At 45.8% G+C, this 288,358-nt stretch overlaps 1 protein-coding gene across 2 annotated transcripts; it reads right to left on the reverse strand.

Moving 5' to 3' along the window:
• Window positions 1-16,397: 16,397 nt before the first annotated feature.
• Window positions 16,398-212,965, reverse strand: C1QTNF7 (C1q and TNF related 7). 2 transcript variants are annotated; one of them, XM_063951227.1, is made up of 4 exons: window positions 212,666-212,965; window positions 52,732-52,858; window positions 33,790-34,035; window positions 16,398-17,785 (listed from the first exon to the last, which is right to left on the reverse strand). In XM_063951227.1, exons 1-4 carry the CDS (start codon window positions 212,684-212,686, stop codon window positions 17,157-17,159), a joined length of 1,023 nt encoding a protein of 340 aa, XP_063807297.1. In that variant the 5' UTR covers window positions 212,687-212,965; the 3' UTR covers window positions 16,398-17,156. The 2 variants fall into 2 exon arrangements, with proteins under 2 accessions (XP_063807297.1, XP_063807308.1); XM_063951238.1 differs by lacking the exon at window positions 52,732-52,858 and having other exon boundaries at window positions 212,666-212,964.
• Window positions 212,966-288,358: the final 75,393 nt, after the last annotated feature.

Raw genomic sequence — 288,358 nt, forward strand, 5'->3', positions numbered from 1 at the left:
GGTAATATTCCAAGTTGATCGCAGCAGGATTTTTGTTAGCAATTGGGCAAAACCATGTGCACTGCAGGGGAGGCAGATATAACATGTGCAGAGAGAGTGAGATTTGGGTGGGGTGTGTTCAATCTGCAATCTAATTTGCAGTGTAAAAATAAAGCAGCCAGTATTTCCCCTGCACAGAAATAAAATAACCCACCCAAATCTAATTCTCTCTGCAAATGTTATATCTGCCCCCCCTGCAGTGCACATGGTTTTGCCCAATTGCTATCAAAAATCCTGCTGCGATCAACTTGGAATTACCCATACCTCCCAACTGTCCCGATTTTCGCGGGACAGTCCCGTTTTTTGGGGACTGTCCCGCTGTCCCACCCGCGGGCCGCAGTGTCCCGCGGTGGGGGGGGCAGTTGGGAGGCTCCGTCTCTCGCTGCCCTGCTTAGCAGAGCAGCGGTGAATAGACGCTGTGCGCATGCGCACAGCGTCTATTCAGTGCAGACAGAGGGAGAGGAGGCATGCCAGCGGCTCACAGAGCGCTGGGCATGCCCCCTCAGTGACGAAAACGGGGGCGTGACTCGCGATCGCGGGTCCTCCCGCGAAGCCACGCCCCCTTTTCGGGAGCGCGCGCGGCTTCGCCGCGCGAGTGTCCCGCTCCCCCGGGTAGGAAAGTTGGGAGGTATGAATTACCCCCCATGTGCACTGCAGAGGGGGGCAGATATAACATGTGCAGAGAGAGTTAGATTTGGGTGGGGTTGTGTTCAAACTGAAATCTAAATTGCAGTGTAAAAATAAAGCAGCCATTATTTACCCTGCACAGGAACAAAATAACCCACCCAAATCTAACTCTCCCTGCACGTTATATCTGCCTCCCCTGCAGTGCACATTGGCCCTCATTCCGAGTTGTTCGCTCGCTAGCTGCTTTTAGCAGCATTGCACACGCTAGGCCGTCGCCCTCTGGGAGTGTATCTTAGCAGAATTGCGAACGAAAGATTAGCAGAATTGCTAATAGAAAATTCATAGCAGTTTCTGAGTAGCTCGAGACTTACTCCTACACTGCGATCAGCTCAGCCCGTTTCGTTCCTGGTTTGACGTCACAAACACGCCCTGCGTTCAGCCAGCCACTCCCCCGTTTCTCCAAACACTCCCGCGTTTTACCCTGACACGCCTGCGTTTTTTTAGCCAACGCTGGGAAAACGCTGAGTTGCCGCCCAGAAACGCCCCTTTCCTGTCAATCATTTACCAAACACCAGTGCGACTGAAAAGCGCCGCAGATGCTACAGCAAAACAGCTAAGTTTTGTGTAAAATAACTAAGCGCATGCAGTATAGCGAAAATCGGCAACGAGCGAACAACTCGGAATGACCCCCATGGTTTTGCCCATTAGCTAACAAATTTACTGCTGCGATCAGATCTGAATTAGGCCCACAGTCTCTCAGGGTCCACCCAAATCACTACCCATAAGGCGTGGCTAGCATTGGCTTTTTAGATCCGGTCTCTAGTTCGACAGTAACTAAGTTGGCAGTAACTAGGTCGACCACTATTGGTCGACAGTAACTAGGTTTACAGGGTCTCCTGGTCGACATGTTCTAGGTCGACAGGTCAAAAGGTCGACATGAGTTTTCCACACTTTTTTTCTTTTTTGGACCTTTTTCATACTTAACGATCCATGCGGACTACGATTGGGAATAGTAAACTGTGCCAAGCGCAGCGGTAGCGCGCTCGCCATGTGAGGGGACACAGTGCACTAACTGGGGTTTCCAGTCACTGTACAGAGAAAACAACACCAAAAAAACATAAAGAACTCTTGTCGACCTTTTGACCTGTCAACCTACACCATGCCGACCTAGAGACCCTGTCGACCTAGGGACCCTGTCACCCTAGTTACTGTCGACCAATATTGGTCGACCTAGTTACTGTCGACCTAGTTACTGTCGGCCTTGCATACCACACCCATGGCATTTATAGAGGTGGGTGAAATAGACTTCTCTCACCCTGCTCTCAGCTCTCCAGCCATCCTTAGCACACCCCCTCATGGGCAGGGCAGTAGAAAGCCTGGCTGGGCTCAAGTATTTTAAGGGGGTGTGGCCTAATCACAATAGGCGTGGCCATGCACCCTTAAAAAAAATACTAAAGCAATGGTATTTTAAGCGCCTTCACAGCCACACTGCAGCCCAGCACACAGCAGTGTGAAGAGATACAGATGCTGCTCTCAGCTAAGGGGAAGAGGGCCCGGGGCCCCCGCTGAGCCCTCAGTGGGCCCAGGTACTTTGTACCCTCTCCTCCCCTCTCTCGCTCACGGCACAGCTCTGCCCTCCAGGGCAGTTACCTCTTCTCTGCTGTGACCAACCTACGCTCGCTTCCAACTGCTCATGTGATGTGCACCAGGCCTCTTTAGCAGCTGCAGAGGCTGCTGGGAATTGTGGTCTGCCTGTGTTATTACATGGCATGCGCTGTAGCACAATACACAGCGTCAGAAGTAATACATCACTTAGCAATGTATTACGTAAGGTTTGCAGCTACACTAAAAACAGGACCAATGTCTTTGCCATGATTGTTGGGTAGGCCAAGCACCGACACAGCTTATTATTATAACTTAGATGACAATTACAAATATCAGCAGTTCCAGGACAGCTGGAGAATCATAGGTTGCCTGTGATATATGCAGCAGGTCTTTGGTCAGAATGGGCACCAGGCAGGACAAGTGATGCAGAATGTAACTGCACTATCAAGTAATTACAGTCCGTCCTCCTCATTATTTGTATTAGGCAAAATAGTTACTGTCGGATATTTTTTTTTAACAAAAGTTGAAATATTAGTGTAGTACTCCAGTGTTTTCTTTGCAGTTTTATGATTCAAAGTGTCAACCTTTGCAGCAAGCTAATCTGTTATAGCGGTTCTTGCAATTTTTTTTAATATAGTGTACTGAAATGTGTTACCTTGAGGGGAGAATTTATACCCTGGCTGACGAGAAGATAACTGAAAGGTCTTTTTTGGACCTTATTCATACTTAACGATCCACGCGGACTACGATTGGGAATAGTCAACTGTGCCGAGCGCAGCGGTAGCGCGCTCGCCATGTGAGGGGACACGGTGCACTAACTGGGGTTTCCGGTCACTGTACAGAGAAAACAACACCAAAAAAACATAAAGAACTCTTGTCGACCTTTTGACCTGTCAACCTACTCCATGCCGACCTAGAGACCCTGTCGACCTAGAGACCCTGTCAGCCTAGTTACTGTCGACCAATATTGGTCGACCTAGTTACTGTCGACCTAGTTACTGTCGGCCTTGCATACCACACCCATGGCTTTTATAGAGGTGGGTGAAATAGACTTCTCTCACCCTGCTCTCAGCTCAGTTTTATGATTCCGTTACTTAAAAATATTTTATCACCCCTTTAATATTACAAATAAATGTTCTTTCTCATGCAGTTTTGCCAGCAATTAACACACATTTTGTTATGTATCTACATGGCACGATTTCCAATGAATTCTGGAATACTCTCAGCGAATGCAAAAAAAAACCATTATTCTATGTGTGTGCTGTTTTCATATATTTTATCACAATATTTGACTTTATCTCATAATGGAAACCCATAAAAAAAATCTTGGCACATTCTATTTGAATTCAACATTACTTGAAAATTCTTTATTTTATTTTTTGCTTATTACTGTCTATTGAGCTGTCTTGTTAACTCATTGTATTGTATTTCACTTTGTAAAAGCCTTTTTCACATGTCTCCCATCATCTTCATAAACTTGGCCTGTATGATCACTCTCTGTGGAAAATGAGCTGACACTGCTGGATGACCCACATTTACATAGTGATGCAACCAATATGTGATCTCTCTGGATATTGCAGTTCCTCTGGAAAGTATATCAGTTTTTATGGGGAGCAGGCCAGAACAACATCATGGATAACCAAAGCTGGAAATGTTTTAGTAGCTTACACACATTTTACCAGATACACTTGAACCAGCTGCTATTCCGGTTTTTTAAAAGTGGTTTACCAACCCAGTATTGAAATGTGAAAAGTCACCAGAATTTCTCAGACACTGGGATGTAAGGAAGTCCAAGCTCACCGGAGCTGCGGGATGCTGGCTGATCTCGGACGTTTTTTTAAAGGGACAATCACTTACTTGTCTTGTAAGCAGGGCCGGAATACAGGTTTATACATGAGATTAAGAGGCTGGGAGTACATGACCGCATCTATGGTCGGGTGGTCTTCAGTATGCCGACTGACGGCATCCCGGCGCACAGTATACTGGTGCCGGAATCCCGACAGCCGGCATACCGACACTTATTCTCCCTCGTGGGGGTCCACGACCCCCCTGGAGGGAGAATAAAATAGCGTGGCGCGCCTAGCGTGCCACCGTGCCCGTAGCGTGGCGAGCGCAACGAGCCCGCAAGGGGCTCATTTGCGCTCTCCACACTGTCGGTAAGCCGGCGGTCGGGCTCCCGGCGCCGGTATGCTGGTCGCCGGGAGCCCGGCCGCCGGCATACCATACAGAACCCCTATGGTCAACTGACTAAGACACGATGGTGCTGATTGGGGAATTCTCAATCCCAGCTTTCAACGATTTACCTTGTTTAGATTCTGTCAGAGATTGGATGATTCACATATTTAAGGACTGTATGGACATTGAAGAGACACCCTGAAGCCTTGAGAAAGATCCCAGAAGGGATTGAAATACGTTGGCAGGACAGGGGACACGGAAACTGTGGAGCGGACATTCCCAGAAAAGAGCTGCAGACCAGAAGGCTGACTCGGAAGGCCACCTGATCAGAATCAGAATCAGCTTTATTGGCCAGGTGTACTCACGTACACTAGGAATTCTTTGTGGTACAATGCATCGCCAAGCAGCAACATGAAGGGGGAATACATAGCATACGAAGGGGGAAGAACATAGCATACATTACACACATTACATGTATGAGTTGATACTGCACATTGCAACTGTAAAATAGAGTCAACATATTAGACATATTAACACGTAGGACTAAACACAAGGCTGCTTGGCAGAGCAGCACCGAGGCAGCCATCCGCGGCGCCAACTAGAACTCAAACAATGCACATAATACAGAAGATTTAAGTATTACATCAAAAGATAACCCACACAGACAATAAAGACAGAAAGCATAATGCAGGGTTGGTGTAAGCATTTTGGGTAATAACCTCCAGGGGTTGTGTATTCCACCCTCACAAGGTACCAGGTGCGGCAGCCATCTTAGGCGCTCTGCGTAGGATTACCCAGGGTGGAATAGTCCACCCCTAGAAGAGAACACAAAACGGGGAGATTGCAGAGTCCTTAGGTTCAGAGTAGGGTTCCAATAAAACCATCAGGTCCATGTATTTTTCATCCCATCCACAAGTTTACCAGATAAGGCAGCCATGTTGGGCGCACTACGAAGGTTACACAGTGGGAGATGAGCCATACAAGGGCCAAATGCATTCGCGGGAAAACTGACACGAGTGTAGGAGTATGCTATACCCTGCATGGAAAGATCCAAATGAAGCACACCCTGCCCATGGAGGAACCATCCGAGGCAGCCATGTGAGGCGCACTGTGTAGGTTACTGCTGGCAGGGTGTGCAACCAATGGAGGTACACATTACAGGAATAGCACACAGTGGGGGGAAAGTACCCTGTAAGAAGAAAGAAGAGAAAGACACATTTGCAGGAAAACATTAATTTGTGAAAATTATAAATGTCCTGGTCTCATGAGAGCAGTGCGGGTGGGTGTGAGAGTGTGGGGAGCAGTGCAGGTGGGTGTAAGAATGTGGAGTGCACACTAATGTCCAATGGAACTGACCCAGCAAAATCTGGTCCTGATGCGCACGCCCCTCAGTTCCCTGCTCAGCTTGAGGGGTAGTCTTGGGGGCAGTCATGATGTTCTTGGACAGAGAAGTAGTAGGCATTGGTCCTGGTGTTCTCAAGGCAGAGGTGAGGAGAGGCCACATGATGGTCCTGAGTTGCAGTGTTTGGGGAAATTGTATTATTCGAGATTTTAGCGTAGTCCAAATCCAGTTCAAACTCCGGTTCTAACTCCATTCTTAAATGATTCGATCTCTCATGCTCTTATGGAACTGCCTAAACACCAGTTCCAAAAATTCCGGTAATTAGGCTATTCACATCACTAGTAAACCTCATCACAATTTGAGTGTTGTCCCATTTGTGTTTTTGAGGAGTTTGATGTTATTTGTGTGTGTCATTAAAAAACGTACTATGCTATGGTCCTTTCTCTCTTGCTTTTATTTACATGTACTGGAGGAAATTGCATGAGAGTGGACAAACGCAGGGGCGTAGCCAGAACTTTGTGGGCCCCATAGCAACATTTTGAAGGGGCCCCCATCCCAATGCTTCTAGAGAGACACTTCTCTGCATCAGTTGTTAATTTTATGCTGTATAATAGCACCCTAGTTCATTTTCTGAACCATAGTAGAGTCTTATTAAATGTTATGCCCCGTAGTAGTGCCCTAGTTTCTTTTATGAATCGCAGTAGTGCTTAAATTCACCCTATGTCACATTTCAGAGCTGCGAGTACACATTATGCTGCACAGTACGCCCAATTCACATTATGACATACAGTGCTTCCCGTTCATATTGTGCCTCATTACAGTGGCCCAGTTCAAATTGTATAACAATACAATGCCCTCCAGTTCATTTTATACCACACTACAATGAGCAGGTCCAAGGGCATACCTAGATATATTGCAGGCACCAAAGTAAAAGTTTGAAAGGACCCCGACATACCACCCAGTGGCGAAAAATGTATATAACACATGTAACTGTGACAGGGAAGGTGGGCCCCTCTCAGCACTGGGCCCCATAGCAGCTGCACTGCCTGCACCTATGGTAGCTATGCCCTTGGACAAACGTTTATTTTTACACATGCACAGTTGTGAATAGACTGGATCCTGGAACTTTTCCTCTAGTGTGGATTTCATACGGAACAGGAGAACGGTCCCGTTATAAAAGGAAAGTGACATTGAATCTTTGTAAACTCCAGTTAAAAAGACTACTTATTTCTGTTTTGGTGTGTTTTTGAGCATCCCCCTCAAGTGTGTTTTTATTCTGGCAGCCACCTAGGTAGCGCATTGTGAATTTCCATATCGTATTTTGGATTGTGTCTATTTTGTCAGTCCCAGGCTCCATTATTTCTGATAGCAGCCCTGCTTGTAAGTGATTGCCCCTTTAAAATACCATCCGAGATTGGCCGGCATTCCACACCTCCGGCAATCTTGGACTCCATTACATCCCACCGATTTGTTTGTCAAAACAATTTAGCTAAATAGTAGGAAGGGTAAAAAGTTCAACAATGTTCAAGGTAGTTTATCAAGTATGAACCTGTTAACCCACTGTTTAAGCCTTTATGCACATTGAGGGTCATTCCAAGTTGATCGTAGCTGTGCTAAATTTAGCACAGCAACGATCATCTTCCCTGACATGCCGGGGGACACCCAGCACAGGGCTAGTCAGTGCCGGCCCCCCGCAAAAATACAAAAGCATTGCACAGCGGCGATGCTTTTGTATTTGTGGAGTAAAACTCCCGGCCAGCACAGCTCCTGCAGCTGGCCAGGAGTTGATTGTTGCTGCCACTGGCTGCAGCAGCTGCGTGAGATGTCACGTATCCGCCGTGGCCCACCCCACCAATGGTCCGGACACTCCTGCATTGGCCGGACCGCGCCCCCTAAATGGAGGCTTAACGCCACAGTCCAGCCCCCTCCCGCCCAGCGACCGCCTCTGTCTCAGAGGCGATCGCTGGGCAACGACGGCTGCCATGCGCCGGCGCAGTTCCGACCCGATCGCTGCGCTGCGACAAACTGCAGCGAGCGATCGGGTCGGGATGACCCCCATTGTGAACTGACTTCAATGTGTTTGAGGATAAATTGATACTTTTTTACCTATTTTAGGAAAGTGGCTTAACTTGACATGTCAATGAAGAAATTGTATGTGCTGTTTTTAGTAAAAGAATGCTAAAAAACATGATTTTGTTTTTCTTATTTAGATTGTGTTAATGTTTTATAATGATGATATTAATGCAAGCAGCGAAAGTAAACCTTAATCTGCTGAAACATTATTCAATTCATCAACCATGACAAGGTGTGCTTGGGTACAAAGTGACCAGGATCTGGACCCATTTATGCCAAATGATAGTGATTGCATGGACTGATAGAAATTGCACAAACTTATAGGTTGCTAGACCCCTCTTAGGCTACAAGTAGAAGTAGCACAAGCTTTTGCCAATGTTACGTGCAGCCTGCGGGACCCGCCAGCCACACTGGAGCCCAAGATTCCTCTTTAGACCATGGCCATGCAGACATTTAATCAGGAACCGAGAACTATTCCTTAACTACTGCGCTGAGCTAGTAGTTAAGGAAAAGGCTAAAGGCAAGCATAATGATTTTGCACATACTGTACAAGTCAAATTGACGACAAAAAAATAACAAGTTTCTTACTAATTAATCCGTGAGCTATATTGATGTAGAGACTGTCCATCCAGTATATTTCTCAACCAAATTCTCTGTACTGGAGTAAAAATATTCATCTGGTATATTGCAATACTCTCAGGAACATATACAACATTTATATTTAAACAGATAGGGGTATACCAGCGCTGGCTGTATATGTTAATACTTGACTATTTGGCTTGTTATTATACACATTTATTCATCACAAAAAATAAATAAATATAAACATTAAAAGAGAAAAAAGGCCACATATATAATCAGTATTGTGCCAAAATATATATGGCCACTAGTCGCCCAGTAATTCACTTGGTCTGGCTAGGAATCTCCTTTGAGATTTTTGGAAAGTGGAAATGTTGAACAGCAAATGTTATTGGTCCAGGTCCGCAGACCTGAGATTAATGTTACCAGTGGTTACTCGTTGGAGAGAGAAGTAGTAGCCCCCTTGTTTCATCAGCTGGGATGTCTTTTGTGTGCTGACAGGGTGTCCAAACCACTGAAGCAATGGTAACCAGTTTGGAGAAGGCACTCTCCTGGTTGGATCAGCTGGGATGTCCTTTGTATGCTGACAGAATGTCCAATATTGCTAAAATTGCCGTTAACAGGTTTCAGGATAAGGGTAATGATTCCAGGAAATAAGCCAGAAATAGAAAAAAAGTCCTCTTATTAGGGCAACGCGTTTTGCTGGTGTGTAGTATATTCAGCTTCCTCAGGAGCAACATTCATATTTACAGTATCAATAATGATAAAAATTGATATTGAACCAATAAAAATGTAAAAATAAACATAGCATATAAAAAATGCACTAATAGCTTAACATAAAATTAAATTAATTACCAGTTCTCTTCAGTTCAGCTCTCTAGACATGAGGCTTTATATGTAGTTGCATGTCTGGGAACATTGAACTGTCAGTAAATGTAATTTTCAGGACACAAATTTCATAGAAATAAAGTGTGCACACATTTATCTGTTATAAAATTATTATTATTATTATTGAGTAAGGTATGATATGTCAACACTTATAATGTCAACATGGTAATGTTGACATGGTACATAATGTAGATACTGTACACACTGATGTACATAATGTAGACATAGAAACATAGAAACATAGAATTTGACGACAGATAAGAACCACTTGGCCCATCTAGTCTGCCCCTTTTTTATTTTATCCTTTAGGCAATCTCAACCCTTTTTTAACCTTGATTCTTTGTAAGGATATTCATATGCCTGTCCCAAGCATGTTTAAATTGCCCTACAGTCTTAGCCTCTACCACCTCTGATGGGAGGCTATTCCACTTATCCACTACCCTTTCTGTGAAGTAATTTTTCCTTAAATTTCCCCTGAACCTCCCCCCCCTCCAGTCTCAATGTATGCCCTCGAGTTCTAATACTTCTTTTCCTTTGAAGAATGTTTCCCTCCTGAACTTTGTTAAGACCCTTTATATATTTGAAAGTTTCTATCATGTCTCCCCTTTCCCTTCTCTCCTCCAAACTATACATGTTAAGATCTTTTAGCCTTTCCGGGTAAGTTTTGTGATGTAGGCCATGCACCATTTTAGTTGCCCTTCTTTGTACACTCTCTAATGTATTTATATCCTTCTGGAGATAGGGTCTCCAGAACTGGACACAGTATTCCAGATGGGGCCGTACCAATGACCTATACAGTGGCATTATCACTTCTTTTTTCCTGCTACTGATTCCTCTCCCTATGCAACCAAGCATCTGACTTGCCTTTCTCATTGCTTTGTTGCATTGCTTTCCTGCCTTCAAGTCACTTGAAATAGTGACTCCTAAATCTCTTTCCTCCTCAGTAGTTTCCATTATAGTACCCTTGATACTATACTTAGCCTTTGGGTTTTTGAGACCCAAGTGCATGATTTTGCATTTTTTAGCATTAAACTGTAGTTGCCACGTTCTTGACCATTTCTCAAGCCTACCTAGGTCATTAATCATTTGTTTGACCCCTCCCGGTGTGTCTACCCTGTTGCATATCTTTGTATCATCTGCAAAAAGGCATATCTTCCCTTCAATACCATCTGCAATGTCACCAACAAAGATATTAAAGAGAACTGGACCAAGTACAGATCCCTGGGGTACTCCACTGGTAACATTTCCCTCCATAGATTGCACTCCATTAACTACGACTGTCTGTTTCCTATCCTGCAACCAGGTTCTTATCCATTTAACTGATTTATAATCCACCCCCAGGCTTTCAAGTTTATTTAGCAGTCTGCGATGTGGGACAGTGTCAAATGCCTTACTAAAGTCTAGATATGCTACATCTACAGCTCCCCCTTGATCTATTATTTTCATCACAGAGTCAAAAAAGTCAATAAGATTTGTTTGGCATGATCTCCCACCAGTAAATCCATGCTGTTTTGGATCCTGTAAGGTGTTTGATTTAAGATATTCCACTACTCTTTCTTTTAATAGTTTTTCCATTACTTTCCCTACTACTGATGTAAGGCTTACTGGTCTGTAGTTACTTGCTTCTTCCTTGCTTCCACTTTTGTGCAGTGGAACTACATTTGCTCTTTTCCAGTCCTCTGGAATAGCACCTGTATTTAGTGACTGGTTAAATAAATCTGTTAAAGGTGTAACCAGCACATCTTTTAGCTCTTTGAGTATCCTTGGGTGTATCCCATCTGGTCCCATTGATTTATCCACTTTTAGTTTTGAAAGTTCTGTTAGGACCTTCTCCTCTGTAAATGTATTTTCATCTACCTTATTTTTATGAATGTCCTTGCAATTTAACTGTGGCCCCATCCCTTCTTCTGTAGTAAATACTGAGCAAAAATAATTATTTAGGTGATCTGCTATTGCCTTGTCTCCCTCCACCAAATGCCCACTCTCTGTCTTAAGTCTTATTATTCCTCCATTTGATTTTCTCCTTTCACTTATATACTTAAAAAAAGTTTTGCCCCCTTTATCTACTGACTGGGCCATTTTCTCCTCAGCTTCTGCCTTTGCACGTCTGATCACTTTCTTAGCATCCTTCCGTCTGTCCAGATACACCTCTTTGTCGTTATTATTTTGAGTCTGTTTGTATTTCCTAAAAGCCATCTTTTTTGCTTTCACGCTAGTTGATACTACTTTTGTGAACCACACTGGCTTCCTTTTCCTGGTGCTTTTCCTAACCATTTTGATACAAAGGTCTGTTGCACTTAGTAATGCACTTTTCATTTTTTTCCACCTCTCCTGCACTCCTTCCAAGTTCCTCCAGTCTGCCAATGAATCACTTAAACATCTCCCCATTTTTGCAAAGTCTGCATTTCTAAAATCCAACACCTTTGTTTTTGTGTGAGAGGAGTTGGATCCTGTCTTTATACTAAACCATACTGCTTGATGATCACTGGATCCCAGGTGCTCACCGACATATATATCAGATATCCTATCACCATTTGTAAGAATTAGATCTAATATTGAGTCTTTGCGAGTGGGCTCCCTCACCAATTGCTTGAGAGATGCTCCCTGTAAGGAATGTAGAAATTTGCAACTTGTAGCTGAACTTGCAAAAGACCCCTCCCAATTTACATCAGGTAAATTAAAGTCTCCCATGATTATGACTTCTCCCTTAAAAGCCATTTTAGAGATGTCCAACAATAGGTTCCTGTCCAAATCCTGCCCCTGGCCTGGTGGTCTATAGATCACCCCAATGCGAATAATGTCCTTCTTCCCAGTTTCTATGGTGACCCAAAGGGCCTCAGTTTTGGCTTCAATATTTTGTATTAAAGTAGCGTTTATGCTTTTTTTCACATACATTGCTACCCCTCCTCCTATTCTTCCTATTCTATCTTTCCTAAATAAATTGTATCCTGGTATAGCTAAGTCCCAGTCATGATTCTCATTGCACCAAGACTCTGTAATTGCCACAAAATCCAAGTTATCCCTTGTCATTATCGCAATTAGCTCTGGAATTTTGTCTCCTAAGCTCCTAGCATTTGCAGACATAGCTTTAAGAATTTTTTCTGTGCATTTGTTAGTAGTAGCCATGTCCAGAGCGTACAAAATAAATGACAAGTTTAAAGTTGAAATTACCTGTTTGGGGATGTTGCTCAGTATTTGTTTTCTTTTACTAATCAGTAATCATACTCTGTCCTTTACACCATGACTATACCTTACTAAATATAAAGACATAGTACACCTGACCACAATGGGTAAATGTTCAAAGGAGGTAATCACCAGTCAGTATGCAATAATAAACTGTTTCACTGAGCTACTTCCCCACACATGCAATGACATTTACAAGAAATCATTACATAAAGAAACATACATAAGTTTGCATAAGAGAGAACTGTAGTGAGCAGATTGGGGATGCCTTTTCCTAGGTTTTTTAAAAACAGATGATATGCATAAGATGAATTACATACTTTTGAGGCATTAAGGCTGTCCTTTTGTGGTAGTGTTGGTGTGTTGATGTTTTAGACACTGATGAAATGTTGACATAATAAAATATTGACATACTGTATAGTCCCTGATGGCCCAGCGGTCACTTACCTGGACCTGGTGGCAGCAGTGTGTCCAGCAGTGGCTTCTGGGTCCCGCAGCCATGTAACCATCAGTTCCAGTGGAGTCATTTGATGTGTTCAGTGTTCTATGAAGTACAATCTCCCTAATCCCTCCTGCTAAACCTTCCTCTAGAGCCAAACCCTAACCTCACTTTAGTGCCTAATCCTAACTCTCCTGTCCAACAACCTAACCCTAATTTTGACATTATGAGAAAAATATGACCAGGATTCATCAGATTTGGCCATCCATATGTGGCAAAGTGTAATACTTTCCACTCCCAGGATGAATGGCAATAAATGGCCACTGTTACTCTATGCTGTTTGTTCACATATTTTTAAGCCAAGTACAACTGGCTCTTCCATACCAAATTCACTTTGAGCGATGGTCCTAGCATGGGAAGCTTTTCACAACAACCACAGAAGTCCATGAAAAGAACTTGGTCATAGGAGCAGGATTCCACATCTAATTGAGGCCTCGGTACCCACTGCAATCAATTTCATCAGTATCTAGAATTTTTTACCGTAATACATGTAATCCTAACTGAAAATAGAATCTATCGATTCTAATTACACAATATCTACTTACCTTTTACTAGCAGTCAAGTGTGTTTCATTTCCAATCTGTTTTTCCAAATGCATCTTGTTCCATTCAGTATGTGTGCCGCAAATGAAACATATTGGAGAAGCCTACAGTGACCACCAATGCCCTTGAGCTGCTAGTAAAGACGCTGGTAACAAACACATTTGCATTTAAAATGAGGATTCCCTCTTTCATGTGTTTTTTTTTTTTTTTTAAACTGAAAAGTAAGTGAGCACAAGACCCAATATTCAGTTTTCAATGCTGAACTGTATATTCAAAGGAGCATGAATATTTGGAGAACTAGACCAATGAACAAGTTGGCTACACATATGAGTGACCAAAAACATTTCTACCCCAAGATGCATTTTAGGTGGAACCATGACAACGCATGCTGGAGATCACTGCTGAAGCTGCTTTTCCCGTCTAATACAGTCATACTGGGTTTTGAGCCCACTCATCAATGTGGTTAGATTAATTTTATGCTTCAATCCTTCCTCAGTTGATGTTACTTAAATATTTAAGAAACCAGTTCTAGGCACAGTTATTTTAAAGCTTTTGCCTACATTAATACACTACGAGAAGCTAATCCAAAAATATGTTTGGCATAATTATTGTAAAATAAATTGTAAAAGCTTCTGCCAATGTTCTTTTTGTTGCAGCCTTCTGCCGTTCCGTTGGAAAGCTAGTACAGCAAACTTTATTAAAAGCTTTATTTTTATTAGAGGCATTAAGTGTTTTTTTTTTTAACAAGCATTTCTAAAGATACTTTTATTTGAGACTACATTTCTGTTTAAAGTAACTGAACGCTGTATTACCCCTGATGCTACATCAGCAACTATAATTTTTACATCATTTTCTGTGATCTCGCTCTCTGTCCTTCCACTCACTGCCCCTGGAAGCAAGCAATTTGCTACATCACAGAAAAAGGATGTGGCCTAGATCCCTGGAACCCTAGACTACAGAAAAGGGGTAAGTCCTAGATCCCTGGAACCCTAACCTAGAGACAAAGGATAAGGCCTAGATCCCTGGAACCCTTGACTACAGAAAAATAATGTATCCTAGATCTCTGGAACACTGGACTACAGAAAAAGCATAAGACCTAGATCCATAGAACACTAAACTAGAGACAAAGGATAAGGCCTTGATCCCTGGAACCCTAGACTACAGGAAAAGGATGTGGCCTAGATCCCTGGAACCCTAGACTACAGAACAAGGATGTGGCCTAGATCCCTGGAACCTTAGACTACAGAAAATGGTTAGGACCTAGATCCCTGGAACGCTAAACTAGAGACAAAGGATAAGGCCTAGATCTCTGGAACTCTAGACTACAGAAAAAGGATATTGCCTAGATCCCTGGAACCCTGGACTACAGAAAAAGAATGTGGCCTTGATCCGTGGAACGCTAGACTACACAAAAAGGATAAGCCCTAGATCCCTGGAACCATAGACTACACAAAAAGGATGTGGCCTAGATCCCTGGAACCCTAGACTACATAATAAGAATAAGACCTAGCTCCATGGAATCCTAAACTAGAGAAAAAGGATAAGGCCTTGATCCCTGGAACCCTAACTACAGAAGAAGGATAAGGCCTAGTTACCTGTTTGGTATGCATAAAATCATATATTGGGCTTGGCTCTATTATTTATGTTTTGATATACTACAGATCTAGCCGCTCTCATTGCACCCGGGACTATTCGTGGGTCGACTAGGTTTCGAAATGCGTGCTAATGTTAGTGGGCATGTGTGATTAGTCACACCCGCAATCCATAGGAATTGCATTGTGCGATTGCGGGTGTGACTATTTGCACCCAGAGCGCACTAAATCACTGCCACTATGCATGCGCATGATGGGGCATTTATGTGGCCCCCTGCTTTCTAGTAAACCTCCATGGACTATTTGGTGACATCGATTTTTCTTACAAGCTCATTTCACGGATTCTGTAGTGCATCAAAGTTCAACGTCAGCCAAAGCATTGAGATAATCAGTATTTGAGTATAGAAGAAATCCAGAAAACAAACTGTCTGCCCAACTGGTATCTGAGAAAAGACCATTTTGATCTGTAAAAAATATCTCCAGCCAGACCTCATCTTCTGGGTAGAGTAGGGCTTAGACTTAAGCAACATCATGGTTTCCCATGTTGGCATCAAAAGTCTTTATTTTGTACTCTACAGCTGGTTATATAATAGATTATTAGCCTTTATGCCATGTTCTTGTAGTGAAATTATTATTTGTAAAGTAATAATTATTTTATCACATTATACTGTATGGTATACTTTGTTGCAAAAATCAGATTGTTTTATTTATTTGTAGATAATGAATCCACTTTAGGTATGTTGTTTTTTGTGTAATAGAGATAATTTAAGTAATAAACCCTTAAGGGCCCTACACACTGGCCGATTGGCCGCAGAGGTGCCCGACGGACGACTCGGTGGCGGGGTGGGGGGAGACAGGGTGAGTAAAGTTTCTTCACTCCCCCAGTCACCTGGCCCCATAGCCCTGCATGCTAATATGGACGATATTGTCCATATTGGCTTGCAGGCATAAACAAGCCGGCACCAACGATAAAAAAGCGCGGGGCCACCCATCGTTCATCATTGGTGCGTACACACTGAGCAATATGAACGAGATCGTTCATGTCGCTCATTGTAATCGGTAACTGTGTATGGCCTATAAGATAAATCTTGTTTTGCTGTATTAAACAAGTGTTACAAGCTGATTTGTGAAAACAGATTTCCTTGTGAGCCTGTTATGTAGCAGCAGGGTGAATTTCTAAAATAAAGGGTAGTAGGCCATTTTGCAAATAAATACAAAATAATATTTATTGAAAATATTATTTATAAACACCATATATCATGTTACTAATTCTGGATGACCCTGTAATTCCCCTAGACTGGAAAATCCATAGGAGCCAGGAAAACCACACTACAAAATAAATACTTTTGATGATTAACATTGGGGGGAATTGTTTTTAGTCAATGGGTAAGCTTCTTCTCTTGCTCCGTAAAATATCCCGATGGCTCCAAGGCTTGATAGACTCCTGAATTATTTATGTTATCCACCATTGCAGTATTTTTTTTAACAATTGTGTCTACTGTAATCTATTAGTCTGTATGCAAAATCCAGTAATCCCATATTAATATAAATACCAGAGATTCACCTACAATACCCAATTTATAGCACATCACACATTAATAAATGCAAATAATGTGGATTTGAAGAAAATGATTGTCTTAAATAATAAATATGTGTTTTTGTTGTTGTTACACATTAAACATCATATTTGAAGTTCAATAAAAATAATACAATATCCTTATTTGCTATCTAAGATTTCATAACAAGTGCTCAACAAATGGTTCTAGATTCACATTGCCCGTATGGTGAGTTTACAATATATTTCTTTTACTGCTGGCTAAATCTGGATCTCCAATATATTCCATGTGAAGCTCTTATCATACCTTAATGGTGTAACTGTCCAACAAGCTAGTTAAAGCCCATACATGGTACTTGAATGCATTTATGTGGCCTCCAGCTTTCTAGTACACCTCCACGGACTATTGGGTGACAGAGATTTTTCAACAAGCTCATTTCACGGATTCTGTAGTGCATCAAAATTCATCATCAGCCAAAGCATTGAGATAATCAGTATCTGCATATAAAAGAAATCCAGAAAACAAACTGTCTGCCCAACTGGGATCTGAAAAAAGACCATTTTGATCTGTGAAAAATATCTCCAGCCAGACCTCATCTTCTGGCTTTAGGTAGAGTAGGGTTGAGCCTGAAGCAACATCATGGTTTCCCGTGTTGGCATCAAAAGTCTTTATTTTGTACTCTCCATTATGTACTAGGCTGATGGCCAGGTGCTTGTTTGCAACTGTGATGTCATAGGAGAAATAATATATACCGGGAATAGCACAAATAAACTTCCCAAGGGATGGGTCGTAATGCTCACCCTCATTGAAGATAATTTTGTTGAAAAGAATGGGCAGTCTTTCTTGTGGGTAGCTGGTAGTGATCCCAACTGAAAAAGCAGATTTTAGCATTATGCTGCCACATTGGCACACCCCAGGTTCTCCCCTACCTCCCCTTATGCCCGCATCACCCTTAGGTCCAACTGGTCCATCAGGTCCAAATTCCCCTTTGTCTCCTGGTGGCCCTATCGGTCCTTTTTTGCCAGGCTCTCCTTGATCTCCTTTTTCTCCAATAGGTCCAAGTGGTCCTGTTTTTCCTCGCAATCCTTTAAATGACATTTTTACATTGTTAATTAGGTACACAGTATCATAATTATATTTAAAAAAATTACATATGCATAATTAAAGTACACGAAAGACATTAAGTCAAATACTTATAAACTTAGAAGAAAGTCTTAGCATTAGTCCAAATGCTCTAGTCTAGGGGGTATATCTAAACAAACTAGAGATGCCTAGCCAAATACAAAATAGTTCTGGCCCTTTCTGCAGAGCCGGCCTTAGCTGTAGGCAGGCTAGGCATTTGCCTAGGGCATCCAAGCATGTCTCGGGCATCCAAGCATGTCCCTGCAGTATCTTATGCTGGGAGGGACAGTCTGCAAACTAACTGTTACTTTCCAAATGTATTCAATCAGTAATTGTATACACTGCTGTTTACATTTGTCAAATAGAATGCACACTGTCCCTTAAACTTCCACCGACATGCTTGAATGCCCCTGACTTGTGAGACCTCAGACAGCAGAAGCCTAGTAACTGCAATTCCTGGACCTGTGACTATATAAGGTTATTACTGGATGGCTCCTTATGATACCACATGTGTATTTTGGAAGACTGCTTCACATAAATCTGACATCACCTATACTGCTTGTGCACATGGGGGAGAGGGACCCTGCCATCCTGTGTGTGTCCCCCTTATCCCTCTACAAACCCCAGGTGTCTGCAGGGACATAATATGGGCAGTGTTCTCCCCACACTTTATTTCCTAGTCAGTCCATGCCGTAAAATTCCCCTGCCATCCAGTACTGTAACGTGGTCAGTAAATTGCGTTGCGCTATTTCTATATAAAACATCAGTGCAGCGAGACTTTCGGACACGTCAGTATAAAATAAGGGGCATGCAGTTGCCGGGAATAAGAGACACCAGCAAACACACTGAACAGTGAGGAGAATGGACAGTTGCTACATGTTTGATACTGGTCTTTTTGTATAACCAGCAAGTGTGGCAATATCTGGACATTGCTGCTATCTGTTTACAATGAGCAAGCAAAAATAAAGGGTGAGGCTTGCAAAGGATGGCATACCCTGTGAGGTCACATCACTTGTACGGGTGCCCCTTTAAAGAGGTGGGAGCGCATGCACTCACCCACCCATTCTGCCACCCCCATCTCACAAAATACAGTCACGGATCCAGGAAACTGCATGGGTGCACACACTGACTGCAAGCACACCAGCAAGCAAAAGTAAGTTTTATAAAAAAAAGCTACTAGCATTACTAATGTGGGGAATATGTGTAAGGTGTATCACTGTTTGGTATTATGTGTATTATGGGCATTACTAATGTGGGGCATATGTGTAAGGTGTCATGATCTGTGTGGTATTATGTGTATTATGTGCATTACTGTGTGGCATTATGCAGGGTTGAACTGGCCCACATGGTTACCCCACAGTGGGTCCCACTGCCCGAGTGTTGCTGGGTCAGAAGCAGAACTAGCGGCAGGGCTAGGGGGCACCAGACAAAATTTTGCCTAGGGCATCAAATTGGCTATGGCCGGCTCTGCCTTCCTGTTATAGGGAAATTATGTAATCAGCATCTCTGTATCACTGAAATAGCCAAATAGTACAATCAGTTAATAATAATAATAATAATTACAATTATAACCTATAGTGCCCCTGGATAATAGAAATTAATAATTTTCCCTTAGTTGGTGTATCATATAAAACAATTTCTCCCAGTATTTTATAAAATATAGTGTCTTCTACAGTATATGCTGAAGTATAGTCGTATCTACAATTATTTCCTACAATCTTTTCTTGATGGGACGTAAACCAGTTGGTTTGTATAAATAAAAATATACCCATTGCAGTAACAGCAACTGCTCCCTAGGAGCTCCCTTCACAAAATGAATAAATGTCTGATATGCCTGCCCGTATAATGACCAACGCTAGAGGATGGGGGCCTGATGCTAAGTTGCAAGGTCTGTTATATAAGGGAGGGAATGTTTTACATTACAAATCTCACTTCCCCTAAACCACATTGGATTTATAGGTTTCAAAACCTATTCACATTGCCAATGATTTGCTTTTAGAACATATATACCAATCATCATCAACTTTAAAACTGCACCTGTCTAGTGGAAGCACATTTACCACCCGTAACCCAAAACAAGTTTTATCTCAAAGGGGTGTAAGTAGCTTGAGCCTGACACCTTTACTATACTCCACTTGTACAGTAGTGAATTCCCCTAACTCTGCTCTTTATGGGGGTCATTCCGAGTTGATCGTAGCTGTGCTAGTCCGCCACGCATGTCAGTGCCGCCCACCCCCCGCAGAAATGCAAAAGCGCTTTTGCATTTGAGAAGCAACTCCCAGCCAGCGCAACTCCTGCGGCTGGCCGGGAGAACCTCTTCACTGCCCGGGTCGCAGCGGCTGCGTGTGACATCACGCAGCCGCCGCGGCCTGCCCCCCCAACGCCCCCCCTTAACGCCACCGTTCAGCCCCCTCCCGCCCAGCGGCCGCCTCTGCCTGTCAATCAGGCAGAGGCGATAGCTAGGTAACGACGGACTTCGGCCGTCTGGCATGCGCAGCACTGACCCGATCACACTGCTGCAATAAACTGCAGCGTGCGATCGGGTCAGAATGACCCCCTGAATCACTTCCCTTCCTTTCAGTGATCAAATAACCTGGCAGAACTAATTGGAGCATATACAAGATACCATGGGACTGAATAGTGAGGGTGATTCACATCTCATCGCTGTGCTGCTAAATTTGTTGTGCTGCATTCAGATAGTCACCACCCAAGGGGAGTGTATATTCGCCGTGCAAGTGTGCGATCGCATGTGATTGTGTACGCCGAGCTGCAAAAAAATCCCTCAGTCAGCGGACCGCTGCAAATCGCATTTTCCACTGTGTGCAGTCTGTGCGCAGCCCAGGACTTACTCCTTCAGTGCAATGAGAACAGGCTGATCGGGGCCGGAGCTGACGTCACACACCCTCCCTGAAAATGCTCTGGAACGCCTGCGTTTTCCCTGACACTCCCAGAAAACGGTCAGTTACCACCCACAAAAGGCCTCTTTCTGTCAATCAACATGCGAATGGCTGTGCGATTGTAATTTTCTCACCAGCCTGTCGCTGTCCGGCAATGCCTGTTGTTGTTTGCCGACGTGCGTGCGCATTGCAGTGCATACGCATGCGTAGTCTATCACTGATCGCCCGCTGTGCGAAAATACACAGCAGGCGATCAGATCTGAATTACCCCCTGTGTTGTGTAGTTTGCAAACTTGTAACTATTGCTTTTAATTTTTCTATACAAAAGGTACCAGACTCAGAAAAAAGGGGCCAATACTGACAGAAAGATACAAGTTGATACAAGATTATAGCAGCTTCTACACCTGGACAACTTTTAACATGCTTATTTTAGTCATTACTTAAATAATTTCACAAATGTTTTCCTGTTTCTGAAACTATTTATAAGAATTAAAATTTAACAATGACAAAAAAAGTGGAAAACCATCAGTAAAAGTCCTACTTCCATCGATATCACATTTTATCGGCTGCTAAAAGCAGTCAAAAGTCCATATGTCTTTGGCAGTCAACTCCAGAATTATTGACACCCCTCAAGAAATAAGGCAAAAACAATCATATAAAATTAACAATACATATAATGGTGATTCAAATGTTCCTAAGAAATGTTAGTAGAAATTGCTTACGTGTACATAACAGACATAGGGGGTCATTCCGAGTTGATCGCTCGCTAGCAGTTTTTAGCAGTCGTGCAAACGCTAAGCCGCTGCCCCCTGGGAGTGTATTTTAGCTTAGCAGAAGTGCGAACGACTGGATCGCAGAGCGACTACAAAAAAAATTTGTGCAGTTTCAGATTAGCTCCAGACCTACTCCTAGCTTGCGATCCCTTCAGACTATTCAGTCCCGGATTTGACGTCACAAACACGCCCTGCGTTCTCCCAGCCATGCCTGCATTTTCAGAACACTCCATGAAAACGGTCAGTTGACACCCAGAAACGCCCACTTCATGTCAATCACTCTGCGACCAGCAGTGCGACTGAAAAGCTTCGCTAGACCTTGTGTGAAACTGCATCGGCCATTGTGAAAGTACGTTGCGCATACGCAGTGCGCCGCATACGCATGCGCAGAAGTTCCATTTTTTTGCTTCATCGCTGCGCAGCGAACATTTTAAGCTAGCGATCAACTCGGAATGACCCCCATAAGCCCAGATTTATCAAGCCTTGGAGAGTGATCAATTGCATGGTGATAAAGTACCAGCCAATCAGCTTCTAACAGCCGTGTTACAGGCTGTGTTTGTAAAATAACAGTTAGGAGCTGATTGGTTGGTACTTTATCACAGAGCAATTTATCACTCTCCAAGACTTGATAAATCTGGGCCATAATTCTTGCTAGAGAGAAGAGAGAGGTTTTATTAAGAATAGTGTATTATTTCAGAACAAATGGGGAAAAATTATTGGCACCCCCTAAAGCAGTGTTTTTCAACCACTGTACCGTGGCGCACTAGTGTGCCCTGAGCAGTCTCCAGGTGTGTCACCATAGAAGCAGAGCCAGGCCCGTCAGTGTTTTGCCGCTACTGAGGCCCTGGAACGATCAATACTGATGGGTTTAGTGGTTGCAGAGCCAGTTCTAATTTTGGGCCCGGGCAGTGTTGGGTTCTTCTGGCTTTCTGAGATGTGGCTCAGGCGTTACCTATGGAGAAGCTGCGACATGACATCATAGGACACGCAACTGCACCATGTATAACCATTATATTTGAGTATGCCTTGGCAATATTTAAATCTTGTTCAGTGTGCCGCGAGTTGTAAAAGGTTGAAAATCTCTGCCCTAAAGCATATTTTAAATAAAACAAAAGTAATTGTTGGTTTTCACCAGTGGCAGTTGCAGAGGTGGAGCTGCAGCACAGTCCAAAATTCAAATATGGGAACCACACCAACTGCCACCCCAAACACTGCCAAAGAGTGCCATCCAGGGCTCTCCTATTTGTATTTTGGACTGTGCTGCATCCCCACATCTGGAGTCGCCACTGGTTTTGGCCATTTCCCTGTTATCCCAAGGTATAACTATAAGGTAACATACATGTAAAATGCCTTTGCCATCCATCAACATTGCTACAACAAAAGCACTGACAACACCACTGAGACAGAAGGTTTTGAAATGGTTGTGCAGGAGGCTGATGAGTACAAAAAACAAAAAAGCACACACAACATTACACACATTTCCATGGGTCACCATGTCTCTGTAACCTAAGTGTAATGTCACACAACATTAATTACGTTAGCATTGTGACATTAAGAAGTGCAACCATTACATAATGCAATTATGACATAAACATATCAGTGATCATTTTTTTACCTTTTCATGTGTCGACCATTTTAATGTGTCAACCTCTCCCCTGTGTCGACCATGTTAATGTCGACCAGTAGTGGTCGACCTATTCCCTGCCAACCTAATCCATGTTGACCTATTGATCTGTAACCCCCACAGACTAGTACCCCAAGTCTGGAAAAGCTTGCATCCTCCCTCCACACCTTTAGGAAACATCAAATGTTGTTGTTCACCACTTACATGTAGTTACACTATTGTAGATGTGTATCCAGCTATGACCCTGCAGGATGGGACTCTACCTGGGGCTATGCATGATGGGAGGGAGTTTCCTGCTTGTTAGTTCCGTTCCTGATGTGAAACCAAGTAAATGTGTTATTCAGCACTCCAGAGTCCATGGGGGTGATTCAAATGTTTGAAAAGTCAGTTGGGAGTCTGCAATTTCCTATCTAATAGACAGGAAAAAACAGACACCCAACTGACTTTTCAAACATTTGAATCTCCCCCCATGAGTTTTACCTGATTTACAGTACATCTACATGGTGTTAGAAGTAGGATACCATGGCTCAAGGACTTCGCAACATTGACCCCCTTGTGTTTGATGAAGACATCGCTGACAGATGGGTGCAGTTCAGAAGAGAATGGGCCATGTACCACATTACTGGACTGTCTGACAAATCAAACAAGGTACAAGCCTACACGTTGCTTAACTTGGCAGGGCCAGGAGCAGTTATTAAAGCAGACACATTTACATATGCACAGGGTGAAGACAATGAGATAATTTGCTTGCAAAACTTGAAGAGATTTGTATGCCTGTTAAAAATGTAATAATGGACAGACACATTTAATTCGATGAATCAGAAAACTAGGGAAAATATACAATCATATCTGTCCACTCAGACTGTTAGTAAAAAAATGCAATTTTGGAGCTATAACCAATAAGCTGATCAGAGAACACATTGTATGTGGCACCCATAGTGACGCAGTCCATGCACACTTACTACGGGAAAAGGATCTGACCTTAGACTCTGCTATTCACATATGCATGCTGCACGAGCAATCAGAACAGGGCACAAAGGAGTTACGGAGGCAGAGCCGGCCCCAGGCATAGGCAAACTAGGCAAATGCCTAGGGCATTTGGCATGCCTATTGGGCACAAGCAGCTTCTGCTGATTAAAATGATATGCGGCATGCCTATATTCTGTGTGTGACTTCGTCTGTATCTGCATACGAAATGCTATGCTACAGTGTATTCCTGGAAATCACTGTAAAGTAGCTTTCCGTATGCAGATACAGCCACAGTCACACACAGAATATAGGCATGCTTGTGCGTCCTAGTCACATAGTAATGCAAATAAGACTCATTTTCGGCAAACAAAGGTGCCAGACATTAGCAGAGCTGCCAGCTGACTCACGCCAGGCATCTCTTGCTGCATGGCGTATTGCGGCAAGATGTATGAGGACACATCTGTATCCAAGCAGAGGCAGAGGTCACAGTGTTAGCGGCCGTGTGAGTACTGCATGCGGGTGGGTTGGTTGCGCAATAATGTTCAGCATATGTGTAAGGGGCATTATGTGTGTCGTGTATAAATACATCAATAATGTGCAGCATATATGTAAGGGACATTATGTGCATAAGGGCATTAATAAAGGTTGGCATAATGTGTAAGGCGCATTGTGTTTATAAGGACATTCATAATGTGTGTCATATGTGTGAGGGCATTACTGTGTGGTATTATGTGCATAAAGACATTACAAATGTGTGGCATTATGTGTATAAGGTGCTCTACTGTGTATCCGTTATGTATAGAAAGGGAACTACTATGTGGTCTAATGTGAATAAAAATGAATATACTGTGATGTAATGTGAAAAACAGGAACTACTGTGAGGAGTGTCAGGAATCAGCGTTCAGCAGCATGTCACTTACCAGCGCACTGGTGTGCAGGCCTCCGGAGGTCACGTCCCCAGTTGCGGTTGCATGAATGCACTGTCTGCAAGCGCCATGTCTAATGTCGCTGAGTACCCCTGAACCGCATCCAGTGTGTGCCCCACTGTGTGCCGGCGTCTGTCTAGCATTGGCGCCGCCATGACACCTGCATTCAGCTAATCTGGACATCCAATCCGGCGAGGTGTTTGCTTACAGAGTCCAGCATCCAATCACCGCAGAGCAAGGGGTATAAGTTCCAGTCCGTGGCTCAGTCTCATCGGCACGGACGAGTCGCATTCGGTGTACAAGTTCTCCTGGTTCCTGTGTTCCTGTCTCCAGTGGATTCCCTGTTGTCATTTCCGTCATTTCATCTCCAGCCTGCATTGTTCCAGCTTGCTACGAACTCCAGCCACAGTCTGCCACACCAACTTGCAGTAAAAGACTTTCCTCAGGTATTTTCTCATTTCTCAGCCTGTGCACCTAATTACCAGCATTCCATACTGTTCATTGCATTCAGCACTTAACAACTTGCTGCGTTAGGACTGTCTCCTGCTTGGGCCTTGCTTGGCTCAAGGAACCTGTGCTGCTACAGAGACTGTGTGCTTTTATTTATTTACCAGAGTTCTGTCTGCTTCATTTGATTTCATTATTGCCATTACCGTTTATATCAAGTTTCAAGTTCATCTTCATTCCTCATTTTGTTATCAGTGACTTTTGAATATTCATTTCATCGGACTAAGTTATTATTCATTATTCCTGTCATCAGTTATATCAATTACCATTCATACTCCATTCCTATTGTTGCTGACTTCCAAGTCCACCATCATATGTTTCCATTTCATCTGTTTGATCAGTTGCTCTGTGACCTCTGTGAGATAATAAACATCAAGCGCATATGCACAGGACTTTTCTTCAGCCTCCTTGTTTCATATATCACACCTACACTGACCCACTAGTGCCCCCTCCGGGGACAGCCAAAACTACAGACCTGACAAGGAGTAACGTATATAATGTAAAGTGATACTACTGTGTGATGTAACGTGAATAAGGGACACTATTGCATGATATGTGAATAAAGTTGCACTACTGTGTTGTGTAATTTAAATTGGGGGTACTATTTTGTGGCCATGTCCCGTCCCAGCAAAAACACGTCCCTTTTTGGGCTGTACAGCGAACGTGCACACTGTTCCTATTTAAAATATAGGGGGTAGGAGCACCAAAATGAGAACTGCTATGGGTGATGGGTGATGGTACTGGGAAAGGGGTGCAGGGTCAGAAGCGGAATTAGTGGTGTTGCTAGGGGGCACCAGCCAAAATCTTGCCTAGGGCATCATATTGGTTAGGGCCGGCTCTTTACAGGGGAATGCTGAAATATGCAGTCTGCAGTGAACACAAATGCAGCACAGGCCAAGTTATAACTGTGGGGGACGCCATGCATTTGCACGGGAGACCTGTCCTGCTTTTAGCAAACGCTGCAACCACTGCAACAAGCTCAACCACTTTGCAAAGTGTTGCAGATCCAGGCATACCATGACACACAGCGAGCCACATGTGACGCAGGGAGAAAGACAAATGCATAAAGTCAATCACGTGGGCACGGAGTCCACACCACACACCACTGAGACCATATATTGTGAAAGCATAGATCTAATTGCAAAACATGGAGAGATTTTCACTGACCTGTGTGATAAAAATAGTGGCAATACCTTGAAGATTAAAAATGACACCGGTGCCAAATGCAACATAATGTCCAGGACCCTGCTGCACCAAACTAGCCTTCAGACAACAATAGACCACACAGACACTGTAAACTGAGTGGCATATGGAGGTCAAATTATAAAACCGTAGGCACTGCCACTATCGAATATATGTGTGCACCGTTGCTTTTCCATAATTAGATAGTGATGTTAGACCACTGCTCAGACTGCCTGACAGTGTTCGTCTTGGGTTGATACATCTGGGGATGGAAGTACACGTGATACAGCAAGATACCCCACAGTTCCGTGACTTTAAGGATTTATTCACTTGTGACACCATTGGCAACCTACCCGTCGTCTACCATATGCGCATGGATGAATCTGTTATCCCTACAGTGTGTGCACCATGGCAGGTTCCAATCGCTATGAAAGACAAAGTCCTAGCTGAGCTGGAATGCATGACCACACTTGGCGTTATAACCCCCATTGAAGAAACAACCCAGTGGGTATCTGCAATGTTAGCTGCTGTAAAATAAGACGGGACTGTAAGGATCTGCATAGATCCTGTGTACCTCAATAAAACATTACTAAGATCCCGTCACCCATTGAGAACTGTAGAACAAGTCATTGCTGACATGCCGGAAGCCAAGGTCTTCGGCACATGAGATGCCAAATGTGGGTGTTGGCAAATCCCGTTGGACAAAGAATCGTCACTCCTCACTGCTTTTATCCCACCAGCTGGGAAATGTTTATTTATTTATTTATTACCAGTTATTTATATAGCGCACACATATTCCGTAGCGCTTTCCAGAGAATATTTGGCCATTCACATCAGTCCCTGCCCCAGTGGAGCTTACAATCTATATCACATGTACACGCACACACTTTCACGCTAGGGTTAATTTTTGTTGGGATCCAATTAACCTACCAGTATATTTTTGGATTCCTTCTAACGCATGCAATACGGCCTGACTACTGGCAGTGAGGTATTTCAAAGGTGTATGGAACAATTGTTTACAGGTTACCCCTGTGAGATTATAGTCGACGATATCCTCATCATCGATATCCGCCAGGTATTGGAAAGAATGCGAGCAATCAACTTAAAGCTCAACCTAGATAAGTGCAGGTTCAGAGTGGCTGAAGTTCCATATGTGGGTCACCTCCTCACAGACCAAGGTGTTAAACCCAACCCTGACAAAATGGCAGCCATCCAGCACATGCCCCTGCCGGTGGACAAACTCAGATTACAACGTTTCTTAGGGATGACTAATTACCTGTCCAAATTCATCCCCAATTATAGTGAGATCACTGCACCCCTGCGACAACTTCTACACCAAGATACAGAGTGATGTTGGTTGGAACCATGCTGCGGTGTCGAGTTTGAAGAGCATGCTCACCAGCCCGCCTGTACTGCAGTACTTCAATGTACTTTTGCCCAGTGGTAATCTCAGCTCACAGCACGGATTGGGTGCTGTCTGCCTCCAAAAGAATAGACCAATTGCTTTTCATTCCAGGGCACTGACGGAAACAAAATCTCGTTATGCGCAGATCGAAAAAGAGCTGCTAGTGTTGGTTTTTGCTTGCCACAAATTCCATGACTTCACCTACGGCTGGCCAGTCGCTGTCAAAACTGACCACCAACCACTCATAACACATCATGAGATAGCCTCTACACAATGCATCTGCCCGTATCCAGAGGATAATGCTCAAATTACAGAGGTACCACCTAGACATCATCTATAAGCGTGGCAAAGAAATACTCGTGGCTGATGCCCTCTCCAGAGCATTTCTCCCCCATTTTGAACCTCTACAGGTTGACGATGACTATGATGTGATGTCTGTGCAAATCATGTTCTCTACCCGCCTGGAGGAGCTGTAAAGAGATTTTCTGGTGGATGATTTGTGTCCTGAAAGGCTGGCCTCAGTCCTCCAAGGAACTTCCCCAAGACTTACGCCTGTTCTTTGCCATGCAAGATGAGTTATCTCTGTCAAATTGGATCATCTTGAGAGGTCAGAGATTTGTTATACCCTACACCTTATAAAAGTACTACACCAAGCAATTGCACCAAGGACACCTCGGCCTGGAGGCCACCAAGCGCAAGGCCAGGGAACTGCTCCATTGGTTCACCATGTTCAATAACCTTGAGAGGGAGGTCTCTGTTTGTGGCCCACATGTGGCTCTTCATGTACACCAACCACACGAGCCTCTGCGTCCACATGACATCCCAGATCTTCCATGGTCCTTCACTGCAGCTAATGTTTTTGTATGGAGGGGTAAGGAGTACCTGGTTTTTGTAGACTTACTGAGGGTGATTTGAGATTGATCATTTGACCACTCTTACAAGCACCACTATTAGTACCAAGTTCAAAGGACACTTTGCTAAACATGGAATACCTCATAAACTTATCACAGACAATGCCACACAGTTCACGAGCAATGAGTTTAAGATGTTTGCTCGCACTTGGGATTTCACACACATCACCAGCAGTCCACTATATCCACAATCCAATGGGCTTGCAGAGAGAGTTGTCCGCTCAGCCAAACATCTATTGGAGAAATGCACATGAGACCAGACTGACATCTTTTTAGCGCTCTTAAACCTACGCAATACACCACAGGACGGAATACCATCCCCTGCCCAACGGTTATTATCACATCGCACCAGAACCTAAGTTCCAATTACTAAACATCAATTACAGCCTCAATTACAGACGCAAGTGCACATGGCACTTGCCAATAAGCACATGTCTAATAAAAGAAATTATGACCGTACAGCGCTTGCCAACCCTCAGCTGCTTTCAGAACAAACTGTTAGAATACAGAACACTTTAGGATATGACAAGCCTGCCACCGTCTTAAAGGAAGCCAGTCGGCCAAACAGTTGTGTTGTTCAGGCAGATGGAACTGTGTATGAGCATAATCGTCGCCATCTGTTGAGTCTACCTGAGGAGACTATTATTACTTACTGCGCCCAGTGTAACCCAGTTCAAGGAGCTGGAAATGTTTTGCATGAAGGAGTGGTCCACAATTCCTCAAAAGGGGTTCTCCAACCTAGTAAAGCATTACAGAAGTAGCTCAGTGCTGTTATTTGAACCACTAATATTAATAATGGGGTGCCAATATTTTTGGAAACTGTATTTTCCAAACATTGGGGGTCATTCAGATATGATCGCTGGGCTGTATGTTTTGCTGTCCTGCATTCAGATAGTCACCGCCTACAGGGGGAGTGTATTTTTGCCTTGCAAGTGTGCGATAGCATGTGTAGCTGAGCTGCCAAAAATCAGTTTGTGCAGTCTCTGTGCAGCCCAGGACTTACTCTTCCAGTGCAATTGAATCCTGATGATCGGGGCTGGAGCTGACATCCGACACCCTCCCTGAAAACGCTTGAGCCCGCCTGCTTTGTTCCGGACACTCCCTAAAAAACGGTCAGTTGCCACCCACAAACGACCTCTTCCTGTCAATCACCATGCATACGCCAGTGCAAATGGATCCTTCGCACCTTCCTGTCGCTGACCGCTGATGCCCCCTGCAGCTGTCCGATGCGCCTGCGCATTGCAGTGCATACGCATGTGCAGTTCTGATCTGATCGCCCACTGTGCGAAAACACACAGCAGGGATGAGATCTGAATGACCCCCAGTGTTACAAAGGAAAGCCTTTTTTTAGTTCCAAGACACAATGGGAAAATAAAACCAGTGCAGCTTACAACTCTGTTTAAACCTAGAAATATCACGAATTCATACCTCCCAACATCGTCCATGGGGAAATAGGGACACTTCAGTGCTCTGAAGGCATGCGACCATGAAAAGGGGTGTGGTCTCGGGAAAAGGGGACATGGCTTTGCGGGAATGCCCGTGATTGCGAGACATGCCTCCGTTTTTGTCATGATGGGGTGAAGTAAGCAGCTTTCTGTGAGCTGCTGGCCATGCCGCCAGCCTCTCTGCCTCCAGTGAATAGATGCTGTGCGCACAGCGTCTAGTCACCGTTTCAGAGCAGCTTAATATGTGCCAGGAGCCTCCCAACTGCCCCCCATAGCGGGCCACTGCGGGCTGTGGGTGGGACTGCGGCCATAGGCGTGCGCACGGTGGTGCCTGGTGCGCACAGGCACCCCCTAATGTCCAGTACCCCACGCACACACGCGCACGCCTGTTACTGCTGCCGCCAATTCCCTTCTCAGTCTGACTTGAAGGGAGGAGAGCGCAGCGCGCATCTCTTCTGCCCCTCACTGTGTTTCCCCGTCTCCGGCAGATATTTACAATGTCTCTCAGCTGTCAGCCAATCAGAGCTCACGGACCAGCTCTTGATTGGCTGCCGCACCATGAGCTTTGATTGGCACACAAGTCGGCACCATATTTCAAATGGCCGCCGGAGACAGCCAGGGACTCAGTGAAGTGAGGCACATGAGAGACGCGCGCTGCTCCTCCCTTCAGCGGCAGAGACGGAAATCGGTGGCACTGGCTACAGAGGAGGGTGAGCACAAATGGGGGCATATGTATCTTGCACCACTGGGCTCATTTATGTAACTGGCACCACTGGGGGTATATGTATCTGGCACCACTGGGGGCATTTATGTTTCTGGCACCACTGGGGGCATTTATGTATCTGGCACCGCTGGGGGCATATGTATCTGGCACTGCTGGGGGCATACGTATCTGGCACTGCTGGGGACATTTGTGTATCTGGCACCTCTGGGGTCATATGTGTATCTGGCACTGCTGGGGGCAAGTGTGTATCTGGCACCGCTGGGGGCAAGTGTGTATCTGGCACCGCTGGGGGCAAGTGTGTATCTGGCACCACTGGGGGCAAGTCTGTATCTGGCACCACTGGGGATATATGTATCTAGCACCACTAGGGGCATTTATGTATCTGGCACCACTGGGGGTATATGTATCTGGCACCACTGGGGGCATATGTATCTGGCACCACTGGGGGCATTTATGTATCTGGCACCGCTGGGTGTATACGTATCTGGCACCGTTGGGGGCATTTGTGTATCTGGCACCTCTGGGGGCATGTGTGTATCTGGCACCGCTGGGGGCAAGTGTGTATCTGGCACCGCTGGGGGCAAGTGTGTATCTGGCACCACTGGGGGTATTGAGTAAGGTGCACCGCCGCGGGCATATGTGTATATTGCTTTGAGTGCCAATAGGCGGTACTAGACACGCCCAGTAGGTGGTGCCAAACACACCCCTCCGATGGTGCACCCCCTAATAAAATGTTCTGCGCACGTCTATGACTGTGGCACAGTCCCAAAAAACGGGACTGTCTTGCGATATCGCGACAATTGGGAGGTATGCTTATTCATGCGTGGTTTATTTAATATATTGATTTTAGTTCATTTCCATGAAGGGCGCCAATAATTCTGGAGTTAACTGTACAAATAGAAAAACAACATAACTGTAAGACAAAATAGAGCAACATAAATGTTGGTGTTTCGTAGCTCAATTTTCATGATTTGCATTATAGTATTGCAAACTGTCATGTAGAAACTTATGTCTCTTTGTACATACCTCTCATCATTGAAGAATACTAAATCAGGACTCCTGCGCACGTGCAATCCTGAAAAAGGGGTGTGGCCTCTGATGAAGGGGGGTGGCTTTGCAGAAACGCCTCCCGTATCGTCACTGTGGGGGCATGCCCAATGCTCTGTGACAGAGCCGGCCATAGGCATAGGCAAACTAGGCAATTGCCTAGGGCATTTGATATGCCTAGGGGTATCAGCAGCTTCTGCTGATTAAAATGATATGCGGCATGCCTATATTCTGTGTGTAGCAATTCATATGCAGATACAGCCACATATATAGGTATGCTGCATATCATTTTAATCAACAGAAGCTGCTTGTGCATTCTAGCCATATAGCATTGCAAATAAGATGCATTTTCATAAAAAAGGTGCCCGACGTTAGCATTGAGGTAATATTTATGAGGACACCTCTGTATCCAAGTAGAGGCAGAGGTCACAGTGTTAGTGGTAGTGTGAGTGCTGTATGCATGTGAGTGGGTTGGTTGTGCAGTAGTGTTCAGCATATGTGTAAGGGGCACTATGTGTGTCATGTGTATAAGGGCATTAATAATGTGCGGCATATGTGTAACAGGGTACTACTGTACGTGTGTCATTATGTGTATAGGGGTACTAATAATGTGCAGCAAATGTGTAGGGGGCACTATGTGTGTCATTATGTGTATAAGGGCATTAAAAATGTGCGGCATATGTGTAAGGGACATTATGTGTAAAAGGGCATTAATAAAGGTTGTCATAATGTGTAAGGCGCATTATGTTTATAAGGACATTAATAAGGTGTCTCATATGTCTAAGGGGCATTACTGTGTGGAATTATGTGTATAAATGCATTACTAATGTGTGGCATTATGTGTATAAGGTGCTCTACTATGTGGCATTGCATATAGAAAGGGCACAACTGTGTTGTCTAATGTGAATAAAGAGCAATAGAGTGTGGTGTAATGTGAATAAGGAGCAATTCAGTGTGATGTAATGTGAATAAGGGGCTCTACTGTGAGGAGTAATGTTTATAAGGTAAAGTAATACTACTGTGGGATGTAATATGAATTATGGACACTATCGCATGATCATATGTGAATAAAGTTGCAGTACTGTGTGGCGTAATTGGAATTAGGGTTATTGTGTGGTCATGCCCCTTGCCAGCAAAAACACACCCTTTTTTGGGCTGTGCGCCAAATGTGCAAACTGTTCCTGTTTAAAATATAGGGGGTACAAGGTCAGAGGCGGAACCAGCGGTGGTGCTAGGGGGCACCAGCCAAAATCTTGCCTAGGGCATCATATTGGTTAGGGCCGGCTCTGCTCTGTGAGCTGCAAGCAGGCCCCCGGTCCCTCTGTCTCTCATGAATAGAGGCAACAATCAGGACAGTTGGGAGGTTTGGTTTGTATTTGTTGTTTATGTCAATAACGGCATTATGATTAGTACAATAAAGGGTTAACAGATATATGGGTCAATGGATAACAAAATATAAATTGTAGTTATTAAACATTTTACTAAATTCTCTAATGACAATGTTTTTAAGACAATACATTGCTGCAAGAAGCAGATAGATAGATGTATGTGCATTACCTGCAGTGCCCTTCTCACCCTTTTCTCCTTTCCTACCATCTCTCCCATCTCTTCCCGGTAGACCAATCCTTCCGTGAGGTCCAACTAATCCACTTGTACCAGGGGATCCTGGCAGCCCTGGCAGTCCTGGTACGCTACAGACATACCTTACGTTCTGCTGTTCTCCTTTCGCTTTATTGTTCAATGGTTGTCCACTGGCACAGAGAGCAAAGCTTGTAATGTATAGCAAAATAAACATCATATGCCCTGCAGGGGAAAGAGAACATCATTACCATTTTATTATGCACAAAAATGAATGCAATTCATTTCTATTAAAGGCATGTACAAGAATCCAGGAATTCTACTGTACATAAAATCCTTTTACACACAGGGGGTCATTCTGAGTGTTCGCTGCGTAGCGATCAGTGAAAAAAATGGCTAATCTGTGCACACGCATCGTACGGGTACGAAGTCCATTGTGGTTTTGCACTGGTTCTAGCGACGATTCCAATCGCACAGCCGATCGCAAGGAGATTGACAGGAAGAGGGAGTTTATGGGTGTCAACTGACCGTTTTCTGGGAGTGTTTGGAAAAACGCAGGCGTTGGCGGGCGTTTGCTGGGCGGGTATCTGACGTCATTACCGTGTCACTTGTCGCAGCAATCATCGCACAGGATAAGTAACTACAGGGCTGATCTTCTTTTGCACAACATGTGTTTGCAGGCGCTCTGCTGCACAGGCATTCGCACTCCTGCAAAGCGAAAGTACACTCCCCAGTGGGCGGTGACTATGCGTTTACACGGCTGCTAAAACCTGCTAGCGAGCGATCAACTCGGAATGACCCCCATAGTGCTGTAGTAAAAGTAGTAGTATAATTAGTAGTATAATTATAATACAGTATGTATAGTAATCGGGTATGGGACTCAGGATGGACAGTGTCTAGGTCAACACCCATTATGTCGACACCTATTGGTCTACAGTGGCTAGGTCGACACTAGAAATAGGTCGACACGGCCATTAGGTCGACTTGAACAAGGACGACATGAAAAAAGGTTGACATGAGTTTTTCATGGGTTTTTTTGTGTCTTTTTCTTTGTAAAGTGACCAGAAACCCCAATTAGTGCACCGTGTCACCTCGCAGGTGCCTCGTTCCGCTACTGCTGCGCTCGGCACAGGTTACCGTTCCCAAATGTAGTCCACATGGATCGCAAAGTATGAAAAAGTTAAAAAAATTAATAAAAAAAAAACCTCATGTAGACCTTTTTTGCATGTCGACCTTGTTCGTGTTGACATAATGGCCACGTCGACCTATTTATAATGTCGAATTATTCACTGTCGACCAATGGGTGTCAACTTAATGGGTGTCGACCTAAGTGGTGTTGGCACAGAGTCCGGATGCCATAGTGATCACACCGAGCATGTAAGGAAAGCACCTTCATAGGATTTACTTGTATTAGGTGTAAGGACTTGTTTATCAGGGACACGCAGTCAGTGTAGGCAAAGCCTCCCCTGTCATACTCTTTGTCAAACTGCTGACATTTTAAATAGAAACGATTATAATAATACAAAAAAGGATATTTATAACATAAACATCTTTGTTTATTGTGATCCTTTTTATAGCTAACACTCAGCCGCTTTTTGGAGATTTCGGGAGATGAGAGATGAGGCAGCAATAGCTCTGCCTCAGTGCTACAGTCAGACACTACTTGCAGAGCTGGGGGCTGTTTTGTTCATATGTTTGTAAATCCAGTCATAAGGATACAGAGACGTGAGTTCACTGCTGTGCTGTTTATTCCATCACACTGGACATCCCACTTCCCAGCATCCCCCTGGTCCTAGGGACCATCACTGAAGATTCAGGCTTACACAGATTAGTAAGGGAGTGTCTACAAATATTAAGCATTCTAATACACTAACATCACATCCTCTTTTCTTTAAAGATAAGCCCTATACGCTTCAATGCAACAATTAACAACGTCATATTAAGAACATCATCTAACACGTTTCAATGAGTGTCTCAGGTCTGCGTATTTCCCTTTTGGGTCTTTCATACACAGTCTGTGTTTCATCGACCATGTTGGACCTTTCTAGAATCGTGGTTTGTTCACCATTAAGAGGATCATCATACATGTCAGATGAAGGGTATTCTTCAGTCATGTTGTCTTCATTATGGTTAGGTTGAGATCTTAAATCCACCCGATTTCTTCTTACTTCCGTTCCACGCTCTGTACGTATAGTATAAGATCTTGGTGCTACTTGTGCTTGCAGAATACCTATCTGCACCCATATACCTTTCTCGTGATCTCTGAGATGGACTTGGTCACCCGATTTTAGATCAGATAAGCTTTTTGCTCGCCTGTCATGGAACAGTGTCTGTTTCGCCTGTTGACGTTCCTTACTCAGTCTGACCAATGCTGAGTTATGTGTATTAAGCAGTTCATCATGTATCGGGAGATTTGCTCTAATCCTCCTTCCCATCAGCATTTGTGCAGGAGAAAGTCCATTCTGTAAAGGAGTACTGCGGTAGATTAAAAGACTTTTGTAGAAATCTTCTTTACCTTCTTGAGCTTTTTTCATGAGACTCTTTACAGTTTTTACTGAACTTTCCACCAACCCATTTGAGCGTGGATAGTAGGGACTTGACGTAGTATGGACAAATTCCCACTCATCAGCAAATTGTCTAAATTCAGCACTGGAAAACTGAGGATCATTGTCAGTGAACACTTCCATAGGAACACCATGCCTTGCAAAGATTGACTTCATGCAAATGATTACGGCTATACTAGTAGTTGTATGTAGTGTCTTCACCTCAGGGTAGTTAGAGTAATAATCAGTCACGACAATGTACATTTTCCCATTACAATCAAACAAATCTGCGCCAACTTTCTGGTACAGTCTCTCTGGCACTGCGTGAGGACTCAGTGGCTCGACTTGTTGTTTCGGTCTATACGTAACATAATTCACATGTAGCTGTAGTCTGTGCTATGTCTTGGTTCATTCTTGGCCAATACATAACTTCACGCGCTCTCCACTTACATTTTTCTTCTCCTAAGTGGCCTTCATGTATCTTGCACAGCATAGTTTTTCTTAGTCGTGCAGGTATTACAAACCTATTGCCTTTGTAAATAATACCATCGACAACTGTAAGGTCACTGCGGTACATCCAATAATCAGGGATAGACAGCGGGCACGCATGTTTTTCTGCTGGCCAACCTTTCAGAATGATATCTTTCAACACTTTCATTGTGTCATCTGTCTCAGTTTCTTTCCTAATCTGTTCTTGTCTTGCAAGAGACACTGGTAGAGAAGCTACGATCAAATTAACATAGGCTTCTATCTCTTCATCCATCAGACTTTTGGAACCTTCACTTTTGTCGACAGCACGAGAAAGTGTATCAGCAATGTACATGTATTTGCCGGGACAGTACAGCAAGTGTACATCATATTTCTGTAGTCTGATAAGCATTCGTTGAATTCTCATGGGACAGTCATGTATTGATTTAGTCATGATAGCTACCAATGGCTTGTGGTCAGTTTCCACTGTAAATGTTTGACCATACACAAACTGATGAAATCGCTCACATGCATATGTGATCGCTAGAAGTTCTTTTTCTATCTGAGCATACCTTGTTTCAGCACTTGTCAGTGCTCTTGATGCATAGATTACTGGTTGCCATGTATCCTCATGTTCTTGTAACAGCACTGAGCCTAGGTCAAATTGCGAAGCATCTGCTGAAATTCTTATTCTTTTCGCAGGATCAAAGAATTTTAGCACTGGTTGCTCTGTAATGATCTGTTTCAAGTTTTGCCAACTTTCTTCTTGTTCATGTGACCACATCCACTCGTTATCTTTGTCCAACAACCATCTAAGAGTGGCTGTTCATTCAGAGAGTTGAGAAATAAAATTCCTAAGTAAGTAACCATTCCTAGGAATCTTCTGACATCGTCTTTGTTGTTAGGACGTTCCATGTTCACTATGGCTGATATTTTCCTTGGGTCTGGTTTTACACCTTGATCCGAGACCACGTCGCCCATAAAGGTAAGTGTATTCATGCCAAATTCACATTTGTCCTTGTTTAGCTTTAGATTCACTTTCTCGACAAGTTCCATTACTTGTCTCAATCTAGAATCATGTTCTTCCTTTGTAGATCCCCAGACAATAATGTCATCCATCATTGTTTCAACACCTGGAATATGTTCAAAAATCATGTGTATCTTTTTGTGATATACTTTTGGAGCAGACAATATTCCATATGGTAGTCGAAGAAATCTGTATCGACCTTCTGGTGTATTAAATGTACAAAGCTTTGAGCTGGCCTCATCTAGCTTCATTTGCCAGAATCCTGAAGATGCGCCCAATTTACTGAACCATTTTGCTCCTGCAAATTGCGACATGATTTCATCTCTGGTTGGTAGTTTGAAATGTTCTCGTTTAATAGCTTTGTTTAAATCTCTGGGGTCTAGACATATTCGGAGTTGTCCATTTTTCTTTTCAACAATTACTAAGGAGCTTACCCATTCAGTCGGCTCATCAACTTTCTGTATCACACCCAAGGCTTCCATGCGATTTAACTCTTGTTTCAGTTTTTCTCTCAGCGCAAACGGCACTTTTCTACAGGGGTGTGTCACTGAAGAAACTTGTGTGTCTATATTTATTTTATGCTCTCCAGGCAAACAACCTAGACCTTCAAACAAGTCTCTGTATTCTGTAAACATCGATTTGCAGTCATCTTCTACTTGTGATGTCACCATAAAAACTTTCTTTAGCAAGCTTAGTTTCTCACAGGAACTTAATCCTAGAATCGGTTGCACATTTTTATCCACAATCAGTACAGATGTTTTAAACTGTTGTCCCTTATATTTCAGTGTCACTAAGCATGTACCACAGGAATTTCCTCCTCAGTGTACCCTGTAACTTTCACTTTGGCTGGATGAATTTTAGGTTTTACTCTAAAAGTCTTATAGTCATGAAACGATATTAAATTCACCAGCGCGCCAGTATCAAGCTTAAAGGGAATGACAATCTCATTCACAGTTAAAGGGACAATCCATTCTTTCTTATCTGCACTGCAAAGTTCAATGCAATCCATAAAGAATTCCTCTGTTTGTTTAACAGCATGCACATTGGTTGTTTCCCTTTTCATTTTACAGCATTTGGCAAAGTGATTAAGTCTACCACATTTCATGCAGGTTTTACCATAAGCAGGGCACATTTTAGGTTTGTGAGCATTTCCACATCTACTACACATTTCCTTATTAGAATGTAGCTTAGACTGCTTAATTCTTGAGAATGGAGGTTTGCTTGGCTCTGTGTTCTGCACTACATGGACAGCAGCATCAACTTCCTTGTGTTACTTTTTGGCTTGAAATCTAGTTAGTTCTGTAGATCTGCACATAGTCACTGCCTTATCTAGTGTTAGGTCTTGCTCTCTCAGCAATCTCTCTCTGAGTCCATTATCAGGTATTCCACAGACAATATGATCTCTAATCAGTGAGTCCTTGAAATCACCAAACTCACAGGTTATACTGAGTGATTGCAGCTCTGTAACATACTGATCAAATCCATCTACAGACTTCTGATCACATGTGAAAAACTTATATCTTTCATATGTCACATTTTTCCTTGGCACAAAGTAATCTTCAAACTTTTGCATTATAGAAGATAGCACCATATTCTGCCCCTCATCAAACTGAAAACTATTATAAATGTCCAGCACATCCTCTCCTATCACATGGAGTAAAATGGATGCCTTCGTTTTGTCAGCCTCTGTATCAGCTCCACATGCAGCAAGATATATAGTAAACCTTTGCTTAAATCTTTTCCAGTTTTCAGACAAGTTACCAGACATCAGCATGCCGGTTGGAGGAGCTAGTTTATCCATGGTTACTCACTGTTTGAAGAGAGGAGCACACGGCAGGCTTTGCAGACACTGACTATCACAGCCTTACAGACTTCTGCAAGATTCTTTCACACTCTGAGAGCACTAGCAGTCCAAGTTAAAATTCTTCTGACACCATGTTTTCTTCATATGTTTGTAAATCCAGTCATAAGGATACAGAGACATGTGAGTTCACTGCTGTGCTGTTTATTCCATCACACACTGGACCACCCACTTCCCAGCATCCCCCTGCTCCTAGGGACCATCACTGAAGATTCAGGCTTACACATGTTAGTAAGGGAGTGTCTACAAATATTAAGCATTCTAATACACTAACATCACAGGGGCGTGGGCCACACCACAGGCAGTAACGCTGAACAGAAAGGGAGCTAATAGAGGCATGCCTCTGAGTGTGGGGGTGGGCCTTGTGTGCTGATGGACACTTGGATTTGCCATGTGACTGGGAAGTGCACTGTAGTTGGAGCTTAGCAGCAGCAAGAGAAGACACAAGGATGCAGTTAGGAGACTCAATGGACACTACTGTAGCTTAGTGTAGTGAGGGGAGAGTTACAGTGAGTAGGGGGTGAGACAGGCTCCCAACATTCAGACCCATCCCCATGTGTGCCTCCCCAGCCATTCACCTCTCTGCACGTTACTGTTGTTTTTAAATGGGCAAAATGCAGTCAATCCACCCGGAATAGCTGTTTTTGGTGGGCTGCCACATTTTAGAGTATCTTGGCCATTTGAAGTGGTCTATGTGCAAATCACCAGAGGACTCTGGAGAACAACAAAAGTGTGACTTTACTAACTGCAATTCATGCTTAACAATGGCTGCAGAAGCACTTTCTGTATAACAAACACTTTCTGTATAACAAGGGGATGATGCAACTTCTGCCATCCACATACAGCATACATCTATAGCCACAGTATAACTCAGACTTGCCTACTCTCTCAGAATGGCCCAGAGGCTCCCAGCCACCTGGAAAAGTGGGTGAGTCTCCTGCATCCAGCAAATCCCCTCCCCCCTCCCCAATTGCCCCTCCCACTCGCACCCCCTGCTCACTATGGGAAAGTGCACGGAGTAATGATGCAATTGATGCTAGATTGTGTCATCATAGCCCCAACCCCTGCTTTACAATGATGGCAAGTGGGGGGCGGGGCCATGATGACGTGATTGCATATCCACGCCCCCAGACAGTCCCCTATTGTGGAACCATGCCCCCCTCCCATTTTGTGACCTGGCTGCCATAAAGTAGGTAAGTATGCTATAACTGCAGACCAGTCTTAGCTCTCACAAAAGCATACCCTGTGGCATTATGTGGGACATGATGGGCTCTTTGTGGTTTTTGGGCCCCAAGGTCTGACATAGCCCCAAACAATGCGACAATATGGAATGCTGCTTGGCCATATAATCACATAAAAATCATAAATAACACAAATAGCAAAATCAAAGAAATGAGAAAACAGGGTGGCAGTGGGGATCATAATTTTACCAGGTTATTTATAACACTCGGGACAATATAAATGGGACTCAGAGGTCAGTTTATATACAGAATACATTTCAAGTGTAATTCTAATTTAAAAATACCATTTACAGGTAGCTATTATACTGTGATTAGGACTGAAACAGTTTAGAAAGCCATAGTTTCTATTAATTCAAGGACCCAATACGATCTATCACTTTGGTGATTTCTCATAGACATAAAATACATACAGTATATCTTTCATATTAACTTGATGAATAGTATTGCTAATTACTCCAGAAACACTCAGTGGGCGGGATGTACTAATAGACATCGCCGCCTATCGTTATGATGCTAATCGCATACAGTATATATGTACTAACATATGCGATTAGCATTGCGAAGGACAGCTCTTCCGATAAAAGCTGTCCTTCGCGATCCCCTCTGCGGCACTGACCCGGCGGCTGGGGCTTTGTACTTTAGAAAAATGCTGTAAACAGGGGTTTACCGCATTTTCCGCGTAGTACATCCCGCCCATTACATGAGTGGTTTTTCTGGGTCTTGTAAGAGTAAGCCCAGCTGTAATGTACAGATGAGAGATCTCAGTCCTATCCAGACCAAGATGCAGTACTGGCATGTATTTTCCTTGAAACAGAGAGTCGGCTGCCCTTCATAGACTAAGGAAATCATTGCAACAGGAGTAGGAAGAACAAATAATTCGGATCTCTGCGCACTGAGTGGTAAATGTTCGGGCTAGCTGCTGCACCTAGGTGACTAGCCTACAGACAATAATTGATGATTAAAGGTGCTGCGCTCGGCCCTATCTGCTGTCTGCAAATGTCTCGTGTGAAAGTGGAAATGAGATGCGGTATAATGCAATGTAAAAAACCTATCACAATAAGTATATTTCAAAACTTTACTGGTAAAATAGACAAAAGATATCAATAAGCTGATACTGCCACAAAAATCCGTGATATGAGTGGGATATCGAACAGTCAATTGGTGTTTTATAACAATATATTGAGATAATGAAAATGTCCTGCAATGCGTAGTATCTAACTCCTGGTCGATACTGTTGTTAGGAACAATGCCTGACCCTAACTGTGGTGGAGTCCGGGTGGTCAATGACAGTTGAGACTAGCTGGGAACAGTTGTAAGTGTCCATCGGACGGCGGCGTCCCGCTCGTCCGAGTTGCTAAGTGGTATACCTTGTGAAAGCTGTTCTTCACGGTGTCTGGGGGCACTACCTGAATAAGTGTTGGGAGCAGTACCCTCCCGACTGGTTAACCCTTTTGCAGCTCTGATACCTGCGGGGCGCCGGCGCATCAACGCTACCCCGGATATCGTTTGCTGCAAGCGTGGGACCTGTCTCGGCAGGGGGTGTCAACCGGCAGTGGCTAATGAGACTGCTCGCCGTACACTCCCGCCGTACGGAGATTGTACTGGGAGCAGTTCCTCTGGACCGGTCAAACTTCTCCTGGCTCTGATCTCCAGCAGGGCGTCGGTGTACGGACGCTCCCTGGATGTCAGTCAGCCATGAGCGTAAGAGCCGTCTATGCGAGGGATGTTGAACAGCCGCGGCTCCACAAACTGCTCACTGCACCCCCCCGCCGTGTACGGAGGTCAGCTCTACTCACCTCACACCTCTGATTGTGTCCTCCCTTAGCCGGCTTCTTTCTCTGGTGCTGACTTACGAGCCTCTGCTCCCGGATACCTCGATCACGTGTTCCCAGCGTGGTGTATTGTCTTTCCGCCGTGCACGGATTCCACCGGGTCCTCGTGCTCCATTTGGGGTTTCAGTGGTGTATTTCTACAACGCGTTTCAGCCACTTAGCCTTCCTATGGGAGTATTTGCATGTCCTTTCCATGAATGCTCCTTATAAAGGGTTGTATCTCAAAACCCCACCTTCTGTGGGTCTCAAAGACACCTCTCTCATTGGTCCATGTAATTGAGTCCCGATTGGTTAATAAAGCTGTCAGTCAAAAAAGTTTATTCATTCCATTTGTTGGAAGGTGTATCACCTGTTACTTCTACTGTTGGTCAGTTTGCTAAGCTGATTAAATATTAATTAATACATGGGTAAATGTCTATTATAATAGATACAACCCTTTATAAGGAGCACTGAAACCCCAAATAGAGCATGAGGACCCGGTGGAATCCGTGCACGGAGCAAAGACAGTACACCACGCTGGGAACACGTGATCGAGGTATCTGGGAGCAGAGGCTCGTAAGGCAGCACCAGAGAAAGAAGCCGGCTAAGGGAGGACACAATTGGAAGTGTGAGGTGAGTAGAGCTGACCTCCATACACGGCAGGGGGGGGGGGAGGCCTGTGTGTGTGTGCAGTGAGCGGTTTGTGGAGCCGCGGCTGTTCAACATCCCTCGCATAGACGGCTCTTACGCTCATGGCTGACTGACATCCAGGGAGTGTCCCTACACCGACGCCCGCTGGAGATCAGAGCCAGGAGAAGTTTGACCGGTCCAGAGGAACTGCTCCCAGTACAATCTACGTACGGCGGGAGTGTATGGCGAGCGGTCTCATTAGCCGCTGCCGGTTGACACCCCCTGCCGAGACAGGTCCCACGCTTGCAGCATACGATATCTGGGGTAGAGTCGGTGCACCGGCGCCCCGCAGGCTATCAGAGCTGCAAAAGGGTTAACCAGTCGGGAGGGTACTGCTCCAAGCACTTATCCAGGTAGTGCCCCCCAGACACCGTGGAGACCAGCTTTCACAAGGTATACCTAAGTGCACTTAGCAACTCGGACGAGCGGGACGCCGCTGTCCGATGGACACTTACAACTGTTCCCAGCTAGTCTCAACTGTGATTGACCACCCGGACTCCACCACAGTTAGGGTCAGGCATTGTTCCTAACAACAGTATCGACCAGGAGTTAGATACTACGCATTGCAGGACATTTTCATTATCTCAATATATTGTTATAAAACACCAATTGACTGTTCGATATCCCGCTCATATCACGGATTTTTGTGGCAGTATCAGCTTATTGATATCTTTTGTCTATTTTACCAGTAAAGTTTTGAAATATACTTATTGTGATAGGTTTTTCATTTGCAGACAGCAGATAGGGCCGAGCGCAGCACCTTTAATCATCAAAAGGAGTAGGAAGAACAACTGCATCTGAATGACCCCTCCATTTGCATATATGCAAATTATTTTGCAGTTTGACATTATGATTGTAAATGATTTAATGATTTGCACTATCTGCCTGCTTAGTTGACATACAGGATTAAATGAATGGTGATTAGCATAAAGTAAGTATTATAAACAAAAACATATATTTTTTAAAATGCTATAGGCCCTCATTCAGCATCAGCTGCAAAACTGCAACTGCTATCAGTCGCATGCTGGGGGCCACCCAGCACAGGGCAAGTCTGCCCAGCATGCCAATTCAATTGCGATTGCATGGCTAAATAAGGGAAGCCCCCAGCCACCATGTTTCCTGTCGCAGCAGCCGCGTGTGCGACTGTTTTTGCTACATCACCCCCGACTGCCCCGTGAATGCCTCTGCCTGTCAATTAGACAAAGGCGTTTGCATTACTGAGATGCGATCTCCCCGGTCCGCGCACGTGCGCACTACAGTGGGACCAGGGGGGATACAATTGCATCGCAGCATGATCTGTTGCTGAATAAGGTCCACAGGTTTTTAAACAGGTAACCAAGGCAAGTGACACGGGGAATGTGAGGAATTCTTCAGGCTACCCAGATGGTGCTGTAGTACGATGTACATAATGTAGAGGTTTTAGCAGAAGGAGTTACAAAGCTAAATGGTCACATCACCACAGTCATCTTGTCGTCACTTTAAGAACATCTCTCAACACCGTCTCAGGATGGCTGGATAATGAACAAGCTACACTGCCTGAGGAGTGCTAGAGAATTAACAAGTTACACCGCCTCAGGATAGCTGGATGATTGACAAGCTTCCTCAATTAAGCTATGCTGCTGCCGCCAACATGGAATGAATTAGGTCTTCATTTTATTCCCCGGCTTCCAACTGTGTGGTGCACCCTAAGTTCTGGTGCCCTATGCTGCAGCCTAATCAGCCTAATGGTTAACCAAGCCCTGACGACTGCTCTCAGGGCCAGAAGTCATAGATGCATACGATTGAGAATATGTTAGAATAGTCACATAGGACTTAGGTGTTTGGAACTGCCGTACTTTGATTGAATGGTATGGTTTATGTCATTTTAAGGTGCTGAAAAAGAGATAACTTTCTTCAACATGACTACAGCAGAATGCTAAATGTGATGATCTGATTGAATGTCACTGCAAGGGTGTTTGAAATGATAAGGGGGGCCATCTGCACATAATTCTTTGAAAATATGGCGCTGCTGCCATAATTTTTCTAAAGAAACCATCAGAAATATGTTGCTTTGTTCTGACTGCAGAGAAATCGGCGTGGGCCCATCTTGACTCAAGGGCCGATGTTCACCACACACCTTGTACCTGCTGGGAATGATGTGTGTGCAAGTGTTGTTAATTGCAGAGTTATATAGGTACACACTAGCGGATGACTGAAACTATGAACAGCCCAGTTATGTAACCAGTGGTGTTGGTTTATTGGTGTGTAACAGGTTCTGTCATACTCACTGTTGTATACACACTGGGGATGGATCAAAGCTTTGAGCAAAGTAGGGTTCTATACAGCTCACCAGCCGGTGAGTGTATGCTGCTTGCAGACAGCGGTGCGCGGATACTGGAACAGCTACACGCAAGTATTAAAAACTGGAGCTAAGTGGAAAAGTTTTTCAAATACATAAACAGCAAAAGATTAAAGAAAGAGAGTATATGCCCTTTAAAAGGCCAGTTGGGCGTCCTAATCAAAGACGACATTGACAAAGCGGAATAATAAAATTAGTTTTTCTCATCAGTATTCACAAGAGAGGATCAGATGGCGGGATTGACGTATAACCTCAGCAATGAGAATGTCCCACTGCTAAGTGCTTATTTAAGTAAGGAAGTAGTCTGTGACCGATTCAATAAAATAAGATTAATAAGTCACCTGGTCCTGATGGAATTCACCCAAGGGTTCTCATGGAGCTACACTCCGAATTAGCAAGACCCCTATATTTGATTTTCATTGACTCATTAATATGTATTAACCTTGAGAAGGCATAAGGAAGTGATAAACCAGTGAGAAATGCAAGGTGATAAACGCACCAGCCAAATAGCTCCAGTATGTAAATTAGCAGTTAGGAGCTGATTGGCTGGTGCGATTGTCACCTTGCATTTATCACTGGTTTATCACTTCCTTATGCCGTCTCCAGGTTAATACATCTGCCCCAATGTATCTACAAGATGGGTGCAGTAGTACATCAAAATGAAGGACAGACCTCCCTGGGCCCTAATGGCCAGCATGTATGTACAGTATAACAACACCCACTATAGATTCTACATACGTCATTTTATCACTTGCTACAGCACATCATTGGTTGTCAAACTTTTTTTTTTTTAAATTATCCCCATAGACGTCAAGCTCCTGAAATACCTTCATTTTTATAGTAATATCTATTCTAAGACTCAGGGCTAATTATTACAAGTGCCTATTCAATGCTCTTCAATATACATTTACTACGAGTATTATATTTCCCACACTACAAGTGTATGGAACATATTTGGGCCACATCCAGCACTATAATTTGCCATCTGTGTTATATGTAATCTGAGATGGAAAAAGCATGTGGATGTTATACAATGACGGAACACCAGAGAAACAGTGATGATCATTGATCTCTCTAGATTCTTTGACGATATTTCAGAAATTCATACAGTGCACATACAACTCCCACTGAATAAGATCTGCTCACCAAATAGGGCCAAGGATTAGATGTTAACCCAAACTTCCCATGTTGTCTATAACTGTATAGACTACAATACAAATACATCTAAAACTAAATGAACCAAATAAGAAATGAAGCCAACGAACAAAACATATGTTGGAAAAAATAGGAAATAATAATAATAATCAGCTTTATTTAAAGTGCTGCCCAGCTCACATGTATAATTCAAGTTTAATGAGATGTTTTCAAATCAGAGTCACTATGAACAAGCTGCTTGTGGGAAATTATTATTATTTATTATTATCCTTTATTTATATGGCGCCACAAGGGTTACGCAGCGCCCAATTACAGAGTACATATGCACATAATCAAAACAGGAAAACAGTGACTTACAGTTGAAGACAATACAGGACAAGTACAGGGTAACTAAGCATAACTACACCAGTAGACGACATAGAGATAAGTTTCAAGGTGGCCAAAAACTGCAGGATTTGGGCAGTTGAGGATTATTAAAGTAAGAAAAGGATAAGCACATGAGGGAAAATGGCCCTACTCGTGAGAGCTTACATTCTAAAGGGGAGGGGCATATCCTCATATCTACAGTAGGTGGGATTTGCAACTGCTCAGTTATGCACAAGAGTTTGATTAATATATGTACTTATGTAGGGCATCTGTCAGGTACCCAAGATTGGGGTTTAGACCTCCCAGGGCACTGCAGCATGTACCCCCGCAGCATGTAAAGAGTGCCCTGGTATTAGCAATATGGCATGGGCCATGGCCACTCCCCCCATGCTCACTTGACCAATGACCATGCTCCCCAGTAGCGTGGCCCATATTTGTAGTGGTGATCAGATGCTAAGCTGTGTATCTAGGTGGGAATAGACAAGCTGGTGACTTTTTAATCAGGAGTTGCTCTGCTTTTGGTTCCAAGGTTTTTCAGTCTACAATGTACATGGGCCTAATGCAGAGATGTACGGAAATGCATTAGCAGCTAAGAAGTTGTACGCAGCAGCTGTGCGAAAGTATGTCTACAAAGTCTGCGTCCGGTGACACAGACCCTGGACCCATCACGCCTTTGAAACAAGTGTTTTGAAAAATTGTGTCGAGTGACGCCCCTGCTCCACCCCCCAAATGCTGCAGCTTGTCAATCATGCTGCGGCTGACAGGGGGCTGCGAGTGATATCGCAAGACCGGTTCTGCACATGGGCAGTCCCCACACCATCGCATTTTTACGTAAACCATTGAGTTTTCCCTGGGGCATTTTAAGATATAAGGGGGCCCGTGTGCAGATTCTGGTGTGCCCCCTCCCCTCTGTGGTGCCATATGCTCCGGCATTATGCCGGAGACTACTGCGCATGTGCAGGTCTCTACAGAAACATGCCGCCCACCACGGTCCGGAGACAAATTTCCTACTGTGCATGTGCGGCTGCCATATTGAGAGTGATTTTTGCCGCCGCTGTTGCTGTGGCTTCAGCGCTTGTCGGGGAATTCCGGAGAGATAAGTGTTAAAACAATATGAGTGCAGTGTGCGCGGTGTTGCCCCCCCCCTCCGTACATATTGCACCAATGATAGATACGCCAATGGTTTTTCAGACAAATATGAATTAGGCTGATTATCCCCAAAGCCCCTTCCATAAATCAGTGACTACAGGTAGGTTTGCCTTGACATGCAGCCCCCCCTATATTAATAACAATAGTGCACCACGTCAGATGCCAAGTCTGTGCCATTCTACTGACCATCGCCTTGTCTCTGGAGAGGCATTTTCCCCTTCCTGCTACTATTAGAAGGGTTTCACTATCCATCTATCTGATACTTTCATTTCCCATCAAACTTAGAGCAGATGCAAAACTCTCTGCCTACTGTATTTTCATGACGCTGTCAGTCAGATGAAATAACATTGCTGTGTAATTCTAGAGATTGTAGAGCTGGTCATCTCTGTGGAATCCTTCTTCATTAATTTAACATAATGACTGAACACATTCCAAAGCATCCAACCAGAACGCAACACTTAGATGCAAGAGAATAATTTATTGGGTGAGCTCACTGATACAGTCAGTTTATCTTTCAGATATGAACTGAGCTTGGACAAAATCTTTTGAACATGAATTTGTGGTGACTGGTGTCTCTCCAGTACAAAGCAGAAACATCTGGGTGTTCATCACAAGATGTAAAAAGTCTGGCATTATAAACACTTAATCATCCACACCAGGGTGAAGATGTAAACAGGCGAAAGTTTTCCAACAGAGTCATAGGATTTGTTTATATTACTTCTAATCATATTCCCAGAGCCCAGATACTTTAGAGGCTCATGGACTTTGACTAGGGGAGTCATTCCTAGTTGATCGCTCGCTAGCTGTTTTTAGCAGCCGTGCAAAGGCATAGTCACCACCCACAGGGGAGTGTACTTTAGCTGTGCAAGTGTGTGAACGCTTGTGCAGCCAAGCGGTACAAAAACAGTTTGCAGTTTCTGAGTAGGTCTGAACTTACTCAGCCGCAGAGATCACTTCAGCCTGTCCGGTCCCGGAATTGACGTCAGACACCCGCCCTGCAAACCCTTGGACACGCCTGCGTTTTTCCAAACACTCCCAGAAAACGGTCAGTTGACACCCATAAACGCTTTCTTCCTGTCAATCTCCTTGCGATCGGCTGTGCGAATGGATTCTTCGTACAATCCATCACACAGCAACGTTCTGCTTTGCAACGCGCTTGTGCATTGCGGTGCATACACATGCGCAGTAGTGACCTGATCGCTGCACTGCGAAAAACGGTAGCGTGCAATCAGGTCGGAATGACCCCCTATGTTCTGTGGCCCAAGAAGGTGGTGGTGCAGAGAAGCCAGGCCTGAGCTACAGATACTCAGCCATGCCCTCAAGATGGTGTGGCATTCACCCTTGAAAGGCACCCTGTTATTTTGAGGTAGAGCAGAAAATATTGGGGGGGGGGGGGTCCATTGTAAAAAATGTGGCATGGCCATGTCCCCACTTACTTGGTCATGCCCCACCTTAGTGCTGGAGCCCAACATTTTTCATGGTGACCCTGGCTGAGTTCCTCTCACCCAACGCATTTCCTGCTAAATGCAAAAGTTCATCAGCATTATTTTTTACCTCAGATGCTGGACTTTTTTTGTTTCTATAGTATATTCACTATGTTCCTGTATTACAATGTTTTACCATACTGATGCGTTAATGAAAACTACTCTAAAGTGTGTACACACTATGCGATATATATCGGACAATGTTGCGATCTGCTATGGATTACAACGGCCATCCCCTCAAATCCACCCAGTTTATCATTTGAATTGGGAGGTCGCATTGTATGTGCTGCACATCCAATGGGATGATTCTATGGCCAATGCTGTGTTGTACATCCAGCATGTAACCATAGATCGTGCCGGCAAACAGATTGTGCAGTGTGTACAGCGGAGCGATGTATCATCGGGTTGCACTGTTGTCAGGTGTGTACCCAGCTTAAGTGCCAGATTCAGAGATGTACAGTAATTCAATGTTAATGCATATCTCCAATGTTTTAAGATCTGCACATGCTCAGATGATACGCTGCACATGTGCTCATCTGGGCTGCGATATCACTCACAATGACCCAAAAGCTGTAGCATGATTAACATGTTGCTGGCTTTTGGGAATGGTGGCTGCGTTCCAGGAAATGGGGGCCTTTCAGACCTTTTTTCTGGGAGTGCTGAAGCCAGTGGCTGCTTCCTTAGACGCAACTTAACTGGCTCCGGCAGTGTGATTTCACCAGACATCCTGAGTAACCTACAGGTTACTCAAATGTTCGATGCTGATGCACTAGATCCGATGCTGCATCTTTGGAGCCAGCTGCGGATCAGAGAAAGATGCCTCCTGCTACTTTTGCATAATTGCACACAGCCACTGTGTACAAAGATACAGCAGCTGTGTCCACCTGAGAATGAAACCCTAAGTTCCTGTGCACAATACTAAGGTATCAGGAGTAACTCACCCGAGCTGCACCTTCTGTCACTTTCGAATGGTTGAACATAAATTCCTGCATTGACTGGGGTGAGCTGCTCCCAAAATGTGGGAGCCCCTGACATGGTCCTTCTAGTTAGAGAGGACCACTTATTACTGAAATAAAAAAAATGTTGGTTTATATAGGTAACTTGAGAAGGACATATGCGTGTCAAGGTAGGCTGATGAAAAGCACACTTTATGGGAGATGATAACTGGATTGTGGTGCTGGTGATGCGAGCAGTCAGAATACCAACGGCAGCATGCTGACGCTCAGGATCCCAACACCTAGTAGGTAAGTATTTTATCCCTAATCCCTAACCTCCCAAACCCTAACCCTCCTTTCCCGCATACTGACCTTAACCATAACCCCCCTCCCCGCAGTCTAAACCTAACCCTCTCCCCCTGCAGTCTAGCCCTATCCCTCCCCCCTCAGCCTAAACCTAACCCCACCTTAGAGGCATGTATCAAAACATGTATGATAATGCTGTGCTGGATCCAAAACTGTTGCTAGCGGTAATACTAAATAAACATCCATACAAGCAATCTGCACAAGATAATTTTGTTACAAATCCAACATAAGAAAAAATTAACATTAACATACATACATACATACATACATACATACATACATACATACATAATAGCTAATGGAGTACTAAAAAAATTATTACATCTGGCTTATATAATATTATAAAACCTGAAAATCTAAGATAGGTATATAAAAAAAAACCTCTTGCAAAGAGCAACTCAGCCCCATATATTAATTTAGCCTCCTTGGATTTTTAAATTAGATACCCTTGCCCCCAAGGGACTGTTATTTACACAAATTCACCCTGCTGCAGTACTCAGGAAGGAAAAATAATGAGGCAGGTATAATTGTCTCAGATGGGATTTTGAACAAATTGATTTGTACCACATACAGTGGCAGGCTATTGTACTGGATATATAGAGATTGTTCTCACATGAATTCTATATGCATTTGGACTACATACCACACAGAGGTGATTGATTGCTGCTGGTCAATACAAGATTTGACAACTAATAACAACTTCAATACAAATTCTTACGATATGGACCACAAGCTATGTGGACGGGGTCTCCCGAAATTGAAAACATCGATTTTTGAGAACTCATGTGAGAAAAATCTCTATTAATCCAGCACAATAGCCTGCCCTTGTATGTGGTGCAATTTTTTCAAAATCCTATTTGAGAAAATGATCCTTATCATCATAGTTGAAAATTCAATTATCTGAGAACTAACACCCCTGAGGAAGTCACCATAGACAAAATGCGTTGGGGGAAACACTATTTTATATATTAACAGAGAGTTAAATAGGGCTTGCAAGCCATAGAATCATTGACATCTGTTTGAAGTATTAAGATAATGTAAATTATTTTTTGAATATTTTATTCTAATTTAATAAAAACTGTTCTTATACATTGGGTGTATTTGCATATAGGGTCACAATAATCTTTCCTCTGTTCATATCTTTGATTAAAAAAAATGTATTGAATGAGAGCGCTCCCCAAAAAACTCTCTCTCTCTCTCTCTCTCTCTGTATATATATATATATATATATATATATACAAACGCTCGGCTCCGGCACTCCAGAATACCATAACCTGCTAAGGTGCCTTCCCTGTGGGACCAGCCCACTATGCATACAGACCGGATTAAGGCGGCACTCAGAGACTTAGTATATTGGTGAAGCAGGCATCCAAGCTCGGATGCTGTTTTTATTAGTGTTACGTTTCGGGGACGTATCCCCTTCCTCAGACGAAAATACAGTGCATCAAACAAGTATATATACACAGTGTATAATTAGTGCAACTTACCCCCCTTACGGCAGCGTGCATCGCGGTCCACCGGGCTTCCCCGCTCGGCACATCCGGTTTCTGCGTCACCACAGCACAGGAAGTGACGTGCGTGGGCCGGCCGGTTGCCACGACGACGCGCCGCAGGCTGTAATATAACAGAATGTAAACAACTGTGAAACATCTACATGTTAAGTACGAATAATGCATTTTTGGACAAAACATAGTGATAAAAAATCCAAACAGAAATTGGACACCATATTGAAGCATGCTGTAAGTGAGGGATTTATCTCGCAAACAGTATGTGACAAACTAACCACCAAATGGCCAGTGGTGCCGTTGCTGTACACTTTACCGAAGATACAATAGGACGCACAGAGGCCCCCGGGGAGACCAATTATCTCTGCCCGGGGGTCTTTGTGTGAACCTGTTGCTATATATTTAGATTATTATCTGCAACCGTGTGTACAGGATATTTTTACATATCTTAAAGATTCTGGGATGTTGCTAGATAAACTGGCGGTGTTAGAACAGGTTCCCAGTGATGCGACGTTGGTCACTCTGGATGTCGCCAGCTTGTATACCTGTATTCCGCACCAAGCGGGACTGGCGGCTGTGGCACGTCTGATCACTGGCAACAAGCTATATGAAGGTCCCGACATTGGCTTTTTTATGGAATTGTTGGCATTTACATTGGAGCATAATTTCTTCTTGTTCAATGGGCATTTCTTCATGCAATTGACGGGCTGCTCGATGGGCTCACCGGTAGCTCCATCTTTCGCCAATTGTTACATGTGGGAGGTTGAAAGGTGTCTGTTTTTTGAAAACATTGTAACGTCAGGAGCCATGTCTTTATATTACAGGTACATAGATGATCTCTTGATCATCTGGAATAAGGACCTAGCGTCATTAATTGAGATCATTGATAAACAAAACCAGTCCAGTAGCCCCATTAAACTCACCCTCACGGCCAGCAAAAGTGAGGTGTGTTACCTAGATGTGCTTATACATTTAAAGGATGGCAAGATAACTACCTCATTATACAAAAAACCCACTGACAGGAACACAATTCTTCATGCTGGCAGCTTTCATCCTAAGTCCATCATACGCAGTTTGCCATACTCACAATTCATTAGGGTCTGTAGAAATAATTCTGATGTGGGCATGAGAGATGTACAACTAGGAGAAATGATTACCAACTTTTGTGACCGAGGCTATGCTAAAGCTGAATTATACAAAGCATGTGAGAAAGCTAAAGCTAACGTAGCACAGAAAGTAAAGAAGAAACACATTGATACAACTAGAGCAGTGACACCTTGGGTCAATGAATATAACACCAGCAGTCCTGCGACTGCAAGACGTGCAAAGGACCTATGGCAAATGGTCATTTCAGATCCAGATTTGAAATGTTTTCAAAATCACAGGCTAATGCCCTGCTATTCTCGTAGCAGAAACCTCAAAGACATGGTGGTGAAGACCGATGTAACTGGCTTTTGTCAACCCAGGGCACAGAGTAATTTTTTAAGTAGAAAAAACGGGTGCTTCAAATGCCTAGGGTGCACTACTTGCTCTTACATGCTTACTGGCGATACCATACCGCACCCACAAACTGGCAAACGGTTTAAAATCAGGTGGCCACTCACATGCACCACAAGGTTCGTTATTTACGTCATAGTATGCCCTTGCGGGCTATATTATGTCGGGAAAACAGAATGCCAGTTAAAAGTGAGACTGACACAACATAGGTCCACTATACGGGCAGCACTAACAACAGGCATGAGTGACCAGCCTGTCGCCCGCCATTTCGCCCTTCAGCGACATAATCTAGCTAGCCTTAGGTACAAGGCAATAGACCATGTCCCAGCCTCTTTAAGAGGAGGTGATAGGGGCAAAAAATTGCTCCAACTGGAATCCAAATGGATTTTCAAACTAGATTGTATGTCACCAAGGGGCCTTAATGAATCCTTGGGACTTATTAACTTTCTATAAGTGCCCGCTGAGGAGGGCTAGCCAACACCCACTGTGTAAAAGATGATAGACCAAAATGGTCAAACAGTAGACATATACAGAATATTTATCCACAGTTGGTGACTTATGATCCTTTAGTAAGATGTGAAATACTAGGGTAGCTTGAACAGCAATCATGCGTAAGTCTTTGTAACAGCTAATTGCTAATATTCAATATTTAAAATTTAAATTCTAAATAATACTCACAGTACAGGTCACAGGCTCCTATTATGCAGGCACTATAGGAGTATAATGTATGTTTTTTATCACTCTGTTAAACTATTTATGTGTGAGGCATACTCGAGCTTGTATCAAGCGCTTTTGTATGTATGCCATGTTTTATCTGATTTTTTATCACTATGTTTTGTCCAAAAATGCATTATTCGTACTTAACATGTAGATGTTTCACAGTTGTTTACATTCTGTTATATTACAGCCTGCGGCGCGTCGTCGTGGCAACCGGCCGGCCCACGCACGTCACTTCCTGTGCTGTGGTGACGCAGAAACCGGATGTGCCGAGCGGGGAAGCCCGGTGGACCGCGATGCACGCTGCCGTAAGGGGGGTAAGTTGCACTAATTATACACTGTGTATATATACTTGTTTGATGCACTGTATTTTCGTCTGAGGAAGGGGATACGTCCCCGAAACGTAACACTAATAAAAACAGCATCCGAGCTTGGATGCCTGCTTCACCAATATACTATGTCTCTGAGTGCCGCCTTAATCCGGTCTGTATATATATATATATATATATATATAATATATATTTTTAGCCTTCCAAAAAAGAGACTGGCACTCAGGAGCCTGTTGAGAATGTTAAATGAAGTGCCCCAATATCAATGTTTTGGAGGTATAAACTTCTTCGTCAGGACCATATAGCAAAGCAGGTATATGGTCCTGACGACGGGGCTTATACCCCCGAAACGTTGATATTGGGACAGTACATTTAACATTCTCAACAGTCTTCTGAGTGCCGGTCTCTTTTTTGTAAGGATATGTATCACTGGTCGGGGCACCAGAGCAGGTGAAAAAAGCATAGGGGTGCCAGTGTTAGGCGCCGGGGTCCGCTCGTCGGTGCGGCCCGGCGCCTAGCAACCAGGGACGCCGTGCGCGTACAGCCGCCGGCTCCCTGGCAACGCTAGACGCCGGGCGCACGGAGCCGCACGGACCCTAGCAACGGGGACGCCACTGGTGGACCGCGTTCCCCGTTGCTGGGTCCATTTAAATTAATAGGGCACCTGTTTCCTGGCCGTGCAGCAAGGCAGCTGCACAGCATTTAATCCAATCAGCCTCTGAACAGCTGATTGGAGGACTCCCTGTTAAGTACACTTCCTGGGCTTCTCACAGACGCTGGTAATAGCTTCATGCATGCTGTATCTGTTTGCTGAGAGTGTTTCCAGTCCTGCTGTACCCGGTCGTTCCTGTCCTCAGTTGTCCTGTACTCGGAAGTCGTCATCTGTTCCTGGAGTCCTGACTGAGCACCTTTAAACATCCAGTGGTGTTCGTGAGTTACGGCGTAGCCGTGTGTTGCGGGTTGGCCGCTTTATTACTTATTATTTATCATTTGTGTTCCGGAGCTTTTGCGGTGCTGGGTAGGAGTAACGGACTAGTGGATTTTGGTTGTCCTTTTATCTGGCGGTTTTTCCGCGCATACTTCTGGTTTGGTTAGTTAGCTTGTTGCCCCTGGCCTGTTGTCAGTCAGAGGTCCTCTTGTCATCATCCTGCCTCGGATTTCCCTTTGTCTCTCACTAAGACCGGGGGGCACCGGAGTTGGGCAGACATAATCCGCCTTTCAAACGTGGCTGCCAGGGGCTCAAGAAACCATAGTCTCGCAAGGGATTTTCGATAGCACGGGTGAGACAATAGAGTTAGGGCGCCAGGGGCAACTAGTCTTTCTAGCTCCCGTAACGAGCATTCCCCTTCCAGTACTCTGGCCATTGTCATTAGATCTCCTCCGGTCAGGAGTACTGGAATCATAACATTATTACCGGCCATACCAAAACTTAAAATTAAACAGGGTTTGATTTTTTCCTTATTCAGTTTTGTAAGAGTTATCGGTCTCATGAATCCCACAGGTTTAGGGCCAAATCCTGGCCAGCTCCTAGTCAGCCAGATTCAAGAACTTACTCAGATGGTTCAGGATCTTTCCCTTCGGGTGAAGTCGCAGGAAGATCTTTTACGAACTTCCCCGAGGGTAGTCCCTGAACCAAAAATGCACTTGCCTGACCGTTTTTCTGGTGGTAGGAAGGAGTTTTTTAATTTTAAAGAATCCTGTAAACTTTATTTTCGTTTAAGACCGATCTCCTCAGGTACTGAATCTCAGCGGGTCGGAATTATTATTTCTTTGCTCCAGGGGGATCCTCAGACCTGGGCTTTTGGTTTAAAAGCAGAGGATCCGGCATTTTTGTCAGTAGACGCCTTTTTGGGGTCTTTAGGGCTTTTGTATGATGACCCTGATAGAGAGGCATCCGCTGAGAGTCAGTTACGCGCTCTCAGACAGGGTAGAAATCCTGCAGAGGTTTATTGTACAGAATTTCGCCGTTGGTCGAACGACTGTGGCTGGAATGACCCAGCCCTGCGCAGTCAGTTTCGCCTCGGCTTATCTGAGTCTATAAAAGACAGTCTCCTTCAGTATCCCGCTCCTGAGACTCTCGATAAACTCATGGAGCTTTCTATTAAGATTGATCGTCGTCTCAGAGAGCGGAGGGCTGAAAAAGGAGCACCTGTCAGGTCTACTCCATGTGTATTTTCCATTCCTGAGGACATAGAGGAGCCCATGCAGATGGGTCTCTCTCGGCTGTCTCCAGAAGAAAGAGCCAGAAGGCAAAACTCTGGTCTTTGTTTGTACTGTGGGGGTAAGGGACATTTTGCCCGTAATTGTCCGAACAAGTCGGGAAACGCCTCGACCAAGTGAATTGTGAGGGGGTTCACTTTGGTCTGCAGCTTATCTCCTCGAATAACTCCGTTTTAGTCCCAGCTAAAGTTTCCTTTGGCAGCCTCAGTTCTTCGGTGTCGGCTTTTGTTGACAGTGGAGCTGCAGGGAACTTTATGGACTTAACGTGGGCCAAAGCCTTAGGTATTCCTCAGTTAGCCTTGGGTAGGTGTATCACCATGCATGGTTTAGATGGGAGTCCCTTGTCCAATGGGGTTATTTCCCTCCGTACACCCCCTATACTACTTACGGTAGGAGCTCTTCATTCCGAAAAGATCGAGTTTTTCCTTACCCATTGCCCAGCAGTTCCAGTGGTTCTGGGTCACCCTTGGCTGGCCTTTCATAATCCCATCATTGATTGGCAGTCGGGGGAGATTTCACAATGGGGTACCATCTGTAATAAGGAATGTATTACGTTTCCCATCAGAATAGCTGCTGCCATTCCCGAACTCATTCCCGTGGAATACCAGGACTTTGTTGATGTGTTTTCCAAGGGCAATGCGGACATTCTGCCTCCCCATCGGCCTTATGATTGTGCTATTGAGCTAATTCCTGGTGCCACATTGCCAAAGGGAAGGTTATATGCATTATCCGGGCCAGAAACTGCGGCCATGAATGAGTATGTTAAGGAGAGCCTATGGAAAGGATTTATCAGGCCATCTAAATCCCCTTTAAGTGCAGGCTTCTTCTTTGTGGAGAAAAAAGATGGATCACTCAGACCTTGCATTGACTTTAGAGCCCTGAATAAGATCTCAGTTAAAAATACTTACCCTCTGCCGCTGATTTCTGTCCTCTTTGATCAGCTGCGTTCGGCTGTGATTTTTTCTAAAATTGACCTGAGGGGAGCGTATAACCTCATCCGAATCAAGTCGGGAGATGAGTGGAAGACGGCTTTCAGTACTCAGTCGGGTCACTACGAGTATCTGGTGATGCCGTTTGGCTTGTCTAACGCTCCGGCAGTTTTCCAGGATCTCATTAACGATGTGCTCCGTGATTTTCTAGGAAGATTCGTGGTCGTCTACTTAGACGACATCCTGATCTATTCTGACTCAATTGAACAACATGTTACCCAGGTGCGTCAGGTTCTTCAAAAATTACGTGAAAATCACCTATATGCCAAGCTGGAGAAGTGTGAGTTTCATGTCACGGAGGTATCCTTTTTAGGGTACATTATTTCCCCTCGGGGATTCTGTATGGAACCTAAGAAGCTCCAAGCCATCCTTAGTTGGGCGCAACCCACCAACTTAAAAGCAATTCAGCGCTTTTTAGGGTTTGCGAATTATTATAGAAGATTTATTCATTCTTTTTCCGACCTGGTTGCTCCCATTGTGGCACTGACTAAGAAGGGAGCGGATCCTACCAACTGGTCACGTGAAGCTGAGTTATCCTTTCAGGCCTTGAAACAAGCTTTTGTCTCAGCTCCAGTCCTCAGACATCCCAACCCAGAATTGCCCTTCATTGTTGAGGTTGATGCCTCGGAGGTTGGAGTGGGGGCTATCCTATCTCAGAAGGATCCGGACTCTCTGGAACTACATCCTTGTGCCTTTATGTCCAGGAAATTCTCATCTGCTGAATCCAACTACGATGTTGGTAACCGGGAGTTACTGGCTATTAAATGGGCTTTCGAGGAGTGGAGGCATTGGCTTGAGGGAGCAACACATACCATTTCAGTATTGACTGACCACAAAAATCTTCAGTACATCGAATCAGCTAAGCGGCTGAATGCCCGACAGGCTCGTTGGGCTTTATTTTTTACTCGTTTCAAGTTTATTATCACTTTTAGGCCAGGTTCCAAGAATACCAAGGCGGATGCCCTGTCACGCAGTTTTCTTCCAGTTCATAATAACAGTCCTGTTACTCCCATACTTCCGTCTTCAGTCATTTGGGCAGGCCTCACACAAGATTTGTTTACCCAGTTAAAGCAGCTTCAACATCAAGCTCCTGGAAATACTCCTGCTGGTCGTCTTTACGTCCCTGAGTTTTTGAGAGCTACTGTTTTGACTGAGTTTCATGATAGCAAAGTTGCCGGGCATCCGGGGATCTCTAAGACTTTGGAGTTAGTCTCCCGCTCAGTATGGTGGCCTGGTCTTTCTAAAGACATTAAGGAGTTTGTTTTTTCTTGTCAGGTCTGTGCACAGCATAAGGTTCCCCGTTCCTTGCCTATCGGGCAACTTATGCCCTTAAATGTTCCTCTCAGGCCATGGTCTCATATTTCCATGGATTTTGTGGTAGACCTCCCTCTGTCAGCCGGATTCCGAGTCATATGGATGGTAGTGGACCGTTTTAGCAAGATGGCCCATTTCATTGCTCTTCCCCGACTGCCATCTGCCCAGGGATTGGTTGTTTTGTTTCTCCGCCATGTTTTCAGACTTCATGGGTTGCCCACTGATATTGTTTCTGATCGGGGTCCACAATTCATTGCACAATTCTGGAAGTCTTTTTGTGCCTCATTAAAGATGAAATTGTCTTTAACATCCGGCTATCATCCCCAATCCAACGGGCAGACCGAGCGAGTTAATCAATCATTAAAACAGTATTTGCGTTTGTACTCAGCCAAACTCCAGAATGATTGGTCCGAGTTTCTTCCTTTGGCGGAGTTTGCTTACAACAATTCTTGTCATTCCTCCACTAATGTGTCTCCATTCTTTTCAGTTTTTGATTTTCACCCCAGAGCTAATTCTTTTTTCCAACATTCCTCTGTTTCCTCGCTAACCTTAACCTCTCATCTCAGAGTCATTTGGAAAAAAGTAAAAAGTGCACCTTGCTCTCAGAAAAGCGGCATTTCGAGAGAAAAAGTTTTCTGACAGGCTCCGGCGTCCTTGCACTTTTAAGGTGGGAGACAGGGTATGGTTGTCGACTCGTAACATTAGACTTCGACAAACCTCAGCTAGATTGGGCCCCAAATTTATAGGACCATTTCATATTATTAAAAAAATCAATCCAGTTGCTTTCCGGTTACGTTTACCAAGAGCTCTCCGAATCGGAAATACGCTCCATTGCTCCCTGTTGAAACCAAACGTTTCTTCCAGTAGATTTCCTCGGAAGATCTCTCAGGGGAAATCACCAGTAAATGTACAGGGACATCAGGAGTTCTTGGTGGAGAAGGTTCTCGATTCCAAATTGTCCCGGGGTCGGCTTTATTTTCTGGTGCACTGGAAGGGCTATGATCCAGAGGAAAGGTCTTGGGTCCTGGATAAGGATCTCCATGCCCCGAGGCTCAAGAGGGCATTTTTTCGGGAATTTCCTCGGAAACCTGGCTTTAGGGGTTCCTTGACCCCTCCTCAAGGGGGGGGTACTGTTAGGCGCCGGGGTCCGCTCGTCGGTGCGGCCCGGCGCCTAGCAACCAGGGACGCCGTGCGCGTACAGCCGCCGGCTCCCTGGCAACGCTAGACGCCGGGCGCACGGAGCCGCACGGACCCTAGCAACGGGGACGCCACTGGTGGACCGCGTTCCCCATTGCTGGGTCCATTTAAATTAATAGGGCACCTGTTTCCTGGCCGTGCAGCAAGGCAGCTGCACGGCATTTAATCCAATCAGCCTCTGAACAGCTGATTGGAGGACTCCCTGTTAAGTACACTTCCTGGGCTTCTCACAGACGCCGGTAATAGCTTCCTGCATGCTGTATCTGTTTGCTGAGAGTGTTTCCAGTCCTGCTGTACCCGGTCGTTCCTGTCCTCAGTTGTCCTGTACTCGGAAGTCGTCATCTGTTCCTGGAGTCCTGACTGAGCACCTTTAAACATCCAGTGGTGTTCGTGAGTTACGGCGTAGCCGTGTGTTGCGGGTTGGCCGCTTTATTACTTATTATTTATCATTTGTGTTCCGGAGCTTTTGCGGAGGATTCCGCTCCCACAGATCCACTCTGGTATCCAGCGGTGCTGGGTAGGAGTAACGGACTAGTGGATTTTGGTTGTCCTTTTATCTGGCGGTTTTTCCGCGCATACTTCTGGTTTGGTTAGTTAGCTTGTTGCCCCTGGCCTGTTGTCAGTCAGAGGTCCTCTTGTCATCATCCTGCCTCGGATTTCCCTTTGTCTCTCACTAAGACCGGGGGGCACCGGAGTTGGGCAGACATAATCCGCCTTTCAAACGTGGCTGCCAGGGGCTCAAGAAACCATAGTCTCGCAAGGGATTTTCGATAGCACGGGTGAGACAATAGAGTTAGGGCGCCAGGGGCAACTAGTCTTTCTAGCTCCCGTAACGAGCATTCCCCTTCCAGTACTCTGGCCATTGTCATTAGATCTCCTCCGGTCAGGAGTACTGGAATCATAACAGCCAGCAGGTATTGGATTGGTATATATAAGATATATATGCACTACTATGTGGCATAATGTGTATAAGGGGCACGACTGTGTAACATAACCTGTAACATAACCTGAATAATCTGGATTTGGCCTGCTTGCATTTGTAAAGTATACATTTGTTAAGGATGTATTTTAAGGATGAAGTTAGAACCGGAACTGAAAACCATCTATCCTTTCTTTTCAGGTGTATATCTGAGTTTATCATCTCTCTCTGGCTACTCTTTTCACACCCCAAGAAAGTTTGTTTGCAAGTGTCTGTGATCTGTCTTCAATGCAAAATCCCCTCTGTTAATTAGCTGAACTTCTGATTGCACACCTCCCCCTTTGCCAGCTGATATAGTGTGTAGCATTTAAGAGCAATATTATCAAGGCCTACAGTCAGGACTTTGCCTGCTTGCATTTGTTAAGGATGTATTTTAAGGATGAAGTTAGAACAGGAGTTTGAACTGGATTTGGACTACGCTAGGATCTCTAATTAAACTAGTTCCCCAAACACTGCAACTCAGGACCACTATGTGGCCTCTCCTCACCTCTGCTATGAGAACACCTGGACCAATGCCTACTACTCCTCTCTCCAAGAACATCATGACTTCCCCCGGGACTACCCCTCAAGCTGAGCAGGAAACTGAGGGGCGTGCGCACCAGGACCAGACTTTGCTGGTTCATTTCCATTGAACATTAGTGTGCTCTCACACCCACCCGCACTGCTCTCACGAGACCAGGACATTTATAATTTTTGTAAAATAATGTTAGTACAGTTTTCCTGCAAATGTGTTTTTCTCTTCTTTTACTTCTTACAGCGTACTTCCACCCCACTGTGTGCTATTAATGTAATGTTTACCTCCATTGGTTGCACACCCTGCCAGCAGTAAACTATGCAGTGCGCCCCACACGGCTGCCTCTGATTGCTCCTCCGTGGGCAGGGAGTGCTTCATTTGGATCTTTCCATGCAGGGTACAGCATATTCCTACACACGTGTCAGTTTTCCCATACATGCATTTGGCCCTTGTAAGGCTGATCTCCCACTGTGTAACCTTCATAGTGCGCTTAACATGGCTGCCTTATCTGGTGCACTTGGATGGGATGAAAAATACATAGACCTAATGGTTTTGTTGGACTCCTACTCTGAACTTTAGGACTCTGCAATCTCCCCATTTTGTGTTGTCTCTTCTAGGGGTGGACTATTCCACCCTGGGAAATCCTACGCAGTGCGCCTAAGATGGCTGCCGCACCTGGTACCTTGTGAGGGTGGAATACACAACCCTTGGAGGTTATTACCCAAAATGCCTACACCAATCATGCATTATGCTTTCTGTGTGCTCAAGGTTTATTTTTTAGGTCTGTGTGGTTTATCTTTTGATGTATTACTTAAATCTTCTGTATTATGTGCATTGTTTGAGTTCAAGTTGGCGCTGCGGATGGCTGCCTCGGTGCTGCTCTGCCAAGCAGCCTTCGTTTTTAGTCTTACATGTATAATACAGTATGTCTATTATGTCGAGTCTATCGTACAGTTGCAATGTGCAGTATGAACTCTACGTTTTTCCCCCTTCTTATGCTATGTATTCCCTCTTCATGTTTCTGCTTGGCAATGCATTGTACCACAAAAAATTCCTAGTGTACATAAGTACACCTGGATAATAAAGCTGATTCTGATAACAGATATTACTGTGCTGTGTAATGTGAGTAAGCAACACTACTGTGTGGTGTAACTTGAATTGGGGTACTATTGAGTGGCCACACCCCTTTTTTGACACACGCACCTTCCCTATTTCAATTATGGGGGGGTGCACCAGTCCTTTACTTTGCCAGGGGCGCTCAGAACCCTAGATACCCCCCTGCTGAATGGGAAGGCTAGCCAGTGAAGGTCCTGCAAGAGAGGGGAGGTGGATGTAGTACTTTTGATGAGGAAGATGAGACGGGCAGCAGCAATGAGTATAGATTGGAGTGGAGAGAGGCGTTTTTCAGGGAGGTCAGAAAGGAGGAGATTACAGTAGTCCAATCTGGAGATTACCAGTGAGTGGATGAGGGTCTTAGTAATGTCCTGGGTGCAAAAGGGTCTGTACCTGGAGATGTTTTTGAGAGAGAAATGGTAGATTTGTGAGATATACTGAAAGTGTAGTTTGAAGGAGAGGGAGGAGTCGAGGATTACTCCAAGACAGCGCACTTGGGGGCTAGAGGAGATAGTAGTGCCATCAACTGATAATGAAACTGTGGGAGTTGAGGTTATGCAGGAGGAAGAGAAGATGATCAGCTCAGTCTTAGACATGTTAAGTTTAAGATAGTGCTCGGAGATCCAGGAGCAGATACTGTAGCAGAGAGACAGCTGAAGATACGAGTGAGGAGAGGTCAATGGAGTAAAGGTAGATTTGTGTATCATCAGCGTAGAGATGATGTTGTAAGAAAAAAGAGCTAATGAGCTTACCTAATGAGGATGTGTAGAGATAGAAGAGGAGATGCCCAAGAACAGAACCTTGGGGGACACCTACTGGTAGAGGAAGTGGGGGGGGGGAAAGGTGGAGTCATGAGAGGAGACAGAGAAGGAATGGTCAGAAAGGTAGGATGACATCCAGGAGAGAGCAGTATCATGCAGACCAAGGGAGTAAAGGAGTTGCAGGAGGAGAGGGTTGTCCCCAGTGTCAAAAGCAGCAGAGAGGTCAAGGAGAATAAGCAGAGAGTAGTGGCCCTTAGATTTAGCAGCATGGAGGTCATTGCAGACTTTCGTGAGGGCAGTTTCAGTGAAGTTGAGAGGATGGAAACCAGACTGGAAAGGGTCAAGCAGTGAGTGGGAGGAAAGAAAGACAGTGAGGCGGTTGTAGACATACACTCAAGGACTTTGGAGGCAAAAGATAGGAGAGAGATGGGTTGGTAGTTGGAGAGAGTGGTTGAATCAAGGGTAGGTTTTTTTAAGAATATGGGAGACAAGTACATGCTTGAAGGCAAAGGGGACAGTGCCTGATGAGAGTGAGAGATTGACTAGATGGGCAAGATGGGAACAGGCAGAAGAAGAGAGGAAGCGGAGGAGGCAGGAGGGAATAGGATCAAGTGGGGAGGTGGAGGGGGGTAAGGACCGGATGAGGACCATGACTTCTTCTCCAGTATTACAATGGTTTCTGGTGAAGGCAGAAGGGGGAATCAATCATTTATTTATTACCAGTTATTTATATAGCGCACACATATGCCGCAGCACTTTACAGAGAATGTTTGGCCATTCACATCAGTCCTTGCCCCAGTGGAGCTTACAATCTATGGCCCAAATGTATTAAGCCTTAACAAGAGATAAAGTGGAGATGGATAAAGAGTGATAAAGTACCAGCCAATCAGCTCCTGTCATTTTTCAAACACAGCCTGTGACATGGCAGTTAGGAAGCTGATTGGCCGGTCATTTATCTCTCTTTATCAGTCTCCACTCTATCTCTTGTTAAAGCTTAATACATTTGGGTCATAGATTGTATGCTCCACCGGGGCAAGGACTGATGTGAATGGCCAAATATTCTATGTAAAGTGCTGCGGAATATGTGTGCACTATGGCCCTCATTCCAAGTTGTTCGCTCGGTATTTTTCATCGCATCGCAGTGAAAATCCGCTTAGTACGCATGCGCAATGTTCGCACTGCGACTGCGCCAAGTAACTTTACTATGAAGAAAGTATTTTTACTCACGGCTTTTTCTTCGCTCCGGCGATCGTAATGTGATTGACAGGAAATGGGTGTTACTGGGCGGAAACACGGCGTTTCAGGGGCGTGTGGCTGAAAACGCTACCGTTTCCGGAAAAAACGCAGGAGTGGCCGGAGAAACGGTGGGAGTGCCTGGGCGAACGCTGGGTGTGTTTGTGACGTCAACCAGGAACGACAAGCACTGAACTGATCGCACAGGCAGAGTAAGTCTGGAGCTACTCTGAAACTGCTAAGTAGTTAGTAATCGCAATATTGCGAATACATCGGTCGCAATTTTAAGAAGCTAAGATTCACTCCCAGTAGGCGGCGGCTTAGCGTGTGTAACTCTGCTAAATTCGCCTTGCGACCGATCAACTCGGAATGAGGGCCAATATAAATATCTGGTAATAAATAAATAAATGATCACTTCCCCCTTCTTACATTTGGGCCAAAAGTTCCTACCACATGTACACACATTCACGTTAGGGTTAATTTTGGTGGGATCTAATTAACCTACCAGTATATTTCTGGATTGTGGGAGGAAACCGGAGTACCCAGAAAAAACCCACACAAGTACTGGGAGAATATACAAACTACACACAGGTAGAGTCATGGTGGGAATAGAACCCATGACCTCAGTGCTGTGAGGCAGTAATGCTAACCATTACACCATCCGTACTGCCCCACTGCCTCCAGTACATATTTTGTAGAACTATATGCCTGGGCAATCCAACAAATCTGTGCCACTTATTAGTTACAGCTTGACAAAGGAACCATGAGCTGTCAGTGGCTGCTGTAAGCACTGCCTGGGTTTCATCAGTACTGTATGTGCTTGTACTGCTTCATGCAATAGGACACAGCACAGCAGGAAATATGGTTACATAACAGCCGCCAAACTTGTTTCTGAATGTTGATGTTCTTTCTGGAAGCCATCCACATACATGCATTGGGGTTTAATGAACTGTCATCTACAGTAGTAGCTCTTCTAAGTGAATATCTGATTATTCTAGTCTAAATATGTACTCCAATAAAGGCAATGATTGATGTACCAAATAAATGGTTTGATAAAGACATGAAAACATATAATACGTTTGTTTAGTCCATTTCTTTTTATCTGTTATCAGGGATTGGAAATCACATTCTAGGTTACATTACTATAGGGATACAGATAAATCTACTGGGTACACACCTTTCCCCACTTCACCTTTATGGGCGGGATGTACTAAGCGGAAAATGCGGTAAACCCCCTGTTTACCGCATTTTCCTGATGTACTAACCCCCGTCCGACAGGTCAGCGCCGCGGCGGGGTTCGCCAGCTTTTGCTGGCGATAGTCCATAGAAGCCTATGGGCTTCTCTCCGCGGCGCTGTGTGAGGGATCCGATCGGATCCCTCCCAGCATGCCCTGCGGCCGCCCCCCGTCACCCCGCGCATGCGCAGACTGACTTCTGGGGTTGAATCCCGGAAGTCAGGCTGCCGCTGTGCATCGCGGAGGACAGCTCTTATCGGTAGAGCTGTCCTCCGCAATGCTGATCGCATATGTTAGTACATATGCGATCAGCATCGTGGCGCAGGGCGGTGATGGGCGGCGATGTACATTAGTACATCCCGCCCTTATAAGAGAGAAGGAAATATGGTTATTCTTATTTTATTAACACTAACAAGAAGTCCTTTGGGAAGAGCTGAAGATATAAAAAGACAGAATGAGAAAAAGGGACTCTAAAAATACGGGAATGGGAATATGCTACACTTGCTCGTCTCGTATTACTCATATATCTGCCAAAATAAGTACTAAAGAATCTGTAAAGCACAAATCAAAACAAAACTGAGAGACTTAATGTTGGTAAGAGCTTTGTCAACACATAATAATTCTAGGAGGCCATTTCCATAGTTTGAGGAGCGCACAACAGGATATATCCCAGTTACCCTGGAGTGGTTTATGTGCCAGAAATACTGTGTGTATAATTTATACACACAAGCAAAACAAAAGCCTATTGCAGCAGGGTCCGACTCCTATATAGTGAAGGCTATGGTGTTGGTGCAGAGTTGAACTCAAGACAGCTGCAACTGCTCCCACATGAAACCAAATGCGTATAGGGGGTCATTCCGAGTTGATCGCTCGCTAGCAACTTTTTGCTGTGCTGCGATCAGATAGTCGCCGCCCACAGGGGAGTGTATTTTCGCTTTGCAAGTGTGCAAACACTTTTGTAGCAGACGGCACTAAAAAGATTTTTGCAGATTCTGAGTAGCTCTGGACTCACTCAGCCGATGCGATCACTTCAGTCTTTTTGGTCCCGGAATTGACGTCAGACACCCGCCCTGTAAACGCATGGACACGTCTGCGTTTTTCCAAACACTCCCAGAAAACAGTCAGTTGACACCTATAAACTAGAGATGAGCGCCGGAAATTTTTCGGGTTTTGTGTTTTGGTTTTGGGTTCGGTTCCGCGGCCGTGTTTTGGGTTCGACCGCGTTTTGGCAAAACCTCACCGAATTTTTTTTGTCGGATTCGGGTGTGTTTTGGATTCGGGTGTTTTTTTCAATAAACCCTAAAAAACAGCTTAAATCATAGAATTTGGGGGTCATTTTGATCCCAAAGTATTATTAACCTCAAAAACCATAATTTACACTAATTTTCAGTCTATTCTGAATACCTCACACCTCACAATATTATTTTTAGTCCTAAAATTTGCACCGAGGTCGCTGTGTGAGTAAGATAAGCGACCCTAGTGGCCGACACAAACACCGGGCCCATCTAGGAGTGGCACTGCAGTGTCACGCAGGATGTCCCTTCCAAAAAACCCTCCCCAAACAGCACATGACGCAAAGAAAAAAAGAGGCGCAATGAGGTAGCTGTGTGAGTAAGATAAGCGACCCTAGTGGCCGACACAAACACCGGGCCCATCTAGGAGTGGCACTGCAGTGTCACGCAGGATGTCCCTTCCAAAAAACCCTCCCCAAACAGCACATGACGCAAAGAAAAAAAGAGGCGCAATGAGGTAGCTGACTGTGTGAGTAAGATAAGCGACCCTAGTGGCCGACACAAACACCGGGCCCATCTAGGAGTGGCACTGCAGTGTCACGCAGGATGGCCCTTCCAAAAAACCCTCCCCAAACAGCACATGACGCAAAGAAAAAAAGAGGCGCAATGAGGTAGCTGACTGTGTGAGTAAGATAAGCGACCCTAGTGGCCGACACAAACACCGGGCCCATCTAGGAGTGGCACTGCAGTGTCACGCAGGATGGCCCTTCCAAAAAACCCTCCCCAAACAGCACATGACGCAAAGAAAAAAAGAGGCGCAATGAGGTAGCTGACTGTGTGAGTAAGATAAGCGACCCTAGTGGCCGACACAAACACCGGGCCCATCTAGGAGTGGCACTGCAGTGTCACGTAGGATGGCCCTTCCAAAAAACCCTCCCCAAACAGCACATGACGCAAAGAAAAAAAGAGGCGCAATGAGGTAGCTGACTGTGTGAGTAAGATAAGCGACCCTAGTGGCTGACACAAACACCGGGCCCATCTAGGAGTGGCACTGCAGTGTCACGCAGGATGGCCCTTCCAAAAAACCCTCCCCAAACAGCACATGACGCAAAGAAAAATAAAAGAAAAAAGAGGTGCAAGATGGAATTGTCCTTGGGCCCTCCCACCCACCCTTATGTTGTATAAACAGGACATGCACACTTTAACCAACCCATCATTTCAGTGACAGGGTCTGCCACACGACTGTGACTGATATGACGGGTTGGTTTGGACCCCCCCCAAAAAAGAAGCAATTAATCTCTCCTTGCACAAACTGGCTCTACAGAGGCAAGATATCCACCTCATCATCATCCTCCGCTATATCACCGTGTACATCCCCCTCCTCACAGATTATCAATTCGTCCCCACTGGAATCCACCATCTCAGCTCCCTGTGTACTTTGTGGAGGCAATTGCTGCTGGTCAATGTCTCCGCGGAGGAATTGATTATAATTCATTTTAATGAACATCATCTTCTCCACATTTTCTGGATGTAACCTCGTACGCCGATTGCTGACAAGGTGAGCGGCGGCACTAAACACTCTTTCGGAGTACACACTTGTGGGAGGGCAACTTAGGTAGAATAAAGCCAGTTTGTGCAAGGGCCTCCAAATTGCCTCTTTTTCCTGCCAGTATAAGTACGGACTGTGTGACGTGCCTACTTGGATGCGGTCACTCATATAATCCTCCACCATTCTTTCAATGTTGAGAGAATCATATGCAGTGACAGTAGACGACATGTCCGTAATCGTTGTCAGGTCCTTCAGTCCGGACCAGATGTCAGCATCAGCAGTCGCTCCAGACTGCCCTGCATCACCGCCAGCGGGTGGGCTCGGAATTCTGAGCCTTTTCCTCGCACCCCCAGTTGCGGGAGAATGTGAAGGAGGAGATGTTGACAGGTCGCGTTCCGCTTGACTTGACAATTTTCTCACCAGCAGGTCTTTCAACCCCAGCAGACTTGTGTCTGCCGGAAAGAGAGATCCAAGGTAGGTTTTAAATCTAGGATCGAGCACGGTGGCCAAAATGTAGTGCTCTGATTTCAACAGATTGACCACCCGTGAATCCTTGTTAAGCGAATTAAGGGCTCCATCCACAAGTCCCACATGCCTAGCGGAATCGCTCCGTGTTAGCTCCTCCTTCAATGTCTCCAGCTTCTTCTGCAAAAGCCTGATGAGGGGAATGACCTGACTCAGGCTGGCAGTGTCTGAACTGACTTCACGTGTGGCAAGTTCAAAGGGCATCAGAACCTTGCACAACGTTGAAATCATTCTCCACTGCACTTGAGACAGGTGCATTCCACCTCCTATATCGTGCTCAATTGTATAGGCTTGAATGGCCTTTTGCTGCTCCTCCAACCTCTGAAGCATATAGAGGGTTGAATTCCACCTCGTTACCACTTCTTGCTTCAGATGATGGCAGGGCAGGTTCAGTAGTTTTTGGTGGTGCTCCAGTCTTCTGTACGTGGTGCCTGTACGCCGAAAGTGTCCCGCAATTCTTCTGGCCACCGACAGCATCTCTTGCACGCCCCTGTCGTTTTTAAAAAAATTCTGCACCACCAAATTCAAGGTATGTGCAAAACATGGGACGTGCTGGAATTTGCCCATATTTAATGCACACACAATATTGCTGGCGTTGTCCGATGCCACAAATCCACAGGAGAGTCCAATTGGGGTAAGCCATTCTGCGATGATCTTCCTCAGTTGCCGTAAGAGGTTTTTAGCTGTGTGCGTATTCTGTAAAGCGGTGATACAAAGCGTAGCCTGCCTAGGAAAGAGTTGGCGTTTGCGAGATGCTGCTACTGGTGCCGCCGCTGCTGTTCTTGCGGCGGGAGTCCATACATCTACCCAGTGGGCTGTCACAGTCATATAGTCCTGACCCTGCCCTGCTCCACTTGTCCACATGTCCGTGGTTAAGTGGACATTGGGTACAACTGCATTTTTTAGGACACTGGTGAGTCTTTTTCTGACGTCCGTGTACATTCTCGGTATCGCCTGCCTACAGAAGTGGAACCTAGATGGTATTTGGTAACGGGGGCACACTGCCTCAATAAATTGTCTAGTTCCCTGTGAACTAACGGCGGATACCGGACGCACGTCTAACACCAACATAGTTGTCAAGGCCTCAGTTATCCGCTTTGCAGCAGGATGACTGCTGTGATATTTCATCTTCCTCGCAAAGGACTGTTGGACAGTCAATTGCTTACTGGAAGTAGTACAAGTGGGCTTACGACTTCCCCTCTGGGATGACCATCGACTCCCAGCAGCAACAACAGCAGCGCCAGCAGCAGTAGGCGTTACACTCAAGGATGCATCGGAGGAATCCCAGGCAGGAGAGGACTCGTCAGAATTGCCAGTGACATGGCCTGCAGGAATATTGGCATTCCTGGGGAAGGAGGAAATTGACACTGAGGGAGTTGGTGGGGTGGTTTGCGTGAGCTTGGTTACAAGAGGAAGGGATTTACTGGTCAGTGGACTGCTTCCGCTGTCGCCCAAAGTTTTTGAACTTGTCACTGACTTATTATGAATGCGCTGCAGGTGACGTATAAGGGAGGATGTTCCGAGGTGGTTAACGTCCTTACCCCTACTTATTACAGCTTGACAAAGGGAACACACGGCTTGACAAATGTTGTCCGCATTTCTGGTGAAATACTTCCACACCGAAGAGCTGATTTTTTTGGTATTTTCACCAGGCATGTCAACGGCCATATTCCTCCCACGGACAACAGGTGTCTCCCCGGGTGCCTGACTTAAACAAACCACCTCACCATCAGAATCCTCCTGGTCAATTTCCTCCCCAGCGCCAGCAACACCCATATCCTCCTCATCCTGGTGTACTTCAACACTGACATCTTCAATCTGACTATCAGGAACTGGACTGCGGGTGCTCCTTCCAGCACTTGCAGGGGGCGTGCAAATGGTGGAAGGCGCATGCTCTTCACGTCCAGTGTTGGGAAGGTCAGGCATCGCAACCGACACAATTGGACTCTCCTTGTGGATTTGGGATTTCGAAGAACGCACAGTTCTTTGCGGTGCTTTTGCCAGCTTGAGTCTTTTCAGTTTTCTAGCGAGAGGCTGAGTGCTTCCATCCTCATGTGAAGCTGAACCACTAGCCATGAACATAGGCCAGGGCCTCAGCCGTTCCTTGCCACTCCGTGTGGTAAATGGCATATTGGCAAGTTTACGCTTCTCCTCCGACAATTTTATTTTAGGTTTTGGAGTCCTTTTTTTACTGATATTTGGTGTTTTGGATTTGACATGCTCTGTACTATGACATTGGGCATCGGCCTTGGCAGACGACGTTGCTGGCATTTCATCGTCTCGGCCATGACTAGTGGCAGCAGCTTCAGCACGAGGTGGAAGTGGATCTTGATCTTTCCCTAATTTTGGAACCTCAACATTTTTGTTCTCCATATTTTAATAGGCACAACTAAAAGGCACCTCAGGTAAACAATGGAGATGGATGGATACTAGTATACAATTATGGATGGACTGCCGAGTGCCGACACAGAGGTAGCTACAGCCGTGGACTATTGTACTGTACTGTGTCTGCTGCTAATATAGACTGGATGATAATGAGATGTAGTATGTATGTATAAAGAAGAAAGAAAAAAAACCCACTGGTATGTGGTATACAATTATGGATGGACTGCCGAGTGCCGACACAGAGGTAGCTACAGCCGTGGACTACTGTACTGTGTCTGCTGCTAATATAGACTGGTTGATAAAGAGATGTAGTATGTATGTATAAAGAAGAAAGAAAAAAAAACCACGGGTAGGTGGTATACAATTATGGATGGACTGCCGAGTGCCGACACAGAGGTAGCTACAGCCGTGGACTACCGTACTGTGTCTGCTGCTAATATAGACTGGTTGATAATGAGATGTAGTATGTATAAAGAAGAAAGAAAAAAAAAACCACGGGTAGGTGGTATACAATTATGGACGGACTGCCGAGTGCCGACACAGAGGTAGCTACAGCCGTGGACTACCGTACTGTACTGTGTCTGCTGCTAATATAGACTGGATGATAATGAGATGTAGTATGTATAAAGAAGAAAGAAAAAAAAACCACGGGTAGGTGGTATACAATTATGGATGGACTGCCGAGTGCCGACACAGAGGTAGCTACAGCCGTGGACTACCGTACTGTGTCTGCTGCTAATATAGACTGGTTGATAATGAGATGTAGTATGTATAAAGAAGAAAGAAAAAAAAACCACGGGTAGGTGGTATACAATTATGGACGGACTGCCGAGTGCCGACACAGAGGTAGCTACAGCCGTGGACTACCGTACTGTGTCTGCTGCTAATATAGACTGGTTGATAATGAGATGTAGTATGTATAAAGAAGAAAGAAAAAAAAACCACGGGTAGGTGGTATACAATTATGGATGGACTGCCGAGTGCCGACACAGAGGTAGCTACAGCCGTGGACTACTGTACTGTGTCTGCTGCTAATATAGACTGGTTGATAAAGAGATGTAGTATGTATGTATAAAGAAGAAAGAAAAAAAAACCACGGGTAGGTGGTATACAATTATGGATGGACTGCCGAGTGCCGACACAGAGGTAGCTACAGCCGTGGACTACTGTACTGTGTCTGCTGCTAATATAGACTGGTTGATAAAGAGATGTAGTATGTATGTATAAAGAAGAAAGAAAAAAAAACCACGGGTAGGTGGTATACAATTATGGACGGACTGCCGAGTGCCGACACAGAGGTAGCTACAGCCGTGGACTACCGTACTGTACTGTGTCTGCTGCTAATATAGACTGGTTGATAAAGAGATGTAGTATGTATGTATAAAGAAGAAAGAAAAAAAAACCACGGGTAGGTGGTATACAATTATGGATGGACTGCCGAGTGCCGACACAGAGGTAGCTACAGCCGTGGACTACTGTACTGTGTCTGCTGCTAATATAGACTGGTTGATAAAGAGATGTAGTATGTATGTATAAAGAAGAAAGAAAAAAAAACCACGGGTAGGTGGTAAACAATTATGGATGGACTGCCGAGTGCCGACACAGAGGTAGCTACAGCCGTGAACTACCGTACTGTGTCTGCTGCGACTGGATGATAAATAATGATATAAAAAATATATATATATCACTACTGCAGCCGGACAGGTATATATTATATAATGACGGACCTGCTGGACACTGTCTGTCAGCAGAATGAGTTTTTTATAGAATAAAAAAAAAAACACCACACAAGTCACACGACGAGTGTTTAACTTTTTCAGGCAATCACAATATAGTATACTACTAACTATACTGGTGGTCAGTGTGGTCAGGTCACTGGTCAGTCACACTGGCAGTGGCACTCCTGCAGCAAAAGTGTGCACTGTTTAATTTTAATAATATGTACTCCTGGCTCCTGCTATAACCTATAACTGGCACTGCTCCCCAGTCTCCCCCACAATTATAAGCTGTGTGAGCACAGTCAGATATATACATAGATGATGCAGCACACTGGGCTGAGCAGTGCACACAGATATGGTATGTGACTGAGTCACTGTGTATCGTTTTTTTCAGGCAGAGAACGGATTATATTAAATAAAACTGCACTGTCTGGTGGTCACTGTGGTCAGTCACTACTAAACTCTGCACTCTCTACAGTACTCCTAAGCTCCAGTAAATCAAGTGTCTCTGTCTCAAATCAATCTCACTCTCTCTCTTCTAATCTAAATGGAGAGGACGCCAGCCACGTCCTCTCCCTATCAATCTCAATGCACGTGTGAAAATGGCGGCGACGCGCGGCTCCTTATATAGAATCCGAGTCTCGCGAGAATCCGACAGCGTCATGATGACGTTCGGGCGCGCTCGGGTTAACCGAGCAAGGCGGGAAGATCCGAGTCGCTCGGACCCGTGAAAAAAAACATGAAGTTCGGGCGGGTTCGGATTCCGAGGAACCGAACCCGCTCATCTCTACTATAAACGCCCTCTTTCTGTCAATATTCTTGCGATCGGCTGTGCGAATGGATTCTTCGTTAAATCCATTGCCCAGCACCGATCCTCTTTGTATCCGTACGACACGCCTGCGCAATGCAGTGCACACGCATGCACAGTTTTGCCGAGATTTGACCTGATTGCAGCGCTGCAAAAAGTTGCTAGCGAGCGATCAATTCGGAATGACCCCCATAGTCTATACTGATAGCTTTGCGGGTCGGCCTGGTTGACAATCAGAGGCATAGCCAGATTAAGGGGATGGGGGGGGAGGGTGGTTTACACCAGTCATATATTAAGAGGGAAGTCCAGATAAAGAGCATATCGCCCTTCAGGAATGGGCAGTTGGCAGTTATTCACAATCTAATATGCAACCAGTGGAGTAACTACCACCCCCGCAGCCACTGCGGAGGCTTGGGCTGCAGTGGCGCGCCACTGATTCAGAGCAGATTGACAAGCGGACTAGCCGTCCGCATGTCAATCTGCTAACTGTCCCTCCCAAAATGGCCACAGCCATGAAGGAGACATACTAGAGATCATACTTTACCTCTAGCATCTAGTAAGTGCCGGGACCTGCGGGAGAGCATAGCGCTGCCCGCGGCCACGGCACCCTGCCACTTTGCCATCCTGGCACCCCTGCCACCCTGGCATCCCTGGAAGTGAACATGAAAGCCCCTTGGCAATGAGCATTACCCCCTGGAAAACGCATGACAACCAGCTCATGATATCTTTTGCAAAAGGCATTACTCCCTAGGAACAAGCATGACACCCAGTGCATGAAAACCCTGGCAACAAGCATTACCCCCTGGCAACGAGCTTGACACCCATCGCATGAAACCTCTGGCAATGAGCATGACACCCTGAGCATGAAAACTCCTGGCACCGTGCATGGAACCAAGATCATGAAACCCTTGGCAACGATCAGGTAATTTAAAAGTAATTAGAAGCCTTACTGTAGGGTTTAATGTGTAATGAGCATTATGGTGTGTAGCATAATGTATAACGGGCATTGCGGAGAGTGGCATAATGTATAAAGGGCATTGCAATGGGTGGCATAATGTATAACCAGCATTGCGAAGTGTGGCACAATGTATAACGGGCACTGCGATGTGTGGCATAATGTATCATGGACATTGCGGTATGTGGTATAATGTCTCGGGCATTGCAGTGCGTGGTATAATGTATAACAGGCATTGTGTTGCGTGTAATAATGTGTCACAGGCATTATAGTGTGGTATAATGTCTCAGGGGCATTGCAGTGTGTAGCATAATATATAACTGGCATTGCAATGCGTGGCATAATGTGTCACAGGCTTTACAGTGTGTGTCATAATGTGTCACAGGCATTATGGTGTATGGTATAATGTCTCAGGGGCATTGCAGTGTGTGACATAATTTATAACGGGCATTGTGGTGTGTGGCATAATGTGTCACAGGCATTACGGTGTGTGGCATAATGTATCAGGGGCATTATGGTGTGTGGCATAATGTGTCAGGGGTATTACAGTGTGTGGCATATTGTATAATGGGCATTACGGTGTGTGGTATAGTGTGTCAGGGACATTGCAGTAAGTGGCATAATGTGTACTGAGCATTACTGTAAGGAGGAAAAATGACAAATAATGTTAAGGGCATGAATCAGGATTATTATTTTTTCCTGTGGTGGTCAATGTCTGGGCGTGCAGGTTGCAAAACTGAGGAATAAGGTAGTCTTTTCCTGCAATGCCATGCCCCTTTCAGTGTAGCCACACCCATTTTAGTGAGGCCACACCCCTTTTTCACGCGTGCAGAAATTCATCACTTTTCTGGCAATTATGGGGGGCACCAGAGAATTTTTTGGCTTGGGGGAGAATTACTAGTTACGCCACTGTATACAACCCCCTAGGCTTATTCCAGCCCTAGTCAGTGGCCGAGCCATTAGGAGGCCTGATCATGTAGTTCCCCCTACCAGAACTCTTGGTAGATGTATTAAGCCTGGAGAAGTGATAAAGTAGTGATATAGCAGTGATAAGTGTGAGGTGATTATGCACAAGCCAATCAGCTCCTAACTGTAAATGTACATATTGGAGCTGATTGGCTGGTGTGTTATCACCTTGCACTTATCACTGCTTTATCACTTCTCCAGGCTTAATACATCTGCCCCTCTGTTTGGTGGGCTTTCGGTATGTGGGCAAAGCAGGGTCTGAGCCATTCGGAGGCCTAGTGGAGCAGCTCTATCTCCCAGCGCCCTTGCTCAGCGGTATGGCTGTATGGTATGATGTGACATCACTGGGGGAGGCTGGAGGCCACAGAAGGAGTCAAGAGGAGGATGCCAGGAGCCGGATGCCATTGCCAGTCTGGCCCTTCTCTGCAGCCGGACCACCTCTATACATACGCTTGCATTCAGAGACATCATCATTATCAGTGCACACTTGCACCAGCCCTATCCTTGGTACAAAAGATATTTCTGAAAACTGGCCTAATTACACATACAGTATGTGGAACTCAGCACAGCCTTCAATTCTGTTATTTCTTAAGGTGCCCTGCTGCCTGTAGCCACAGAGCTTTATTATTTTTGTAATAGTAATTTTTTTTTTTTAACCAACTACAGTTTAAATTACAGTGAATTGATTGTTGCTTATGATTGGTCATGTGACTGACCCTTCCCCCCCTTCCCCCTACACTATCTTGGGGATCTATTTACTTAGTCTGGAACTTTATCTCTGTCCACTTTATCTCTATCCAAGGCTCAGTACATAGACCCCTTGGTTTGCTCCTCAGACTGTGAAAGACATAGATATGCCCAGGAAAAATTAATTCATTGGGCAGCTCCTATGGTTCCTGATTATTTATCAATTAATATTTCCAGTATATCTCCCGATAACAACTTTTGTTGTGGCATACTGCCAAATAATAAAGTTCCCCGGCATTTACCTTGGAGAGACGGCGGTTCCTCCATTTTTGACCGCAAAGGCAGCCCTAATAAATTGCCACACAGCTTGCCTCCGTCATGCTGTGGCACACCCAGCACTTCCCAAGCTATACAGAGCAGCAGATGAGAGGGAGGCTGCCCAATTCTGCATCCCCCCCCCCCCCACCATGAGATGGTCGATCAGTGCTTGAAAAAGGGGACTATTCAGCCAAAATTGGGATGGCTGGGTGGTTTATATGGTTGAAGTAAAAGGAAACTTAAAAATAGTGAAACAAAATAAAAGTGAAGTAAAAATATCCCCGCACAGTTATATACCGAATAAATGTGCCTTTCCAAAGAGGCAAGTCCACAAAGTGGGGCTAAAGCAGAGTTATGCACATTTGTCTATTCAGAGGGAGAGGATCAAGAGGATTTAGATATACTAGTAAAAAGTCTAATGAGCATACCAATGGAACATGTTGTAATGGACAGCTTGCTGTTAATACATTTGTGCAGAGCTCCTCTAAGAGTATCCAGTCATATGATGCCAAATTGAAATTACTACCAAATAAATATGATTATGGTGCATTAGCAAGTGAGCTCATCCGGACAGCATTGTGAGTGGGACTTATAATGATGTTACTTGTGCACATTTATTATGTGAGGAAGAATTAACACTGGACACTGCTATACACATATGCATGCTACATGAGAAGTCCAATAAAAGTGGAGAGAGTGTAATGTGTACAACATCCAGCAACACATGCAGCAACTGGCACGTTGTGTGAATTGTGACTGTCACCATTGCTGTGAACGTCAAAAATGCCCTACTTTCAATAAATGCTGCAATACCTATGGCAAACAAAATCATTTCACATTCTGGTGCAGGTCCAAGCCTAAAGCTGATGACAGACAACCTTACACTGCATGTTCCAGCACAGAGTTCACACTATGGGGTTAATTCAGTCCTGATCGCTGCTGTGCATTTTTGCACAGCAGCGATCATGTCTGAACTGCCAGAAAGCCGATGGCTATCTTAACCCTGCAATCGCCTCTGCTGATTGACAGGCAGAGGCGGTCGCTGGGCGGGAAGGGGCGGGCCAGCGGCATTTGGCCACCATTTAGGGGGCGCGGTCCGGGCAATGCAGACGTTGACATCACACGCAGCTGCTGTGACCCGAGCAGCGACGAGTAGCTCCCTGCTAGCCGCTGTGCAATGCTTTTGTACTTGTTTGGGGGGGTCGGGCCAGACATGCGGGGCGGACTAGCCCTGTGCTGGGCGTCCCCGCGCATGTCTGAAGACTGACTGTAGATGTGCTAAATTTAGCACATCTACGATCAGGTCTGAATTAGTCCCTATGGATGCTCTGCCTGAAAACAACACAGATACCGGTCTCCACTGCGAGAATCTATATCATGTGGACTCCTCCAATGCACAAATCCCCAAACACCTTTTGACTGTACTCACACTGTGAATCTAATTGTTTTCAGTGGCCAGGCAATCTAGTCTATGGGGGTCATTCAGATCTGATCGCTAGGCAGCAATTTTTGCAGCCCTGCATTCAGATAGTCGCCGCCTACAGTGGGAGTGTATTTTTGCTGTGCAAGTGTGGGAACGCATGTGTAGCAGAGCTGCACAAACTGATTTTGTGCAGTCTCTGCGCAGCCCACGACTTACTAAGCCGCTGAGATCACATCAGTCTGCTCGGGACCGGATTTGACGTCAGACACCCTCCCTTCAAATGCTCGGACACGCCTGTGTTTTTTCAGACACTCCCTGAAAACGGTCAGTTGACACCCACAAACGCCCTCTTCCTGTCAATCTCCTTGCGAACGCCCGTGCGAATGGATCCTTCGCACAATCCCATCGCTGACCAGTGATCCCCGTTGCAGCCGTGCAATGCACCAGTATAGTGCGGTGCCTACGCATGCACAGTTCGGATCTGATTGCCCGCTGTGCGAAAACGCACAGCAGCGATCAGATCTGAATTACCACCCATGTGTGTGGCCACACTGCAATTCACAAACTTCACGCTCCAGATAGGGTGACATCAACGTTCCGGCTCCATTGAAGTGACAGGAGCGGATGTTGCAGTGTGACAATCTCCTGCAGCACCCGCTACTGTCATTGAAGAGGAGCCGACACTGCAGGAAGCCCAGCATCTCAGGGGATGCTGGGCTGCCCCCGGAGTGATGTCAGCTGAGATTCCTCGAGGCCACACCCTCCAATTTTGGCCACCCCCTTTTTGGCCGTGGGTGTGCTAGAGGCGCACCAAGGGGTGACACCAGACCCTGTGACGCCTCTGGTTTTATATACTGCACAGTAATATCAAACCACTCCTAGATTGCTGCAACGCATAAAACTGGGGTTAATTATTAAAGTACTGATGTACATTAAACAGGATGCTCCAGAGTTAAAAGACTTTGTTGATGAGTTCATTGGGAAACTCCCAGTCACCTATCACATGTGTTTATATGAGGCTGTTTCTCAGATATGCCTCTGGCCATGAAGGCAAAGTGATAGCAGAGGCATCATTTCTCTAGTGGTAGAAACTATCCCATGAATTTCGGCTATGGTTGCTGCAGGTATGGGACTCAGGGTCGACAGTGTCTAGGTCGACAGACAATAAATCGACACCTATTGTCCAACAGTGACTAGATCGACACAGGAAATGGGACGACATGGCCATTAGGTCGACAAGAACAAGGTCGACATGGAGAAAGGTCGGGATGAGTTTTTAATGTTTTTTTTGGTGTCGTATTCTTCGTAAAGTGATGGGGAACCCCAATTAGTGCACCGTGTCGACACAGGTTACCGTTCCCGATTGTAGTCCACGTGGATGTATGAAAAAGTAAAAAAAATGGTGAAAAGGTCAAAATCTCATGTCGACCTTGTTCACGTCGACCTAATGGCTGTGTCGACATATTCCATGTGTCGACCTACTCAATGTCGACTAATAGGTGTCGACCTAATGTGTGTCGACCTAGAGTCCGGATACCATTGCTGCTGTGAGAAAACATGGTTTGGTATGTACAGTATCTACATTAACCCTGTGCACACAAAGCTCTGAGACCACATCACCCCCTTAAAATTGTGGAACAAGTACTAGTTGATTTGCCAAAATCAAAGCTATTTACCACTCTGGGTGACAATTGTGGATTCTGGCAGATCACATTGGCAAGGAATCACCCATGCTCACCACATTCATGACACCTGTAGGCAGATACACCTTCCTGTGGTTCCTGACCACAGGGTGGTGCGTGTATCTGCCTACAGGTGTCATGCCTACAGTTGCCACAAGAGCAATTGTGTTGGTGCATTTATTTTTGAGAGATATTATCTTCTCAAACCGACAAGAGGCGCAGACATCAACAAAATACACTTTACTGCACACGGCATACCACGCACGCTACTCACTGTCAATACCATGCAGTTCATGAATGGTGAGTTCCAGTCTTTCACCAGTAAGGGGGATATCTTATATGTCACCAGCAGTCCCCACTATCCACATTCCAACAGATTAGCAGAAAGGGCTCTGATGTGTTTATGGCACTGAGAAATACTCAGAGAGATGGACTTCCCTCTCCTGCTCAACGCCTTCTGTCCAGGTGCGCCAGCACCATAATTTTCACGCCAGGTTCAAACTTACGCCACAAGTTGAATGTGCAAGGCGCTCCGCAGGAGTCCATGCTGCATCTTATCTGTCATCATTATCAGGGTTCACTTGTACCAGGACTATTGCTGGTGGGAATTAGCCTTTTGCAGATCATGACAAGCCTTTCACAGATAATTTTGACTTGGGGATTGAAGGGTTTTGTTTTCTTTATGGCAGGACCTGAAGGTCCATCCCACTGGACGCTTTGCTTTTGTATATGTGCATGCAGCTATGGTTTTGATTAAAAAAAAAGGTATGAATGACAGATATTTTTGAATACCTGGCGGCTTTTCAGCAGGTCTTGCAGCTAAAGTACAAGTGATGCATACAACGCTGCTTTTCTTGCACTTGCATGCATTTGGTTCCAGAACATGTAGAGTGAAATCATACATGATGGATTTACATTCATCTCCATATCAGCCTAAGTGTGTTAAACACCATGGTAAGATCACAATTCAAGCCCTACCTCTGTGGGCTTCAGAGGTGATGCAGACATAAAGCATTCATGATGCAAACATAAGAGTTGGAAGAATTCCCGTGTCTGGCTTCCCTTTGCTGCCAGCACCTGGATTTCTGTGATTCGTGTGGTTTTAATCTGAGACCACAGTTGGGGGGTGGGAATAGGGGAGAGGGGGAGAATGGGGGGGGGGGGGGGGTCTGGCAGCTGTGACTCTGGAATTTGCATGTAATGGTTAACATTTGTATTATTTTACTTTGTCCTCCAGAATGCATTTCTTAAAGGGATATGCCACATTCCGTCCTCTGGAATTCTTAGCATGTGTTCTATTTAGCTATCAGAACTTACACAAATCCAGGTATCTCTGCCATTCAACTTTGGCACTGCTTGGCTCCCAATGTAGCAAAAAGCATTGTATGCAACTGTACTCCAATGCTCCTTCCTATGGTCCCAGAGGCATCAAAAGGTGATCAAAAGGGGTCTCAGAACCTAGTTATATGTGAGTGCATAACCTCTGTTATACAAAATGGTGAGACTCCAGGGAGGATCCCCCACTCTTGTATTACTGTTGGAAGAGTGAGATTTGTACAGAGATTATTTCATTTAAAAAAATAAATAAAAAAATTTGAGTTTCTGCCATACAGTTTTCAAGTTGTCAAGCTACTATTTTTTATTTTTGAAAAGTGTTCTAACAATCACAAGTGTTATAATTTGTGACTGAGCATTCTTTGTAGAACTTATTAGTAATTGTGTGACATTCTTTTTCACAGTAATATTTTATAGCACAATCCTCCCTGTGTGTTGATGCTGAAACAGAGAAAAATACTCTGCAACAAGCTATGGCCCCAGAAGCAGCACAACAGAAGAAATTTTCTATTGACATTTGCAAAGTGTATGTGAGTAATTCAACGTTGTATTCAAAGGGAGTAATGAAATAGAAAGCAAACTGGACATTAGTTCAGAGCTTAAAATAGCAGTGGCTAAATTGAATAATTCAATTATAAGATGTGGATATTTAAAGTAGAGGTGCCGCTACCCAGAGATGATGATGATGATGTGTGAAGGAGGGTGGGGGGTTATTACTACAGATAGATTAGCGGTTAATAACCAAGAATGGGAAAATAAAGACAGACATGCATGAGCAACATAAGCTATGAGTTCGTGGTGACCTGCTAAGTACTTCAAATGGAATGTGTGATGCATTACAGAAACTGCACAAAAGATCCAATGTAAACAGTACAGTGTTTCTGCTAAGGAAACTTGGTGAAATAAAGAAAATTCAGGTGTTTTTAAATAGAATGTTAGAAATAGTAGTAGCACAACACCTAGCAATGGGTAAATACATAAGTGTAACCATACTGCAGTCATACATCTGTGCATTCTTCCTAACACATACAGTATACTGATTACCACCTCAGAAACAAGGCCTGACACTAGAATTAAAATCAGAATTTATGAAATCCAGGCTTATGGATAAACACTGGTATAGAAAATATCTCAGACATGCAATAGTACTCAATATAGAAAGAAGAGCGAGAGACATTTGCAAAGTTAAGATCACACTCACTGATGCATGCCCAGTGGTGGGCTACAAAGATGACACATCTATTGTTGTGAATTGAAGAAATAATGCTACATAAAGGCTAAAGATACTAGAGTAACATTTCCTAAAATAAAAAAAGCAGCACCTCAAGGCCAGTGGAGGCCATACACAGTGATGTGTACAGTACGGTCCTATGAAATTACACTCACCAAGAAGCAACAGCTACAGTCGTAGTGACTTTTACACATTACTATTTGAGATATGAAGTCACTTATCTAATGAAGAACAGAGATTAATTATTGGACACATCCTCATACACTTCAAGATGTCAATGAAGGTGAATTCATATGACATAAAATAGGACATAGAGCATTCATAGGCAGTTCCATACAGGTCACAAAAACAACAAAACAGGGAATCTGAAAAAAAGAATAGAGGAGAACCCTGATGAAATTATCATAATCGTGCTAACAAACTAAAGACCATATAAAGAGTACTGAGGTGCTGCAGCAAGGAGAGCCACAGAACTTATTTGCAAATTTTTGAGAATGGTGGAGATGATGAACAATACCAGTTTGAGAAAAGTAGTGTATAAGAAGAAGAATGGGGAAAGCTACAGCTTCTTGTTGGACATATTAAGAGCGCCAAAGGTTGCCGCATCATAGATCCAAGAACAAACAAGATTACTATCAGCAACAGTATGACTTTTGCTGAAGACCAAAGGGATGATGCGATGGATTTATTAGACATCCAGATGTGTCTTCATACATCTTGCCTCAATATGCCACACTGCGGGAGATACCTGGTGTGAGTGAGCGACAGGTCCCGTGCAACTCCATGAGCATTGGGCGTCTTTTTTGCTGGAAATGCGTCTTATTTGCATCACTATGTGATAGGATGTATAAGTAGACTCTGCTGATTAAAATGATATGTGCCATGCCTATATTCTTGGTGCATCTGCGGCTGTATCTGCATACGAAATGCTACGTTACAGTGATATCCAGGAAAACGCTGTAACATGGCATGTTTGCAGATACAGCCATGATCGCACATAGAATATAAGCATGCCACATATCATTGTAATTAGCATAAGCTGCTTGTGCGTCCTATGCACATAGTGATGCAAATAAGACGCATTTTAATGAAAAAAGCTGCACATAATGTCACAACGTGGTGTGACTAGAAGGGTTGTTTAACACATCTGTAGGCACAGAGAAGAAAGCCAACACTAAACAAACCACTAAAACATATTCTGAACAAATGATTGATGTTAAGTGTAGGGTTGGGCACCATGGATGAGTGCATATACACAAGAAAAGAGCACAAAGTAAGGTGTGCAACAAGAGAAAGCCACCTGTACATTTCTCATAGAAAGCAAGTACAATTAGTGAACATGAATCCACAGCTTAGAAAGACATATCTTATCTTTCAGTAAGAGAATGCAACTAACAAACATAAATACAACCACTCATAACAACCAGAGGTGTAGCAGGGAGGCATGGTGCCCAGAACAATACCATGCTATGGTGCTCACACCCCAGTACTGAAGTTCCTGCTTGTGCATGTGCAGCAAGCACCCTCTCTTGCTCTCCTGATTGGATGTGCCCTGTGACCTCCTTGCTTTGTGCACAGTGGCGGATCTTGCCACGGGCAAGCGGTACTTTTGCCCGGGGCGCCACCTTCCGGAGGGCACCGGCGCCATCCAGAGGGCGCCGCACCATGGCAAGATCCGCCACTGTGCCCCCCGCTTTGAAGGGAACCAGACGCTACGCGTCTAGTTTCCCTTCATGGAGAGGACCTGTGCTGTGCGCGATGACGTCATCGCACACCGCACAGCATAGTGGCACAGACACTAGGGGTCATAATTGACCTCTAGTGTCTATGCTGTGCTATGGGAGAGACGTAATGACGTCTCTCCCATAGATCCGAGGACTGGAGAAGAGCGGCGACTGCGGAGGAGGAGGTCTGGAATCAGGAGCGGGGATTGTAAGTATACTTTTATTTTATTTTTATTTTTCTTCCAGCTGCGCTACAGGGAAACAAATGGGGGCGTAACTGACCACGCCCCCATATGAAGCCAAGCCGGCCCTGTTTGTGCAGATTCGTTTTACATGATGTAGATGTAGGTGCTGAGTGGCTGCAGCTGGTGTACGCCCCACAGTCACCAATGCCTTTGTTCCCAGCAATAGTTATCAGTACAATGAATCACATGCGGCTCCAGATCCAGCATAGAAGAGCGTTGTTTTTCACAATACTGCATTACGTAACGGTATATGCTTTTTTTTTAAACTTTACATACTATAATTTATTTCATATTCAGCTGTTTTTTAATGATATTTTAAGAGTCACAGGAATAGGATAGGATATTTTAAAGCACATCTAAAAAAATCAAATATATTACTTGTGTTTATGGCAAATTTGATTTATATTTTATAACCAAAGGAACCCAACTGAAGATTTAGGATATGAGGGTCAATCCATATCAAATGGTCCAGAATTATATTAACTGGTTGCTTGACCATTTTCTTTTTAAAACATTTTTTTTTTGTGTGATGACCCCTGTAAGTTTGTAGTCAGAAAAAACATTACTTTATTTTTATTTACCTTCATATGAAGGTGGCGGCCATTTATGTATCATGGCATATGACATTTTTCTCTGTTGCAGACGTTTGGGATAAATGCAATATCTCAGCTCAGAAAAGTCATAAAAAGCTGGGATAAAAACCATTATTTTCAGCACATGGCAAGCTACATTTTTGTTGAATAACTATTTCCCTACCTCACTTCCTTATGATTGAAATTGAAGTTAATTGTCACATTTTACAAAAAGTCTATTTTTTTTATTGTATTTCAGTAGAATGATACATTTTTAGAGCTGTAATTTAGTTTGGTAGTAGCTATATACTCACAGATTTGCCAAACAAATTTTAAGCTATCTATCTTGTCTACTTTTTTTTTAGATCACCTCGAAATTGCTTTTTTTTTTTTTTCATTTTTCACCTAAATTAACTCTTATATTCTCTGTCGGGGAACCTGATAAAAATTTCAAATTCGCAGCATACACAGTACACTATGAGGGTAACTGTAAAAAAAAATTTGGAAGTTTTTCCATTTTTGATATTACATTTATTTCCTATTTTTTTAAGTAGGAACAATAGCGGCTGCCCCCAGCCTAATTGTATTATTTTATTTGATTGGTTATTAGCTCCCATTTAATGATAGCCAATTTAATAGATTAACAAAAATGCCACTATGACATTTTTTAATTTTTTTGAAAACTGTATGCATACATATTTACTAAGAAGGACAGCCTACAGGAGCAGTCTATGTATGTCCTATCCATTTACACTCCATCCAAAATGGCATATAATACAGTACAGTTTCATGATCCAGGTAACTGGACGCCGTTTCCTGCCTGTTAGGTGCCTACTGAGGTTGGCTCAGCGAGCTAGGGCCGGGCTATAACTATGTTTTGGGTTACATCTCATGGGTACTGCCTGCAGCACTGGTTCAGCGGCCCTCCTTAGTGTATGCACTTACAGTGGTGTGGTGCTCTCAGCCCCATCGCGGCCGTCACTGCAGCGCCTATGGTCTTCCGCTGGATGTGCGTCCTCTGTGTGCCGCGGCCGCCACCCCTGTGGCCGCGGTGCGCGTCTGGGTGCGTGGAGTTTCTGCTGCTGCGGGCCTCCGCCACCATTACCGTTTGACACATGGTTTCTGAGTGCTTCTTTCCCCTTCAATCTCCCTCAATGGGCGCAACCATTTTGGATGAACCACATGATACCCTCCTCACCTATCACAGTGCTGCCGGAGCCTGAGCATAATTGTCAGCCAATCCTGACTATCCAGCAGGTATAAATATCCTGTCTCAGCACCCAGAAGGTTGTCAGTGCTTCCATTGTCTCTCCAGCGTTCCAGTATGCAGCTTCTCTAAGGACTCTCCTGTGAACACTCCCTGCAGTATAGCCTGACTCCCTGGTGGTTACTCTCTGCGGTGCAGCTCAGTTCTCCTGCACTGATGCTCTGTGGTGCAACCTGACTTCCCTGTTCCCGCACCAGTGCTAGCAGAGTATATGACTTCGGCTTCCAGCAGCCACTCTCTAGCAGTCCTCTGTCTCCACTACTGCCAGAACTCACCATAACAGGGGAGTATTTACCTGTGATCCCAGTATCACTCAAGCTTTACCTGCGATCCGCAGCATCACTCAAGTTTTACCTGCGATCCCTAGCTTCACTCCCTGCAATCCCCAGTATCACTTTACGTTCGCCTGTGTCCCCAAGTGTCATAAAGCATTCCGATTTATACTCCAGATTACTGGTCTCAACAGTTGTGATTCAGATACTCACTTGTGACATTTATTGTTTGGTTGCACATTCTTTGACTTTTATGATTTAATAAAACCCTCAAAGGCACCTCCTGTTGTCGTGGTCACGCCTTCAGGCATCTGGTACTACTGTCTCAGCACATGTCTAGGAGTCCTCTCTTACCTCCTAAATTCACGTACCCGTCAGCCCCTACAGCTGAGGCTTCCAGCTACCAGAAACCAGCCCTCAGTTGTGAGGCAATTACCGGAACATCGAAGATTTTTACTATCTGCGCCAGGCAACGTCATCCACAATTATTGCGACACAAGGCTGGAAGTGGTCATAGGTGATGTCAGAGGCCCTCCTTAAAAACGCCTGGCAAGCTGTGTTTTTCCAGACAGACCCAGAAACAGTCAGGTTTCCACCCAGAAACGCTGGCTTCCTGTCAGTCAAACAGCAGCTGCAATGCGATCACGATCAGTATGCAATTTCTGACGCTATTTTTACTCATGCATGCGCAATGCAAATGCTGCACATGCACAGTCGTTCAATAATCGGATGAATTGCGATTCGCCGATTTTGCAATCCTTACTGAATGAGTTCCCCGGTTGTATAAAAAAAAACTAATTGCGCTATATAATGAGCCTTTATTTCCTAGAACAGAGGAAATGATTTGTCTATACTATGAATATACAATTTATAAATAAAATAATATAATAATACTTTTTAACCAGAAAATGCTTGTATGTAAAGACATATCTTATGTATTAATTGACATCAATCATAACATAGGTGCTGGTCAGTTAGTCATAAATGGTACAGTCTAAGATATTAATACAAAATTCGAAACAGCAAAAATATATTGTGGTAGACATAATGGCCCTCATTCCGAGTTGTTCGCTCGTTCCTTTTTCATCGCATCGCAGTGAAAATCCGCTTAGTACGCATGCGCAATGTTCGCACTGCGACTGCGCCAAGTAACTTTACTATGAAGAAAGTATTTTTACTCACGGCTTTTTCTTCGCTCCGGCGATCGTAATGTGATTGACAGGAAATGGGTGTTACTGGGCGGAAACACGGCGTTTCAGGGGCGTGTGGCTGAAAACGCTACCGTTTCCGGAAAAAACGCAGGAGTGGCCGGAGAAACGGTGGGAGTGCCTGGGCGAACGCTGGGTGTGTTTGTGACGTCAACCAGGAACGACAAGCACTGAACTGATCGCACAGGCAGAGTAAGTCTGGAGCTACTCTGAAACTGCTAAGTAGTTAGTAATCGCAATATTGCGAATACATCGGTCGCAATTTTAAGAAGCTAAGATTCACTCCCAGTAGGCGGCGGCTTAGCGTGTGTAACTCTGCTAAATTCGCCTTGCGACCGATCAACTCGGAATGAGGGCCAATATATATTGCACCCACATCCCAATAGCACTATTTTCAAAAAATCTTAATAAATCTGTCTTTTCAGTGATTTTCTCTATTAACAGTTACAAGCAATACTCTACATAATGATATCAGCATTCTCCCCGTAAGTAAATCCCTTAATACGAGCGGTGAAGCCAAGAAGTGCTGTATTGCTGGCAGAAACACCTGCTTTTTTGCTTTGATAAATTGTCTTCATAATGAGAGCATAAAATGTTGTTGCTTCTGTAGTGATTACTGAGTAAGTGTAACTTTCTATACAGTGGACTGGAAAATATAATGTAAATGATGAATTATGGCTGACACTGTTTGGGAAGAGTTCTTCACAGACCTGGAATCCTCCTACAGCCTAGGTTACTTTGTAGCCTATTGTTTAAAGATATTTACGTAATGTGGAAGAAAGTCAGCAAATAATACCACAAATCATACACTCACTCTAAATGACAAACTAAGAGGGAACACTTTGTTCGGACCGTGATTTGTCTGCTCCTAGAGATCTTTAGAGAATGTTAAGGAATATTACAGTTTATAAATAAATTGCCGCGCCAATTATGTCACCGGACCGGATAAATGATACATATGATATTCATCTTTCATTATTTATCTACAGTTCCATAGTTTTCCTTATGTAATTGATACATAAATTACCTCAAAATATGAATTATTGTGAAACATATATGCAACCACACTTACCTAGTTTCCCGGAATGTCTGGGAGACTCATAGAGTCGGGTGTCGAGATCCTGACCTTTTCTGAATTCCGATGTCGGTGTTCTGATGGGTGTCTGGATTCCGGCCTCAGTAATTTAGCTGCTAGGGATCCCGACAGCTGGACTCTTGAATGTATCCTGAGAGTAGAACAGTCTCCAGGATGTTGCCCACTTTCTGGGTGAAATGGGCAGTCCTGGGCTTTAATATTGTAATTCGCAATAAAACATGCCGCCTTGGTCACATCCTCTGCTTAACACAAAAATTGCGCCTTTGTACAGCATGGGCGGGGGACACAAGGACATACAGTAATAGCAGCACAACAAATTCCCTGGACCACACTACTGGAGCGGCCGTTCTAAATGTCGGCAATTAAGATGCTAACTGATTTTTATGCTGGGAAAGATAAGTAGTTGAATTTTATTGACTTCATTGACTGAAGTGTTAGTTTTCAGATACTGGCTAATGCATAGTAGCTATGTGTAAGGGTTCAGAGAACCAAACCATACCTCTTATTATTCATGTCCAAAGTGTGACTTAGGGGCATAATTATCATAATCCGCACCAGAGATGCAGATGGGATGTGATACATTTGAACAAATTTCCATTGGCAATATTTGAATACATCGCAGGGATGTATCAAATTTATGTATGCAGGGAAAGCTCTGTTGTCCATGCAATTTCTCTCCCCGCAACCATCAGGGTATTTTTCTCACAAATTACCCTGAAATCGTGTCCATGCATGTGCCATTGGTTACCACCCCCCCCCCCCACATGCACCAATGACCTTCACCGACACCCACCTACTGAATTAACACTTACCTGCACGCTGCTGCCATCACAAATTGGTGCCCGAGTCCTTCTCTGTGTGTCTCCAGTCAGCTGCTGCTGTGAAATTCACGTCCAGCATCAGTAAAGTGAGAGTCTCACAGCATCAGCTGACACACAGAGAAGGAACCGGGCACTGATCCATGGCTGCAGCAGTGTGTAGGTACAGTATGTTTTCTATCATTATTTTTTTATTTACATTTTTTTTAAAGTTATCAGCATGTGGTCTATTTGGACACACATGGTGGATCATCGGCCGCATCTCCGAACTCAGCCTTCATAGGCCAGCAGATAGGGAAGGCTGAATAAGAGTAGGGGAAACAGGGGGGAAGCCCTTATAATGCTATTTCAAGATAGCTTTATTATCAAAGTGTTAATTTTTCATTTGAAGTAAATTTGGCCACATCGCATTTCCTGTTACAAGTCTGGGAATTACGATCTGCTTACTAATACATATGCACTTAAGGGCTTGGAGGAGAATTTTGCTAATTCTCCTCCAATTGCCATTTAGTACATTTAGGTGATAATTACATAATGTGAAAATTGTGTGAAAACTCCCCTTTTCACATTATCTTTAGTAAAAATATTTTTGATAAATATGCCCATATGGTAGATAAATTTGCACCTTTAAAGACCTTTAACTGCAAAGTAAGGGGACAAGCAACACAAATGATTAAGCACAAATTAACTGATTTAACAGCCTAGTGTATACACATTGACTTCAGAGTCTGTGAAGTGTACCCTGCAAATGTTTCTGGTTGGTGAAAATTATGTCCTGTAAAAATAAATGATAGGCTAACATGTGATTGCAGCACCAACCAATTTAATTGACATAATCTGACCCTGAGTGCTCACTCTGTCCTTCAATCTGTACTCTCGTTGGCATATTTTCTAGTCAACAGCAGATAAAGAGTACCCTGTACCCCCACATAAACTGGTTGTCAGAACTCTCATTGGTCATTCACTGTCACATGACACATGATCAACAGCAGAACACTACATACATACATACATACATACATACATAGTTACTTCCTGACTGCTTTAACCTATAAAGCTTTTGGCTTAAAATACCAGCTATAACTGAGTGTTTTACATATTTACGGAAATAATGTTGTGTAATTTTGCAGAAAACACAAGATGTGGTAAAGGTTATGGTATCCATGAGACCGCACCAGTGTTTTTGGTCAGTACCGTCTTTATAATGGTGGCTCTGCAGCGCAGTCCAATATTCAAATAGGAAAGACAGACCAACTGCCAGTGAGTCAGTTTGAAATTACAGTTGGGGCACTTGGTGCGGCTCCCCTATTTGGATTTTGGACTGCGCTGCAGCCCCACCTCCGGAGCCACCACTGGTTATAATAGTCTGGCCATAACACTGTTGTGAGTATGATATTAGGGGTGCTACCATTAACCTGTGTTTAAGCACCTACGAGAACGTAAGAATAATTGTTATCTCCATGTTTTGAAGCGCATGTAAATATCGTGTCTCACAATGCTGCTGTGACCTTGTTGTGAGGAGTCTGAGTGCATTTAGCCTCCAGACAGCAGGAAAAACTCCCAATCCACCCATCTCCTCTCATCAGAAAACTACACACATGTCAATTACCAGTAATACTACTTCAACGGGTGGAGAGAGACTGATTAGTGTGCAAAATTACCTTATAAGTTCGATGCTTTGATAAAGCATACAATTACCTTGGGTCCATCCGAAAGAAAAAATAGGCCTCCTAAAATCCTACAGTTGAAGGAAACAGATGGCACTCCTCATTTTCGCAAAAATATAAATTGTATTAATTAAATACACCAACATTTCAGGACTTCTTGGAGCTCTTCCTTCAGGGTGTCACAAAAGGGTGTTTGGACACCAAGCAGCTTTAAAACATTGGTGGATTTATTTTTTCTCTAACGTCCTAAGTGGATGCTGGGACTCCGTAAGGACCATGGGGATTAGCGGCTCCGCAGGAGACTGGGCACAACTAAAGAAAGCTTTAGGACTACCTGGTGTGCACTGGCTCCTCCCACTAAGACCCTCCTCCAGACCTCAGTTAGATTCTTGTGCCCGGCTGAGCTGGATGCACACTAGGGGCTCTCCTGAGCTCCTAGAAAGAAAGTATATTTAGGTTTTTTATTTTACAGTGAGATCTGCTGGCAACAGACTCACTGCAGCGAGGGACTAAGGGGAGAAGAAGCGAACCTACCTAACAGGTGGTAGTTTGGGCTTCTTAGGCTACTGGACACCATTAGCTCCAGAGGGATCAACCGCAGGACCCGACCTTGGTGTTCGTTCCCGGAGCCGCGCCGCCGTCCCCCTTACAGAGCCAGAAGCATGAAGAGTCCGGAAAATCGGCGGCAGAAGACTTCGGTCTTCACGAAGGTAGCGCACAGCACTGCAGCTGTGCGCCATTGCTCCTCATGTACACCTCACACTCCGGTCACTGATGGGTGCAGGGCGCTGGGGGGGGGGGGGCGCCCTGAGGGCAATATATGACACCTTGGCCGGCAAATCTACATCATATATAGTCCTAGAGGCTATATAGATGTAAAATTACCCCTGCCAGTATTCCAGAAAAAGCGGGAGAAAGTCAGTTGAAAAAGGGGCGGGGCTTCTCCCTCAGCACACTGGCGCCATTTTCTCTTCACAGTGCAGCTGGAAGACAGCTCCCCAGGCTCTCCCCTGTAGTTTTCAGGCTCAAAGGGTTAAAAAGAGAGGGGGGGCACTAAATTTAGGCGCAATATATGTATACAAGCAGCTATTTGGGGAAAAATCACTCAGTTATAGTGTTAATCCCTGCATTATATAGCGCTCTGGTGTGTGCTGGCATACTCTCTCTCTGTCTCCCCAAAGGACTTTGTGGGGTCCTGTCCTCAGTCAGAGCATTCCCTGTGTGTGTGCGGTGTGTCGGTACGGCTGTGTCGACATGTTGGATGAGGAAGTTTACGTGGAGGCGGAGCAGAGGCCGATAAATGGGATGTCGCCCCCTGTGGGGCCGACACCAGAGTGGATGGATAGTTGGAAGGTATTAACCGACAGTGTCAACTCCTTACATAAAAGGCTGGATGACGTAACAGCTGTGGGACAGCCGGCTTCTCAGACCGCGCCTGCCCAGGCTTCTCAAAGGCCATCAGGGGCTCAAAAAATGCCCGTTACCTCAGATGGCAGACACAGATGTCGACACGGTATCTGACTCCAGTGGCGACGAGGATGAGACATATACACAATCCACTAGGAACATCCGTTACATGATCTCAGCAATGAAAAATGTGTTACGCATTTTCTGACATGAACCCAAGTACCACATAAAAGGGGTTTTATTTTTGGGGAGAAAAAGCAGCCAGTGTTTTGTTCCCCCATCAGATGAATGAATGAAGTGTGTAAAGAAGCATGGTTTCCCCCGATAAGAAACTGGTAATTTCTAAAAAGTTACGGATGGCGTACCCTTTCCCGCCAGAGGATAGGTCACGTTGGGAGATATTCCCTAGGGTGGATAAGGCGCTCACACGTTTGTCAAAAGGTGGCACTGCCGTCTTAGGATACGGCCACCTTGAAGGAACCTGCTGATAAAAAGCAGGAGGCGATCCACAGGAGCTCGATGCAGCGGCAGGGATAATAAAGCCGGCCTGGTCCCAGATCCGCTGCAGCTGGGAGTCTGGAACCTCGACTTCCAGTGCGGCAGCGATGGTAGGGGTGGAGCGACGGAGGGCGGACCGGGAACGCAGCTTCTTTGTCGGCCCATACAGTAATGCCCCCAGCAGTAGCACCCCTTATACAATGCCCACAGTAGTAGTGCCCCTTATGCAATGCCCCCAACAGTAGTGCCCCTTATGAAGTGCCCCCTTTACAATGCCCTCATTAGCTGTGCACCCCATCAGTAATGCCCTTAATGGTAATGCCCCTGTGTAGTATTGCCCCTAGTCGTTTAGCCCCTGTAGTTTAGCCCCAGTAGTCATGCCCATACTGGTAATGCCCCTGCAGTTATGACCCCAGCAATTTACTCCCCCCCCCCCTTTAGTTTAGCCTCTGAGTGGTAATGCCCCCAGTAGTTTTGCCCTCATGTAGTTTGCCCCATGTAGTTTATCCCCCAGTGGTAATGCCCCCTGCAGTTGTGCCCCCAGTTGTTTAGCCCCTGTAGTTTAGCCCCCATGTAGTTTGCCAAAGTTAGTAATGTCCCCAGTAGTTTGCCCCCTTGTAGTTATACCCCCAGTAGTTTAGCTCCTGTAATTATGCCCCCTTGTAGTTTAGCCCCCAGTAGTTATGCTGCCAGTAGTTTGCCCCTTTGTAGCTTGCCCCCTTGTAGTAATGCCCCCAGTAGTTTGCCCCTTGTAGTTTGCCCCAGCAGTAAAGCCCCCCAGTAGTTTGCCCCCAGTACTAAAGCCCCCCAGTAGTTTGCCCCTCTGTAGTTTGCCCCAGTAGTAAAGCCCCCCAGTAGTTTGCCCCTCTGTAGTTTGCCCCAGTAGTAAAGCCCCCAGTAGTTTTGCCCCTCTGTAGTTTGCCCCAGTAGTAAAGCCCCCCAGTAGTAAAAGCCCCCCAGTAACTAGCCCCCAGTAGAAACGCCGCTAGTGGTACACATATAGGAGGGAGGGGGGGGGGGGAGCACCATACTGGTACTGGTGCAAGCCTGGAGAATTCATGGTATCACTGGACATCAAGGATGATTACCTGCATGTCCCTATTTACCCTCTTCACCAGGAGTACCTCAATATTGTGGTACAGGATTGGAATTACCAATTCCAGACGTTGCCGTTGGTCTGTCCCCGGCACCGAAGTATTTACCAAGGTAATGGCCGAAATAATTATCCCGTACTTGGACGATCTCCTTATAAAGGCGAGGTCCAGGGAGCAGTTGTTCGTCGGAGTAGCACTATCTCGGGAAGTGCTACAACAGCACGGCTGGATTCTGAATATTCCAAAGTCGCAGCTGGTTCCTACGACGCGTCTACTGTTCCTGGGTATGGTTCTGGATACAGAACAGGATAAAAAGGGTTTCTCCCGGAGGAGAAGTCCAAGGAGTTGTTGTCTCTAGACAGAGACCTCCTAATACGTATACAGGTGTCGGTGCATCAATGCAGGCGAGCCCTGGGAAAGATGGTAGCTTCTTACGAAGAAATTCCATTCGCCAGGTCCCATGCAAGGATTTTCCAGTGGGATCTGTTGGACAAGTGGTCCGGGTCGCATCTTCAGATGCATCGGCGGATAACCGTGTCTCCAAGGGTCAGGGTGTCGCTGTTGTGGTGGCTGCAGAGTGCTCATCTTCTAGGGGGCCGCAGATTCGGCATACAGGACTGGGTCCTGGTGACCACGGATGCCAGCCTTCGAGGCTGGGGGGCAGTCACACAGGGAAGGAACTTCCAAGGCTATGGAAAAGTCAGGAGACTTCCCTACACATAAATATTCTGGAACTGAGGGCCATTTACAATGCCCTAAGTCAGGCTAGACCCCTGCTTCAACACCGGCCGGTGCTGATCCAGTCAGACAACATCACGGCGGTCGCTCATGTAAACTGACAGGGCGGCACAAGAAGCAGGATGGCGATGGCAGAAGCCACAAGGATTCTCCGATGGGCGGAAAATCATGTGTTAGCACTGTCAGCAGTGTTCATTCCCGGAGTGGACAACTAAGAAACCTCCACCCGGGAGAGTGGGGACTTCATCCAGAAGTCTTCCAAATGATTGTACACCGTTGGGAAAGGCCACAGGTGGACATGATGGCGTCCCGCCTCAACTAAAAGTTACAAAGATATTGCGCCAGGTCAAGGACCCTCAGGCGATAGCTGTGGACGCTCTGGTAACACCGTGGGTGTACCAGTCGGTGTATGTGTTCCCTTCTCTGCCTCTCTTACCCAGGGTAATGAGAATAATAAGAAGGAGAGGAGTAAGAACTATACTCATTGTTCCGGGTTGGCCAAGAAGAGCTGGTAACCAGAACTCCAAGAAATGATCTCAGAGGACCCATGGCCTCTGCCGCTCAGACAGGACCTGCTGCAGCAGGGGGCCTGTCTGTTCCAAGACGTACCGCGGCTGCGTTGACGGCATGGCGGTTGAACGCCGGATCCTGAAGGAAAAGGGAATTCCGGAGGAAGTTATCCCTACGCTATTTGAAGCTAGGAAAGAAGTGAACGCAAACCATTATCACCGCATATGGCGGAAATATGTTGCGTACTGTGAGGCCAGGAAGGCCCCAAAGGAGAAATTTCAGCTAGGTCGATTTCTGCACTTCCTACAGTCAGAGGTGACTATGGGCCTAAAATTGGGTTCCATTAAGGTCCAGATTTCGGCTCTATCGATTTTCTTCCAAAATTGAACTGGCTTCACTGCCTGAAGTTCAGACTTTTGTTAAGGGAGTGCTGCATAGTCAGCCCCCGTTTGTGCCTCCAGTGGCACCGTGGGATCTCAACGTGGTGTTGGAATTCCTGAAGTCGCATTGGGTTGAGCCACTTAAATCCGTGGAGCTATAATACCTCACGTGGAAAGTGGTCATTCTGTGGGCCTTGGCGTCGGCCAGGCGTGTATCAGAATTGGCGGCTTTGTCATACAAAAGCCCTTATCTGTATTTTATATGGATAAGGCGGAATTGAGGTCTCGTTCCCAATTCCTTCCTAAGGTGGTATAATTTTTTAATGTGAACCAACCTATTGTGGTGCCTGAGGCTACTTGGGACTTGGAGGATTCCAAGTTACTGGATGTAGTCAGGGCCCTGAAAAGTATATGTTTCCAGGACAGCTGGAGTCAGGAAAACTGACTCGCTATTTCTCCTGTATGCACCCAACAAGCTGGGTGCTCCTGCTTCTAAGCAGACGATTGCTCGCTAGATCTGTAGCACGATTCAACTTGCACATTCTGCGGCTGGACTGCCGCACCCTAATTCTGTAAAAGCCCATTCCACGAAAAAAGTGGGCTCTTCTTGGGTGGCTGCCCGAGGGGTCTCGGCTTTACAACTTTGCCGAGCTGTTACTTGGTCGGGTTAAAACATTTTTGTAAGAATCTACAAGTTTGATACCCTGGCTGAGGAGGACCTAGAGTTTGCTCATTCGGTGCTGCAGAGTCATCCGCACTCTCCCGCCCGTTTGGGAGCTTTGGTATAATCCCCATGGTCCTTACGGAGTCCCAGCATCCACTTAGGACGTTAGAGAAAATAAGATTTTAGTACTCACCGGTAAATCTATTTCTCGTAGTCCGTAGTGGATGCTGGGCGCCCATCCCAAGTGCGGATTGTCTGCAATACTTGTTTATAGTTATTGCCTAACTAAAGGGTTATTGTTGAGCCATCTGTTGAGAGGCTCAGTTGTTTTCATACTGTCAAACTGGATATAGTATCACGAGTTGTACGGTGTGATTGGTGTGGCTGGTATGAGTCTTACCCGGGATTCAAAATCCTTCCTTATTATGTCAGCTCGTCCGGGCACCAGACGAATAGACGGGCTCCGCAGGAGACTGGGCACTCTAAAAGAAAGATTAGGTACTATCTGGTGTGCACTGGCTCCTCCCACTATGACCCTCCTCCAGACCTCAGTTAGGATACTGTGCCCGGAAGAGCTGACACAATAAGGAAGGATTTTGAATCCCGGGTAAGACTCATACCAGCCACACCAATCACACCGTATAACTCGTGATACTACACCCAGTTAACAGTATGAAATATAACTGAGCCTCTCAACAGATGGCTCAACAATAACCCTTAGTTAGGCAATAACTACATACAAGTATTGCAGACAATCCGCACTTGGGATGGGCGCCCAGCATCCACTACGGACTACGAGAAATAGATTTACCGGTGAGTAAAATCTTATTTTCTCTGACGTCCTAGTGGATGCTGGGAACTCCGTAAGGACCATGGGGAATAGCGGCTCCGCAGGAGACTGGGCACAACTAAAGAAAGCTTTAGGTCACCTGGTGTGCACTGGCTCCTCCCACTATGACCCTCCTCCAAGCCTCAGTTAGATTTTGTGCCCGGCCGAGGTTGGATGCACACTAGGGGCTCTCCTGAGCTTCTAGAAAGAAAGTATAGAATTAGGTTTTTTATTTTCAGTGAGACCTGCTGGCAACAGGCTCACTGCAGCGAGGGACTAAGGGGAGAAGAAGAGAACCTGCCTGCTTGCAGCCAGCTTGGGCTTCTTAGGCTACTGGACACCATTAGCTCCAGAGGGATCGACCGCAGGCCCAGCCTTGGTGTTCGGTCCCGGATCCGCGCCGCCGTCCCCCTTACAGAGCCAGAAGCAAGAAGAGGTCCGGAAAATCGGCGGCAGAAGACATCAGTCTTCACCAAGGTAGCGCACAGCACTGCAGCTGTGCGCCATTGCTCCTCATACACACTTCACACTCCGGTCACTGAGGGTGCAGGGCGCTTGGGGGGGGCGCCCTGAGCAGCAATAAAAACACCTTGGCTGGCAAAAATACCACAATATATAGCCCCAGAGGCTATATATGTGGTAAATACCCCTGCCAGAATCCAGAAAAAAGCGGGAGAAAAGTCCGCGAAAAAGGGGCGGAGCTATCTCCCTCAGACACACTGGCGCCATTTTCTCTTCACAGTGCAGCTGGAAGAAAGCTCCCCAGGCTCTCCCCTGTAGTTTTCAGGCTCAAAGGGTTAAAAAGAGAGGGGGGGCACTAAATTTAGGCGCAATATTATATATACAAGCAGCTATTGGGGAAATTTCACTCAGTTATAGTGTTAATCCCCACATTATATAGCGCTCTGGTGTGTGCTGGCATACTCTCTCTCTGTCTCCCCAAAGGGCTTTGTGGGGTCCTGTCCTCAGTCAGAGCATTCCCTGTGTGTGTGCGGTGTGTCGGTACGGCTGTGTCGACATGTTTAATGAGGAGGCTTATATGGTGACGGAGCAGATGCCGATAAATGTGATGTCGCCCCCTGTGGGGCCGACACCAGAGTGGATGGTTAGGTGAAAGGTATTAACCGACAGTGTCAACTCCTTACATAAAAGGGTGGATGACGTAACAGCTGTGGGACAGCCGGCTTCTCAGTCCGCGCCTGCCCAGGCGTCTCAAAGGCCATCAGGGGCTCAAAAACGCCCGCTCACTCAGATGGCAGACACAGATGTCGACACGGAGTCTGACTCCAGTGTCGACAAGGTTGAGACATATACACAATCCACTAGGAACATCCGTGACTTGATCCCGGCAATAAAAAAATGTGTTACACATTTCTGACATTAACCCTCTAAAAATGGGTTTTTATGTTGGGGAGAAAAAGCAGGCAGTGTTTTGTTCCCCCATCAGATGAATGAATGAAGTGTGTGAAAAGCGTGGGTTCCCCCCGATAAGAAACTGGTAATTTCTAAAAAGTTACTGATGGCGTACCCTTTCCCGCCAGAGGATAAGTTACGCTGGGAGATATCCCCTAGGGTGGATAAGGCGCTCACACGGTTGTCAAAAAAGGTGGCACTGCCGTTTTAGGAACGGCCACTTTGAAGATACCTGTTGATAAAAAGCAGGAGGCTATCCTGAAGTCTGTATTTACACACTCAGGTACTAGACTGAGACCTGCAGATCGTGCTGCTGCAGCGTGGTCGGTGACCCTGTCAAACATGAGAACATATTAAAGACGTTGTCTTATATATGAGGGATGCACAGAGGGATATTTTGCCGGCTGGCATCCAAAATGACTGTAATGTCCATTCTGTCAGGAGGGTATTAGAGACCTGTCACTGGACAGGTGATGCTGACTTTAAAAGGCGCATAGAGATTCTGCCTTATAAGGGTGAGGAATTATTTGGGGATGGTCTCTGGGACCTCGTATCCACAGCAACAGCTGGGAAGAAATATTTTTACCTCAGGTTTCCTCACAGACTAAGAAAGCACTGTATTATCAGGTACACTCTTTTCGGCTTCAGAAAAGCAAGTGGGTCAAAGGCGCTTCCTTTCTGTACAGAGACATGGGAAGAGGGAAAAAGCTGCACCAGTCAGCCTGTTCCCAGAATCAAAATTCTTCTCTCGCTTCCTCTGAGTCCACAGCATGACGCGGGGGCTCCACAGGTGTAGCCAGGTACGGTGGGGGGCCGTCTCAAAAATTTCAGCGATCAGTGGGCTCGCTCACAGGTGGATGCCTGTTTCATTCAAGTAGTATTTCAGGGGTACAAGCTGGAATTCGAGATGTCTCCCCCCCGCCGTTTCCTCAAATATGCCTTGCCGACAACTCCCTCAGGCAGGGAGGCTGCGCTAGAGGCAATTAATAAGCTGTATTCCCAGCAGGTAATACTCAAGGTGCCCCTACTTCAACAAGGACGGGGTTACTATTCCACACGGTTTGGGGTACCGAAACCGCATGGTTCGGTGTGACCCATTTTATATTTAAAATCCTTGAACAAATACATAAAAAATTCAAGTTCAAGATGGAATCGCTCAGGGCGGTTATTGCAAGCCTGGACGAGGGGGATTACATGCGATCCCGGGACATCAAGGATGCTTACCTGCATGTCCCCATTTACCATCCTCGCCAGATTTGTGGTACAGGATTTGTGGTACAGGATTTGTGGTACAGGATTACCATTACCAAGTCCAGACATTGCCGTTTGGACTGTACATGGCACCGAGGGTGTTTACCAAGGTAATGGCCGAAATGATGATACTCCTTCGAAAAAGGGAGTTTTAATTATCCCGTACTTGGACAATCTCCTTATAAGGGCAAGGTCCAAGGAGCAGTTGCTAGTCGGGGTAGCACTATTTTGGAAAGTGCTACAACAGCACGGTTGGATTCTAAACAGTCCAAAGTCACAGCTGGTTCCTACGACACGTCTACTGTTCCTGGGGATGGTTCTGGACACAGAACAGAAATAAGTGTTTCTCCTGGAGGAGAAAGCCAAGGAGCTGTCATCTCTAGTCAGAGACCTCCTGAAGCCAAAACAGGTATCGGTGCATCATTGCACGCGAGTCCTGGGAAATATGGTAGCTTCCTACGAAGCAATCCCATTCGGCAGGTTCCATGCAAGAACTTTTCAGTGGGACCTGTTGGACAAGTGGTCCGGATCACATATTCAGATGCATCGGCTGATAACCCTGTCTTCAAGGACCAGGGTATCTCTACTGTGGTGGCTGCAGAGTGCCCATCTTCAAGAGGGCCGCAGGTTCGGCATACAGGACTAGGTCCTAGTGACCATGGATGCCAGCCTTTGAGGCTGGGGGGCAGTCACACAGGGAAGAAACTTCCAGGGACTTTGGTCAAGTCAGGTGACTTCCCTACACATAAATATTCTGGAACTGAGGGCCATTTACAATGCCCTGAGTCAGGCAAGGCCTCTGCTTCAAAACCAGCCGGTACTGATCCAATCAGACAACATCACGGCAGTCGCCCATGTAAACCAACGGGGCGGCACAAGAAGCAGGATGGCGATGGCAGAAGCCACAAGGATTCTCCGATGGGCGGAAAATCATGTGTTAGCACTGTCAGCAGTGTTCATTCCCGGAGTGGACGACTGGGAAGCAGATCTTCTCAGCAGACACGACCTCCACCCGGGAGAGTGGGGATTTCATCCAGAAGTCTTCCAAAGGATTGTACACCATTGGGAAAGGCCACAGGTGGACATGATGGCGTCCCGCCTCAACAAAAAGCTATAAAAGATATTGCGCCAGGTCAAGGGACCCTCAGGCGATAGCTGTGGACGCTCTGGTAACACCGTGGGTGTACCAGTCGGTTATGTGTTCCCCCCTCTGCCTCTCATACAAAAGGTACTGAGAATAATAGGAAGGCGAGGAGTAAGAACGATACTCGTGGTTCCGGATTGGCCAAGAAGAGCTTGGTACCCAGAACTTCAAGAAATTATATCAGAGGACCCATGGCCTCTGCCGCTCAGACAGGACCTGCGGCAGCAGGGGCCCTGTCTGTTCCAAGACTTACCGCGGCTACGTTTTGACGGCATGGCGGTTGAACGCCGGATCCTAAAGGAAAAGGGCATTCCGGAGGAAGTCATTCCTACGCTGATTCAAGCCAGGAAAGATGTAACTGCAAAACATTATCACCGCATATGGCGGAAATATGTTGCTTGGTGTGAGGCCAAAAAAAGGCCCCAACAGAGGAATTTCAACTAGGTCGATTTCTGCATTTCCTACAAGCAGGAGTGTCTATGGGCCTAAAATTAGGCTCCATTAAGATACAGATCTCGGCTCTGTCGATTTTCTTCCAGAAAGAACTAGCTTCAGTACCTGAAGTTCAGACATTGTAAAAGGAGTGCTGCATATTCAGCCTCCGGTTGTGCCTCTTGGGTTCTCAAGTGGTGTTGAGTTTCTTAAAATCACATTGGTGTGAGCCACTAAAAACCGTGGATCTAAAATATCTCACGCGGAAAGTGGTCATGTTATTGGCCTTGGCTTCGGCCAGGCGTGTATCAGAATTGGCGGCTTTGTCATATAAAAGTCCTTATCTGATTTTCCATATGGATAGGGCAGAATTGAGGACTCGTCCCCAGTTTCTCCCTAAGGTGGTCTCAGGTTTTCACTTGAACCAACCTATTGTAGTGCCTGCGGCTACTAGGGACTTGGAGGATTCCAAGTTACTGGACGTAGTCAGGGCCTTGAAAAATTATGTTTCCAGGACGGCTAGAGTCAGGAGAACTGACTCGCTGTTTATCCTGTATGCACCCAACAAACTGGGTGCTCCTGCTTCTAAGCAGACTATTGCTCGCTGGATTTGTAGCACAATTCAGCTGGCGCATTCTGCGGCTGGACTACCGCAGCCAAAATCTGTAAAAGCCCATTCCACAAGGAAGGAGGGCTCATCTTGGGCAGCTGCCCGAGGGGTCTCGGCTTTCCAACTTTGCCGAGCTGCAACTTGGTCAGGGGCAAACACGTTTGCTAAATTCTACAAAATTGATACCCTGGCTGAGGAGGACCTGGAGTTCTCTCATTCGGTGCTGCAGAGTCATCCGCACTCTCCCGCCCGTTTGGGAGCTTTGGTATAATCCCCATGGTCCTTACGGAGTTCCCAGCATCCACTAGGACGTCAGAGAAAATAAGATTTTACTCACCGGTAAATCTATTTCTCGTAGTCCGTAGTGGATGCTGGGCGCCCATCCCAAGTGCGGATTGTCTGCAATACTTGTATATAGTTATTGCCTAACTAAAGGGTTATTGTTGAGCCATCTGTTGAGAGGCTCAGTTATATTCATACTGTTAACTGGGTATAGTATCACGAGTTAAACGGTGTGATTGGTGTGGCTGGTATGAGTCTTACCCGGGATTCAAAATCCTTCCTTATTATGTCAGCTCGTCCGGGCACAGTGTCCTAACTGAGGCTTGGAGGAGGGTCATAATGGGAGGAGCCAGTGCACACCAGGTGACCTAAAGCTTTCTTTAGTTGTGCCCAGTCTCCTGCGGAGCCGCTATTCCCCATGGTCCTTACGGAGTTCCCAGCATCCACTACGGACTACGAGAAATAGATTTACCGGTGAGTAAAATCTTATTTTCTCTGACGTCCTAGTGGATGCTGGGAACTCCGTAAGGACCATGGGGAATAGCGGCTCCGCAGGAGACTGGGCACAACTAAAGAAAGCTTTAGGTCACCTGGTGTGCACTGGCTCCTCCCACTATGACCCTCCTCCAAGCCTCAGTTAGATTTTGTGCCCGGCCGAGGTTGGATGCACACTAGGGGCTCTCCTGAGCTTCTAGAAAGTATAGAATTAGGTTTTTTATTTTCAGTGAGACCTGCTGGCAACAGGCTCACTGCAGCGAGGGACTAAGGGGAGAAGAAGCGAACCTGCCTGCTTGCAGCCAGCTTGGGCTTCTTAGGCTACTGGATACCATTAGCACCAGAGGGATCGAACACAGGCCCAGCCTCGGAGTCCGGTCCCAGAGCCGCGCCGCCGGCCCCCTTACAGAGCCAGAAGCAAGAAGAGGTCCGGAAAATCGGCGGCAGAAGACATCAGTCTTCATCAAGGTAGCGCACAGCACTGCAGCTGTGCGCCATTGCTCCTCATGCACACCTCACACTGCGGTCACTGATGGGTGCAGGGCGCTGGGGGGGGGCGCCCTGAGCAGCAATTTTAACACCTTGGCTGGCAAAAATACATCACATATAACCCCCAGGGCTATATGGATGTACATTAACCCCTGCCAGAATCCATAAAAATGCGGGAGAAAAGTCCGCGAAAAAGGGGCGGAGCTATCTCCTCAGCACACTGGCGCCATTTTTCCCTCACAGCTCCGTTGGAGGGAAGCTCCCTGGCTCTCCCCTGCAGTTAATACACTACAGAAAGGGTTAAAAAGAGAGGGGGGGGGCACAATTTAGGCGCAGTATACATATATATATATATGCAGCTATAAGGGAAAACACTTTTTATAGGTGCTATCCCTGTGATATATAGCGCCCTGGTGTGTGCTGGCATACTCTCCCTCTGTCTCCCCAAAGGGCTTTGTGGGGTCCTGTCCTCTATCAGAGCATTCCCTGTGTGTGTGCTGTGTGTCGGTACGGTTGTGTCGACAGGTATGTGGAGGATAATGAGGTGGAGGCGGAGCGAATGCCTGTAAATATGTTGTCACCCCCTGCGGGGTCGACACCGGTGTGGTTGAACTTATGGAAAGATTACGTGAAAGTGTCAACTCCTTACATAAAAGGTCGACGACACAGAACAGCCGGCTACTCAGCTTGTGCCTGTTCCAGCGTCTCAAATGTCATGGGGGGCTCTAAAATCGCCCGCTACCTCAGATAACAGACACAGATGTCGACACGGATACTGACTCCAGTGTCGACGTCGATGAGACTGGTGTACCCTCCAAATAGGTCCACCCGTTACAGGATTGAGGCAATGAAAAATGTATTACACATTTATGATTATACCCCAGGTACCACATAAAAGGGTATTGTGTTTGGTGAGAGAAAACTATTAGTAGTTTTTCCTGCATCTGAGAAATTAAATGAGGTGTGTGAGGAAGAGTGGTCTTCCCCCGGTAAGAAATTGATAATTTCTAAAACGGTTATTGGCAGCGTACCCTTTCCCGCCAGAGGATAGGTCACGCGGGGAAACACCCCATAGGGTAGATACAGCGCTTACACGCTTATCAGAAAAGGTGGCACTACCGTCTCCGGATACGGCCGCCCTGAAGGGACCTGCTGATAGAAAGCAGGAGGTTACCCTATAAGATATAGTCACACACTAGGGCATTATATTGCGACCAGCCGTTGCTTCGGCATGGATGTGCAGTGCTCCCGCTGCGTGGTCAGATTCCCTGTCGGAAAATAACTATGGATAGGGACAATATTTTGCTGAAAATAGAGCATATAAAAGACGTGGTCTTATACATACGTGATGCACAGAGGGATATTTGCCGGCTGGCATCAAACATAAGCGCTAGGTCCATTGCCGCCAGACGGGGGTTATGGACTTGGCAATGGTCAGGCGATGCCGACTCGAATCGGCACATGGAAGTTGCCCTATAAGGGGGTAAAACGGTTTGGGGTTGGTTTTTCAGACCTCGTTTCCACAGCTACTGTTGGGAAATCGATTTTTTTGCCACAGGCTACCCCACAACAAAAGAAAGCACCGTATCATCAAGTACAGTCCTTTCGGCCCCAGAAAATCAAGAGGGCTAGAGGCTCATCCTTTCTGCCGAGAGGCAAAGGTAGAGGAAAAAGCTGCAACACACAGCTAGTTCCCAAGAGCAGAAATCCTCCCTGCGTCCGGTAGGTCCACAGCATGGTGCGGGGGCTGCTCAGGCGGACCCGGGTACGGTGGGGGCCCGTCTCAGTAATTTCAGCGGACAGTGGGCTCTCTCACATGGATCCCTGGGTCCTTCAAGTAGTTTCTCAGGGGTACAGGCTGGAGTTCGAGACGTTCTTCCCCCCGCCGTTTCCTAAAATCTGCCTTACCGGCACCTCCCTCTGCCAGGGAGACGGTGTTGGTGGATATTCAACACTATAATCACAACAAGTGATTGTCAAGGTGCCCCTCCTTCAGCAAGGAAGGGGTTACTATTCCACAGTGGTTGTGGTACCGAAACGTTTCGGTGAGACCCATCTTGAAATTAAAATACTTGAACTTTTATATCAGAAGATTCAAGTTCAAGATGGAATCGCTCAGGGCGGATATTACGAGCCTGGACGAGGGGGATTACAGGGTCTCCCTGGACATCAAGGATGCGTACCTGCATGTCCCCATTTACCCTCCTCACCAGGAGTACCTCAGATATGTGGTACAGGACTGTCACTATCAGTTCCAGACGCGGCCGGTGGAGTTGTCCACGGCACCGAAGGTCTTTACCTAGGTAATGGCAGAAGTGATGACACTCCTTCGCAAGAAGGAAGTTTTTATTATCCCGTACTTGGACGATCTCCTGATAAAGGCGAGGTCCAAAGAACAGTTGGTAGTGGGGGTAGCACTCTCTCAGGAAGTGCTACAACAGCACGACTGGATTCTCAATATTCCAAAGTCACAGCTGGTCCCGACGACACGTCTTCTGTTCCTGGAAATGTTTCTGAACGCAGACCAGAAAAGAGTGTTTCTTCCAGTGGAAAAAGCCGAGGAGTTGTCATCTCTAGTCAGAGACATCCTATAACCAGGACAGGTGTCGGTACATCAATGCACACGAGTCCTGGGAAAAATGGTAGCTTCGTACGAAGCATAATTCCATTCGGAAGACTCCACGCAAGGACGTTCCAGTGGGACCTGTGGGACTAATGGTCCGGGTCCCATCTACAGATACAACAGCGGATAACCCTGTCAGCAAGAAACAGGGTGTCGCTGCTGTGGTGGCTGCAGAGGGCTCATCTACTAGAGGGCCGCAGATTCGGAATACAGGACTGGGTCCTGGTGACCACGGATGCCAGCCTTCGGGGCTGCGGTGCAGTCACACAGGAAAGAAATTTCCAAGGAGATTTCGCTTCACATAAATATTCTGCAGCGAAGGGCCATTTACAATGCCCTAAGCCAAGCAAGGCCCCTGCTTCAGAACCAGCCGGTACTGATCCAATCAGACGACATCACGGCGGTCGCCCATGTAAACAGACAGGGCGGCACAAGAAGCAGGATGGCGATGGCAGAAGCCACAAGGATTCTCCGATGGGCAACCTACACCCAGGAGAATGGGGACTTCATTCAGAAGTTTTCCAAATGCGGGTAAACCGTTGGGAATGACCACGGGTGGACATGATGGCGTCCCGCCTCAACAAGAAGTTGAAAAGATATTGCGCCAGGTCAAGGGACCCTCAGGCGATCGCTGGGGACGCTCTAGTGACACCGTGGGTGTACCAGTCGGTTTATGTGTCTCCTCCTCTACCTCTCATACCCAAGGTACTGAGAATAATAAGAAGGCGAGGAGTGAAAACCATACTCGGGGTTCCGGATTGGCCATGAAGAGCTTGGTACCCGGAACTTCAAGAGATGCTGGCAGAGGACCCTTGGCCTCTGCCGCTTAGACAAGACCTGCTGCAGCAGGGACCCTGTCTGTTCCAAGACTTACCGCGGCTGCGTTTGACGGCATGGCAGTAGAACACCGGATCTTAAAGGAAAAGGGTATTCCGAAGGAAGTCATCCCTACCCTGATCATAGCCAGGAAGGATGTCACCGCAAGACATTATCGCCGCGTTTGGCGAAAATGTATTGCTTGGTGGGAGGCCATGAAGGCCCCGACGGAGGAATTTCAACTATGTCGATTCCTGCACTTCCTGCAAGCAGGGGTGACGCTTGGGCCTCAAATTGGGGTCCATCAAGGTCCAGATTTCGGCTCTGTCGATTTTCTTCCAGAAAGAACTGGCTTCACTGCCTGAAGTTCAGACTTTGGTTAAAGGAGTACTACATATTCAGCCTCCTTTTGTGCCTCCTGTGGCACTTTTTGGATCTCAACGTGGTGTTGGATTTCCTAAAGTCGCATTGGTTGAGCCACTTAAAACCATGGAGCTAAAGTATCTCGCGTGGAAAGTGGTCATGCTGTTGGCCTTGGCCTTGGCCAGGCGTGTGTCAGAATTGGCGGCTTTGTCATGTAAAAGCCTTATCTGATTTTCTATATGGATAGGGCAGAGTTGAGGACTCGTCCTCAGTTTCTCCCAAAGGTGGTCTCAGGTTTTCACTTGAACCAACCTATTGTGGTGCCTGCGGCTACTAGGGACTTGGAGGATTCCAAGTTGCTGGATGTAGTCAGTGCCCTGAAAATTTTATTTTTCCAGGACGGCTGGAGTCAGGAAAACTGACTCGCTGTTTATCCTGATGGCACCCAACAAGCTGGGTGCTCCTGCTTCTAAGCAGTCTATTGCGCGCTGGATTTGTAGCACTATTCAGCTGGCGCATTTTGCGGTAGGATGACCGCAGCCTAAATCAATAAAAGCCCATTCCACAAGGAAGGTGGGCTCATCTTGGGCGGCTGCCCGAGGGGTCTCGGCTTTACAACTTTGCCGAGCAGCTACTTGGTCAGGGGCAAACACGTTTGCAAAATTCTATGAATTTGATACCCTGGCTGAGGAGGACCTGGAGTTCTCTCATTCGGTGCTGCAGAGTCATCCGCACTCTCCCGCCCGTTTGGGAGCTTTGGTATAATCCCCATGGTCCTTACGGAGTTCCCAGCATCCACTAGGACGTCAGAGAAAATAAGAATTTACTTACCGATAATTCTATTTCTCGTAGTCCGTAGTGGATGCTGGGCGCCCATCCCAAGTGCGGATTGTCTGCAATACTTGTATATAGTTATTGCCTAACTAAAGGGTTATTGTTGTTGAGCCATCTGTTGAGAGGCTCAGTTGTTTTCATACTGTCAAACTGGATATAGTATCACGAGTTATACGGTGTGATTGGTGTGGCTGGTATGAGTCTTACCCAGGATTCAAAATCCTTCCTTATTATGTCAGCTCGTCCGGGCACAGTGTCCTAACTGAGGCTTGGAGGAGGGTCATAGTGGGAGGAGCCAGTGCACACCAGGTGACCTAAAGCTTTCTTTAGTTGTGCCCAGTCTCCTGCGGAGCCGCTCTTCCCCATGGTCCTTACGGAGTTCCCAGCATCCACTAGGACGTCAGAGAAAATAAGATTTTACTCACCGGTAAATCTATTTCTCGTGGTCCGTAGTGGATGCTGGGCGCCCATCCCAAGTGCGGATTGTCTGCAATACTTGTATGTAGTTATTGCCTAACTAAGGGTTATTGTTGAGCCATCTGTTGAGAGGCTCAGTTATATTTCATACTGTTAACTGGGTATAGTATCACGAGTTATACGGTGTGATTGGTGTGGCTGGTATGAGTCTTACCCGGGATTCAAAATCCTTCCTTATTGTGTCAGCTCTTCCGGGCACAGTATCCTAACTGAGGTCTGGAGGAGGGTCATGGTGGGAGGAGCCAGTGCACACCAGATAGTACCTAATCTTTCTTTTAGAGTGCCCAGTCTCCTGCGGAGCCCGTCTATTCCCCATGGTCCTTACGGAGTCCCAGCATCCACTACGGACTACGAGAAATAGATTTACCGGTGAGTAAAATCTTATTATTTGTTGATATACGAGTACTCTTTGTGGTATACATAGTTGGATAATAATAGACACCAGTGGAATCAGCTTATGAAATGGAACACGCAGTAAGACTTAACCAGGAGCTTGGGTTTATTGCAGTGGGATAATATACAGCCGTACTCATAATACTCACAGTGGACAGCGGAGATGGAGCCGAACATACCGAGAACAGGCTGGATTTTCTATATGTAATCAACTTAGGGTAATGTATTCTTTATAGAATAAGGAGAATTTACTGCGATTGGCTGTGAACCAGGTGTTCCTAGTCAACAATTTGCACTGTGAATACCATTTGGCAATGTTACGAGTTCCAACAACTATTAGCATTTGGCAAAATAATTATGATTATTGAATATGAGTTAGTAATATCAACAAATGAATTGGATGTAACCTTTATATTTAAGCTTACATTTATATACATAATGAAAACATAATTTCACTGACTTTCCCCAGTTTTAATTCTTACTACTTGTTGGGTCTTCTATATCTGAGGGCTGTTGCTATAGCCAACTTTATACAACTTCCTTATGTGTGACTGAAGGTTGTCTGCGCAAGGCAGCTGCTGTCCCACAAAGGAGATAAATATAATTCCAGATGTTATTTACAGTTACAACTTGGCGATACTTTTATAGTTTACCTTACTGAGATCAAAAAACATAATTAAATCAAGTAGCATCAGCTTCTTGAATATTTGTTAAAAGAACTAATTGGAATTAGAAAATACATGATACATATGAAATGCGCCCTTCAGGAGTGCTCTATGATTGTACTCAACTAGAAACCCCTCACACATGAATAATTACATTTACACTGGTTAGAAGGAAGACAAAGTTCATAAGAACCTCTCAGTATCTGTACTCAACAGGTGTGATATGGGATCCCGGTATTTAGGATGCCGGAGGTCATAAGACCAACATCAGCATCCCGACAGGGGTCGGGCAAGTATGCTTACCCTGCCACCTATTCCCTTAACCCTTCCTTCCTGCAGCCTAACCCTAACTTTCCCCCCACAGCCTAAACCTAACCCTCCCTAGTGGTGCCTAAACCTAACCCCCCTGCCCGCAGCTCAACCCTAACCTCCCCCCAACAGCCTAACCCTAACCCTCCCTGGTGGTGCCTAAACCTAACCCCCCTGCCCGCACCCTAACCCTAACCTTCCCCGGTGGTGCCTAACCCTAACCCTCCTCCCCGCAACTTAACCCCCCCCCCCCGCAGCCTAACCCTAACCCTCCCTGGTGGTGCCTAAACCTAACCCTCCTCCCCGCAACCTAACCCTAACCTTCCCCGGTGGTGCCTAACCCTAACCCTCCTCCCCGCAACTTAACCCTAACCCTCCCCCTCGCAGCCTAACCCTAACCCTCCCCGGTGGTGCCTAGACCTAACCCTCCTCCCCGCAACCTGCTTTCATCCTCACACTGCACACTGTTACAGACCCCCCTTGCCTGACCTATGTACCAGCATCTACAGCGTGTAGCTCCTGTCTCTCATCCACTACCTCAGTGCTAGCTGTCACCCACCAACTACTGCTCCTCTTCTACCAACTGTCCACAACCTTCTGACTGACCTATCACAGGGCCCCTCTCTGTTTTTGCATGCGTAGGAAAGCACAATGTAGTGCGGCAGCCGTAATATACTATTACACATGCATATGGGCAGCTGCAGTACTCAGGTAGGCTGTAGCATTTAAGTGTTGCTCAGTTGCTCCATTACACCCTCACCACCAGCCTGAACTGTTCACACGAGAAAGGATCCATGGATTCATGTTGTGGGTTGGGTATAGCTTACTGGTGCTGGATATCCCAGCGGTCAGCATACCAACTGCGGAATCCTGGCAGCAGAATGACAACAAGGGGGAGCACAACGAAGCCCCTTGCGGGCTCACTGCGCTCGCCACGCTGCGGGCTTGGTCTATTCTCACTCTATGGGTGTAGTCCCTGCTAGTGGGCATGCCGACTGTGGGGATTTAGAGGGGGGCGGGATGTAGCCGTCGGTATTGTGAGACCGTCGGTCACATAACTACATCCACATGTTGTTTATGCCATATTCTGACCCCACCATCTGCATACCTCAGAGATGTGAAGAGTAGGCAGCAGTCTTTCCACTCTTCAGCTGTCCAGTGTTGGTGGCCTAAGCTCACTGGAGCCTCAGTTCCCTGTTTTTAGCAGTTTTTAACTGACGAGAGTGGAACCTGATGTGGTCTGCTGCTGTAGCCAATCTCCTTCAAGGTTTGACTTACTGAGTGCTCAGAGATGGTCTTCTGCATAGTTATCTGAGTAACTGTTGCCTTCCTTTGAGCTTGAACCCGTCTGGCCATTCTCGTCTGAACAATGTCATTAGCCAGGTGTTTTCACCCATAAAACCGCTTTGCACTGGTTGTTTTGTGCATGAAAATCCCAGGAGATCAAACCACCCCATGTGGTACCAACAATCATTCCACGGTCATAGCACCTGATTCAGAGATGTACGCAATGTTGATACTGTACTGAACCTCTTGATCGTAGCTGCATGCTTTTACGTATTGAGCTGCTGCAACTTCATTGACTGATTAGTTGTTAACATTTCCAAGCAGGTACACGATGTACCTAATAAAGTGGCCACTGAGTCTACTTGTTCATGTATCAATAAACCACAGGAGTGCAAAGGTTTTGACTTTACCTTTCATTTTACAAGATCCCCCAGCAGGGAGCTAAAGGAATGTACAGAGAATGTGTCACGTAAAGCAATTTGAGCTCAGTACATATAGTATTTTTTTCTGTATATTGTAAATGTCAGCTCTTGCCGCCTCTTGCTGTGGAATATCTCTACGCTGCATGGTGCAACACAAACACATCTGAAACCAATGAGTAATTGTGGAGATTTCATTTTATGATGAAAATCTTTTTACTTCCATTGGATGCAATATGTTCCCGCAGCTGCTTGGAGAGGAGTATTCTAGATGCAGATGTTTGCTTTTATAGACAGCCATTCTCTAACTATGTCCCTGGAGACATCACTAACTGTGTTTTTGTCTGATAGGCAATTTCCTTTAAGTCCACAGGATAAATGGCTTCATTTCTGCTGTGACCTGGACTGACAAGCAGTGTGTAGCATGTTATGTTTAGGTTTGGTACTGTGAGAAAGAACCTGGAAGGCCTGGGAATGTGTGTTCTGTTGTGTTGTAGGCATGACAACTCTTGGTTTCTAATTATGTATTTCTCTTATCCCTTATTTAACCCTGTTGCTGTCCTGGCCAAACGGCACCTCCGGAGGGGTCACTTCTGGTGACACAATTTAGAATTCCCTGCTGTCACTGGTGGTGATAATGCATAGGCAGAACAAACTCGATGAGGGTGCATGTACAGTATCTAATTAGCAATAAGGATGGAACATCAAAGTCTTGCAAAAATCAATGTCCGATGATTAATGTAGTCTTCACTTACTACTACTATAGGAAATAGGGATTATGCCGGATAGTTCAGTAAACAGAATATATAGGGCCTAAGGCTGTGTACACACGGTGCGATATTTCCTTCGATTTTGACTATATGGACAAAATCGTAAGAAAATATAGTAAAACTTGCCTACTTTTGAGAAAACATTTCAGGGAGATTGTGAAAGTACCACCTATCAGCGCGGGCGCGTACTGCTACATCGGAGGGGCGTGTCATGAAAATTACTTACATTCAAATGTTAATGAGCCCCACAGTTAGTAAGATCTACTTGTTGAAGAAAAGACACTGATATTTTTCAGGAATTGTTCGTGTATTGTGTTTCACAAGAGCTTCCATATACTGTAAGAGGCCACGAGAAACCTTATTTAAAATGCATGTAGCCATAGGGATCATTGTGCCTTATAACCAATGCAAGGAAATGGCACTGATGTTCCCATTTGAATGTATGTATCTCTAATTTATTTTTTCCCCAAACAGCTGCATAATGGGGTTAAGGTGCAATCAGGGAGATTGATGGACTATTCAGGGAGTGAGGGAGATTGCTACTAATTCAGGGAGTCTCTTGCAGAATGAGGGAGCGTAGGCAACTATGAATATAGGCCCTCATTCCGAGTTGTTCGCTCGCAAGCTGCTTTTAGCAGCTTTGCACACGCTAAGCCGCCGCCTACTGGGAGTGAATCTTAGCTTATCAAAATTGCGAACGAAAGATTAGCAAAATTGCGAATAGACACTTCTTAGCAGTTTCTGAGTAGCTCCACACTTACTCGGCAACTGCGATCAGTTCAGTCAGTTTCGTTCCTGGTTTGACGTCACAAACACTCCCAGCGTTCGGCCAGACACTCCTCCGTTTCTCCAGCCACTCCCGCGTTTTTTCGCACACACCCATAAAACGGCCAGTTTCCGCCCAGAAACACCCACTTCCTGTCAATCACATTACGATCACCAGAACGAAGAAAAAACCTCGTAATGCCGTGAGTAAAATACCTAACTGCATAGGAAATTTACTTGGCGCAGTCGCACTGCGGACATTGCGCATGCGCATTAGCGACTAATCGCTCCGTTGCGAGAAAAATATAACGAGCGAACAACTCGGAATGACCCCCACAGTGCATATCGCACCGTGGGGGAAATTCCAAGTTGATCGCAGCAGAATTTTTTTAGCAGTTGGGCAAAACCATGTGCAATGCAGGGGGGGGGGGGGGCAGATATAACATTTGCAGAGAGAATTAGATTTGGGTGGGTTATTTTGTTTCTATGCAGGGTAAATACTGTCTGCTTTCTTTTTACACTGCAAATTAGTTTGCAGATTGAACGCACCACACCCAAATCTAACTCTCTCTGCATATGTTATATCTGCCCCCCCTGCAGTGCACATGGTTTTGCCCAACTGCTAAAAAAATTCCTGCTGCGATCAACTTGGAATTACCCCCCCCGTGTGTATAGTCCTTGCGATGCCGGTGCGCGGTCCCACCACAGGGTAAGTCAGGTCCTGCCCAGAACCCCCCCCCCAGACGTGTGAAAGCATCTCACAGCGGCGTTGCTTTCGCACCTGCCGAGTAGCTCTCTGCCTATGTAGCCTAGCTTATGTTTAGGGTCACATCGGCTGTGTGTGACGTCATGCCGCTGCAGCGGCCCACCCCGCAAACGGTCTGGACACACCTGCGTTGTCCGGACTGTGCTCTGAAAACATTGCTGCAACGCCGTAAACACGCCCCGCGACTGCCTCTGCCTGTCAATCACGCAGAGGCGATCGCACAATGAGATGTCGTCGCATGTCACTGTGTGCGCATGTGCAGTGCGGCTGCTGCGTGTGCGCACACAACACAGGGCTTCAGCCTGCGTACGCTGCCGCTGCAGCAACCAGGTCTAAATTAGGCCCATAGTACAGTATGTCCGAACAGAAATGAGTCACAGATGTCAAACTGTCCAGCGCCATCTTTAAGCCACAATGCACAACGAGAATTTCTGTTGCACAGAACCTGCAATTTCCCTTTTTACTCACAGTTGGGGGAAATGTACTAAGCCTTGGAAAGTCATAAAGTAGAAAGAGATAAAGTACCATCCAATCAGCTTCTAACGGTCATGTTACAGGTTGTGTTTGAAAAATAATAGTTCAGAGCTTATTGGTTGGTACTTTGGGGGTAATTCAGAGTTGATTGCAGCAGCAAATTTGTTGGCAGTTGGGCAGAACCATGGGGGTCATTCCGACCCGACCGCTCGCTGCAGTTTATCGCAGCGAAGTGATCGGGTCGGATCTGTGCAAGCGCCGGTGCCGCGGTGCGCCGGCACATGCTGAGCGGCCAAAGGCCATTGTAGTGTAGCGACCGCCTCTGCCTGATTGACAGGCAGAGGCGGTCGCTGGGCGGGAGGGGGCTGGACGGCAGCGTTAAGCAGGCGTGGCTGGACCATTAGGGTGGCGGGCCGCGGCGGCTGCGTGATGTCACATGCAGCCGCTGCGACCCGGGCAGCGAGGAGATTCTCTCGGCCAGCCGCATGAGCTGCGCTGGCCGGGAGTTACTCCTGAAATGCAAAAGCATTGCCGCTGTGCGATGCTTTTGCATCTCTGCGGGGGGGGGGGGGGCGCACTAGCCCTGTGCTGAGCGTCCCCCCACATGCCTGAGTGCCTGATCGCAGCTGTGCTAAATTTAGCACAGCTACGATCAACTCGGAATGACCCTCCATGTACACTGCAGGTGAGGCAGATATGACATTTGCAGAGAGAAATAGATTTGGGTGGGTTATATTGTTTCTGTGCTGGGTAAATACTGGCTGCTTTATTTTTACACTGCAATTCAGATTTCAATTTAAACATACCCCACCCTAATTTAACTCTCTCTGCACATGTTATATCTGCCCCACCTGCAGTGCACATGGGCCCTCATTCCGAGTTGATCGCTCGCAAGGCGATTTTAGCAGAGTTACACACGCTAAGCCGCCGCCTACTGGGAGTGAATCTTAGCTTCTTAAAATTGCGACCGATGTATTCGCAATATTGCGATTACAAACTACTTAGCAGTTTCAGAGTAGCTTCAGACTTACTCGGCATCTGCGATCAGTTCAGTGCTTGTCGTTCCTGGTTTGACGTCACAAACACACCCAGCGTTCGCTCAGACACTCCCCCGTTTCTCCGGCCACTCCTGCGTTTCTTCCGGAAACGGTAGCGTTTTTATAGACACGCCCATAAAACGCCGTGTTTCCGCCCAGTAACACCCATTTCCTGTCAATCACACTACGATCGCCGGAGCGAAGAAAAAGCCGTGAGTAAAAATACTATCTTCATTGTTAAATTACTTGGCGCAGTCGCAGTGCGAATATTGCGCATGCGTACTAAGCGGAATTTCACTGCGATGCGATGAAAATTACCGAGCGAACGACTCGGAATGAGGGCCATGGTTTTGCCCAACTGATAACAAATTTGCTGCTGCATTCAACTCTGAATTAGGCCCTTTATCTCTGTCCACTTTTTCACTCTCCAAGGCTTCGTACACCACTGCTACTAGAAACCATTATCCTCACATACTGCATTAATAGTGGTACAACAGGGTGCCATGTTTCCATTGCTAGTCAATTCTACTGCATTGGAAGGATGCCAGGCATAACCAGTTATCTTCCCAATATGGGGCAGATGTATTAAGCCTGGAGAAGTGATAAAGAAGTGATAAGTGGAAGGTGATAACGTGCCAGCCAATCAGCTCTTAACTGTCAGGTTACAGGCTGCATTAAAAAAAATGACCGTTAGAAGCTGACTGGCTGGTGCGTTATCACTTTTCACGTATCACTTTGTGAAAGAATTGAATATCGCCTTAGACTGTTACAGGAAGTATTTGGAATTGTGTTTACATGAAATACCTAACAATCATATTAACCAATGGCAGTCAGTTTTAGAGAGTTGTAGCTTACATTGTACCACTATAATGGATGCTCTGTGCAATACTATTTGTAGTGTGGGTATACAGTACACACATATCCTTCCCCGACGGCATCATTCTGCCGATAACACTGGGGGCTACGTGTAACTAGTGTAGATGTTCTTGTAACTCTATGCTGATAACACGTCAGGTGCAAATAACCTTTCTAAAGAGTTACACTGGTTTAACATGGAAAACATGTCAACATTGATGGGAGACCAGCTGAGGCAATTCATCTAACCATAGATGAATGTCAATGAGTCTTTTTAGCTGAAAGTGGGCTTAGCCAAGTCAAAAGAAGTAACTCCAAGGTTTGTGGGCCCTCACAGACCTATCAAAACAACCTTATTGGCCCTTCTCTAAAGTCTGCAGATGGTTCGGGGCTGTGAGAAAGACAGGAAACCTTGTATCATTTCACCTGGGAGATATCTGTCTATTCCTGGACTTAGTGAGTGAACTGACCAGGGCTGAATTAATTAATTTGTGCAAATGGTTTGTTTTATATCAGTCAGTTATGTGAGTCAAGTTCTGGAGCGGACAAATATCCTCCATATGAAATAGGTCAGGTTTGTGCCTCTGACTTAATCTGCAGCTGTACATCCTAGGTGGAGACAGAGATGGGGCCACTTAAGTAAAAAAAAAAAAAAAAGAAATAGAGGAAATGTACAATATCACTTCCGTTTCTAAACTTTCTAGTCACCAGACCTCGGCATGCTGGTAGCTGTGCGAATACTGCTGCCTGTGATGAAGTTTTTACATGCAAATATGTTTTCATAAAGTAATAAGCTACACAGAGACAATAGTGGGGAGCGATAATATGCAGATGATAAGGTTAGCCTTCCCCTGGTGCACTAGTGTTCTCCCGAGCATCCTGATATGTCTGATTTGAATGCCTCTGGACAGTACAACTCCTGTGGTGGTTCTGAACACTCCTCCATAGGCACACCATCACATTCACCATTGGCAGATGAGTGCCTCCTTCTGAGTTCATCTAAACATGGCTTCTGTGGCTGCGGACCTGCGTTGGTGAATAGAGCTGCATTCACTGATACACCCCTGTGACACTCCCATAACACGCCCTTTTTTTGCATTCACATCAGGCAAATAGTACTGACCTGCAATGCATTTATTATGTATGTCAGCTGGACAAGTTGTGTGCCCACTTTACAGAATATGGAAACCCCTGAAAATACAATCTACAGTACACCAAAATTGGACGGTTTGAAAATACTCACAGTGAAAGAGTGAATTTTCATTTCAAAGTTCAACTTATTAAGACCTTTTAGTTTTCCTGCAATGCTGCTCTAATTTTTAATAAAAAATAAATAAAAATAATAAGGGCCAAACATAAAAGTATAGGAATTCCCTGGACTACAATTTATGTGATGAAAACATGGAAACAGTATATTGTGTATATAGAGAATAGACGGATCAGAGCACATGGAATTATTGCACGTACAAAGACGAAGTCACTGTGCACTCTGCGTCTGTCCCTGAATCAGGCCCTATGGACCATACACAGTCAGCACAATGGACCATGCAGTGTCGGCCCAATGAACCATGCAGAGTTTGCCCAATGGACCATGCAATGTCAGCCCGATGAACCATGTAGAGTCAGTCCAATGGACCATGCAGAGCTGACGCATTTCAATTTAATTTCCATTTGTAACTGAGTATGCGGTTCCAGGCTGTACCTGTTCTCATGTAAGGTGTGTGGCCGGCAGCCACTAGATTGCATCCACATTAAACAATTAAATTGTAGCTCCTTTTGGGCGCGATGGCTGCCAGCGTCTGCATTTCCCAGGGTGGCGAGCTGAAGTGTGAAAAAAGTGACCCGTTTGGGCGCCCAAAAAGCACTTTTTACGATTGCATCCAGCACTTTTGTCAGGTTAAGCTGATTGGCTGGTACTTTATCTCCATCCACTTTTTTACTCGCCAAGACTTAGAACATCTCCCCCATACTGCCTTGTAGTATGGATGTATCTGACCAACCTGAATCAGGCCCAGTGAACAGTGCAAGAACCTGGAGCCTATTCCAGCATGCCCTTACAGCTCCATTCCAATCCATCCCTCCCAATTTGGTGATTTCTGACCCTTGGACCTTACAAGCAATTTTAATAAGTAGCCAATTAGTAAATACCAGACAATTGTTGTATGTTATACTGTATGCTAGTAGCCTCAGAATTGGACGTGCTGCATCAACTACTCTCTATTGATGGCTCTGAACAGATAACAGTCACGTACTTTAGTTTTATTCTTATCCTACATGTCCCAAGCGCATTACGGGTTGGGAGTCCTGTTTACTTTGCATGATTGCTGGAAAGAGATATGTAAACATTAATAGGATCTTGGTCTACATGCTTAGAAAGGGTAAAAGTCAATAGAAGACTGAGAACAGAAAATGACATTTAGTGATACTCTGGATATGAATACATTATAAATAGAATAGTTTTTAAATGGTAGGCAATCATGTTGCCGGCTGTCGTGATCCCGGCGGTCAGGATACCAACGCTGGAATCCCGCCACCCGGTGAAATGCCGGCGGTCGGAATCCCGACCGCCGTCCGGTTCCCCCACTTGGGTGGTGGTCCACGCCACCACCCGAGGTGGAACAGATTAGTGTGGCGACCTAAGGTCGCCACCGGGCCCGAAGCGTGGCGAGTACAGTGAGCCCGCAAGGGGACACACTGAGCTCACTGCCGATATTCTGGCTGTCGGGATTCCGGCATTGGCCTGCTGAACGCTGGGATCCTGACAGCCGGCATGTCATACTGATTCCTTTTAAATGTGACAAAATCTATTTCACTGTACATTCACAGTAGTAATTATTATTTATTCTAAAAACTTTTATCTACTTATAAAAATAAATGATAACAGCAATAATAATAACCATAAACATAATTTGCACTAAACATATCTATCATCAACCATTCGCTAGTATAATAGCAGAAAATGATGTGAAACATATTTTATAATACCAATGTTATTGATGAAAAAAACAGAAACAAATGTCACCCAGCAGATATATAATAAAAACAAATCAGCAGGGCCATAACTAGGGTGGTGTGAACGCTACCATTGACCAGGGCACACAGCCTGGTGGTGGCACCATTGCTGCCCCACAGCACTTGCATCGGCACTCTGCTGGCTGTACATCCGCCTAGAGTGCAGCACTGTACTTCCTGGTGTCGGATGCTCCACCCCTTTGGCCCACGTCACGTGTTAAGGGGGTGGGCCGCAGCACAAAGTGTATGATCACCCTGCTCCGGAACTGTTAATCAGACAAGGGCTACTAAAATGCATGGGCTGGATAACAAAAATAATCAGAAAAGAGCTGAACGTGAGTAACTTAAAGAAGAAGCATAATAAAAGCATTCATATACTGTATATCGCAATCATCAGTAGAGTGCAGGATGGCAGAATGTTTCAGAATTAATTTTTTTACAGAAACTGCGACAGTTCCATGAATTAGTTTCCCAGCATTTGTGGTGAGGCTAATAGGAATTGTATTGGACAAGCATATTGATATTGTTAAGACCTAGAAAATTAATATTAAGAAAAAAACTGTCCAAAATAACCCACTAACCGCACCCCCAAAAACACAAAAACAAAAGAGCAGACTAGATGGGTTTTGTGATCAAATTCCATATTTCTGCGGTTTGCAACAATTCATGCATCTGTTTAAAATAAAACAACTTGTAATAATTGTATAACAGACATTAACACAAAAATTTATTAATGAGATTTTTTAAACATATTGCAGCTATTTAGCTGTGGTCATGTTAAAATTCTAGAAAAATACTTTACATTCATGCAACCTTTTAGAATACTTCTGAATTTATTTTTCATGATGCTATTTTGAGCAAAGTTTTATTTTTATCTTCCATTAAAGCCATTTTAGACTTATTTAATTTGTACAATATATTTTTTAAATCCCACCATGACATTCGAAGCTGTTTTGATACTTATTAGTCGTAATTCATTATTGTTACCACATAAACAGACTGATGGCCTGATTCTGATTTAGAAGTAAAGAAAAAGTGAAAGCAAAACACGTGGAAGGTTTGATACATCTCCCTAGCATGGGTCTTTGCAGCAGGATCCAGGGGCTTCTAAAGCAAGGCAAGGTCTAAGGCAGGGGTGTGGAACCTTTTTTCGACCAAGGGCCATTTGGATATTTATAAAATCCTTCGGGGGCCATACAAACATTTTAACTTAAAAATTAGCCAGCCCCCAGTAGTTATGCCCCCTGTAGATATGCCCCCAGTATGTTTCCCCCCCCCTGTAGATATGCCCCCGAGTAGCGCCGCTTGGAGGGAGTGACAATGCTGCTGGGCTGTGTAGCATACAGGACACTCTGCACCAGAGCTGTAACTAGACATTTTAGTGCTCTTTGGCAGAAAGTGAATTGGTGCTCCCCCTCCCATATTCCAAAGCATGGACAGTGCGCGCCGAAGTAGCGCAGCAAAAATGTAGGGGCATGGCTTAGTGGGGAAGGGGCGTGGCCACATAATAGTGCCAATTCACATTACACCACACAGTATGAGCCGAAATTCACATTACACCACACAGTATGAGCCGAAATTCACATTACGCCACACAGTATGAGCCGAAAATTCACATTACGCCACACAGTATGAGCCGAAATTCACATTACACCACACAGTATGAGCCGAAATTCACATTACGCCACAAGGTATGAGAAGAAATTCACATTACACCACACAGTATGAGCCGAAATCCACATTACACCACACAGTATGAGCCGAAATTCACATTACGCCACACGGTGTGAGCCGAAATTCACATTACTGCACACAGTATGAGCCAAAATTTACATTGCGCCACACGGTATGAGCCAAAATTCACATTACACCACACAGTATGAGCCGAAATTCACATTACGCCACACAGTATGAGCCACATTCACATTACGCCACACAGTATGAGCCGGAATTCACATTACGCCACACGGTATGAGCCGAAATTCACATTTCATAGCACCGCCACTAGTTTCGCCTCTGACCATGCACCCCTTTCTCAGTACCATCATCCCTTACCCATAGCAGTCCTCACTTTGGTGCTCCTACCCCCTATATTTTAAATAGGAACAGTGCGCACTTTCATTGCACAGCCCAAAAAGGTGCGTGTTCTTGCTGGGAAGGGGCATGGCCACACAATAGTACCCCCAATTCAAATTACGCCACACAGTAGTGCAACTTTATTCACATTTTATCATGCGATAGTTTCCCTTATTCATGTTACATCACATAGTAGTGCCACTTAACCTTATATACGCTACTCTTCACAGTAGTGCCCCTTATTCACATTACATCACACTGAATTGCACTTTATTCGCATTACACCACACCATGTTGCTCTTTATTAACATTAGACCACACAGTAGTGCCCTTTCTATACGTTACGCCACACAGTAGAGCACCTTATACACATAATGCCACATATTAGTAATGCATTTATACACATAATACTACACAGTAATGCCCCTTACACACTTGACACACATTATTAATGTCCTTATAAACATAATGAACCTTACATATTATGCCAGCATTTTTTAATGCCCTTATACACATAATGATACACATAATGGCCCTTACACATATGCTTAACACTATTGCACAACAAACCTACCCACACACAGCACTCACACAGCCACTAACACTGTGACCTATGCCTCTCCTTGGATACACATGTGTCCTCATACATCTTGCCTCAATTCGCCATGCAGCAGGAGATGCCTGGCATGAATAAGCTGGCAGCTCTGCTAACATCAGGTGCCTTTTTTTGATGAAAATGCATCTTATTTGCATTGCTATGTGGCTAGGATGCACAAGCAGCTTCTGCTGATTAAAAGGATATGCCCCATGCCTATAGTCTGAGTGCAACTATGGCTGTATCTGCATACGAAATGCTACATTACCGTGATTTCCAGGAAAACACTGTAACATAGCATTTCATATGCAGATTCAGCCGCAGTCACACACAGAATATAGGAATGCATTTTAATCAGCAGAAGCTAATTGTGCCCCATGGCATTCCAAATGCCCTAGACATTTGCCTAGTTTGCCTATGCCTAAGGCCGGCTCTGAGCCATAGCCATTGGGAGGTATATCCTCCCTCCGGGACTGCCAGACTGGGCTGCAATAGGCAGAGAGCTAGCTTCCTGTTAGAAGCCTGCTTCCTGCCTCCTCAGCCCTAGCCGCTTCTATGGGCTGCAGCCAATGCAGTTCGTAGAAGCTGTGGTTTGGTGCATGCTCAGTACCGTCAGTGCTACTGCGCAAGCATGAATCCCGGCATCTGGGAACAGTACATAGCACAGATGCTGGGACCCAGGCGGCAGCGTGGACAAGGAGGGGGAGACCTGGCAGCATCGCCAGTGGCAGCCGTCCTCCATAAACAAGGTAGGAGCCACCGCTGGTCTCCTGACTGTTACATACGTTGTTTGCCCTACAATTTCTGATGGCAGCCTTGTCCCCTCCTCTTCATTATTGTACATTTTGGGCCTGATTCAGCAGTAGATGGATTTGCAGAGCCGCACACAAGCGGCTTTGCAAATCCATCCACTCAAAATGCAGAAGAAGGTGTCAGACACTTCCTTGCTTCACTTGCGATCCCAACGCTGCATTCGAGGTCGCAGCGTGGGCTCAACATCGCAAGTTTCCCGCAGATGGAGACCTGAGTAAGCCTTGGAAGTATGCGTCAAGAAACGCAGACCCTATCACATGCGCAGAACGGGTTCTAAGTCTGAGCACATTCCCGATAACCGGTATTTGAAACACCTGAATCAGGCCCTTTAACCGCAGTGCATTTGCCATCAATCTCCTGACCAATGTGTCTTTTCTGCTGCTCTGCAATTGTGTGTTTGAACAATAGCATTGCTAGTCACAGAATTTAATGAGCCTCAGATTTTATTGAGAATAGAAGCAGTTCATGTTATGTATTTCTTCAATTAAAACAAGAAACAATAAGGGTAATTTAGGACAATGCAAATGCTGCTTTGTGAGATCATGTTCCTATTTTTAAAAATAAAGTCTAATTAATTGTCTATGGATAGCACACGGCATTTGCAGGAACACTGGTGGTCATTCCGAGTTGTTCACTAGCTGCTTTCGGTCGCAGCGCAGCGATCAGGCAAAAAAAAAGCATTTCCGCGCATGCGTGCGGGCCGCAGTACACACACGCGAAGTTATTTCACACAAAACTATGCAGTTTTACACAAGATCTAGCGACGCTTTTCAGTCGCTGTGTTGATCGGTGAGTGATTGACAGGAAAGGGGCGTTTCTGGGAGGTAACTGACCATTTTCCGGGAGTGTGCTAAAAAAACGCAGGCGTCAGGTAAAAACGCAGGCGTGCCTGGGGAAACGGGGGAGTGGCTGGCCGAACGCAGGGCGTGTTTGTGACGTCAAAGCAGGAACTAAACTGACTGAAGTGATCGCAAGGTAGGAGTAGGTCCGGAGCTGCTCAGAAACTGCATGAAAATTTTTCCGAACAGTTCTGCTAATCTTTCGTTCGCACTTCTGCTAAGCTAACATACACTCCCAGAGGGTGGCGGCTTAGCGTTTGCACTGCTGCTAAAAGCAGCTAGCGAGCGATCAACTCGTAATGAGGGCCACTAGTGTCTGTGAGGGTGCATGTTGTAATGGGATAATGGTCCCTGCATATATCTCTGAGTCCGAAGCTGATCAAGGGTGGCACAGTAAGGCATGGGCAGATCTTTCAGAATCAACAATGGCACAAACATCAGTTCTCCAAGCAGCAGGTTTAAAAACCACTATTTCATAGGATGGCCAGACATAGTAAGTGTCCCCTTGTTATGCAAAGAGTCCTATATTTATTGTCATTTGCTTGGAGTCTTACATTCACTGACAGGTATTTATTGGACTACAACAAAATGTCTCCTGCCAGGGAATAGTAAGTTGTGTCCTCTAGTGTTTTGAAGTTTGTTTTAAAGAGATATATGCAGTTAGTTTTCATTTTCAGATCTGCGCATGTAATGATCTCTGTTTGTGAGAACAGTCCTAGTGCTCCCAGTGCACCAGTATGATTGACATGCTGTGGCTGTATGGGGAAGGGAGCAACAACAACAACAACAAAAAAGTTGAACGCACAAAATAAATCACCATAATTGGTGCATCATGGGGAAGTCCAGCCTTAAGAGGCCTTATTAGTAAGTTTAGTACTCAAGCAGCTCTAACTCCTCCATGGACGGGCATAAATCAGAGGAGTAATAGAATGGTGCACAGACATGGCGAGAAAACACTATATAAACACTTGCCGACGGCTTTCGGTACCCAGGGCATGTTGAAAAAAAGCAAAATGGTGTATTCCACTACAATGTTTTATAGGGATATTATACAACTTTGACTGTTTCAGGAGGTGAGATGTGGAAAGGTCACTTATTTCATGACCAACGCCCAATCCTCCACATTACCAACTCTGCACAACTTGTGAGTTTTTCGCTTAAAACATTTGGCTTGTGTAATAATTTCTGCAGTGTAAGTGTAACATTGGAGAATGTGAGTGATGGATAAAAATACTTACATGGCTGAATCTCCGCAGAGAGTAAAGGAGAAGTAAAACCCAGATATAAATATCACCAATCCCACTTTTACTCTGTCTAACTATGGGAGCTGCATGCTTACATGTACAGATCAAAATGTTGGATTGTGCCTTTTGGCTGTAGTCCAGCCTGCCATACCGATATAAAATGCATTACATTCCAAAAACAACAGCATTATACTTTTCTGAGTAGGTGGAAAACTACAGCAAAAACACCTAATAAAACAAAATACCCTTATAGGTTTATGCCCTACTTGTTCCATAATGGATTCCTAGAAGATCAGTCAAATTAACTAATGATTTTCATTTGATTGTTCATGAAAATATCCTTGTGGGAGGCTAGTGTTCTCAGTATATAATATATTTATATATACAATTGTTAAATACAAGTTACAGTAAACAATAGGTGATACTTCTCATTTTAGTATTTGACACTGTTTACCATGACATTAATATTTAGGGGTAGATTTACTAACACTTGTAAAACAAGTGTGGGTGTTGCCTATTGCAAACTCTCAGATTCTGTCTATAATTTTCTAAAATGCAATAGAGAAATGATAGCTAAAATCTGATTGGCTGCCATGGGCAATGAGGGCTGCTTAGAGCTGGATGGGGCCTGGGTACTGGGATACGGTCGTTAGGTCGACTCTCATTAGGTCGACAACTGAAGGTCAACAATGCCATTAGGTCGACATGGCCGTTAGGTCGACATGTACTAGGTCGACAGGTCAAAAGATCGACACGAGTTTTTGTTTAAAAAATGTTTTTGGGATTTTTTCATACTTAACGATCCACGTGGACTACGATTGGAATGGTAATCTGTGCCGAGCGAAGCGAGCCATGCGAGGGGACACGGTTCCCTAATTTGGGTTCCCCGTCACTTTACGGAGAAAACGACACCAAAAACAGTAAAAAACCTCATGTCGACCTTTTGACCTGTCGACCTAGCACATGTCGACCCAAAGCCCATGTCGACGTCATGTATGTCAACCTTATGGCAATGTCGGCCTTCAGTGGTCGACCTAATGAGTGTCAACCTAAGTTGGGTCGACCCAATGACCCATACCCTGGGTACTGGGGAGGGATGACCTCCCAAAATAAAAAAAATACTATGTGTGGCACACTGCAAGGGACCCTGCCGGGCCCCTGCACCAGCCGAATCAAACCTGCACTCCATACACACAACTGAGGGCCTAATCCAGACCTGATCGCTGTTGTGCGAAATCACACAGCGGCAGAATGACTGCGCATGCGTATGCACTGCAATGCTCAGGCGTGAGCCCAAACAGCGACAGAATGGTGCAAAAATTTATATTGCTAGGCGTACGCAAGGTAATTGACAGGTAGCGGATGTTTGTGGGTGATAACTGCCCGTTTTCTGGGAGTGTCAGGAAAAACGCAGGCAATCCCAAGCTTTTTTTGGGATGATGTGTGATGTCACCTCCGGCCCTGATCAGCCTGTTACTATCGCACTGTAGGAGTATGTTCTGGGCTACGCACAGACTACACAGACTGGAATCATTCGATGGTGAGTGAGTTGCAAACAGATTTGCAGATGTCCGCTGTCTGGTGAAGTTTTCGCACGGCGTACGCATGCATTCACACACTTGCATGGAGTAGGTTTTCACTCACTATGGGCGGCGACTATCTGATTGCAGACCTCTGCCAATTTGCAGAGGAGGGATCAGGTCTGAATTAGGCCACATGCTGATATTAGCCACATGCTGAGATGTACACAGTCATGCAACCACATTGCCCTTCCACTTCTACCAGTCCTTTATCTGATTCAGGAAATACATCTTAAAACAGATGGATATTGGTCTACGCACAACTCTGTAAAGCCCACAATTCCCACTACATGCACTCGACATGCACTAAAATGAGCCTTTGTTTGATTGCCCAGTTGCCACCAAGTTTTGTCCACTCAACCACAAGTGGGTGATCATTCATTTGCATTGATTGACAGTCTGATGCCATTTTGGGGGCGGGGAGGTGGCAGCGACTGGCTCCGTCTGGAAAAATGGAGCTTCGCTACCACTGTTTAGAGGCTGTGAGGATCTCCTTCGAAGATTTTCTGGCCTCTGCAATGGATGGCTTGTGTGTCACCATGGGTGCCGCATGCAGCCCTATGGTGGGTGCTTTGATCCGATGTTGTGTCCTTGGTCGCAGCTCAGATCACTACTGCAGCAGGAGGCGTCTGCTTGTAATAGGCACCTCCAGCTGCATAACCATACAGCATACAGCATCAGCTCCTCCAACCACACCTGAATGACTCCTGTGGTGTTGTGACTAACAACTGTGTCAAAGCAGAAAATAAGTATTTTAATGGCCTTCCCAAATAACAGTGACATCATTTCTATGTTTTAAGCCTTTAAATGTTAGGACGTTTTCACACTGTTTCCATCTGGATCTCATGACAGAAAGGTTTAATGCTATATATTCTTACTACTGCTTTTGGTTCAAGCAAATTTTGCTCATGTATTGCAAGGTGAGGTGTCGGGAATGTGTACTCACCTCGGCATTGATATTTGGCGTAGCGAGCAGGAACAGGGAGAATATAAGGCTATTATCACAACAACACACTGGATGAATGTTGTCGGCCCTACTATCAATCACATGTCCGTTTTAGGCAAAGAAGTGCATGGGGTTAATTGTTTTCGCTGCTCGGACCTTATTCATTATAACTGCTTGTGTCCTTTGTATAGCTTCTTGCAGGGTTGGACTGGCCCACAGGGGTATCAGGGAAACAACATGTAGTCCCCACTGCCTGAGGGCCCACTCCTTCCTCTAGGGATCAGGTTCCAGACTGTGCACTTGTATTAAACATGGTAGATATGTTACATTACACTGCACTAAACTATTGTGTATTTCAAGCCTCTGTGGAGACTGGCCACACACCCTTTGTAGGCTGGCCACACCCCTAAGTATGGGCCCATATAACTGCATCCCGCGAGTGGGCCCTTCATGTCCCAGTCCGACACTGAATGTCCCAGTCTGACACTCTTGAGCAACAATATTCCAAGGAACATGGATAGAGGGCAACCAACCGTTTTGTAGCTTCTACACAAGTCTTTCAGTTGCATACTTTGGTAATCATTAACACTGTAACCACCATTACATCAGAGTACAGAGTTTGCTTAGGTCCCAAAGTGTGTAATTCAGCTGGACATGCAGATGGAGAGGAAGCAACCTATCTTCCTGTGCAGGCCATATGTTCATCTAATGCTCAAAACCATCTCTGTCAGATGTTCTTCATTTAAAAAAATCTCAGTCTTCCATACAGAATTTATGCCCCAAATCCCTTGAGTACCAAATTCCTCAGTGTTATCTGCTAATCTGTGCAGTGGATGTGCTCATCCCAGTTCTGCTTACTATATTTTACTGCTGACATACAGTAATCAATCTTGCAAATGGTTTCTTTAAATGCTTTCAAATGATATATGATGTTAATATATTAGATATCCATTCAAAAGCCACCAAGTAACACCACATTAGGTAGTCAGAACGTAAGAGATCTTGGATATTACCGTTTCCTCTATCTACTTTAAATAAAACTGTACATATTGTAAATTAATTTATTTGCTGGTCTGATATAAAGAATACATATATTAATTTCCTTATTTCTTTATATGAAAGGCAAAAAAGTACAAGGGACTCCAAACATAGTGCATTAAAAGTAAAATAGCTTCTTGCAATATAAGCAGTAGGTGTTCTGCGTACCAGAATATATGACAATTGGTGCCCAACTAGGGTGTAAAGGGCTATATAGGCACAGGGAAATGGTGATTAAGACAGAGGGATGGTACTGGAGGGAGACACAGCATGATAGACGGTGCTGGAGACACTGGTGCATACCTCCTAATGGACACAGCAGGACAATCCCACTTTTCAGGCACTCTCACACCTATGGGCCACTGTCACACCTGCCGCCACATTGGATTGCATTTGATTACCCCCAACCAGAGTATACTTAATAGATACTGTGTGGTGTTGAAGACATACGGGGTGTGGGGCAGGGGGAGGGTGTGTTTTGGGGTGGATATGGAGACACACAGGAGGATCATGCTGGAGACATACAGGGGGGGATCATGCTGTAGACACACAGGGGGGATCATGCTGTAGACACAATGGGGTGATGGTGCTGGAGATATAAAGGAGTAATGGTGCTGGAGATACACAGGGGTGGTGGTGTGGGAGACAAATGGGGGGAAAATGCTGGAGGATGGTGTTAAAGACACACAGGGGGAATGGTGTTGAAGACACATGGGGGAATGGTGCTGGAGACATATAGGCGGGATGGTGTTGGAGACACACAGGGGGGATGGTGCTTGTCACGCACAGGGGTGATGGCGCTGGAAACACAGAGGGGCGATGGTGTTGGAGATGCACAGGGGAAATGGTTTGGAGACATACAGTGGGGATGGTGTTGGAGACACACACGGGGGGAGGGGTGTGCTGGAGACACACGGGGAGATGGTTCTGGAGGAAAACAGGGGAGATGGTGCTGGAGACACACAGGGGAGATGGTGCTGAAGACACACAGGCAGGATGGTGTTGGAGACATACAGGGGGATGGTGTTGGTGACATACAGGGGGGGTGGTTATGAAGTCACACAGGGGGGATCATGCTAAGTACACATGGGGGGGTGCTAGAGACACAAGGGAGATGGTGTTGGAGACACACAGGGGGATCATGCTGGAGACATGTGGGGGAGATCATGCTGGAGACACACAGGGAAGATAGTTTTGGAGACACATAGGGGAACTGTGTTTGAGACAGACATGGGGGAATCATGCTAGAGACACACAGGGATGTTGGTGTTGGAGACACAAGGGATAATCAAGCTGGAGAAACACAGAAGTGATGGTACTGGAGATACACAAGGGGGATGGTGTGGGAGACACACAGGGGGTATCATGCTGGAGACACACAGGGGGATGGTGCTGGAGACACAAAGGGGGGATGGTGTTGGAGACACAAAGGGGGGATGGTGTTGGAGACACACGGGGAGATGGTGCTGGGAGTACACAGATGGTGCTGGAGACACACAGGGGGGATTGTGCTGCAGACACACAGTAGAAACAGAGGTGAAGCAGACCGGCCAGACTATAAGCTGTAAGGAAGGTGGCTATCAGTCAATAGGGGAGGTGTATTATACCTTTGAGTGGAATACAGTGGAGAAGTTGCCCATAGCAACCAGTCAGTTTCCAGCTATAATTTATTTAGTACAGGGTTTAATTCAGATATATACATAAACTCAATGTGTATGAACATCTCAAATGGTGTGAGATCTAGTTCAGTGACATTGCTTGCCTGATAGACAGACTGCAACCACTTGGGGGCATGGCCGGCGATGATGAGCATTTGTAAAAGCAGGGGGTTGTCATCCCATTTTGTAGGCATACAGAGACAAGAGTCTGCGTCTACCGACACAGATTTCCTGGCCTTTGCAGCGTGATTACACCAGACATCCTGAATATTGCTCAGATGTTTGATGTTTTCACAGATCATCCGATGCTGCGCCTTCGGAGAAGCCAGCAGGAGGCGCCTATTCACAGAAGATGCCTCCTGCGACATTAGCATATTATATCACACAGCTGCGGCGCGTGATCTGCGACCATCTCTGAATCAGGCCCGCCTTCTATAAAATGAAAGAAGATGATTGGTAGCTGTGGGTAACTTCTCCACGTAATATCTCTCAAAGCCATATCTTCCCCAATGAGACAATGTATGCATTCACGTGCTTCCAGCGCCATGGCTCCATGCTACACCTCTCACACCACATCAGTGCTTTGTGAACAGTTAGATCAGGCTTTCCCAACCACGGTCCTCAAGGCACACCAACAGTGCAGGTTTTAGTGATATCCAGGCTTCAGCACAGGTGACTTAATTAGTAGCTCAGTTATTTTGATTTAACCATCTGTGCTGCAGCCTGGATATCACTAAAACCTGCACTGTTGGTGTGCCTTGAGAACCGCGGTTGGGAATGCTTGAGTTAGATCATGGTATACTATATCGGAAGAATTTACTTTGATACAGCATTTATGTGAATGTAAATCTGGTTGATGTGTGTAAACTACACTACAATAAGCTTTAATCAGTCTGTAAATAAGAGTGATCTACATATATATATAAAAGTCAAATACCACTGACTCATCACAAAATTTCCTGAACCATAAGGACTAGGAACTTGACATTTGGACAGTAGCTTGCTTTTGTGACGTAGTCACCCATTAAGGAGGGCTTTTTAAAAATTCCATCAACAAAGGGGTTAAACGGGGTGAGATGATTATTGGGACTTCACCACTCACAGAGGAGAGTTAAGACAGCCCACCCAGCCGGGCTATAAAGAATGCATGGTGCTGGCGATACCAAGTCACGGAGGGAGGAGGATACAATGCTTTGTTCCTGGACTTCCTTGCCAGTGGCAGTTGCACAGCAGTCCATTATTCAAATAGGGGAGCCACATCAACTGCAACCCCTAAACACTGTCAAATATCGCCGGGTGTGACTCCCCTATTTGAACAATGGACTGCTCTTCAACTGCCACTGGCAAGCAAGTCCAGCCTTATGGTTCAGAGGATTTTGTTATGAGTCAGTGGTATTTGACTTTTAAGTACTTAACAATCCTACTTCCAGTCAGGAGAGGATAATGTCTCAATTATCAGAGGTCAACTTGTCACTTAAACTAAACATTGTCGAACCTCTCACAGAGCAATAGGAGGAAAGGAAAGATAGATATCTTGACTCTTAAATGCATTAAAGCAGAGGTTCCCAAACTGTGTGCCATGGCTCCCTGGGGTGCCTCGGGACACTTGCAGGGGTGCACTGGGTTGGTGGTCCAGGACCAATTCAAATTATTCATGGTCAATATACTAGGCAAAACCAGTGCTGGTGGCTGCCAGTCATAAAATATGTGGCCAACAGAAGGGAATCTTGTCCCTCACCACACAACTGACCCTAAAGATGACATATAAATGCAATTTACTTAATGTAATATCAATAAGAATTTTTTTTGGCCTAGGGGTGCCATGAAAAAAATTCTGATATTCTAGGGCGCCGTGATTGAAAAAAGTTTGGAAACCACTGCATTAAAGGAAAGCTTGATAGTCAGCAACTGCTTATCTGCTGTGTAATGGGGACCAACAGCTCTCCCAGTGACCTTAAGTGTTGTGCGAAAATCTTTACCTTTTTACCTCAAAGGAGCCCTAAGGAGAGCAAGAAGCTAAGCAAGGAGACCTAGGGCCCTTTCGAATAGAGTCAGACTATCCCTGCAACCCTTATACTTGGTATTATACTTGAAATGCCGTAGCGAAGCATGGTAATTTAGCTAGTATGGGGTCGGCTGTGGCCCCGGCATTCGCCAATTCGTACATGTGGGAACTTGAAAGGGAATTATTCCTACAGGATTGCATTATTACTTCACAGTTATGTCTATACCAGCGTTATATAGATGACGTACTGATTTTCTGGGGAGGCTCAAGAGATAAATTAATTGAGATTATTGAACAGCATAACTCTTCACCCAGCCCCATTAAATTTACCATGGAGATGGATGACACACAAATTAATTTTCTCGATGTAGGCATTACCATCATAGATGGGACAATTGGCACGAAACTGTTCACAAAGGCTACTGACAGAAATAATTTGTTAAAATTCGATAGCTTTCATCCGAAAGCTACTATCCGGGGTTTGCCATATTCCCAGTTTTTACGGGTCTGTCGCATTATTAACACAGCGGCAGAACGTGACAAACAACTGGCAATAATGACTACTAAGTTTAGAGAGAGATGCTACCCGGATGAGCTTCTGGAACAAGCCAAATTAAAAGCCTTAGGGATAGCTAGGCATCAGCTGCTGGCTCCCAAGGTTCCCAAACAACTTAAAGGGAGGGTACCTTGGGTAACACAATTCAGTACCAGCAGCAACTATATAGTCTCTAGAACCAAACAACTATGGCCGATTATAGCTTCTGATAAGGATTTGGGTGAAGCTTACCAATCTAGACTTCTCCATAGTTACTCTAAGGGCCGGAGTATTAGGGATTTTGTCGTTAAGACCGACATATCCAAGTTTGGTAAAGATCCCCCTACCAAGAATTTCCTGAAACGTAAAAATGGCTGTTTTAAATGTAGTGGCTGCACCACCTGTAGCTACATGATACAAGGTGATTCCTTTCAGCATCCCCATACAGGTAAAAAATACCTTATCAAGTACCCATTATCCTGTGATTCAAAATTTGTCGTATATGTGCTCACATGCCCATGTGGGCTGACATATGTCGGCAAAACTGATTGTGCATTCAAAACGAGGATGGCACAACATCGATACGCGATACGGGAGGCCTATAAGTCAGGGACCAGCGACCAACCTGTGGCTCGCCATTTCGTGTTGGCCAAACACGGTATGGCAACCCTTCGCTATAAGATCATTGATCAGGTTCCATTGTCGTTACGAGGGGGGGGATCGATCCAAGAAATTGCTCCAGATAAAGGCAAAATGGATCTCCACCCTCAATACACTACACCCTAAAGGATTGAATGAGACATTGAGCTTGAAATGCTTCTTGTAAACTGTTCCTTTCCATTTGAATACTATTACTCCTGATTTACTCATGATTTGTTAAGTAGTGGCTACTTGAAATTATCCCTTCACACGATAGTCAGTGAACTATTGAAATAGCCTCTGTTAGTCCTAAAGGTTGCTAGCCCCAGACTAAGCACAGTTATTGATTGTTGATTTTTGATATATATTTGAGTTAAATTATACGTATTGATTTCGTAAACACACTGCATTGTTCTGGAGCACTTGGCAGCATTTTAATGCGTTATGTTCTATTTTTAATTGTTTGTACATAATGTAACAATGGCAATGTCGTTTTGATGTGTTTCTTTATTTGCACTGCACTTTAGCTTTATGTTTTGTATTTCATCAAGAGGTCACGAATGTTGTTGACGTTGCCTTGGTTACTTATCTCCAACAGCCCGAGAGCGCCGGCTAGACAGACCGGTGACGTGTCACTTTCTGTGTGGGGAGTGACGTCAGTTCCGGCATCTGGGCAGCGCGACGGGCGGCGACGGTGAGAAACCTCCTTATGCACAGGTATTTAAACACTGAATATTGTCTAATGTTGTATCCTGACGAAGGGGCTGTGTCCCCGAAACGTAGATTCATGAAAGCACTTTTTGTTCAACTTACTTGCTACGTCTCCCAGTGCCGCCCTCACTGCTGCTGTTATATATATATATATATATATATATATATGTATATATATATATATATATATATATATATATATGTATATATATATATATATATATATATATATATATTCTGTTTTTAGATAGCAAGACACACCATTTCATCATAGTGCGGTTTTGTATTAATGTCTCCTTCCCATTTATCATTAATGTGTTCTTCCTGCAGAGCATAATGAAATAGGTTTTTAAAAGTTTTATCAACATTTATTAAATGTTGCCTATAACTAAATTTATGGGGTGATTTCGATCATTTTCATTTATTTTCAATTTATTAAATCAATTAGCATTGATGCTGTGTTTTTGGGGGCTAAATCGCACATTTAATAACACAATTTCTATATTGATTTTTAATTGTTAGTAGATGTGCTGTTTAGGCCCTGAAACATAATATTGATGTTGACTGATTTAGATTGATTTGAAATCAATTACTAAAAGATTTTTTTTTTTAAATATACCTTTACTAAATTTAACCCACACTTACCTACTTTGTCTGTCTCCTTTCCGGTATAAGCCCAGAAAGGAGACTCTGCAGGCCACTTCAGGATGCAAGGCCAGGCAATCACGTCATTAGGCCCCATCCCAACCAAGGGAAAAATGTTGCAATTCGCTGCAGACAGGAGGCAGGGCTTAATGACAGAAATCATGCCATTAAGCCCCGACTACTGTCTGCGGATCTGTGATTATGGTGATTTTCTTTCCATCCTGCCCTGCTTCACTATGAAGTGCGTGGGATACATGAGAGCCTCCTACTCTGTTGGGAGTGTGGGAGACTAGTCGAAAAATCAGGAGTCTCCTGCAATTTTCCAGGAGAGTAGGCAAGTATGATTTACCCCCATGTCGCTGAAGGTGATATGTCTCTTCCTCTCGCATCTGTAATTTCAGAGTTTATATTAAACCTTTAATGGAATTGCAGTTTATTTATATAGCGCAGAAAATTCCATTACAACTGGAAACAACGGTGATAAAATAATACTGGGTAATAATAACAGACAGTCGTAGAGGTAGGAAGACCCTGCTTGCACGCTTACAATCTATAGGGAAATAGGCATTGTGACACAAGGATCGGTGTTATCTACTGAATAATGCTCCAAAGGTTCTTGGTGGGCTGTATGATGTTGTCACACAACAATGTTGGCCTGGAGTCAGGAGGATGGGAAAGTAAAGAAAGAGAAAATATGTGAGGATATGTGTGGATGTATAGTGTGGATGTAATTGGATAGGAAAGTTTATAAAGGTTATGTGGGCGGTTCCGGAATTTGATAAACTTGTCTGAAGAGGTGGGTTTTCAGGGAACGCTTAAAGGTTTGGAGACTAGAGGAGAGTCTTATTGTGCGTGGTAGGGCATTCCACATGGTGGGTGCAGCCCGAAGAAAGTCCTGCAATTGTGAATGGGAGCGAATAATGAGTGTGGATGAGAGATGTAGATCTTGTAAAGAGCGAAGAGGTTGGGTTGGGAGATATTTTAATATTAGCAAAGAGACGTACGTTGGTGTAGTTTAGTTAATGGCCTTGAGGGTGAGTAAAAAGTATTTTATATTGAATACAGTAAAATACAGGTAACCAATGGAGGGAATGGCAGAGTGGATCCACAGTCGTTGGATGTCTAGCGAGGAAGATTAACATTCAGCCTTTAGCATTCAGACTGGATTGTAGTGGTGAGAGATTCTCTCTTTGGTAAGACCAGTAAGAAGACTATCAATGCGTGAGATAATGAGAGCATATATTATAGTTTTTGCAGTGTCTTGTGTAAGGTAGTCATATTTTGGATATGTTTTTTAGATGCATGTAGCAGGATTTATAGACAGATTGAATGTGGGGAGTTTAGAGTCGAGGAAGAAACCTAGGCAACAAGCTTGGGGGGTAGGATTGAGTGTTGAGTGCTCAACAATGATAGAAATATCAGGTTGGAAACTGCTATTGGTCAGTGGAAATAAAATGTATTCTGTTTTGGAACTATTAAGTTTGAGGTGGCGACATGGACTAATACAGATGGTGACAAATCTGGGGAGGATAGGCAGATTTGAGTATCATCTGTGTACAGATGATACTGAAATCCAAAAGAGCTGTTTAGTTTGCCAGGAGATGTGGTATAGATTCAGAAAAGCAGAGGACCTAAGACTGAGCCTTGCGGTACTCCAACTGATATAGGTAGCAAAGAGGAGGTGGATTTAGAGAAGCAGACACTGAAAGAGAGATTAGATAAGTAGGATGTGAAGCAAGAAAGTGCTGTGTCCTGAAGACCTAGGGATTGTAGTGTTTGTATGAGACAAGAGTGATCAACAATGTCAAAGCAGCAGAGAGATCTAGAAGAATAAGAAGTGAGTAGTGGTCTTTGGACCTAGGAATGACCATATCATTCATTACTTTAGTTAATGCCGTCTCTGTGGAAATTTGGGAACGAAAGCCTGATTGAAGTGGGTCCACTAAGATGTATGAGTTAAGAAAGTGTGTGAGGCAAGTGTAGGCAAGTCTCTCAAGTAGCTTGGAGAGGCATGGGAGCTGAGAGATGGGACAGTAGATTGAGAGAGAGTTTGGGTCAGAATTTTGTTTTATTAATGTTCTTAGTATAACTGCATTAACAACTTCAATAGGAACAGCAGTTTTCTCTAATTTACCAAGATCAAAAAAATTTGCTTTTTGGGGCTTGACCCTGAGATAGCAATCACCATCTCCAGATGGCGACAGCCATTGTAGACTATGGGCAATATTTTGTGCAGGAGAGGGATCCTCAGATCTCTTCCCGACTATGTATACTTGACACATGCACCCCGATGGCGCATTAGGCCATCCAAGAAATAGCGCAAGCTATCAATTTACACCATACTATCGAATGGGCTCTTATCAGAGCCAGTCTTGGCAAGAGGCATTTTAAAAATTGCCCAGAAAAATCCATTATTTATTGCTGCAATATGTGGAAATAAGTAATGATCATTGGTGGAGCCCCCAGTGTCACCAATGATAATTTGGACCCCTATTCTCCAATCTACATACTTACTGTGTTATCATCAATCATTTGTATTTATAAACTGACAAAAAAAACCACATATTAAGATATTAAGTACGGTAAGTCCATGATTTTAGTACTGATTACATTTGTTATGAAATGTGCTACTGGAAAACTGTAATTCATCTTGCAAAAGTTTTTCTTGGCTTTCATATAAGCAATACATAAAGTGTTTAGCCTTCTTGTGCTATTTTTGTCAAATTTCAGCAATGTTCCGTGTTGGTGCAATGGAAAATAAAATATTTTGCCTGAATGTGAAGCCACTGAGCTTTTTAAAGTCTTTGACGCATATCTGGTGCTTAATCCTCATTTCTGTCAGCAGAAGGATTAAAAATTACTTGACGTATCTCATCATTCACTATGGAGGAGTAAGTACAATATATTTTTATAGCATAATTCAGTGGTTCCCAAACTTTTTTGAATCATGGCGCCCTAGAGTATCAGAATTTTTTTTCACGGCACCCCTAGGCCAAAAATTTCTTATTGAGAAATTTAGAAAGAAATATTAAATTAAGTAGATTGTGTTTATACATCATCCTTAGGCTCAATTGTGTGGTGAGGGACAAGATGTGCTTCTGTTTGTCCCCATATTTTATGACTGACAGCCACCAGCACTTGTTTTGCCTTTTATATTGACTATAAATAATTTTAAATGGTCCTGGACCACCAATCCAAGGCACCCCTGCAAGTGTCCCGTGGCACCCCAGGGAGCCACGGCACACAGTTTGGGAACCACTGGCATAATTAGTTGGATTACCTTCCTAGAAAGTGTGAACTGCATTATTCTGCGGGTTACAGACAGTATAGGGCTCTATATTTATACTGTGGTCACCAAAATACTGTATAATTCTATGGTCACCAGGATATGGACTGCATTGTACTAAAGTAATTTCCTGTGCATTTTTACTGTAGTCACAAGAATCTCACTTGTATCAAACAGTGGAGAGAGATAAAATACCAACCAATCAGTTCCTGTCATTTAGCATGGCAGTTATACAGTAGCCACCAGAAAAGGCCTAAGCGGTGCACTGTGGTTACAAGAAAATTTGTCCTCAATTGTTTAATGGTAATATGAATATCGGTTCTTATTTTTTTCAGTAGAAAACAAAATATGGGCGCTTCATTATAATGTGGTAATGAGAGCATGGGGTTTGCATTATATTGCATACCTCCCAACTGTCCCGATTTTTGCGTGACTGTCCCATTTTTCTTGAACTGTCCTGTTGACCCGCCCTCGGGCCGCAGTTGTATATTCATGGGAGACAGGGGGGCTGGGGACATGGCCACCTGCTCACAGAGCGCTGGTCATTTTCGGAGGGAAAGGTAGCGGCTGCACCTTCTTCCTACCAGCAGTGGGAAAGTATCACTTTTCTGAAAAGCTGCCTCACAAAAATAGCAGATTTTCAGAAGTGATACTTTATTAAAGAGGCTTGATGAATTATGAAAAAACTGAAATGTAACGGTGACAACTAAAAACTAAATGCCTCTACCGCCACATGTGTGTGCCTCAGCCCCTACCCATGTGTACCTCTGCACCTACATGTGGGTGCCTGTGCCCCTACCCGTGGGTACCTCTACCCGTTTGTAGCTCTGCCCCTACCCGTGGGTGCCTCTGCCCCTACCCGTGGGTGCCTCTGCCCCTACCCGTGGGTGCCTCTACCTGTGTGTACCTCTGCCCTTACATGTGGGTGTCTCTGCCCCTACCCGTGTGTGCCTCTGCCCCTACCCATGGGTGCCTCTACCTCTACCCATGTGTACCTCTGCCCTTACATGTAGGTGTCTCTGCCACTACCCATGGGTGCCTCTGCCTCTACCCGTGTGTACCTCTGCCCTTACATGTAGGTGTCTCTGCCACTACCCATGGGTGCCTCTGCCTCTACCCGTGTGTACCTCTGCACTTACACGTGGGTGTCTCTGCCCCTCCCATGGGTGCCTCTGCCCCTACTCGTGTGTGCATCTGCCCTTACCTGTGTGTGCATCTGCCCCTATACATGTGTGCCTCTGCCCCTACCCATATGTGCCTCTGTCCTTACCCATGGGTGCCTCTGCCCCTACCCGTCTGTGCCTCTGCCCCCACTCATGGGTGCCTCTGCCCCTACCCATGGGTGCCTCTTCCTTTACCTGTGAGTACCTCTGCCCCTACTCATGTGTGCCTCTGCTCCACTTTGGTATCTCTGCATATCACAAATGTATGGCTGGTAATTTCTTTCTCCACTCCCCCCAGACACACACACAATACATAACTTACTGTATAATTTAGTTTTTCAAACATAAATGAAAGGTAATTTTCCCATATTACTTTTAAGTTACATGTAGCTCACCAGCAATGTGATGCCACTTTCTCTGAGCTGCTGTATTTTAATATTTTGCTACTTGGCTTATGTGATCCAGACAGTTGTACAGAAGGAGATAGCCACGCAGCGCTGGAGAGCTACAGCTGTGTATCAGATAGACACGCAGAGCTGGGGAGCTACAGCTGTGTATCAGATATCCACACAGTGCTGGGGAGCTACAGCTGTGTATCAGATAGCCACACAGCGCTGGAGAGCTACAGCTGTGTATCAGATAGCCATGCAGAGCTGGGGAGCTACAGCTGTGTATCAGATAGACACGCAGCGCTGGAGAGCTACAGCTGTGTATCAGATAGCCACGCAGCGCTGGAGAGCTACAGCTGTGTATCAGGTAGCCACGCAGCGCTGGAGAGCTACAGCTGTGTATCAGATAGACACGCAGCGCTGGAGAGCTACAGCTGTGTATCAGATAGCCATGCAGAGCTGGGGAGCTACAGCTGTGTATCAGATATCCACACAGTGCTGGGGAGCTACAGCTGTGCATCAGACAGACACGCAGCGCTGGATAGCTACAGCTGTGTATCAGATAGCCACGCAGCGCTGGAGAGCTACAGCTGTGTATGAGATAGCTACGCAGCACTGGGGAGCTACAGCTGTGTATCAGATAGCTACGCAGCACTGGGGAGCTACAGCTGTGTATCAGATAGCCGCGCAGTGCTGGGGAGCTACAGCTGTGTATTAGATAGCCACGCAGTGCTGGAGAGCAACAGCTGTGTATCAGATTGCCATGCAGTGCTGGGGAGTTACAGCTGTGTATCAGATAGCCACGCAGCGCTGGAGAGCTACAGCTGTGTATGAGATAGCCACGCAGCGCTGGTGAGCTACAGCTGTATATCAGATAGCCACGCAGCACTGGGTAGCTACAGCTGTGTATCAGATAGCCACGCAGCACTGGGGAGCTACAGCTGTGTATCAGATAGCCACGCAGCGCTGGAGAGCTACAGCTGTGTATCAGATAGCCATGCAGCACTGGGGAGCTACAGCTGTGTATCAGATAGCCATGCAGTGCTGGGGAGCTACAGCTGTGTATCAGATAGCCTTGCAGTGCTGGAGAGCTACAGCTGTGTTTCAGATATCCACACAGCGCTGGGGAGCTACAGTTGTGGATCAGATAGCCACGCAGCGCTGGAGAGATACAGCTGTGTATCAGATAGCCACGCAGCACTGGAGAGCTGCAGCTGTGTATCAGATAGCCATGCAGCACTGGGGAGCTACAGCTGTGTATCAGATAGCCACACAGCGCTGGGGAGCTACAGCTGTGTATCAGATAGCCTTGCAGTGCTGGAGAGCTACAGCTGTGTTTCAGATATCCACACAGCGCTGGGGAGCTACAGTTGTGGATCAGATAGCCACGCAGCGCTGGAGAGATACAGCTGTGTATCAGATAGCCACGCAGCACTGGAGAGCTGCAGCTGTGTATCTGATAGCAGCACAGTGCTGGGGAGCTACAGCTGTGTATCAGATAGCCATGCAGCGCTGATGAGCTACAGCTGTGTATGAGATAGCCTCGCAGTGCTGGGGAGCTACAGCTGTGTATCAGATAGCCGCACAGTGCTGGAGAGCTACAGCTGTGTATCAGATAGCCACACAGCGCTGGGGAGCTACAGCTGTGTATCAGATAGCCTTGCAGTGCTGGAGAGCTACAGCTGTGTATCAGATATCCACACAGCGCTGGGGAGCTACAGTTGTGGATCAGATAGCCACACAGCGCTGGAGAGATACAGCTGTGTATCAGATAGCCACGCAGCACTGGAGAGCTGCAGCTGTGTATCTGATAGCAGCACAGTGCTGGGGAGCTACAGCTGTGTATCAGATAGCCATGCAGCGCTGATGAGCTACAGCTGTGTATCAGATAGCCTCGCAGTGCTGGGGAGCTACAGCTGTGTATAAGATAGCCATGCAGCACTGGGGAGCTACAGCTGTGTATCAGATAACCGCGCAGCGCTGAGGAGCTACAGGTGTGTATCAGATAGGCACGCAGCACTGGGGAGCTACAGCTGTGTATCAGATAGCCACGCAGTGCTGGAGAGCTACAGCTGTGTATCAGATTGCCATGCAGCGCTGATGAGCTACAGCTGTGTATCAGATAGCCTTGCAGTGCTGGGGAGCTACAGCTGTGTATCAGATAGCCACGCAGCACTGGGGAGCTACAGCTGTTTATCAGATAGACGAGCAGCGCTGAGGAGCTACAGGTGTGTATCAGATAGCCACGCAGCACTGGGGAGCTACAGCTGTGTATCAGATAGCCATGCAGTGCTGGGGAGCTACAGCTGTGTATCAGATAGCCACGCAGAACTGGAGAGCTACAGCTGTGTATCAGATAGCCGCGCAGTGCTGAGCAGCTACAGCTGTGTATCAAATAGCCACGCAGCGCTGGGGAGCTACAGCTGTGTATCAAATAGCCACGCAGCGCTGGGGAGGTACAGCTGTGTATCAGATAGTCAGGCAGCGCTGGGGAGCTACAGCTGTGTATCAGATAGCCACGCAGCGCTGGGGAGATACAGCTGTGTATCAGATAGCCACGCAGCGCTGGAGAGCTACAGATGTGTATCAGATAACCACGCAGCGCTGGAGAGCTACAGCTGTGTATCAGATAACCGCGCAGCGCTGAGGAGCTACAGGTGTGTATCAGATAGGCACGCAGCACTGGGGAGCTACAGCTGTGTATCAGATAGCCACGCAGTGCTGGGGAGCTACAGCTGTGTATCAGATTGCCATGCAGCGCTGATGAGCTACAGCTGTGTATCAGATAGCCTTGCAGTGCTGGGGAGCTACAGCTGTGTATCAGATAGCCACGCAGCACTGGGGAGCTACAGCTGTTTATCAGATAGACGAGCAGCGCTGAGGAGCTACAGGTGTGTATCAGATAGCCACGCAGCACTGGGGAGCTACAGCTGTGTATCAGATAGCCATGCAGTGCTGGGGAGCTACAGCTGTGTATCAGATAGCCACGCAGAACTGGAGAGCTACAGCTGTGTATCAGATAGCCGCGCAGTGCTGAGGAGCTACAGCTGTGTATCAAATAGCCACGCAGCGCTGGGGAGCTACAGCTGTGTATCAGATAGCCATGCAGAGCTGGGGAGCTACAGCTGTGTATCAGATATCCACACAGTGCTGGGGAGCTACAGCTGTGCATCAGACAGACACGCAGCGCTGGATAGCTACAGCTGTGTATCAGATAGCCACGCAGCGCTGGAGAGCTACAGCTGTGTATGAGATAGCTACGCAGCACTGGGGAGCTACAGCTGTGTATCAGATAGCTACGCAGCACTGGGGAGCTACAGCTGTGTATCAGATAGCCGCGCAGTGCTGGGGAGCTACAGCTGTGTATTAGATAGCCACGCAGTGCTGGAGAGCAACAGCTGTGTATCAGATTGCCATGCAGTGCTGGGGAGGTACAGCTGTGTATCAGATAGCCACGCAGCGCTGGAGAGCTACAGCTGTGTATGAGATAGCCACGCAGCGCTGGTGAGCTACAGCTGTATATCAGATAGCCACGCAGCACTGGGTAGCTACAGCTGTGTATCAGATAGCCACGCAGCACTGGGGAGCTACAGCTGTGTATCAGATAGCCACGCAGCGCTGGAGAGCTACAGCTGTGTATCAGATAGCCATGCAGCACTGGGGAGCTACAGCTGTGTATCAGATAGCCGCACAGTGCTGGAGAGCTACAGCTGTGTATCAGATAGCCACACAGCGCTGGGGAGCTACAGCTGTGTATCAGATAGCCTTGCAGTGCTGGAGAGCTACAGCTGTGTTTCAGATATCCACACAGCGCTGGGGAGCTACAGTTGTGGATCAGATAGCCACGCAGCGCTGGAGAGATACAGCTGTGTATCAGATAGCCACGCAGCACTGGAGAGCTGCAGCTGTGTATCTGATAGCAGCACAGTGCTGGGGAGCTACAGCTGTGTATCAGATAGCCATGCAGCGCTGATGAGCTACAGCTGTGTATGAGATAGCCTCGCAGTGCTGGGGAGCTACAGCTGTGTATCAGATAGCCGCACAGTGCTGGAGAGCTACAGCTGTGTATCAGATAGCCACACAGCGCTGGGGAGCTACAGCTGTGTATCAGATAGCCTTGCAGTGCTGGAGAGCTACAGCTGTGTATCAGATATCCACACAGCGCTGGGGAGCTACAGTTGTGGATCAGATAGCCACACAGCGCTGGAGAGATACAGCTGTGTATCAGATAGCCACGCAGCACTGGAGAGCTGCAGCTGTGTATCTGATAGCAGCACAGTGCTGGGGAGCTACAGCTGTGTATCAGATAGCCATGCAGCGCTGATGAGCTACAGCTGTGTATCAGATAGCCTCGCAGTGCTGGGGAGCTACAGCTGTGTATAAGATAGCCATGCAGCACTGGGGAGCTACAGCTGTGTATCAGATAACCGCGCAGCGCTGAGGAGCTACAGGTGTGTATCAGATAGGCACGCAGCACTGGGGAGCTACAGCTGTGTATCAGATAGCCACGCAGTGCTGGAGAGCTACAGCTGTGTATCAGATTGCCATGCAGCGCTGATGAGCTACAGCTGTGTATCAGATAGCCTTGCAGTGCTGGGGAGCTACAGCTGTGTATCAGATAGCCACGCAGCACTGGGGAGCTACAGCTGTTTATCAGATAGACGAGCAGCGCTGAGGAGCTACAGGTGTGTATCAGATAGCCACGCAGCACTGGGGAGCTACAGCTGTGTATCAGATAGCCATGCAGTGCTGGGGAGCTACAGCTGTGTATCAGATAGCCACGCAGAACTGGAGAGCTACAGCTGTGTATCAGATAGCCGCGCAGTGCTGAGGAGCTACAGCTGTGTATCAAATAGCCACGCAGCGCTGGGGAGCTACAGCTGTGTATCAAATAGCCACGCAGCGCTGGGGAGGTACAGCTGTGTATCAGATAGTCAGGCAGCGCTGGGGAGCTACAGCTGTGTATCAGATAGCCACGCAGCGCTGGGGAGATACAGCTGTGTATCAGATAGCCACGCAGCGCTGGAGAGCTACAGATGTGTATCAGATAACCACGCAGCGCTGGAGAGCTACAGCTGTGTATCAGATAACCGCGCAGCGCTGAGGAGCTACAGGTGTGTATCAGATAGGCACGCAGCACTGGGGAGCTACAGCTGTGTATCAGATAGCCCCGCAGTGCTGGGGAGCTACAGCTGTGTATCAGATTGCCATGCAGCGCTGATGAGCTACAGCTGTGTATCAGATAGCCTTGCAGTGCTGGGGAGCTACAGCTGTGTATCAGATAGCCACGCAGCACTGGGGAGCTACAGCTGTTTATCAGATAGACGAGCAGCGCTGAGGAGCTACAGGTGTGTATCAGATAGCCACGCAGCACTGGGGAGCTACAGCTGTGTATCAGATAGCCATGCAGTGCTGGGGAGCTACAGCTGTGTATCAGATAGCCACGCAGAACTGGAGAGCTACAGCTGTGTATCAGATAGCCGCGCAGTGCTGAGGAGCTACAGCTGTGTATCAAATAGCCACGCAGCGCTGGGGAGCTACAGCTGTGTATCAAATAGCCACGCAGCGCTGGGGAGGTACAGCTGTGTATCAGATAGTCAGGCAGCGCTGGGGAGCTACAGCTGTGTATCAGATAGCCACGCAGCGCTGGGGAGATACAGCTGTGTATCAGATAGCCACGCAGCGCTGGAGAGCTACAGATGTGTATCAGATAACCACGCAGCGCTGGAGAGCTACAGCTGTGTATCAGATAGCCACGCAGCGCTGGAGAGCTACAGCTGTGTATCAGATAGCCGCGCAGTGCTGGGGAGCTACAGCTGTGTATCAGATAGCCACGCAGCGCCGGGGAGATACAGCTGTGTATCAGATAGCCATGCAGCGCTGGGGAGCTACAGCTGTATATCAGATAGCCGCGCAGCGCTGGAGAGCTACAGCTGTGTATCAGATAGCTATGCAGCGCTGGGGGAGCTACAGCTGTGCATCAGATAGTCACGCAGTGCTGGGGAGCTACAGCTGTGTACAGAGGCCGATTGGCCATAAAGTTTACAGGGAAGATTCCCGGTGGGACGGCGCACCCGTGGGGCCTGTTTTGTTTGAGGACATGTGGTCATTTTTATAGACATAATAAATAAGATGCTAAATAATTAGCATATATGAAAATAACTTTGCCACTTAGCCTATGATTGCAAATGATCTAGTGCAGTGGTTCTCAAACTCGGTCCTCAGGACCCCACACAGTGCATGTTTTGCAGGTAACCCAGCATGTGCACAGGTGTATTAATTACTCACTGACACATTTGAAAAGGTCCACAGGTGGAGCAAATTAGTTCACTTGTGATTTTGTGAGGAGACCTGCAAAACATGCACCGTGTGGGGTCCTGAGGACCGAGTTTGAGAACCTGTGATCTAGTGTATGCTCTGTCTGCCTGCTTGGCTGACATATAAGATTGAGTGAATAGTGATTGGGATACGGTTGGTGTAATAAGCAAGAAAATATATCTTTCTAAAGAATTATATAGTTTCCTAAATTCTAAAGGTGTATCATATAATGTGCTCATAATATTTAATTTTATTTCCTTTTAACTTCCCCCTTGATGCTAGACATGCCCACTATCTGGAAAGTCTTGGGGGGAGGGTGCTACTGCCATGGCCCATGGCTAGACCTTACACCTCTGGTGCTGCCCATGTGGGGCCACTAGTACAAATTTTTCCAGGGCCGCTTTTTGTTTCCAATCCGCACCTGGCTGTGTATCAGATAGCCACGCAGCGCTGGAGAGCTACAGCTGTGTATCAGTGAGTACATGTACAGAACCACACACGCGTTTTATTTCAAGAGTATAGAATTCCTTAATGCTTCTGTTCTGGCTGCGCCATGTGAGAATGATGTTTGATCATTGATAAATCATCCCATGTTCAAAACCTTAAACCATCTTTTAAGTATGGACTACTCATGGGCCAGTGCTTAGGCATTGCTCCCCCCCAGGGTAAAATTTGCCAGCTAGTCCCTGCCTATGTTGTTAAGTTCACAGTATTGATCATTTTACTACAGTGTAAAATAATATATGTTATATCTAGGCAGGGGATGTGTTTAATTTACCGGCTGTCGGGATCCCAGCGGTCAGGATATCGACGCCGAAATGCTGACAGCTGACAAAGCCGCCAGCTGGAATCCCATTGCAACAGGACTATTCCCACTCGTGGGTGTCCACGACACCCATAGAATGGGAATAGCATGAGCCACCGAGCCCGCAGCGAGCACGCAAGGGGACTCTTAGTGCTCTTCCCGCTGCTGGCATTCTGGCGGGTGATGCCACTGTTGGGATACTGACAGCTGGCATACCGTCCGCCGGTAATTCACACCGAACCCCTAGGCAAATACCGTGTACTTATCTAGGTAAAACTAATAGGATTCAAATGACACATTTTTATGTGCTGTATAATTTTTAATTAACTTTACATTCTTCAGTGAGTTTCAAAATCAAAGACAGAAACAGAAGGCTGGCTATGAAGAAACCACAATAATAACTTATAGATGCTAGACGTCATGGCACTCATCTGTGACCTGTAGAGGAGCATTCTGTCTGCAGCCTGGTCAGATTGTCTCTGACATTTCATATACTTTAATATACAGTAAATGACTGCAGACTGTATCCTGTACTGCCAGTTTCTGACAATTGACAGTAAAGGATACATTAGGCCTAAGTCACACACAAAGCGCATGCAGCAGCGCGTATTGATGGTCGCCCGTCTGCCAGTTTATACAAATGCCACAATAAACTCCTTCCCCTGTGTACATCCGTGCAGCTGTATGTGCAAGGACTTAGATGACCACTTTTAGCATGCGTGCGCTCTGTAATACCGGTGCGTCCTTACACCTGTCACATGATCAAACTCACACCAGCTGCTCTGTCTGACCATGACTACCGTACCTATACTTGCGTCTGTGCATCTGTGAAGCGTCTGGTTTCACTGACATGCCCACGATACTCCCATAATACGCCACCTGCCAGGTACTGGCAAGGAATGCCCATAGGGGTGCTGTAGGGGTCTCCAGAAAATGTATGTGCATGCGCAGTTGCAAATAATCACTCAACTACATGCACATCAGCATTGCGCGCAGATAGCACGCGGTTCCGGTATGAATGGTTGACAATGTTACGGTCGACACTCATTAGGTTGACCACTATTGGTCGACATTGACATGGTTGACGTGGACTAATGGTCGACATATGAAAATGGTCAACACATGAAAAGGTCGCCATGAGTTTTTTTTACTTTTTTGGGTGTCGTTTTCTGCGTAAAGTGACGGGGAACCTCAATTAGTGCCATGCTTCGGGCAAGGTGCCTCGCTCCGCTACTGCTGCGCTTGGCAAAGATTACGTTTCCAATCGTAGTCCACGTGGATCGTGAAGTATGAAAAAGTTCCACAAAAGATGTTTTTTTTAAAACTCATGTCGACATTTTCATGTGTCGACCATTAGTCCATGTCGACCATGTCAATATCGACCAATAGTGGTCGACCTAATGAGTGTCGACCTTAACATTGTCGACCATCTGACCGGATACCATAGCACGCGGCTCATGCCTATTATCCCTTATGTGATTATGTGAAGTAGAGAGCACAATATTCCATACAGAATGCAAGGGTGGTTCAATAAGTAAGGTAACAAAGGCCCAAATGTATTAAGCCTTAACAAGTGATCAAGTGGAGACAGATAAAGAGTGATAAATGAGCAGCCAATCAGTTTCCTAACTGCCACGGCACAGGCTGTGTTTGAAAAATTACAGGAGCTGATTGGCTGGTACTTTATCACTCTTTAGCCGTCTCCACTTTATCACTTGTTATGGCTTAATACATCTGAGCCAAGATCTCTCATTGGTTAAATTTATTCAACTCATACATATACATGTAATCAATAGTATGGCCTCCGTACAGATTATTTTTCCACATAGTCCCTATACTTATCTAAGTATTTGTTCCAACAGTACACCAATGCACCTATCCCGTCATGGAAGAAATCAGTGCCAAGCGCTTGAAGACAGAACATGATGGCTTGCTGAACTTCACCATCGGCAGCAAATCGCCTTCCACCCAGGTGCTTCTCCAATGGTCCAAAGAGATGGAAATCACTCTGTGCCATGTCAGGGCTGTAGGGGGGGGGATGTAGTCAGGATCCTGGCGGTCAGAATATACCGACGTCGGGATCTCGAGCGCCATAATGCCGGCATTGCTGCCACAGCTATTCCCACTCCTGGGTGTCCATGACACCTATGGAGTGGGAATATAGAACCTGTGACAAACGCAGTCATCCACCGAGCTGGCAGCATGGCGAGTGCAGCAAGCCCGCAATGGGCTTCGTTACGCTTGCCCCCCTGCCAGAATTTTGGCGGTCGGGATCCCAGCATCAGTATTCTGAATGCTGGGATTCTGACCGCCGGGATCCTGCACCCAAACCATAGGGAGGATAGTCCAGTATCTCCTAATGGTAGCGCCAGAACAACTCACGTCTGTCCTGCTATTATCAAAGGCAGTGCACCAAACCTAAACCTGTTTCAGTGACATGACGTTATCACCGTACACCTAGACAAGTTGGCGATTCATTTGATCTGCTGATGTGACCTTTAGATGCAGAAATCTGATCACACTATACACCTCAATGTTTGACCATGTTTCCGCCAGCACCCCCAATCTTACACCTGATGCTGGCACAGTATGACTGATATGAGGCGCAGTCTAATGGCTGTGAGGGGAAGCCGTGGTTTACCTGCTCTGGCCTGGTGGGAAATAAGAATGCAATAGAGAACATTATACAAGAGAGGTCCTGTTACCTTACTTACTGAACCATCCTCATATTTCAATTCTAAAGCACCAAACAAGGTGCATCCAACTTTTTTTTTTAATCCACCAATCCGGTAAATTGAAAGCAGTATTCACAACCATCAACGCCAACACAAGTTGACAATAGTGATGAGCGGGTTCGGTTTCTCGGAAACCGAACCCCCCCGAACTTCACGCTTTTTACACGGGTCCGAGGCAGACTCGGATCTTCCCGCCTTGCTCGGCTAACCCGAGCGCGCCCGAACGTCATCATCCCGCTGTCGGATTCTCGCGAGGCTCGTATTCTATCGCGAGACTCGGATTCTATATAAGGAGCCGCGCGTCGCCGCCATTTTCACACATGCATTGAGATTGATAGGGAGAGGACGTGGCTGGCGTCCTCTCCGTTTAGATAGAGAGTGAGACACTTGATTTACTGGAGCATTAGGAGTACTCAGAGAGTGCAGAGTTTTGCTGATAGTTATTAGAGATGAGCGCCTGAAATTTTTCGGGTTTTGTGTTTTGGTTTTGGGTTCGGTTCCGCGGCCGTGTTTTGGGTTCGACCGCGTTTTGGCAAAACCTCACCGAATTTTTTTTGTCGGATTCGGGTGTGTTTTGGATTCGGGTGGTTTTTTCAAAAAACCCTAAAAAACATCTTAAAACATTGAATTTGGGGGTCATTTTGATCCCATAGTATTATTAACCTCAATAACCATAATTAACACTCATTTTCAGTCTATTCTGAACACCTTACACCTCACAATATTACTTTTAGTCCTAAAATTTGCACCGAGGTCGCTGGATGACTAAGCTCAGCGACCCTAGTGGCCGACACAAACACCGGGCCCATCTAGGAGTGGCACTGCAGTGTCACGCAGGATGTCCCTTCCAAAAAACCCTCCCCAAACAGCACATGACGCAAAGAAAAAAAGAGGCGCAATGAGGTAGCTGTGTGAGTAAGATTAGCGACCCTAGTGGCCGACACAAACACCGGGCCCATCTAGGAGTGGCACTGCAGTGTCACGCAGGATGTCCCTTCCAAAAAACCCTCCCCAAACAGCACATGACGCAAAGAAAAAAAGAGGCGCAATGAGGTAGCTGACTGTGTGAGAAAGATAAGCGACCCTAGTGGCCGACACAAACACCGGGCCCATCTAGGAGTGGCACTGCAGTGTCACGCAGGATGTCCCTTCCAAAAAACCCTCCCCAAACAGCACATGACGCAAAGAAAAAAAGAGGCGCAATGAGGTAGCTGTGTGAGTAAGATTAGCGACCCTAGTGGCCGACACAAACACCTGGCCCATCTAGGAGTGGCACTGCAGTGTCACGCAGGATGTCCCTTCCAAAAAACCCTCCCCAAACAGCACATGACGCAAAGAAAAATAAAAGAAAAAAGAGGTGCAAGATGGAATTGTCCTTGGGCCCTTCCCACCCACCCTTATGTTGTATAAACAAAACAGGACATGCACACTTTAACCAACCCATCATTTCAGTGACAGGGTCTGCCACACGACTGTGACTGAAATGACGGGTTGGTTTGGACCCCCACCAAAAAAGAAGCAATTAATCTCTCCTTGCACAAACTGGCTCTACAGAGGCAAGATGTCCACCTCATCATCATCCTCCGATATATCACCGTGTACATCCCCCTCCTCACAGATTATCAATTCGTCCCCACTGGAATCCACCATGTCAGCTCCCTGTGTACTTTGTGGAGGCAATTGCTGCTGGTCAATGTCTCCGCGGAGGAATTGATTATAATTCATTTTAATGAACATCATCTTCTCCACATTTTCTGGATGTAACCTCGTACGCCGATTGCTGACAAGGTGAGCGGCGGCACTAAACACTCTTTCGGAGTACACACTTGTGGGAGGGCAACTTAGGTAGAATAAAGCCAGTTTGTGCAAGGGCCTCCAAATTGCCTCTTTTTCCTGCCAGTATAAGTACGGACTGTGTGACGTGCCTACTTGGATGCGGTCACTCATATAATCCTCCACCATTCTATCAATGGTGAGAGAATCATATGCAGTGACAGTAGACGACATGTCCGTAATGGTTGTCAGGTCCTTCAGTCCGGACCAGATGTCAGCATCAGCAGTCGCTCCAGACTGCCCTGCATCACCGCCAGCGGGTGGGCTCGGAATTCGGATTTGGGATTTCGAAGAATGCACAGTTCTTTGCTGTGCTGCTTTTGCCAGCTTGAGTCTTTTCATTTTTCTAGCGAGAGGCTGAGTGCTTCCATCCTCATGTGAAGCTGAACCACTAGCCATGAACATAGGCCAGGGCCTCAGCCGTTCCTTGCCACTCCGTGTGGTAAATGGCATATTGGCAAGTTTACGCTTCTCCTCCGACAATTTTATTTTAGGTTTTGGAGTCCTTTTTTTTCTGATATTTGGTGTTTTGGATTTGACATGCTCTGTACTATGACATTGGGCATCGGCCTTGGCAGACGACGTTGCTGGCATTTCATCGTCTCGGCCATGACTAGTGGCAGCAGCTTCAGCACGAGGTGGAAGTGGATCTTGATCTTTCCCTAATTTTGGAACCTCAACTTTTTTGTTCTCCATATTTTATAGGCAGAACTAAAAGGCACCTCAGGTAAACAATGGAGATGGATGGATTGGATACTAGTATACAATTATGGACGGACTGCCACGGTTAGGTGGTATAAAAAAACCACGGTTAGGTGGTATATAATACAATTATGGATGGACGGACTGCCTGCCGAGTTCCGACACAGAGGTAGCCACAGCCGTGAACTACCGCACTGTACACTGGTTGATAAAGAGATAGTAGTATACTCGTAACAACTAGTATGACACTATGACGACGGTATAAAGAATGAAAAAAAAACCACGGTTAGGTGGTATATATTATAATAATAATACAATTATGGATGGACGGACTGCCTGCCGACTGCCGACACAGAGGTAGCCACAGCCGTGAACTACCGCACTGTACACTGGTTGATAAAGAGATAGTAGTATACTCGTAACAACTAGTATGACACTATGACGACGGTATAAAGAATGAAAAAAAAACCACGGTTAGGTGGTATATATTATAATAATAATACAATTATGGATGGACGGACTGCCTGCCGACTGCCGACACAGAGGTAGCCACAGCCGTGAACTACCGCACTGTACACTGGTTGATAAAGAGATAGTAGTATACTCGTAACAACTAGTATGACACTATGACGACAGTATAAAGAATGAAAAAAAAACCACGGTTAGGTGGTATATATTATAATAATAATACAATTATGGATGGACGGACTGCCTGCCGACTGCCGACACAGAGGTAGCCACAGCCGTGAACTACCGCACTGTACACTGGTTGATAAAGAGATAGTAGTATACTCGTAACAACTAGTATGACACTATGACGACGGTATAAAGAATGAAAAAAAAACCACGGTTAGGTGGTATATATTATAATAATAATACAATTATGGATGGACGGACTGCCTGCCGACTGCCGACACAGAGGTAGCCACAGCCGTGAACTACCGCACTGTACACTGGTTGATAAAGAGATAGTAGTATACTCGTAACAACTAGTATGACACTATGACGGTATAAAGAATGAAAAAAAAACCACGGTTAGGTGGTATATATTATAATAATAATACAATTATGGATGGACGGACTGCCTGCCGACTGCCGACACAGAGGTAGCCACAGCCGTGAACTACCGCACTGTACACTGGTTGATAAAGAGATAGTAGTATACTCGTAACAACTAGTATGACACTATGACGACGGTATAAAGAAAGAAAAAAAAATACCACGGTTAGGTGGTATATATTGTAATACAATTATGGATGGACGGACTGCCTGCCGAGTTCCGACTGCCGACACAGAGGTAGCCACAGCCGTGAACTACCGCACTGTACTGTGTCTGCTGCTAATATAGACTGGTTGATAAAGAGATAGTATACAATACATACAACAATATACTACTATACTGGTGGTCAGGCACTGGTCACCACTAGTCACACTGGCAGTGGCACTCCTGCAGCAAAAGTGTGCACTGTTTAATTTTAAATTAATATAATATTATGTACTCCTGGGGGCTCCTGCTATAACAACCTGCAGTGCTCCCCAGTCTCCCCCACAATTATTATAAGCTTTGCCTTTTATACATTGATGTGCAGCACACTGGGCTGAGCTGAGTGCACACAGACTGAGTCACACTGTGTGACTGGCTGCTGCTGTGTATCGTTTTTTTTCAGGCAGAGAACGGATATAGCAGAGAACGGATATATTATATTAAAATAAATAAAAGTTAACTAACAACAACTGCACTGGTCACTGTGGTAAACTCTGTCTGACTCTGCACAATCTCTCTCTCTCTTCTAATCTAATTTCTAATGGAGAGGACGCCAGCCACGTCCTCTCCCTATCAATCTCAATGCACGTGTGAAAATGGCGGCGACGCGCGGCTCCTTATATAGAATCCGAGTCTCGCGAGAATCCGACAGCGTCATGATGACGTTCGGGCGCGCTCGGGTTAACCGAGCAAGGCGGGAGGATCCGAGTCTGCTCGGACCCGTGAAAAAAACATGAAGTTCGTGCGGGTTCGGTTTCAGAGAAACCGAACCCGCTCATCTCTAATAGTTATACTAGTGACCACCAGTTTTATTTATTATTTAATATAATCCGTTCTCTGCCTGAAAAAAAACGATACACAGTCACATACCATATCTGTGCTCAGCCTCAGTGTGCTGCATGATAATATCATCTATGAATATCTGACTGTGCTGAGTAGTGCTCACTGCTCACACAGCTTAATTGTGGGGGAGACTGGGGAGCAGTTATAGCAGGAGTACATATTTAACAGTGCACACTTTTGCTGCCAGAGTGCCAGTGTGACTGACCAGCAGTGACCACCAGCATATTGTCTGCCTGAAAAAGTTAAACACTCGTGTGGTGTTTTTTTTTTTTTATTCTATAAACGCATTCTGCTGACAGTGTCCAGCAGGTCCGTCATTCATTATATTTCTATCTTCTTCATACTAGTAGTTTAGGAGTCTGCAGTGCTGACAGTGTCCAGCAGGTCCGTCATTATATAATATATACCTGTCCTGCAGTAGTGATATATATATATTTTTTATATCATTATCATCCAGTCTATACTAGCAGACGCAGTACGGTAGTCCACGGCTGTAGCTACCTCTGTGTCGGCAGTCGCTCGTCCATAATTGTATACCTACCTGTGGTGGGGTTTTTTTTTTCTATCTTCTTCATACTAGTAGTTTAGGAGTCTGCAGTGCTGACAGTGTCCAGCAGGTCCGTCATTATACAATATATACCTGTCCTGCAGTAGTGATATATATATATATTTTTTATATCATTATCATCCAGTCTATACTAGCAGACGCAGTACGGTAGTCCACGGCTGTAGCTACCTCTGTGTCGGCACTGGCAGTGGCTCGTCCATAATTGTATACCTACCTGTGGTGGTTTTTTTATTTTCTATCTTCTTCATACTAGTAGTTTAGGAGTCTGCAGTGCTGACAGTGTCCAGCAGGTCCGTCATTATATAATATATACCTGTCCTGCAGTAGTGATATATATATATTTTTTATATCATTATCATCCAGTCTATACTAGCAGACGCAGTACGGTAGTCCACGGCTGTAGCTACCTCTGTGTCGGCACTGGCAGTCGCTCGTCCATAATTGTATACCTACCTGTGGTGGGGTTTTTTTTTTTCTATCTTCTTCATACTAGTAGTTTAGGAGTCTGCAGTGCTGACAGTGTCCAGCAGGTCCGTCATTATACAATATATACCTGTCCTGCAGTAGTGATATATATATATTTTTTATATCATTATCATCCAGTCTATACTAGCAGACGCAGTACGGTAGTCCACGGCTGTAGCTACCTCTGTGTCGGCAGTCGCTCGTCATCCATAAGTATACTAGTATCCATCCATCTCCATTGTTTACCTGAGGTGCCTTTTAGTTGTGCCTATTAAAATATGGAGAACAAAAATGTTGAGGTTCCAAAAATAGGGAAAGATCAAGATCCACTTCCACCTCGTGCTGTAGCTGCTGCCACTAGTCATGGCCGAGACGATGAAATGCCATCAACGTCGTCTGCCAAGGCCGATGCCCAATGTCATAGTACAGAGCATGTAAAATCCAAAACACCAAATATCAGTAAAAAAAGGACTCAAAAATCTAAAATAAAATCGTCGGAGAAGCGTAAACTTGCCAATATGCCATTTACCACACGGAGTGGCAAGCAACGGCTGAGGCCCTGGCCTATGTTCATGGCTAGTGGTTCAGCTTCACATGAGGATGGAAGCACTCAGCCTCTCGCTAGAAAAATGAAAAGACTTAAGCTGGCAAAAGCACAGCAAAGAACTGTGCGTTCTTCGAAATCACAAATCCACAAGGAGAGTCCAATTGTGTCGGTTGCGATGCCTGACCTTCCCAACACTGGACGTGAAGAGCATGCGCCTTCCACCATTTGCACGCCCCCTGCAAGTGCTGGAAGGAGCACCCGCAGTCCAGTTCCTGATAGTCAGATTGAAGATGTCAGTGTTGAAGTACACCAGGATGAGGAGGATATGGGTGTTGCTGGCGCTGGGGAGGAAATTGACCAGGAGGATTCTGATGGTGAGGTGGTTTGTTTAAGTCAGGCACCCGGGGAGACACCTGTTGTCCGTGGGAGGAATATGGCCATTGACATGCCTGGTGAAAATACAAAAAAAAATCAGCTCTTCAGTGTGGAAGTATTTCAACAGAAATGCGGACAACATTTGTCAAGCCGTGTGTTGCCTTTGTCAAGCTGTAATAAGTAGGGGTAAGGACGTTAACCACCTCGGAACATCCTCCCTTATACGTCACCTGCAGCGCATTCATCATAAGTCAGTGACAAGTTCAAAAACTTTGGGCGACAGCGGAAGCAGTCCACTGACCAGTAAATCCCTTCCTCTTGTAACCAAGCTCACGCAAACCACCCCACCAACTCCCTCAGTGTCAATTTCCTCCTTCCCCAGGAATGCCAATAGTCCTGCAGGCCATGTCACTGGCAATTCTGACGAGTCCTCTCCTGCCTGGGATTCCTCCGATGCATCCTTGCGTGTAACGCCTACTGCTGCTGGCGCTGCTGTTGTTGTTGCTGCTGGGAGTCGATCGTCATCCCAGAGGGGAAGTCGTAAGACCACTTTTACTACTTCCACCAAGCAATTGACTGTCCAACAGTCCTTTGCGAGGAAGATGAAATATCACAGTAGTCATCCTGCTGCAAAGCGGATAACTGAGGCCTTGGCATCCTGGGCGGTGAGAAACGTGGTTCCGGTATCCATCATTACTGCAGAGCCAACTAGAGACTTGTTGGAGGTACTGTGTCCCCGGTACCAAATACCATCTAGGTTCCATTTCTCTAGGCAGGCGATACCGAAAATGTACACAGACCTCAGAAAAGGACTCACCAGTGTCCTAAAAAATGCAGTTGTACCCAATGTCCACTTAACCACTGACATGTGGACAAGTGGAGCAGGGCAGACTCAGGACTATATGACTGTGACAGCCCACTGGGTAGATGTATTGACTCCCGCCGCAAGAACAGCAGCGGCGGCACCAGTAGCAGCATCTCGCAAACGCCAACTCTTTCCTAGGCAGGCTACGCTTTGTATCACCGCTTTCCAGAATACGCACACAGCTGAAAACCTCTTACGGCAACTGAGGAAGATCATCGCAGAATGGCTTACCCCAATTGGACTCTCCTGTGGATTTGTGGCATCGGACAACGCCAGCAATATTGTGTGTGCATTAAATCTGGGCAAATTCCAGCACGTCCCATGTTTTGCACATACCTTGAATTTGGTGGTGCAGAATTATTTAAAAAACGAGAGGGGCGTGCAAGAGATGCTGTCGGTGGCCAGAAGAATTGCGGCACACTTTCGGCGTACAGGCACCACGTACAGAAGACTGGAGCACCGCCAAAAACGCCTGAACCTGCCCTGCCATCATCTGAAGCAAGAAGTGGTAACGAGGTGGAATTCAACCCTCTATATGCTTCAGAGGTTGGAGGAGCAGCAAAAGGCCATTCAAGCCTATACAACTGAGCACGATATAGGAGGTGGAATGCACCTGTCTCAAGCGCAGTGGAGAATGATTTCAACGTTGTGCAAGGTTCTGCAACCTTTTGAACTTGCCACACGTGAAGTCAGTTCAGACACTGCCAGCCTGAGTCAGGTCATTCCCCTCATCAGGCTTTTGCAGAAGAAGCTGGAGACATTGAAGGAGGAGCTAACACAGAGCGATTCCGCTAGGCATGTGGGACTTGTGGATGGAGCCCTTAATTCGCTTAACAAGGATTCACGGGTGGTCAATCTGTTGAAATCAGAGCACTACATTTTGGCCACCATGCTCGATCCTAGATTTAAAACCTACCTTGGATCTCTCTTTCCGGCAGACACAAGTCTGCTGGGGTTCAAAGAACTGCTGGTGAGAAAATTGTCAAGTCAAGCGGAACGCGACCTGTCAACATCTCCTCCTTCACATTCTCCCGCAACTGGGGGTGCGAGGAAAAGGCTCAGAATTCCGAGCCCACCCGCTGGCGGTGATGCAGGGCAGTCTGGAGCGACTGCTGATGCTGACATCTGGTCCGGACTGAAGGACCTGACAACGATTACGGACATGTCGTCTACTGTCACTGCATATGATTCTCTCCCCATTGAAAGAATGGTGGAGGATTATATGAGTGACCGCATCCAAGTAGGCACGTCAGACAGTCCGTACTTATACTGGCAGGAAAAAGAGGCAATTTGGAGGCCCTTGCACAAACTGGCTTTATTCTACCTAAGTTGCCCTCCCACAAGTGTGTACTCCGAAAGAGTGTTTAGTGCAGCCGCTCACCTTGTCAGCAATCGGCGTACGAGGTTACATCCAGAAAATGTGGAGAAGATGATGTTCATTAAAATGAATTATAATCAATTCCTCCGTGGAGACATTCACCAGCAGCAATTACCGCCACAAAGTACACAGGGAGCTGAGATGGTGGATTCCAGTGGGGACGAATTGATAATCTGTGAGGAGGGGGATGTACACAGTGATATATCGGAGGATGATGATGAGGTGGACATCTTGCCTCTGTAGAGCCAGTTTGTGCAAGGAGAGATTAATTGCTTCTTTTTTGGTGGGGGTCCAAACCAACCCGTCATTTCAGTCACAGTCGTGTGGCAGACCCTGTCACTGAAATGATGGGTTGGTTAAAGTGTGCATGTCCTGTTTATACAACATAAGGGTGGGTGGGAGGGCCCAAGGACAATTCCATCTTGCACCTCTTTTTTCTTTCATTTTTCTATGCGTCATGTGCTGTTTGGGGAGTAGTTTTTGGAAGGGCCATCCTGCGTGACACTGCAGTGCCACTCCTAGATGGGCCAGGTGTTTGTGTCGGCCACTTGGGTCGCTTATCTTAGTCACACAGCTACCTCATTGCGCCTCTTTTTTTCTTTGCGTCATGTGCTGTTTGGGGGGTGTTTTTTGGAAGGGCCATCCTGCGTGACACTGCAGTGCCACTCCTAGATGGGCCAGGTGTTTGTGTCGGCCACTAGGGTCGCTTAGCTTACTCACACAGCTACCTCATTGCGCCTCTTTTTTTTCTTCTTTGCGTCATGTGCTGTTTGGGGGGTGTTTTTTGGAAGGGCCATCCTGCGTGACACTGCAGTGCCACTCCTAGATGGGCCAGGTGTTTGTGTCGGCCACTTGGGTCGCTGAGCTTAGTCATCCAGCGACCTCGGTGCAAATTTTAGGACTAAAAATAATATTGTGAGGTGTGAGGTGTTCAGAATAGACTGAAAATGAGTGGAAATTATGGTTATTGAGGTTAATAATACTTTGGGATCAAAATGACCCCCAAATTCTATGATTTAAGCTGTTTTTTAGGGTTTTTTGAAAAAAAACACCCAAATCCGACAAAAAAAATTCGGTGAGGTTTTGCCAAAACGCGTTCGAACCCAAAACACGGCCGCGGAACCGAACCCAAAACCAAAACACAAAAAATTTCCGGTGCTCATCACTAGTTGACAACAGGTTTAAAAGTGCAGAATGCACCTGATTCTGATACAGCGATGTCGGATGGAGTGATGCAATTTTTACTTCCGCACAAAGATGACCTAAGGGGGTCATTCCGAGATGATCGTAGCTGTGTTAGATTTAGCACAGCTACGATCATCACACTGGCATGCGGGGGGACGCCCAGCAGAGGGCTTTCCCGCCCTGAATGTCAGTGTCCCCCCCCCCCCCCCCGCAGAAGTGCAAAGGCATCGCACAGCGGCGATGCCATTGCACTTCAAGAGTAGCTCCCGACCAGCGCAGCTTTAGCGTGCTGGCCGGCAGCTACTCATCGCTCCCCGTCACGCAGCTGCTGCGGCCCGCCCCCCTGTTCAGTCCGGCCACGCCTGCGTTGGCCGGACCGCGCCCACAAAATGGCAGCCAAATGCCGCCGTTCCGCCCCCCCACCTGCCCAGCGACCACCTCTGCCTGTCAGTCAGATCGTAGCGGCCCGACGGCCTTCGGCCATCCGGCATGCGCCGGCGCATGCGCAGTTCTGACCGAATCGCACCGCTGCGACAAACTGCAGCGTGCAATCGGGTCAGAATGACCCCCCAAGTCATGATAATATGGAATTGCACAGCTGCAAGGAAGCAGCTGTGCAATTCTGTTAAAGTTCTAATGCTCAGGAGGTGTCTGTAGTAGATAGACGGCTCCTGTTCATTCGAGTGCTGTGTCTGAGTATGCAGACTCGGATCACCAACCATCGGTCGTGAGTTGTAATGGTTACATACACCAGCCAGCCTGTGTAAGCTTACTTAGACTGGCCATCTGGGTCCAGTAAGTCTGCGTCTGATGAAGTAGGTCTTGGACCCGTTACGCCTTCAAAACGGGGGGCGTCAAGCCCCCATTTTGAAGTACGATGCTGCACAGGGCCGGTGCTAGGGTGTTCAGCGCCCCCCTGCAAACTATAAATTTGTGCCCTCCCGTACTTTACAAAGGGACAGCGCACATAATGCTTATACACACAATGCTCCCTGTAGTAGTGGGACTTGCACACGTAACACCCCCTGCAGTAGTGATGCTTACACACGTAACACCCCCTGTACCAGTGACGGGGAGAGGAGGCTTCATGATGCCGACGCCGCTGCCTGTCATAAAGTTTGACAGGCGCAGCAGCCAGCATCAGCAGGGCAGGGGAACTCAGCACGGGATGCAGAGCGGGTAGAGTGCCTCTCCCCCCTGGCGCCTACCTGCACTGCATCCCCTTGCTGAGCAGTATGCACCAGGCCTGGTGCTGCATGCCACCCCCACTCCGCCCCCAAAACATACTGCAGCTGATAGGGGGCTGTGAGCGATGTCGCAAGACCCCCAAATATCATATTTGAATGCAAGCCGTCGGGTTTACTTAAAAATCGGAATTAGTCCAGAGTCTACGTTACGATTGAAGCACATGGGAGACAGTCTCAGAAATGTTTTGAAAATGTATTGGGTGCACGGAGTTGGTTTGTTTTATGGGCGTGTTTGGAAGTGTCACGGGGGTGTGTGTGTGTGTGGGGGGGGGGGTGTCGCGACAGTCACAAGCGCTCATCCTCTTGTATATAGAAGACCATACTGGGATGGAGAATCTGCAACTGCCACGGGGCTGCTGCAAGTTTCCACGGTGCGACCACTGGCATAGGCAAACGCAGGGGAGGATCTACGGTTGCCTGGAAACCCCCCCTCCCCAGCCCTCGCAATGGTACGACCACACTAGTAATAGTATACAATGTCCAGCCCACATGCCGCCCCCCCCTGCTAACATGTGAGCGCTTCGCTAAGCAGCCCCCTGCCTACTCAGCTTGGTTGCATAGGCAGACGGAGGGCCACCATCTTTTGGGTCACAGCAGCTGCGTGTGACGTCATGCAGCCACTGTGGCCCACCCTGCAAGCCTGCGTTGCGTCGCTGCCCCCCCTTCCCCCCAAGCCAGGACTTTAGCCTGCGTTCTGAAGAGAATGCAGTTTAAGACCTTGCACATGTGCGGCCTAATAGCGATTCAGAACATTTACGAGTGATACAGAATCAGGGCCAACATACACCATCCAGTGCATAAGGAGACCAATGCGTACTTAAATGTCTAGGCTTCCGGAATTGCTCGAATGCTATGGAATGGAATGTACAAAATTAAATAAAAACATTCAACTCAGGCAGGGCGGCCCTATTGCTGCTGGAATTATGACATTCACTGCCCTCTGTATGATGCATATCATGGCTGGTTAAGTGCTAATTACGCCCCCTTTATGGACCTGCCACACTGTCTAAAATCAAGCATTTGGAAACCCCCCCTCTAGAAATCCTGCGTTTGCCACTGACTGGTGGGGTCTAATGACACACCAAGCAGTACTGCTGTGTGTACGGACGCGGAAAGCGGGGGTGTCAGGCCTTGCACATTGGAACGCACAGATGTACACCAGGGAAAGGCTTTGTAGTGATATTTGCATAAAGACACAGACACAGACGTGACTCAGAATCAGCCTCAGCACATCTCCCTCATATAGACATAAATGACATGGCCACTGTACATGACTATAGCACAATTGTATTAATAGTATAGGCACTTTCTATTAAACTGTTATTGGAAATATTGGACAAAAAAAACATATTGGGAAATTTGTTTATAAACTGTGACGTCTCCCACAGTTCTAGAAAGTGTAAGTATATCTCTATGACAGTGGTTCTCCAACTCAGTCCTCAGGACCCCAGACAGCTCACGTTTTCCAGGTCACCTAGCAGGGGCACAGGTGTAGTCATTATTCGATGACACAGTTTCAAATATCCACAGGGGAAGCTAATTATTCCACTTTTGATTCTGTGAGGAGACCTGGAAAACATGCACTGTTTGGGGTCCTGAAAAGTGAATTTGAGAGTCTATGTTCTATAATACATATGCAAATGGTCAATGAGTGCTCGGAAATGGCCATGTGGTGCACACGTGTCACTCTGCAGGATGGCCCACCTGATAAATGAGAACAGCATGTTCTGCGTCTCTCTGACGGAAAGAAAGTTGGTTTGAATTTTGCTTTGGAATGGCTATTAGTTTTCTAAAGAAATCTATGAAGATTAGATGTGCTAGTCTGTTCAAGAGCTGGGTTCAGAAAAATAAAGACATCTGGAATGAATATTTACTTTAGAAATAAAATGTGGCCTGTCTCTGCGTAAAGGAAATGAGGCACATAATAACAATAGTTGTGTTAGGGTCTTATAATTAGTGTTCCCAATATACAAGCATACAGATATTAGCAAACGTAAATCACTCACACGATAAAGCAAATTGTATATGTTAACGTTCCAGGAAATGTGTAACATACAGGTATACTTATTACTTATACATGCTTCCCAACCTCCGGGAGACTAGGGATGTCCATCACCCACTGATGATTTAAAATCATCAATGGTCTATGGGGCTAATTCAGACCTGATCGCTGCTCTGCATTTTCGCACAGCGGGCGATCAGGTCTGAACTGCGCATGCGTATGCACCGCAATGCGCAGACGCGATGGTCCACAGCGATGGGGAGTGCCGGGCAGCGACGGGATGGTGCGAAAAATCCAATCGCACCAGCGGTCACAAGAAGATTGACTGGAAGTTTGTGGGTGGCAACTGGCCTCGATCCGGGCCTCGATCATCGCGGCGGCTGAGTAAGTCCTGGGCTGTGCAGAGGCTGCACAAACTCAGCTCTCCTGCACATGCGATCGCACACCTGCACAGCGAATTCCCCCTCCCCATGTAGGCGGCGACTACCTGATCACAGGGATGCAAAAAACGCACTCTAGCGATCAGGTCTGAATTACCCCCAATGCCCGATGTAGAATACCTTTACCATCGATGGGGGAGAACTAGATGGTTTCCCACCATCAATGATTAAGATACACCGCTTTATTTTATTTTCTTAAAGGTACTGGGAGCCTAGCTCCACCCCCTGAATCACCCACAAAGCAGCGCCCCTGGGTTCAGATTGGCCCACAGCCCATTGAATGGTAAGTGAGACCATGAATGGTACCATTGCAGCTGGTTTCACACTATCGAGATTAACCATCAATGGTACCATTGCAGCTGGTTTCACACTATTGAGATTAACCATCAATAGTACCATTGATGGTGTCCATCAATGGTTAACCCACGATGGCCACCCCTACGGGAGACAGTAGAAGGAGAGGTGCAAGAGGGAGGGGTGGAAGTGTGATGCCACAATTCAAGGCATCACAGCCCCTACAATGTTTTGATGCATTCTCAGCATTATAGCTGGTTCATAGTGATTCGCATCATAGCATTTGTTGCCCACTATACAACGAGCCTTGAGACCGCCCCCATATTCATAAGACTGCCACAAATTCTGGAAGCATCGGGATTTATGTGTTTATATATTAGTGAATTTGATAGGTTTAAATGAATTTTAGTCCTATAATTTAAAAGCATTTTAGAAGCTTTTAACACTGTTTTTAAATAGAAAGATATGTTACGTGCTATCATAGGCATGTGCAGAGTCTTAATAAAGGGTGTGCAGGTCCCAAAGTCATATCCCACTCATCAATGCCCCCAATACATTATATTCCACACATATGTGCCCCAAATTTATGGCACACAACAATGCCTGCTTGAGTCATAATAGGACACACATTTGTGCCCTAAAGTCATGACACAGAGTAATGCCCCATTCACACCTCCCAACATCTGGAGGTTTTTACCCGGGACTGCACGCACGGTGTAGACGAAAAGGAGTGTGGGCTATTGAAACTGGGTATGGCTTTGCGTGAATGATGCGATCGCGAGCCACGCCTCCCATTTCCATCACAGTGGGGGCACGGCCAGCGCTCTGTGAGCTGCTGCCCACTCCCCCAGTCCCTCTGTTTCACTGGAATAGACATCTATTCACCGCTACTCTGCTCTGAACTGAGCAGAGCGAGTGAAAGGGAGTCTCCCAACTTCCCCCCCCTCCCACCACGGGACACTGTGGCCCGCGGGAGTAACAACAGGACAGACCCAAAAAAACGGGACTGTCCCACGAAAATCGGGACAGCTTGAAGGTATGCCCATTTCATTATATGACACACAATAATACCACACAATTCATGGGGAGGTATTCAATTCTTTTCACCCCCTTACACACCCGTTCTGTTTCTGCTGAGGCGTGGTATAATAATTTCAGCTCACTACCCCCGGGGTAGCGAGTGCACTCCACCCTTAACACAGCTAAACCTGATTACTATGGGCGCGATATGTGTGATAACGGGGATCACTTTAGAAAGATTTTGCAAGGAGATTGGACTTGATATAACATTTGAATACCGCCCATAGTATGACACACAGTAATTCCCCACAAATGACCCCTCATGCCCCTTGATATGGCACTACAGCTCCCTCATAAGCCATAAAAGACACCTCTTGCCCTTATACTGTATATGCCGGAACCCCCTTATACAGCTTTATATGCCAGTCTGAGCCCCTTATGGGAGTCATACTTCTTCATATGCAACTAATGCCAGAGCCTCCTCATGCCCACTTCACAGACAGACAGATCTGGCAGAGATTTGCCTCAGAATAGGATGGAGATACACAAAAATGAATCAATTTGATATTGCGCATGCGCTATAGAATTTGAGACATGCAAAGAGATCTGTGCGACCCAGAATTAGTCCCAGTGTACCCTCCTGTCTGCAGCTTAATCCAAACAATACAATTTACATGCAAGTCAGCCCAGCCCACGCTGTAGCACAGCCAGTACTTGTTCTAGCCAGAAGAAACAGGAGTGGTGCGTCACGCAGCACAAAGAGGGTCATTTTCCGGTCACTAAGCATCCGGATTCCATACAGATCTTGTGATTTCTGGACTGTCTGGAGGAATCCTGCACGGGTGGTAATCCAACAAGAGGGTAAGTAGCTGTGCCTAAAGAGGGTGTGTGTGCAAACGCTGCACACCCTGCGCGCACACCTATGAGTGCTATTCCCAGCTCTCCCATGATACACACCAGGGACGGATCTAGACTTTTCTTTAGGGGGGGGCGGTTTACTGTTTAATCTTGACTCCTCCCTCTACAGTCCCAACTCCTCCCATTTGCAATCCTAACTCCTCCTCTCTCAATTCTGACTGAACTTTTTGAGTGAGACTGAGATAGAGCTTTGAGATTGTTCTATCTACATGTGACTGTGCCAGTGGCGTAACTACTGCCCCCGCAGTCCTCGCGGTGGCTTGGGGGCGAGGGGCTGCGGGGGCGCCACTGATTACAGCAGACTGACATGCGGACGAACGTCCGCATGTCAGTCTGCTTTATTGGAGGGACACGGCGGGCGCAGCGTGTGCCTATCCTGTGTCCCTCCTGAGCCCTGCATCATCTCCGGCGGCCCGCGGGTCTAATAGGGGGAAGTGCCGTCCGTGAGCCAATTAGAGCTCACGGACGGCACTTCCCCCTATCAGACCCGCGGCCGCCGGAGATGATGCAGGACTCAGGAGGGACACAGGAGAGGCACACGCTGCGCCCGCCGTGTCCCTCCAAGTTCTCCAACAAGCGGCGGCTGCACTGCGGCATATCTGTCACGGGGGGGGGGAGAGAGGAGAGGGTGTCTGGCACCGGGGAATATATGGCCATTGGGGGGGGATGTCAGGCACTAGGGGGGATATCCGGCACTGGGGCATATATGACACTGTGGGGGGGGGGGCGGGGGATATCTGGCACTAGGGCATATCTGGCACTGGGGAAGGGGGGGGGGGGATATCTGGCACTGGGGCATATATGGCACTGGGGGGGGGGGGGGGATATCTGGCACTAGGGCATATCGCACTGGGGGGGGGGGATGTCTGGCACTGGGGGGGATATCTGGCACTGGGGCATATATGGCACTGGGGGGGGGATATCTGGCACGGGGTGGATATATGGCACTGGGGGGGGGGGATATCTGGCACTGGGAGGGAATATCTGGCCCTGGGGCTTATATGGCACTGGGGGAGAATATCTGGCACTGGGGGGGAATATCTGTCACTGGGGATATATGGCACTGGGGGCATATATGGCACTCGGGGGGAATATATGGCACTGGCGGCATATCTGGCACTGGGGGAATATCTGGCACTGGGGGCATATGTGGCACTGGGGGGGAATATATGGCACTGGCGGCATATCTGGCATGGGGGGAATATCTGGCACTGGGGGCATATGTGGCACTGGGGGGGAATATCTGGCACTGGGGGCATATCTGGCACTGGGGGGGTATATGTGTACCTGGCACATGGGGGGGGGGCTATATTTGGCACCGGGGGCATGTGAGTACCTGGCACCGTGGGGAAATATCTGGCACTGGGGACATATGTGGCACTGGGAGCACAGCCCTAGCAACAAGGACTACCTCCTAGCAACGAGCATGACACCCAGTGCATGAAACACCTGACAACGAGCATGACACCCAGTGCATGAAACACCTGGCAACGAGCATGACACCCAGTGCATGAAACCCCTGACAACGAGAAGGTAATTGAAAAGTAATTAGAAGCCTTACTGTAGGACTTAATGTGTAATGGGCATTACGGTGTGTGGCATAATGTATCACGGACATTGTGGTGTGTGTCATAATGTGTCACAGGCATTACGGTGTATGGTATACTATATCGCGGGCATTGTGATATGTGGTATAATGTCTCAGTGTCATTGCAGTGTGTGGCATAATGTATCACGGACATTGCGGTGTGTGTCATAATGTGTCAGGCATTACGGTGTGTGGTATACTATATCACGGGCATTGTGGTATGTGGTATAATGTCTCAGGGTCATTGCAGTGTGGCATAATACATAACGGGCATTGCGGTGTGTGGCATAGGGTATAACGGGCAGGGCATTGCGGTATGTGTCACAGGCATTACGGTGTATGGTATACTATATCACGGGCATTGTGGTATAATGTCTCAAGGTCATTGCGGTGTGTGTCATAATGTGTCACAGGCATTGTATGTGCTATAATGTATCAGGGGCATTGCAGTGTGTAGCATAATGTATAACGGGCATTGCGATTCCTGTCATAATGTGTCGGGGGCATTACGGTGTGTGGCATAATGTGTCGGGGGCATTACAGTGTGTGCATATTGTGTCATGTGCATTGTTGTGTGCGGCATAATGTCTAAGGGCCATTGCAGTATGTGGCATAATGTATACTGGGCATTACTATAAGGAGGAAAAATGACAAATAATGTAAGGGGCATGAATCAGGATTATTTTTCTTTCCTGTGGTGGCTAACGTCTGGGCGTGCAGGTTGCAAAACTGGGGTATAAGGTAGTCTTTTCCTGCAATACCACGCCCCTTTACGAGAAACCACGCCCATTCCAACAAAACCACGCCCCTTTTTTTGCAGCGCGCGCCTTCGGCGCGCGCATATTTGTCCCTTTCTTGCTCCCAGTTATGCGGCGGGGGGGGGCGCCAAAAAATTTTTGGCTTGGGGGAGAAAAATTTCTAGTTACGCCACTGGACTGTGCTATGGGGTAATTGTATTTATTAGCCCTAGTAGCCACACACCAGCAAGTGAGGGGCAAATGCTCTGTAACCCTTGCTCTCCTGGCTCCCCTGTGCTGCTGTGGTATAAGCTGCAGCACATCGTTCTGCCTAAGGCTCTCCCAGGAGAGCTCTCTTCTGCTCAAAAGTGGGCGTGGCTATGACTGTGTTAGGGGGGGCAGCACGATGCAGCACAAGACACTGAGCACTGACCAGTGATACTGAGCACTGATGATACTACTGAGCACTGATACTGAGCACTGATGATACTACTGAGAACTGACACGATTAGCAAAAGACACTGTACTAGTATTAGTAATGTAGTATTACTGAGCACCACAAGACAATGAGCAGTGATACTGAGCACTGATGATACTACTGAGCACTGATACTGAGCAGCATGATGCAGCACAAGACACTGTACTAGTATTAGTAATGTAGTATTACTGAACACCACAAGACAATGAGCACTGATACTGAGCACTAATGATACTACTGAGCACTGATACTGAGCACTGATGATACTACTGAGAACTGACACTGAGCAGCACGATGCAGCACAAGACACTGTACTAGTATTAGTAATGTAGTATTACTGAGCACAAGACAATGAGCAGTGATACTGAGCACTGATGATACTATTGAGCACTGATACTGAGCACTGATGATACTACTGAGAACTGACACTGAGCAGCACAATGCAGCACAAGACACTGTACTAGTATTAGTAATGTAATATTACTGAGCACCACAAGACAATGAGCAGTGGTACTGAGCACTGATGATACTACTGAGCACTGATACTGAGCACTGATGATACTACTGAGAACTGACACTGAGCAGCACGATGAGCACAAGACACTGTACTAGTATTAGTAATGTAGTATTACTGAGCACCACAAGACAATGAGCAGTGATACTGAGCACTGATGATACTACTGAGCACTGATACTGAGCACTGATTATACTAGTGAGAACTGACACTGAGCGGCACGATTAGCACAAGACACTGTACTAGTATTAGTAATGTAGTATTACTGAGCACCACAAGACAATGAGCAGTGATACTGAGCACTGATACTGAGCAGCACGATGCAGCACAAGACACTTTACTTTTATTAGTAATGTAGTATTAGTGAGCACAACAAGACAATGAGCAGTGATACTGAGCACTGATGATACTACTGAGCACTGATACTGAGCACTGATGATACTAGTGAGAACTGACACTGAGCAGCACGATTAGCACAAGACACTGTGCTAGTATTAGTAATGTAGTATTACTGAGCACCACAAGACAATGAGCAGTGATACTGAGAACTGATGATACTACTGAGCACTGATACTGAGCAGCACGATGCAGCACAAGACACTGTACTTTTATTAGTAATGTAGTATTAGTGAGTACAACAAGACAATGAGCAATGATACTGAGCACTGATGATACTACTGAGCACTGATACTGAGCACTGATGATACTACTGAGAACTGACACTGAGCAGCACGATGCAGCACAAGACACTGTACTAGTATTAGTAATGTAGTATTACTGAGCACAAGACAATGAGCAGTGATACTGAGCACTGATGATACTATTGAGCACTGATACTGAGCACTGATGATACTACTGAGAACTGACACTGAGCAGCACGATGCAGCACAAGACACTGTACTAGTATTAGTAATGTAATATTACTGAGCACCACAAGACAATGAGCAGTGGTACTGAGCACTGATGATACTACTGAGCACTGATACTGAGCACTGATGATACTACTGAGAACTGACACTGAGCAGCACGATTAGCACAAGACACTGTACTAGTATTAGTAATGTAGTATTACTGAGCACCACAAGACAATGAGCAGTGATACTGAGCACTGATGATACTACTGAGCACTGATTATACTAGTGAGAACTGACACTGAGCGGCACGATTAGCACAAGACACTGTACTAGTATTAGTAATGTAGTATTACTGAGCACCACAAGACAATGAGCAGTGATACTGAGCACTGATACTGAGCAGCACGATGCAGCACAAGACACTTTACTTTTATTAGTAATGTAGTATTAGTGAGCACAACAAGACAATGAGCAGTGATACTGAGCACTGATGATACTACTGAGCACTGATACTGAGCACTGATGATACTAGTGAGAACTGACACTGAGCAGCACGATTAGCACAAGACACTGTGCTAGTATTAGTAATGTAGTATTACTGAGCACCACAAGACAATGAGCAGTGATACTGAGAACTGATGATACTACTGAGCACTGATACTGAGCAGCACGATGCAGCACAAGACACTGTACTTTTATTAGTAATGTAGTATTAGTGAGTACAACAAGACAATGAGCAATGATACTGAGCACTGATGATACTACTGAGCACTGATACTGAGCACTGATGATACTACTGAGAACTGACACTGAGCAGCACGATGCAGCACAAGACACTGTACTAGTATTAGTAATGTAGTATTACTGAGCACCACAAGACAATGAGCAGTGATACTGAGCACTGATGATACTATTGAGCACTGATACTGAGCATGGATGATACTACTGAGAACTGACACTGAGCAGCACGATTAGCAAAAGACACTGTACTAGTATTAGTAATGTAGTATTACTGAGCACCACAAGACAATGAGCAGTGATACTGAGCACTGATGATACTACTGAGCACTGATTATACTAGTGAGAACTGACACTGAGCGGCACGATTAGCACAAGACACTGTACTAGTATTAGTAATGTAGTATTACTGAGCACCACAAGACAATGAGCAGTGATACTGAGCACTGATACTGAGCAGCACGATGCAGCACAAGACACTTTACTTTTATTAGTAATGTAGTATTAGTGAGCACAACAAGACAATGAGCAGTGATACTGAGCACTGATGATACTACTGAGCACTGATACTGAGCACTGATGATACTAGTGAGAACTGACACTGAGCAGCACGATTAGCACAAGACACTGTGCTAGTATTAGTAATGTAGTATTACTGAGCACCACAAGACAATGAGCAGTGATACTGAGAACCGATGATACTACTGAGCACAGATACTGAGCAGCACGATGCAGCACAAGACACTGTACTTTTATTAGTAATGTAGTATTAGTGAGTACAAGACAATGAGCAATGATACTGAGCACTGATGATACTACTGAGCACTGATACTGAGCACTGATGATACTACTGAGAACTGACACTGAGCAGCACGATGCAGCACAAGACACTGTACTAGTATTAGTAATGTAGTATTACTGAGCACCACAAGACAATGAGCAGTGATACTGAGCACTGATGATACTATTGAGCACTGATACTGAGCATGGATGATACTACTGAGAACTGACACTGAGCAGCACGATTAGCAAAAGACACTGTACTAGTATTAGTAATGTAGTATTACTGAGCACCACAAGACAATGAGCAGTGATACTGAGCACTGATGATACTACTGAGAACTGACACTGAGCAGCACGCTCAAGAGAGACACTGTACTAGTATTAATTAGTGAGCAGCAAAAAAGCATTCTGGAATTGTCACCCCCCAGATACCACTGTGACTGGAATGATGATGACCGATGCACAGTCACAGGACACTACTACCACAGCACCCTACAGCAGCAAGATGCAGCACAAGAGAGACACTGTACTAGTATTACTGAGCAGCAATAAGCACTGATACTGAGATTTGACACTGAGAGAATGTAGCCACGTCCTCTCTGTACCCTCTACAATGCCCGAGTGAAAATGGCGGCGGCACGCGGCTCTTTATTTGGAATCCGAATCTTGCGAGAATCCGACAGCGGGATGATGACGTTTTGCCTCGTTCGGGTTTTCCGAGTCAGGCGGGAACAACCGAGCCTGGCTCGGACCCGTGTTTGACACGTGGAGTTCGGGGGGGTTCGGTTCTCGGTGAACCGAACCCGCTCATCTCTAGCAATAACAGCAGCAGTAGGAGGAAATGGCTCTTGATCTTTCCCTATTTTATCCTCCAAATTTTTGTTCTCCATTATTTTTCTGGAGTTATATAACAAAATGCAGCACAGGAGAGCATACCTCTACACCACACAGAGCAAACCCTGTAAAAATTATTTGGATTAAATATTAATAACGCCCTTATTTGGATTAAATAATATAAAGCACAGGACAGCACCATTGAACTTATATGCAGCACCACTGGACTGGACTTAAACGGCAGTACCACTGGATTTATATGGCAGTACCACTGGACATATACAGCAGTATCACTGGAATTATATGGCAGTACTGCTGGACATATATGGCTGTATCACTGGACTGGATTTATATGCCAGTACCCCTGGATTTATACGGCAGTATCACTGGATATATACGGCAGTATCACTGGACTTATACGGCAGTATCACTGGGCTCGATTTATATGCCAGTGCCACTGGATTTATACGGCAGTACCACTGGACATATACGGCAGCATCACTGGAATTATATGGCAGTACCACTGGACATATACGGCAGTATCACTGGACTGGATTCATACGCCAGTACCACTGGATTTGTACGGCAGTACCACTGGACATATACTGCAGTATAACTGGAATAATATGGCAGTACCACTGGACATATACGGCAGTGTCACTGGACTGGATTTATATGCCAGTACCACTGGATTTATACGGCAGTAACACTGGACATATACGGCAGTATCACTGGACATATACGGCAGTATCGCTGGACTTATACGGCAATATCACTGGACTGGATTTATACGGCAGTACCACTGGATTTATACGGCAGTACCACTGGACATATACGGCAGTATCACTGGAATTATATGGCAATACCACTGGACATATATACGGCAGTATCACTGGATTTATACGGCAGTACCGCTGGACATATACGGCAGTATCACTGGACATATATGGCAGTATCACTGGACATATACGGCAGTATCACTGGACATATACGGCAGTACCACTGGACATATACGGCAGTATCACTGGACATATACGGCAGCACCGCTGGAAATATACAGCAGCACAGAGACAACACCATTGAACTGATGCAGGATAACACAGCACCACTGCAATGGACTGGATTTATACAGCAGCACTGGACATATGGCAGCAGAGGACACCACCACTGTGACTGGACTGATGCAGCACAAGACACCACCACTGGACTGATGCAGGACAACACAGCACCACCGGTCTGGACTTATACAGCAGCACTGGACATATGGCAGCAGAGGACACTACCATTGTGACTGGACTGATGCAGCACAAGACACTACCACTGAACCGATGCAGGACACTGAGGACGGAAACTCGACCTCTTTCTACACTCTCCAATGCCGGAGTGAAAATGGCAGCGACGCACGGCTCCTTATATGGAATCCAAACCCTGCAAGAATCCAACAGCGGGATGATGACATTTTGCCTCGTTCTGGTTTCCGAGTCAGGTGGGAAAACGCGAGCCTGACTCGGATCCGGGCCCGGGTAGTGAAGTTCGGTTCTCAGGGAACAGAACCCGCTCATCTCTAGCTGTAACTAGGTGTGTGCAGATGGTGCACCACACATTTCGCTACAGGGTAGGGGGCCCTGTTGGTGGCACTTGTCAATTATCTGTTTTAATTACTTTCACTTGCAGCTTCTCCCCTTTTTGAAGACCAGCACCTCCTGAGAGCCCGTCTCCTTCCCCCGCCCCTTCTGTCGCTAATACATATACAACATTCATGAACTCAACTTGAGATTTCTTTGCTATTTAGTCACACTGTCCTTTATTACATTTCAAGATGCTGACATACCCGGAATTCAAACCCATTGCCCGTGGCATTGCAGTCAGACAACATGAGTTACAGTATCTGCCCTTGCATAGAAAGGTAGATAATTCTAAGATAAAGAATTCTAACTATTTGGAGCTTACCTTGTACTTGTGAAAAAATTATCAGCATTGCAGCTGAGCAGATCTATGTAGTGTGAGGCTACAAGAGATTGGATGTGTGGCTGCACACTACATAGATCTGCTCAATTGCAAGGCTGATTATTTTTTTTACAAAGTACCAGTAGCTTCATATAGTGTTCACTGTTTTTATGCAGGGTCCAATAGCTCAATGAGTAGGGTGTTTGTTTAGAATTCAACAGGTTATAGGTTTGAATATCAATATATTGATATGTGTTATTTAATAAAGGGTATTGTAACTGAATAACAATGAGCTCTCAAGTGAAGTACATGAATGTGGTATAAAGAGTATATGTGTCCAAATCCATTTGGTTGCAGTGGCCTATAAGGTGTATAATATATATATATATATATATATATATATATATATAAAAATATGAAAATATACATATATACACATCTATCTATACACAGTAGACATATATACATATTAGAGATGTGCACCGGACATTTTTCGGGTTTTATGTTTTGGTTTTGGATTCAGGTCCGCGGCCGTGTTTTGGATTCGGACGCGTTTTGGCAAAACCTCCCTGAAATTTTTTGGGCGGATTCGGGTGTGTTTTGGATTCGGTTTTTTTTTTTTACAAAAAACCCTCAAAAACAGCTTAAATCATAGAATTTGGGGGTCATTTTGATCCCATAGTATTATTAATCTCAATAACCATAATTTCCACTCATTTCCAGTCTATTCTGAACACCTCACACCTCACAATATTATTTTTAGTCCTAAAATTTGCACAGAGGTCGCTGGATGACTAAGCTAAGCGACCCAAGTGGCCGACACAAACACCTGGCCCATCTAGGAGTGGCACTGCAGTGTCAGACAGGATGGCACTTCAAAAAATAGTCCCCAAACAGCACATGATGCAAAGAAAAAAAAGAGGTGCACCAAGGTCGCTGTGTGACTAAGCTAAGCGACCCAAGTGGCCGACACAAACACCTGGCCCATCTAGGAGTGGCACTGCAGTGTCAGACAGGATGTCAGATTTAAAAAATAGTCCCCAAACAGCACATGATGCAAAGAAAAAAAGAGGTGCACCAAGGTCGCTGGATGCCAGTATACGTACGGACTGTCTGACGTGCCTACTTGGATGCGGTCACTCATATAATCCTCCACCATTCTTTCAATGGTGACAGGATCATGGTGGTCATTCCGAGTTGTTCGCTCGGTAAATTTCTTCGCATCGCAGCGATTTTCCGCTTAGTGCGCATGCGCAATGTCCGCACTGCGACTGCGCCAAGTAAATTTGCTAAGAAGTTAGGTATTTTACTCAGGGCATTACGAGGTATTTTCTTCGTTCTGGTGATCGGAGTGTGATTGACAGGAAGTGGGTGTTTCTGGGCGGAAACTGGCCGTTTTATGGGTGTGTGCGGAAAAACGCTACCGTTTCTGGGAAAAACGCGGGAGTGGCTGGAGAAACGGGGGAGTGTCTGGGCGAACGCTGGGTGTGTTTGTGACGTCAAACCAGGAACGACAAGCACAGAACTGATCGCAGATGCCGAGTAAGTCTGGAGCTACTCAGAAACTGCTAAGAGGTGTGTAATCGCAATTTTGAGAATCTTTCGTTCGCAATTTTACTATGCTAAGATTCACTCCCAGTAGGCGGCGGCTTAGCTTGTGCAAAGTTGCTAAAAGCAGCTTGCGAGCGAACAACTCGGAATGACCACCCATATGCAGTGACAGTAGACGACATATCAGTAATCGTTGGCAGGTCCTTCAGTCCGGACCAGATGTCAGCACTCGCTCCAGATTGCCCTGCATCACTGCCAGCGGGTGGGCTCGGAATTCTTAGCCTTTTCCTCGCAGCCCCAGTTGCGGGAGAATGTGAAGGAGGAGCTGTTGACGGGTCACGTTCCGCTTGACTTGACAATTTTCTCACCAGCAGGTCTTTGAAACTCTGCAGACTTGTGTCTGCCGGAAAGAGAGATCCAACGTAGGTTTTAAATCTAGGATCGAGCACGGTGGCCAAAATGTAGTGCTCTGATTTCAACAAATTGACCACCCGTGAATCCTGGTTAAGCGAATTAAGGGCTCCATCCACAAGTCCCACATGCCTAGCGGAATCGCTCTGTTTAAGCTCCTCCTTCAATCTCTCCAGCTTCTTCTGCAAAAGCCTGATGAGGGGAATGACCTGACTCAGGCTGGCAGTCTCTGAACTGACTTCACGTGTGGCAAGTTCAAAGGGTTGCAGAACCTTGCACAACGTTGAAATCATTCTCCACTGCGCTTGAGTCAGGTGCATTCCCCCTCCTTTGTCTATATTGTAGGTAGCTGTATAGGCTTGAATGGCCTTTTGCTGCTCCTCCATCCTCTGAAGCATATAGAGGGTTGAATTCCACCTCGTTACCTCCTCTAGCTTCAGATGATGGCGGGGCAGGTTCAGGAGTGTTTGCTGGTGCTCCAGTCTTCGGCACGCGGTGGCTGAATGCCGAAAGTGGCCCGCAATTCTTCGGGCCACCGACAGCATCTCTTGCACACCCCTGTCGTTTTTTAAATAATTTTGTACCACCAAATTCAATGTATGTGCAAAACATGGGACGTGCTGTAATTTGCCCACATGTAATGCACGCACAATATTGGTGGCGTTGTCCGATGTCACAAATCCCCAGGAGAGCCCAATTGGGGTAAGCCATTCTGCGATGATGTTCCACAGTTTCCGTAAGAGGTTGTCAGCTGTGTGCCTCTTATGGAAAGCGGTGATACAAAGCGTAGCCTGCCTAGGAATGAGTTGGCGTTTGCGAGATGCTGCTACTGGTGCCGCCGCTGCTGTTCTTGTTGCGGGAGGCAATACATCTACCCAGTGGGCTGTCACAGTCATATAGTCCTTAGTCTGCCCTGCTCCACTTGTCCACATGTCCGTGGTTAAGTGGACATTGGGTACAACTGCATTTTTTAGGACACTGGTGACTCTTTTTCTGAGTTCTGTGTACATTCTCGGTATCGCCTGCCTAGAGAAATGGAACCTAGATGGTATTTGGTACCGGGGACACTGTACCTCAAGCAAATCTCTAGTTTCCTGTGAATTAACGGTGGATACCGGAAACACGTTTAACAGCGCCCAGGCTGCCAAGGCCTGAGTTATCCGCTTTGCAGCAGGATGACTGCTGTGATATTTCATCTTCCTCGCAAAGGACTGTTGGACAGTCAATTGCTTACTGGAAGTAGTACAAGTGGTCTTCCGACTTCCCCTCTGGGATGACGATCGACTCCCAGCAGCAACAACAGCAGCGCCAGCAGCAGTAGGCGTTACACTCAAGGATGCATCAGAGAAATCCCAGGCAGGAGAGGACTCGTCAGACTTGACAGTGACATGGCCTGCAGGACTATTGGCTTTCCTGTCTAAGGAGGAAATTGACACTGAGGGAGTTGGTGGTGTGGTTTGCAGGAGCTTGGTTACAAGAGGAAGGGATTTAGTTGGCAGTGGACTGCTTCCGCTGTCACCCAAAGTTTTTGAACTTGTCAATGACTTCTGTTGAATGCGCTCCAGGTGACATATAAGGGAGGATGTTCCTAGGTGGTTAACGTCCTTACCCCTACTTATTACAGCTTGACAAAGGTAACACACGGCTTGACACCAGTTGTCCGCATTTCTGATGAAATAATTCCACACCGAAGAGGTGATTTTTTTTGTAATTTGACCAGGCATGTCAATGGCCATATGCGTCCCACGGACAACAGGTGTCTCCCCGGGTGCCTGACTTAAACAAACCACCTCACCATCAGAATCCTCCTTGTCAATTTCCTCCTCAGCGCCAGCAACACCCATATCCTCATCCTGGTGTACTTCAACAGTGACATCTTCAATTTGACTATCAGGAACTGGACTGCGGGTGCTCCTTCCAGCACTTGCAGGAGGCGTGCAAATGGTGGAAGGCGCCACCTCTTCCCGTCCAGTGTTGGGAAGGTCAGGCATCGCAACCGACACAATTGGACTCTCCTTGGGGATTTGTGATTTAGAAGAACGCACAGTTCTTTGCTGTGCTTTTGCCATCTTAAGTCTTTTAATTTTTCTAGCGAGAGGATGAGTGCTTCCATCCTCATGTGAATCTGAACCACTAGCCATGAACATAGGCCAGGGTATCAGCTGTTCCTTGCCACTCCGTGTCGTAAATGGCATATTGCCAAGTTTACGCTTCTCCTCAGACGCTTTTAATTTAGATTTTTGGGTCATTATACTGAACTTTTGTTTTGGGGATTTTACATGCTCTCTACTATGACATTGGGCATCGGCCTTGGCAGACGACGTTGATGGCATTTCATCATCTCAGCCATGACTAGTGGCAGCAGCTTCAGCACGAGGAGGAAGTGGAACTTGATCTTTCCCTATTTTACCCTCCACATTTTTGTTCTCCATTTTTTAATGTGTGGAATTATATGCCAGTAATATATCAATAGCAATGGCCTACTGTAACATACTGCTATATATTATATACTGGTGGTCAGCAAAATTATGCACTGTCCTCCTACTATATATACTGCGCACAACAACTAAAATGCAGCACAGGTATGGATGGATAGTATACTTGACGACACAGAGGTAGGTAGAGCAGTGGACTACTGTACCGTACTGCTATATATTATATACTGGTGGTCAGCAAATTATGCACTGTCCTCCTACTATATATACTGCGCACAACAACTAAAATGCACCAGAGGTATGGATGGATAGTATACTTAACGACACAGAGGTAGGTAGAGCAGTGGACTACTGTACCGTACTGCTATATATTATATACTGGTGGTCAGCAAAATGATGCACTGTCCTCCTACTATATATACTGCGCACAACAACTTAAATGCACCACAGGTATGGATGGATAGTATACTTGACGACACAGAGGTAGGTAGAGCAGTGGACTACTGTACCGTACTGCTATATATTATATACTGGTGGTCAGCAAAATTATGCACTGTCCTCCTACTATATATATACTGCACAAAACTTAAATGCACCACAGGTATGGATGGATAGTATACTTGACGACACAGAGGTAGGTAGAGCAGTGGACTACAGTACCGTACTGCTATATATTATATACTGGTGGTCAGCAAAATTATGCACTGTCCTCCTACTATATATATTGTTCACAACAACTTAAATGCACCACAGGTATGGATGGATAGTATACTTGACGACACAGAGGTAGGTAGAGCAGTGGACTACTGTACAGTACTGCTATATATTATATACTGGTGGTCAGCAAAATTATGCACTGTCCTCCTACTAAATATACTGCACACAACTTAAATGCACAACAGGTATGGATGGATAGTATACTTGACGACACAGACTGTACCGTACTGCTATATATTATATACTGGTGGTCAGAAAAATTATGCATTGTCCTCCTACTATATATACTGCGCACAACAACTAAAATGCACCACAGGTATGGATGGATAGTATACTTGACGACACAGAGGTAGGTAGAGCAGTGGACTACTGTACCGTACTGCTATATATTATATACTGGTGGTCAGCAAAATTATGCACTGTCCTCCTACTATATATACTGCGCAAAACTGAAATGCACCACAGGTATGGATGGATAATATACTTGACGACACAGAGGTAGGTAGAGCAGTGGACTACTTTACCGTACTGCTATATATTATATACTGGTGGTCAGCAAAATTATGCACTGTCCTCCTACTATATATACTGCGCACAACAACTAAAATGCACCACAGGTATGGATGGATAGTATACTTGACGACACAGAGGTAGGTAGAGCAGTGGACTACTGTACCGTACTGCTATATATTATATACTGGTGGTCAGCAAAATCATGCACTGTCCTCCTACTATATATACTGCTCACAACAACTTAAATGCACCACAAGTATGGATGGATAGTATACTTGACGACACAGAGGTAGGTAGAGCAGTGGACTACTGTACCGTACTGCTATATATTATATACTGGTGGTCAGCAAAATTATGCACTGTCCTCCTACTATATATACTGCGCACAACAACTAAAATGCACCACAGGTATGGATGGATAGTATACTTGACGTCACAGAGGTAGGTAGAGCAGTGGACTACTGTACCCTACTGCTATATATTATATACTGGTGGTCAGCAAAATTATGCACTGTCCTCCTACTATATATACTACGCACAACAACTTAAATGCACCACAGGTATGGATGGATAGTATACTTGACGACACAGAGGTAGGTAGAGCAGTGGACTACTGTACCGTACTGCTATATATTATATACTGGTGGTCAGTAAAATTATGCACTGTCCTCCAACTATATATACTGCGCACAACTTAAATGCACCTCAGGTATGGATGGATAGTATACTTGACGACACAGAGGTAGGTAGAGCAGTGGACTAATGTACCGTACTGCTATATATTATATACTGGTGGTCAGTAAAATTATGCACTGTCCTCCTACTATATATACTGTGCATAACAACTAAAATGCACCACAGGTATGGATGGATAGTATACTTGACGACACAGAGGTAGGTAGAGCAGTGGACTACTGTACCGTACTGCTATATATTATATACTGGTGGTCAGCAAAATTATGCACTGTCCTCCTACTATATATACTGCGCACAACAACTAAAATGCACCACAGGTATGGATGGATAGTATACTTGACGACACAGAGGTAGGTAGAGCAGTGGACTACTGTACCGTACTGCTATATATTATATACTGGTGGTCAGCAAAATTATGCACTGTCCTCCAACTATATATACTGCGCACAACTGAAATGCACCACAGGTATGGATGGATAGTATACTTGACGACTCAGAGGTAGGTAGAGCAGTGGACTACTGTACCGTACTGCTATATATTATATACTGGTGGTCAGCAAAATTAGGCACTGTCCTCCTACTATATATACTGTGCCAATCTTAAATGCACCACAGGTATGGATGGATAGTATACTTGACGACACAGAGGTAGGTAGAGCAGTGGACTACTTTACCGTACTGCTATATATTATATACTGGTGGTCAGCAAAATTATGCACTGTCCTCCTACTATATATACTGCGCACAACAACTAAAATGCACCAGAGGTATGGATGGATAGTATACTTAATGACACAGAGTTAGGTAGAGCAGTGGACTACTGTACCGTACTGCTATATATTATATACTGGTGGACAGCAAAATGATTCACTGTCCTCCTACTATATATACTGCGCAAAACTTAAATGCACCACAGGTATGGATGGATAGTATACTCGACGACACAGAGGTAGGTAGAGCAGTGGACTACTGTACCGTACTGCTATATATTATATACTGGTGGTCAGCAAAATTATGCACTGTCCTCCTACTATATATACTGCGCACAACTTAAATGCACAACAGGTATGGATGGATAGTATAATTGACGACACAGAGGTAGATAGAGCAGTGGACTACTGTACCGTACTGCTATATATTATATACTGGTGGTCAGCAAAATTATGCACTGTCCTCCTACTATATATACTGCACAAAACTTAAATGCACCACAGGTATGGATGGATAGTATACTTGACGACACAGAGGTAGGTAGAACAGTGGACTACTGTACCGTACTGCTATATATTATATACTGGTGGTCAGCAAAATTATGCACTGTCCTCCTACTATATATACTGCGCACAACAAATAAAACGCACCACAGGTATCGATGGATAGTATACTTGACGACACAGAGGTAGGTAGAGCAGTGGACTACTGTACCGTACTGCTATATATTATATACTGGTGGTCAGCAAAATTATGCACTGTCCTCCTACTATATATACTGCGCACAACGGGTGGTCTTCTGTTTGCCGGCGGTCGGGCTCCCGGCGCTCAGTATACCGGCGCCGGGAGCCCGACAGCCGGAATACCGACAATTATTTTCCCTCGTGGGGGTCCACGACCCCCATAGAGGGAGAATAAAATAGTGTGGCGCGCGTAGCGCGCCACCGTGCCCGTAGCGTGGCGAGCGCAGCGAGCCCGCAAGGGGCTCATTTGCGCTCGCCAAGCTGTCGGTAAGCCGGCGGTCGGGCTCCCGGCGCCGGGATGCTGGTCGCCGGGAGCCCGACCGCCGGCCAGCCGTAGTGAACCCGCGCACAACAACTAAAATGCACCACAGGTATGGATGGATAGTATACCTGACAACACAGAGGTAGGTAGAGCAGTGGTCTACTGTACCGCACTGATATAATACTGGTGGTCACTGGTCAGCAAAATTCTGCACTGTCCTCCTACTATATACTACAATGCAGCACAGATATGGAGCGTTTTTCAAGCAGAGAACGTAGATATTTTCAGCACACTGAGCACAGATATTTGCAAGCACACTGAGCACAGATATTTGCAGCACACTGAACACAACTGAGAGAACGCTGCACACATCCTCTCCCTATCATCTCCAATGCACGAGTGAAAATGGCGGTGACGCGCTGCTCCTTATATAGAATACGAATCTCGCGAGAATCCGACAGCGGGATGATGACGTTCGGGCGCGCTCGGGTTAGCCGAGCAAGGCGGGAAGATTCGAGTCCGCCTCGGAACCGTGTAAAATGGGTGAAGTACGGGGGAGGGGGGGGGGGTTCAGATTCCGAGGAACCGAACCCGCTCATCACAAATATATATAGATATTACATATATAATACACACACACACACACACACACACACACACACACACACACACACATATATACATACACACAGTATATATAAAATGTGGGAAGGGGCATCATAGCTTTTTCTGGGATCAATCATGTAATGTCGCTTCCCTAGGAGGTATGCAACTTATGTCCCTATGGGGGGGCATTCCAATTCTCTCTCTGGCATAGGGCAGTCTAGTTACAGCTCTGCTCCAGTGCGTGCAGCAATAAAATATTTCTTCTCCACGAGAGGATGGATACTTAACACTTAAATATACTCTCGCCACCAGGTGTGTGGCTACGCACACTGCCCATCTTTTAGATGTGGTTAGAGTTGCTATCGGTGCTGCTTACATAAAAGCAGCAATAGCTCTAACATGGTAATGCAGCAGGAGGCGTCGCACCTCCTCCCTGCATTACTGATCCCAACTGCGTACCGAGATCCTGGCCTTGTCCCTACCCTGCAATGGCGGCGACACACACCGAACATCGGTACTTTGCTCATACCTCCCAACTGTCCCGATTTCCGCGGGACAGTCCCGTTTTTTGGGGACTGTCCCGCTATCCCACCCGCGGGCCGCAGTGTCCCGCGGTGGGGGGGAGGCAGTTGGGAGGTATGTCTGTCGCTGCCCTGCTTAGCAGAGCAGCGGTGAATAGACACTGTGCGCATGCGCACAGCGTCTATTCAGTGCAGACAGGGGGGAGAGGGGGCATGCCAGCGTCTCACAGAGCGCTGGGCATGACCCCTCAGTGGCGAAAACGGGGCGTGGCTCGCGATCGTGGGTCCTCCTGCAAAGCCACGCCCCCTTTTCATAGGCCATGCCCGTTTCGGCAGCGCGCGCGGCTTCGCCGCGTGTGTGTCCCTCTTTGAAAGCAGGCAAAGTTGGGAGGTATGCTTTGCTTCATGAGCCGCAACTCTAACCACATCTGAATGTTGGCCAATGTGTGTGGTCCTGCTCACATGACCACACACAGGTCAGGCCCCTGAGTCCCTCCCAATCATGGAACTACAAATGTTGGGAGGTATTGATCAATGTTGTTATATAGTCTATGGCTGCACATTCTCCACAGTATTACTACAGTCAAATATATTGAAATTCACTGAACTCCAGTTAGCCACTGAAGTTCACTTGAGTAAGTGCACCTGCAGCACATCCACTGACAGCATTCCAACTGCGTGTTGTGCAAAGGAGTGGGAAGAAGGGATCCCCATAGATTGTTTAATGGTGATGCACCCAGGCCCAGCTTTAGAAATGTTGTGTCCTCTAAATTGCACTGTTAAAATAAAGTTGCCCACCGTTTGGGGGATATGTATCAAACCTTGGAGGGATATAAAGGGGAGAGATGAAGTACCAACCACAGTGCCGTAACTAGACATTTTAGCGCTTTGTGCAAGAAACAACATCGGCGCCCGCTATACAAAACAGGTCCAGTGCTCGCCGCAGTCGCGCGTCAAAAGTATTGGGGTGTGGCTTTATGGGGAAGGGGCGTGGCCACAGAGCTCTCTTTTACACATCACAGCAGCAGAGCCCCCCTTTTTACACATTACGGCAGGAAGAGTCCCCCTTTTACACATTATGGCAACAGTCCCCCTTTTTATAAATTACGGCAGCTGAGTCCCCTCTTTTACACATAATGGCAGGCAGAGTCCCCTTTTTTACACATTAGGCAAGTAGAGTCCCTTGTTTTTACACATTATGGCAGGCAGAGTCCCCCTTTTTTACACATTGGGCAAGTACAGTCCCCTTTTTGCACATTAGGCAGGCAGAGTCCCCCTTTTACACATTAAGCTTGCAGAATCCCCTTTTTTACACATAAGGCAGGCACAGGGCCATAACTGGGATCAGTATGATTTAACGCTGCTGGGGATGCCGAATGTCATTATGGTCAAATCGGTATCCCAAGCAGCAGAATGCCGCCAGGGGGTTGAGTGCAACTAAGCTTCGCTCACCACAGGTTCTATTCTCCCTCTATGGGTGTTGTGGACAACTATAAAGGGGGAATCACCTATCTCGCCGGCATACCGGCAGCGGTATGGTGCCCCTGTAGGGATCCCAGCGTCTGTATTGTGACCGCCGGGATACCAACTGTCATTATGCTAACCGCATACCCCGTAACTAGGTGTATTCCAGTGATACCTACGCCGCTACCACATTGTGAAGTCCAGCCCGAGTTCTCCCGCCGTCACTGCCCAGCTGCATTGCCCGGCTACCTCTTCTCGCATAGGTAGTTGGCCAGTGCTGCAGCTCCCCCTCTCCCCGCGTGCTGGAAGAGATGATGTTAGTCACATTACACCGCACAGTAGCGTCCGTCAGTCACATTACACCGCACAGTAGTGTCCGTCAGTCACATTGCACCGCACAGTAACGTCCGTCAGTCACAGTACACCGCACAGTAGCGTCCGTCAGTCACATTGCACCGCACAGTAACGTCCCTCAGTCACATTACACCGCACAGTAGCGTCCGTCAGTCACAGTACACCGCAACGTAGCGTCCGTCAGTCACAGTACACCGCACAGTAGCGTCCGTCAGTCACAGTACACCGCACCGTAGCGTCTGTCAGTCACATTGCACCGCACAGTAGCGTCCGTCAGTCACATTACACCGCACAGTAGCGTCCGTCAGTCACAGTACACCGCACCGTAGCGTCCGTCACACCGCACAGCAGCGTCCGTCAGTCACATTACACCGCACAGTAGCGTCCGTCAGTCACATTGCACCGCACAGTAACGTCCGTCAGTCACAGTACACCGCACCCTAGCGTCCGTCAGTCACATTACACCGCACAGTAGCATCCGTCAGTCACAGTACACCGCACAGTAGCATCCGTCAGTCACATTGCACCGCACAGTAGCGTCCGTCAGTCACAGCACACCGCACCGTAGCGTCCGTCACACCGCACAGCAGCGTCCGTCAGTCACATTACACCGCACAGTAGCGTCCGTCAGTCACATTGCACCGCACAGTAACGTCCGTCAGTCACAGTACACCGCACCCTAGCGTCCGTCAGTCACATTACACCGCACAGTAGCATCCGTCAGTCACAGTACACCGCACAGTAGCATCCGTCAGTCACATTGCACCACACAGTAAAGTCCGTCAGTCACAGTACACCGCACCCTAGCGTCCGTCAGTCACATTATACCGCACAGTAGCGTCCGTCAGTCACAGTACACCGCACCGTAGCGTCCGTCAGTCACATTGCACCGCACAGTAGCATCCGTCAGTCACAAAAATGAAATGAACTAGTGATGAGCGGGTTCGGTTCCTTGGAAACCGAACCCCCCCGAACTTCACCCATTTTACACGGGTCCGAGGCATACTCGGATTCTCCCGTATGGCTCGGTTAACCCGAGCGCGCCCGAACGTCATCATCCCGCGGTCGGATTCTCGCGAGATTCGTATTCTATATAAGGAGCCGCGCGTCGCCGCCATTTTCACTCGTGCATTGGAAATGATAGTGAGAGGACGTGGCTGGCATCCTCTCCGTTTATTAATGTTGTGCTGCAAATATTTGTGCTTATTGCTTAATTGTGGGGACTGGGGAGCAGCTGTATTATATAGGAGGAGTACAGTGCAGAGTTTTGCTGATCAGTGACCACCAGTTTTATCCGTTCTCTGCCTGAAAAACGCTCCATATCTGTGCTCAGTGTGCTGCATATATCTGTGCTCACACTGCTTTATTGTGGGGACTCGGGACCAGCAGTATTATATAGGAGGACTACAGTGCAGAGTTTTGCTGACAGTGACCACCAGTATATATAGCAGTACGGTACGGAAGGCCACTGCTCTACCTACCTCTGTGTCGTCAAGTATACTATCCATCTAGATCCTATACCTGTGGTGCATTTTAGTTTTGCAGTTTGCTGACAGTGACCACCAGTATATATAGCAGTACGGTACAGAAGGCCACTGCTCTACCTACCTCTGTGTCGTCAAGTATACTATCCATCTAGATTCTATACCTGTGGTGCATTCTAGTTTTGCAGTTTGCTGACAGTGACTACCAAGATATATAGCAGTACGGTACGGAAGGCCACTGCTCTACCTACCTCTGTGTCGTCAAGTATACTATCCATCTAGATTCTATACCTGTGGTGCATTTTAGTTTTGCAGTTTGCTGACAGTGACCACCAGTATATATAGCAGTACGGTACGGAAGGCCACTGCTCTACCTACCTCTGTGTCGTCAAGTATACTATCCATCTAGATTCGATACCTGTGGTGCATTTTAGTTTTGCAGTTTGCTGACAGTGACCACCAGTATATATAGCAGTATGGTACGGAAGGCCACTGCTCTACCTACCTCTGTGTCGTCAAGTATACTATCCATCTAGATTCTATACCTGTGGTGCATTTTAGTTTTGCAGTTTGCTGACAGTGACCACCAGTATATATAGCAGTACGGTACGGAAGGCCACTGCCCTACCTTCCTCTGTGTCGTCAAGTATACTATCCATCTAGATTCTATACCTGTGGTGCATTTTAGTTTTGCAGTTTGCTGACAGTGACCACCAGTATATATAGCAGTACGATACGGAAGGCCACTGCTCTACCTACCTTTGTGTCGTCAAGTATACTATCCATCTAGATTCTATACCTGTGGTGCATTTTAGTTTTGCAGTTTGCTGACAGTGACCACCAGTATATATAGCAGTACGGTACGGAAGGCCACTGCTCTACCTACCTCTGTGTCGTCAAGTATACTATCCATCTAGATTCTATACCTGAGGTGCATTATAGTTTTGCAGTTTGCTGACAGTGACCATCAGGTATATATAGCAGTACGGTATGGAAGGCCACTGCTCTACCTACCTCTGTGTCGTCAAGTATACTATCCATCCATACCTGTGGTGCATTTCAGTTGTGCGCAGTATATATAGTAGTAGGCCATTGCTATTGATACTGGCATATAATTCCACACATTAAAAAATGGAGAACAAAAATGTGGAGGTTAAAATAGGGAAAGATCAAGATCCACTTCCACCTCGTGCTGAAGCTGCTGCCACTAGTCATGGCCGAGACGATGAAATGCCATCAACGTCGTCTGCCAAGGCCGATGCCCAATGTCATAGTAGAGAGCATGTAAAATCCAAAAAACAAAAGTTCAGTAAAATGACCCAAAAATCAAAATTGAAAGCGTCTGATGAGAAGCGTAAACTTGCCAATATGCCATTTACGACACGGAGTGGCAAGGAACGGCTGAGGCCCTGGCCTATGTTCATGGCTAGTGGTTCAGATTCACATGAGGATGGAAGCACTCATCCTCTCGCTAGAAAAATGAAAAGACTTAAGCTGGCAAAAGCACAGCAAAGAACTGTGCATTCTTCTAAATCACAAATCCCCAAGGAGAGTCCAATTGTGTCGGTTGCGATGCCTGACCTTCCCAACACTGGACGGGAAGAGCTTGCGCCTTCCACCATTTGCACGCCCCCTGCAAGTGCTGGAAGGAGCACCCGCAGTCCAGTTCCGGATAGTCAAATTGAAGATGTCACTGTTGAAGTACACCAGGATGAGGATATGGGTGTTGCTGGCGCTGGGGAGGAAATTGACAAGGAGGATTCTGATGGTGAGGTGGTTTGTTTAAGTCAGGCACCCGGGGAGACACCTGTTGTCCGTGGGACGAATATGGCCATTGACATGCCTGGTAAAAATACAAAAAAAAATCACCTCTTCGGTGTGGAATTATTTCAACACAAATGCGGACAACAGGTGTCAAGACGTGTGTTGCCTTTGTCAAGCTGTAATAAGTAGGGGTAAGGACGTTAACCACCTAGGAACATCCTCCCTTATACGTCACCTGGACCGCATTCATCAGAAGTCAGTGACAAGTTCAAAAACTTTGGATGACAGCGGAAGCAGTCCACTGACCACTAAATCCCTTCCTCTTGTAACCAAGCTCCTGCAAACCACACCACCAACTCCCTCAGTGTCAATTCCCACCTTACACAGGAAAGCCAATAGTCCTGCAGGCCATGTCACTGGCAAGTCTGACGAGTCCTCTCCTGCCTGGGATTCCTCTGATGCATCCTTGAGTGTAACGCCTACTGCTGCTGGCGCTGCTGTTGTTGCTGCTGGGAGTCGATCGTCATCCCAGAGGGGAAGTCGGAAGACCACTTGTACTACTTCCAGTAAGCAATTGACTGTCCAACAGTCCTTTGCGAAGAAGATGAAATATCACAGCAGTCATCCTGCTGCAAAGCGGATAACTCAGGTCTTGTCAGCCTGGGCGGTGAGAAACGTGGTTCCGGTATCCACCGTTAATTCAGAGCCAACTAGAGACTTGATTGAGGTACTGTGTCCCCGGTACCAAATACCATCTAAGTTCCATTTCTCTAGGCAGGCGATACCGAAAATGTACACAGACGTCAGAATAAGAGTCACCAGTGTCCTAAAAAATGCAGTTGTACCCAAAGTCCACTTAACCACGGACATGTGGACAAGTGGAGCAGGGCAGACTCAGGACTATATGACTGTGACAGCCCACTGGGTAGATGTATTGCCTCCCGCAGCAAGAACAGCAGTGGCGGCACCAGTAGCAGCATCTCGCAAACGCCAACTCGTTCCTAGGCAGGCTACGCTTTGTATCACCGCTGTCCATAAGAGGCACACAGCTGACAACCTCTTACGGAAACTGAGGAACATCATCGCAGAATGGCTTACCCCAATTGGACTCTTCTGGGGATTTGTGACATCGGACAACGCCACCAATATTGTGCGTGCATTACATCTGGGCAAATTCCAGCACGTCCCATGTTTTGCACATACATTGAATTTGGTGGTGCAGAATTATTTAAAAAACGACAGGGGCGTGCAAGAGATGCTGTCGGTGGCCCGAAGAATTGCGGGCCACTTTCGGCATTCAGCCACCGCGTGCCGAAGACTGGAGCACCAGCAAACAGTCCTGAACCTGCCCTGCCATCATCTGAAGCAAGAGGTGGTAACGAGGTGGAATTCAACCCTCTATATGCTTCAGAGGATGGAGGAGCAGCAAAAGGCCATTCAAGCCTATACATCTGCCCACGATATAGGCAAAGGAGGGGGAATGCACCTGACTCAAGCGCAGTGGAGAATGATTTCAACGTTGTGCAAGGTTCTGCAACCCTTTGAACTTGCCACACGTGAAGTCAGTTCAGACACTGCCAGCCTGAGTCAGGTCATTCCCCTCATCAGGCTTTTGCAGAAGAAGCTGGAGACATTGAAGGAGGAGCTAAAACCGAGCGATTCTGCTAGGCATGTGGGACTTGTGGATGGAGCCCTTAATTCGCTTAACCAGGATTCACGGGTGGTCAATCTGTTGAAATCAGAGCACTACATTTTGGCCACCGTGCTCGATCCTAGATTTAAAACCTACGTTGTATCTCTCTTTCCAGCAGACACAAGTCTGCAGAGGTTCAAAGACCTGCTGGTGAGAAAATTGTCAAGTCAAGCGGAACGTGACCCGTCAACAGCTCCTCCTTCACATTCTCCCGTAACTGGCGGTGCGAGGAAAAGGCTAAGAATTCCGATCCCACCCGCTGGCGGTGATGCAGAGCAGTCTGGAGCGAGTGCTGACATCTGGTCCGGACTGAAGTACCTGCCAACGATTACTGACATGTCGTCTACTGTCACTGCATATGATTCTGTCACCATTGAAAGAATGGTGGAGGATTATATGAGTGACCACATCCAAGTAGGCACGTCAGACAGTCCGTACGTATACTGGCAGGAAAAAGAGGCAATTTGGAGGCCCTTGCACAAACTGGCTTTATTCTACCTAAGTTGCCCTCTCTCCAGTGTGTACTCCGAAAGAGTGTTTAGTACAGCCGCTCACCTTGTCAGCAATCGGCGTACGAGGTTACTTCCAGAAAATGTGGAGAAGATGATGTTCATCAAAATGAATTATAATCAATTCCTCCGTGGAGACGTTCACCAGCAATTGCCTCCAGAAAGTACACAGGGATCTGAGATGGTGGATTCCAGTGGGGACGAATTAATAATCTGTGAGGAGAAGGATGTACACAGTGAAAGGGGTGAGGAATCGGAGGATGATGATGAGGTGGACATCTTGCCTCTGTAGAGCCAGTTTGTGCAAGGAGAGATTGATTGCTTCTTTTTTGGTGGGGGCCCAAACCAACCAGTCATTTCAGTCACAGTCGTGTGGCAGACCCTGTCGCTGAAATGATGGGTTCGTTAAAGTGTGCATGTCCTGTTTATACAACATAAGGGTGGGTGGGAGGGCCCAAGGACAATTCCATCTTACACCTCTTTTTTTCTTTGCATCATGTGCTGTTTGGGGACTATTTTTTTTTAAGTGCCATCCTGTCTGACACTGCAGTGCCACTCCTAGATGGGCCAGGTGTTTGTGTCGGCCACTTGTGTCGCTTAGCTTAGCCATCCAGCGACCTTGGTGCAAATTTTAGGACTAAAAATAATATTGTGAGGTGTGAGGTGTTCAGAATCGACTGAAAATGAGTGTAAATTATGGTTATTGAGGTTAATAATACTATGGGATCAAAATGACCCCCAAATTCTATGATTTAAGCTGTTTTTGAGGGTTTTTTTCTAAAAAAAAACACCCGAATCCAAAACACACCCGAATCCGACAAAAAAATTTCAGGGAGGTTTTGGCAAAACGCGTCCGAATCCAAAACACGGCCGCGGAACCAAATCCAAAACCAAAACACAAAACCCGAAAAATTTCCGGTGCACAACTCTAGAACTATTGCACTACTTACATATACAGCATGTAGCTTGTACTGACAGTCAGCTGCCGGCTTCTGTTCCCCACAAGTGTCCCTCTCCCCGCACTACTGGACACGCTGTTTGGGTGGGCCACGGAAAGCACACTCTCTCTTCATGCTACAAGCAGGATGCGGTGCAGGAGAAGTGGGTGGGCGGGGCTTCTGCTGCCCACTCACGGAGACAAGAAGAGCTGCAGCCGGAGAGGGGGACCAGGGAGAGGGGGGCACACTCTGTCCATGCTAAGGGCTTGGATGCGGTGCACAAGGGAGTGAGTGGGCGGGGCTTCGGCTGCCCACTCACGGAGACAAGAAGAGCTGCAGCCGGGGAGGGGGACCAGGGTGAGGGCGCACACTCTGTCAATGCTCAGGGCTTAGATGCGGTGTACAAGGGAGTGAGTGGGCAGAGCTTCGGCTGCCCACTCATGGGGACAAATAGAACTGCAGCCGGAGAGAAGGACAATGGAGGGGGCGGAGCCTGTGGACGGGCAGCTGTAGCACTGCCTGGCTACTGTGTATGTGTAATGTACTGTAGGCGCGGAGAAGGAGCTGGGCGCACCTCACAGATGCAGCAAGCGGCAGTGGCTTTGGAGCTGTCAGTCATACTAGACAGCAGTGCGGAGCGGACCTGCGGGTGTTGCCAGCGGTCCTGCGCCTACAGTGCACATGTGCTGTGTGCCAGGCACCGCAGGCACACACCTAGTTACGGCTCTGACCAACCAATAAGCTTCTAACTGCCATTTTACAGGCTGTGTTTTAATAATGACAGTTAGGAGCTGATTGGTTGGTACTTTATCTTTATTTTATCTCTCTCCAAGTTTTGATACATCTCCCCCTTTGTGTGGTGCACAAAAATGCAGCCAGTATTTTCCTCCCATGCAAAAAAAAACAAAAAACAAGCAAAAACAAACATGCATTGCACCTCTTCTATTTAGCTGGGTTAATACCTAGCACTAAATAAGGCGCAATAATTCACTTCTGCATTATAAATACATTCTATCAGTAATATCCAATGCTAAACTGTAACTTAATTAATTCTATTTCATATCTTGGCCGCTAGGGAAATGAGCAAACATTTGGAGTTCTTGGACCACAATTCTGATTTCATCATCCTCTTGATACTTACTCCAGACATGCTGCACGAAAGTCGTAAGATTATAAAATTAACTCTTGTGGTTAGAAAATGATTGGAGGGAATGTCAGTGTCAGAGGGGACGGAAGTAGTGGATTATGAATTCCAGGCTGTGTCCAAGAATGTCAGACTTAGTTCAACAGAAACATTCCTATGTGTAATACATTTTCACATATGAAAAGTTCACAGCAAATCTGCTTTGATCAATGCAAACCGAATTAAGAGTAATATGCAGGGTTTAACCAGGGCCGGTTCTAGACCTTGGGGTGACCAGGGCGGAGGTTTCCTTTGGCGCCCCAACCCCAACACACACAGGTAAAACTGGGTTAGGGGAAAAAAATAGGGGCGTGGCTTCATGGGGAAGTGTCGTGGTCACAGTTATGCCCCCTGTAGCTATGCCCCCAGTAGTTGTGACCCCAGTACGGTGCCCCCAGTAGTTGTGTCCTCAGTAGTTGTGCCCCCAGTACTGTGCCCCCCGTAGTTGTGCCCTCAGTAGTTGTGCCCCCAGTAGTTGTGCCCTCAGTAGTTGTGCCCTCCGTAGCTGTGTCCTCAGTAGTTGTGCCCCCACTACTGTGCCCCCAGTAGTTGTGCCCTCAGTACTGTGCCCCCTGTAGCTGTGCCCTCAGTAGTTGTGCCCCCTGTAGCTGTGTCCTCAGTAGTTGTGCCCTCAGTACTGCGCCCCCTGTAGCTGTGTCCTCAGTAGTTGTGCCCCCAGTACTGTGGCCCCTGTAGCTGTGTCCTCAGTAGTTGTGCCCTTAGTACTGTGCCCCCTGTAGCTGTACCCTCAGTAGTTGTGCCCCTAGTACTGTGCCCTCAGTAGTTGTGCCCCCAGTAGCTGTGCCCTCGGTTGTTGTGCCCCCAAATACTGTGGCCCCTGTAGCTGTGCCCGCTAGTAGCGCTGCTTACCAAAAGAAAGAAAGAAATAAATACTCACCATCCCCGCTCCTGCTTCCCGACCGCTGCTGTCCTCCGTCTCCGGCAGCTGGCGCCGCCCCTCGGATCTATGGGAGAGACGCCATGACGTCTCTCCCATAGCACCGCACAGACACAGATCCATTGTAGTGTGCAGCCACACATCCAATCCCTTGCAGCCACACACTAGATAGATCTGCCCAGCTACAATGTGCAGAGTGGGGCAGATGTAAAATGCACAGGTGGGGCGGATGTAACATGTGCAGGTGGGGTAGATGTAAAATGTGCAGGAGGGGCAGATGCATGCAGAGTGGGGCAAAAGTAAAACTTGCAGGCAGATTAAAATGTGCAGAGTTTGCCGATGTAAAATGTGCAGAGAAATTAAAGCTAGGTAAACACTGTCCAGATTTTTGGGCGTCCCAACAATCAGGGCGATTTTTTGCCAAATTGAAGGCCCCAATACCTGAGCTACACACTAAGCCAGTGGTTCCCAAACTATAGCCCTCATTCCGAGTTGATCGCTAGCTGCTTTCGTTCGCAGCGCGGCGATTAGTTGAAAAAGCGGCACTTCTGCGCATGCGTACGGGCCGCAGTACGCACGCGCGAAGTACTTTCACACAAAACTATGCAGTTTTACACAAGGGTGAGCAACGCTTTTCTGTCGCTCTGTTGATCGGTGTGTGATTGACAGGAAGTGGGTGTTTCTGGGTGGTAACTGGCCGTTTTCAGGGAGTGTGCTAAAAAACGCAGGCGTGACAGGTAAAAACGCAGGCGTGCCTGGGGAAACGGGGGAGTGGCTGGCCGAACGCAGGGCGTGTTTGTGACGTCAAAGCAGGAACTAAACTGAGTGAAGTGATCGCAAGGTAGGAGTAGGTTTGGAGCTGCTCAGAAACTGCATGAAAATTTTTACGAGCAATTCTGCTAACCTTTCGTTCGCACTTCTGCTAAGCTAAGATACACTCCCAGAGGGCGGCGGCCTAGCGTGTGCAATGCTGCTAAAAGCAGCTAGCGAGCGAACAACTTGGAATGAGGGCCTATGTGCTGTGGCCCCCTGGGGTGCCTTGGGGAATTTGCAGGGGTACCTGGGGGGGGTGGTCCAGAATTAATTAAAATGATTTATGTTCCAAGTAATAGGAAGTCTTTCTCTTTATGCTTTACTCCCTTCCGTGTCTTGATTTTGGCAGGACAGTCATGATGGGGGCTCTGCACTGCCACCATGACTGCCTCAGTGTATCATGGGAGTTTGGGAAGTCACACCTGTCACTAGTAGTGCATTCTTTTGAAAAAGCATTTCAGGGAGATTGTGAAAGTAACACCTATCATGATGTATACTTCTACATCTGAGAGACGTGTCATGAAAATTACTTGCATCCAAACGGAAATGAGCCCCAAAGTTAGTATACTGTGTACTGTATACACATACACTGTAAGTGGCCATGAGAAACCTTATTTAAAATGCATGTACTGTAGCCATAGGGATCATTGTGCCTTATAACCAATACAGGGAAATGGCACTGATGATCCCTTTTGAATGGATATATCTCTGATTTATTCCCCCCCCCCCCCCCCCCTCCCCAAGAATGTAAAGGGGGGTACACACGGAGAGATCCGTGTTTAAAATCTAAGCAATCTGGCTAGATTGCTTAGATTTTAAGCACGGCTCTGTCGTGTGTATGCCCCCCAGTGATAGCCGCGCATCGCTATCGCTGGCGCTAAATTGAGCCTGGCTCAATCTAGCGGGTCGCTCACTTCAGCGCTGTGTGAAGTGAGTGTCCCTTCCCATCCCCCCCCCCCTAGCTCAGCACACATTGCGCTGTGCTGAGCGGGGGGAGAGATGTGTGCTGAGCGGTCTGTGTTAAGATCGCTCAGCACACATCTCTCCCGTCAGTACTGGCCTTTACATCTATATAATGGGGGTAACATACAATCAGAGAGATTGCTGCTCTATTCAGGGAGTCAGGGAGATTGCTGCTATTTCAGGAAACCTCCTGCAGAGTGAGGGTGAGTAGGCAACTATGCACTAGTGTATGTCTATGCAAGTATATGTAATGTTTAAGGCACTTTCCTGATAAGAATATTTCAAAAACTTGCAGCAGTATTTTTTAATATACAAATGAAGTTCAAGTTTTAGTTCTATATATTATTTAAGAGGGGGCTGTGATGCCACATATAGGGGCATAAGAGGCTCTGATGCTATATAAAGGTTGGGTTTGGCCAAAACCCCATAGCCTCACTCTTGTCTACGAATCTGAAAATAAAAAGTGCCAATCCTATAGCCAAAAACATCTGTTCTTTAGCACATGAACCAGTTAAAGCAAGATATTTTACAAGAGACATGACTCTGCATTAATCATGGGGGTCATTCCGAGTTGTTCGCTCGTTATTTTTCTCTCGCAACGGAGCGATTAGTTGCTAATGCGCATGCGCGATGTCCACAGTGCGACTGCGCCAAGTAAATTTGCTACGCAGTTAGGTATTTTACTCACGGCATTACGAGGTTTTTTCTTCGTTCTGGTGATCGTAATGTGATTGACAGGAAGTGGGTGTTTCTGGGCGGAAACAGGCCGTTTTATGGGTGTGTGCGAAAAAACGCTACTGTTTCTGGGAAAAACGCGGGAGTGGCTGGAGAAACGGAGGAGTGTCTGGGCGAACGCTGGGTGTGTTTGTGACGTCAAACCAGGAACGAAACTGACTGAACTGATCGCAGTTGCCGAGTAAGTGTGGAGCTACTCAGAAACTGCTAAGAAGTGTCTATTCGCTATTTTGCTAATCTTTCGTTCGCAATTTTGATAAGCTAAGATTCACTCCCAGTAGGCGGCGGCTTAGCGTGTGCAAAGCTGCTAAAAGCAGCTTGTGAGCGAACAACTCGGAATGAGGGCCCATATGCAGCACTATTTTCTAGCATCTTAAATGACCTCCTCTAAGTTCATGCAATTCGTCACACATCCCTTGTAATGCAGGGCACAGATCTTTTGTAAAGCAGCACTCACCCCCTATAAAGGAGAACATAGCTCAAGTAAATCAGGCACAGATCACTTGTAACTCATCAAACATGCTTGGGCACACAACCAGAGGCACCAAGAAGGGGTAGAATGGGCAGGGACATAATTAGGTGTGTGCCTGAGGTGCCTTGCCCACAGCGCATATACAGTACGCTGTGGGCACACCGTGAGGCAGTACCCACAGGGCCACTGACCACCCCCTCTGCTAGCAGCCGCGCTGACCGCAGTCATTTATATAGTGGTGCGCTTGGCTTCTCCTCAGCAGAGCACACCACTACATACAAGACAACGGGCAGCACTTCAGCTCCCCCCTGCCTGCTCCGCCCCCTCCCAGCTAGCACAGTCTCCGGTGCAGCATCACCATCCCACAGTGCCCTGCGCCAGCACAAGGAGCTGCGGCATTTGGGCTGGTGGTTGGGTGTGGAAAGCAGCCAGAAGTGTAAGTATGCGGCCGGATACCGCGGCACCAGCCCACACATTGTCGCATTAGTGAAAGGGTGCCCTTTATACATACACATTTTACAAGTATCATACCCATAACCCACAACATATTACACTGGAAGCAGACACCTTATTGATGGAGCTATTTGCTCCTGTATAGGATGCATGAGAATTGTAACTATACGAAGTTACTTATCTGACAATTACACGTAACTTCATATAGTTAGAATTCTCATACTTCCTATACATGAGCAAATAGTTCCATCAGTAAGATGCCTGTTTCCAGTGTAATAGGTCGTGGATTCTAATCCTAGGTATGATACTTGTAAAATGATTGTTGGAGTAATAATCAGCATTGTGGGTGACTGAGCAGATGTATGTAGTGTGCGGCTGCTTACTACATAGATATGCCTAGTGGCAATGGTTTTCAATTGACAATTCTAGAACAGGAGCAAATAGCTTTATCAGTAAGGTGTTTGCTTTCAGTGTAAAAGGTCATGGGTTCTAATCCTGCGTATGACATCTAAGAAAGGTGTGATCTAAAATAAGTGACAATGAAATGTGTGTATATATTTTATGTATATATAATATATCTATCCATACATACATACATATATTTATCTATATATAGTGAGGGGGGGCACCAATATTTATCTTGCCTCCGGGCATCTGGGACGAATTTACGCCACTGTGTATGGGACTCTACTTGGCATAGTGTGTAAGGGCTCTACTTGGCGTAATGTGTGTAAGGGCTCTACTTGGCGTAATGTGTATAAGGGATACTACTGTGTAGTGTAATCTGAATAACGAACACTACTGTGCAGTGTAATGTGAAATGGACCTATTCTGTGGCCACACCCCTACATTTTTTATGCACACCTTCGGCACGCAATGTCCCTGCTTTAAGTATGGGGGGAGGGACACCAATTCTCTTTCTGGCACAGAGCAGCAAAATGTCTAAGTACGGCACTAAGAATGGGCACTAATTACCTGGGCCCCTGGGCTTGTGCAGCTGCCGCCACCTCCTGTGCAGCACACATCATTTAGTGCCTCTGATTGTGGATAGTTTGTCATTCTCTGAGGTTGTGTCTTCCTTGTCATTCTCTGAGGTTGTGTCTTCCTTGTCATTCACTGAGGTTGTGTCTTCCTTCATGCTGGTCTACTTGGATCAAAGAGAAGCAAAGAGGAATCACAGACTCAGGGGCGTCTCTAGAGAGGAGAGGACCCGTGTGCAGACTCCGTATGTGGGCCCCCTCCTCTCCCGTAGCCGTCACGCTGCTGCTAGCGCTCTCAGCGCTCTAGACTCTGGCACAGTGCCAGAGTCTACAGCGCATGCGCAGGACTACAAAAATTGGCCGCCGTGCCATTTTTCCGGATTCCTGTGCATGCGCTGTAGACTCTGGCACTGTGCCAGAGTCTCTAGTGGTCAGTGTGCTAGCAGCAGCGTGAAGGCTACGGGAGAGGAGGGGGCCTACACACGGTCAGCGATGGATGCCGGAAAGGTAAGTAATAGGAGAAATGGGTGCAGTGTGTGCGGTGTGGGCCCCCCCGGGACTCAGGGCCCTTGTGCACAGCACCCATTATAGAAACGCCAATGCACAGACCCTATATAACTGTCCCTTTGTACACATCCCACTTAGAAATCCTACTGGTACTAGCCACATGGACACAACCCATACACTCCCAAATAACTCTTGCCACTCTAAGCTGACTTAGGGTGAGAAGAAAATACAAACCTGGGTGTTTAACAGCCTTCAGACTTATTCAGTCCACAGTAATGATATATATCTTAAAATGGTGCCGGTAGCGTTGCCAATATGTTTGAAGGGGAAATGCTGGGAAATGCTCTGGCATGCTGGTCCGTCCCAAATCTGACTCCTATTGATTTGATTCTGCTTGCTGACAGTTGGGTTAGGCCTAACACACAATGTGGTCAATTTACTAAAGTTGGAGTTATTTTTTGAACAGGTGATGTTGCCCATAGCAACCAATCAGATTCAATGTATTATCTTCCAGAAGCAGCTAGATAAATGTTAAGTAGAATCTGATTGGTTGCTATGGCATCATCACCAGTTCTAAAAAAACCTCCCACCTTAGTAAATTTACAAAATGGGGCAGATGTATTAAGCCTTGGAGAGTGATAAAGTGGAGAGAGATAAAGTACCAACCAATCAGCTCCTGTCATTTTTCAAGCACAACCTGTGACATGGCAGTTAGGAGCTGATATATTATCTCTCTCCACTTTATCACTCTTAAAGGCTTAGTACATCACCCCTGTGGTCATTTTATGAATATTTTCTAAATTGCCAATCCACCCTTTGCTGTGATTGTGAGATGGATTTCATTTCCAGCAGGTGCACCTGTCCTGCAACAAAAGGCCCCTGGAAATCTTATAGAAATGTTGGCAACTGTAGTACTGTAAGCTGTGTCCGCAGCACGTTGCACAGAAAGTCCCTGAGAGTGAAGTCCGGCCAACAGAACACTTTGCAAACTAAAGTGTAATTGCTGCTAAACATTAGAAATACGCTGATGTTCTGAGGAGATAGCACAAGGAAGAAAAACTATTTACACTGTAAATTCCTCAGTATTAGAGAATGAATACACAGAAATGCAGTCGTTGCATTTCCATCCTTACTGCATTTGGCCGATGGTGGCCTCACTGTGAACTAAAATGCGAGCGCCTCTGCCTGATTGACAGGCAGATCGCTGATTGACAGGCCTTAACTGTTCACATGAGTTTTGCTTAGGTATTGCTTTCATCATTACATTAGCAGTAACAATAGCACTTACATATAAAAACGACAAAAACTTTAGTTTTGAACATGTTTTTCCCATTTGTATTATAAAGGGTTCTTGATTGTCGTCACTGTTATTCTCTTCATAAGATTAATGATGAGTGTCAAATTGCGGCCGCATGAGCCTCATCTTCCAGCTGCTGCAAATGATCAGTGTATTAAAATAATATATATAATTTTCAATGCTATAATGACCTGTCATATAGTCACCACAATCCATTGTATTATGCCTATATAAGGAAAGAGGAGTTATACAATATGTGTGAGACTAAAGAACCGCAGGTTGCGATGCCTTCGGAGCTGCCAACATGAGCTAGCTGCTAGCCAATCCATGGATTCGTCTGTTTAATGTAATGTATATATTGGAAATTACATGAAACATTTAATGTATATATTGGAACTCTAAAGTGTTTTGATCATCTGGATCCACACCTACTCTGGTAATTATTTCAGTGAAAAATAGACGTGCATGACGCACACAAGTTTCTGGCTCTATAAGAATATAGTGTAGTGGAATAAAGTGTAACCACACCCACTCTGGTAATTATTTAATTAAGTACAGACAATTGTGTAGCTCTATACGGATAACATTTACTCTGATATTCTGTTACCATAACTAGTACAATAACTATTTCAGGGGGAAATAGGATTTAAAATGACGCACACAATTGTCTGGCTCCTTCAAAATATTGGGGGATATTTATCAAAGCTTGGAAAGAGATAAAGTGGAGAGATTGTATACTAACCAATCAGATCCTTCCAGAACGACAAAATGGCAATGATTAGTTCCTCTCTCTGCACATTATCTCTCTCCAGCTTTTAAAAATCTAACCCAAAGTGTCTAGGCAAAAAGTGTAACCTCAACTATTGTTGTAATTTGGCTAGTCAAAAGGCATAATCCGCCCCCAAACATGTGACATCATAATACCATGATGAGGCGGTGGGTCTTCCAGAGTCTCCTAAGGCGTCTCTGGACGAAAGGTCGATTTGGGTCAATGTTGGGTGATTTCAGATCGATCTTAATCGATGTTGGCCTTCCAGGGTTAAAGCACACATTTACTAACATTTAAAAATGAATATAAAAATCATCTGCTAGTAAATGTGTGTTTTAACCCTAGAAGCCCAACATCGATCACTAACGACCTGAAATTGATCTAACATCGACTAAAATTGACCTTTAGTAAATATACCCACTGGGGGTAAATTTACTAAGATGGGAGTTCTATTTAAGATGGGATGTTGCCCATAGCAACCAATCAGATTCCGTATTATCTTCTAGAAGGTGCTAGATAAATGAGAAGTTGAAGCTGATTGGTTGCTATGGGCAACATCCCATCTTAAATAGAACTCCCATCTTAGTAAATAAACCCCCTGGAGTGCACCAGGCAACTATGCAGTGGCTCTACAGGCTCCATGGTGCTGTTCCAACTTCCAGCACCCTACAAGCCAAATGCAGGTGCCACAGGCAGTCTAGGCCCTGCACACTTGGAGTTGGCGCCATTTGCTCACCCCTAATTATATAGCCCTGATAGTAATTATGTTAGTGAAAACAGGGAAGTCAAGCATATCTAGGGGCAATGCAGAGACAAAAATTTAAAAACTTGGACTACTGGCTGTATAGTACAAGGTAGTAGTAGCAGGAACAGAAACTTTATAGCGCACTGGTAAGACTTGGGTGTAACTATACTAAGCATCGATTTCATTCGATTTGGTGTTTTTCTGCAATTTTGGTGTGATTTTGCAAATAGGAGATTTACTAAAGGCAAAATCTGACCGAAATCGCTCCTCAAACATGATGAAACAAATCAAATCGACACAATGCACCATCAGACCCAACATTGTACCCTTAACATGGACACCCATACAAATCCCAGATTTACTAAGAATCATGTTTGTCAAATCGATCAAAATAGGACCAAAATGGCAGCACAACAGACCTGCACTTCATAGTCAGTATGATCTGTGCAGGCTTTGGTGTATTATAAGGATAATAAAGTGTTACATTTAAAAAATAAAAAAAAGCATGACCAGCCCTGGACCTCTGAGCCCGTTCTAATACTGGAAAATCGTGTGGGGGAAACCGGTGTCAGGCCTGTTTTTCCAGTAACCAGCACCGGGCTCAACCAGCCGTGAGAGGGAAGGAAGGGGGTTTAATCCCAAAGTAGGAAGACACACATCACAAGCTCCCCGTCATCACATTTATCCGCCCCAAAATGGTCAGCCCAGGCCTAGGGGGTGTGGCTGGCACAAGGCCCTGTGTTACTGCCCTGATAGACATAGAGACCACAAAGGGACAGAGGGACCTGTGTACAAAAGCTTACATTCTGAAGGTGGTAAAACACCCTCCAGCAGCCGTGGTGGAGACTCATACAGTAAAATAAGTCAATAATGTCTGCAACAAATATATTACCACTGTAAATACTAAAAATACAAAAGAATCATTTGCTTGTATATTATAGAAAATCACAGGTTTTTGGCACATTAATTCTCTGCATGAAATCTGTTAATAACCCCTTGCTGCTATTCCAGGAATGTTGCCAGGTTCTCAATTACAGACATCAGACCAAACAATAAGAACCATGCAGGGTATCCAACACTATATTCTAAATATACAAATAATTCTTTTTCAGACATGGCAGATAACCTGCTGTTGATAAATGGCTCAGTTATTCAGTCACAAATATTTCATTCAATGTTAAACGTAAATTAAAAAGGCATAATATAATAAAGACATGTATATTGGAATTGCAGAAATATGGGCTCTCATTCAGCTTCAGCTGCAGTTTTGCTAATTAAAGAAAATTGCAACTGCTATCACTCACAGACCACCCAGCATGCTAATGTCCTGTGATCGCATCGCTGAATAAGGGAAGCCCCCTTGCCTGTGGAGCCACCATTTTCTTCATCACAGTGACCACATGTGATGTCACGCTCCCACCCCGTACCTGCCCCCATTTCCATACCCTCCAACATTTTACACTAAAAAAAGGTAGAAATTGGGAAAAGGGCGTGGCCACTGCTAAAGGGGGCGTGGCCACACCTCATTTCCTGTACTTTCAATGGAGATTTAGTGAGTCAAAGCCCTTTCTGACCGGTACAGACCATAAAAAAATCGGTACTGTACCGGCCAAAAAGGTACAGTTGGAAGGTATGCATTTCTGACACCTCACCTCCGCAACGCCACATTGCATCCCCCGCAAGCATCCCCCGCAACAATGCGTTGTGGCCCCCGACTGCCCCGTGAACTCCTCTGCCTGTCAATCATGCAGAGGCATTCGCATCAATGCAATGCAAATGTAGAACCGCAGTTCCCAAATGTTTTGGAATCATGGTGCCCCAGAGTATCAGCGTTTGGTTCGCAGCACCCCTAGGCCAAAAATGTCTTATTGAGAATTTTTTATTTTTTTTAAATAAATCGTTTCATATAAGTATATTCAATAATAAAAAAAGACCCCCAACAATTTCTGAGCAGTTTGGGAAAAAAATGCAAAAGTTCAGTGGTTAATTGCTGTATGGTGTCCACCTCTCAGATGGTTTAATATACCCGTTCCTCAGATTTCAGAATAAATATATATTTTGTTCCAGTGGATCAAAGTTTTCCTTCTTGCTGCTAATCAGAGGGATGTCAGGGAGGCTACTGAATCTCGGGCATCTCTCCCGTATGAATGGGAGAGTAGCCAAGTCTCCTGGAGGCTGCCAGTGGCTTACCGGCATCTTTACATTACTTCAAATTCTACACTTGTTCATTCACCCAACCTGGTAAAATGGGCGGGATGTACTAATGTACATCGCTGCCCATCGCCGCCCTGCGCCATGATGCTGATCGCATATGTACTAACATATGCGATCAGCATTGCGGAGGACAGCTCTTCCGATAAGAGCTGTCCTCCGCGATGCGCAGCGGCAGCCTGACTTCCAGGATTCGGCCCCAGGAGTCAGTCTGCGCATGCGCGGGGTGACGGGGGGCGGCCGCAGGGCATGCTGGGAGGGATCCGATCGGATCCCTCACACAGCGCCGCGGAGAGAAGCCCATAGGCTTCTATGGACTATCGCCAGCTAGAGCTGGCGTGCCCCGCCGCGGCGCTGTCCTGCCGGCCGGGGGTTAGTACATCAGGAAAATGCGGTAAACAGGGAGTTTACCGCATTTTCCGCTTAGTACATCCCGCCCAATGAATGTTAAACTTTCTGCATTCTCTTTTCTAAGGTTATTTGTCACATGATTGTAACTGTGACTGACCCCTGTTTTTTTTAGCTGTACAGTGATTGCTCTGACCCTACAGGAAGGACATTATTACTGCACATCTTTTTGTTGTTGTGTCCTAAATAAATCAAAATTAGACAAGCATGAAAAAAAGCAACTATAAAATAGTGTCAAACTTTACCTCAATGAGTATGGACATCAAACGATGACATTAACATACAGCGTATAGACTACACAAGAGGAGTGCAGGTGGCACTGGGATGGCGGTGGGGTGCATTTTTTAGTCAGCTAAATCTTCACCAAATCAGGAGCAGGTCACAAAATTATGTGAGGAAATAATTTTAGTCCTATGAGTAGCAACTTTGAACACATAGGCCCTCATTCCGAGTTGTTCGCTCGTTCTTTTCCTTCGCATCGGTGCGATTTTCCGCTAACTGCGCATGCGCAATGTTCGCACTGCGGCTGCGCCAAGTAAATTTGCTAAGAAGTTTGGTATTTTACTCACGGCATTACGAGGTTTTTTCTTTGTTCTGGTGATCGTAGTGTGATTGACAGGAAGTGGGTGTTTCTGGGCGGAAACTGGCCGTTTTATGGGAGTGTGTGAAAAAACGCTGCCGTTTCTGGGAAAAACGCGGGAGTGGCTGGAGAAACGGGGGAGTGTCTGGGCGAACGCTGGGTGTGTTTGTGACGTCAAACCAGGAACGACAAGCACTGAACTGATCGCACTGGAAGAGTAAGTCTGGAGCTACTCAGAAACTGCAAAGAAAAATCTTTTCGCAATATTGCGAATACTTCGTTTGCAATTCTGCTAAGCTAAGATTAACTCCCAGAGGGTGTCGGCTTAGCGTGTGCACTGCTGCGAAAAGCGGCTAGCGAGCGAACAACTCGGAATGAGGGCCATAGATTCTTTCAACTCTGCAAAGAACCTGGGGGTGAATTTACTAAGGTGGGAGTTTTTCAGAACTGGTGATGTTGCCCATAGCGACCAATCAGATTCTGCATAACATTTATCTAGCTGATTCTAGAAGATAATAGATAGAATCTGATTGGTCGCTATGGGCAACATCACCAGTTCTAATAAACTCCCACCTTAGTAAATTTACCCCTTAGTGCGTACATTGTCTATTTGTCTGGACACATCTAGCAGTGTAAGTGATGATATGCAGTCTAATGTGTCCATGCAGCTTATCAGTGGCGGTGTGCTAGAAATGCCATCATTATAAAGCATATAAAAAATAGGGGGATGTTTATCAAACCATGGAGAGAGATAAAGTACCAACCAATCATCTCCTAACTGTCATTTTTCAAAAACAGTCTGTAACATGGCAGTTAGAAGCTTATTAGTTAGTACTTTATCTTTCTCCACTTTATCTCTCTCCAAGCTTTGGTAAATCTCCCCATTTGCTAAATAGTCACACCAAGCTGGGCCTTGCAGTCACATGTATCACTGATGAGCTCATCAGTTTCCTGTCACTTCTGGGGAATTGCAAGTCTCCACTTTAGAAGTTGGTCCTTTGACCCCCCTACAGATTCCTGGTGGCAGCAACAACAACCCTAAGCACGGGACCGGGGTACCATTATTTTTTATATAGTGGAGGACAGTCAGTGACTATCCATATTGTGCAAACCCTAAAGCATGGGTCTTCATCCTGTGGCCCTCCAGCTGCTGTGAAACTACACATCCCAGCATGCCCTGCCACAGTTTTGCTATTAAGGTATGCTAAAACTGAGGCAGGGCATGCTGGGATATGTAGTTCCACAGCAGCTGGAGGGTCGCAGGTTGAAGACCCATGCCCTAAAGCATGCTGTAATCTATAGCAGCTAATCAGCAATCCAAGAGAAACATCTGCAGCTGGTAAACCAAGGACAGTTACATGCTCTGATGAATTGGGAATTTTACAGTACGGATCAATCAGGGACCATTACTAATAAAAAGAAAACTAGCACTATGGGTAAATATTCCCCAGTGCTCAGTAATGGATATGCTTGGTTGTGGTCCTCTCTCTTTAGGCCAGGGAGCCAGAACCTAAACCCATTGAAGAAGCATAAATTGTATTTAAAATCAGTATAATACACTGAGCCCAATATTTTGGAAACCAACATTCCCAGATTTTAAATGAAATACAGTTTGGAATTGAGAATTAGTTAAGAGCGGATATATGGTATTGTGTGTGTGTGTGTGTGTGTGTGTGTGTGTGTGTGTGTGTGTGTGTGTATGTGTATATATATATATATATATGTATATATATGTATATGTGTGTGTGTATACACATATAATTAGTGTGTGTTGCTGGTCCTGCACTCACAGCATTTGAAGAGTGTATCACTGGGGTGCTCTTTAGGAATCCATTGGATTAGGTATCCAATAAATATATGTATTTCAATCTACTGTATGTAGAATGATAGCGCTCTCCATTTTTTTTTTTAAATGCAGTTTCTTGGAGCTTTGTTTGCATACCATTACGCCGACGTTTCTATTCAACAAAAATCTTTATCTAGACTTCATCATCATATACAAAGATAATGGCAAGGCAAGAAAGTACAGTGTAGACGCATGCGCAGTGGCATGCAAATAAAGCTGTAGGAAACTGCATTTATTTATTTTTTAAACAAAAGAAAACAAACTTGGAGAGCACCTTTATTCTACATACAGGATGTAGTTAATATACAGGCTATAGGAATCCCGGCAGCCGTTAAAATGCCGACCACTCCACAGTATTCCCACTCGGGCGGTGGGTCCATGCCACCACCAAAGGGATACCAGATCCCGTAGCGAGCCAACTCTTTGCGCTCGCTGCCGGTATTGCGGCTGGCTGGATGCCGCTGTCTGGATCCTGACAGCCGACATCTCGTCAACTGGCATCCCGTCAGCCGGCATATCATACCGAACCCCTACATACAGTAGATTGATATATATATATATTTATGTTATAAATATAACTGTGTGGAGTTTGTATATTCTCCCCGTACTTGCGTGGGTTTCCTCCGGGTGCTCTGGTTTCCTCCCACAATCCAAAAATATACTGGTAGGTTAATTGGCTCCCAACAAAATTAACCCTAGCGTGAATGTGTGTGTGTGTACATGTGATAGGGAATATAGATTGTAAGCTCCACTGGGGCAGGGACTGATGCGAATGGACAAATATTCTCTGTAAAGCGCTGCGGAATATGTGTGCGCTATATAAATAACTGGTAATAAATAAATAAGAAGCTAACATGTATTTGTGGGAGCTGGCACTCTATGGATTCATAGAACTGTTTTCAAATCATTGTTATTATCTTTGCACTTTAATATATTAAGCAGTACTTATTTTCATGTGAAATTTTGAATGGCAGAATTTGTTCTGTAAATTTGTGTTTGATTTTTTTACTATGTATTTTTTTTAATGAAAATACCGCAATGCAATGATGGTATCAAACAGTAATGGTCTTCCGGGAAACATCCGCCAGCTGTTGCATCGCCCGCCATAACTTCTATCCCTGTTCACTTACATGTGATATTTGCTTACATATATGTAACACACATATATACTCCTACTGAACGTTGTAACTGGCTGCATTATGCAAGAAACTTCATGCCAGACTTTTCTATTTAATTTCAACCCTTAATGACCCATTGCATGTTTCCGTGTATCCCAGTGATGACACTGGCAAAGTAGACAAATGAGGCCCTAAATAACCCCCCCCCCCAAAATAAAATAAAAATAGTTTCATCATTTTTATTACATTATTAGTACAATAATATTATTACATTAAAATATTATTAAATTATAAATTATTATTATTATTATTATTAATAATAATAATAATAATAATAATAATAATAACACAAACAACAACAACAAAATAATGTCCATTTAAAGGGTTAGAAAACTGAAACAAATGAATTATTACTTAAGTTACGACCCCAATTCTTTTTTTCTACTGACAGTTTTATAGAGTAAAATGCCCAATATTACTACATACATACATATACATAGAGACATAAGTACACCACCTGCTGCCCATCAGTGTGCGGCACACTTGCATACTCTCCTTGAATTTCTGAGAGACGCCCACATTTCAGGGAGTGCTCCTGGGATCCTGGAAGAGTAGACCCCTTCCTGGATCCCACCTATTTCTCCAGTTAATTGTCAGGGGCAGGGGTGAATTTCGAGGTAAGGGCGCCCCTAGGCACAACAGTAATGGGCACCCCCTGCCTTCCTAATTTTATTATTTTTATTGATTACAAGCCTCATTTGATGACAGATAATTTAATAGAATAATAAAGAAAAAGCCACTAACTATGACATGTTTTTATTTTTAATTATGTATATATATATATATATATATATATATATATATATATATACACTGTATATATACACTGCTCAAAAAAATAAAGGGAACACTAAAATAACACATCCTAGATCTGAATGAATTAAATATTCTTATTAAATACTTTGTTCTTTACATAGTTGAATGTGCTGACAACAAAATCACACAAAAATTATCAATGGAAATCAAATTTATTAACCCATGGAGGTCTGGATTTGGAGTCACCCTCAAAATTAAAGTGGAAAAACACACTACAGGCTGATCCAACTTTGATGTAATGTCCTTAAAACAAATCAAAATGAGGCTCAGTAGTGTGTGTGGCCTCCACGTGCCTGTATGACCTCCCTACAACGCCTGGGCATGCTCCTGATGAGGTGGCGGATGGTCTCCTGAGGGATCTCCTCCCAGACCTGGACTAAAGCATCCGCCAACTCCTGGACAGTCTGTGGTGGATGGAGCGAGACATGATGTCCCAGATGTGCTCAATTGGATTCAGGTCTGGGGAACGGGCGGGCCAGTCCATAGCATCAATGCCTTCATCTTGCAGGAACTGCTGACACACTCCAGCCACAGGAGGTCTAGCATTGTCTTGCATTAGGAGGAACCCAGGGCCAACCGCACCAGCATATGGTCTCACAAGGGGTCTGAGGATCTCATCTCGGTACCTAATGGCAGTCAGGCTACCTCTGGCGAGCACATGGAGGGCTGTGCGGCCCCCCAAAGAAATGCCAGCCCACACTATTACTGACCCACTGCCAAACCGGTCATGCTGGAGGATGTTGCAGGCCGCAGAACATACTCCTTGGCGTCTCCAGACTCTGTCACATGTGCTTAGTGAGAACCTGCTTTCATCTGTGAAGAGCACAGGGCGCCAGTGGCGAATTTGCCAATCTTGGTGTTCTCTGGCAAATGCCAAACATCCTGCACGGTGTTGGGCTGTAAGCACAACCCCCACCTGTGGACGTCGGGCCCTCATACCACCCTCATGAAGTCTGTTTCTGATTGTTTGAGTAGATACATACACATTTGTGGCTTGCTGGACGTCATTTTGCAGGGCTCTGGCAGTGCTCCTCCTGTTCCTCCTTGCACAAAGGTGGAGGTAGCAGTCCTGCTGCTGGGTTGTTGCCCTACTATGGCCTCCTTCACGTCTCCTGATGTAGTAGCCTGTCTCCTGGTAGCGCCTCCATGCTCTGGACACTACGCTGATAGACACAGCAAACCTTCTTGCCACAGCTCGCATTGATGTGCCATCCTGGATGAGCTGCACTACCTGAGCCACTTGTGTGGGTTGTAGACTCCGTCTCATGCTACCACTAGAGTGAAAGCACCGCCAGCTTTCAAAAGTGAACAAAACATCAGCCAGAAAGCATAGGAGCTGAGAAGTGGTCTGTGGTCACCACCTGCAGAACAACTCCTTTATTGGGGGTGTCTTGCTAATTGCCTATAATTTCCACCTGTTGTCTATTCCATTTGCACAACAGCGTGTGAAATTGATTGTCAATCAGTGTTGCTTCCTAAGTGGACAGTTTGATTTCACAGAAGTGTGATTGACTTGGAGTTACATTGTGTTGTTTAAGTGTTCCCTTTATTTTTTTGAGTAGTGTGTATGTATATATATATATATATATATATATATATATATACACACACAGTATTAAGTAGGACAGCATACAGGGTCAGTATGTGTATGTCCTACCCGGTTACACTCCATGATGGCATATGGAACAGTACAGTGGAAATATTTTGCAGTCACTGGTACTTTTTGGGCTGACAGTACCAACACAAGTATCCAAGTGCTGCCCCCAAACAAGTGCTGCCCCTAGGCACGTGCCTCATGTGCCTAATGGAAAATTCGTCACTGGTTAGGGGAGGGGCTGAGATGACAGTATGCGCTATGATTCACGCAATGGTAACCCCACCCCCACTGCATAATGCTGCCAGTCAAGCGGGAACGGGGCCATCAGTGCGCAATAATGGTGCCACACTCTGCACCTTCCACCTGGATCTGCTGCAGGGCTGCACCAGAAAGTAGCTTAGTATGGTGCAAAGAGTTTTGCCGTTTGATGAACAATAATTTTTCTCTCTTATAATTTAAAAAGCCCATTTTGCAATCCTACTCTGCAGTGGTATTCTGAATCCTGCCACTGGCACCTGCCATCATGTTTGCCTCTGTGACAACGAACATGCTTAAAGGTGTTTGAGATTTGTTGGTCCAGAGCAAGATATATAAATTCCAGGTGACACCACCACTAATTGCCCCTGACTCAGAGGAAGAAAAGTCCTTCCTGACTACATAAATCAGAACATTTCCTGAGTTCATCTCACTACTTACCTAATCTACCAAAGCATAGATACATATGTAATAATAATGGGGCAGATGTATTAAGCCTGGAGAAGTGTTAAAGCAGTGATAAAACAGTGATAAGTGGAAGGTGATAATGCACTAGCCAATCAGCTCCAAACTCATTTTTCAAACCGGTAACGATTGGCTGGTGCTTTATCACCTTCCACTTATCACTCATTTATCACTTCTCCAGGCTTAACACATCTGCCCCAATGTCTTGCAAAAAGACATCACTTCCTTTAGGGTGTGTACACACGGTGAGATATTTTCTTTTGATTTTGACTATATAGTCAAAATCGCAAGAAAAGTTAGGGCAGATCGCAAGGTGAAAGTCACCTTGCGATCCCGATGCGCGGTCCCGCCAGGTCGGCATCGCAAGAAAAGATAGACTGTGCAGGCAAGTCAATCCTTGCTAGATCGGTGTCCTATCTAGTTCATCTCACATGTCAATGACATCTCACATAAGCCAAAATCTCACATAAGCCAAAATTGTAAGCACACATAGTCCATATTTCTAGAAAAGTTAGTCAAAATCGGTGGTGCTGGGCTCCGGGGAGTTCAAGGGAAATCGCAAGTGAAAATCGGACATAGCAAGGATCTCACCGTGTGTGTACAGTGACATGCCTCCTCCTAACTGGTACTATACCAATTACCGTGTCCCTCTGAATGAAGGAAAAAAGCAAAACAAATTGGTGTAAAAAAAATGAAATCAGACAATTTGTTGCAAGGAGAATGGAGCTCAGATGGTCACAGCCCCAATCAGTCCTAGCTCTCTTTTATTTACTTATATGCTAGTAATTTACTGAGACTTGGCATCATTATATGTTAGTCTGGGAGTCGAAGCGTGCTGTAAAACAAGGTTATAGCTGCAGACATAAAAACAATGTAAGGTTTTGCATACACCGCTTATTGATGTTCCAGTCCAGTATTGCATCAGTTACATACTCTAGAATCTTGAAGTGAGAGCGCTGTATTCTGTGCACTTGACGAGATGATTTTGGGTTAATAAATCTATTATATATACTGTATATCCAATGTATGTGATACATATGTCTAAATCTTACCTTATCTTGGAATATTGTCATCCAACATCCCAGGAAAAATCTCACAGCCAGACTGTCCCATAAATTTGTACGGGGAGAAAGCCTTTTAATTTTGTAATCCTCTTGTACAAGGCTGCAGCCACAGTGACAGCGAATGTTTTCTCTGGTGAAGCACTAGACTACAAGTTGCAGATGATGAAGTTTTCCCTGCTGCACTAAACCCCACTCCTTTTCACCGCCACTTGCCAAGACTTCTAATTTGAAGCAACTGTAACTTTGTACAATAAGCGCTGTCTCCCTGGAGAGACTGGTTCTCTGGTCTAGCAGTGAACACGTTACAGGGTCTTCTCCCCCCCCCCTCCACTCTACACAGCAACAACTATGATAAAGTCACAGTTAATATTTTGCAGAAGCGGTTTGCAGATTTACATCCTATTCTATTGAGATCAGTAAGTCATACTAGCAGCTGGGAGGGATTACATATGTAGAAACCGTGCTGGATTTATGCTGGTTGAATAATCTGGGGTTAGCAAATATTCTTGTTCAGATGCAGATAGAAGTAAAGGCCGAGTTCCAATTATTGTTGCAATAGAAAATATTTTTTGGACCTATTTAACATAAAACTTCACAGAATGCTCAGCTCCCAAGTAACACTGATTTAGTGCAATGTGGTTCCCCTTCTGTACATGCGGGACCTGGGTCACACCTGCTCACAGCGCTGGCATGTTGGACTTTCAGTTGCACAATCATCACAATATAAAAAAAATAACAAAAATAAATTGCGCAAAACAGGAAAAAAAAACACATTCTTTATTTTTTCCCCTCCCCATCAGTTGGGAAAGCGGTTAAAATACAGCCAGTCGGGATCTGGGCGGTCACTGGGGCTAATTCAGACCTGATCACTAGGGTGCATTTTTTGCATCCCTGCGATTAGGTAGCCGCCGCCGCCTACAGGGTGAGGGGTGTGATCGCATGTGCAGTCTCTGCACAGCCCAGGACTTACTCAGCCGCTGCGATGATCAAGGCTGGAGCTGACGTCAGGAATCCTCCCACCAAACGCCTCGTCCCTCCTGCGTTTTTCCGGACACTCTTCAAAAACAGTCAATTGCCACCCACATACGCCCTCTTCCTGTCAATCACTTTGTGTTCGCCGCTGCAATGGGATTTTTCTCACCATCCCGTCGCTGCCCGGCGCTCCCCATCTCCGCGGATCGTTGTGCCTGCGCATTGCGGTGCATATGCACGCGCAGTTCAGACCTGATCGTCCGCTGTGTGAAAATGCACAGCAGCAATCAAGTCTGAATCGGCCCCAGAATTCTGAAGCCAGAATCTTGACATGCGGTGAAATGCTGCCACCAGAATACCGGTACACACGCTATTATCCCTCTGTGGGTGTCCACGACACCCATAGAGGGAGAATATAACCTCTGGCGAGTGTAGCAAACCACTGTGCCTGCAGCATGACGAGCACCGAGCCCGTAAGGGGCTTTCTAGCTCCGCTGCCGGCATTCTGGCAGACTGGATCCCACTGTCGAGATCATGACAGCCGGCATCCCATCCGCTGGTAAATCGTACATATCCCCATCAGTGGTACCTGCTATGCTACTTATAATGGCAATAACTTTCTTACCCAACAGCCACCGGTGATGAAGCTTTTGTTAAATAGTAAACAAAAAAGCAGCTGTTTTAGGGGCTTGATAAATAGATTGTTAATTTGGAGACAGTTTAATGCTTTGTATGTTGCACTATCGTGTGCTTACCTGATAGGGACCATTCACAACTAGAGATGAAAACTGAAGACACCCGAACTTTGGGGTTCCGAGTCGAACCGAGTCCTGGCTCAGGTCATCTTGCGTGTTTTAGGTTGCCTGTAAGTCCCTCCCTTGTGATTGCAGGTACCATTTCACACTGCTAATGACTGCTATTAATGTGAATAACACTAGGAACAACAACAGGTCCAAATGACATAAGTTTAGCTGTTTTTTTATACATTTTTAAAGAAATGCAGATCAAAACCAAAACACTTGAGGCTGGTTTTGCCATAACCAAAACACAACGATGATTTAGAACCACAACCAAAACACAGGCACATCTCTATTCACATTATATGTTTTTTTAATTCTAACCAGCGTTTTATGTTTTAAAAAAAACCGTTGTGTTGCTATATTAGTATGTTTTTTTTCTTCTTCAGTAAACTTTCATATTTTCTTATAAAATTCACACATTACATACACTACATGTACTCCAAGGCTGGAAGAAGAAAAACTGATGTGCGTGATTATAGGTTGCTAATAGAATTAATGAAGCGCGCTGTTTGTTTGTTTTTTCTTGAAGTTTTAAAGCACCATCCTCATAAAAATGTAGCTGATCTTTATTTTTAACAAACTGTTCTAACCGTTCTTCGCGCGGGAGTTTTTCTGATTTTCACGGTTGTAAACATAAATGAGTGTTAAAAATTTGGTAAATCTATAGAGTTTCCCGCTCTCCTGTACATAAAGTTTATTGTACAGCGTGGCGTGACATTATGACATTACGCCACGCCAGTGAAGATGAAAGGAGCTGCCGCCCGCCGGATTGAGGAGCTGAGTAGTGGTCTGGGACACGGACCGCAGTGTGACGGACGGGGTAGAGAAGAGGAGGCTGGAGCCACCCCGCAGGACTAAGGACGGAGCAGAGGAGTGGGACATGGACCGCTTGACGGATGGACGGACAGACAGAAGACACAGCAGGACCAGGTTTGGTACATTGCAATGCATCAAACATGTGCTGTGTTACCACATATGCCTCTTGCAGATCGCCACACCTAGGGGGTCATTCCGAGTTGATCGTTCGCTAGCTACTTTTAGCAGCTGTGCAAACACATAGTCGCCGCCCATGGGGGAGTGTATTTTCGCTTTGCAAGTGTGTGATCGCCTTTGCAGCCGAGCGCAGCAAAAACATTTTATGCAGTTTCAGAGTAGCACTGGACTTACTCAGCCCTTGCAATCAATCCAGTCTTTTTGGTGCCGGAATTGACGTCAGACACCCGCCCAAACACTCCCAGAAAACGGTCAGTTGACACCCATAAACGCCCTCTTTCTGTCAATCACCTTGCGTTCGGCTGTGCGAATGGAATGTTCGCTAAATCCATCAGCCAGCACCAATCCTCTTTGTACCCATACAACGTGCCTGCGCATTGCGGTGCATACGCATGCGCAGTTTTGACGTTTTTTTACCTGCTTGCTGCGCTGCGTAAATCGGCAGCTAGCGATCAACTCGGAATGACCCCCCTAACCCCAAAGAGGATTATTATCATGCTAATTGCAATAACTGCAGGCACCACACATGTGGTGAGATGTGCAGTCTCTCTGCGATGATACATTAATATATTAAACAGTCTCTGCAGGATGGCACATCATTTAAAAAGCTTTGCTATAATTGATAGCTAGATCACAATAGCAGGTGGCAAGAAAATCATGTAACACACACCACAGGCTGCGGCTCCTTTTCACCAGGACTGGTAGGATCCAACGCCTTTTTATAACAGCATTTGTTGTTACATGCTATTGTAAACTAGCTGTCTATCAATTCTAAGCGAAAACAAAGCTTTTTGAATGATGTGCTACCCGGCAGAGACTGTTTAATATTAATGTATCCTCACCGAGAGACTGCACACCATGTTTTATTGATTTACCTGTTTATACCATTGTTCTATGCCATTGTTTTCTTTAATAATATTGAAGTTTATAATAAAATTGTCTATTTTAAGTAGAGATGTGCGGCGGACACTTTTCAGGTTTTGTGTTTTCGTTTTGGATCTAGATCTCCTTTCATGTTTTAGACCTGGATTGGTTTTGCCAAAACCACCCTTTGTGTTTTGGTTTTGGATCTGGATGTTTTTTTTAAAAAAACCTAAAAACAGCTAAAATCACAGAATTTGGGGATAATTTTGATCCTACAGTATTATTAACCTCAATAACAGTCATTTCCACACATTTCCAGTCTGTACTGCAAACCTCACACCTCACAAATAGTTTTTAGGCCAAAAGGTTGCACCAAGGTCGCTGGATGACTAAGCTAAGTGACACAAGTGGGCGGCACAAACACCTGACAAATGAAAAAAGCTCAAATAAAGCGCTCAGTGTGGTTTCATATAACTGAAATAATACTTATTGTCCATATGATTATGTATGAATTAGTCCAATCGCAAGATGATTCCTCCTGTTGTAGTATGAGGATGATCAAATCTCCCACTCCATAGGACGTATCAAAGTGATATGTAACAAAAGCAGAAATAACACATTTTGGTGTAGTACGTCTTTCAATGCTGAAAATGAACAAGTAGCTTGAAAAAACAGATTTTCAAAAGAGATGGATGGCGTACCCCACTCACAATCAATATAGCTAGTCTCCGCACATAAAGGTATCTTTTACTCCACCATAAACTGTAAATCAAACGTATAGTACGATGCGTACCATTACTCACTCAGAAAAAGATGTAAATCCTCACATAACGGTTTCTTTGTGTGTGGCTCCAAGAATATTCATAAAAAAGTGTTATCATTAAAAACACTTTATTGGTGGAGTGAAAGATACCTTTATGTGCAGAGACTAGCTATATTGATTGTGAGTGGGGTACGCCATCCATCTCTTTTGAAAATCTGTTTTTTCAGGCTGCTTGTTCATTTTCAGCATTTAAAGACGTACTACACCATAATGTGTTATTTCTGCTTTTGTTACATATCACTTTGATACGTCCTATGGAGTGGGAGATTTGATCGTCCTCATACTACAACAGGAGGAATCATCTTGCGATTGGACTAATTCATACATAATCATATGGACAATAAGTATCATTTCAGTTATATGAAACCACACTGAGCGCTTTTATTTGAGCTTTTTTCATTTGTCTGTTGTATCTGCATGAGGGTTAAGTGGCCTTCACTTGCTCAATCAGCTGCATAAGTGAGTTTGCGCCTTGGGTTTTTGATTATTTTTTCTTCTTGACATTTAACACACTTATATCAATTATCTAGGCTGCATCATGTTTCATCATAGAACCAAACGAAATGTTTTGGTAGATACTATTTTTGATGGAAATTCTGTTTTAGATTTGGAGGATGAAACCCTAGAGAATATCATGGATAAATTGGAGAAAATACTCCTTAAAGAAAATCGCATTTGGTGGGAAATAGTCACGCTTGAAAAATATCTCATGTTAAAATTGATTCCAAAGGGGTTACAGATACAAAAACAGGCGTCTTTTACAGAGATTAATGACTATTTTTCCACCAAACGGGAGAGTATTCTTCAAACATGTTCTTTCTCATTAATGGAATTGATCATCCAGGAACGAAAGAAAAAAGCCGATTCTTTGGATGTTCAAATCAAATCTCTAGAACCTCTTCTTGTACCCTTCAAGGATTTGGAGGAGTACAAGAACATGGAGGAGTTCATCACACAAAGAATTAGAAAAAATGAGAAGGATATCATACAACGTAAAATGAAGAAATTAGCACGAGATAGGAGTAGTGTGGAAGTAATCTCGGTAGGTACCGGGGATAGACAAACCCTTTTGAAAGATAATACTGGTCCTAGGACGCAAGTCCAGGCTATAACGCCAGTATACGCACAAAAGTGGAAGAAAGGTAGGGCTAATATATACAATACTAACGACATCAATTTTGCTGAGAACGGAAATAGAGTCCGCTATAGAGATAGGGGCCAGCAGGATTCCTACGGTGAAACCACTACCCCAATAAGACCTACATATCCAAATAGGAGACAGTTTGAACCTGTACAAAAAGGAAGGTATTCCAACCGAACACAAATGTCTAATCCAGATTGGAAAACGGTTGCGTACAATTCCAAATGGTCTAAACGAGGGGAGATTCATTCTACTCCGGTACGTACTAAAAATAGATTTGATGTACTGACAGAACAGACTTCAACACGTGATTTTTTAAATGAGAGAAGGGACAATTGGAGAAACCGACACTGGCCACAAGACCAACATTATCAGTAAAATTGCATACCAAATTTAGAAGAGGGAAGAGAGGAGGTCGTAGAAAGAGAGAAAGAAAGTCGATTCATAAGACTTTTGTACGTAGGGAACCTGTAATATCAACTGAAGAGGCCATCACTAAAATCTTTACTTTAAGCAATCACGTTTTAGATGATGATGAAATCTCAGTATTAAAAAAGGGCTTAAAATTTTGCCCCTCCAGTGAGATTAATTTCTTCAATTTATACATTGATATTCAAAAATGTATACGAAAATTATCTTTAAAGAAATTTTTTGGGGTTAAAAATGATCAGCCCACACAGGTTCAGAATGAAACGAGGTTTAAAAAACCATCACATTTTAACCCTAGTCATGTAAAGGAGTGTTTTGTGGAGTCATTCCATAAAATAGTAAATGAAGAGATTCGTGCACTACAAAATAATCTTCCAGCCTATAGACATAATCTTACTAAAAAAGAAAGATACGCTTTGGATAGACTACAGAAGAACGAGTCTATTATAATCAAACCTGCAGACAAGGGGGGGAGGGGGGGGGGGTTGTTATTATGAGTAAGACCTTTTACGAAAAAGAAGCTATGCGCCAATTGAAGGATGGCACCACTTATAGGAGGTTAAGGGCTGACCCTTCAGTGAGAGTGTTAAATAATTTGAAGGAGAAAGTAAAGGAGTACTCAGAAAATGGCACACTTGATACATCCATTTCAGAGTTCTTAATTAACAATGAATACACAATACCAGTGCTATATCTTCTACCGAATGTGCACAAGGATGAACATCGCCCCCCAGGACGCCCTATTGTAGCAGGTACGAATTCCATCACCGCCAATATGTCACACTATATTGATTTCCAGTTACAGCCCTTTGTAGTAGAGTCGTTCATATTTAAAAGATACATGAGATGTTCTAAATAAATTAAAGGATGTCAAATGGGAGAATGATATGTCGCTGGTGACAGGCGATGTCACTTCTCTATGCACGATCATTAAACACTCAGATGGTTTAGAGTTGGTAAAAACACCTTAATGACCACGGATTTACAAAAGAGTCATTGGGAGTTTATTCTTAAAGGTATCTCATTTATTCTGCAGAATAATTATTTTAATTTCGATGGAGAGTATTACAATCAGGAGGTCGGTACCGCCATGGGGACCAGGTTCGCCCCCAGCTATGCTAACCTCTTCATGTCCAGGTGGGAGGATGCCTCAGTGTGGGGTGGTCATGGCTGGGGGTCGAACCTGGTCCAATGGTGGCGGTACATAGATGATGTCCTCTTTATTTGGAGGGGGGACTTAAACTCTCTAGAGGATTTCTGTTGCCATCTAAAGACCAATGATTTGGGGATTGTCTTAACCTTTAATCAAAGCACTACTAAAGTTAATTTTTTGGACCTCAGTATATATGTAGTGGATAATAAAGTGGAGTCCACGGTATATATTAAACCGACAGACTCAAACACTTATATTAGCACACAAAGTAATCATTTACCACAATGGCTAAAAAACGTGCCTGAAGGACAGTTCACTCGTCTTAGACGGAACTGTTCAGAAAAACATAACTATACAGTAGAGGCACAGATTATGAAGAAAAAATTTGTGCAGAAGGGGTACAAACCCCTACGTCTACAAGAATCCTTAGAAAAAATTGCAGCTGTAGAGAGAGAAACCTTGTTGGATACAAAAGTAAAAGGACCGTCTACAGAAACACCTCAGAATATAGCATTTGTTACACAATATAATGGCTACCACAAACAAATTGAGAGTGTGTTCCAAAAAAAATTGGTACCTCCTTAAAAAAGACCCGATTTTGTCCTCTATCCCGCCTGAGAAACCCAAAGTTATATACAAAAGGGCACCTAACCTGAGGGATAAATTAACATCTAGTGCATATGTAGATAAACCCCTAGGGGGCATTGTTAGAAATCAGGGTTTTCATAGGTGTGGCGATTGTAATATGTGTAGAAGTTGCCCATCCCAAATCAGGAAATTAAACTCATTCCTATGGAATGTAAAGGAGTTCAAGATCCAACATTTTATCACGTGTAATAGCAAATATGCTGTTTATGTGATACAGTGTTCATGCAATAAATTATATATAGGGAAAACCAGTAGGACACTAAAGATACGTTGGGCTGAACATTTACGGAACATACGGAAGGGGTTAATCACTCAGCCTTTTTCGCTTCATTTTAAGGAGATTCATAACTGTTCGACCGACCATATTGTTTCTTGTTGCGGTATTGAATTAACCAAAATTCAGTGGTGGAATAATAATAGGGATATCAGACTAGTGAAAAGTGAGATGAAGTGGATTTTTAATTTACAAACATTGGCACCAGGGGGTCTTAATCATGAATTTGAACTCAGATGGTTTTTATAAATATTGTTATGTTTTTAGATGCTCATTTGCAACCTCAAGATAACCAGACGTTGTGTTTTGGTCATTATATTTTTATGAGGATATATTTTTATGAGGGTACATTTAACCTTTTATATGATAGTTACCCTGTAGGTGTGCCCCCCAGAGACCATTTATAAATCTTTGTTCTTTATATATCACATGTGGTGGCATCACATATTCATTGTGAACCCCTTCTTTTTTGTTAGTTCTCTAGAGAACTTTAGTGTAATAGTAGGTGCCTGCCAATGAGGACCATTTAGATAGATCCTTTATTAGAGGTTGCCAGTGTGATTATTGTATCATTTATCTGTCCCTTTTTAAATTATTCCTCATTTATTTACCAGTTTGGTTTGACTATAGGATATATGGTGATGTGGCTGCTCGGATTTAATTGTCATAGTAACGGTATGCTGGCTCCGATATTGTTATATACAAGCCAGTTTGCCTTGTTCTCAGTGCTTTAGGAGACAAGGTCGTTCGGATCGCCAGGTAAGGCGTCATGGCAACGTGACGCTGGCTCCGATAGGCGGAAGTCAGCGTCTGCATCACATACGAGGATGTGGGCTTGTACGCGCTTACTGACGGTTGCCATGGAGAAGCGGACAGGAAGTTAACACAGTGTGGGCGGAAGTGTCCGTCTGCACTGAAGTTCGTGAGGGAATACAGTTATTTAATCATGCACTGCATGCCGGGTACACGTGGAGACGTGTTACCATGGCAACCCGCTCACTTAATTATAAGTTTAACCAAGCTGGTTAATTGTTTCAATTTCCGTTTTTCTTCATAAATAGCATTGTCATTAGAGCACTCTTGATCCTTGAAAAAGCCCCAATTGCGGGGAGAAACGCGTTGGATGAGTGCTTACAGGTGGTTCCTGCATGACTTGGTTTCTTGAGGTTGGATTTGTGTTATTACCATCCTGCTGGTTAGTGCTGTTTACGGCCGGCGGCCATATCAGCTTATTTCACTGTCCGCCCCTGAGCCATTTTGTGTCAAGGTCCACTGTTTGTGTAAATATAACTTTTTATTTTGCAATAAAGTGTTTTTAATTATAACACTTTTTTATGAATATTCTTGGAGCCACACACAAAGAAACCGTTATGTGAGGATTTACATCTTTTTCTGAGTGAGTAATGGTACGCATCGTACTATACGTTTGATTTACAGTTTATGGTGGAGTGAAAGATACCTTTATGTGCGGAGACTAGCTATATTGATTGTGAGTGGGGTACGCCATCCATCTCTTTTGAAAATCTGTTTTTTCAAGCTACTTGTTCATTTTCAGCATTGAAAGACGTACTACACCAAAATGTGTTATTTCTGCTTTTGTTACATATCACTTTGATACGTCCTATGGAGTGGGAGATTTGATCGTCCTCATACTACAACAGGAAGAATCATCTTGCGATTGGACTAATTCATACATAATCATATGGACAATAAGTATCATTTCAGTTATATGAAACCACACTGAGCGCTTTTATTTGAGCTTTTTTCATTTGTCTGTTGTATCTGCATGAGGGTTAAGTGGCCTTCACTTGCTCAATCAGCTGCATAAGTGAGTTTGCGCGTTGGGTTTTTGATTATTTTTTCTTCTTGGCACAAACACCTGGCCCATCTAGGAGTGGCACTGCAGTGGCAGACAGGATGGCAGTTTTAAAAACTAGGCCCCAAAGAGCACATAATGTAAAGAAAAAAAGAGGTGCCACCCACCCTTATGTTGTGTAAACAGGACATGCACAGTTTAATAAATCCATAATTTCAGCGACAGATGATGAATGTGCTGCAGGTGACGTATAAGGGAGGATGTTCCTAGGTGGTTAACATCCTTACCACTACTTATTATGGATTGACAAAGGCAACAGATGGCTTGACACCTGTTGTCCGGATTTGTGGAGAAATAATTCCACACCGAAGAGGTTGCTTTTTTGGTATTTTGCCCAGGCATGACAATGGGCTTTTTCATCCCATGGCCAACAACTGTCTCCACTGGTGCCTTATTCAAACAAACCACATCACCATCAGAATCCTCATCGCCAACTTCCTCCTCAGAGACAGCTATACCAATATCCTCTTCATCTTGGTGTACTTCAACAGTGACATCCTCAATCAGCAACTGGACTGGCAGTGCTATTCCAAGCACTTGCAGAGGGCATGCAAATGGTGGTTGGAGCCTCCTCTTCCCATACAGTGTTGTGAAGGTCAGGCCTAGACATCGCAACCGCGCACAGTGCCAGCACCCCTGTATTTTCACAATACCCCTGTAATTTTACAGAATACAACACAGGGCCAGTGTACATTTATTTCCACTGCATCCCTGTATTTTACAGCATACAGGGCCAGTTTACTTTTATTTTAACAACAGCACCCTTGTATTTTTACAGCATACAGGACCAGTGTACTTTTATTTTAACAACAGCACCCTTGTATTTTTACAGCATACAAGACCAGTGTACTTTTATTTTAACAACAGCACCCTTGTATTTTTACAGCATACAGGACCAGTGTACTTTTATTTTAACAACAGCACCCTTGTATTTTTACAGCATACAAGACCAGTGTACTTTTATTTTAACAACAGCACCCTGGTATTTTTACAGCATACAAGACAGGGCTAGTGTACATTTATTTTCACTGCACCCCTGAATTTTTACAGCATATAAGACAGGGCCAGTGTACATTTATTTTCACTGCACCCCTGAATTTTTACAGCATACAAGACAACCCCAGTGTACATTTATTTTCACTGCACCCCGGAATATTTACAGCATATAAGACAGGGCCAGTGTACATTTATTTTCACTGCAGCCCTGAATTTTTACAGCCAGCACCCCTGTATTTTCACTGCATACAGGAGAACATTGTCCCTGCCCCCAGTACAACACAATGACAGCCAGGACAGCGACACCCATGTACAGCTGCAGCACCCCTAACAGCCATGAAACACCAGTGACAGCCAGGACAGTACCCCTAACAGTACAGGGACACCACAGTGACAGGAACAGCACCCCTACAGAGCACACATTGACCCCACACCACCACCCACAGAGAGAGACAGAGGTCTGTCTCCCTCACTCTCCAGGTCCGGAGTATAAAATAGTGGTGACGCACGGCTGTTTTTATGGAATCTAAAACCCGCAAGAATCAGACAGTGGGATGATGACGTTTTTCCTCGTTCTAGGATCCGAGTCCGGTGCAAAGTCCCGAGCCGGACTCGGATTTTGGCTCGGTACGTGAAGTTCGTGGGGGGTTCGGTTCTCTGAGATCCGAACCCGATCATCTCTAATTTTAAGTAAATAATCTGTGCTATTTATGAAGAATGGGGTGGGGGGGACTGACTATTTTGTCTGTCCTAGGCCCCACAATTTCTGACGGCAGCCCTGTATATAGATAATATAAATCATTGTGACTATACAGATTTTGGTACTTTCCTTGGTTTTTTTCTTTGCTGCCTGCTATAAATGATTCTGCACTGGGGGGGGGTCATTCCGAGTTGATCGCTAGCTGCCGTTGTTCACAGCACAGCGATCAGGCTAAAAATCTGCATTTCTGCGCATGCGTATGGGCCGCAGTGCGCACGCGCAACGTACTTTCACACAAAACTATGCAGTTTCACACAAGTGCTAGCGACGCTTTTCAGTCGCACTGTTGATTGTTGAATGATTGACAGGAAGTGGGTGTTTCTGGTTGGTAACTGACCGTTTTCCGGGAGTGTGCTAAAAAACGCTGGCGTGTCAGGTAAAAACGCAGGCGTGCCTGGGGAAACGGGGGAGTGGCTGGGGCGTGTTTGTGACGTCAAACCAGGAACCAAACAGACTGAAGTGATCGCAAGGAAGGAGTAGGTCTGCAGCTACTCTGAAACTGCTTTAAAAAATTTCAGCACTGTTCTGCTAACCTTTCGGTCGCACTTCTGCTAAGCTTAAATACACTCCCAGAGGGCGGCGGCTTAGCGTTTGCACTGCTGCTAAAAGCAGCTAGAGAGCGATCAACTCAGAATGAGGGCCTATATGTACGCTGTGAGATCACATGCAGGTGCTTCGTGCTAATTAGATGCAAGACATTAATGTGTGGGGAAAAAAGCAGAAAAAGCAAGTAACTTTGTATATGCCCGCCCAGTTCCTGACGTCAGTCACAATGGATCGGGCAGTGTGTATGCACAACACAGTGCCCGATCCGGCTATAGATATATCTGCAGACCCATTGATCTGCAGATATATCTACTAGTGATCTTACCTCAAAGAGCCCAGAAATGGATATATACAATAAGCGCCTTGAGTTCTATTGGAGAAAGAGCGCTATATAAATAAAATTATTGTTATTATTATAGTTAAACAGGCCCAGTAGTCTGGTGGCCAAAAGTATCACATAATCCAATCCAAGGACTATAGATTCTTTCATTATTCATTATCAACTCTCATTCAGTTAATATTAAATTTATTATTATATCCAATATGTCCTATTATCCGATAGCATATATTCCATCAACGTCGTCTGCCAAGGCCGATGCCCAAGTCATAGTAGAGAACATGTAAAATCCAAAAAACTAACGTTCAGTAAAATGACCCAAAAATCTAAATTAAAAGCATCTGAGGAGAAACGTAAACTTGCCAATGTGCCATTTACGACACGGAGTGGCAAGGAACGGCTGAGGCCCTGGCCTATGTTCATGGCTAGTGGTTCAGCTTCACATGAGGATGGAAGCACTCATTCTCCCACTAGAAACTGAAAAGAGTTAAGATGGCAAAAGCACAGCAAACAACTGTGCGTTCTTCTAAATCACAAATCCACAAAGAGAGTCCAATTGTGTCGGTTGCGATGCCTGACCTTCCCAACACTAGACGGGAAGAGGTGGCTCCTTCCAGCATTTGCACGCCCCCTGCAAGTGCTGGAAGGAGCACCCACAGTCCAGTTCCTGATAGTCAAATTGAAGATGTCACCAGGATGAGGATATGGGCGTTGCTGGGGCTGAGGAGGAAATTGACAAGGAGGATTCTGATGGTGAGGTGGTTTGTTTAAGTCAGGCACCCGGGGAGACACCTGTTGTCCGTGGGATGAATAAGGCCATTGACATGCCTGGTCAAATTACAAAAAAATCCCCTCTTCGGTGTGGAATTATTTTAACAGAAATGCGGACAACAGGTGTCAAGCCATGTGTTGCCGTTGTCAAGCTGTAATAAGTAGGAGTAAGGACGTTAACCACCTAGGAACATCCTCCCTTATATGTCACCTGGAGCACATTCATCAGAAGTCATTGACAAGTTCAAAAACTTTGGGTGACAGTGGAAGCAGTCCATTGACAACTAGATCCCTTCCTCTTGTACCCAAGCTCCTGCAAACCACACCACCAACTCCCTCAGTGTCAATTTCCTCCTTAGACAGGAACGCCAATAGTCCTGCAGGCCATGTCACTGGCAAGTCTGACGAGTCCTCTCCTAACTGGGATTCCTCCGATGGATCCTTGAGTGTAACGCCTACTGCTGCTGGCGCTGCTGTTGTTGCTGCTGGGAGTCGATTGTCATCCCAGAGGGGTAGTCGGAAGACCACTTGTACTACTTCCAGTAAGCAATTGACTGTCCAACAGTCCTTTGCGAGGAAGATGAAATATCACAGCAGTGATCCTGCTGCAAAGCGGATAACTCAGGTCTTGGCAGCTGTGTTGGTGTTAAATGTGTGTCCGGTATCCACCGTTAATTGACAGGGAATTAGAGAATTGTGCTTGAGATACTGTGTCCCCGGTACCAAATACCATCTAGGTTCCACTTCTCTAGGCAGGTGATACCGAGAATGTACACAGACGTCAGAAAAAGAGTCACCAGTGTCCTAAAAAATGCAGTTGTACCCAATTTCCACTTAACCATGGACATGTGGACAAGTGGAGCAGGGCAGACTCAGGACTATATGACTGTGACAGCCCACTGGGTAGATGTATTGCCTCCCGCAGCAAGAACAGCAGCGGCGGCACCAGTAGCAGCATCTCGCAAACGCCAACTCGTTCCTAGGCAGGATACGCTTTGTATCACCGCTTTCCATAGGAGGCACACAGCTGAAAACCTCTTACGGAAACTGAGGAACATCATCGCAGAATGGCTTACCCCAATTGGACTCTCCTGGGGATTTGTGACATCGGACAATGCCACCAATATTGTGCATGCATTACATGTGGGCAAATTCCAGCACGTCCCATGTTTTGCACATACATTGAATTTGGTGGTGCATAATTTTTGAAAAAATGACAGGGGCGTGCAAGAGATGCTGTCGGTGTCCCGAAGAATTGCGGGCCACTTTCGGCATTCAGCCACCGTGTGCCGAAGACTGGAGCACCGGCAAACACTCCTGAACCTGCCCCGCCATCATCTGAAGCAAGAGGTGGTAACGAGGTGAAATTCAACCCTTTATATGCTTCAGAGGATGGAGGAGCAGCAAAAGGCCATTCAAGCCTATACATCTGCCTTTGATATAGGCAAAGGAGGGGGAATGCACCTGACTCAAGCGCAGTGGAGAATGATTTCAACGTTGTGCATGGTTCTGCAAACCTTTGAACTTGCCACACGTGAAGTCAGTTCAGACACTGCCAGCCTGAGTCAGGTCATTCCCCTCATCAGGCTTTTGTTGAAGCAGCTGGAGAGATTGAAGGATGAGCAAAAACGGAGCGATTCCGCTAGGCATGTGGGACTTGTGGATGGAGCCCTTCATTCGCTTAACCAGAATTCACGGGTGGTCAATCTGTTGAAATCAGAGCACTACATTTTGGCCACCGTGCTCAATCCTAGGTTTAAAGCCTACGTTGTATCTCTCTTTCCGGCAGACACAAGTCTGCACATGTACAAAGACCTGCTGGTGAGACACTTGTCAAGTCAAGCGGTACGTTACACGTCAACATTCTCCCGCAACTGGGGCTGCGAGGAAAGGGCTAAGAATTCCGAGCCCACCCGCTGGCGGTGATGAAGGGCAGTCTGGAGCGAGTGCTGACATCTGATCTGGACTGAAGGACCTGCCAACGATTACTGACATGTCGTCTACTGTCACTGCATATGATTCTGTCACCATTGAAAGAATGGTGGAGGATTATATGAGTGACCGCATCCAAGTAGGCACGTCAGACAGTACGTACATATACTGGCAGGAAAAAGAGGCAATTTGGAGGCCCTTGCACAAACTGGCTTTTTTTTACCTAAGTTGCCCCCCCCCCCCCCTCCAGTGTGTACTCCCAAAGAGTGTTTAGTGCAGCAAGTCACCTTGTCAGCAATCGGCGTAGGAGGTTACTTCCAAAAAATGTGGAGAAGATGATGTTCATCAAAATGAATTATAATCATTTCCTCCGTGGAGACATTCACCAGCAATTTCCTCCAGAATGTACACAGGGACCTGAGATGGTGGATTCCAGTGGGGACGAATTAATACTCTGTGAGGAGGGGGATGTACACAGTGAAAGGGGTGATGAATCGGACGATGAGGAGGAGGTGGACATCTTGCCTCTGTAGAGCCAGTTTGTGCAAGGAGAGATTGATTGCTTCTTTTTTGGTGGGGGCCCAAACCAACCAGTCATTTCAGCCAAAGTCGTGTGGCAGACCCTGTGGCTGAAATGATGGGTTTGTTAATGTGTGCATGTCCTGTTTATACATCACCTCTTTTTTTTTTTTTATCACTGCATCATGTGATGTTTGGGGCTAATTTTTTTAAGTGCCATCCTGTCTGACACTGCAGTGCCACTCCTAGATGGGCCAGGTGTTTGTGCCGCCCAATTGGGTCGCTTAGCTTAGTCATCCTGCGACCTTGCTTCAAATTTTAGGACTAAAAATAATATTGTGAGGTGTGAGGTGTTCAGAATAGACTGGAAATTATGGTTATTGAAGTTAATAATACTATGGGATCAAAATTACCCCCAAATTCTATGATTTAAGCTGTTTTTGAGGGGTTTTTGAAAAAAACCACCCGAATCCAAAACATACTCGAATCCACAAAAAATTTTCAGGGAGGTTTTGCCAAAACGCGTCCGAATCCAAAACACGGCCGGCGAACCGAATCCAAAACCAAAACACAAAACCCGAAAAATTTCCGGTGCACATCTCTAATTTTAACTAGTGAGTATGAAGGAGACATCTATATTAAGGGGTATATTCAATTGAAGACGGATCCATTCCGACATTTATTTGTCGGAATGGATCCGACCTGGGCAATTCAAAGCACTCTCAATTCGACTTTAAAAAAGTAGAATTGAGATGCGGGCAGAGGGGGAGAGCCGCGCCGGAGGAGACGGTGGGGGCACAGGGGAAGAGCAGCGCCGGAGGATACGGTGGGGGCACAGGGGGAGAGCAGAGCCGGAGGAGACGGGAGAGCCACGGGCACAGGGTGAGAGCAGAGACGGGGGAGAGCCGGAAGCGCAGCGCTACAGCAGCTGGCAGCGTAGCCGGAGGATGTCACAGCCGCCGCTCACTGCAGCATCCACCCGGCTCCAGCAAATTCCCCGACTTGTCGAATAAAAATGCTTGGGATTGAATAGGTCTGATCACGATTCGACCTTAAAAAGTCGAAAACTGCCATCTTTTCGACAGACGGCAGCTTTTGACACTAATTGAATATCCAATTAAATCTACTACAGGTAACATGCATAAATATTTCAATGGCTCACTTGACTTTAAAACACATCCACAGAGTCAAAGTCTTGAGTTCAATACTGAAACTAGATAAAACTCTATCAGCATATATTAGTGATGAACCAAAGATAATTTTTTTAAAAAGCAAATACCCTGAAATATTTTTTTTTGGCTCATAGTTATTTTACATCGACTGTGGCACTTCAAAACTCAGGTCCTCTAGGTACTAATTGGCTTAATCCCAAGGTCATAGGTTGTTACAAATGTGAGAAGGTTGGTTGCATAACATGTAATTTATTAGACACTAGCTGAAGCACCCGGCATTGCCTTGATTTAAATCTTCACTTTACTAAGTTTTAAATGAGTTGGATGTACAGTAACTGTCAACATTTTAAAAATAATTAGCAGCTTAGAAGTTCTACCAACACACCCATGAGATGGCTGCCCAGTTTCTTTTGTTTTTGGTGTGTAGCCCTAATCCTGAGCTTTCCTTTCTGTTCAGTTTTATAATCACTTTTCCATTGCGAGATGGGTTTAAAGTTTTCCTTCTGTTATCAAATCCATCCAGTGGAAGGCTCATAACAGGCTCACCCGGTCAAAGTTGTGTCTGGTGTACACTTACAGGAGATCCAACCGAGATCCCGAGATCTGGGATCCAATATTACTTCTCTGTGAAGTTTTCATCCAGATTCATCCATCGGAGGGCTCAGAACAGGCTCCCCGGGTCAAAGTTCTGCCCAGTGTACACCAACGAGAGGTCCAACCGGGTCCCAATATTACCCCTCTGTGAAGTATTCATCCCGATGAATCCAGTGAAAGGCTCATAACAGGCTCCCTGTGTCAAAGTTCTGTCCAGTGTACACCAACGAGAAGTCCAACCGAGACCTCAACCCCCTAGTGTGTCTTCTGGGATCCAATGTTACCACCCTGTGAAGTTTTCATCCAAATCCATCCAGTGGAAGGCTCAGAACAGGCTCCCCGGGTCAAAGTTCTGCCCAGTGTGCACCAACAGTAGGTCCAACCGGGACCCTTATCCCCCTAAAACTAGGCCAGGATCCCACTGGACCGCCTGGCAATGGGTTCATCCCAATTGGTGCAGGGGTGTCCAAATTTATAACTGGACAAACAAACAGACCAATGCATTTTATATATAAGATAAAAAATTTCCGTTCTGTTAAATGCGATGTAATGAAAAACTATAAATGATGGGATCCGGCAAGGATCACGGCAGTCAAAATACCGATGCCAGAATCCAGACACTACTCGGAATGCAAACACCGACATTCCTGACTAGGGACACAAGCTCGTCGGGGGGGAGGGGGGGGGGGGAATGCCGATTGCTGGTATACCGAATGAGCGTGTGCCGACCCGTCTGAGAGGAAGCTGCGTGTGGTGGAGGGGGGTTATATGTAGGCAGCCTGGGAAAGGTTAGACTGCAGGGGTGGGAGGGTTAGGTTTAGGATGCAGGAATGGAGGGGTTTAGGCACCATAGCGGAGGGTTAGGGTTAGACTGCAGGGGTGGGAGAGTTAGGTTTAGGATGCAGGAATGGGGGGGGGGTTTAGGCACCATAGCGGAGGGTTAGGGTTAGGCTGTGGCGGTGAGGGGGGTTAGGTTTATGCTGCTAAAATGAGGGTTAGGGGGCCATTGGGGGAAGGTAAGCATGGGCTGAATCATACATGCCGTTAATAAGATCGCATAGTGCAATGCGAGCCTGGGTGGTAAGATCCCATCCAGATCGCATGCAATATGCGATCTATGATAAATGCTGCCCTTAATCATGCATCTTGTGATCAAATCTGACAGTTTTACCAATATTATCCATGTTTTAAGCTATTCAGTTATTTACATTATGAAATAATTACATTTTTGAAATCAAAGATCACAAAACTAACATAAAAAGTTTTACTGCCAAATTGGTTTTCATCGTGAGCAATTTAGTCAAACTCCCCTTATTTCTTTCCTGTTGAAAAAAAAAAACATTTAAAATTGTTGATTAGTAATATTTTTGGACATCTTGTTACTTTTGGATCGCACAGGCTGCCCCGAAAACGCTTGGTCGCCGCACCCCCCCTCCGCCACTGCCTGTCAATCAGGCAGAGGCATTCGCAGATAATGCGAGCCAATTGCATTAACTGCATGCAAAGAAAGAGACTTGTGCATGTGCAGTGCTGCCGCCGCCGGGGCTATTGCGGTCGCATCGATTAGAGATGCGACCTGAGTAACCCCCATTATTCAGCTTTCATTTACATTTAACTTCCTTTTATATGCCATTGTTTGATCACTGTTGGAGTTGCTTTTTATGCTGTATTATGCAATACACAGTTTATTTTTAGCCATTTGAGCAGATGACAGCATCTTAATGAGTTGTGAAATGCAAACACATGAAAAGACTGCTAATTGTGGTTAGAAATAAACACGTTTTATAATCAAGAGAGGTTAGTAAAATTATTTATAGATTTCTTTTATGAGTAAAATAACAGCTCACAACATTAGGCCCATAAAACTTTCTACTGCCGGAGACGGCGAGGATTGCAATGTTTACACAACCGCCGGGATTGTCAGAGTGAGTGTATGTTTTATCCATCAGATGTTCTTTCCCATCTGGCTCTTCAGTAATTCTTCTGGCTCATCAACCGCTATTTCTACCACGTGAAACATTCATCTCACACTTCAATTCAAATGTTTACTTACTGATTTCAATGCAGTGTTATTTAGGGAACACAACAGGAAGTTGGTGGTGCCCCCTTTTATCTCAATACTGAAAATGATGCCCCAAGTAAACTGGTGGGACTCCAACATTTCTAGTACTCATCAGTGTAGATTTCCATATTTATTGCACAAACAAAAGTACATGATTACTGTGGTAAATGAAACGTTACACTGAAATTCCATGGACATTTTTTATTTATTTTATTTTCTTGTGCCTGTTTTTATATATTTTTTGCTGATTATCCATGCTGAGCTTTTGGGAAAAGTGTCCTTGACACAGATGAGGTGGGGACGCCTGTGTGCTGAAGCTTGACTGTATGCAGGGTAGCGGCAGGCCCTGCAGGCATCCCAGGCCCTGTAGCAGACGCATTCCCTGCACCTATGGTAGTTACAACACTGGCTGTGAGGGAAGGGAGAGGAGAGGGGAGCCTGTGCGGGTAAGGGAGGGAGTACCGCAGATGGGGGGGGTTTGGAGCAGTGAGGGAACAGAGAGGAGTGAGGAGCCTGTGTGGGAGATGGGGAAGGGAGGGGGGTGGGGCGCGAATAGAGGTGGAGTGAGGTACAGTTTGGAGCAGTGAAGGAAGATAGAGGAGAGGGGAGACAGTGGGGTAGAGGGAGCTTTATCAAGCTTTACTGTCCAGGTCACGCTACGGCCCTCTGTCAAGCTGAGCCAGTCCTAGGCTTGGAATGCATGCCCCTAGGCATTTGCCTAGTTTGCCTATGCCTAGGGCCAGCTCTGGATGCATCAAGCATCGCACTCATCGCAAGCATAAAGGTGTTATGTCGCATGCCTGAAAAAAAATACAAAGCCCTTTGTTGAGATTGTTGAAATGAGAAATGCACTATGACCAGCAAGAAGACATGTTTTGGCAGGCAATACAGCTTTTCCAATTGTGTTCACCTCTGAGTACGGCCTATAGACATTGCATTACATATCTGTTGCATGGATTTCCCAGGACTTTTTACTATCACAATATCATTGTTTTGTAACCAGGACACATAAAGACGTTGACAACACAGAAGAAAGAGACATTTTGTTAGTGCAGTGTCTCTCCTGAGTAGAAGATAATTAAGCCAGCTGAGCATTTTTGGCACTGGAACGAAACATTTCCTTACAGATATCAATGACCTAACCTTACAATCAGAGCCGGCCCTAACCAATATGATGCCCTAGGCAAGATTTTCACTGGTACCCCTATCACCACCGCTAGTTCTGCCTCTGTCCCTGCACCCTTTTCCCAGTACCATCACCCCGCACTCATAGCAGTCCTTATTTTGGTGTTCCTATACCCTATATTTTAAAAAGGAACAGTGCGCACATTCGGCGCACAGCCCAAAAAGGGACGTGTTTTTGCTGGCAAGCGGCATGGCCACACAATAGTACCCCCAATTAAAATTATGCCACACAGTAGTGCAACTTTATTCACATTATATCATGTGATAGTGTCCCTTATTCACGTCACATCACACAGTAGTACCAATTTACCTTATATGCATTACTCCTCACAGTAGTGCCCCTTATTCATATTGCACCACACCATCTTGCTCTTTATTCACATTACACCACAAAATAGTGCCCTTTCTATACTTAACACCACACAGTAGAGCACCTTATACACATAATGCCACACATTAGTAATGCCTTTATACACATAATAACACACAGTAAAGCCCCTAACACATATGACACACATTATTAATGTCCTTATAAACATAATGCACCTTACACATTATGCCAACCTTTATTAATGCCCTTATACACATAATGTCCCTTACACATATGCCAAACATTATTGCACAACCAACCCACCCGCACACAACACTCACACAGCCGCTAACACTGTGACCTCTGCCTCTCCTTGGATACAGATGTGTCCTTATACATCTTGCATCAATGCGCCATGCAGCAGGAGATGCCTGGCGTGAGTCAGCTGGCAGCTCTTCTAATGTCGGGTGCCTTGTTTAATGAAAATGCATCTTATTGGCATTGCTATGGGGCTAGGATGCACAAGCAGCTTCTGCTGATTAAAATGATATACAGCATGCCTATATACTCTGTGCGACTGTGGCTGTATCTGCATACAAAATGCTACACACAGAATATAGGCATGCCACATATCATTTTAATCAGCAGAAGCTGCTGTTGTCCCTAGGCATATCAAATGCATTAGGCATTTGCCTAGTTTGCCTATGCCTAGGGGCGGCTCTGAATAAATGATTCTGAACTCTCCTAATATTTTTGTCGTCCCAAATATGTGTCATTTCTTCACCTTTTGAGAGGATTTATTAATAAAATAAAGACAACTTCAATCAAAATATATTTAAAAAATAAATGTCTATTTTTATTTTAAGTAAAATGCTGCCTGTTTTTTCTTCTTCTTCCTCTTCTTCTTCTTTGTCTTCTTATTATTACTATTATTTGTAATTATTATTATTATTTACTCTGCATAATAAAATAGGGAATGTTGGACTAAGATTGGTCCAGTAATCTTACAAACTTGTCCTATAAGAGGAACAAGATGACGTAAGCCTCATGACTCATGAAGTCATCCTTCAGCACTCAGGAGAGGAAAAACCCCCTTGTGGAAGAAACCTCTGGGGACCCATGGCTGAAGGACTGCCCGTCCCTCTAGGCATTAAGAGACTATGCAGAGTTTGCCCAGACCACTCGCCCACCCACTAACCTTGCCTAACCCAGTCATCCCTTCTGTCACCTCAAATCTGCTATTTTGACCTTTTACCCGGCCGCAGAAGAACGCACCTACACGTCAATGGTGAGAGAGTGAAAAAAGAGAGCAAGAGATGAATGGGAGTGAGGGGTGTGAAAGGGGGACAGTCATAACCACCATAGCATTCATTTCTGACTCTAACAGGGATTACAACTGTACAAATGTAGCCATTCTCGTCGTGGCTACATCATATCGCGATTGCGCCTTATTAGGCACGACCGCACTGCGTACGTCTGGACGTCTAAGAAGTGTATACACACGGATAGGAGCGGCAAATGCTGCAGCTCGGCACAGCTAAGCACAGGTCCCAGCAAGCCCGCCTCAGCATGCCGGCACTTGGAGAACCACAAGTGCCAGCATGCCTGGACATTAAGGGGCCCTCTGGCACCTGTAGTCCACCTGTAAAGAAAATATTAAAATAAATACAAGACACAGTTTTAAATAAATGTTATTATTCAGGGTCTTCCCCTGGGAGGCGGAGGCCTTTAAGCTCTTTTGCATAGCCGCCGCCTGCCCAAGGCTTCCGGCGTCTTTACCTGGTGGGCGGCGGCCTTTAAGCTCTTTTGCATAGCCGCCGCCCATACTGGACTTCCACGGCGTCTTCTATCTTCAGGAGCTCTTCACTGCTCCTCCTCCTCCGTCGGACTGACAGCCGCTGCCTCGCACTGACTTATATAAGTCAGCCTGGGGGGGCGGGGTGATGACGCAGCGAGCCGTGATTGGCTCATGTCGGCCATCTTTAATTTAAACAAATGACGCTGTGGCGCCATTTTTTAAATGGGTATCGCTCCGCTGCCAAACTCTGCAGAATGGCAGGCAGGGATCTCAGATCCATGCCTGCCGCCACTGACACCCGCCACCACATCACGCCGCGTCCTGCCGCCCGCATCTCTGCCCTGTCCCGCCGCATTAGCCTGCAGCCAGTGAGTGATGGCAGCAGATCCAGTGACGGATCCGCTGGCCAATCACATCTGGCATCACTGACAGAGGCGTGCTTTCATGGGTTGAAAGAACGTCCCTGTATGAAAGCGGCACTTTAGTAGGTGTCGCTTTCCATTATATTTTCAATGGGATTTTACTGCCCAAGGCTTGGCCCGCCCCCGCCCCTGGCCGCCCACATTCCCATTAACAATGGGAGGCACCATTGTCAGTGCCTCCCAAACCCATTCTAGGAGTAAAAATGATTCGATTAATATAAAGGAGATACTTATGACACAGAATATGTGTCATAAGTATCTTTGTATTTTTTTAATCATTAATGACAGGGGAGGCACTGCCTCCTACCTCCCCTGCCTCCATAACTGCACGTCCCTGGTGCGCATAGCCGCGTTGAGCGTGCACGTTTACCTCAGATGTAGCCATGACCAGCGTGGCTACATTTGTATATAGTATTGGATAAAAACAAACGTAATGTTTAAAGCACAATATAATTCTCTTACATCTCTACACATTAATAAAAATGGATCAGCCTGCAATACTGGCATACTGGGATTTAGGCAGGCAGAGGGAGAGAGTAAAGGATTTAATTTGCAACATTACAGGCTCACCAAACAACTCCAAGGAGATGTCATAGGTGCTGCTGCACATAAAGAATTTACCTGTAATTAGGAACATTATAGGCCCATCTAGACAGCGCGCTGCAAATTTCTCCAATGGCCCATTTGCAGGTGCTTGTGGTTGTTAAGTAATGGTGCTGTCCCAGTAGGCGTGAGATTTTGTTTTAATCCAATACTATGCTATCCCCAAGGTCATAAGTCATATATTATAATAGTCATGCTAAAAGTCTGCCGACGATTCGAACTAAGCTGCCCTAATCTTTGTCCAGTCACTAACCTTCTGCCAGTGTGCTATGCCATCCCAGGCCTCTGAAGGCATATGTGAGAGACAGCAACAGCACAGCGCTGATATAGGCAGTTGCCATTATGACATCAGCATGACCTCACACACCCCACCAGACCGACCAAAACTGGTTATTTCTGATTTGAGGCCCCTGTTATCTTTTACTTGACTGACCTAAGGGAAGTTAGAGTCATTGTTAAACAATCAATGTATCACAATATTGTAATCTGACAGCAGATAAGAACTAGAGATGAGCGGGTTCGGTTTCTCTGAATCCGAACCCGCCAGAACTTCATGTTTTTTTTCACGGGTCCGAGCGACTCGGATCTTCCCGCCTTGCTCGGTTAACCCGAGCGCGCCCGAACGTCATCATGACGCTGTCGGATTCTCGCGAGGCTCGGATTCTATCGCGAGACTCGGATTCTATATAAGGAGCCGCGCGTCGCCGCCATTTTCACACGTGCATTGAGATTGATAGGGAGAGGACGTGGCTGGCGTCCTCTCCGTTTAGACACTTGATTTACTAATTTTGGGGAGCATTAGGAGTACTCAGTAGTGTACAGTGCAGAGTTTTGCTGATAGTGACCAGTGACCACCACTTTTATTTATAATCCGTTCTCTGCCTGAAAAAAGCGATACACAGCACACAGTGACTCAGTCACATACCATATCTGTGTGCACTGCTCAGGCTCAGGCCAGTGTGCTGCATCATCTATTATCTATATATAATATTATATATCTGTCTGACTGCTCAGCTCACACAGCTTATAATTGTGGGGGAGACTGGGGAGCACTACTGCAGTGCCAGTTATAGGTTATAGCAGGAGCCAGGAGTACATAATATATTATATAGTGAGTGACCACCAGACACACAGTGCAGTTTATTTAATATATCCGTTCTCTGCCTGAAAAAAGCGATACACACAGTGACTCAGTCAGTCACATACCATATCTGTGTGCACTGCTCAGGCTCAGGCCAGTGTGCTGCATCATCTATATATATTATATATCTGTCTGACTGCTCAGCTCACACAGCTTATAATTGTGGGGGAGACTGGGGAGCACTACTGCAGTGCCAGTTATAGGTTATAGCAGGAGCCAGGAGTACATAATATTATATTAAAATTAAACAGTGCACACTTTTGCTGCAGGAGTGCCACTGCCAGTGTGACTAGTGACCAGTGACCTGACCACCAGTATATAATATTAGTAGTATACTATCTCTTTATCAACCAGTCTATATTAGCAGCAGACACAGTACAGTGCGGTAGTTCACGGCTGTGGCTACCTCTGTGTCGGCACTCGGCAGCCCGTCCATAATTGTATATACCACCTAACCGTGGTTTTTTTTTCTTTCTTTATACATACATACTAGTTACGAGTATACTATCTCTTTATCAACCAGTCTATATATTAGCAGCAGACACAGTACAGTGCGGTAGTTCACGGCTGTGGCTACCTCTGTGTCGGCACTCGGCAGCCCGTCCATAATTGTATATACCACCTAACCGTGGTTTTTTTTTCTTTCTTTATACATACATACTAGTTACGAGTATACTATCTCTTTATCAACCAGTCTATATTAGCAGCAGACACAGTACAGTGCGGTAGTTCACGGCTGTGGCTACCTCTGTGTCGGCACTCGGCAGCCCGTCCATAATTGTATATACCACCTAACCGTGGTTTTTTTTTCTTTCTTTATAGTCATACTAGTTACGAGTATACTATCTCTTTATCAACCAGTCTATATTAGCAGCAGACACAGTACAGTGCGGTAGTTCACGGCTGTGGCTACCTCTGTGTCGGCACTCGGCAGCCCGTCCATAATTGTATATACCACCTAACCGTGGTTTTTTTTTCTTTCTTTATACATACATACTAGTTACGAGTATACTATCTCTTTATCAACCAGTCTATATTAGCAGCAGACACAGTACAGTGCGGTAGTTCACGGCTGTGGCTACCTCTGTGTCGGCACTCGGCAGCCCGTCCATAATTGTATATACCACCTAACCGTGTTTTTTTTTTCTTTCTTTATACATACATACTAGTTACGAGTATACTATCTCTTTATCAACCAGTCTATATATTAGCAGCAGACACAGTACAGTGCGGTAGTTCACGGCTGTGGCTACCTCTGTGTCGGCACTCGGCAGCCCGTCCATAATTGTATATACCACCTAACCGTGGTTTTTTTTTCTTTCTTTATACATACATACTAGTTACGAGTATACTATCTCTTTATCAACCAGTCTATATATTAGCAGCAGACACAGTACAGTGCGGTAGTTCACGGCTGTGGCTACCTCTGTGTCGGCACTCGGCAGCCCGTCCATAATTGTATATACCACCTAACCGTGGTTTTTTTTTCTTTCTTTATACATACATACTAGTTACGAGTATACTATCTCTTTATCAACCAGTCTATATATTAGCAGCAGACACAGTACAGTGCGGTAGTTCACGGCTGTGGCTACCTCTGTGTCGGCACTCGGCAGCCCGTCCATAATTGTATACTAGTATCCAATCCATCCATCTCCATTGTTTACCTGAGGTGCCTTTTAGTTGTGCCTATTAAAATATGGAGAACAAAAATGTTGAGGTTCCAAAATTAGGGAAAGATCAAGATCCACTTCCACCTCGTGCTGAAGCTGCTGCCACTAGTCATGGCCGAGACGATGAAATGCCAGCAACGTCGTCTGCCAAGGCCGATGCCCAATGGCATAGTACAGAGCATGTCAAAACCAAAACACCAAATATCAGTAAAAAAAGGACTCCAAAACCTAAAATAAAATTGTCGGAGGAGAAGCGTAAACTTGCCAATATGCCATTTACCACACGGAGTGGCAAGGAACGGCTGAGGCCCTGGCCTATGTTCATGGCTAGTGGATCAGCTTCACATGAGGATGGAAGCACTCAGCCTCTCGCTAGAAAACTGAAAAGACTCAAGCTGGCAAAAGCACCGCAAAGAACTGTGCGTTCTTTGAAATCCCAAATCCACAAGGAGAGTCCAATTGTGTCGGTTGCGATGCCTGACCTTCCCAACACTGGACGTGAAGAGCATGCGCCTTCCACCATTTGCACGCCCCCTGCAAGTGCTGGAAGGAGCACCCGCAGTCCAGTTCCTGATAGTCAGATTGAAGATGTCAGTGTTGAAGTACACCAGGATGAGGAGGATATGGGTGTTGCTGGCGCTGGGGAGGAAATTGACCAGGAGGATTCTGATGGTGAGGTGGTTTGTTTAAGTCAGGCACCCGGGGAGACACCTGTTGTCCGTGGGAGGAATATGGCCGTTGACATGCCAGGTGAAAATACCAAAAAAATCAGCTCTTCGGTGTGGAGGTATTTCACCAGAAATGCGGACAACAGGTGTCAAGCCGTGTGTTCCCTTTGTCAAGCTGTAATAAGTAGGGGTAAGGACGTTAACCACCTCGGAACATCCTCCCTTATACGTCACCTGCAGCGCATTCATAATAAGTCAGTGACAAGTTCAAAAACTTTGGGTGACAGCGGAAGCAGTCCACTGACCAGTAAATCCCTTCCTCTTGTAACCAAGCTCACGCAAACCACCCCACCAACTCCCTCAGTGTCAATTTCCTCCTTCCCCAGGAATGCCAATAGTCCTGCAGGCCATGTCACTGGCAAGTCTGACGAGTCCTCTCCTGCCTGGGATTCCTCCGATGCATCCTTGCGTGTAACGCCTACTGCTGCTGGCGCTGCTGTTGTTGCCGCTGGGAGTCGATGGTCATCCCAGAGGGGAAGTCGTAAGCCCACTTGTACTACTTCCAGTAAGCAATTGACTGTTCAACAGTCCTTTGCGAGGAAGATGAAATATCACAGCAGTCATCCTACTGCAAAGCGGATAACTGAGTCCTTGACAACTATGTTGGTGTTAGACGTGCGTCCGGTATCCGCCGTTAGTTCACAGGGAACTAGACAATTTATTGAGGCAGTGTGCCCCCGTTACCAAATACCATCTAGGTTCCACTTCTCTAGGCAGGCGATACCGAGAATGTACACGGACGTCAGAAAAAGACTCACCAGTCTCCTAAAAAATGCAGTTGTACCCAATGTCCACTTAACCACGGACATGTGGACAAGTGGAGCAGGGCAGGGTCAGGACTATATGACTGTGACAGCCCACTGGGTAGATGTATGGACTCCCGCCGCAAGAACAGCAGCGGCGGCACCAGTAGCAGCATCTCGCAAACGCCAACTCTTTCCTAGGCAGGCTACGCTTTGTATCACCGCTTTCCAGAATACGCACACAGCTGAAAACCTCTTACGGCAACTGAGGAAGATCATCGCGGAATGGCTTACCCCAATTGGACTCTCCTGTGGATTTGTGGCATCGGACAACGCCAGCAATATTGTGTGTGCATTAAATATGGGCAAATTCCAGCACGTCCCATGTTTTGCACATACCTTGAATTTGGTGGTGCAGAATTTTTTAAAAAACGACAGGGGCGTGCAAGAGATGCTGTCGGTGGCCAGAAAAATTGCGGGACACTTTCGGCGTACAGGCACCACGTACAGAAGACTGGAGCACCACCAAAAACTACTGAACCTGCCCTGCCATCATCTGAAGCAAGAAGTGGTAACGAGGTGGAATTCAACCCTCTATATGCTTCAGAGGTTGGAGGAGCAGCAAAAGGCCATTCAAGCCTATACAATTGAGCACGATATAGGAGATGGAATGCACCTGTCTCAAGTGCAGTGGAGAATGATTTCAACGTTGTGCAAGGTTCTGATGCCCTTTGAACTTGCCACACGTGAAGTCAGTTCAGACACTGCCAGCCTGAGTCAGGTCATTCCCCTCATCAGGCTTTTGCAGAAGAAGCTGGAGGCATTGAAGAAGGAGCTAAAAGGGAGCGATTCCGCTAGGCATGTGGGACTTGTGGATGCAGCCCTTAATTCGCTTAACAAGGATTCACGGGTGGTCAATCTGTTGAAATCAGAGCACTACATTTTGGCCACCGTGCTCGATCCTAGATTTAAAGCCTACCTTGGATCTCTCTTTCCGGCAGACACAGGTCTGCTGGGGTTGAAAGACCTGCTGGTGACAAAATTGTCAAGTCAAGCGGAACGCGACCTGTCAACATCTCCTCCTTCACATTCTCCCGCAACTGGGGGTGCGAGGAAAAGGCTCAGAATTCCGAGCCCACCCGCTGGCGGTGATGCAGGGCAGTCTGGAGCGACTGCTGATGCTGACATCTGGTCCGGACTGAAGGACCTGACAACGATTACGGACATGTCGTCTACTGTCACTGCATATGATTCTCTCAACATTGATAGAATGGTGGAGGATTATATGAGTGACCGCATCCAAGTAGGCACGTCACACAGTCCGTACTTATACTGGCAGGAAAAAGAGGCAATTTGGAGGCCCTTGCACAAACTGGCTTTATTCTACCTAAGTTGCCCTCCCACAAGTGTGTACTCCGAAAGAGTGTTTAGTGCCGCCGCTCACCTTGTCAGCAATCGGCGTACGAGGTTACATCCAGAAAATGTGGAGAAGATGATGTTCATTAAAATGAATTATAATCAATTCCTCCGCGGAGACATTGACCAGCAGCAATTGCCTCCACAAAGTACACAGGGAGCTGAGATGGTGGATTCCAGTGGGGACGAATTGATAATCTGTGAGGAGGGGGATGTACACGGTGATATATCGGAGGGTGAAGATGAGGTGGACATCTTGCCTCTGTAGAGCCAGTTTGTGCAAGGAGAGATTAATTGCTTCTTTTTTGGGGGGGGTCCAAACCAACCCGTCATATCAGTCACAGTCGTGTGGCAGACCCTGTCACTGAAATGATGGGTTGGTTAAAGTGTGCATGTCCTGTTTTGTTTATACAACATAAGGGTGGGTGGGAGGGCCCAAGGACAATTCCATCTTGCACCTCTTTTTTCTTTTCTTTTTCTTTGCATCATGTGCTGATTGGGGAGGGTTTTTTTGGAAGGGACATCCTGCGTGACACTGCAGTGCCACTCCTAGATGGGCCCGGTGTTTGTGTCGGCCACTAGGGTCGCTAATCTTACTCACACAGTCAGCTACCTCATTGCGCCTCTTTTTTTCTTTGCGTCATGTGCTGTTTGGGGAGGGTTTTTTGGAAGGGACATCCTGCGTGACACTGCAGTGCCACTCCTAGATGGGCCCGGTGTTTGTGTCGGCCACTAGGGTCGCTAATCTTACTCACACAGCTACCTCATTGCGCCTCTTTTTTTCTTTGCTGCCTTGTACTGTTTGTGGAGGGTTTTTTGGAAGGGACATCCTGCCACTCCTAGATGGGCCCGGTGTTTGTGTCGGCCACTAGGGTCGCTAATCTTACTCACACAGCTACCTCATTGCGCCTCTTTTTTTCTTTGCGTCATGTGCTGTTTGGGGAGGGTTTTTTGGAAGGGACATCCTGCGTGACACTGCAGTGCCACTCCTAGATGGGACCGGTGTTTGTGTCGGCCACTAGGGTCGCTAATCTTACTCACACAGCTACCTCATTGCGCCTCTTTTTTTCTTTGCGTCATGTGCTGTTTGGGGAGGGTTTTTTGGAAGGGCCATCCTGCGTGACACTGCAGTGCCACTCCTAGATGGGCCCGGTGTTTGTGTCGGCCACTAGGGTCGCTAATCTTACTCACACAGCTACCTCATTGCGCCTCTTTTTTTCTTCGCGTCATGTGCTGTTTGGGGAGGGTTTTTTGGAAGGGCCATCCTGCGTGACACTGCAGTGCCACTCCTAGATGGGCCCGGTGTTTGTGTCGGCCACTAGGGTCGCTAATCTTACTCACACAGCTACCTCATTGCGCCTCTTTTTTTCTTTGCGTCATGTGCTGTTTGGGGAGGGTTTTTTGGAAGGGACATCCTGCGTGACACTGCAGTGCCACTCCTAGATGGGCCCGGTGTTTGTGTCGGCCACTAGGGTCGCTTATCTTACTCACACAGCGACCTCGGTGCAAATTTTAGGACTAAAAATAATATTGTGAGGTGTGAGGTATTCAGAATAGACTGAAAATGAGTGTAAATTATGGTTTTTGAGGTTAATAATACTTTGGGATCAAAATGACCCCCAAATTCTATGATTTAAGCTGTTTTTTAGTGTTTTTTGAAAAAAACACCCGAATCCAAAACACACCCGAATCCGACAAAAAAAATTCGGTGAGGTTTTGCCAAAACGCATTCGAACCCAAAACACGGCCGCGGAACCGAACCCAAAACCAAAACACAAAACCCGAAAAATTTCAGGCGCTCATCTCTAATAAGAACCACTTGGCCCGTTTAGTCTGCCCCTTTTTTTTTTTCATACCATATATTTATCTCAAACCTTATTTGATCCTTATGTCTTTGTAAGGATATCCTTATGTCTATCCCATGCATGTTTAAATTGCTCTACTGTCTTAGCCTCTACCACCTCTGATGGGAGGCTATTCCACTTGCCCACTACCCTTTCTGTGAAGTAATTTGTCCTCAAAATTCCCCTGAACCTCCCCCCTCCAGTCTCAGTGCCTGTCCTCGTGTACTATTGCTTCTCTCTCTCTCTCTCTCTCTCTCTCTATATATATATATATATATATATATATATATACAGTGTCGGATTGGGGCATGATGGGCCCACCAGGGAATGCCGTTATCCGTTATAGGGGCCTATGTATGGGGGTGTGGACAGAATAAGAGGCGGCGGTGCCCCAGGCAGCGGGGCCTACTGGGGGTTTGTCCTGTACCCCTGTGGGCCAGTCCAACCCTGAATTCCGGGAGAATCTAGGTATTGCTAATAGTCCTTCATCTACAGATCTTGGTAATCAAGTGGGGAGGTAAGGAATCAGAAGCTGCTTCAGGTACCTTGGGCCCTGGTCATGTACGGCTTTGAAAGGTAGTAAGCCAAACTTGAAAATGATTTGTCATCTTACAGACAGCCAGTGGAGGGAGTATGGGTGTTATGTGGCTGGAACGGGACTGGTTAGTTAATAGCCTGGCAGCTGTGTTTTGTACCAGTTGTAAGCGGTGCAATTGTTTTGCTGGGAGACCAAGGTAGAGAGCCAGGGGTTAAAGTGGGGGAAGGGGTGGAACTAAGTTCCATCACCTCTGATGATAGGTGGAACTAGTTCCACCTCCTCCACAGACCTGCACAGTTATTCCAACAGAAAAGCCTGCCCCACCACCCATGTCAATAGATGATGTAGGTAGCAATAGTGTCACTGATAAGCTACTGCCACCTCCCTCTTCCTCAGCTCCTGGCAGCTCCATGGTCCTCCTCCACCTGTGGCCCACCCCTCGAAGAGGAGCAAGCTCTTTGCATGCTAAAGATAAGGTAAGAGGAGGCTGGAGGGACACAGAGACACAGGGAAGCTGGTAGAGGGACACAGGGCATGGAGTTGCTGAAGTGACAGAGGCAGAGATTTGCATTGGGGCACTACTACTGTGGGCATTATGTGCATACAGGGCACTACTGTGTGCATTATGTGTATAAGTGGCACTTCTGTGGGCATTATGTCTATAAGCAGCACTTCTGTGGGCATTATGTGTATAAGCAGCACTTCTGTGGGCATTATGTGCAAGGGGCACTATTATAATGGGAATTGTATAAGAGAGGCACTACTGTAGGCACTGTGTATAAATGGTACTACTGTGTGGCATAACATGTATAAGAGGTACCACTGAGTGACATAATGTGAATAAGGGGCATTACTATGTGGTATAATATGAGTCAGGGGCACTATGTGCGTTGTAATGTAAATAAGATTGTGCTACTGTGGGGTGACATCCCGTCGCTGATCGGCGAAGCCCGTTGTAGCCGTCTGCAATAGCCCGTTGTAGCCGTCCAACGCGCCAGCGCATTGCGATGCATAGACATGCGCTGTTCAGATCTGATCGCCCGCTGTGTGAAAGCGCACAGCAGTGATCAGATCAGAATTAGGCCCTATAGTAAGGTTACAGATACATGTTAGTTTTCTATTGTGGTATAATTATGTGAAATAGCAGTTCTCTTAGAATGACCTTGGTAAAACACTTTTATAGAAAGAGAAGCTTCTGCTCTATGAAACTAGACAATTTGTGTTCCTACAGGGCAGGGGTGGGGAATGTCCGGCCTGCGGGTCGTATAAGGCCTGCAAAGTCGATTGATCCAGCCCGGCTAGGCTCACCTTACCGAGGGAGATGTTGGGCGCCCGCTGAGATTGTGTTACCAGCGGGCACTGGCTCCTTGCCCTCAATGGCAGCCGAAAGCCGGAGCTCACTTCAGAGCTTCAGCTTCCGGCTCTGACAGTGGGGGTCATTCCGAGTTGATCGCTCGCTAGCAGTTTTTAGCAGCTGTGCAAACGCTATGCTGGGGAGTGTATTTTAGCTTAGCAGAAGTGCGAACGCATGTGCAGCCGAGCTCTGCAAAAAAAGTTTGTGCAGTTTCAGAGTAGCTCTGAACTTACTAGGCGCTTGCGATCACTTCAGCCTATTCGTGTCCGGATTTGATGTCATACACCCGCCCAGCAAACGCCCAGCCACGCCTGCATTTTTTCAGACACGCCTGCGTTTTTGCAAACACTCCGTGAAAACGGTCAGTTGTCACCCAGTAACGCCCCCTTCCTGTCAGAAATGCAGATTTTTAGCCTGATCGATGCGCTGCGAAAAACGGCAGCTAGCGATCAACTCGGAATGACCCCCAGTGTGCGGCTGTGCGCTATGAGACGTTATGACGTCTCTCCCATAGTTCCGAGGAGCGGACTGCCAGGCGGTGTGCAGCGGTCCGGAAGTAGAAACGGGGCTGGTGAGTATTGTGTTTTGTTGTTGTTTTTTTAATGTGCGTGTCTAAGCAGCGTTACTAGAGGGGGCACATTTAATGGGGCATAACAAGTGACTGGAGGCATATCTAATGGGGCATAACAAGTGACTGGGGGCATATCTAATGGGGTATAACAAGTGACTGGGGGCATATCTTTGGGGCATAACAAGTGACTGGGGGCATATCTAATGGGGCATAACAAGGGACTGGGGGCATATCTAATGGGGCATATCAAGCGACTGGGGGCTTATCTTATGGTTCATAATAAGTGACTGGGGGAATAACAAGTGACTGGGGGCATATCTAATGGGGCATAATAACTGACTGGGGGCATATCTAATGGGGCATAACAACTGATTGGGGTATATGTACTGGGGTATAACAACTGACTGGGGGCATATGTACTGGAGGCATGTCTACTGGGTCATAACAACTGACTGTGTGTATATCTACTGGGGGCATATCTACTGGGATCATAACTACTGACTGGGGGCATAACTACTGGGGGCAGGCTAATTTTTAAGTTGATAATTTTTGTATGGCCCCCGAAGGATTTTATAAATATACAAATGGCCCTTGGTAGAAAAAGGGTTCCCCACCCCTGCTATAGGGGCTGCTTCAGTAAGGCTTAGCACTGGTTTTGCCTATTATACTGACCAGAAATAATTTGAATTGGACCTAGACCACCAACCCAGGACACCACTACAAGTGCTTAGAGACAACCACTGAGGGAATAGATGTTTGTATGAAGCTCATTTTTCAATAATCCTTCTGCTGTTCCAGGACTTTAGCGCTGATTTCTTTTTTGGTCCAGTCATGTGCCGCGGCTCTCAGGACTCTGCAGGTCAGTCATTGGTCAAGTCCTAGGAAGCAGGTCAGATTCTGTACCGCAGATCACATCCAGCACTGATTCATCACTTTTTCTTTATTGATACTGGTTTTTAAGTGAAAATAGATTAAAACTGTACGATATTATCTCCACTGTAGTTGTTTAGAATGTACTTTACATTTGTTTAGGTGGTCTCATAGCACTTGTATTTGTCTATTTTGCACAGAAACAAAGTCTGTGTCATTGGAACCCTTACCACAGCCCAGAGTTATCACATACCTCCTGAGGTGTCAGTAATCCTTGTGGGCTTCATATAAATATTTTATGCAATTCACAATATGTGCTTACTATCTTCGGAGTATTAGAGAATTAATATAACTTTATTTTTTTCTTATTTTTTGGTCAGATAATTATTATTTTTTGTAAATTATTTAAAAATCTAACCAAAACCTTTTTTGCTATTTTCCTCTTAGCTCACTTTAAAATTTTTATAAAGGAGAACATTTTCTGAAAGCAATTACAGAGCTAGACCATTTTCCTTACTATGTAAGCTGCAGAACTAGGTGTCCTGTTAGTTGCTTTTCTTTGTACCCTTGTATGCCTTACTGCCACGTTTTGCTAATCGCACAGTGTAACCTATGTAGTGCGCCCAACATGGCTGTCTCGCCTGGTACTCTCTTAGGATAAACAACACATGCAGAGCCGGCCCTAACCAATATGATGCCCTAGGCAAGATTTTGGCTGGTGCCTCTAGCACCACCGCTAGTTCTGTCTCTGTCCCTGCACCCTTTTCCCAGTACCATCACCCCGCACCCATAGCAGTCCTTATTTTGGTGTTCCTATACACTATATTTTAAAAAGGAACAGTGCGCACATTCGGCGCACAGCCCAAAAAGGGACGTGTTTTTGCTGGCAAGCGGCATGGCCACACAATAGTACCCCCAATTCAAATTAAGCCACACAGTACATTATATCATGCGATAGTGTCCCTTATTCACGTTACATCACACAGTAGTACCACTTTACCTTATATACGTTACTCCTCACAGTAGTGCCCCTTATTCATATTACACCACACCATCTTGCTCTTTATTCACATTACATCACAAAATAGTGCCCTTTCTATACGTAACACAACACAGTAGAGCACCTTATACACATAATGCAACACATTAGTAATGCCTTTATACACATAATACCACAGTAAAGCCCCTAACACATATGACACACATTATTAATGTCCTTATAAACATAATGCACCTTACACATTATGTCAACCTTTATTAATGCCCTTATACACATAATGTCCCTTACACATATGCCAAACATTATTGCACAACCAACCCACCCGCACACAACACTCACACAGCCGCTAACACTGTGACCTCTGCCTCTCCTTGGATACAGATGTGTCCTTATACATCTTGCCTCAATGCGCCATGCAGCAGGAGATGCCTGGCGTGAGTCAGCTGGCAGCTCTTCTAATGTCGGGTGCCTTGTTTAATGAAAATGCATCTTATTGGCATTGCTATGTGGCTAGGATGCACAAGCAGCTTCTGCTGATTAAAATGATATACAGCATGCCTATATACTGTGTGCGACTGTGGCTGTATCTGCATACGAAATTCTACACACAGAATATAGGCATGTCACATATCATTTTAATCAGCAGAAGCTGCTGGTGCCCCTACGCATACCAAATGCCCTAGGCATTTGCCTAGTTTGCCTATGCCTAGGGGCGGCTCTGAATACATGATTCTGAACTCTCCTAATATTTTTGTCATCCCAAATATGTGTCATTTCTTCACCTTTTGAGAGGATTTATTAATAAAATAAAGACAACTTCAATCAAAATATATTTAAAAAATAAATGTCTATTTTTATTTTAAGTAAAATGCTGCCTGTTTTTTCTTCTTCTTCTTCCTCTTCTTCTTCTTTGTCTTCTTATTATTACTATTATTTGTAATTATTATTATTATTTACTCTGCATAATAAAATAGGGAATGTTGGACTAAGATTGGTCCAGTAATCTTACAAACTTGTCCTATAAGAGGAACAAGATGACGTAAGCCTCATGACTCATGAAGTCATCCTTCAGCACTCAGGAGAGGAAAAAACCCCTTGTGGAGGAAACCTCTGGGGACCCATGGCTGAAGGACTGCCCGTCCCTCTAGGCATTAAGAGACTATGCAGAGTTTGCCCAGACCACTCGCCCACCCACTAACCTTGCCTAACCCAGTCATCCCTTCTGTCACCTCAAATCTGCTATTTTGACCTTTTACCCGGCCGCTGAAAAACGCACCTACACGTCAATGGTGAGAGAGTGAAAAAAGAGCAAGAGATGTATGGGAGTGAGGGGTGTGAAAGGGGGACAGTCATAACCACCATAGCATTCATTTCTGACTCTAACAGGGATTACAACTGTACAAATGTAGCCATTCTCGTCGTGGCTACATCATATCGCCTGGACGTCTAAGAAGTGTATGTGTCCCATACACACGGATAGGAGCGGCAAATGCTGCAGCTCGGCACAGCTAAGCACAGGTCCCAGTAAGCCCGCCTCAGCATGCCGGCACTTGGAGAACCACAAGTGCCAGCATGCCCGGACATTAAGGGGCCCTCTGTAAAGAAAATATTAAAATAAATACAAGACACAGTTTTAAAATAAATTTTATTATTCAGGGTCTTCACCTGGGAGGCGGAGGCCTTTAAGCTGTTTTGCATAACCGCCGCCTGCCCAGGGCTTCCGGTGTCTTCACCTGGAGGGCGGTGCCCTTTAAGCTCTTCTGCATAGCCGCCACCCATCCAGGACTTCCACGGTGTCTTCTATCTTCAGGAGCTCTTCACTGCTCCTCCTCCTCCGTCGGACTGACAGCCGCTGCCTCGCGTTGACTTATATAAGGGGGTAGGGTGATGACGCAGCGAGCCGTGATTGGCCCGTGTCAGCCATCTTTAATTTAAACAAATGACGCTGTTGCACCATTTTTTGAATGGGTATCGCTCCGCTGCCAAACTCTGCAGAATGGCAGGCAGGGATCTCAGATCCATGCCTGCCGCCACTGACACCCGCCACCACATCACGCCGCGTCCCACCGCCCGCATCTCCGCCCTGTCCCGGCGCATTCGCCTGCAGCCAGTGAGTGATGGCAGCAGATCCAGTGACGGATCCGCTGGCCAATCACATCTGGCATCACTGACAGAGGCGTGCTTTCATGGGTTGAAAGCACGTCCCTGTAGGAAAGCGGCACTTTAGTAGGTGTCGCTTTCCATTATATTTTCATTGGGCTTTTACTGTCCAAGGCTTGGCACGCCCCTGCCCCTGCCCGCCCCCATTCCCATTAACAATGGGAGGCACCACTGTCAGTGCCTCCCAAACCCATTCTAGGAGTAAAAATGATTCGATTAATATAAAGGAGATACTTATGACACAGAATATGTGTCATAAGTATCTTTGTATTTTTTTAATCATTAATGACAGGGGAGGCACTGCCTCCTACCTTCCCTGCCTCCCTGACTGCACGTCCCAGGTGCGCATAGCTGCGTTGAGGGTGCACGTTTACCTCAGATGTAGCCATGACCAGCATGGCTACATCTGTATATAGTATTGGCTAAAAACAAACGTAATTATTAAAGCACAATATAATTCTCTTACACCTCTGCACATTAATAAAAATGGATCAGCCTGCAATACTGGCATACTGGGATTTAGGCAGGCAGAGAGAGAGTAAAGGATTTAATTTGCAACATTACAGGCTCACCAAACAACTCCAAGGAGATGTCATAGGTGCTGCTGCACATAAAGAATTTACCTGTAATTAGGAACATTATAGGCCCATCTAGACAGCGCGCTGCAAATTTCTCTAATGGCCCATTTGCAGGTGCTTGTGGTTGTTAAGTAATGGTGCTGTCCCAGTAGGCGTGAGACTTTGTTTTAATCCAATACTATGCTATCCCCAAGGTCATAAGTCATATATTATAATAGTCATGCTAAAAGTCTGCCGACGATTCGAACTAAGCTGCCCTAATCTTTGTCCAGTCACTAACCTTCTGCCAGTGTGCTATGCCATCCCAGGCCTCTGAAGGCATATGTGAGAGACAGCAACAGCACAGCGCTGATATAGGCAGTTGCCATTATGACATCAGCATGACCTCACACACCCCACCAGACCGACCAAAACTGGTTATTTCTGGTTTGAGGCCCCTGTTATCTTTTTCTTGACTGACCTAAGGAAAGTTAGAGTCATTGTTAAACAATCAATGTATCACAATATTGGAATTTGACGGCAGATAAGAACCACTTGGCCCGTCTAGTCTGCCCCTTTTTTTCTTTTCTTACCATATATTTATCTCAAACCTTATTTGATCCTAATGTCTATCCCATGCATGTTTAAATTGCTCTACTGTCTTAGCCTCTACCACCTCTGATGGGAGACTATTCCACTTGTCCACTATCCTTTCTGTGAAGTAATTTGTCTTAAAATTTCCCCTGAACCTCCCCCCTCCAGTCTCAGTGCCTGTCCTGGTGTACTATTGCTTCTCTCTCTCTCTCACTATATATATATATATATATATATATATATATAAATATATTAGTGATGAGCGGGTTCGGTTCCTCGGAATCCGAACCCGCCCGAACTTCACCTTTTTTTTACACGGGTCCGAGCGACTCGGATCCTCCCGCCTTGCTCGGTTAACCCGAGCGCGCCCGAACGTCATCATCCCGCTGTCGGATTCTCGCGAGACTCGGATTCTATATAAGGGAGCCGCGCGTCGCCGCCATTTTCACACGTGCATTGAGATTGATAGGGAGAGGACGTGGCTGGCATCCTCTCCGTTATAGTAGAACACAGAGTGACTTAGTTAGTTATAATTGGGGGGACGGGGAGCAGCTGTTAGGGAGTACAGTGCAGGGTTTTGATTAGTTTAATCCTTTGTGTCTCTGCCTGAAAAAAAGTCTCCACCATATCTGTGCTCACTCAGTGTGCTGCACTGCTGCATGATATATCTGTGCTGAGTGCACTGCTCACACTGCCTAATTGTGGGGACTGGGGAGCAGTTATAGCAGGAGTACAGTGCACAGTTTTGCTGACAGTGACCATCAGTCCAGTATACGTTTGTCTGCCTGAAAAACACTGTGGTGTTTTTTTTTTCTTTCTTCATGCTAGTTTGTTTAGCAGTCTGCTGACAGTGTCCACCAGGTCCGTTATACAGTATATTATATATATAAGCACTAAGCAGCAGTACGGTAGGCCACGGCTGTACCTACCTCTGTGTCGTCAGTGCACTCGTCGTCCATAAGTATAAGTAATACTATACTATCCATCCCTACATTGTATACCTGTGGTGTTTTTTTTTCTTTCTTCATACTAGTTTGTTTAGCAGTCTGCTGACAGTGTCCACCAGGTCCGTTATACAGTATATTATATATATAAGCACTAAGCAGCAGTACGGTAGGCCACGGCTGTACCTACCTCTGTGTCGTCAGTGCACTCGTCGTCCATAAGTATAAGTAATACTATACTATCCATCCATCTACATTTTATACCTGTGGTGTTTTTTTTTTCTTTCTTCATACTAGTTTGTTTAGCAGTCTGCTGACAGTGTCCACCAGGTCCGTTATACAGTATATTATATATATAAGCACTAAGCAGCAGTACGGTAGGCCACGGCTGTACCTACCTCTGTGTCGTCAGTGCACTCGTCGTCCATAAGTATAAGTAATACTATACTATCCATCCATCTACATTGTATACCTGTGGTGTTTTTTTTTTCTTTCTTCATACTAGTTTGTTTAGCAGTCTGCTGACAGTGTCCACCAGGTCCGTTATACAGTATATTATATATATAAGCACTAAGCAGCAGTACGGTAGGCCACGGCTGTACCTACCTCTGTGTCGTCAGTGCACTCGTCGTCCATAAGTATAAGTAATACTATACTATCCATCCATCTACATTGTATACCTGTGGTGTTTTTTTTTTTCTTTCTTCATGCTAGTTTGTTTAGCAGTCTGCTGACAGTGTCCACCAGGTCCGTTATACAGTATATTATATATATAAGCACTAAGCAGCAGTACGGTAGGCCACGGCTGTACCTACCTCTGTGTCGTCAGTGCACTCGTCGTCCATAAGTATAAGTAATACTATACTATCCATCCATCTACATTGTATACCTGTGGTGTTTTTTTTTCTTTCTTCATACTAGTTTGTTTAGCAGTCTGCTGACAGTGTCCACCAGGTCCGTTATACAGTATATTATATATATAAGCACTAAGCAGCAGTACGGTAGGCCACGGCTGTACCTACCTCTGTGTCGTCAGTGCACTCGTCGTCCATAAGTATAAGTAATACTATACTATCCATCCATCTACATTTTATACCTGTGGTGTTTTTTTTTTTCTTTCTTCATACTAGTTTGTTTAGCAGTCTGCTGACAGTGTCCACCAGGTCCGTTATACAGTATATTATATATATAAGCACTAAGCAGCAGTACGGTAGGCCACGGCTGTACCTACCTCTGTGTCGTCAGTGCACTCGTCGTCCATAAGTATAAGTAATACTATACTATCCATCCATCTACATTGTATACCTGTGGTGTTTTTTTTTTTCTTTCTTCATACTAGTTTGTTTAGCAGTCTGCTGACAGTGTCCACCAGGTCCGTTATACAGTATATTATATATATAAGCACTAAGCAGCAGTACGGTAGGCCACGGCTGTACCTACCTCTGTGTCGTCAGTGCACTCGTCGTCCATAAGTATAAGTAATACTATACTATCCATCCATCTACATTGTATACCTGTGGTGTTTTTTTTTTCTTTCTTCATACTAGTTTGTTTAGCAGTCTGCTGACAGTGTCCACCAGGTCCGTTATACAGTATATTATATATATAAGCACTAAGCAGCAGTACGGTAGGCCACGGCTGTACCTACCTCTGTGTCGTCAGTGCACTCGTCGTCCATAAGTATAAGTAATACTATACTATCCATCCATCTACATTGTATACCTGTGGTGTTTTTTTTTTCTTTCTTCATACTAGTTTGTTTAGCAGTCTGCTGACAGTGTACACTAGGTCCGTTATACAGTATATTATATATATAAGCACTAAGCAGCAGTACGGTAGGCCACGGCTGTACCTACCTCTGTGTCGTCAGTGCACTCGTCGTCCATAAGTATAAGTAATACTAATACTATCCATCCATCTACATTGTATACCTGTGGTGTTTTTTTTTTTCTTTCTTCATACTAGTTTGTTTAGCAGTCTGCTGACAGTGTCCACCAGGTCCGTTATACAGTATATTATATATATAAGCACTAAGCAGCAGTACGGTAGGCCACGGCTGTACCTACCTCTGTGTCGTCAGTGCACTCGTTATCCATAAGTATAAGTAATACTAATTCTATCCATCCATCTACATTGTATACCTGTGGTGTTTTTTTTTTCTTTCTTCATAGTAGTTTGTTTAGCAGTCTGCTGACAGTGTCCACCAGGTCCGTTATACAGTATATTATATATATAAGCACTAAGCAGCAGTACGGTAGGCCACGGCTGTACCTACCTCTGTGTTGTCAGTGCACTCGTCGTCCATAAGTATAAGTAATACTAATACTATCCATCCATCTACATTGTATACCTGTGGTGTTTTTTTTTCTTTCTTCATACTAGTTTGTTTAGCAGTCTGCTGACAGTGTCCACCAGGTCCGTTATACAGTATATTATATATATAAGCACTAAGCAGCAGTACGGTAGGCCACGGCTGTACCTACCTCTGTGTCGTCACTCGTCGTCCATAAGTATAAGTAATAATAGTATACTATCCATCCATCTACGTTGTATACCTGTGGTGGCTTTTAGTTGTGCGCAAAATATGGAGAACAAAAATGTGGAGGTTAAAAAAATAGGGAAAGATCAAGATCCACTTCCACCTCGTGCTGAAGCTGCTGCCACTAGTCATGGCCGAGACGATGAAATGCCATCAACGTCGTCTGCCAAGGCCGATGCCCAATGTCATAGTACAGAGCATGTAAAATCCAAAACACAAAAGATCAGTAAAAAAATGACCCAAAAATCAAAATTAAAAGCGTCTGAGGAGAAGCGTAAACTTGCCAATATGCCATTTACGACACGGAGTGGCAAGGAACGGCTGAGGCCCTGGCCTATGTTTATGGCTAGTGGTTCAGCTTCACATGAGGATGGAAGCACTCATCCTCTCGCTAGAAAAAAGAAAAGACTTGCGGCAAAAGCACAGCAAAGAACTGTGCGTTCTTCGAAATCCCAAATCCCAAAGGAGAGTCCAATTGTGTCGGTTGCGATGCCTGACCTTCCCAACACTGGACGGGAAGAGCTTGCGCCTTCCACCATTTGCACGCCCCCTGCAAGTGTTGAAAGGAGCACCCGCAGTCCAGTTCCTGATAGTGAAATTGAAGATGTCAGTGTTGAAGTACACCAGGATGAGGATATGGGTGTTGCTGGCGCTGGGGAGGAAATTGACAAGGAGGATTCTGATGGTGAGGTGGTTTGTTTAAGTCAGGCACCCGAGGAGACACCTGTTGTCCGTGGGAGGAATATGGCCATTGACATGCCTGGTGAAAATACCAAAAAAATCAGCTCTTCAGTGTGGAAGTATTTCAACAGAAATGCGGACAACAGGTGTCAAGCCGTGTGTTGCCTTTGTCAAGCTGTAATAAGTAGGGGTAAGGACGTTAACCACCTCGGAACATCCTCCCTTATACGTCACCTGCAGCGCATTCATAATAAGTCAGTGACAAGTTCAAAAACTTTGGGCGACAGCGGAAGCAGTCCACTGACCAGTAAATCCCTTCCTCTTGTAACCAAGCTCGCGCAAACCACACCACCAACTCCCTCAGTGTCAATTTCCTCCTTACCCAGGAAAGCTAATAGTCCTGCAGGCCATGTCACTGGCAAGTCTGACGAGTCCTCTCCTGCCTGGGATTCCTCTGATGCATCCTTGAGTGTAATGCCTACTGCTGCTGGCGCTGCTGTTGTTGCTGCTGGGAGTCGATCGTCATCCCAGAGGGGAAGTCGGAAGACCACATGTACTACTTCCAGTAAGCAATTGACTGTCCAACAGTTCTTTGCGAGGAAGATTAAATATCACAGCAGTCATCCTGTTGCAAAGCGGATAACTGAGGCCTTGACAACTATGTTGGTGTTAGACGTGCGTCCACTATCCGCCGTTAGTTCACAGGGAACTAGACAATTTCTTGAGGTAGTATGCCCCCGTTACCAAATACCATCTAGGTTCCACTTCTCTAGGCAGGCGATACCGAGAATGTACACGGACGTCAGAAAAAGACTCTACAGTGTCCTAAAAAATGCAGTTGTACCCAATGTCCACTTAACCACGGACATGTGGACAAGTGGAGCAGGGCAGACTCAGGACTACATGACTGTGACAGCCCACTGGGTAGATGTATTGCCTCCCGCTGCAAGAACAGCAGCGGCGGCACCAGTAGCAGCATCTCGCAAACGCCAACTCGTTCCTAGGCAGGCTACGCTTTGTATCACCGCTTTCCAGAATACGCACACAGCTGAAAACCTCTTACGGCAACTGAGGAAGATCATCGCAGAATGGCTTACCCCAATTGGACTCTCCTGGGGATTTGTGGCATCGGACAACGCCAGCAATATTGTGCGTGCATTACATCTGGGCAAATTCCAGCACGTCCCATGTTTTGCACATACCTTGAATTTGGTGGTGCAGAATTATTTAAAAAACGACAGGGGCGTGCAAGAGATGCTGTCGGTGGCCAGAAGAATTGCGGGCCACTTTCGGCGTGCAGGCACCGCGTACAGAAGACTGGAGCACCACCAAAAAAACCTGAACCTGCCCTGCCATCATCTGAAGCAAGAGGTGGTAACGAGGTGGAATTCAACCCTCTATATGCTTAAGAGGATGGAGGAGCATCTGCCCACGATATAGGCAAAGGAGGGGGAATGCACCTGACTCAAGCGCAGTGGAGACTGATTTCAACGTTGTGCAAGGTTCTGCTGCCCTTTGAACTTGCCACACGTGAAGTCAGTTCAGACACTGCCAGCCTGAGTCAGGTCATTCCCCTCATCAGGCTTTTGCAGAAGAAGCTGGAGGCTTTGAAGGAGGAGCTAAAACAGAGCGATTCCGCTAGGCATGTGGGACTTGTGGATGGAGCCCTTCATTCGCTTAACCAGGATTCACGTGTGGTCAATCTGTTGAAATCAGAGCACTACATTTTGGCCACCGTGCTCGATCCTAGATTTAAAGCCTACGTTGGATCTCTCTTTCCGGCAGACACAAGTCTGCAGGGGTTCAAAGAACTGCTGGTGAGAAAACTGTCAAGTCAAGCGGAACGCGACCTGTCAACATCTCCTCCTTCACATTCTCCCGCAACTGGGGGTGCGAGGAAAAGGCTACGAATTCCGAGCCCACCCGCTGGCGGTGATGCAGGGCAGTCTGGAGCGACTGCTGATGCTGACATCTGGTCCGGACTGAAGGACCTGCCAACGATTACTGACATGTCGTCTACTGTCACTGCATATGATTCTCTCACCATTGAAAGAATGGTGGAGGATTATATGAGTGACCGCATCCAAGTAGGCACGTCAGACAGTCCGTACGTATACTGGCAGGGAAAAGAGGCAATTTTGAGACCCTTGCACAAACTGGCTTTATTCTACCTAAGTTGCCCTCCCTCCAGTGTGTACTCCGAAAGAGTGTTTAGTGCCGCCGCTCACCTTGTCAGCAATCGGCGTACGAGGTTACTTCCAGAAAATGTGGAGAAGATGATGTTCATTAAAATGAATTATAATCAATTCCTCCATGGAGACATTCACCAGCAGCAATTGCCTCCAGAAAGTACACAGGGATCTGAGATGGTGGATTCCAGTGGGGACGAATTAATAATCTGTGAGGAGGGGGATGTACACAGTGAAAGGGGTGATGAATCGGACGATGATGATGAGGTGGACATCTTGCCTCTGTAGAGCCAGTTTGTGCAAGGAGAGATTGCTTCTTTTTTGGTGGGGGCCCAAACCAACCAGTCATTTCAGTCACAGTCGTGTGGCAGACCCTGTCGCTGAAATGATGGGTTGGTTAAAGTGTGCATGTCCTGTTTATACAACATAAGGGTGGGTGGGAGGGCCCAAGGACAATTCCATCTTGCACCTCTTTTTTCTTTCATTTTTCTTTGCGTCATGTGCTGTTTGGGGAGTATTTTTTGGAAGGGCCATCCTGCGTGACACTGCAGTGCCACTCCTAGATGGGCCAGGTGTTTGTGTCGGCCACTAGGGTCGCTTAGCTTACTCACACAGTTACCTCATTGCGCCTCTTTTTTTTCTTCTTTGCGTCATGTGCTGTTTGGGGAGTATTTTTTGGAAGGGCCATTCTGCGTGACACTGCAGTGCCACTCCTAGATGGGCCAGGTGTTTGTGTCGGCCACTAGGGTCGCTTAGCTTACTCACACAGCTACCTCATTGCGCCTCTTTTTTTTCTTCTTTGCGTCATGTGCTGTTTGGGGAGTATTTTTTGGAAGGGCCATCCTGCGTGACACTGCAGTGCCACTCCTAGATGGGCCAGGTGTTTGTGTCGGCCACTAGGGTCGCTTAGCTTACTCACACAGCTACCTCATTGCGCCTCTTTTTTTTCTTCTTTGCGTCATGTGCTGTTTGGGGAGTATTTTTTGGAAGGGCCATCCTGCCTGACACTGCAGTGCCACTCCTAGATGGGCCAGGTGTTTGTGTCGGCCACTTGGGTCGCTTAGCTTAGCCATCCAGCGACCTCGGTGCAAATTTTAGGACTAAAAATAATATTGTGAGGTGTGAGGTGTTCAGAATAGACTGAAAATGAGTGGAAATTATGGTTATTGAGGTTAATAATACTATGGGATCAAAATGACCCCCAAATTCAATGATTTAAGCTGTTTTTTAGGGTTTTTTGAAAAAAACACCCGAATCCAAAACACACCCGAATCCGACAAAAAAAATTCGGTGAGGTTTTGCCAAAACGCGTTCGAACCCAAAACACGGCCTCGGAACCGAACCCAAAACCAAAACACAAAACCCGAAAAATTGCCGGTGCACATCTCTAATATATATATACAGTGTCGGACTGGGACATGATGGGCCCACCAGGGAATGCCGTTATCCGTTATAGGGGCCTATGTATGGGGGTGTGGACAGAAGAAGAGGCGGTGGGGCCCCAGGCAGCGGGGCCTACTGGGGGTTTGCCCTGTACCCCTGTGGGCCAGTCCAACCCTGAATTCTGTGAGAATCTAGGTATTGCTAATAGTCCTTCATCTACAGATCTTGGTAATCAAGTGGGGAGGTAAGGAATCAGAAGCTGCTTCAGGTACCTTGGGCCCTGGTCATGTAGGGCTTTGAAAGGTAGTAAGCCAAACTTGAAAATGATTTGCCATCTTACAGACAGCCAGTGGAGGGAGTATGGGTGTTATGTGGCTGGAACGGGACTGGTTAGTTAATAGCCTGGCAGCTGTGTTTTGTACCAGTTGTAAGCGGTGCAATTGTTTTGCTGGGAGACCAAGGTAGAGAGCCAGGGGTTAAAGTGGGGGAAGGGGTGGAACTAAGTTCCATCACCTCTGATGATAGGTGGAACTAGTTCCACATCCTCCACAGATCTGCAGTTATTCCAACAGAAAAGCCTGCCCCACCACCCATGTCAATAGATGATGTAGGTAGCAATAGTGTCACTGATAAGCTACTGCCACCTCCCCCTTCCTCAGCTCCTGGCAGCTCCATGGGCCTCCTCCACCTGTGGCCCACCCCTCGAAGAGGAGCAAGCTCTTTGCATGCTAAAGATAAGGTAAGAGGAGGCTGGAGGGACACAGAGACACAGGGAAGCTGCTAGAGCGACACAGGGCATGGAGTTGCTGAAGTGACAGAGGCAAAGATTTGCATTGGGGCACTACTACTGTGGGCATTATGTGCATACAGGGCACTACTGTGTGCATTATGTGTATAAGTGGCACTTCTGTGGGCATTATGTCTATAAGCAACACTTCTGTGGGCATTATGTGTATAAGCAGCACTTCTGTGGGCATTATGTGGAAGGGGCACTATTATTATGGGAATTGTATAAAAGGGGCACTACTGTAGGCACTGTGTATAAATGGTACTACTGTGTGGCATAACATGTATAAGGGTTACCACTGAGTGACATAATGTGAATAAGGGGCATTACTATGTGGTATAATATGAGTCAGGGGCACTATAGGGGTCATTCCGAGTTGTTCGCTCGTTGCTGATTTTCGCTATGCTGCGATTTGTTGCTAACTGCGCATGCGCATGGTACGCAGAGCGAATGCGCTAAGTTATTTAACACAAAACTTAGTAGATTTGCTGGTGTTCGAGCGACGATTTTCAGTCGCACTGCTGATCGGTAAATGATTGACAGGAAAGGGGCGTTTCTGGGAGGTAACTGAGCGTTTTCCGGGAGTGTGCTAAAAAACGCAGGCGTGACAGGGAAAAACGCGGGAGTGTCTGGAGAAACGGGGGAGTGGCTGGCCGAACTCAGGGTGTGTTTGTGAAGTCAAACCAGGAGCTAAATGGACTGAGCTGATCGCAATCTAGGAGTAGGTCTGGAGCTACTCAGAAACTGCAAAGAATAATTTAGTAATAGTTTTGCAATCTTTCGTTTGCAATTCTGCTAAGCTAAGATACACTCCCAGAGGGCGGCGGCCTAGCGTGTGCAATGCTGCTAAAAGCAGCTAGCGAGCAAACAACTCGGAATGAGGGCCAATGTGCGTTGTAATGTGAATAAGATTGTGCTACTTTGTGGTGACATCCCGTCGCTGATCGGCGAAGCCCGTTGTAGCCGTCTGCAATAGCCCGTTGTAGCCGTCCAATGCGCCAGCGCATTGCGATGCATAGACATGCGCAGTTCAGATCTGATCGCCCGCTGTGTGAAAGCGCACAGCAGTGATCAGATCAGAATTAGGCCCTATAGTAAGGTTACAGATACATGTTTGTTTTCTTTTGTGGTATAATTATGTGAAATAGCAGTTCTCTTAGAATGACCTTGGTAAAACACTTTTATAGAAAGAGAAGCTTCTGCTCTTTGAAACTAGACAATTTGTGTTCCTACAGGGCAGGGGTGGGGAACGTCCGGCCTGCGGGTCGTATAAGGCCTGCAAAGCCGATTGATCCAGCCTGGCCAGGCTCACCTTACCGAGGGAGATGTTGGGCGCCCGCTGAGATTGTGTTACCAGCGGGCACCGGCTCCTTGCCCTCAGTGGCAACCGAAAGCCGGAGCTCACTCCAGAGCTCCAGCTTCCGGCTCTGACAGTGGGGGTCATTCCGAGTTGATCGCTCGCTAGCAGTTTTTAGCAGCTGTGCAAACGCTATGCTACCGCCCACTGGGGAGTGTATTTTAGCTTAGCAGAAGTGCGAACGCATGTGCAGCCGAGCTCTGCAAAAAAAGTTTGTGCAGTTTCAGAGTAGCTCTGAACTTACTCAGCGCTTGCGATCACTTCAGCCAATTCGTGTCCGGATTTAATGTCATACAACCGCCCATCGAACGCCCAGCCACGCCTGCATTTTTTCAGACACGCCTGCGTTTTTGCAAACACTCCCTGAAAACGGTCAGTTGTCACCCAGTAACGCCCCCTTCCTGTCAATCTTCTTGCAGCCGTCAGTGCAACTGAAAACTTTACTACAACCTGTGCACAACCACAACGGGATTTGTACCCGTACGACGTGCGTGCGCATTGCGGCCCATATGCATGCGCAGAAATGCAGATTTTTAGCCTGATCGCTGTGCTGCGAACAACGGCAGCTAGCGATCAACTCGGAATGACCCCTAGTGTGCGGCTGTGCGCTATGAGACGTTATGACGTCTCTCCCATCGTTCCGAGGAGCGGACTGCCAGGCGGTGTGCAGCGGTCCGGAAGTAGAAACGGGGCTGGTGAGTATTGTGTTTTGTTGTTGTTTTTTTAATGTGCGTGTGTAAGCAACGCTACTAGAGGGGGCACATTTAATGGGGCATAACAAGTGACTGGGGGCATATCTAATGGGGGCATAACAAGTGACTGGGGGCATATCTAATGGGGCATAACAAGTGACTGGGAGCATATCTAATGGGGCATATCAAGCGACTGGGGGCTTATCTAATGGTTCATAACAAGTGACTGGGGGCATATCTAATGGGGCATAATATCTGACTGGGGGCATATCTAATGGGGCATAATATCTGACTGGGGGCATATCTAATGGGGCATAACAACTGATTGGGGGTATATGTACTGGGGTATAACAATTGAGTGGGGGCATATGTACTGGAGGCATGTCTACTGGATCATAACAGCTGACTGTGGGTATATCTACTGGGGGCATAACTACTGGGGAATATCTACTGGGACCATAACTACTGGGGGCAGGCTAATTTTTAAGTTGATAATTTATGTGTGGCCCCCGAAGGATTTTATAAATATCCAAATGGCCCTTGGTAGAAAAAGGGTTCCCCACCCCTGCTATAGGGGCTGCTTAAGTAAGGCTTAGCACTGGTTTTGCCTATTATATTGACCATAAATAATTTGAATTGGACCTAGACCACCAACCCAGGACACCACTACAAGTGCTTAGAGACAACCACTGAGGGAATAGATGTTTGTATGAAGCTCATTTTTCAATAATCCTTCTGCTGTTCCAGGACTTTAGCGCTGATTTCTTTTTTGGTCCAGTCATGTGCCGCGGCTCTCAGGACTCTGCAGGTCAGTCATTGGTCAAGTCCTAGGAAGCAGGTCAGATTCTGTACCGCAGATCACATCCAGCACTGTTTCATCACTTTTTCTTTATTGATACTGGTTTTTAAGTGAAAATAGATTAAAACTGTACGATATTATCTCCACTGTAGTTGTTTAGAATGTACTTTACATTTGTTTAGGTGGTCTCATAGCACTTGTATTTGTCTATTTTGCACAGAAACAAAGTCTGTGTCATTAGAACCCTTACCACAGCCCAGAGTTATCACATACCTCCTGAGGTGTCAGTAATCCTTGTGGGCTTCATATAAATATTTTATGCAATTCACAATATGTGCTTACTATCTTCGGAGTATTAGAGAATTAATATAACTTTATTTTTTTCTTATTTTTTGGTCAGATAATTATTATTTTTTGTAAAAATTTAACTGGAACCTTTTTTGCTATTTTCCACTTAGCTCACTTCAAAATTTTTATAAAGGAGAACATTTTCTGAAAGCAATTACAGAGCTAGACCATTTTCCTTACTATGTAAGCTGCAGAACTAGGTGTTCTGTTAGTTGCTTTTCTTTGTACCCTTGTATGCCTTACTGCCACGTTTTGCTAATCGCACAGTGTAACCTATGTAGTGCGCCCAACATGGCTGTCTCGCCTGGTACTCTCTTAGGATAAACAATACATGCAGAGCCGGCCCTAACCAATATGATGCCCTAGGCAAGATTTTGGCTGGTGCCCCTAGCACCACCGCTAGTTCTGCCTCTGACCCTGCACACTTTTCCTAGTACCATCACCCCGCACCCATAGCAGTCCTTATTTTGGTGTTCCTATACACTATATTTTAAAAAGGAACAGTGCGCACATTCGGCGCACAGCCCAAAAAAGGACGTGTTTTTGCTGGCAAGCGGCATGGCCACACAATAGTACCCCCAATTCAAATTATGCCACACAGTAGTGCAACTTTATTCACAATATATCATGCGATAGTGTCCCTTATTCATGTTACATCACACTGTAGTACCACTTTACCTTATATACGTTACACCTCACAGTAGTGCCCCTTATTCATATTACACCACACCATCTTGCTCTTTATTCACATTACACCACAAAATAGTACCCTTTCTATACGTAACACCACACAGTAGAGCACCTTATACACATAATACCACACATTAGTAATGCCTTTATACACATAATACCACACAGTAAAGCCCCTAACACATATGACACACATTATTAATGTCCTTATAAACATAATGCGCCTTACACATTATGCCAACCTTTATTAATGCCCTTATACACATAATGTCCCTTACACATATGCCAAACATTATTGCACAACCAACCCACCCGCACACAGCCGCTAACACTGTGACCTCTGCCTCTCCTTGGATACAGATGTGTCCTTATACATCTTGCCTCAATAAGTGAGTCAGCCGGCAGCTCTGCTAATGTCGGGTGCCTTTTTTAATGAAAATGCATCTTATTGGCATTGCTATGTGGCTAGGATGCACAAGCAGCTTCTGCTGATTAAAATGATATGCAGCATGCCTATATACTGTGTGCGACTGTGGCTGTATCTGCATACGAAATTCTACACACAGAATATAGGCATGCCGCATATTATTTTAATCAGCAGAAGCTGCTGGTGCCCCTAGGCATACCAAATGCCCTAGGCATTTGCCTAGTTTTCCTATGCCTAGGGGCGGCTCTGCTTACAATAACACTAACACTGTATCTTGGTATGCTGTTGTTGGGTTATTTATATTTTTCTCACAGTAGAAAGTATATCGCTGCACATAGTTACGGTTTTGAATTTGCTCCATGAATATTCAAGCTTAGCCCTCGTGAGACCAAAGCAGGCCAGATTTTCAAACAAACCGTTATACACAAACTTTATTTAGTTTATTTGTGATAATAAATGGAGGAAAGGACCATGGACCTGACTCAGAGAAGGACGCAGTTCACATTGCTGTTATGTCTTTGGACACAGCCGCTGTGTGTAAATATGCTAATGCAGCAGGAGGCATCTTGTGTAAATAGACGCTTCCTGCCTCCTTCCGTGATCTGCTGCTGTGTCCTAACTCCTAAGTCTGCGTAAACATCATCCGAGTGAGCCCGAGGCAACTCAGATTGGCCGTCGCGGAGCCATAACCGAGGCCGGGAAATCTGCTTTGGGAACCGCAGACTGAGTAAACAGGGTTGATGGGAAACATAGAAACAGAATTAAATGGCGGATAAGGACCACTTGGCCTACCTAGACAACCTAGACTATAATGCTGGCCATCCCCAGTCCACCACCAAACGACCACAACATGTCCATGAGGCTGTGGCTTTGGGGAGCTGTGAATCATCTCAGAGTAGAAGGCCGGCACATGCGTAGTACAGATCCTGGACGTGTACTGATCTTCTAACATCAGAGTAGTTAGCAAATCTGATGTCTAACATGGCATTCTGAATAGACAGGAACGACTACAAAACTGCTGCCATGTTTGAACAGTATAAAAATGGTAGGAAAGATAGGTAACGTGATGGCCAACGATACATTCAGTGGACGTTGGAATTGTTTCCTCTAGCTTAACAGAAGAACGAGCAGCAGGGATGGTCTGGGCTGCCAGGTGGTTGGATGCCTAGATGGAACCAACCACCTATAAGTTGCTCCATGTCTTACCAATTCTTTCCACAACACAACCCTTCCTCTCTCCTTTCCCCCTCCTCACTGCCATGCACATTTGGTTGGTTAGCTTTAATTCTGTCGTGCAGAAGGGAATAATGTAATTTGGGATTGGCATGAGTGTGTTATATTGAGGCTTGTATGGGCTGGTGTTATGTTATGTGGACTGGTGTAGGGAGTATCAAAGTACTATGGGGGTAGGTTAGTAATATTATTCTGGGGCTGGTGCAATGTAATATTGTTACTTGGTGGATTTTTATTAAATGTCGGAGCAATTAATATAACATGGATTTAGTGGGGCTAGTAATAACTTGTAGAGCATGTTAGTACCATAAGGGATCTCTATTAAATATGGGGTCTATTAATTTAATGCGAGCGGTGCTTGAGTCAATGAAAGCATATTAATTCAAAGTAAATGCTATTAATTTGATATTTGGTTCTTGGCGAGAAGCATAATTATTAAATGTGGTTGCGTTTGATTTAATTGTGAGCTTGCAGGGAAAGGGGCCTTAGTACTAGGTGGTAAAAAGTATCTATCCCTTTTTCAATCAGGTCCTCAACATTCCAGCATCTATCCAGCCAACAATATACCAGCAGCGACACCAAGTCAGCTAGTCAAAAGCCATTCTAGATGGTGTGCTGCCAGTGGTGGCTCCAGATGTGATGCTGCAGCACAGTCCAAAATTCACATAGGGGTGCCACACCAACTGCCACCTCAAATGCTGCCAAACGTCACTGGCCGACACTCATTGGCAGTTGATGTGGCTCCCCTAGTTGAATTTTGGACTGCACTGCAGCCCCACCTCTGGAGCTGCAAATGTGTGTGGTGGTTCTCTCAGCTGCCTGTTCCTGTAGTGCAGATTTTCAGTATCACCCAACTCTTCCTTTAAGTATTTTTATAATGGGTGTATAGTGTTTGGCCAACTACAGGGTTCCAATTAGAGTGAATATGCCTGTGTAAGTAGCTTGTTAATACAATATGATGCAGAACATTTCCCCATGAGAGTTCCTACTGGGTGTGGTTCATCAAATCGACAGTATCTAGGTTGACAATGTTTAGGTCGACCAGTATAGGTCGACAGTCACTAGGTCGACATGGATGGAAGGTCGACAGGGTTTCTAGGTCGACATGTGCTAGGTCGACAGGTCTAAAGGTCGACATGAGGATTTTTTTGTTGTTTGGTGTCGTTTTCTTCGTAGAGTGACCGGGATCCCAAATTAGTGCACCGCGTCCCCTCTCATGGCTCGCTTCGCTCGCCATGCTTCGGGCATGGTGCCTTCGCTCCGCTACCGCTTCGCTCGGCACAGATTACCGTTCCAATCGTAGTCCACGTGGATCGTTAAGTATGAAAAAATTCAAAAAAAGATTTTTTTTAAAAAAACTCATGTCGACCTTTAGACCTGTCGACCTAGCACATGTCGACCTAGAAACCCTGTCGACCTTCCATCCATGTCGACCTAGTGACTGTCGACCTATAGTGGTCGACCTAAACATTGTCGACCTAGATACTGTCGATCTTCAGACCGGATCCCGTTCCTACTGCCTAAGTGGTCATCCTTTGTTAAGATGGTGTCCCCCCCCATCCCAAGTAGCATAAGCATAGTTAGTACTCCTACAGGGCCACCGGCCTTAGGTTATCTGAACTATGCACCACCAGTAGTGTCCAAAATATTATCCTTTTGTTATAAAGAAAGTTGCATTGTACTATATTGCATGGCTTTTCTATGAGTCTACAGGAGAAAAAGGGAACATGATTACAAAGTTTACTCTGGGCTCCATACAGTATATCCTAATTGTACCAGTTATGCTGTTTATGGTTGTTGTTTTTTTATACAATGTAAGGTTTTATTATAAATTATGGTTAAGCATATTTAAACTAGATTCTATATAAGGAGTTATCCTCAGAGATGCGCTTGCAAACCAACAATAGCAGCCCGTGTGGTCACACAAGGAGCCTTCACCAAACCCCTGAGTGTAGCAAAACTGTAGAGAAAGTGACCACCAGTGGCGCTATCGTTAAACAGAAAAATGCTTACACATATGAAAACGTTGGGTAATTTCATACACAATTCTTTTTGACCATATAAAATTTAAATTTCCTAAAATCTAAAGAAGAAGACACAATAGTGCAAATAGGAGATGGCACCATAAGATAAAAGCAATTTTTATTGGTCCCACTCACAAAGGTACAGATGAATCAGCGCATATCACCCACACGGGGTCAGAGATGGTGGTTTCTTCATGTACTGTAGCTAGGGCTTAGAAGAGACAAATATAGTGTAATCCCATTTATAAAAACAAGAATTTTTAATGTATCAACACACTCACATAGGGTAAAAAGCTTATAGGCATTGGTGATATATGCCTATAAACTTTTTACCCTATGTGAGTGTGTTGTGAGTGGGACCAATAAAAATCGTTTTTATCTTATGGTGCCATCTCCTATTTGCACTATTGTGTCTTCTTCTTTAAATTTTAGGAAATTGAAATTTTATATGGTCAAAAAGAATTGTGTATGAAATTACCCAACGTTATCATATGTGTAAGCATTTTTCTGTTTAACGATAGCGCCACTGGTGGTCACTTTCTCTACATATTTAAACTAGAGATCAGAGGTTCGGATTTCCAAAAATCCGAACCGCTCCAATCATAGCCTCCCGAGCAATTCGTGAGCGCGGCTCGCAAAGTTTCCACCAGGCTCGAGATCCGGGGAGAGGCCGAACATTATCATCTCACGTTGGATTCTCATGAGACTTGGAGTCTATAAAGGCTCAGCGTCCCGGGGCTTGGCGCCATTTCACTGCATGCTTCCTAACTGCGAGGAGCTCTGCTGTGTTGTGCGCGGTCAGTCTCAGTTCTTTTAAGGGCAGGGGCTGTGTCAGTCAGAGTGTCCATTAGGGGCTGTCAGTCAGAGTGTCCATCAGGGGCAGTCTGTGGGGCTATCAGAGTGTCCATCAGGGGCTGTCTGTGGGGCTCTCAGTCAGAGTGACCTAGCTATTGAAGATGCCACAGTGGAGTTACAAGAGGATGAAGGAGATATTGTGCGCACATCTCTAGTTTAGACCTTTACAAAGTTCCTTTTACAGTTGTGGCACAAAGAGGGGTGAAGGGGGACTGAATGGGAGGAGCTAACACAAACCTTAGTAAGTGTTACAGAGGGCATGTAATATGCTTAGAGTCCCTTTAAGCACAAAGGGGTCTGTTCATGAAGCAGTGAAAAGTGTGGAGAAGTGAGCCAGTGGAGAAATTGCCCATGGCATCCAATCAGCTGCTACGTATAATTTCTGCTGCGGGGTACACTGGGCTCCACAAGTCTGGACAATGGGGGTGTACAGTAGGATCTTGATCCGAGGCACCAACAGGCTCAAAGCTTTGACCTTCTTCCCAAGATGCATAGCGCCGCCTCCTATATCACCCCGCCTCCCAGCGCAGGAGCTCAGTTTGTCAGTTGGTGCTGCAGTAAGTAGGCACTTAACAGAGGGGCTGCTCCAAGCAGCCCTGAGAAAAGCTTTTTCTGAGGTAAAAAGTGAAGACTTCAAGGGCAGCAGCGGTGGTAAATGTCTTGTGACATTCACTGCTGCAGCTCCAGCTCTCCCCAGCGGCGATGTACACTCCCGAGCCAAGGTTGCCGGGTACCTACAGCGGAGGCTCCGGTTTTCTTCATGTTAGACACACACGGCTGGGGCTCTCCAGGATCGCGTGGCCACGCTTCGGGAGGTGGTAAGTGTGTCCCGCTCACGGGACTCGGTCTTTATCACGATCTGGCGCGGTCAGTTGGAGGCGGGCCACTCGCGGTGGACACTGTGGATACAGGCGATCCCACTAGATCACCAGGGCATGGGCGCAGGTCAGGTTTTCTCTTAAAACCGATTTTAATATCGCCCACAGTACCCGGTGGTTTTGCCAGCAAGGCGGATAAGGCTTAGACCTGAAGCCCCTCCCCCAGCCCCAGGGCGCCATTTCCAGCAAGTGTTCCCGCCCTGGAGCTGCATCTCTGTCTTTCCTCACTCCCTGTCAGTGTCTGCGGCGCCATTACTCCTCAGCTCACTGTTCCTGGGACTGCTTGGGCAAATCCTCCTATGTAAAGCCGCCTGGTTGTCAGCGCTGTGCCTTTACATGACACTTAAGTATTCTACCTGCCTTTTTAGTCAGTGTTAGTAAGAAAGAGTGCATTTAGTCAGGGGTTTATAGTACAATTACCCTGTGATATACATCCAGTTTCTTACTGTGTAGTGTTATATCTATTGACTATATAGCTGTGTAAGCTAGTCCAGTGCAGTATTATTGTCTGTAATAACCTCTGCATTGTACAAACTGTGACTATTTGTGTGTGCATTAATAGCTGAGTGGTGTCCATCTTGTGTCTTTCACTCAACTTGCTATCCCTATATTCTATAACCTGAGGGGGCTTGGTGCGTCAGGTGTTATGTAATATAGGATTTTCACAAAGATATACTGTATTACGTATTTTTCTCTGTGATTTAGTCACCATATCTCTCCTTTACCTCTGCTGGTGCTGACTACACTGCGCAGGGGTTTGGGTTTAGGGATATAGTGCTGCTAATAATTGTACTGTGTTACCTCATACTGCAAGTTATATCATGTCTGCTTCTGAGGGTAACGGTTCTGGGGCGGAACACACTGCTGGTGTTGCTGAAGCCACAGGCACATATGGGGAGAATATAGCAGCTGTGGGCTCTGGTTCTGGGGGCTCCTTGCCCCCCAGGGGGACTGTGGCAACGGAGGCACATACTGACCCTCCGTGGGCCGCTTTTTCCACGCTTCTGCATACGCTAGTTCATAAACTAACACCCTCTATGGGACCCCCAATGCCGGTACAACCGTATGTGGTCCCTGCAGCTAACCCGCCGTGGGTGGACGATCTATCTGCTCAATTAAAGAAGTTGAACCAGTCCCTGGCTACTAAAAAGTCTGACCAACGCTCACCTAAGTCCAAGAGGTCCTCTAAGCGAGCGCTCGTCTCCTCACAATCCACTGCTGTCACTGACATCTCGTCTGATGAAGACAGCACATACACTGACCCCACAGGTTCTGACTCAGATACGGCTGATGGGGAGGGTAGTTCATATGTGGATGTTCCTGATCTTTTGGAGGCTATTAAGTTAATTCTGCAGATTACGGATGATCCCGAGCCATCCGTTCCTACTAAGAAACCAGATAGGTTCAAGCGTCAGAAGGTGATTAAACAAGTTTTACCTCACTCTGACCACCTAGTGGATATACGTCAGGAACCCTGGCAAAGCCCGGGTACGAAGTTTGTGCCTCAAAAGAAGATGCTGGCTCGTTGTCCCCTTGTGCCAGAGCTGTCTAAGAATTGGGAAATGCCTCCTCCAGTAGACTCACATGTGGCTAGGATGGTGGTTTCCTTAGCTCTACCTGTCACTACCGTCACGTCTCTAAAAGAGCCTACGGATAAACGTGTCGAGGGTTGTCTAAAAGCAATTTACTTCCTCACGGGTGCTGCACAAAGGCCCACTATTGCAGCTACATGGGCGGCAGAGGCTATTGAAGCATGGGCCTTGGAGTTAGAAGCTGAAATCTCCTCTGACCATGCTAGACAATGCTTGTCATATATTGTCACAGCTTCTCGCTATATTAAAGAGGCAGTTTCTGATGCCGGTATCCTAGCAGCCAAAGCCTCTACTACGTCAGTCCTGGCTCACAGGATATTGTGGCTGAGATCCTGGTCTGTGGATCTGGACTCTAGAAAAACCCTGGAGGTGGTACTCCCTTTCAAGGGGGATATTCTGTTTGGGGAGGACTTAAATAAGATAGTGGCTGACTTGGCTACTGCCAAAACTGCCTGTCTGCCTAATACAGCTCCTTCTGTGTCGAAGGCCAAAGGCACGTCCTTTCTCCCCTTTCGTCCTTCAGGTAAAGCAAAAGGTCAGGCGTACCATAAGCAGGCCCGCACTTCCAAACCTGGTAAGCCGATGCCCAAAAGAGCCTGGGCTGCCCGTCAGCCAGCAGCCAAGACCGATAAGCCTGCCACATGACGGGGCGGGCCTCCCCCTGGGGGATCCCAGGGTGGGGGGCCGGCTTCTAGGGTATACCCAGGAAAGGTTGAAGACCACTTCAGATGCCTGGGTACGGGAAGTCGTCACTCGAGGTTACGCAATAGCCTTCAAAAACCGACCCCCTCATTGATTTTGCCAGACAAACGTCCCGTCGGGCCAAACAAAGGCAAACACTCTGCATTCGGTAGTACAGACCCTCCTGGATACAGGAGTCGTAGTACAGGTGCCTCTTGCTCAAAGGGGCCGAGGGGTACTATTCTCCGTTGTTTCTAGTCCCGAAACCGAATGGGTCCTCTCGGCCCATTCTCAACCTCAAGGCACTGAACAAGTTTGTGAAGGTTTCCAAGTTCCATATGGAAACCCTTCGTTCTATAGTTCTGGCCTTGGAACCTGGGGACTACATGGTCTCCCTGGACATACAGGATGCTTACCTGCATATTCCTATAGCAGTGTCACATCAACAATACATGAGGTTCGCTATTGGCAACCTCCATTACCAGTTTCGGGCGTTACCTTTTGGTTTAACAATGGCTCCGCGAGTCTTCACCAAAGTTATGGCGGTGATGACGGTGGTACTCCGCCGTCAAGGGGTCAGGATACTGCCGTATCTGGATGACTTGTTAATCCTGGCAAATTCCCCAGATCTTCTCCTGCGTCATCTGGATATGACGGTCCGGTTTCTACAAGCCCACGGGTGGCTCATCAACTGGAATAAATCCTCCCTGGTCCTTGCTCAGAGCATGGTGCATCTGGGAGCGCTGTTGGACACTCACAACCAGAGGTTGTTCTTGTCTCAGGAGAAAGTCCTGAAACTTCAGGACAGGATTCGTTGCTTCTTTTCTCGTCCGCAAGTGTCGATACATTCGGCAATGCAGGTGCTGGGCCTCATGCTATCAGCATTCAACATGGTGGAGTATGCTCAATTCTATTCTCGCCCCCTCCAGAAGCTGATTCTAGCCAAGTGGGACGGCCTGCCTCACCGGATCAGGTCTCAAATGATCTCTTTGACTCCGGAGGTCCGTCTGTCGCTGCTCTGGTGGCTCCAGGACCGACAGTTGTGCAGAGACCCTCCCTTCTGGATATCCAACTGGGTCCTGTTGACAACAGATGCCAGTCTAAGAGGTTGGGGCGCGGTGCTGGAGCAGCACTCCTTGCAGGGTCGGTGGACCAAGGAGGAATCTCTCCTCTCGATCAACATTCTGGAATTGCGGGCGGTCTTCAATGCGTTGAACCTAGCCCAGCATTTGATTCAGAACCGTCCTGTTCAAGTACAGTCAGACAATGCCACCACAGTGGCTTACATAAATCATCAAGGTGGCACTCGAAGCCGTTTGGCAATGAAGGAAGCCTCACGGATTCTACGTTGGGCAGAACGCCATCTACCGGCAATATCGGCAATATTCATTCCGGGAGTCCTGAATTGGGAAGCGGACTTTCTCAGTCGTAAGGACGTGCATGCCGGCGAGTGGGGCCTCCATCCAGAAGTGCTTCAACTCCTCGTGGAAAGGTGGGGTCTTCCAGATGTGGATCTGATGGCGTCTCGACACAATCACAAGGTTCCGGTCTTCGGAGCAAGGACAAGGGATCCTCAAGCAGCATTCGTGGGTGCGCTGGCAGTGCCGTGGAGGTTTCGGCTGCCGTACGTGTTCCCTCCGGTGTCACTCCTGCCCAGGGTAATTCGGAAGTTCAAGCAAGAAAAAGGAAATCTGCTTCTCATAGCTCTGGCGTGGCCCAGACGGCACTGGTTCTCAGACCTGCAAGGCCTATCGTCATAGCGTCCACTTCTACTTCCGCAACGCCCAGACCGCCTCGTTCAGGGCCACTGTGTCTACCAGGACCTAGCCCGGCTGTCTTTGACGGCGTGGCTCTTGAAGCTTCCGTCTTAAGAGCTTAGAGTTTTTTTCTGAAGAGGTCATTAAAACTATGTTGCGGGCACGGAAACCGGCCTCTGCTCGGATTTACCATCGGGTCTGGCATTCATACTTTGTTTGGTGTGCATCTAACCATTATGACGCTTTCAAGTTTAGTACAGCCAAACTTTTGGCTTTTCTACAGCAGGGCCTAGATTTAGGCCTGCGTCTGGCCTCCCTCAAGGTTCATATTTCTGCCTTGTCGGTGTGGTTTCAGAGAAAAATTGTGACTTTACCTGATGTTCATACTTTCACTCAGGGTGTGTTGCGTATCCAACCTGCCTATGTCCCGCCTGTGGTTCCTTGGGACTTGTCGGTGGTTTTGGAGGCGTTACAAGAGTCTCCATTTGAACCTTTTGGTTCAGCTGACCTTAAGTGGCTTTCCCTTAAGGTGGTGTTTCTGTTGGTTATTGCCTCTGCTAGAAGAGTGTCGGATTTGGGTGCCTTGTCTTGTAGTTCCCCATATCTGATTTTTTACCGTGACCGGGCGGTTCTTAGGACTCGTCCCGGATATTTGCCTAAGGTGGTTTCTTCGTTCCACCTTAATCAGTAGATTGTGGTTCCAGCTTTTGTCTCTCCTGATTTGTCTCCCAAAGAGCGGTCTTTGGATGTGGTACGGGCTCTCCGTATCTATGTGAAGAGAACTGCTTCTATTCGAAAGTCTGATTCTCTCTTTGTTTTGTTTGGATTTCACAAACGTGGCTGGCCTGCTCACAAGCAGACCCTGGCCAGGTGGATCAGAATGGTGATTGCGCATGCTTATGTGAAGGCTGGTCTGTCAGCTCCTGTTCACAGTACGGCCCATTCTACTCGGTCAGTTGGACCTTCTTGGGCGGCCCAACGTAGTGCGACCCTTGTACAATTGTGCAAGGGGGCTACGTGGTCCTCCGGGAACACGTTCAAAAGGTTCTATGCCTTCGATACTGCCGCTTCCCAGGATGCTTCCTTTGGACGCCGGGTTCTTGTGCCCGCTACAGTGCTTCCCATTGTCCAGACTTGTGGAGCCCAGTGTACCCCGCAGCAGAAAACGAGTTTTATGGTAAGAACTTACCCTTGTTAAAACTCTTTCTGCGAGGTACACTGGGCTCCACAAGGCGCCCACCTTGACGCACTTAGTTTCTTTGGGTTGATATGGCATTAGCCGCTGACACTTCTCTTGTCGTGAGAGTGTGGTGTATGTGGCTACTAACCGTTGTCGTCTCTTTTCCTGCTACTGCATTGGGCTGGTTAACTAAACTGAGCTCCTGTGCTGGGAGGCGGGGTGATATAGGAGGCGGCGCTATACATCTTGGGAAGAAGGTCAAAGCTTTGAGCCTGTTGGTGCCTCGGATCAAGATCCTACTCTACACCCCCATTGTCCAGACTTGTGAGCCCAGTGTACCTCGCAGAAAGAGTTTTAACAAGGGTAAGTTCTTACCATAAAACTCGTTTTTATAGAATGCACTTTATAAATGTTACCTCAACACTGATTGGTTGCCATAGGCAACTTCTCCACTGGCTCACTTCTCCACACTTTTCACTGCTTCATGAGTAGACTCCTAGGGCCCAGATTTATCAAGCCTTGGAGAGTGATAAATTGCACGGTGATAAAGTAACCACCAATCAGCTACTAACTGCCATTTTTCAAATGCAGCCAGTAATATGGCAGTTAGGAGCTGGTTGGTTGGTACTTTATCACCGTGCAATTTATCACTGTTCAAGGTTTGATCAATCTGGGCCTAAAAATGAGTCAGCTAACACCGGAAAGTCAGGGTTAATGTTTTTGTCAGTAGTTTAGACCTGTTAGTTCTCTAGTTAGGTGGGTGGAGTTAGGGGTATGGGGGGGGTGTTTTTGTGTTAGTACAGGCTGGGTGGAACATTCTGGTTCCTCTTTGATTGATTGTAATTCTGCCCTCTCTCCGTAGTTGTCTACTTTTGAGGCTTGCAGTAAAGAACGGCTGCAGTGATTGTCTCATCATTACATTTTGAGGTGCTCCCGTCCTCCCAAATAAATGTGTTATGCTAATTCTACCCTACTGGGGTGAGCGGCACCACCGATCCAAGTGGGCCTTATGATTTGTGTCATTGGGAGGGGAGTTGGATACCTCAAAGAGTGTATGATGTGAGGGCAGAAGGCCCCCCATCTAGGCTTGATGTATCGTGCTTGGCAGGTTTGGTTTGTTGTCAATGAGTAAGTTCTTTCTTTCTTTCACCACCATGCTATTCCATTATCATAAAATGAATCTAAGTAAATAAAACTAACCATTTTTTCACATGCAATATTGGTACGTATAATTATTTTAGATAAGTAATGTTGCGTCAACTGTATGGAAAGTGTGTCTGACACCAGCCAATGGGCCTAATTCAGAGTTGATCGCAGCAGCAAATTTGTTGGCAGTTGGGCAAAACCATGTGCACTGCAGAAGGGGGGGGGGCAGATATAAAATGTGCAGAGAGAGTTAGATTTGGGTGGGGTGTGTTCAAGCTGAAATCTAAATTGCAGTATAAAAATAATGCAGCCAGTATTTGTCCTGCACAGAAACAAAATAACCCACCCAAATCTAACTCTCCCTGCACATGTTATATCTGCCCCACCTGCAGTGCACATGGTTTTGCCCAACTGCTAAGAAATTGGCAGCTGCGATCAACTCTGAATTACCCCCAAACATAGAAACATAGAATTTGACGGCAGATAAGAACCACTTGGCCCATCTAGTCTGACCCCTTTTTTTTTATTTTTTACATTATTTTTTTTCTCTAACCTTGTTTGATCTTTATTTCTTTGTAAGGATATCCTTATGTTTATCCCAGGCATGTTTAAATTTCTCTACTGTCTGAGCCTCTACCACCTCTGATGGAAGGCTATTCCACTTGTCCACTACCCTTTCTGTGAAGTAATTTTTCCTCAAATTTCCCCTGAACCTCCCCCCCCCAGTCTCAGTGCATGTCCTCGTGTCCTATTGCTCCTCTTCATTTGGAGAATGTTTCCCTCCCTCCTGGACTTTGTTAAAACCCTTGATATATTTGAAAGTTTCTATCATGTCTCCCCTTTCCCTTCTCTGCTCCAAACTATACATATTCAGATTTCTTAGTCTTTCTGGGTATGTTTTGTGATGTAGGCCAGGCACCATTTTAGTTGCCCTTCTTTGTACAGTTCTAATGTATAAATATCCTTTTGAAGATATGGCCTCCAGAACTGAACACAGTATTCTAGATGATCCGTACCAATGACCTATACAGTGGCATTATTACTTCTTTCTTTCTGCTGCTGATTCCTCTCCCAATGCAGCCAAGCATCTGACTAGCCTTCCTCATTGCTTTTTTACATTGCTTACCTGCCTTTTAGTCACCTGAAATAGTGACTCCTAGATCCCTTTCCTCCTCAGTAGTTTCCAGTATAGTGCCATTAATACTATATTTAGCCTTTGGATTTTTGAGACCCAAGTGCATGATTTTGCATTTTTTGGCATTAAACTGTAATTGATACACTCTTGTCCATTCCTCTAGTCTACCTAGATCCTCAATCATTTGTTTTACCCCACCTGGTGTGTCTACCCTGTTGCATACCTTTGTGTCATCTGCAAAAAGGCATACTTTCCCTTTAATGCCATTTGCAATGTCACCAATGAAGATATTAAAAAGCACTGGTCCAAGTACAGATCCCTGGAGTACTCCACTGGCAACATTTCCCTTCCCTGAATGCACTCCATTTACCACAACTCTCTGTTTTCTATCCTTCAACCAAGATCTTATCCATTCAATAATCCTAATATCCAATCCCAAACGTTCAAGTTTATTTAGCAGTCTGCGATGTGGAACAGAGTCAAAAGTCTTACTAAAGTCTAGATAAGCTATATCCATGGCTCCACCTTTATCCATCACTTTAGTCACACAGTCAAAAAAGTCAATAAGATTTGTTTGACATGATCTCCCCCTAGTGAATCCATGCTGTTTGGGATCCTGTAAATTACCGGATTTGAGATAATCTACAACTCTTTCTTTTAAGAGTGTTTCCATCAATTTTCCTACTACTGATGTAAGACTCACTGGCCTGTAGTTGTTTGCCTCTTCCTTGTTTCCACTTTTTTGCAGTGGGACTACGTTTGCTCTTTTCCAGTCCTCTGGAATTACTCCTGTAGCTAATGACTGGTTGAATAATTCTGTCAATGGTGCTACCAGCACCTCTTTAAGTTTTTTTTAGTATCCTTGGATGTATCCCATCTGGCCCCATAGATTTGTCCACTTTCAGCTTTGAGAGTTCTGTTAGGACCTTCTCCTCTGTAAATGTACTTGTTTAATTTTCCTGAATATCCCTGCAACTTAACTGTGGCCCCTTCCCCTCTCTTTCAGTAGTAAATACTGAGCAAAAATAATTATTAAGATGATCTGCTATTACATTGTCTCCCTCAACAAGACTCCCAGTCTCTGTCTTTAGTTTTATTATTTTCCGCCTTTTGTTTTTCTCCTTTCGTTTTATATACCTAAAAAAAGTTTTGCCTCCTTTACCCACTGACTGGGCCATTTTCTCCTCAGCTTGTGCCTTCTTAGTCTCCTGCTGTCTAACAATATATATCTCTTTGTCTTCATTATTTTAGGTCTGCTTATATTTCCTAAAAGCCATAATTTTTGCTTTCACAATATTTGCTACTTCTTTCGCAAACCACACTGGCTTCCTTTTCCTTGTGTTTTTCCTAACACTTTTGATACAAAGGTCTGTTGCCTTTAATATTGCACATTTTAATGTTTCCCACCTCTCCTGCACTGCTTCCAAATTCTTCCACTCTGCCAAAGAATCGCTTACACATTTTCCCATCCCTACAAAATCAGCCTTCCTAAAATCCAACACCTTTGTTTTTGTATGGGATGAGTCAGTCTCTGTCTTTATGCTGAACCATACTGCTTGATGATCACTGGATCCCAGGTTTTCACCCACTTTTATGTTCAATATTCTGTCTCCATTTGTAAGTATTAAGTCTAATATTGCGTCTTTCCGAGTGGGCTCCCTCACCAATTGGTAGAGGGATGCTCCATGAAGGGAATTTAAAATGTCCCTACTTCTAGTGGAACTAGCAACAGACACCTCCCAGTTTACATCAGGAAGATTAAAGTCTCCCATGATTATTATCTCTCCTTTTGATGCCATTTTAGTTATGTCCTGCAATAGGTTCTTGTCGAGTTCCTCTTCCTGACCTGGTGGCCTGTGTATCATGCCAATATGAATAATCGACTTCTCCCCTGTTTCTATGGTCACCCAAAGGGCCTCAGTTTTTTCTTCAATACTTTGTATTAAGGTAGTATTTATGCTTTTTTTTTACCTACATTGCTACCCCTCCTCTGATTTTTCCAATTCTGTCCTTCCTAAATAAAGTATATCCCGGTATAGCTATGTCCCATTCATGATTTCCATTGTACCATGACTCTGTAATTGCCACAATATCTAGATCATCCCTTGTTATTTCTGCAATTAGTTCTGGGATTTTGAGTAGTTTATGAGTAGTTTAAAAGATTGCTCTCAGTTTGGTCCTCCTGCTCACCTCCAGTCGTCCATCACTTAAATGTTAGTATCAGGCAAAGTGAATATAAGCTCTTTGGCACATATTTTACATAGCCACTGACTTTGTATCCAGTGACACGGCACAGAAGGATTACTATAGAGATTTCATGCCTAACACAATGAATGTGACACAATCACTATTGATGTCAGATAATTAAATGTGTGATTGTCACACTGATTGTACAGAACTTAACTAACTTTTTGTCCTAAATAAAATCTAGGTATTAGATGAGCCAAAAATGGGACCAGCAAAATATTACTTCCCAGTTATTTATCCCAGAATCCAGTCACTTATTCCGACCAAGTATAACACATCATTCTGACAAAGGAAACACTGAAGTGACCACAGAGAAACTTACAAAGAAGTTCCTAGGAAATAATACTTGCACACTATCCATAGCTATGTAATCCGATTCTCGTTAGTCATACGTTCACCGCACCCCAGTCGATCTAATTGGTTTTGTGTTCTTTTGTGCCAAAAGAAGTTACTAGCTGGTGTCAATGAGAACTAGCTGTGTCCTGCAGGGAGCTAGTCACAGTGCAGATTAGTATCATTGCCAATCTTTTCACTATTATCACAGCTCAGTGTCTCCCATCAAAAATCATTTTCTTTTTCTAGCATTTGTTAATTTTTTTATTTTATTTCATGTTTAAAACACTATTTCCAGTCTTCTTTTAATGTAAAGTTCAAAATTTTATAGGGGAATTCAATAGTTTTTTTTGCATGCCTGTATGTAGTGGGCGCCAAATGGAATTGTTTACTTGTCGCACTTGTTGCATCCAAATGCAATGAATTAATCTTCGGAAAGTGGCTAAACCCATGTAAACTACTATGCGCTTCCAAAACGGTAGATTGGGTGCCCACAAGCCTGAATGTTTGCGCATTTCTGCTCTCCCACCTCAGGAGGCTAGAGAGTCTCTGAGAAGGTTTTGGTTTTGATTTTGGATCTGGATGATTTTTGGGGGAAAAAACCCATAAAAAACAGCTAAAAATCACAGAATTTGGGGGTAATTTTGATCCTACGGTATTATTAAACTCAATAACATTCATTTCCACTCATTTCCAGTCTATTCTGAACACCTCACACCTCACAATATTGTTTTTAAGCTTAAAAGATGCACCGAGGTCGCTGGATGACTAAGCTAAGCAACACAAGTATGCGGCACAAACACCTGGCCCATCTAGGAGTGGCACTGCAGTGCAGTGCAGTGCGGTGGGGTGAGGCAGGTGAGGCAGAGCCTTTTCTGCCATACTAACGTTTGTGCCAACATTTTGACTAAATAAAGTATATGGAAAATACAAAGAATTTGTTTGAAATATCTTCTTTGCATTATTCTAATAATTTTTATAGCTAAAACTCTGGAGTGAAAAGTCTACGGCAGGTAAGGCAGTGCCTCACCTGCTTATCTTCTCCGCACATCTCTGATTAACACTAACCAAATTTCCAGGAGTTTATACTGCTGCACCTGTGTGTAATGCCCAGATGTACCCTTTGGCTCATATGTTTCATGTAAATCTGGCTCTGGTGCTAGCCAGTGGCTCCTAAGCCATTTAGCTCACCGCACGTCCCTGCTGCAGTGGCAGACAGGATGGCACTTTTCAAAAACTAGGCCCCAAACAGCACATCATGCAAAGAATATAAAGATTGTGCAATGAGGTGGCTGTGTGACTAAGCTAAGCGTGAGGCACAAACACCTGGCCCATCTAGGAGTGGCACTGCAGTGTCAGACAGGATGGCACTTAAAAAAAACTAGTCCCCAAACAGCACATGATGACAAGAAAAAAAGAGGTACACCAAGGTCGCTGGATGGCTAAGCTAAGTGACACAAGTGTGCGGCACAAACACCTGGCCCATCTAGGAGTGGCACGCAGTGGCTGAATGTCGAAAGTGGGCCGCAATTTTTCGGGCCACCGACAGCATCTTCTGCACTCCCCTGTCATTTCTCAAAAAAATTTGCACCACCAAATTAATTGTATGTGCAAAACATGGGATGTGCTGGAATTTGCCCAGATGTAATACACGCACAATATTGGTGGCACAGGAGAGTGTATCCCTAAACCACACACACACAGCAAAGCCTGTAAACATAATTTGGATAATAATACCCCTTTTATTTGGACGGAGTTATATAACAATTTGCGGCACAGAAGAGCGTACCCCTAAACCACACAGGGCAAACCCTGTAAAAATTATTTGGATTAAATATTAATAACCCCTTTATTTGGAGGTAAATAATATGCAGCACAGGACAGCACTACTAGACTTATACGGCAGTACCCCTGAACTTATACGGCTGCATCACTGGACTGGACTTATACGGCAGTACTACTGGACTTATATGGTAGTACCACTGGACTTATACGGCAGTACCACTGGACTTATATGGCAGTATCACTGGATTTATACGGCAGTACCACTGGACTTATATGGAAGTACCACTGGACTTATACGGCAGTATCATTGGACTTATACGGCAGTAATACCACTGGACTTATATGGTAGTATCACTGGACTTATACGGCAGTACCACTGGACTTATACGGCAGTATCACTGGACTTTTACGGCAGTAATACCACTGGACTTATACTGCAGTATCACCGGACATATACGGCAGTAATACCACTGGACTTATACGGCAGTACCACTGGACTTATACGGCAGTATCACAGTTTGGAGGTACCTCAGGTAGAGTACATGCAGAATCACACAGCACCTGTCCTAATTACACTTGAATGTGAGGAAAGAATATTGCACATTATACTTAGGCAAAACAAAGATATACCGTGCTCTTTCACTGAGAACACCAACAGTGGTAACGACAGAGATTCTCTCTGTAAAAAAATGGGCTTAAGCGAATAAAGCAGATGAGTGTTAAGTGTCACTCATTCAATTGGTAGGCAGACGGGGTAACCGCAGGCAGGGCCGTAACTACGTGTGTGCCAAGTGGGCTTGGCACACAGCGCAGTTGCCCTGAGGGCGCAACGGCCAGCGGCATGTAATGAGTCAAATTGACTCATTACATGCCGCCTCTGCTGTGTGCGCCGTGCGCCTCCGCGCTGTGGAGGGAGAAGAGACCAGCGCCGGGCAGCGTTCAAGGAGGAGGAGGGAGGGGGAGCAGGGAGCCGCAGCAGCGCTATTTGATTGGTAGTAAGCGCCGCTGCAGCATCCCCCTCTCCTTCTGTATTGGCTGCCCGGCGCTGCTATGGATGCTGGGATGCGGTTCCTTCATCCCAGCATCCACAGCAGTGCCAGGCAACCACTACGGAAGGAGAGGGGGATGCTGCAGCGACGCTTACTACCAATCAAATAGCGCTGTTGCGGCTCCCTGCTCCCCCTCCCTCCTCCTCCTTCTCACCTCACTGCCTGCACCGAGAGGGAGATGCCAGCACGAGGAGCCTGTCAGCTGGGAGAAGGTAAGTATATCCCTCCCTCTCTCTCGCTCTCTCTCTCTCAGGGGGACACCGTCTGCCGCAATGTGTAAAAAGGGGGCCTGGCTGCCGCAATGTGTAAAAAGGGGTCCTGGCTGCCGCAATGTATAAAAAGGGGGCCTGGCTGCCGCAATGTGTAAAAAGGGGTCCTGGCTGCCGCAATGTATAAAAAGGGGGCCTGGCTGCCGCAATGTGTAAAAAGGGGTCCTGGCTGCCGCAATGTGTAAAAAGGGGGCCTGGCTGCCGCAATGTGTAAAAAGGGGGACTGGCTGCCGCAATGTGTAAAAAGGGGGACTGGCTGCCGCAATGTGTAAAAAGGGGTCCTGGCTGCCGCAATGTGTAAAAAGGAGGACTGGCTGCCGGAATGTGTAAAAAGGGGTCCTGGCTGCCGCAATGTATAAAAAGGGGGCCTGGCTGCCGCAATGTGTAAAAAGGGGTCCTGGCTGCCGCAATGTATAAAAAGGGGTCCTGGCTGCCGCAATGTGTAAAAAGGGGTCCTGTCTGCCGCAATGTGTAAAAAGGGGGCCTGGCTGCCGCAATGTGTAAAAAGGGGGACTGGCTGCCGCAATGTGTAAAAAGGGGGACTGGCTGCCGCAATGTGTAAAAAGGGGTCCTGGCTGCCGCAATGTGTAAAAAGGGGGACTGGCTGCCGCAATGTGTAAAGAGGGGGCCTGGCTGCCGCAATGTGTAAAAAGGGGTCCTGGCTGCTGCAATGTGTAAAGAAGGGGCCTGGCTGCCGCAATGTGTAAAAAGGGGGCCTGGCTGCCGTAATGTGTAAAAAGGGGGCCTGGCTGCCGCAATATGTAAAAAGGGGGACTGGCTGCCGCAATGTGTAAAAAGGGGGACTGGCTGCCGCAATGTGTAAAGAGGGGGCCTGGCTGCCGCAATGTGTAAAAAGGGGGACTGGCTGCCGCAATGTGTAAAAAGGGGGACTGGCTGCTGTAATGTGTAAAAAGGGGGACGCTGTCTGCTGTAATGTATAAAAGGGGCTCTACCTGGTGTAGTGGCGCTACTGTGCAGCGTAATTTGAATAATGTAGACTACTGTGCACCGTAGTATGAATTGCTATTATTTTGTGGCCACGCCCCTTCCCCGTGAAGCCACGCCCCTATAATTTTTTTGCACGCCTACGGCGCGCACTGCCCCTATCTTACATGGGGGCGCCACTGTCGTTTCTTGCACACACCGCTTAAATGCCTAGTTACGGCACTGCCCGCAGGGGATGCGGGGCCACCAATACCTGCCCCTATAGCAAGGTTATGCCACAAAGTACCTAAATGAGATAGTACACATATATGCTATGCAGCTGGGCTAAAAGCTCCAGCAATATTAGTGATTTTTACAGAGCCAAGGGAAAGTGCTGCTTTAGCATAGGTTTGGAGCAATAGAGTTAATAAACTTAAATAAGCATCAAATATCACCACTCCAAGTGTCAGACAGGTGGGGTGCCTGCAAGGAAAACGCGTTTCACCCGGTCACGGGCTTGTTCACTTCCATTCTGAGCAGCATATCCACGGGAGTGTTACGTTCAACTCGTTATGTCTAACTTATTGTTTTTAGTCCCCTTGCATTTTAAAGAGTAGACAATAAAGACTTCATTATTAATCATTAGATACATCACTGGTTAATTAACATCTAGTTTATCACAAGAGTCATACTTTTTTCTTTTCGCACGTATATTCACTGGACTTATATGGCAGTAATACCACTGAACTTATACGGCAGTACCACTGGACTTATATGGCAGTATCACTGGATTTATACGGCAGTACCACTGGACTTATATGGAAGTACCACTGGACTTATACGGCAGTACCACTGGACTTATATAGAAGTACCACTGGACTTATACGGCAGTATCACTGGACTTATACGGCAGTAATACCACTGGACTTATACGGTAGTATCACTGGACTTATACGGCAGTACCACTGGACTTATACGGCAATATCACTGGACTTATATGGCAGTATCACTGGACTTATACGGCAGTACCACTGGACTTATACGGCAGTATCACTGGACTTATATGGCCGTATCACTGGACTTATGGCAGCACAGGGACACCACTACTGGACTGATACAGCACAGGGACACCACCACTGGACTGATGCAGGGCAACACACCACCACTGCAATGGACTGGACTTATACAGCAACACTGGACATATGGCAGCAGAGGACACCACCACTGTGACTGGACTGATTCAGCACAAGACACCACCACTGGACTGATGCAGCACTGGAATCACACATAAGACAGAGTAGGTCGCCACACCACTTTCCCGCACAGACAGAAACTGAGGAAAGAGACACGTCCTCTCGCTACACTCTCCAGGACTGGAGTGAAAATGGCGGTGACGCACGGCTCCTTATATGGAATCCAAAACCCGCGAGAATTCCGACAGCGGGATGATGATGTTTTGCCTCGTTCTGGTTTTCGAGTCTGGCGGGAAGACCCGAGCAGGACTCGGATCCAGGCTCGGGACGTGATGTTCGGTAGGGTTCGGTTCTCAGAGAATGATAGTGTGCTGCAATTTAGATAGCCATGGTTGAAGTGAGCAGAGCCATGCAGCGCACAGATGAAAGTCGTGGTGAGAGTCATGTGTGTGCTGCTGAGAAAGCCCAGAGTTAATGCTACAGGGCAGAGAAGGAGTGAAACTGCTGCTTGCACTCTGCTGGAGTGTAGCTACGTGTGGAGCCAAAGTGCCCCTGAGAGTCGGGCTTGGTGTCTGGGGGCCACATAGAGCCAGGTAGGGAAGCCAATCCCGGGCCATTTTTTCAATCCCGGGTATCGGGATTGAAAAATGGTCAATCCCGGGATTCCCGGGATACCTGGGATTGGCTTTAGACTGTGTCCGGCCGTCGCCCCGCCCCTCCCCACCCGCCCTGCAGACATTAAAAAAAAACTACAAACCTGCACAGCGAGGTAGCGGGTGAGGAGGATCCGGCGGGTGAGTGCTGGGGAGCCGGCGGGTGAGTGCTGGGGAGCCGGGAGGAGGCGGCGGGTGAATGCAGGGGGAGCCGGGACGAGACGGCGGGTGAAGTCTGCCGTACTTTCCGGCTATGCTGCTGCTGACAGCGCAGCGTGACCTCACAGGCACAGGTCACGCTGCGCAGGGGGAGACAGGAGGAGGGAGCCGGGGCAGCGCTCAACGCTGATCCCTCAATCCCCGGACGTTTCTGGGCCTAAATCCCGGGATCCCGCCGATCCAGATCCCGGGATTGGCTTCCCTAGAGCCAGGCAGTGGTGTAGAGAGCTGTGGCATGCCCTGTATACAAATGAATGAAAAAAAAGTCTTTTCAGTGCTACAAAGCGGCACCGAGTGCAGATTTGGGGACGCTATCGTGCCCTTCAGCCAGGGGCAAATCCAGAGGGGAGGCACAATCACTACCCCCCTCCCCCATGCAGGCATAAGCAACAGCAGCCTCCCTGCACCACCACAGCCCAGCCACAAACAGCAGCGCGTACTGGCTGGAGAACAAACATTAAAGATGCTGCTGCTGCTGACAGGTAAGGGCAGCGGGGGGAAGGGTAATTGACGGTGGACCAGGGCCTCTCCATCAGGCAAGGGCATGGGTATAATTAGAACTTGCTCCTTTCCCCTCTCAGCGGCAGTGGAGCCAGGTGCTGAGAGAGAGCCGAGTGAGCAGTGTTGCCAGACGCTGGGAGAGTCAAGCCAGCGTGTTGGAGACACTAAAGAGAGCTGAGCAGAGCCAAGCTGCAGGGCCGTTTCTAGACAATTTGGCTCCCAGTGCGAGATTTCAAAATGCTTCCCCCCCCCCCCCCTATTGCTCTAAAAAAAAATGTGTGCCCCCCCCCCCCCCCCATATAGCCATAAAAAGAAAAAGCATGCGCGCGCCTTAGGCGCGCGCGCTCCCGACAAGGGTGTGGCCTGATTAAAATGGGCGTGGTCTCATTAAAGTGGGCATGGCCTCATCTGATATCATCACACCCACCACAGGGGGAAAAAAATAAAAATAAAAAAGTCCCCTTTTTACACATTACAGCGGGCAAGTGTCCCCATATTACACAGCGCGGCAGGCAGGTGTCCCCATTTTACACAGCGCGGCAGGCAGGTGTCCCCATTTTACACAGTATGGAAGGCAGGTATCTCCATTTTACACAGTACGGTAGGCAGGTATCCCCATTTTACACAGTACGCAGGCAGGTGCCCCCATTTTACAAAGTGCAGCAGGCAGGTATCCCCATTTTACACAGTGCGGCAGGCAGGTATCCCCATTTTACACAGCACGGCAGGCAGATATCCCCATTTTACACAGTACGCAGGCAGGTGCCCCCATATTACACAGTGCGGCAGGCAGGTATCCCCATATTACACAGTGCGGCAGGCAGGTGCCCCCATTTTACACAGCACGGCAGGCAGATATCCCCATTTTACACAGTATGCACGCAGATGCCCCCATATTACACAGTACGCAGGCAGGTGCCCCCATATTACACAGTACGCAGGCAGGTATCCCTAGTTTACACAGTGCGGCAGGCGGGTATCCCCATTTTACACAGCGCGGCAGGCAGATATCCCCATTTTACACAGTACGCAGGCAGATGCCCCCATATTACACAGTACGCAGGCAGGTATCCCTATTTTACACAGCGCGGCAGGCAGATATCCCCATTTTACACAGTACGCAGGCAGATGCCCCCATATTACACAGTACGCAGGCGGGTATCCCTATTTTACACAGCGCGGCAGGCAGGTATCCCCATTTTACACAGCGCGGCAGGCAGATATCCCCATTTTACACAGTACGCAGGCAGATGCCCCCATAATACACAGTACGCAGGCAGGTGCCCCCATATTACACAGTACGCAGGCAGATGCCCCCATATTACACAGTACGCAGGCAGATGCCCCCATATTACACAGTACGCAGGCAGGTGCCCCCATATTACACAGTACGCAGGCAGATGCCCCCTATTACACAGTACGCAGGCACATGCCCCCATATTACACAGTACGCAGGCAGGTGCCCCCATATTACACAGTACGCAGGCAGGTGCCCCCATATTACACAGTACGCAGGCAGATGCCCCCATATTACACAGTACGCAGGCAGATGCCCCCATATTACACAGTACGCAGGCAGATGCCCCCATATTACACAGTACGCAGGCAGATGCCCCCATATTACACAGTACGCAGGCAGGTGCCCCCATATTACACAGTACGCAGGCAGATGCCCCCATATTACACAGTACGCAGGCAGATTCCCCCATATTACACAGTACGCAGGCAGGTGCCCCCATATTACACAGTACGCAGGCAGATGCCCCCATATTACACAGTACGCAGGCACATGCCCCCATATTACACAGTACGCAGGCAGGTGCCCCCATATTACACAGTACGCAGGCAGGTGCCCCCATATTACACAGTACGCAGGCAGATGCCCCCATATTACACAGTACGCAGGCAGGTGCCCCCATATTACACAGTACGCAGGCAGATGCCCCCATATTACACAGTACGCAGGCAGATGCCCCCATATTACACAGTACGCAGGCAGATGCCCCCATATTACACAGTACG

The sequence above is a fragment of the Pseudophryne corroboree genome, chromosome 1 (genome assembly GCF_028390025.1).
Source record: "Pseudophryne corroboree isolate aPseCor3 chromosome 1, aPseCor3.hap2, whole genome shotgun sequence".
NCBI lineage: Eukaryota > Metazoa > Chordata > Amphibia > Anura > Myobatrachidae > Pseudophryne > Pseudophryne corroboree.

Bases quoted from the DNA above. Each gene is read 5' to 3' on its own strand.
- C1QTNF7 (XM_063951227.1), bottom strand. From the start codon at position 212,686: ATGACAATATTCCAAGATAAG. The intron at 34,036-52,731 runs GTAAGTTGCACT...TTTCCCCTGCAG, and splicing joins TGCACGCTGCCGTAAGGGGG to GGCATATGATGTTTATTTTG. The intron at 17,786-33,789 runs GTAATGCACATA...TGTCATTTAAAG, and splicing joins GGGTGAGAAGGGCACTGCAG to GATTGCGAGGAAAAACAGGA.